Raw genomic sequence first — 288,358 nt, forward strand, 5'->3', positions numbered from 1 at the left:
GCTAGATTCCCAATGCATATACATACAACCAATTAGAAAAAGGGAAGGTTTAAGAAGTAAAATGGATGAATCACAACCATTGATTAATACCTAACCCTAACTCACCAAAGTATTCTTAAGGAGGACAAACCCTAAACTATCAATGGTGTGGAAGGAGAAATAGTGAAGTTTAGATGTGAAAACAAAGCATACATGGTGGCTAAGGAGTTATGATTTGAAATGGTATTGAAGAATCAGTTATAGGAGAATAGAGGAAGAGAAGAGCATACAACAAAGAGACAACTGATGAAGAAGGATCAAGAAGACATCAGTTTAGAGGTGATCTATTATTAGGCAATCAAATGTTGACCATAGGATCAATGTTGAGACATTCTAATAGGTGATTTCAGTCAAAATCTCTTAACATAGTAGTCCTAATAGGCTATATTGAAATCCTCTAACAAGATGCTTACTTAGTTGTGGGTTAAAGTCATTTAGCAAGGCACACTTCTAACAGGGTGTGTGATGCAGTGCAAGGTAGGAGTATCCCCAAAGGAGATATCCTAGCCCCTAGCTATAAAACCATGCAGTGGAAACACAACAAGAAGAAGTAACAATGCAAGATCAGATACCAAATCACAATATATATATTCATAAAATATAACTGATTACATGCAATGTGCCAGACTATAAGGCCTTCCCAATTATGGCCAAATACAAAGCAAGTAATAGTTCTTCTAGATCTCTCAAGATCCAAACAAACCCTAGCTAGTCCAGATCCACACTCTAGTAGAAACCCCAAGGAAGATCTCAACTTGTGCTTGCAAGCCCACCAAGTAATTTCCTTGTTTTCCAAGATGCAACTACTAGCTCTTCTCCAAAATTGGTCTTCCAAGCTTCTCCACTTCTCCTCGATGGATGAATAATCACAATCCTACTGTAAACTACCTCAAATTCAGCACTTTATCCATAGACTTAGGAAAAACTCGCTCTCTAGCTACTTCCACACCCTTGCTCCTCTTATGAGTGAATGAATAATGACTAAAGACTTCCCCACAACCCCTACTTATACCAATCTAAGCCACAAGTTGGCCTAGAACACAAATTAAATACAAATACATAAATTAAATGCCCCAAGTCGGCCAACAACAGCTATTAAAATTTAAAAATTGATGTCTTAGTCAAATCGTGATATCTCCTAGCTCTGAATGAATTAGTACTCGCACCTCAAACTATAAGTATATATCTAGGTCCTCTTCATAACTTGAAATTTTCATCTTCTAACTCATTGTAGAAAATTAGTTATATGGCCTAAAATAGACACCAAATTCTCAAACCATGTCAAGCAACCAAAGACCATGCTGAGCTCCTAGATCATGCCGAGTAACCATAGACCATACCGAGCTCCAAGACCATGCCAAGAACCAATCCTTATTCAATTGAATACTAGTTGAACCACCCTCCAAAGAAACTACTGAGCCTCCTCCCATGAGCTCCAAAGTAGTCACCAAGCAAACATAAGATGCTCCTACATTAGACTCCCTTGGTAAATAGAAAAGTGTGTCCCACACTTTGATGCCCAAAGAAATATCAACAACCATCTTCATCTTCACCAAAGGCTTCCACTCAAACAAGGACAAGAAAACTAATCTGCACATCATCCACATCTCTATCACTCTATTAAACACCAAAATCTCAACCATCCAATCAGTATGCTCATTCCCAAGATGAAACTGAACATACTGCTTCATCAACAAATCCTCATCCACATTAGCAACTAGTGAATCCACACTAGCAGCAACAAAATCTACATTAGTAGCAATATGTAACTCCTTAGAAACATATGCAAAATTCTCAATACCAAACATCTCATTTCTTACAACAAGATAATCTGCAACACACAACTCACCACCAACAACAACCAGATAATCCATGACCGAGTGCTCCACAATCTCCATGTCAGACTCAACCAACTGGTCATGAAAACCAACCTCTATACCAGCATCAACAAGGTTAGGAATATCCTTAGCAACAACCTCCATCTACTCTACAACTTTTGTATTAGACTCAATAATCTAATAAAAAAAACTAACCTCTTCCACCTCAACATTGGTATGACATCTTCTCTTGTGAACAAGTCTCTTAACTGGCCAAACAACTCTCTTTTAGATCATTAGACTCCAGCTCTACAAACATCTATAGAATTCCTCCTCATCCTATCCTTACCTTGACCATCCAAACTAGTTTCGAATTGAGCAACCACCTTCTTAGTTTGATTAGCCAAACTAGCTTCAACCTGAGTACTCATCTTAGAAAACCTCCTCTCCACCACATCACAAAGATTCACAATCATCTCAAGGTCCAATCCTCTCAGAGCCATCTCCCAAGATCTTTGTAAACCCTTTGAAAAAAATCTTTCCCATGCTCCTTGTGAAAACCTTGAATTATTTGCAAGTCATATTGCAACTTGCCAACTCACATGAACAATAAGGAACCGCATCACAAGTCCAGGACCATTGATATGCAATCCACAAGAACTCTACGATCATGCCTCAATAAGATCAACCTTCCATCTTTTCATCCATTCATCCATTTTCAAGTCCTCTACAATTTTAAGTTAGAACCATGATCTACCACCTCACAACTAAGAGATCTAGGACTCTAGAAATAAAATCCCCCACTAGATCAAGATCAAATTAGATCTACTTCTCCAACCCAAGTCTTGGTGTAAAATACCTCAGCTTCAAGGATCTATCTACACACTTAGGAACAACCTTCGCTCTAATACCACCTAATGTAGTGCAAGGTAGGAGTATCCCCAAAGGAGATTTCCTAGCCCCCAGCTATAAAACCATGCAGTAGAAAAACAACAAGAAGTAACAATGCAAGATCTGATACCAAATCACAATAATATATTCATAAAATATAATTGATTACATGTAATGTGCTAGACTATAAGGCCTTCTAAGTTATGGCCAAATACAAAAAAAGTCATAGTTTGCAAGATCCTTCAAGATCCAAACAAACCCTAGCTAGTCTAGATCTACACTCTAGTAGAAAACCCAAGGAAGATCTCAACTTGTGCTCGCAAGCCCACCAAGAAATTTCCTTGTTTTCCAAGCCACAAATTCTAGCTCTTCTCCAAATTTTCTCTTCCAAGCATCTCCACTTCTTCTTGATGGATGAATAATCACAATCCTATTGTAAACTACCTCACATTTGGTGCTCTATCCACACACTTAGGAAAAACTCATTCTCCAGCTACTTTCACACCCTCACTCTTCTTCTAAGTGAATGAATAATGACTAAAGACTTCTCCAAAACCCCTACTTATACCAATCTAAGCCACAAGTTGGCCTAGAACACAAATTAAATACAAATACATAATTTAAATGTCACAAGCCAGCCAACAACAACAATTAAATTCCCAAAATTGACGTCTTAGTAAAATTGTGATATCTCCTAGCTCCAAATGAATTAGAACTCACACTTTGAACCATAGGTATAAATCTAGGCCCTATTCAATCCCAAAAATTTTCACCCTCTAATTAATTGTAGAAAATTAGCTATATGTCCTAAAAAAAACACCAAATTCTCAGGCCATGTCAAGCAACCAAAGACCATGTTGAGCTCCTAGACCATGCCAAGTAACCATAGACCATGCCAAGCACCAGTCCTTCTTCAATTGAGTACTAGTCAAACCACCCTCTAAAGCGGCTACTGAGCCTCCTCCCATGAACTCCAAAGTACTCACCAAGCAAACCTAAGATGCTCTTGCATCAGTGTGGAAAGCCTCTAATAGGGTGAGACCTAACAATCTTTGTAAGTCTTTAACAAAGTAGATCATATCTCATGATCAAAACATCATAACCTTCATTGGATACAGTTTATTAATGCAGTAGTGAACATTTGTGGGTGTCATCCCCACCCTATTTTTATCGTCTCATTGGAAGGTTTCTAGGTAATCACATATGATAACATATGTGTGTGAATATTTACTTGCTTACATGTCTACATATTATTTTAGTTTACACACTGAAAGCCTGAGATGGATGTGTGGTGAAAAATTTATGGGTCCAAATTTAAATAGCTGATTCAACCCACACCCCCCCCCCCAAAAAAAAAAGGTTTACTTTTCCTAATGTAATTCCAACTATTTGTATCAAAGCCTTGTTGTCTAAAAGAAAAACTTTGCAACTTTGAGGAAAGATATTGAAATGGAAGTCTACAAGCTGGGAAAGACTATTGAGAATTAGAAGATTGAAACAAATCTCATTATACATCAATTGAATGAAGCAAGAGATGAGCTAAAGAAATCCTTGAAGAGAAGGAAGGAAATTGATATTGTGGATAATGACACACAATACAAAGAGATCAAAACTACTAAGCTATTTGCAAATAGAGGCTCCAATGAATTTGATGTTGCAGTTATAGATCTAATGGAAAAGAATAGAGCCAAAGTAGAAGAAATGAAAAATCTCAAGTCAAATATATGATTGAAGAAGTCATGGAATACAAAGATATGATTGAAGAAGTCAAAATAATTTTGGCCAATAGACTAGAAGAGAAATCATTAGAGCTAACCAAGATTTCCAATATGCAATTAGATACACCAAGTCAAATGATGAATGCCAACTATGAGGTAAATCTCAAGGACATTGAGATAACAACATTGGATTTGTAGAATTAGCAATTGCAAAGTGACCTAAAAAGGGAAAAGGAATTTGTAGCAAGTTTCAATAAACCCGATGAAGCCATCAAATACTTTGAGCAGTTATTGAGATCCCCTAGATCCAATAATGACACATCTAGACTGGGATTCACAAGCACTGAAGAAGGATAATAACTCCAAACCTACTTGTCATAATTGTAGTAAGAAAGGACATACTGATAATGTGTGCAGGAGCAAAACTATAAATTAGAATTTCAAGTACAAGAGCATGGTTCATTGTCATAAGTTCAACAAACAAGTTCATTAGGCACATGAATGCGGAACCAAGACCATGTACATACAAAGATTTGAAGGATACTACTATAACTATCAAAATTATGGACATAGAGCTTTTGACTGTAGATCCAAACCCATGTGGTCATCAAACAAGCAAACAAAGGTAAGGAACAATGGAAACTCTTATAACTAGGATTATAATACAAGATATAGCTATCATTATTGTCAAGAATATGGACATGTTCCTAATAATTGTATTAGGACACACTTCAGAGGTAACTACAAGAGGTGGTTGAGTCAAACCACATGTTTTAGCTATTCGAAGAATGGCGACATCACTAGGTATTTCCCAACAAGGTCAAAGGCACCAAGTTGTGAGTTTGATAAAGGAAAAGCCAAGGAAAATGTTGAAAATATCAAAAATGAAATGAACAAGACATGGAGGAAGAAAGATGATTGGATCACATCAAATGAAGAAGGGATCACTTCATCTAATGGGTCAAGTGATCACACCTCATCAAACTATGTAATCAAGAGGTATGTGGGACTAATATTTAAAGGTTATATCATACATCAATTCCACAGGATCTAGCACTAAAAATATTACATTAGCATGAATAAAGATGCAAGATGTTATTAGGAATCTAAGTAAAATCTGTAAGTTTTTCATGTTACTACCAAACATGAAAAGTTTCTTGCATATCTTGAGTGAAATGCTAGAAGATGTCAAGCTCGTAATGAATGTCGAGTGAATGGAATGTTAATGGGTGCTAAGTGAGCCCAAAATTGGTTGATGTTGAGCTTACAACTATGTAAGAACTCAACATTAATTACAGAGTTGCAAAGAGTATTTTATCAACTTTCATCTATTTTCACATCATTTCAAAATCAAGAAAGAGCAAGGGGAGTAGAAGGTGATCTAGAAATCCATTCAAAGTGATTGTAGAAGGTTTAGTAATGATTCATCACTAGTTTTTTAGATCTTATAAGGTATTTATCAAGAGTTGAGCTACGTTGTTTATATTTTCGTAAACCCTAGTTTCACAAAAATGATATCTAGTTCAAAGAATGTAGAGAGTAAGGAGGTTTCAATGTTCAACTAGTTAGTAATAAATTTAAACAACCTATATTCAAGGCCATATAAGATTAGGGAAGCATACAATATACTTTGTGAGAATGGTGTATTGAAGGAAGAATACTAAATTGTAGAGAGTTAAATCTTCCCCTAGAGATTTCCCAAATGAATACAAAATTGAATGGATAAGAATTATATTAAGAAAGATACATGATGGTTCACTATTTCTGGATAATGGACCTATCAAAATAACCAAGATTATTATCCATAGGGTTACTAGTTATCCAACCCTAGATTAGCCTAAGACACCGAGGAGTGACTCAAAAGAGGTAATTGAGAAGAACACTAGAGCTGTGTGAAATAAGAGAGGCATGAAAATTGACATCATCACAAATCCATTGATAGACTTTTCTAGAAGGGTTATTTTACACAAATTTGATCAATCTAACAAATTAAATAGTGTGTCCTATATAATAGTGGATGTGGGATATAAAATTGTTAAGAAAGATCATACATATGATCTTGTGGAGCTACAACTACAACCATTAATGGAGAACCTAGGAGCAATAAGAAGGACTAAGAGTGCACAATGTAAAATTAGTTCTATCCTAATTTGTATATATTTTTATGTTCAAAATACTTTTCCTACTTTTGGTACAGTTGGTTGGAAAGCAAATGGGTCAGTGGTAATGCAGATTACTGGTAATATCATAGAAGACAACAATAATAAATTGATGTAGCTCAAACCACTTGAATTAAAATAAATTAGAAAATAATAACAACATAGATTTTTAGAATTCCAAATTCTTCATTCAATTCTTCTGACTCTACTCCCCTCTATAATGAAAGAAAACAACTACTTGTCACAATTTCAAGAATTACAATATTTGGCAGATTTTTAGGTTTTGGTAATTTCCAAAACCTATCCTATGAATCTCAATTTTCCCAAGAAAAGGGACCAACTAAGGAAAGATGAACTGCTAACTAATCAATGAAATCAAAAATATGATTTTGGATTTATTACAAAATCAACTTTCTAAACAATTGGAAAAAACACAAAAAGTTTATTTCAAACGTCAAGATGAAATTTTAGGCTCCTAGATAAATGTTGAAATGGCCACCTATTGAGAAAAGATTGATCAAAAATCCAAATAAATCCTACTCATGCAATTTCTTGTAAAATTTCAGCCAAAACTGATATTGAAGTCAAAAGTTATGACTCCTAGAAGTTGATGGATCATTCTCCCCTTCTTAAAAGAAATGCAGCTCCTGCAACTGGCTGTTTATGAATTGCTCAAATTTTATTGGCTTTTACTACATTATTTCTCACTCAAATAACCATGTACTCTCTATTTCAAGTAACCCATTGCACAGTATCAGGTATATGTTATGTTGGCCATGCCTTGTGGAGGTAGTCTGTTTGTCAAGAATTTTTGCAATCTTTTCATTCTTCTTATTGGGAAGGTGATGTTGGTAATCCACTCCCTATACATCATCTACACTCGGAGCAACCCCATGGAATGTGTATAAATCAAAAACTTAAAAAATAGGGGAGATGTCAAGATTTTCTGGTAAACAAACCTCATAAGCATTATGATTAATCTTTTTAATGATTTTGCAAGGCCTAATCTTTTTGTACTTCAATTTATGATATGGGCCTATGTAAAAACATTCCTACCTCAAGTAAACTACCACTAAGTCACTTGCAAAAAATATTTATTATCTCCAAGTAGCATCTGCAGCAATATTGTAACTCACATTACTATCCTGTAACTTTTGTGTGACATTTTGTTCGAGCTAGTGGAGGTGTTCAGCGAAGGTAACTCCATCATCACCAATTCTAATTCCCAAGGGAAGTGACACAAGATATAGAACACATTAAGGATTTTGACCATGGATAATTTGAAATGGAGATTTTCTGGTGGATCTATTAACAAAACTATTATAGGTGAATTCTACTTAGGGAAATTTCAAGTCCCATTATTTAGGCTTCTCCCCCACAATGCAATGTAATAGATTTCCAAAACTCTAATTGACTACCTTTTTTTGACCATCAATTTGAGGATGATAAGCACTACTAAATTCTATAACTTTGTTGCTAATTTCCTCCATAGAGTCCTCCAAAAATGGCTCAAGAACTTAGTATCTTTATTAGAGGTAATGGTGTTTGGAAGGCCATGTAAATGAACAACTTTTGAAAAGAATAGTTCCGCTACTCTAGTTGCATCACTGGTCTTTTTACAAGCAACAAAGTGGACCATTTTGGAAAATCAATCAACAACCTCAAAAATAGAATCATTACCTCACTAAGTGTCTGGGAAACCCAATACAAAATCAATACTCAAGCAAGTCCATGGTTTCATGGTATTGGTAAAGGCATGTATAATCCTATATTCTATGAATGTCATTTAGCCACTTGATAGATTCTACACCCTACCACATATTTGTGATGCCCCTCTTTATTTTGGGCCAATAATACTTATCTTCAACCAAGTTTATTGTTTTGTTCTTGCCAATGTGTCCAGCTAGTCCACCACTATGAAATTCCTTGAGAATTTTTTCCTGTATAGACCTGCTTGGGATACATAGTTGTTATCTTTAAAGAGGTAACCGTCCTACATCAAATAGTCACCTTTCAAATGATCCAACTTACTAGAAGATGAAGCCTTTAGCTATTCTACAATTTCCTAAAAGTCATCATCAATTTCATACAAGGTCTTAATAGCATCAAAACCAATGACCTCTATTTCCATTGTGATTAATAGTGTAGCACACCTGCTCAAGACATCAACAATATGGTTTTTTTTTCTAGACTTATGTTTTAGAACAAAGGTATAGCCTTGTAAGAAAGATACCCACTTGGCATGTTGACTATTCAACTTCTTTTTTTTGTTGAGATATTTAAGAGCAATATGATTAGTAAATAACACAAATTCATGTGGGACTAGATAGTTCCTCAAGTGTCTTAATGCTTGAACAATTGCATAAAACTCCATATCATAGGTAGAATAATTCTTTCTTAATTCAATTTCTCACTAAAGAACACTATGATCTTACTTGCTTGGCTAAGAACAATGCTTATCCCAACACGTGAAGCATCACACTCGACTTGAAAACCTTTGTCAAAAATTGGAAGTGTCAATATAGGAGCATTAGTTACCTTTTTCTTCAAGAATTTAAAACTCTCTTTAGCAGCTGTGGTCCATGTGAACTCCCTTCCTCTAGTATAGTGTGTTATGGGTGCTACTATATTGCTAAATTTTGGATAAAGTTTCAATAGAAAGTTTCCAACCCATGAAAAATTCATACTCTTATTATACTAGAAGGACTAGGCCATTCTAGGATTACTCTTAAATCTTTTCTCAATCCATTTGAACACCATCTTGAGAAATGACAAAGCATAGAATGTTCAAATTAGTTTGCATGAACCTAGACTTCTTCAAGTTTGTAAAGAGTTTCCCTTTCATAAGACACCCAAGATGATCCTCAGGTGTTGTAAGTGTTCTTCCTTTCTTCTAATATAGATCAAAATATCATCAAAGTAAACTACAACAAACTCACCCATGTAAGGCCACAACATTGTATTCATCAACCATAGATATATGCTAGGTGCATTTGATAAAGAAAAAATAAATAACCATCCATTTGTACAAACCATCTCTTGTCTTAAATGTTGTCTTCCATTCATCTCCCTCTCGAATATGGATCATGTGGTAGCCACTTTGGAGATCAATATTGCTGAAGTACTTATCCCACACTAATTCAACCATCATGTCCTCTATTCGAGGAATAGGAAACTGGTACTTCATGGTAATCTTATTCATTTCTTTACTATCAGTGCACATCCTCCATGTGCCATCTTTCTTTGGATTCAACAATACAGGTACCACACATAAACACATGCTTTCCATGACCACACCCTTTTTGCATTAATTTTGTTACTGGCTTATTCAACTCTACATGTTGTGTTAGATTCAACCAATAAGCTGCTTGACTAGGTAGAGTTTCTCTAGGAATAAGATCAATATGATGTTGAATATGTCTTTTCAGTGGAAGACCATCAATTAGTTCATTAGGAGCAACATCAAAAAACTCCTCTAGAACATTCATTGCCTTGGGTGGCACCAAGTTTTTTTGTTCTTCTCCTCTTTTTGGTACTAGTGTATAACAAAAACTTGTTACTTTCATTTCTCTGACAACTTCTTTTGTAGACAGCATGGTTTCACTCTTCTTGTCATTCTTCAGTGATAATAGAACCTCCTTAGAGCCATCCTTCCAAAATGTGTAAGTATTTTTCTCCCCATCATGTATTCATGACCTTCTTACCATACTACCATGGTCTTCCCAAAAACACATGACGATGATGCTTATCATATTGTAAATTTAATTTCTCTACCATTTCTCTAGATACCATATTCTCACAACCACCCCCCTCAATAATAACTAGGCATACCTTTCCACCAGAAGTGCATCTAGTTCTGAAAATATAAAAAAGGTGCCACAAGTCGTTAGATTTCTTTACAATAACTTCATCTCTTTTTCTAATGATTATTTATCTCCTCATCATGAGGGTTTCTCCCACATCTAGTGAAACTTCTTGATCCTCCTCTTCTAGCTGAACTAGGTTCACTCTAGGTTGTGTTCCTTGATTTATGTCTGGCATGTTATAATTTGAGCATTCAAAGGCTCTATGTCCTTCTTCTCCACATCAGAAATAGGTAAACGGCCTCTGTTGGTTTTCCCATCCTCTTCTACTACCATAATCTCATCCTCGCTGAAATCCCCTTCCTCTTTCCTATTTTGTAGGATCTTGTCTAGAATCTATATTTATTTTAAATCCTTGGGAGGATTCTCCTTGATCATAATTAGAATCTCCTCAAAATAGTGTTGAGGGACCCCTTCTTTCTCCTCTATTCCTCTAATTGTACACTTGTTTCTTCTTTTCTTCATCCTTTAGAGCTAATTGGTAGGCTTCCTCCATACTCTTAACATGATGTACGTGCAGTTCATCTTGGATAGAGAATTGAAGGCCATTGATGTATCTAGCATCCACCTTCTCATCATGTTCTTGATGTTCTATTCTCATGGATAATATAAAGAACTCATTTGCGTACTCTTGTACAAAAGAAAAATTTTGCTTCAATTTATAGAACTTACAAAGTAGGGTTTGTGAGTAATCCAAGGGTAAGAATTTTTCTCAAATCTTTTTCTACATCTTGCTCCATGTTTTGATCTCTTCCTTTTGCTTTCTAGTTCATTCCTTCTGGAGGTGATCCCACCATATTGTTGGAATTACAATATGGAAGCTAAACTTATGATGGTTGGGGGGGTGGTGGTGAGTAAGCACTTTAAACTTTGACCCATAAAAACATTCACCACACATTCATCAAGTAAGCTAAAATACCATTATAAAGAATATACATCTAAAGCATGAAAACAAGCAAGCATACACACATATATGAAACTAGATATGATTACCCAAAAAATCTTTAATGAGAAGATAAAACTAGGATGGGGATGACACCCATGAATCTTCACAACTATAGTAATAAAGTGTACCCAATGAAGGTTACAATGTTTGATCATGAAACATGATCTACCCTGTAAAAGGTGTACCTTGTTAAAGGCCTACAAAGACTATTAGGTCTCACCTTGTTAAAGGATTTCAACACCCTGTTAGAAGTGTGCCTTGTTAAAGGATTTTAACTCACAATTAAGTAAGCACCTTGTTAGAGGATTTCAATACAACCTATTACGACTACTCTATTAAGAGATTTAACTAATTAACCTATTAGAATGTCTCAACAATGATCCTATGGTTAGCACTTTGTTACTTGATGAGAGATCGGCTCTAAACTGATGTATACTTATTGCACTCAATGTTTACTTGGGATGCACTAACCTATATTTTGTGCTTGGCATATGTTACTTGTTCGGCATGAACTAAGTAAATGAATTAAGTGTATAGACTCTCACTAGTCAAAATTGATATGAGATTATAACAATATCCCCCTTTGACATGAGTATCAAGAATGCTTGGTCATTCATTAATACTATTATTCACACGAGCATAACATAAACTCTTATTTAGTTTCTATACAAAGTTCTAGAATATCAAAAAATTTGCAACAACTTATACCTCAAAATCTTATAACTCCCCCTAAGTTCTTTGGATTTTTTCTATTCTATATCAAAATCTCTCCTACTAAGGAGATTTACCTCAAGTAATACTCTTTCACTTGCTTGCTACTCTAACTCCCCATTTCCTCTTTCTCTCCCATGCTTGCTCCCCCATGCTCTTACTCCCCCCTTTTTGACATTGACGTCAATGGGTCATGCACTTATAGTGTATTTGTCCAAAAAATATTTATGGACCTCAATAGTAATCTTAAGAGTGGCATCTCAATTGTCACAAGCTACCTCCAATGAATAAATTTGGATGGATAGCTTGGCAGAAAGGTGTATTAGGCCATCTAATGTAGAAATATTGGGTTCTTTCTTCATTAGTGTTTCTGCATAGCCTAACTCCTTGTGTAGAATCTCCATGTGAGGAGTCAATGTAGTTTGGATGCTTATAACTTTAACCCTTATATTGGTTTCATCTACAGATAGTACTACTAATTGACTTTGAGTTTGCAATAGGGTCCTAAAATGTTTCTCAGTTTGAGCTGGAGTCATGGGCAATTTTGCATTTGATGAATTCATTTGACTTTCCAAGCTCAGGATGTGATTCCTTGTCTCTTGTGTGAAGAGTGTAGGATTACATGTTTTGGTATACAGAGAGAAAATATGCTCTAATATCTTCTTCACACTGTCTATCTTAGTTGCCAATGCAACTTCGATAAGTGCTATTTCAATAGGTATATTTTCATTTACTTTACTTTGAAATTTTTTCTTAGACCATTATAACAATTTTGTATTGGTATCCAGGTTTGTATCACTTACTCTTTCCACCATGTTGGTCAATTATTCAATAATTAGCTTTGTTTCATTTGGAGTAGGTAGATTGAATGCATCTAAGAAGATGTCTTTGATATCAAGAAAATCTTGCTTTTTCCTATGCTCCTTTCTGAACAGTTCTTGATGTTTCTTTCTAGCTAGGGCTTCTTGAAGTATACCCATATGCTCAATTGTTATTGTTGCAAGATCAAATTTGGGAAATATAATTTCTTCATCTAGGTTAACATCTCCATAAGTTATTACACCTTCTACCTTGGATGAACTAGAACTCGGTACTAAGAATTGTAAAGGTGTTGCATCTATTCTCAGCCTCTAAAGTGTTTGACTAGAAGAAATGCTAGATTTTGGTAAATTTACTAGTGCTTGAATTGCTTCTAGCTCCTTTGGCTTGGGTGTCAACTCAGTCTCCTCAAGCTTTCTTTTTTTGTCTCATTTCTTTGAATTGCACCTTGAACTTGTGCTAGAGGTGCAGATGAAACTATCTGACCTATTTGACTCTATGTCTCATCAACGACTGGTGTTTCCACCTTATTCTCTCCAATTTTCTCAACCTTATCTATTGAAACTTTTGGTATATTTGTTGAGTCTAGATTGCCACCTATGTGTTTAATGATAGTGCATTCTACTATCTCCTTCCTCTAATATACAACGAAGGGTTGCAAAGGTTGTATAGTAGTGACTTGAGGAGTGATACCAATTGTTGGTAGTTCTTGTGTTCTCACCTCATCCCTTGCAATTATAGCCACTAATTTTTGAGTTTCATCTACACTAACCCATATAGGGTTGTCACATAATTTGACCTATTGTGTAGTTTGGTCAAGTATCTTTTTCAAGTCTTCCTCTATTAGGGGATTGATGTTTTGAACAATAAGATCAGAAACATCCTTTACTATAAGAGTTTTAGTACTTACACTTATTATCTATGGAGGGCTGACACTCAGTAGTTATGTATCTTTTATTGTTCTTGTTGTTGCTCTTCCTTAGCTATTGCCTGATCATCTATATGCATATTATTGCCTCCCTCAACTATGCCTTCTTTATTATGATAATCTTCATCGTCTTTGACCTTAATAGGTTTGTGTTCACCTTTTTTGACTATGGTTAGCCCTTGTGTGATTTTCCACATCTGTGTGGTCTTCTTTACAACATCCTCTTTGTTTTTCTATAATATGTTGAATGCCCTATACCTAGGAACAATTCTAACAACATATTTCTTTATGAATTTAGATATTTGTGCCTTGCTAAGTTATGGCATAACTTGAGCAAGGGTTGTCTCCCCAATTTGCCTCTCTATATCTAAACAATAGTGTCATTTTTTGTCAACTCTTTCATATAGAATTTTAGGTATGGAGTTGGAAATCTCTAGAGGAGCCTTCTCGAAAGTAGCCATCATGGCATATATTGCCTCCTCCACTTGATTCTACTCAAATTTTGCAAGATTTTCAAAAATCAATGTGAGAGAAACTTGATAAATCAACATTGTTTCTAACATTCTCACATAAGCTATCTAGATTTGAGGATGGATAATGATTCACCACTTGGAATTGGATATTGTCATTAGATTCGATCCTTTCCTCATCTAATTCAGCCTAAGAAATATATTTTCTTCTTGGTCTTTTCTATGTTGCACTTTCCTACTCTCTAGGCTTGGTTTTTTGTTTATCCTTTTGTACAATGACTCGTGTACTGACTCTTGTAGTAGGTGCTTTTGGTTTCCACCTTTTAGATATTGTCATTTCTTGTACCTTTCCCTTTCTCTTCTTCTAATTAGTAAGAATAGATGCTTCCTTGACTTCTTCTTCCTCACCACCTTTTGTAGTCTCTATTTCTTCCTCTTGCTGATCATACCCTAACCTTGTGTCAATGCCAAAGGTGCTTGAATTTGAGTGTCTTCTTCCTCTTCATCCTCTTCCCCTTCTTCTTCCTCCTTGACACCTTCACCATATTTCTCCTTTAGCTTCTTCACCAATGTATCCTTCTTCCTAATCACAAAAGTAGTCTTCAACTCCATAGTAATCTTTGATTTGGCCAACTAATAGTTACCAAAAGCTTTGGCATCTTTGTCCACTTCTTTTACAAGTAGTGGTTTGATTTTTGGAAAGGCCTCATCAATGTTAATCTCATAACCTAAAGGCCTTAGCAATATTACTTTAGGAATTGCTTCTTGAACAAATGTGTAATCAACATCAACTAGGAAACAAACATCATCATAATATTTTTTCACTAATGAAACTAGAATCCTTAATCTCTTCTTCATGTATTGTTTGAAATCCTCAAAATAACTAGCCATTACTGACTCAAACTTATCACCTAAGTATTCAATGAACTCTCCTATTTGAATTGCAACAGACATATTTGTCTTCCATGCAATATTACCAAATGTAGAAAATGTGTTCTATACATAAAAGAAGATACATACCAAAATAGATCTGAATTTACACTAAGCACTCTTTGATTTCCTTATTGCTCCCAAAGTTTCAATCAATTGTTGTAGCTAAAGCTCAACAAGATCATAAGTATGATCCTTCTTCACAATCTTGTAGCCCATATCCACTACAACGCAAGGTACACTGTTCAATCTGCTCGATTGATAAAACTTATTTACAATTACCCTCACTACAAAAGCTATTAGGGGATCTGTGATTGTGTCTATGGTCATTCCCCTCTTGTTCCACACAACCCCTCTATTCTTTTCAATAACTTATTTGGACTCACTTCTCATAGTCTTTGGTTGATCTTAGGTTGGATTACCTGTTACCCTATGAATTATCCTCTTTGTGATTTTGATTGGCCCATTGTCTAACCACATTGAGCTATCATGAATTCTACTCAAAATAATCCTTATGCATTCAATTTTCAAAATATTAGGCAAATCTAGGGCATGGATTAACCTTTTCTTTTCTACAATCTTTAATTCTTCCCTCAACACTATTTTGACATAATCTTCCATACTCCTCTCTGATTTCTATGTCACCAATACTCCCAATCTTACAATTATAACACTTCCTAACATCTTGAATCATTAAAACTTGTAGTGGTATCATAGATAACGCACCAAAGAGATCTTGTTTGTATACCATGTCTAGAATAGCCTTGAAAATAGGTGATTTTATCTCTTGGATAACTAACTAAAGATTTAGAACCTCTTTTCTGTCCAAACCTTTCACTTTCAAAGAACTAGAAACCATTATATGAATCTAAGGTTTACAAAATTTGAAATAACATAGCTTGGAACACATTAAATATGTTATGAATCCCAATGAAATGATGTTGAGTAGCTCCTCAAATCTCCTACAAACACTTTGAATGAAATTTCTAGATTGCCTTTAGCTCTTTTTGCTCTCTCTCAAACTTGAATCATGTTAAATGAGTAGAAATCAATCAAATTGCCCTTAAAAATATTGCAATTAGTGCTAAGTGCTTACATAGTTGTAACCTTGGCATCAATTTATTTCTGGCTCACTCGACATCCACATGTCTTTCCATTCATTTAGCAAGCATCACGAGCTTGCAATCAACTAGTAAATCTGTTAGCTCGACATCTACTAGCATTTCACTCAGAAACCATAGGAAACTTTTCATGCTCGATAGTAACATGAAAAACTTAAGGATTCTTCTTTGATTCCTAATATCACTTTTTATCTTTGTTCATGCTTATGCAATATTTTCTCAACTAAATCCTTGGAACTGATGTATGATGCATTCCTTTTAAATATTAGTTCCATATAGCTCTTCATTGCTTAGTTTGATGAGGTGTTATCACCTAACCCATTGGGTGAAGTGATCCCTTCTCCACTTGATGTATTGTAATCCTCCTTTCTCTTCCATGCCTTGTTCATTTTATTTTTGACAATTTCAATATCTACCTTGCCATTTCCTTTATTGAACTCACAACTTAGTGTTTTTGACCTTGTTGGACAATATTGACTAATGTGACAAATATTCAAATAACTAAAATATGTGGTTTGACTCAACCACCTCTTTTAGTCACTTCTAAAGTGTTTTCTAATATAGTTCTCAAGAACATGTCCATATTCTTGATAGTAGTGACAACTATACCTTGTATTATAATCCTAATTATAAAAGTTACTATTGTTCTTTACCTTTGTTTTCTTGTTTGATGACCACATTGGTTTGGATCTGCACTCAAAATCTCTATTTCCATACTTCTAACAATTATAACAATATCCTTCAAATCTTTGACTGTGCATGGTCTTAGTTCCTCATTCATGTGCTTGATGACCTTGTTTGTTGCACTTAAGATAGTGACCCATGCTCTTCTGTATAACATTCTAATTTACATTCTTGCTCTTGCACACATTAGCAGTATGTCCTTTCTTACCACAATTATGATAAGTAGGTTTGAAATTCTTACCTTTTTTATTCCTTTCTTCAACACTTTTGGATGATTCTCCTTCTTCAGTACTAGTGTATCCCAGTCTAGATGTATCATTGTTAGATCTAGGAGATCTCATCAATTGCTCAAAGTATTTGATGGCTTCACCAGGATTATTAAGACTTTTAGTAAATTCCTTTTCCCTTTTTAGATAATTTCACAACTATTCCTTCTACAACTTCAATGTTGTTATCTCATTGTTCTTGGCATTCAATTCATGGTTGGCATTCATGATTCGACCCAAAGTTTGCAATTGCATGTTAGCAATCCTAGCTACCTCTGATGATCTCTCTTCCAAACTACTAGTCAAAACTCTTTTGTCATTTTCAATCATGGCTTTGTCTTCCATAGCTTTCTTTTTCTATTCTCTCACCTCACATAGTAGTATGACTTATCATTTTTGTTCTAAGATAAGATTTCTGATCTCTTCGACTAGGCTTCTATTCTTTTCCATTAGATTTACAACTGTTGCATTGAATTTTTTGGAGTTTCTATTTGAAAATACCCTAGTATAGTGTCTATCTCTTTGTATTGTGTGTCATTCTCTTCAATAGCAATTTCCTTCCTTCTCTTTAAAGATTTCTTTAGATCTTCTCTTGCTTCATTCAATTGATGTAGAATAAGATGTATTTCAATCTCCTATTTCTCAATGATCTTTCCCAAATTGTAGATTTCCATTTCCAAGATCTTTCCTCAAAGTTGCAAAGCTTCACTTTTAGAGTATTAGGCTCTAAGTCCAATTATTGGAATTACAATAGGAAAGTTAAACTTCTAAGAGTGGGTGGTGGTGGTGGTGGGGCGGGGGAGGGGGGGCGGTGAAGTAGTGCTTTAAACTTTGACCCATAAGAATATTCACTACACATCCATCAAATAAACTGAAATACCACATAAAGCATGAAAACAAGTCATCATTCACACATACATGACACTAGATATGATTACCCAAAAACCCTCCAATGAGAAGGTAAAACTAGGGTGGAGATGACACCCACAAATCTTTACTACTACAGTAATAAATTGTATCCAATGAAGGTTACAATGTTTGATCATGAAACATGATCTACTGCATGGAAGGTCTACACTATTAAAGACTTGCAAAGACTATTAGGTTTCACCTTGTTAAAGGATTTCAAGACCCTGTTAGAAGTGTGTTTTGTTAAAGGACTCCAACTCAGAGTTAAGTAAGAACCTTGTTATAGGATTCCAATACAGCTTGTTAGGACTATTCTGTTAAGAGATTTATTTGATTCTCTTGTTAGAATGTCTCAGCAATGATCCTATGGTTAGCACTTTGTTCCTTGATGATAGATCACCTCTAAATTGATGTATACTTGATCCTTCTTGATTAGATGTCTCTTTTTTGTTCACTATTTCCTTTCTCTATCCTCTTTTAATTGAATTTGTAATGCAATTCAAATCATAATGCCTTGGTCACCATGAATGTCCTGGTTTGTGCATGCAAAACTCTCCATCATTCATTCATTCCCTTTCACACTCATAGAGAATTAAGGGTCTTGTCTTCCCTAAGAAGACCTAGGTGACTTAGGGTTAGGTATGAATCAATGGCTATGATTCACCCATATTGTCACTTAAACCTTCCATTTACCTGATTGGGTGCATGTAATGGATAGGGATTCCAACTTAAGATTCATCTTTATCACCAAAATATTGTAATTTAATCTTTAAGTGAGCTTAAAAACCATTTACATAGTAGTTTGCGTCAATACAAACAACTATGCAAAAATTGTGTTACTTGGCATCTAAAGTCCCTAGTGCTTGGTGCATAATGGCTTCAATACTATCACTCAGCATTTGAATGACTCGACACTCACTACTTGCTCGGCTCTTAAATTACTTGGCACATGTAATGTCTGCTTGGCACTTGAGTGACTTAGCACATGAATGACTTGGCACTCATTGAACATTACTTGGCATGCACTAACTTATATGTTGTGGTCAACATATGTTTTTTGTTTGGCATGAACTAAGTAAATGATTTAAGTCACTAGTCAAAACCAATCTAAGATTGTAACACATATCATATGCAAACTTCATCTTCTTTTCCTCAGCTATAGGCTTTCATTCAAAAAATTTGCCCATCTCAATTAGCCAATGTATCAACTCTTCTAGCTGAAGACTACAAGCATAGGTTGAAACTTTGATCTTGATCCTTCCACTTTTACCTTGTCAAGCTCAATGAACTCTATCCTCATAGCTCAACTCTTCCAACTGTTCTTCTTGATTTTCTTTATTTTGATCAACACCTCTTCGATTTCCCCCTTCCTCTAATTCATTTTCTCCTTGTGCTACTAGTATTCTTTGATTATTTATTCACTCATTCAGCCATTCAATTTTCCTCTCCATATCCAACATAAATCTTTGCATTGGAGTGACACCTCCTCTTCCTCTTCCTCTTCCTCTTCCTCTTCCTCTCCTAGACATGTTCCCACTCTGATACCAAATGATGTAGCTCAATCTCGTTCAATGATAATAACTTAGAAAATAATAACAACACAGATTTTCAGAATGCCAAATTCTTCATTCAATTCTTCCAACTCTTCTCCCCTCTACAACAAAAGAAAACAACTAATTATTACAATCTTGAAAATTACTATATTTGACAAATTTTTGGGAGAGACATATTTTTCCACTTTTGGTAATTTCTAAAATGAATCCTACGAATCTTGATTTTCGCAAGAAAAGCCCCCAACTAAGGCAAGATTAATTGCCAACTAATCAACAAAATAAAAAATATGATTTCAAATTTATTACAAAACCAACTTTCTAAAAAGACCTAGTGAAAAACACAAAATGTCAATTTCGGAGGTTCATGCATCACAAATGAAAAATGTTGAGAGGAGCAAAGGATAAGGCACAATGAGGCAAATAGGCATAGATATGCAACAAGAAGAGCAAAAGTAACAGTTGAGGATTTGGATGCTTAGATTAGAGAGGGTACAAATATATTAAGTGGTGTTTGACAACAAACCTCTAAACAACAATCTCATTCTAAAAGAGGCTATAGGTAGGAAATACATTCACAATCAAATGAAAGGCATCAATATCAATCAAATGCAAACTTTGGAATTAATGTTCAAAATAAAAAATCGACATTCAGTATGTTTGCCAACCTGAAAGAAATGAAAGAAAAGAAATTAATGTTAAAATATAGAGAACCCTAATGGAAACCAAGAATACAATTTTATGATTTTTTCCTAACTTGACACATTACACTAACCCGAGTGATAACCTATGAGCTACTTATAAAAGAAACGTAAAATATGAAAATAAATATAGTTATTCTCCAAATCAGGTAAACTTTAAAAAGACACAACAAATATGCAAAAGAGTACCGACTTACTGCTTTTTATTTATCTTTCACATTTATAAATAGCAATAATTATGATTGTCGGGCAGCATTTCATTCAAAGCTATGCTACTTGGAAGTAATGGGTAAATCTAATTTGCAAGCTACTACTTTTTCCATCCTACGTAATATTTTTGACAATAATACTGGCTGACTGTTTTGGCAAACCTGGGATATATGATATGTACACGTTTAGACTAACGAACGAAACGTGCCAGAAAATACAATTGATAGAAGGTTTAGTTTGCTTTTTAAGGTTTATGTGTAGTCCCTCTCTGGGTCCCAAAATAATGTCCCATTTACGTCTGTACTGTAAAGCTAGGAGATTTGAAATAGCCAATATTAAACCTTCAGAAAAAAGCCTCCTGTCTTTCACTTGAAGACGCCATGAGTTTAGTGTGATGTAAAATAATAGATGTAGGATGAAACATCCGTCTGCGTTCAAATTCGAACCTCAAATGTGAACGCTGACTACTTTGGACTGTCCCCAACGCGACTGATTGTCTGAGCTTTAATATGATCATGCTCCGCGTAGATCAAGGTCAATTCTCCAAAGACACCAGCTGTCGTTGACATGATGCAATCAAGAAATATGCCAGCTGCTCGATATTTGTGAGGACACAACTACTTATTCATTCTTCGAATGACCAACATTCGTTCCCACGGTTAAGCATCCGTATGTTTTAGGGAGTTGGATTACAGACTATGTTTGGAGGATCTAGAGATTTTCAAATGAATGAGTCGAGTAATATGTATCCTATCTTTTATAACCTGCGTTACGAGAAGCATATAAGAATAGAAAACATTTACTTTGCATTCTTTTATTTAGTCACGGTTAATATTTAAGAGATCAATTTCAGAAGTAAAGATTGAATTGGTTATTATTTTGTAATAGTTGACTTATATTTTACAATGTTTATTCAAATATATCACTGTTCAAAATATTGAATATTATTATTCTAAGAAAGAAAATTTTAGGGTGAATTTTGAGCTAATCAATATATAAGATTTCTAATTTAAAAATAAATAAAGTTCAAACAATTGTTTATGAAATATTATATATGTTCAATTTAAATTTTAAATTTTAAGTTTTCGGTAACGTCTTTGTAATTTGCTCAAGTCTTTAAAAACATCTTTCTGTAACGAAAGATGAAAGAATATGTAAGAGTTGAATAATAGAAGTCGTATCAAACATTATAATTTTATAAAGATATGGAAACGAATTATCGATCAGTCGGCTATCCTTAAACATCACACACTAATGAAAGAATTAAGCTTGAAAAATAAAAGTCTATTTAACACTTTTGGTCTAGGAATTAAGCTTAGCGTGTGATGTTTAAGCCGCTCTGTGCCACCTTCACTGAAATGGCCAAAAAAGATCGTGATCCGTAGAAGATGTGGGGGATTAATTAATTGCCCAGAATAAAGAATTAATTTTGTGACAAACGAGGAATGAATTTTTCTAACAAAAAATGACGAGTAAAAGTACAATAATTATTCGGTACAGCGCACCAAATGCAATTATTTGTCAGAACGTTAGTGCCAATTTCCTAAGCTTTGTGATTCTGTCCGCCATAGCTCAGCAACAAATCTGCACAAGGCTGAGAGCTCTCCTATAAACGATACAATCAAGCAATCTTCCAGCTGTACAGTATCTGCGGGGAGAAAAACAATTATTCGTATTCATGGAATGATCACTCTACTGGTTTACACACAAAACCTAAGTATACATGTTTTATGCAGCTGGATTATACGTTACTACATATACCGGCTGTTAAAGATAATTATTAAAATAATTGTTCAATTAATTGTTTTAGTTTTTGATGGAAAATATATCTATTTTTTTAAAAGACAATGCCTTTTTTTTTTCCTTTTTTTGGAGAGGTAATAGTTCTGTAGCTGTAGCTATTGTCTCTAGAAAGATCTCTAAATATCAACTAATATCTCTTCTCAGCTAGTGAAAACAAATGTATTGAAAAAAAAACAATTTATTTCTAACATTTTTAAACAATCCTAATGAATGTTCATTATATATCAATATTTTTTTCTAAATAATTAAACTTATTCTAAATAACATATATATTGTATTTATTTTCATTGTTGAAATACAGAATAATGTTGGAGTTTCTCCCTAAAAAAACAAGAAAAAGAAATATATCATGGAGAATAATGATTCAATTTCAGAAATGCTTCACCGTTCAGTGTAAGAAGATAACCAAAAGTGTTTTATTTTCAACCTATTGGAGTTGTAGTAGGATGTCATATTCAAAAAGATCACTTTTGAATGCAAGTGCCTAAATTTTTTCCAACCTAATAAAAATCATCTCACATTCTTCATTTTTCTTTGATAGTCTAAGAGATAAAAGAGAGAGTGTTACAATATAACATAACTAATAAAACTAGAAATTATATACTCTATATCTAAACAATGTGGAGATTTTTTTTTAAATGCATATTAAAGATGACTGATGAAACAATTCAACACCTCAACGCATCTTGATGTATTTTACATATAAAGTATATATTAGTAGAAGTAGTTCTGTCACACATAATAGAGTAAATAAATTAATATGATTATACCTTGCATTTAAGGTTGTTAGTACCATAGTTATTGGTACCATTAGTGGTACAATTGATATCGTGATTATTGTTAGCATTAGAGTTGGAGTTTGGTTTAGATATATTAATATGATTAGGGTTTTGGTTTAATGTTAAGGTTGGGTTTTGAGTTAGGAGTAGAATAAGGGTTATGATTAGGGTTTATGATTGAATTATAAAATAATAACTTCTGGGCTAGGGTTAGGGTTTTGGTTAATGTTAAGAGAAAGGTTGGAATCACTATTAGGTTCAAGAAATTTGAACTATGATAAGGTTATAGGTAAAGATTTAGATTTGATTTGGGATATTGAGTAGATTAGGGTTAGGGTCAAGGTTATGACTAATGTTCAAATTTGAATTACAACTAAGATTTCGTTTAGGTAACTTATGATTATGATTATGTTTAGGCTTTAAGGTTAGGGATAATGTTATGCTTCTAGGGTATAGTGTTAAGATTCCATGATATATGCTGAATAAACTAAAGTTAGGATTAGCATTTCATAGCATGGTTAAGTATAACATTAGGTTTATGATTTGCAATTTATGATTGGGTTTTTATTTTTTATTAGGGTTGAGCATTTAATGAGTAGTTAGGGTTAGCTTTTAGAATTATAGTTAGAGCTATAGTTTTACATTTAAAATTCAATATCAATGATTAATATTAGAGTAAGGTTCATAGTTATGGTTAGAATTTTATATAGGGTTAGGTTTAAAATTATGGTAAGAGTTGGGTTTAGGGTTAGGATTTAGACTATTATTAGTTTTAGGATTAGAATTGTTAATATAAATAATAGTTAGGGTTAGATTATAAGATCGTGGATATGATTTAGAATTATGTTTAAAATTAAGGTAAGGATTAAGCTTTGGTTAGAGTTTATGATAAAGATTAGGGTTGGGATTTGAAAATAAGATTAGGATTAGGGTTAATATTATGGCTAGGGTTAATATTATGTTTAGATCATGGTTAATATTATGGCTAGGGTTGGGATTTTCATTATGGTTGAGATTAGGACTTAGGATTAGGATTATCATTATAGAGTGTGATTAGAGTTATTGTTAAGATTAAGGTTCACACCATGGTTACCATTACGTTTAGGGTTTTTATTTTGATTAGGGTAGAGATTAGATCTTAGGATTGCAATTATTAGTTAAGGTTGTGGTTTTCATCATGGTTATTATTAGAGTAAGGGTTAGGATAAATGATTAGGTTCATTGTATGGTTAGAGTTACTACTATATTTTCAGTTCATGTTAAACATTTATGGGTTTATCATTTAAGGGTAAGGATATGATTTCAATTTATCAATTAGGGTTATAGCCAAGTATAAATTTTAGGGTTAGTTTTAATATTAGAGTGCATGTATATATAATCCAAAATAGGGCTAGGGCTAGGTGTGAGATATAGTTTAGGACTAGGATTGGGATTGTGGTGAGGGTTATAGTTAAGCCTTATACATGTATATACATTAAATTTGATAATGTTAGTTAAAATTAAGGTTATGGAATTAGGGCTCAAAGTTGTAGTCAAGATTACCATAAGAATTTTGTGTTTTGGTTATGATTATTCATGCATTTATAGTAGAGTTAGGGTTATTGTAGATTTTAAGACAATAGCTAGAGTTTTCATAATTGTTAACGCTAGGGTTTGGGAATGAATAGTTGTAATGATTGGGATTATAATTAGGGTCATGGCTATGGTTAGAATTATTGTGAATGCTAAAATTTGCATGATGTTTTTATCTTAACAATATATTTTTATTGGTGTTAGGGATAGGAGTAAGGTTATCATCATAGTTATGGTTTTTTTTGTTATGGATAGAATTATGATAATGATATTAATTTGAATTTTATATAACAATTATGGCTATGGTAAGGGCTAGGATTAGGGTTAAGGGTACAATTTACATTGCAATACATGTTTAGACTAGGTCTTGATATAGATTTTTAGGGTAGTGAAAATCAAGGAGAAAATAATGTGTGAATGAGGGGAGGGGTGGGAAAGGAAATGGGCCTAGTAATGGAGGAACTAGTACTTGAGGGTAGGAGGAAGGTGGGAAAACCACTAGGGAAGAAGAAGCACCTAGGGAAGGTAAAGAGTGTGGAAGGGATAGATGTGGGGAGGTTTAGAATAGCTCACAACTCAAGTAAAATACTTGGAGACACAACTAAGACCCCAAAGAAGCCTCAAAGTCAACTTCTACAACTTTAGGAGAAGGTTCCAGAAGAGGATCATCGGGGAATGTATTTGAGAGGTGTCCTACTGGGGAAAAAACTTGATAGTATGACATCTAATTTTCTTTCTCCATAGATTTGTAAATAGAATTGTGCATAGATTTGAGGAGTACTAAAACTAGGAGCATCATCCCAGGGATTAACTTTGCATAGGTAAAATGAGCTTGGTTGTGGATGACAATAGAAATAGAGAAAAAATCCTCAAACTAGCTTGTGATCGTTTTAGCACCTCCTCAACCTAGAAAATTATGGTAGAAACAACACCAAAGAGATGGGCCACAAGATCAAACCCTAGAGGACAACAAAGAAGTTGCAAAGTAGCTTACACAAAAACCATGATCCACCCATCAAGATGCACAAAACCTCCTCCTTGAGAGAAAAGGTGAATCATGAGAAGCCTTTTGGAAGCATAGAATCTCTTACATAACCTTTCAAATCCTAAGAAGAAAGAGTTCACTTCCTAAAAAAATAAATGTTTGGTCTCCTCTTACAAAACTTATCAATAAGCATGGTGAAAAACTTGGTAAAGTTTCCTTTTTAAGAAAGAATCCTTTAGATTGACACACATCCCATCAATAAATTTTGAGACCATGACTCTACCTTGGGGGAGCTTTGGCACATTTCCAAAATGTTCCTTTCACACTCCTAGGGGAGTTGAATATCCAACCACTAAGAAAAGGGAGCCACTAGAGTTGATGCTTTTAGGCCTAATTCCTCTACAATTTTAGGAAAGGAAGACCCAAGAAAAAGGTGCATAGAATTAAAGACTCACTTTTGAACTTCTTACCACTATTCTGTATATTTCTATCCACTCTAGATCTACCAACTTCAGATATAACAGCCTCCACCTCCACCCAAGAATCTCTCATTGAGGACTCTTCAGTTGCACCTCTAGCTAACATCACTAAATATTTGTAAAGAAAATTCCAAAATCATTGTTATCTTTTAATTATGTTTAATTGATGTACCTTACCTCTGTACAAACTTCTTAAGTGCCTCATATCTTTTGTAAATTTTCTATCTTTAATTTTTGAAGATTAAAAAGTCCAATTAATAATCCTTATTCATTGGATCATTAAATATAAAAAATAAATAGAAAATAGAGATGTACGAATCCAGTAAATTAATTTAAATTAATTTTTGGTCAAGCGATAGAAGCCAATCTAAGTGTGGATGGAGAAGGCTTGGTCATCATGGAAATTAGAAGTGTTACAATGATAGGTTGATCCATGCATATAGGCTATAAAATAAATTATGAATCAAACTATGAGAAAATCATTGCACACATTAAAGAAACACTTGTAATAAAGTATAAGAAGCCCAAGAATAGCTTATAAATTATTAAAAGTATTATTGAGAAAAGATTCAACTTTAATTGCAGATGATGGTCATACTTTGAGTTATGTTAGAAAATAATATATGTTTTTATTATTGTGATCAAGAACAAAATATTGTGGTCAACAATTTCATGAATCAAGATATCTTCTAAAATATAATTACATCTAAAAAAATATTAAAAAGAGCTCCTTTTATAATAAAAAATTCAATTCAACATAGTTACACAATTAATCAACCAACCATTGTAAATCTAGTGTAGAAGTGTTGAAATTTTAACTTCAATCTAGCCTAGAAGTGGAAACTCTGGAACTTCTCCAATCATCAAAATATGACAATTCAAATGTTCATACTATAAAGTAGAAATCTCTTAATATCACCATCAATGTCATTCCTATACCTATTCTCAAACCTCAAGGATTTATGCCTAATGGTAATCCCCCAATATTAGGGTTGAGATAATCCCTATAAACAAACCTAAAATTCAAGGATTCTGCATCATTTTACAATGGAAGAAGCCATCATTTAAAACCTTTTACCTTTCAGAATTTAGTTTCCTTATGGATGGTTGATAGAGTCATGCTCAATAATTGGTTTCTCCTACTTTGTCCAACTTTCTTTTTTTCCTCTACACAATTATTGATATCTTGGGGTTAGATCCTTTTGTGATGATCTTAGAATAGATCAACCCATATTAGCTTGTTGTAGAATAGGATATCTGAGGTTGATCTAATCCTTAGAGGTTTAAGGCCCTAGTGCCTAATTAATTACATTGTTGCAAATTTAGAATTTAGGTAACCTTAACAACTTTCTTTGTTTTCTCACCCAAAAATAGTATAAAAGGATCCCTAGGAGCATCATTTTCACAATACTAGACATATAATAATTTATATACTAAGCATTCAAGAATTGAAGAAATAATTATTTCTAAGAAATCTTAGAAATTCAAAGCATTCAATGCTCATGGATTCTTTTTGAGTGTTTCCTCTTCAAAATGTTGTATTTTGTTGGCTATCAACGAAGGATATATGCGTTGAGGTATTCATAACCTTCCTCATTGATGAAAATTTACATTCATGGATTTACAATGTTGTTTTGGTTGATCAAATACATTTGTGGATATTTCCTACATCCTTCATTACAAATTCTTCATTCAAAACAAAAAAGCATTTAAAAATTCTTATTGATATTAGTTTCATAAGGAAGAGTGAATATATTCTTTTTATCTTGATTTCTTTTATTCTTTAAATTATATTTATTATTAAGGTTTGATTCACAATTGAAGGCTTGACAAAGGAAATCCCTCCCCTACAAAATAAAGCCATTTTTCCATGTGTGTAGCAGCAGGATATCTAGATTGTGGTTAAAAAGAAATAGTACGCATTGACTCCTTTCCAAAGAAGTTGGGTGAATTTTTATATAGTGTCTTTGAAATATGTCCATCTTCCTATAATTCCAATTTATATATTCTTAAATGTTCTAGAAAAATAGAGTTTCCAAGTTTTTTGATGTGATTATAGATTTATAGTCAAAACTTCAGTCATGTTTTTACATCCACAATTGTTGTAGTGTAAATGAATCTTTTCTCACAAATTTAGAGGTAAGTCCTTCATTTTTTCATTTCGCCATCTATCTTATATCTATTTTCATATATTAATTAAATTTATTTTATATATTTAGTACCTAGATCTATCTTACCTGTATAATAAAATAAATTGGTTCAAATTGAATTCACATTGCATATCTTAACAAACTTAGCAATAGAAAAAGAGGGATTTCTTCTATAATTCCTTGATATAGTTTTACTTGTGTAGACATTCCCTCATCAACCTTGGGTGGTATCAATCTAACTTAGGCTATATTGAGAGTTAAGTTTAAACACCCCTCTTTATGTTGTATTAAATGTTGAATGTGTGGAACATACTTTTCTAATAAATTTACCTCACATAGTTTAAACTATAAACCTCATTGACTCCCATTTGTATTTTTCAACATAAAATGGGTTCATCTGTTATAGCCCTACTTTGATAACCTTTATTATATCAAATAATTCCACAATGCATTCTTAAGATTCACATGTATCTTAGAACTTATATTATAAATCTTATTTGGGAAAAAGCTTTTTAATATATATGAATGTTTATCAAACACAATTATAGACCTATGCAAAGAAAAATAAAGAAATAATTTAAACTAGTACTATTTGGAACCATAATTTATGTAAATGTATAATGTTTAGCCCTTGAAAAAGTATTGAAGTATATAAATATGCTTGATCAATTATATAATTTAAGTGAATTCATTTGGATTCAATCTAATTCAATGTGATGCCTTATAATTCCAAATGCAAATGCTTAATAAGCATTTCTTTCTGGTTATTAACTACCAATAATTACATCACAAAAATAACTTTCAGAACTAATTAGTTTATTAATTTAATAAATATAACCTAGAAGTAAAATATTAATGTAAAAACTTTAACATTCCCCCTATATTACATTAAACCAAGCAAGAGAGGAATTTGCAAGCCTTTTAAACTGATCCTTAATAAACTTTGATGAAGTGTCCTCACCAATCCTTCATTCTCACTCAAGAAACACAAAAGTGATCTCATTAGTGAATCTCTTAACCCTAAATTGTGAAGTTGTTTCCACAATATGACTATTCGTATCTCCCATGCACAATGAGACTCATTTCTCTTGAAATTCCACATCTCCTTTGAGTGTTTCTAATGCCTCTTCTAGTGATGCACATGGGACACCTTTTCTTCAAACATCCACATCTCATTTGAGTGTGTCTAATGCTTAATTAAGTTTTATAGAAACAACCATCTTATATATGTTTTTGTCATGAGAAACCTTTCCTTTGAAAGTTTACATCTCTTGTAAGTGTGTCTAACATCTACTCAATTTCTTGATAAATTATAAAAAAAATTCCCTTCTCACTCCATAGAGGGAAATTCATGTCACAAAGTCCCCTTTCCTCTCCGAGGACACAAGTATATAAAATACACTCTTCTCTTTTAGGATGAATCTGCCAACACATAACTCTATACATACACAAATAAATTTTTATCATATAATAATCACCTCTAAGTGAGAAGCTAGCTTGAGATGACAAAAGTCCTCCAACCTCCCAAATTTTCTATTTATATTTTATGCATCTTATTCTCTTATAAAAAGATTTTAAAAATGTGGTTCTTTAAATAAGCTTGCATTCCAACCTTCAATTTGAATTTCTAATAATAAAATGTTGGTAGAAACTAATAATATAAATAGATGTAACTTATCTTTAAAAAAAATTGACATTGCAATAACAAATATATCCTTAAGAGTGTAATAAATAGTTTACACTTTTTTTGACAATATTGACCTTAACATAAATGAACCATATACCTCCAACAATGAAATACATTGATACAATTTCAAGATTACTCTATTGTTCAATGAAACTTAATTTTATAAGTCCAGCAAGAATATAACTCCTTATTTCTCCCAAAAATATGATTTCTTACAAAAACTTTGCATTACATAGATATTATATCAATATTTAATCAATAAAATATAAAGGCTTTGTATGCTATCACTTTTGAATTCTCCATTCTCAATTGTTTTGTACCCTATCAATTAATTTCTATGTTGTACCTATTATTTCTCAAACTTCTTGCTTTGCATAGATGACGGTACCTATAAGAATTGACAAGACCATCCTATCACTATGGATCCTACCCTAATACCACATTTGGTTCCAATAATAAGATATAGTACAGATCATTAAAAAATTGATACATAAGAGATACTACATGGGTAGATGCACAAAGGTGGGTCACAATTCCACAAAATTCAATTTTGTGGAATGAGATCTTTCTAGAAATGAGCACCTAATTTTGACAAATCGGGTACCCATTATGGCTTACGAGCCTGATCCATATTCAAAAATTGGGTATCCAATTTTTGAATATGGATCGGGCACCAAAAGCATAGTTTAAAAATTGGGTACCAAATTCTAAAAAACTATAAAACCCACTTTTTTGGAGGTTTTTAGTCATTTTCACTTGCGTCTAAAACAAGAGGCCGATTTTAGCATAGAAACTAGATTCCATTTTTGGATTTCTATTTACCCCATGTTGCTCTTTTTTAGTGTACCAAGTATTTTACTTGTTTTCTAGTATTTTATTTCATTATTTTCAGTTTTACACTTTATAATTTCATCAGTTTATTATTTTTTTCACTTTTAATATGTAAAATTGCAAATTTCCATTGTTAATAGTTTCATCTTTAGATTATTGTATCTATTCATTGAAATAGTTTCATATCTGTTCATTTTAATTTTTTTTCGCAGATGTTCATTTAAAAAATATTATTTTAGATGTTTCGATGCATTTAATAAAAATTACAATGTTGAATGATTAAATAGATGTAAACTAGATTGTTTAAACATGTAATTGCATTGATGTTTTAGATTTATTTCAACTAAATAGTAATTAACTATAAAATAGTTTATAAACAATATAAGAAAAAAAGTAAAACTAATTGCATTCCTAAGTCTAATTCCAACCTAACTATAACTATACAATAATTTAATCTAAACCGTAAACATAAAACTAAGTATTTAAAGTGCTTCCTTACCTTAAAACCATAATTTTAACTCTAAACCCTAGATTCATGTAACTTTAAGAATAAGCTCAACTCTTTAATCCTAACATTAACTAAATCTCTAATTCTAAACAATCATACTTAACCATTTATCCTTAACACAACCTTACCCCTAATTATGACATTTAAACATACACGAGCTCTTAAATTCTATTTGTAAATTTCAACAAGTAATGTTTCCCTTCCAGATCAAATGTAATTTTAAATCCCCTATTCTAAATCATGTGGACCATCATAGATCCATGTATCATTTAATTATTTAGTTAGACAAATTTTACAACAAAATTTTCAATAATTTAATGACCATATCTTTCTTTATAAAACTACACACTAACCATAAGCATACTATTAACCTTGATGTAAAATCTCACTTTCACCATAATTCTAAGCCTAACCCTAAAACTGAATAAAATTTTAACCATTATATAATTAAAATTGAGAAGCCCATTCCTAATCATTAATAAACTTAATCCTAAATGTTAAACCCAAATTCTAATTGTAACCTCAAATCTTAGACCTCACACTTGATCCCTATCTAAGTGAACATAATAGTACCCATAATGGAAACTAATCTTAATCGTAACAATAATTAAAAATCACAATCCTTAAAGCTAGCACATGATCCTAAAATGTAAATCCCAATTCTAATCCTAATTTTTAAACACTAGAAATATAAGTGTTAAATTATATAATCTTTAACTATCATCCATCAATACTAAATCAAAACCTAAACCATATTTCTAAATTCTAATGCCTTATCTTATACAAGATAAGTCTTGAAATAGTAGCTGTAATCCTAAATCTGATTTTTTATGCCCCAATCATTTAATGTTAAAATTTACTCTACCCTAATTCTAAATGGATAACCCTAAATCCTAATCCAAACCACAAGCTTATTTATGTTAAATCCTAGTTGTTTTAATATTGAACCTTAATTGTAAATGGTAAAGCATAATCCTAAATATTTAAATATAAATATTAAACACTCATATTAAATTTCCTAGAAAATACATACCATAATCCTAATCATATTTCTAATTTAATGGTGTAAACCCATACCATAATCTCTACCCTAGCCCTAATTATAAATGTCAAACCATGATTATAAATGGTAGACACTAACTTTTCAATAATTGACCTAAATGCTAAAATCCAAATTACTAAACACTAAATTAAATCCCAATCTTAACCATAATTTAAAATTGTAATCCTTAAATCATAATGTTAATTAAATTAATTTATGGTAAATTTTGTGCCCCAATCATAATGTTAATTACTCTACCCTAATTCTAAATGGATAACCCTAAATCCTAACCCAAATCACAATCTTATTTATATGTTCAATCCTAATTATTTTAATATTAAACCTTATGGTATATTAAGCTTTATAGTAATTAAATTAATTTATGGTATCCTAATCGTAAATAAAGCTTTAAATGACATATTAAGCTTTATGGTAAATTAATTTATGGTATCCTAATCATAAGCTTTATGGTAATTAAATTAACTTATGGTATATTTTGTGTCCAAATCATAATGTTAATTACTCTACCCTAATTCTAAATGGATTGCTCCTAAATCCTAACCCAAACCAAAATCTTATTTATGTTAAATACTAATTATTTTAATATTAAACCTAAATCATAAATGCTTTAAAGAATAATCATAAACATCTAAATATAAATTGGTTCAACACTCATATTAAATTTCCTAGAAAATGCATACCATAATCCTAATCATATTTCTAATTTAATGATGTAAACCCTTACTATAATCTTTACCCTTGCCTGAATTCTAAATACCAAACCATGATTATAAATGGTAGACCCTAATTGGTCAATAATTTCCCTAAATGCTAAAATCTAAATTTCTAAACACTAAATTATCCCAATCTTAATCATAATTAAATAGCGTAATCCTTAAATCTAGAGTGTGATCCTAAAATTTGTAACCCCTAATTTTAAAACTAATTTTTAAACGCTTACTCTAATTTTAATCCCAATCATAAATGCTAATTACTCTTATATTTTGTGCCCCAATCTTAATGCTAATCCTAAATCTTATATTTTGTGCCTCAATTATAATGTTAATTACTCTACCCTAATTCTAAATGGATAAACCTAAATCCTAACCCAAACCACAATCTTATTTATATGTTCAATCCTAATTGTTTTAATATTGAACCTTGATCATCAATTTGCTAAGGCATAATCATAAACATAAATATAAGATATTCTTAGAATTCACATTTAATTTTATTTATTAATTATTTTTTAGAGTATTATACTATGATTGGAATTAAATTTGGTATAATGTGCAATTAGCCTTAACATTAAAGTTTACTTAAGTGTTTAACTTTATTTATATAATTGATATGGTTTTAAAGATGTGCATTTATATAATTGATATTTCAGATTAATTTTATTAAATAGTAATTTTTTTATTTTTAATTTTGTTTAAACATATATGAAGATTATATTTGATGGACCCACCCCCACCCCTACCTCTGCCCCCTCCATCTCCACGTCCACCTCTACCCCCACCTCCACAACCACCTAGTCATCCTCCAACACCCACCACAAAGGATTTGAGAGAGAGCATGAGGCACAACCTTTGCGACCTCTTGTACAATATTTAGACCATTAAGAACCTTCCCACCCTCACTTACTTTTCCTTGCAGATAGTATGTGAGGTGTTTTTCACTCTCTCAAGAATTTGGATTGTGACATCGATAGCTTTAGATTATGGAGGCAAAACATGTGTGCCTTTTATTCTGATGGCTTATCCTACAGAGAGGTCCATCAAATTAAAATAAATAAATTACATTTTAAAAGATGTTTTATAAACCCTAAGATGGGTCTTGAGATTAGTGAGAAGAATCCTCACATTTCTATTAATTGGTGCACACATCGGCATAGATCAGCTCACTTTTGGGAGTGGTTGTGGATGGTATTTGACCATCCATCACACAAAAATCATGAGGTGCCCATGTACTTCCTTAGGAAAATATGGGAAGAATTTGGATTGGGTTTGAAACCCAATTATTTCGATATTAGATCATTTTAGGGAGTTGGTAGAGGGGTGCCTCAGGAGAGGCCCAAGGCAAAGATAAACAATAATACAAGGAATTGCATACAGTCTCAGCCTCTTGTACCTCTTCCTACACTAGTTGTCCCAGTGCCACACCAACATCGAGAAGTGTCATATTTACTTACCTCATCAAGTGCCCTTTTGGGTAATTTAGTAGAGTAGTGGATGCAACTAACACATTTGTACTACTCGTGGAGATATATACAGAGGCCCCCAGAGCTGTGTTGATGTAGCACATGATGACCATTATACTGAGGGTTCTTACTTTGATGATGATGCATATGCTACTCATGGTGATGGTAGTGATGATATTGGTGTGTCATTATTTGTTGACCTTCCACATGGAGAGCTTAGAGATGGTTAGGAGCAGCAGGTAAATTTTTAATTAAGTACATAATTATTTACTTTCTAAATACATGTGTAATTGTATTAACCATATTAATGTATGTTGATTTTGAAATTACAAAGGATGGATGATATTGTTCCCCCTAAGAGGTAGTAGTCTTTTTTTGAGACCTACAAACATTGGCATCCCTCATATGGTATGTACTTTGAATTACACTATAAATAATGTATATTTGAACTCAAATTTAATAACATGTGCTCATATGTTATTTTTAGCTAATTTTGTAGGGATTGTCGTCTGCTACATAGTTTGATGTTTGTACAACTCCTGATCCATTGAACACTGAAGCACAACCTCAACAAATAATTTGTACTATTTTTATGTACACATTGTTAATGACTTATAATCTTCAACTTTGATTCATGTATAATTTCATGTCTTTTGGTTTTATAAGCAAGAGATAGATCATACTTATCTATATAGGTCTTAATATAGTTTATTTTTGACTACATCTTTTGACCATCTGAGACATGCCAATGATCATCTTGGTAGCATATCTTTAGACACATTTTTGACATTGACTACTACTTAGGTATTATATATGTTTTTATAGTTTATAAAACATGTATTGTAAATTATGTACTTTTTAATTCATGTATATATAATTTTGACTCAAGGTTTATGTGTCCGTAATTTTAGGACTATGTTGCCATGAGTGATGCTGAGAGTATGGGACTAAGCCAAATGGAGGTACATACATCATCCTTTGAGTTTAGTATTGTGATTATGTAAAAAAATAGTTCATTATGCTCTTTATCAAATTTTAAAAGCTTATGTATTGTAAATTATAGGACCTCACCGCTACCACATTTGGTAGCTTTCACACTGCACGTCATCTTGCTATAGAGGGACACCCATCTCATTTGGTATTATTTTTATTGTTAGTGAATATTTTATTATTTGCGAGCTAGATCTTCAAAATCATTTCAATTAAGCATGTACATGATGAGACACCTCATGTTAAACATGATGATCCATCTGCCTCATAGGGCGGGACACCTCATGTTACATGGGATGATCCATCTGAGTCCTCTTTGCATAGAGTAAAGAGGACTGCAGATCATATATATTAGGTCTTTTTGGGACCTTTAGATTGCATTTTTATAACACATATTGTTTATGATGATACACTTTGTATTAGGAATCTTAACTATATTATATAAATTTTTTGACTTCATAGATCATGTTGGACCATGTATTATATTTTAAAGACTTCTTATCATGCTAGTCTATGTAGTATAGATTATTATGTTATCATGTTGTACATATGAAATTTTTTCTTTAATGTGACATATTTTATTCATTTTATGACACATTTTGTAAGTATATGTTACATGAACAATAAGTTTAATAATTTATATAGTAACATTAATTTAAACATGTTTGAATGTAAAAGTACAATGGAAAAAAATACGTTATTACTTGAACTGACAATTAATTTATAATATCAAGTGCACATGTTTAACTTTCAAATAGAAGTAAACTCTTATTTTTAAATATTTCAAAATATATATAAGATAATGTGAATGACATAAATAGAAGTGAACTCAAAATATAAAATAGGTTCAAAATATTTCTTCAAATGAGGTCTTGCAAAATAAAATTGTAAAACAAAAACATGTGTTCATAAAAGTATAAATTAACATGAGATATCTAAATTATGTAAATATGTGTAATTTGTGTGCATTGGCTATGTGTAATTGCACAAGATATTGATGTTCTATCAACCTTAAACATTTAAATTTGCATAAATTGTAATTGAGACCTATAAATGAGGTATATATAAGTTCTCTAATTTTCTATTAACAACACATACATACATTTAATTCAATTATATAATTACATATATAAAAATAGCACAATAAAGAAAAAACTTACTTGTGTTTGATTTAAATATAGTCATTCCATTGTACCATCTGCATCCTCTCTCTTTTTCAATGCATCAATGATTGTCTTGTGCTCATCCATTGAAATTTTCCATAATAGCTTAATTGCGGGTCTCCCTTTGCATCTTTCTAATTTGATATTAGTTGCCACAACCAAATGAGAATAGTGTAAAATCTTCTTTTTGGATTGGCATTCTTTAAATGCTAGTAAACTATTTCTTCTTGTTAGGTATGCACATAGCCAGGTGCTAGCTACAACAACAGACCCAATTGGATACTCAAAACCATCATCATCTACTTGATGTCATTTCAAATTTTTCTTAGGTTCCACACATCTAACTAGCCAATACTCCATATGTTCATCATTATCATTAGGTATAATAACAACATAAACATGTCCTACAAGATAATATAAAGTACATAAACACTTTAATCATGTATGTGTACATATATAAATAATATATTAAAGACATGTACTTGAATTATATTAATGAAACACACATAAATAAATAATATAAATTGAATCATGATCAAAACAAAATTTAATTTAATTGTGCATACTAGGTTGTATGAGGTCTAAAATAATACCATAGCCTTTTGATACAAAAGTAACATTATGGCCTTTATTTACCATATCATCTTGAAAATGTGTGTCAGTAGGTGCTAATGATTTTTGTTGCTAATATTCAACCCATTCTATAATCTTGCATTCTTCCCATTCACCTGCAAGACAAAATTAGCAAAAACAAGCAAGCTCCCTAGTCCATATAGTCCAAGTGTTAGAATCTAAACTCCTAAATGAATGCCATTTAGCTGACCCACTAATTGTGTCATAGTCATATCTTGAAAGAACATTCTTCTCTTCAATTAGGCAAAAGAAATGTTTGATTATAGAGTTCTAACTTGATCCTGTGTATAAATATTTGTTAAACCATTCCATAATATCATGTGCATTTTGAAAGTGGCTTTTTCATCAAATTTTTATTGCTCTCTACAAAGGGCTCTCTTCATGCATGCACCAGCACCATTCTCCTTTACCATGTCCAACCTAAAAAAAACTCTACACATGTTGGATATTAGTTTCCTTATGTGTCCTACTCACCCAATTGAACATTCTAAAATTCTTGAATTGTCCTATACAATTATCTGACCATATCTAATGTTGTGTCATTTGAATTTGTCTCTCTTTTAAATTATCATAAAAGACCTTGAAATAATATTGGACAAACCCATATGAATGAAGTTTATTGTCACTCATATAGAAATGGTACTCTCTCAATATTTTTTGATCCTCCTCTATACTATTAGATGCATTCCTATAAACTATGTGAACATAAATTTTTACTCACACTAAATTGTAATATTGTGGTTGTACCTCATCTTGTGGTGCAAGTGTGTAGTTCTCTGTAAAGTCAATAATTGAAAGTATTGTACCAATTGGAAATATATTTTTACATATGAAAAATTGTCCATCAAGCCATCTAGCATATTGAAAGTGTTTAACATATTTTCGTATGATCACACTATTAAACTTATCCATAAATACACAAAAATGTTAACTTTTTTTGTAACTAGATCACACCTTCTTCTAATCCTCCCATCCTTCAATGGATATTCAATCGTTTTGAATCTTTTTACATCAACTAATTGTTGTCCAAAAGTAGTCAAAGAATTTTCATGCAAACACTCATTTAATAAAGAAAGATTACCACACATGTCACATGTACTAGAAAGACATGCATTGAAAAGAAAGTATTGATCATTAGGTGGCTTACAAAACAAACCTAATATGAAATCATTTATAGTTCAAGGTGGTATTTTTATACCACATTGCTACAACATTTCTTTAGTATGCATTGTACCACATATAGATATAAATACATCATAATGGTAATGAAATTGAACATAAATTTTATAACAACATGTGATTATTTCCTTCATAATCCTTACATGCCATGGTTTACACTTTTCAAAAGATCCTTGACTAATGGTAATAGTTAACACCTTACCATTTACAATGTTTTTGAACATTTCTATTTCACTAATGTCCAAAAGGTGTTTAGGATGTGGATCATGTATTTTTGAGCCAACTCTCAATCTAAGAACAACACTTGAATTAGGTGATACTCTTGTATTATCATGCCAAAAAATTTCAACCAAACTTTTGACTTCACTACTAAGTTTCATATTGCATCTTGGGAATCTACAACTAGAAGTCCAAAAAATATTTATTGGATCATATTCAAAGTTAACCCTTCTCTTTACAACCCTTTCTAAAGTCTTAAATTTCACATTAAGATATCCACTTATGTTACTAATCAATCTTTTGTTAGTTGTTGATTTGTTAACTAAAGCTATTGTTATTGCTTGTCATGTTGCATTCTTATCTTCAGAGAGACTTCTCTTTCCAATAACATCAAAGGCACTAGCAACAGTGGACACAACTTGTTTAAAGACTCATTTTTGTTCTTGGGTTTTGCATACATTCCTAACCTTTATATTACTTTTTGCATTTTAGAGATTTTAATTAGTTACAACATCAACTAAAATTTAAACCCAATTTTCTTATTATAAAAAAATGTCTATATAATCTATTAGCACGTGTCGTAATTTGTCTCCACGAAACCAATCCATGAAGATTATCTCGCACATCATTAGAAAAATGAAAATTATGTTCACGCACTTCAGTATCATTTTGAAATGTTTGTTCAATACTTGGTGTTTCCATCTCTACATTCATACCATTTTTATTCTCAATTGTTATTTCATTTTCAATGTTATTTGGAATTTGAATCTCATTTTCATTTTTTTCTTGGTATTTCTTTTGAGGCATGCATTTATATTGGAGTTATTAATGTGTGATCATTTGGTAATCTATTCTCATGAAGAAAATCTAAATCATCTAAGTCGTAACCTACTTCTAAAAAATCACCAATTTCATCATGAGAAAATACTTGAGGGTTTGGAGAGACACCTGTATTGAATGTTTGATTAGAATGTGCACCTAAATCTCCTTGTATTGGGTTCCCTTCTTCAACCTCATCATCCATCATGGTATCCTCAATGCCTTTCTCCTCTAATACATTACTTAACTCTTTAATTCTATCTTCTCTCTCATTGACATTGTGCTTCATTCTCTTTATTTGTTGCAATCTCCTCATTTGTCAGAACTTTTTTTTTTCTTTATTTATTTTAAGATCCCATGTTTGCATCAGTTTTGAATTCGAATCAAAAGCATGCAAATTGTAGAAGAGACAAAAAATAGAATAAGTATGATACAAATTTATTGTTGCAATTCAAAACTGTCATTCAATCATTGCAATCATTGAAAAATGCTCAGTGGGGCATCTTTTAGGGCCCAACGCGTACATCAAAATTGAGTACCTGATTTTTAAATAATCGGGTACCTAATTTTAAATTAGGCACCCAATTTTTTAATAATTAGGTACCCAATTGTTTAAAAATTGAGTGCCCAATTTGGTTAACAATTAAATTCAAATCCGGCAACCAATTTTTGAATTGCAAATCGAGTGCCCAATTCTAGTGACATGGGTGAGATTTTGTAAGGGGTTTTACCATGGAGAAAGGTATGGCATAGGTTTTATGGGACCAAGCGTATGCCTTTGTGAACCAATTTTTGACTAAGGCATTTAATCGACAATTTTAGAGATTGTCATAATTTTTTACAATCATCCCCATTGAATTGTTTGAAAAAACACAAACCCATTATAGGTCTTACTATTCTAATTTAAATAATGTAAATTTTATAGTGTTATGAGTTCATTTTCTATTTTTCCATTATTTATTAATCAAAGGTATCTCTTAAACATTAAATAGTGACATTTACTAAAACTTTAATAACTTTTTAAATTTTTCTTATTTTGTAAATTAATTTACATGTCATCAATCCTCACACAATTCTTTTGATACTGAAAAAAATTTAAAAATAATAATTTTTTATTAAATTATGTTGTCTATATATGAGAGGTTTTAGAAATTAGCTTAATTGTCAATTAAATATTAATTTAAAATTTTTATTAAAAATTCAAGAAAATTATTCTCATCAATCTTTGGTGTGTCAGGTAACTTTGTTTAAAAGGATGGACAAAAATTTATTTAGTTGTGTCAAATTATGGTCTTTGTACACAAGCATAGTATGGTCCTAAACCAAGCATTTTAAAAACGTGGTTTTTAAAGATCCATACCAAAAATAATCTATCATATGGTTATACAAATAAATTACATATTCAAAAAGAATATTCCAGGCACTACAATTTTTATTTTTGATTTTTTAAAATATTTAATCTATAAATGGCTCAAAATTTGGCATCAATTGAAAATATATTTCAAAAATAGGAAAAACACTTCCACTTTTTTGCTGAAAGTGAGACCCAACTTCTTGCACTGACCCACACACAATTTCAAAAATATGCATGTCTATGTCATATGAAAAATACTAGTATAGGTACAAATATATGTTATAACCAATGTTATTGTGCATGAATATAACCTCTAGGTGTAGTGCAATGTGCAGGAGCACTTATATCATTAGTTTTACAGTTCAATAATGAAAGTAGAAGGATTGACTATCTTTACATACAAGTGAAAACTACTCCATCACTAAGTATTAGATCTGCTCTAATACCAAATGACAAAATATTAAAGTATATAAATAAGATTTATCAATTAAATCATTTCATGGAATTCATTTGGATTTAAGAGGATTCATTGTGATGCTTTACAATGTGAAATGCAAATACTTATAAATCATTTATCTATGGTTATTTAATACCCAAAAATACCTTATGTGAATAATTCCATGAACTAATTAGTTTATTATTTTAATAAACCTAATCTACAAACTATACTATTAATGTAAAAAATATGACAACCCAAGTGAAAATATCCAACAAACCTTGTACATCATAGCATAGGAAGAAAGGATAGGAGTCTTGAAAGATCACTTATTGGTGGTTGGAAGTAATGATAGTGAAATTTATTTTTACAGAAGAGACCATAAAAGCACAATCTAAACTTTAATTATTTGTTGATGAAGTATATACATGGAAAAAATAAATTATATGAGAGAATTATCAAGTAATAGTTATTTGAAATTAGGAATAAATAAGTCCTCAAAGGCAAGTAATAGATTAACTAAATGGAAAGTATTGGAGGGAAATGAGAGCACCCTAGAAAGTTATCTAAAATTACTATGCACATCCTATATCCAATAAATTCTTCAATAGTTCTAATAATAAAATAAAAGTGCATACTACTATGCCATAAAAGTGGAAATAAACATTGATGAAGGGTGCTCCACTTAATATCATAAACCATAACAAAATACAAAGAAACAACAACAAATGCGAGAACAAAATATGGACTTCTTATTTACACTACAAATGCAAAATTACAAAATTCAAAAGTACAATATGCTAACCCACATGGGTGCCTTCATTACAATAAATTGCAAGACAAGCTAGTAACTATCACCTAGAGCTATTCTAGACAATGTTCAGGTCTTTCTTAAATAGATAATTTTATACTGCCAAGGAAGGTTTTAGACATCGAAACTCAATACCTAGGGTCAACAAACCCTAACAATACATATAGAGTCAACCAAATACATCTTTGACAATTATTTTAGATATTTTAGTTAGCCCAATTTTGAAAGACCATAACTCATGAACTGTTGCTCCAATTGGCTATTATAACCACTTTTTTGAAATTTTAGCTTCATCTATAGGCTCAAAATCATGCAAGCACCCTTCCATCAAGTTTTTGGACTTCATCAAGGCAATATAAGGCCTCCAACGATGAGCCTGAATGTTTTTCTACAAATATTTCCACTAAAGATCTGCAATAACTTCTCTGATACTTAAGTTGGAGAAATGATATTTTTATGGTAGACTTATAACTCTAAAATGAACATTCATATAGAAAATGAGAACATTTTGAGCTCGTATGATGAACTTACCAAAAATAGCAAGTTCCCATAAATAGTAAGCACCCTATCTACTAGTCCTTATTAAAATATAAAAGACTGAAAAAGAAAATATTTTTGGGTGCTGCATGATTGTTCTTACACCTAGGATGCTCTTGATTTAGACACTCGGGTAATTTTAGAAGTGACTCTGTCACATCTCAAGTGTTTAGAGGAAAACCAAGATGGAAAACCTCCCTTTTTTGCCATGATGAATCCACTACTGGCCTCTCTTTCCATTTGACTAGGTACTCCTCATAAGTTTTGTTCCTGGTAGTTTTTCCAATGCAACTATCTAGTATCTCCTCAATCTCGTCTGTAGCCGAACTAGTTACTAGAATACTCCACTATGCTTCGGCAACTTCATTTCCATTGCCTCCTTCATAATACTCTATCAAATCTGAAATATTAAATACTAATGAAATAGGAACTCCATTTCATAAGTATTTCAAGATTTGTGCCTTTTCACTATCTTGTATGGTGCAAACTTCTTCATCTTCAACTTATTATATATATCCATTAGAAAATTCTCTTTTCTCAAATGAACCATAGCTTCATATCTAATCTAAAATTCCTTATACCTCCTTTTTATACTTGCCTTAGTTTTATACTATGTATTCATTTTTATGATGTGTTTCCCCACCTCCTCATGGATGTTCTTCAAATGTTCAACAAATTCTTTTGCTTCAGCACTACTTATCTGTCTTTTATCCAATAGCCTCAATTCAAAAGCATTTTTTGGACTACTCTCATATACAATATGGAATGGTGATTTACTAGTACTCCTATTCATAGAATTATTATGAGAAAATTATGCCAGTGGTAAAATTTGGTCCCATCCTTTTGGCTTGTCTCCAACCAAACATCTTAGCAAGTTTCCTAAACTACAATTCATAAATTTGGTTTGTTCACTGTGGATGATGTGATGAATTGAATTTTAAAATTTTCTTCAACTTCTTCCATAATGTATGCCAAAAATACCAAACAAATTTGGTATCTCGATCTAGAACTATACTCTTTGGCAAACCATGTAGTCTTACCACTTCTCTAAAAAATAACTCTACTACATGAACAATGACACTAGTCTTCTTGCATGGAATAAAATGTGTCATCTTTGAAAATCCATCAACCACCACAAAAATAGAATCAAGCCCTCACTATGTCCTTGGTAACCCAAGAACAAATTTCATGCTGACATCCTCCAACAGTTTCTTTGGTACAAGTAATAGTTGATATAACCTCGTATTATACTTCACTCCTTTCACCATCAAACATACTCTGCAACTCTATACGAACTTCTTCACATCTTGCTACAATTGTGGCTAGTAATAATTCTTAGCAACCAAAGCTATAGTTTTGTCTCTACCAAAATGTCCAGTCAATCCTCCACTATGCTTCTCCTTGATAAGATTCTCTCTCATTGAAATTCTTTGAATGAAAAACTAGCTTGCTTTAAAAAACATACTATCCTAGATCATAAAATCTAGCCACTTTGTCCTATCATGTGCAATAGGTTCTATACAAGCCTTCTACGTTTCACCAAAATCAAGAGCATTTGGATACAAAGTACTAAGTTCCTTGAACCCAACCTCCTCTATCTACATTTATGTTAGTAAAATTTGTCTTCTACTAAGAGAATCTACAACTTTGTTATACTTTGCACTCCTATATTTCAAAAAAAATGTATAGCTATGCAAAAAATCAACCCACTTCAAATGCCTTTGGTTCAATTTTTCTTGACTATTTAAATATTGCAAAGCTTGATGACTAGTATACTAAAAAAACTCCTTAGGAAGATGATAATGTCTCCACTTCTTCAATGCTTGAACTATGGCATAAAATAACCAATCATAAATATAATATATATTTTTTGCATCATTTAATTTCTCACTAAAATAAGTAACAAGTCTACCTTTTTGGCTCATAACAACTCCTATTGTAGTAGTGCTATCATCATAGTCTACTTGAAACACCTTGTTAAAATTAGGAAGTTCCCAAATAGGTTTCTTAGTAACTTTCTATTTAAATATATTAAAACTCTTATTTGATCCTACAGTCCACTTAAATTCTTTCATATCCCCTCTCATTATTTTAGTCAAGGGTCCACAAATACTGCTAAAAGCTCTTATGAACTTTCTGTAAAAACTAGCTAGTCCATGAAAATATCTTACCTCTATTACACTCCTTAGAGTAGGCCATTCAAGGATAGCCTTCACTTTCTCTAGGTCCATTTTTAGACCTTTGGTTGAGACTACAAATCCTAGGTACACCAACTTCTTTATAAAATTGCATTTCTTTATGTTTATTTGCAACTTTTATTCCCTCAACTTATCAAACACCTTGTGAATAGGGATCAAATGCTCCTCCAATGTCTTAATAAAGATCAAAATATCATCTAGGTAAACAATGACAAATTGAACCAAAAACTCCTTCAATACCTCATTCATGAGCCTCATGATAGTGCTTGGTGCATTGGTTATCCCAAAAATCATGAATAAGCACTCATAGAGTCCTTCTCTTGTCTTTAAATTAGTCTTCCATTCATCTCCTTCTCTAATACAAATTTGATGGTTCCCACTCCTCAAATCTATCATTGTAAAATACTTAGCTCCACTCAAATAGTCCATAATATCATCCATCCTTGGCAATGGAAATCTATAATTGATTGTGATCTTGTTGATAGCTCAAGAATCTATGCACATACTCCATTCTCCATTCTTCTTTGGTGCTAATACAACTGATACTACACATGGACTTAGACTCTCCTGAATCAACCCCTTCTGTAACAACTCATGAACTCGTCTATTCAATTCTTCACTTTTTGCTGTTATCATTCTGTTCACTTCCTTGTTTGGTAAACTAGCTCCTAGAATCAAATTCATCTAGTGGTTGATCTTCCTCATTAGGGCCAATATTAGAAACCTCTCCCAACATATTCGCAACTTTTGTAGGTACCTCCTCTACTTCTTCATTACTATCTTTTTGAATATAGCAAAATGCATATGCTCCCACTTCATACTTGTAAGAAACTATTTTCCATTAAAAAAACATATTTTGGCAGTACTACATACCTTTTCTTCTTTCTCCTTCAATAGCTTCAACTTATGTTTCTATCCCTTCTTGGTTAGAGTGTAGGTACTTGCTCGCTCATCATGTACAACATGCCTGTCAATCTACCACAACCTATCTAGCAAAATATGACATATGTCCATAGGTATGATATCACAAAGTACCTCATCTTGGTAGCTTCTAATATTGAACTTCATGGAGCACTTCTCATTAACCATGACCTTGTGGTCATCTTGCACCCAATCAATATGGCATGGATGCAAGTTTTTATGTCTCTTTAGCTTAAACTTGGTGATAATTGTTTTTGACACTAGATTGTCAGTACTGCGACCATCAATGATCACATCACAACACTTATCTTCACATTTTCATGTTGTGTGAAAAAAACTCCTTCTTTGATTAGGTTCATTCTCACCACTCAGCAGGACTTTTCTATTAACTAGAACTTCTCCTCTTTCAACATCTTTAGATTCTGAGGATTTGGCATCTTCATCAACATGTGAAAATCTAGCTTGGCCTTTTTTTCATTTGATTTTTCTTTCCTTGGCATTGGGAAGATTTAAATGCTCTATGCCCATCTTCCCCACACTGAAAACATTTCCCACAGAAGTCTCCTCATCCTGATACTTTTCATTTGCCTCTTCCTCTCCGATCTCTATTGTTTAGATCATGGAAATGATTGGAATTGTTTCTTCTCTAGTTCTGACTACTAATTCCAGCCTCGTCCTTGTTCTTCTAATCATCTTTATGACCTCCATAAGATCATCTACTGGATCTTCCACCACAACCTCTTCCACTATTCTTGTTATCAAACTTCTTGCTTAGTTTCTCCTCAATCCTTAGGGAAAAATGGTATGCCTCCTCAATACTGGTCACTCAAACAAGACTCATCTCATCCTAATTTCTTGGCTTTTACCCATTAAGATTATGATGAACTTTCTCCTTATGATCTTTTTCATGGTCAATTATGATGACAACTTTGCTAGAACTCTTCAGTATACTCTTGAATAGATTTTTGCACTAGCTTGAACCCTTACATTTTCTTCAATAGATCAAGCTCATAATCTATACAAACAACTTATCACTTCATTTTAGCTACCATCCAATCACATCTAGTGATTTTTTCCTTTCCTCTTTTATTTTGATCCAACTAGATCTCCTACCACTAGATCTTTACATAACCCTTCAATTTGGCCTTTGCAAACTTGACCCTATCTAGATCTTCGATATCTTCATATTAAAAGTACTCTTTCAATTCATTGATCTAGTCAATCAATTCCTCTTGGTTGATATTTCTTGAAAATGTGGGAACTTCAAACTTAGATCTATTTCCAATACTAGAAATGACCCTAGAAAAAGCTTCACATCCTCTAGTTAGGAATTTGCTCTACTATTTTTGGGTCTATGTTTCCTTCTCTTCCATCCTCACTTTCATCATCTCCTATGAAAAGATTCATTCCTCTACAAATCTATTCTTGCATCATTTAGATTTTCCTCTAGAGGGTTCTAAAATCCTCAAGTGTAACACCTTTGACTCTTCCACCATGCTCTCTTCATGGAGGCATTTTCGTGCTTCCGTTGAAACCCTAGTGCAAACTATGTCACAATTGGCAATCTTTCTACATTCTTAGCCCAAACCACAAGCTTGGTGCAAATTGCCTCATAGTTGATGATTCATTCACACACTCAAGAACTCTAGCTCTGATACCACTTGATGAAAGGTGCTCCCCTTAATACCATAAACCATAATAGAAAAAAAAGAAACAAAAAAAAATGTGAGAATAAAATATGGACTTCTTATTTGCACTGCAAATGTGGAATTATATAATTCACAAGTACAATATGCTAACCCACATGGGCACCTTCATTACAATAATTTGCAAGAAAAGATGGGAGCTATGACACAAAGTTATTCTAGACAATGTCTAGGCTTTTCTTAAATAGGCAATTTTATACGACCCTGGAAGGTTCTGGACATTAAAACTTAATACCCAAGGCCAACTAACCCTAACAATACATATAGAGTTGGCCAAGTACATCTTTGATAATTATTTTTTATATTTTGAGTAGCCCAACTTTGAAAGGACATAGCTCATGAACCGTTGCTCTGATTAGCTATTATAACCACTTTTTAGAAATGACAGCTTGTGATCTATAGGCTTAAAACTATGCAAGTATCCTTCTGTTGAGTTTCCTTCACCTCATCCAAGCACTCTAAGTCCTCTAATAGTGAGCATGAATATTTTTCATAAAAATATTTCCACCAAAAATCCCCAATAACTTCTCTGATACTTAAGCTGGAGAAATGATATTTTTATGGTAAGCTTATAACTCTAAAATGAACCTTCATGTAAAAAATGAGAACATTTCAAGCTCATGTGACAAGCTTACTAAAAATAGCAAGTTCCCATAAATAGTAACCACCCTATCTACTAGTCCTTATTAAAATAGAAAAGACTAAAAAGAAAATGTTTTTGGGTGATGCAAGATTTCTCTTACACCTAGGATGCTCCTACATCAAACATAGTCAATTTCCCATAGTTAAAACCTTAAAGTAAAGTGATTACAATTTACTGATCTAAATAAACTTCAGCATCATTACATCATAAAGATTATTATTCTATAATCATGAGACTATAAGAATAAGACATAATACAGAACACAGGTGTATGTGGGGAAAAAAATTTCAACTAAAGAACCCCACCCTCCAAACCATCAGCTAATGTATTATTCTGTAACAAATTTCAATATAGTTATAGCCTTCTCATGGAGATTTACATCTTGCTCCATTCTAGAGAAAATATGACAGTATAAGCCTATGCAAATAGCTTATCATCTCTCACTTAATTCATTATAATAATGCTTAGTACTTATAAATGTTTCATACTTGAGAGGAAATTGTTTCTAAAGGATCTACAATGTGATGAAATAATCTTGAGACTCATGACTAGAGTGAATGAAAAGCCAAACTTTAGTCCTAGAAAATATGATGGTAGGATTTATCTTGCTGAATTCTTGATTCGAAATTCGAGATTGAGACTTACTTTGATTATGCAAATACATTAGTTAACAAGAAGATACTTTAAATATAAAATAAAAATTAGAACTTAATATACATATTATGTGTATTGAACATAATGAACATAATTTTCTTACCTCCAAGTTCATATTGTTTAAGTGCATGCTTTACACTTGTTCCCTGCTTTGTTATGTTATCCTTTTCCATGTCCACATTCAAATAATTTCTTGAGTAACTTGATATCATGTCTAGCATAACACATGGTTAATTAATTAAAAATTGTAAAGTGTTTATCCTACATTTTTATATATATTTTAAAAAAAAATTATAAAATAATGACCTAAAAGATCTTGTCATGTACCTTAGCATCACTTATATAGAAATACACCTCCTTGATAAGACCATGTTCATTTGGATCACTTTATATCTCATTGAATTTTAAAAATGCATGTTTATAGGTATTTGAAAAAATATTTCAACTTTCTTAGAATGATAATATTGGACTTGGAGATATGATGGAAACAAAAGAATATTATGCTCAAATAAATCTATAATTAAAAGAATAAAATTTGATGGAAACGAATTTTTTGGAACCACAAACTATTTAGGTTTCAATCATGTACCATGGTAATGCTAGAAATATGGATAAATTATTCCTAATTGTAGGCCAATTGTTTCTCCTTTAAGACACTTTATTATGATTCCTCTCCTTGCTTGGTTTGATATGATTTGTATTAAAGTATGTTCCAGAAAAAAGTCTAAATTGCAACATGGATTTCCCTATGTGAAGGAAGATTGATGCCATTCATGGAAGGCATGGAAAAACATGATGAACACATCTCTATACAATTCATCAACTCTTGGACTAACAAGAAGGTGGGAATTAATTGGATGGAATTTTAATTAATGAAGGATCTTATTCCTAGGGTTGGAGAGTTATCCATGGACAGAAAGAACCAGGGCAAGAAGACCAAGGTGTCTGATGAAATCAATTTGAGAAAGTGTTTCTAACCAAAAGAGGAGCTGGTCCACATGCATGCTAGGTTCTCCAAAGAGGATCTTTCAAAGTCTTAGGATGTGATTCTCTATGCCATTATGAGGTATGTTACTCTCCAAGATCAGTTCTAGGTACTGTATTACTACCACTTTCCCATTCTCAACCATTTCAAGAACCATGGTTTGATTTCCTTTCTACGTCTTATTTTGAATTCCATGGAATACTATATTTTTAGGGCTAGGAAATAGATAGAGGAAGGAAAACCCGTTTATATCATCCAGTAAGGTTTCATGAACAATCTTTACTAACACCACATGGCCATAAACCCACAAGTTACCATTAATTCCCAAGACTCCATGGACCCTAGCCCTAGCTCAAGCTATAAAATCACCAAAAAAGGACATGGTTCTAAGGTGAATATAAGTCTCTTAGAAACTAACACAGACATGAGGAGGAGAGAGAAAACTACTAGGAGAGCTAGTAAATGACTACAAATGGAAAAATTCAAATCCCCCCCCCCCCCCTCCCCCCCCCCTCCCAAAATAGGATTTTAGTTATGAGTCCACTAAGAGTGAGAAAAAGCCCACCAAAAGTAAGAGGCAATGATTGGATACTAGGAAGAAGGCATTACCTAGCCTACTTAGTTCCTCACATATCTCGAACACATTGTAATTCGTCCCACCCCCAAATAGAAATGAGGGAGGAGGATATCACCTCCCCCATGAAAGAAGCTCTCATAGATGGGGGGAAGAAAGTAAAACATGGTCAAGGATAGAGCCAAAGCAAGGCTTGGCTAGAGAGGATAGATAATTTGATAAAGGATCTCGTGGATAACCATATTGGCATTTACCAAAAAATTTACACCTCGGCAGAATTTTCCACAAAGGGCATACACTCTGCTGCCACTACTCTCTATTTTGTGCAAGTGAACAAGGACAAGAAATATTTGGACAAAGAGAGAAAAATTAGTTGCTCCATCTATAGTTTCCTAGTAAAGAATTGGCTTAAGATGCTGCTTGATAAACCCATCAAAGAAGAGGAGGAGAAATGGGGAGAGAAAGTAGAAAATTTTCCCTTGGTTCTTTGTGCTTTTTATTTTTATTTTTTATGATTTGGATCCAGTTGAACTTCATGCCCTATGGAGCTTTTATTATGTACATGATCATAAACTACAAAAGTAGTAGCAATAAGTTTCCTTGTTGCTAGCATAAGTTTCTATTATTATATGCTTGTTAGGGATAGGTTTTTTGATAAGTGTTTTTTTTTTTTTGGAACTTATCTTTAGTTGGTATTTGAAGTATAAAATTGGTATTAGTTAGATAGTTGGGAGGTGACTTTCGACAGTTCTTTAGCCCTTTTATACTTTGAGGTCAACCCCCCTTTCTTTTGGATGTTATTTAATACTTGAAAAACCATTAATATTATCACTTTACAATAGAAATTTCTAAAAATATCTACAATTAATGCATTCATTTTTTTTGCATTATACATTGAACTCAACAAATCATTTGGTTGATCACATAGAATGGACTTTAGAAATCATGTCATGATTACATGGATGACAATACATGTATTAAATACTTTCATATATTTATTATATGATCACAAATATAGCTAAAACTCAACATTATTATGAAAAAATGTTTCAAGAACCTTATTTATGTCTATACATAAACTGTAAAATACATCAAAAAATATCTAACCCTTTTTCACATTTTGACATTGTTACTTGAATGGATCAAATAGTTCACTTTGTGTTGCATTGAAAAAGGGTTTTGGATGTGAGAATTTATTAACTATGTCTTCATCTATGATTTCTATAATATCTATTATATTAGTTCTAAGAAACATGAGAGTGACTAGTCTAATATTCAATTATTTTTCTACTAACACCTTCAAGAACCATGTATTTTCAAGTAAGTCTACAAATCTTTACCAATTATTTTCATTATTTTTATCTAACATGATTGTCTTCCTGATTTTAATACCCCAAAATTGGCTCATTGCCATGTTAACCAATTCTAGTCTATTTGGTCAACCCTAAAATCCTGTCACTAGGCAATTCTGATTCTGATAATCTCTACTTGACCTAAGTGTTAAATGTAGAAAATCATTAATCTGTATTAATCACTTACTTTAATAAATTCTTGAATATTCATTGAATTGGCTAAATTAACCTTTTAATCAAATTAATTTAATAATAATTCCTAGTACTTTAATTAAATTAAATTCACCCCTTTTAGCTAATATACACAAGGAATCAAATATATTTGATTTAATTAAATATTCTTATTCTAATTGTTGAATTTAATTATTCAATTTAGAATACTCAATTATGATGTCATATTTAATTTCCTTATATCAAAAATCTTGTCCAATATTCTCTCTTCAGTTCAGAAATGGAAACTCTTAGTTAATTAAAATTAGAGAAGGAAACAAATTAGTTAATTCCTTATTCCACTCAAAAAGAAATCAGTTAACTTTCTTTTCATAAAAAAACTTTCCATTCCAACTCAATCTCATTTCTAATCTCGACCATTCATCCCAATTAATCTTGACCATTGGTGGATTTCAGGAATTATATTTAAGAGACTCCTAACTCCTCATTATAGAGGTTATTATTGGAATCATATTGAAGTGTTGTCAAATTAGTTACTCGTTCTAGCATTCATACTTACTTGATATTCTCGCATCATCTAGATCAAAATGCATACATCTAGCTTAATTTCTTTTATTTCTTAGTAGAATAAATTACATATCATTTAGATTAACTACATAGCTACATACTTTGCATAAACCCTTCATACTCGATAGTTTGGTTGCCTACTTCTTGATCTAAGAGCACATAGGCATAATCCTTCTAGTTAGAAGGTAATAGGTCACTCTGTCGGGCTTCTTGGATAAACAACTCCATGTTTATTCTAGGATGACTCCATAGGTAAATACCATGTTGAAGTGTGTGTGAGAATCTAAGGTCACATTCTACATATAAATTTTTGGTGCCCACTATGGGGCCAAGAAAAATAATTTTTATGGCCTCATTTATCACATTTTCTAATTTTTTGTCACTTAGTCATACATGTACGTAGAGACTTCCAAATTTTTGCATGGAATATCTCATTTCTGCATGAAGATTTTTAGGATTTTGTCTTCTTCTTTGCACTTTCTCACGTGAAAAAGTGTTCCATTGTGTAGCACCTCATTTTCTCACCCAGGTATGTGTAAGAGTTCACATAGATCTGCCTAAAAATTTGCACAAGATCTTACAACATCGTATTTAAAATGCATATTTTCAATGCTATTTATCATTTCATCTCATTAACACGTGGTCTTTGAAGCATCTTTATTTCACTTTTTTTATTTTCTTCAATATAACAGTTGTCTATAGGATGTTTTGATGAAGATTCCTTTTTACACAAACTCTCCAAACATGAACTAACTATGTGTTTGCAAGACGATGTCAAAGATACAATTGTGGAAGACCAATTTGAAAACCCATATAAAACATTGTGTCTTTTTCCTACTTTCCAAGCATAGTCTAATTAGGGCTTGTGAACATCATAGGGTACAAGATAGGAGAATAGGGGAGTAATCTCTTTACCACTTGGAGGTCATCACTAAGGGTAAATTAGAAACCTAGAAGCCTCTAAAAGATAGAATCCGAGGGAGGAAAGCAAGCTATGGTTCTCCCAAATGAAGCCTTTAATGAAGAGATGATGATTTCCTTTTAGTGGATCAAAGTCTTGGAATAGGCCAAGGTGGGATCGATTAGGCTAACTTGGTGATCAACATGTCTTGTGTGTTTGGGTGAGGAAATGAGGTAGAGGAGTATGCTCTTTCCCCTTGAAGGAAATTACAAACTTTGACCCTTAGATCTGAACCACCAATCCAAGTCAATCTTTAGAGGGCTTGTCGGAGTGATCTAACCTCTAAGAACAACCCAAGTGAGCACACTCCTTTTTCCAGAGATTCCAACTCACTATAATAAAAAAGCTTTGTAGAGAAAAAAACTCCAAAGCCATATTAATTTCCTCTCCTTCATTCTTGATATCACATATCAATGGGAGGCTCTATCCATTGCACTGGCCAGTGCCTGCCCCAGTCTTGCTAAGCAAGTTTGTGCACTTTCAAATGCTGGTGTGAGTTGCTCATCTCAAATCCACTTGCAAAGCCGCTAGGTATTAATACAAATAGAAACCAAGTAAAAATATTTAGCAAGAGGCTACCCAATTCACCTCTAAAAGGGGGCATAATCTCCGTGCAAGGAGGGGGAAGAATCTCTGTTGTAGAACTCACCATAGGCATGCTACTAGGAGTTGGAAGGTGGTATATGTGCTTGACCCCTACCACAAGGGTTTTCATTCAGTATATATGTTATTGAGCCCTTTGAATACACCAAAAACATGAGTGCCCTCTAGGCGCTGACATGGCTATGTGAGGTTCACACATGCACATAAGCTATGGGACAAAGGTTTTACCTTCTCTACCTTTTTTTGGTTTTAGGGATAAAGTGTGTTTACTGTCAAGTCCTAAAAATTTCCAAACCTATCTAAACAAACTAAAAGTCAAGACTCTCTTGTCTTTTAGATTTTGTTTGTCCTCGATTGGGTTGTATTCGACTACTGCTTGCTTCTCGTGCCTTGTTGAAAACACTATATCTTGTTTGATACCAAATTTTATTAATGACTTGAAAACCAACCCTGCTATTTGTCTAAAATCTACCAAAATTGAACAACAATCTGTCTAGAATAGTTTAAAATTTTCAAAGTCTCTTCAAAATCGAAGTTTTCAGTTGTTAGTATGGTCTCCATTTTCATGCATAGTTTTCAAAATTTTGTGCCAGCACCTTTTGGCTTGAGATTTTTTCACTTAGTCCTATCCAAGTTTTTATGTGAGCTTATGAAAATCTTCATGCAAGATCTTCCAATCTTTTCTTATTGTCTAGATTCTATTTCGCTTACAAGTCCTAGCATGTCTTCGCATGGTTCTATGCAATTGTTTGTGTGAGTTTAAATTGTTTTTTCTGAGTCTTCAGCTAGTCCTATGTGCTTTCTTGTGTAGATACAAAATAATCTTGGTGCATGAAAAATTGTCATGTTGGTCTGTGAGAGCTATTTGTGCTCTATGTCTAGTTTGTTTCCTACATCAGTTTATCTCTTCTCTATCTGTAAGTAGTCCCAAATAGTGGCATCCCTCTTAGCTAATGACTTTTGATCTATAATTCGACTAGTCTCATCTTTTGGTTGTCTTATTCTTGTCCTCTTGTGTTTGTTATACTCCGTGTCACAATAGTCATAATCTTTGATTGTTCTAGCCTTCACTCAGACTACTCGTACGTTAGTATACAACACTCTTCTCTTGGTTTTTGAGACTACATTTTAGTGTGATCCTTGTTTTAGTCTTTGCTTTTTGTTCTTGTCTATGACTATTACAACAAGAAGTGGAATTTTTTTTTATCCCCTTAGGCTTAGGTGAGGTTGAGCTAGGGGTCATAATTGTGGCAGAGGTTGCCTTCCATTTTATATGTGGTCTATGTCTAGTTCGTCCAGTAAGGAATCTTCATGATTTCCTTCACCTGTCTGATCACCTCGAGTCTAGAGAACGTTCTCCATAAATTTACAAAAAAGTAGGAACCCCTTTTTTCAAGGGGATCATGAAACTAGAAAAGGTCCCACATCTCCAAACAAAACATTTGAATTCTTTTTCAAAGGACCTTTCCAATCACAACATACTGAAACTAAACATGTTCCTACAATAGTTGATTACAAACCTAAACATGTTGACCATAGTAAAAACCAAGACCAACCTAGGAATGATAAAGAAAAAGACCACTACACTGATGAGGAGTAGGAAGAGGTGGAAATACTTCTTGAACACATAGCAAAGTGTCATAAAGACAAAAACTTTCAAAAAGTCATGGAAATCCTGCTCAACAAAGAGAAAGAAAAGTACTTTCTCAAACTTTCCCAAGAGAGAGATAAGCTACCCCATCATTTCAATGTGGAAACTATCATCATGCCTAAAGAGGAAACTAGGACTTCCAAACTCCAATAAAAACTAAATCTCATGCAAGACTAACTAGCTCAAATGATGTGTGATAAAGACAAACCCACAAAAACATACACCTTAGATGCTCTTTGTTCATTTCCATTTGACAAAAGCATAGACATGCCTCCTTTTCCAAGAGAAGTAGAGTTACCTAAGTATGATAAATACTTTGGAACTACCGATCCCTAGGATCATTTGTAGGAATTCAGTTCCTTGTCTATGGAATTGATGCATAATTAGACATATCTCATGCATTTATTCCCTAGAAGTCTAAGCAGTTAGGCTATGGAGTGGTTTTCACACTTTCCTCCTGGTATCAAAATGTTTGATGAAATTGGCAACTTTTTTCTCATAACATTCAACACCATGTTAACATTTGAGATTTGTGTAATCTTAAGCAGAAGGTTGGGGAACCTTTCCTCACATTCCTTTAGAGGTGGAGACAACTTTATACTAAATATTCATGTAAAATTTCTCAAATAGAAAAGCTTGACATCTTCATTGATAATCTCCTACCCAATTTTGGGTATAGAGTCCAGCTTTAAGGTCCACACACCTTCAAAGACATGGTCACACAAACTATTTGCATAGAGGGATTCATGGTCAAGAAGGGTGAACTTACCCTTCAAAAGTACACAAAACAAGGATCCACCTCTAACAAGAAAAAACTCAAGTACATCAACACGAACCAAGAAATTATACATGATGGGGTTCTTGACGTCGCTCCTAAACTTGCAAAGGAAGCCATTAATCTCATAGATAGTCTGAACACAACCAAGAATTTTGAGAAACCTCCTCCTAACAACAAGATATCTAGGAATAGACCAAGAAACTCATGGGCTACACATGCTAGATGAGAATATACACCTCTTGGTGAACATTTGGATGTGGTTTACAAGACCCTACTACAAAACAAGCTCATTTTTCCATTGGACAACTCTCACCCTTATGACCCACAACCACACCCACCATGGTGGAACAAAACCACATTCATCGAGTACCACCAAAATAAGGGACACAAAACTAGCAACTACATAAACCTACTTCACAAAGTCTAGGACATGATCAACGATGGTGACATTGTGGTAGATGGACATAACAAGAACTCAGATCACAAGGCTTTTAGGGAGCCCTTGCTATCTTATAAAAAAGGATGTGGTCAATATGGTTGAACCTACAAATTTTTAGTACTACGATGTTATTACCATCTAGGACAAGCAAGATAACAATAAACTCAAGACATCATTTGTCTTGAGGGGCCCTACTTCCCACACAATTGTGCCAACCTGTTACACATTCTCACACCAAGTTGGTACTCAAAGGCCCTGTGCCTTCTACTCCTGATCTTGAATAGCACAAAGATAAAACCCTTGCTGGTCCATCTAGTAGAGGTGCAAAACTTGCAACAAATTCAGTAGCCACTAGCTACAGTGTTCTCAATCAATTAAAATGAACTAATGCTTAAATCACAATCTTCGAGGTGCTTAAAATCTTGCCTACTCATGCAGATTCTTGACAAAGCCCTCACTAAGGCAAATGTTCCTCAAGATTTTGATCTTGAGTGATTTCAATCTATGGTAGGTCATTTGACCTCACCTTAATATATGTCCTTTTTCAAGGAGGATGATAATTCATTGAGTCACCCACACAATCAACCTTTACACATTGAGGTCATGATACATCAGACACATGTCTATCAAATATTCATCGATAATGAGGCTAGGTTGAACATTGTCTCCACTACTCTGCTTAGATAATTAGATTATTCTAAGGATTCTATTGATCCTCATCAAAAAGATCACTATCAAAGTGTATGGAGAAGTTGAGCAAAAGTCTCTAGGTCTTGTGGTGTTGCCCCTCTGCATCAGTCCTGTAGAAAGAGATGTCACTTGTTAGGTCCTCGACATTCCCCTGGCTTACAATATTCTGTTAGGAAGGCCATGGATACATGAGATGCATGATATGCCATCCACATACAATCAATTCATAATATTCTTATTTTATAGCTCTGAAGTCACTATCCCTGCAAATACTATCTATAACTATAATATGCTAAAAGTTGCTGAGAATTTTGTACCTACTAATAGGGAGTCTATTGATTATCATGATAACAAGTTGAACCAAATTGAGAAATCATTCAAGTTGAAAGAAACTAGCATGGGTGAATACCACATCAAATCAGTGTTGTCATTAACATCTCTTTGTAAGGAAACTTAGCAAGAAAGAATTTAATCATTTCCACATAACCCATAATAGATCTAAAATAAATATGTAATTGAAATCCACATGCAAGAGAATAGAAAACATACCCACAAAATGTGACACAAGATATACCCTGGGAAACCCTCATTGAGGGAAAAACCCAGCCTCCAAAAGCACCCATCACCATGTATTATTCAGCAAAAATACTATTTCAATACAACCATGGAAGCCTTCATGGCCATAGCCACAACCAAGCAAACTATGTGAACAAGCATGAATCCACACATCCCATGTCATGCTTCCAACCTTCACAAATGCTCCCTTGGCTAACTTGTCAAGCCTTGTCCTGCTCAACTCTTGCCTTTCTCACTCTTACTCTACAACAACTACCCTTGTGGTTGCTTATATAGTAGCAAGTCCCACAAAAACCACTAAGTGGTATTACATAAACCATGTGCTACTTAACCCACTAACCCCACATTCAATATTGGGCATTTAATTCTTTTCCCCAATATTAAATAATTACATGAAATATTATCACAATGTTAGAATACAACTCATCAAGAATATTCTATGAGAATATTTACATATTGTATGTCCATCTAGGTACAACATTACATAAAAAAATAAAATAAAATAATAAAATATAACAATATTATGAAATGTGTGTGACACTCGTTATCTCAACAATCTCCCACTTGTTGTATACATTGCATAGGGTCAATTTGTAGCCACATAAATGAACAAGGGAACAATCCCCCCCAGAACATCCACCATCATGGATCAAAATACATCAAGTGCTCCATCTTGGTACCCACAACAAAATCAAAGTATCCAACATCTCGAACATGAATGATCTCACCTCCTATTATGCCACTACAACTGGATATACATAGAAGCCATCCAAAGAGAAAACCACCTAACTTGTTACATTAGAAGATCATAAAATCTTGTACCAATTGAAATGCGAAGCACACAAAAAAACTTGATCCAAAGGTAATCACATGGATCTATAGTTGTCAAAATATCCATAGCTGAAATAGCACCCACAACAAAGTGCCGAACCCATCCAACTATCCTTTACCTCTAAAGGTATACCAAGTGAATCTCATATCATCAACATATCCAATCTATAACCTACAATCACAAGCCTTAAGAGCACTATCTACCACATATATACCAAGAAGCTCCCACTACAAAAGATAATGCCAAATCTATAGCCAATCCACTCACAACATATCAAAGAAGTGAATTCATGTAGTATCAAGGACATCCACAATACATAAACTGATATCTTATAAGAACAACTCTCGTAATAAGTCTCCAATAGTCTCCCAAATTCTCCACAACCAACAAAGGAAAGAGATAAAGTAATAACCATGTCATCTCTCACATTACATAAATGAACACAAACTAGTGATCACAATCTCTAACCAATCTCAAATCCAATGTAAGAAAAATCGAATATCCAAGAAGATGACCAAGACCAAAGCAACCATGCAAATTATAACCTATATCATGTCCTTCTACACACACCTCTAGATGTATACTGTGCAAGTATGATCTCCTCCATAAAACCCCAACAAGAAGCCTCAACAACACCCACACCATACCATATAACTAATCATGGATGTAAGCCTCTCACAAGAAGATCAAACTCATAAAACCATTCCTAAACCAAGGAATATGCCCAATATAAAACCATCTCTTAAACTCAACCAACATGCAATAACATATGCACATGGAGATAACGAATGCTAAACCATCTCTCAAATGAACCCTCCACAACCAACTCATGTACCATAGCTCAAGATCCATATCCATGAAAGACAAGCATAAATAAAATGCACCTAAGAAAAATTAATGGGCTATACCTCTCAAGTAGGCTGCCGAGTAGACCAAGAGTGGAGAATGAGAATGCTCATCAAGATACCCAAGTCCCCAACCAAGACTCATATAAGAGCAATCTCCTCTCAAGTCCATATTAGGTGATTGCCCCTCCGGCTTCCTGCTAAAATCATCAACCGTCCCAAAAAATACTTCTCTAATCCAAGAGAAATCAGCATCACCACTGTCTCTAAGTATCCATGAGCACTTGTAACCAATCAATCCATGCCAACTCCAAATGCAACATAGCAATATCATGAATTATCCAGCTTACCAAGAAACTAAACCAAGATCAATGTCAAAGTTCCAACCATGGCCTCAGGAACATAAACATGACAACATGATCTAACCATCTCAACCAAAGAGATAACGTGCTCCATATGAACATACCATAAAATGTCACAACTCTAAATGCATATCAAGAGTATACCATGACATAATAATAAAACCATCCTCATACCAAGGATAACATGCCAAATAAAAGCATAAATTGTACCTTTACCAAGAACCCTGTAAGTCCTCAAGATGCAACCATCTCCACATACCATGAAGTACCATCTCCACACACCATGAAGATAACTAAGAACTCCATGAGTCCTCAAGATCTAACCATCTTCACACACCATGAAGATAACAAGTGCACCATGCAAATATCGAAGATGCTTTTGCAGCAACAAGATCTAAGACAAACTTCCAACATCTGCAAACACTCAACAAATATATCAATGCCAACAACACCCACTCAAGCGTGGTACCAAGTCACCTATGGCATCATAAAATCCATCTCCTTCTTGAAGATCCAAACCAAACCAGGAACTAATCCTGCACTGTCACCCCATCACTATCACAAACTCCCACTAAATTGTGTATCCAAGCCATCCATGACATCATGATGAAAAAAATCCATCCTCTAACCATGAGAATCAACCAAGGCATCAAACCATCAAAGAACTCAAAGTGCACATCATGAGCTCCTCAAAAGAAACCAAATAACCATGATCCTCAACTAAGAAGATATACCACCATAACTAAATTAGAAAATCCAAGCTAATAAACATCAAGGATGTACTTGTATAACCAATCATGTCATGCTAAAATCTATGGCACCATGATCACATCCATGAACTGAGCATCTGTCTCTCAAAGTGTCCAACCTGTCAGCATAAAATAATCAACCACAATCATCCTCAATGATTGTACGTGGTAACAAAATCTCATCCCTTCTACATGAAGAAAAAATTAGCAAATCATGTGACTTAGGGCATAGACAACCCAAATCCAAGCCACCAATCTGAATATGCATCAATGACGAAATATCAATGGGCAAAAACAACCCATAACCAAGCCATATAATGCAACCGGTAAGTATAGACCACTTGCAACATTGCACAACTCATAGATTCAACAAGTCATCATACATATCCACACCAAACACTGATAACCATATCATCATGAGACCAATCTGAAATATGAATTGAGTATACAATGACATCAAATCTGAAATCTCCAATGCCATAAACTCACAATGTTACCATAGTTAAAATATATCTATAAACTATTTAGATAAATATATCACCAAATAAATCATGCCAAACCTGCACCAAATCTGAATCAAAGTGTAGAGCTCTCCAAGAGCTTTCCATTGACTACTCGAAGTCCAAAATTTGACTTTGTATGCCCAAGTTATGCCCTAATCTGTGCTCAAAATAAATAACATCTAAATTTAAGGCTCTTAAAACCTAACAAAATTTAAGAATCACATAGCCAAACCTATACCATCTTGTAGTGCTCTAAATTAGCTTTCCAATGCCCATAAGAACTCTGAAATTTGATATTCTGAGAGAAAATTATGACCATTTTACTAAGACAGTCTTTTTACCATTTTCACTACAATTTTTCATTTTTATTTTTTTTGTGACGAAAATTTTGAAGAGATTAAATTTGATGGCCATCATGGGCTGAAATCAAAAAACTCTTTCATTTTTTCTGAACATGGCCAAACTAGGGCATATTATATATCAAAATTTATGGGAACATCGACTCGGATCTAATGATGAGGTTTTTTTTTACCCAAGAGGTCATTTTTGCAAGCTCCCCCTTAAAACCCTCATTTAAATGAAACATTTGAAAAATCTTTTTGTCCAACAATTTCACATGCCCAAATCTTTTAACATCTCATCATAAATGCAAACCCAACACCCTTAGATCTGCAATAAATTATTCATATATCTTGCACTTTCTTTTATCCTCTCATGCATTCTCATGGATTCAATCTAGGGTTACAATAAAAAACCATAGCTCTGATACCACTTGTAAGGAAACTTGGCAAGAAAGAATATAACCATTTTTATATAACCCATAATAGATCTAAAATAAATATGTAATTAAAATCCACATGCAAGAGAATAGACAACATACCCACAAAATGTGACACAAGATATACCCTAGGAAACCCTCATTGAGGAAAAAACTAAGCCTCCAAAAGAATCCATCACCATGTATTATTCAACAAAAATACTATTGCAATACAACCATGGAAGCCTTCGTGGCCATAGCCACAAGCAAGAAAACTATGTGAACAAGCATGAATCCACACATCCCATGCCATGCTTCCAACCTTCACAAATGCTCCTTTGGCTAATTTGTCAAGGCTTGTCCCACTCAACTCTTGCCTTACTCACTCTTACTCTACAAAAACTACCCTTGTGGCTACTTATATAGTAGCAAGTCTCACAAAAACCACTAAGTGGTATTACATAAACCATGTGCTAAAACCATGTTCTACCTAACCCACTGACCCCACATTTAATATTGGGCATTTAATTCTTTTCTCCAATATTAAATAATTACATGAAATCTTATCACAATGTTACAATACAACTCATCAAGAATATTCCATGGGAATATTTACATGTTTTAAATCCATCTAAGTACAACATTACATAATAAAATAAAATAAAATAATAAAATATAACAATATTATGCAATGTGTACAACATCCATTATGTCAAAATTCTTCCTGTGTCTCCTTGTCATTATGGGAGACCATTTGAGGCAAAGAAGTCATTTGTGTTGACACCTCACCAAGACTAATAGTACTTTTTCAAGGCTACAGTCCCCTTAGAGGATGAAAGTGAAAATGAAGCCATTGTTGCATGGCTTTACAAAGAGGAGACTCCAGTTGACCTCATAGAACAAGCTTGTGATATCACTCCTGAGAAATATGGCCATGGTCTTAGACTCATGAAGTACTTTGGCTATAAAGGAACTGATCCTACTGGATGCAATAACAACAATCTAGTTGATCCTATCAAAGAAATAGCTTGAAGAAATAAAGATACACCTGGTCTAGGCTTTAAGAAGGTTCCCTTCCATTTAAGGATTAACAAATTCATACTAGAGCTTGAGAGTTCATCCAGAAATGAGTCACAAGACAAGTCTAACACTCAAGAAGATAATATTGACAATGAGGATCCTTATCATTATCCTATTCCTCATGATCTAGCTAAATTCTTTGTTGAGTCAGATGACTTTGTGCTATGTGTTAGCACTATGGATGGTACTAGTGATTCTTTTGAGGACAATACTAATCCACACCATGCCCACTCAGAATAGGGAGAGTCTAGTGAGGTGTTACATGTTGAGTACCTATATAAAAATCTAGATGATGAAGGAGAGTATGTCCCTATCACCATTGAGGAATTCTACAGCCTGTTGCCATGTAGCACTGACTCTAAGGAATGTGAATTTGACTCCCTTTCAGAAGCAACTATAGATAGAGACATTGACCAAGTTCATGTCAATGAAAACCATCTCGAAGTAGGAGAAGCATCTAGGGTTAGGTCAGATGGATCTAACCCAACTAGTGTCCTCGAGTCTTTGATTGATGATGTCAGCACTCAAAGGCATTCAAACACACTTGTGGATGAAGCTGTTCTAGGTCTCAAATTCTTGGTCCAAGAATTTAATAATTGTACTATGAATGCAATCGAACCTACCACTACTCTTTCACTCGCATATCCTAAGCTTATAGACTGGAATTCTAATACTCCTAGTGAAGTCTCCACATTCTAGAATGACTATGCTCTTACCTACTACTTAACCATTGTCGAACCAATAATGTCTTCTGCTAGTGAACAAAGCATCAACATGACTGAAACAGACATCAAATATCTTAGTCATACAATCAAAAAGAAAAAAATAGAATGTCTGATGGAGAAAAGCACATTGTGGTAGTGTCAGAACCTTAAAAATAAAAATAAAAGATGTATCCAAGGGTGAAAACCTCTCTAAGGGACTTGTAGATGAGATATTTGATGCACTTCCTAGTCATTTTCAAGAGAGATCATCAGTGCTGATAGAGCCAACACAACTGATGAACTTGGGCATAGAAGAGCACCCTCACATGATACATCTAACATAGTCACTGTCTCTAGAATAAAAAGAGGAATTCATTACCTTCTTCCTAGAGAAGAAGATAAACTTTGCATGGACATATTCTAACATGCCAAGACTAGATCTTGATCTCATTATACATCATTTGTCCATTGCACTAGGCATTAAACTAGTTAAACAAAAACTTCAAAAAATGCATCTTCATGTTGCATTGCTCATCAAAGCTGAATTGGAGAAGCTTCTGAAAGCTAGTTTCATCTATGCTATTGAGTATGCTAAATGGATATCCAACATTGTTCCAGTCTCCAAGCATGATAATTCTATTAGAGTCTATATTCACTTCCGTGATGTCAACTTAACATGTCCTAATGGTGATTTTCCACTTCCCAATATTGATATGATAGTGGATATGATAATAGGATATGAATTTTACTCACTCATGGATGGATTTTCTAGTTATAATCACATCAAAATTGCAACAAAAGATTTGGAAAAGATTTCTTTTATATGTGCATGGGGAACCATCTATTGGAACATAATGTCATTTGGTTTGAAAAATGTTGGTGCTACATATCAAAGGGTAAACACTACAATTTTCCATGATATGATGCATAAGACCATGGAGAAATATGTGGATGATACCTTGGTCAAGAGTGAAAAATGCAATACACATCTTCCAGATTTGGGACCTATCTTAGATTGCATGGAAAAATTCAGTCTAAGGCTTAATCACAAGAAATGCACATTTGGTGTCACATCAGGAAAAATATTGGGATATATTGTGTTTGCAAAAGGAATTGAGGTGGATCTAGAGAATGTTCAAGAACTCATGGATATGCCTCCAACCCATAATATTAGTCTGATGAGAGGTTTACAAGGAAGACTCCAATCTATTCGTAGGTTCATCTCATAGCTAGCGGATAGATCACAACCTTTTACAAAGACTCTACATAAGGTTGTGAAAAATAGCTAGAGTCAGGATTACGAGCAAAGCTTGATATAGATAAAACAATATCTTGCTAATCTACCAATCTTCATGCCTCCTATCTATGGGAAGCCTCTAATTTTGTACATCTTAGCAATAGAAACATCTCTGGGTATCTTATTAACTTAAGAGGACAACAATAACAAGGAAAGAGCTATTTACTATTTGAGTCACATGCTGCTCTATTATGAGATGAATTATAATACCATTAAGAAAGATTTCTTGGCGTTTGTCTTTTCTTCCCAAAATTTTAGGCACTACATGCTTGCTCACACTACGAAGCTAGTGGCTAAAATTGATCCACTCAAGTACTTGCTTAGCAAGGCAGCTCTAATAGGAAGATTGGCTAAGTGGGTCATGATTCTCTGTGAGTTTAACATATAGTATGTCAAACACAAGGCTATTCAGGGACAAATGGTTAGTGATTAGCTATTAGATGCATCGATGAAGAGTGTTCTCCCACTGAACATTTCTTTTCTAGATGATTCAATTCTAATGCTCACACACCAAACATGGGTAATTTTCTTTGATGGGTTCTTCACACAATAGGGATCCGGTGCCAAGTTACTCTTCATAACACCACAAAGGTATTTTCTCCCCAAGGTGTATAAGATTTTTTTTACTTGTACAAACAACATTGCAAAATATGAGGCTTTGATTAATGGCATGAAGATTGAAACTGAATGGAGAGTGGATTAGTTGAATATCTTCAGGGAATCTTAACTCATCATCAACCAAGTTAATGATGTGTATCAGACAAAGGATGAGAAATTAATCCTGTACAAACACATGGTTGATGAAATGAAGAAATATTTTGCTTACATTACCTTCTAGAAAATTCCTCAATCAGATAACGAAGCAATTGATGCCATGGCTACTCTGGCTTCCTTGCTATAGATGCCAAAGAATGATCTTTGACATGAGTTCCTGGTGGAAATATTACTCTACCTTGCCTATGATACCCCTGATTCTAGGATGATATATTCTATTGTAGGACATGACTCATCTCGCTACCCCCACATCTACTCCAATCTACATGACCAAACCATTTTGGATGATTTAACCCAGAATGAAAAGTGTCACCTTATCCATAATGCTTCATAGTATGTCATTATTACTGATAACTGGTTTAGGAGAGGTCTCAATGTAACACTCCTTAGGTTTCTAGAACCTAAAGAGTCCAAATGTGCATTAATTGACATTCACGAGGGCATTTCTAGATCTCAATCAATCGGCTTGACACTAGCTCACAAACTTACTAGAGTTGGTTACTATTGGCCAAATATGGGGCAAGATGCAATCAAGTATGCCAAGTCCTACAAATAGTGCCATCTCCATGGGAATCTAATTCACACTCCATCCATAGAGCTAATTCCATCTATCACACTATGGCCATTCCAACAATGGGCCTTTGATCTTGTGGGTCAAATTCACCCATCTTCTTCTAATGGACATAAGTTCATTATTATAGCTATAGACTACTTAACAAAATGGGTATAGGTAGTACCTCTCACAATAGAAAATGACAAAACTATAGCTCTTTTTATCACAAAATACATAATATGTAGGTATGGTGTACTATCCCCCATCATTATTGACAATGGAGGATAATTTAAAAACAAAGACCTCAAGGAGCTAGGCAAAAGATTTAAAATCACACAAAATTTAGTCTTCTATCTATTACCCCTAGGGTAATGGCCAAGTAGAGGCATCCAACAAGGAAATCCTCAAGATTTTGCATCACATAGTTAGTAAATCTAGAAGAGACTATCACCTTCAAATTAATCCATCTCCATAGCCATACAAAACAAGCATCGGAACTCTAATGGGTACAATGCCCTTTGCTTTGGTTTATGGCACAGATATTATGCTTGCAATAGAGGTTGAGATTTTTACTCTAAGAATCTTTATGAAAGACCTCATCACGGATGAAGATTATAGAATATCTTGGCTTCAAGACCTAGTGTTACTAGATGAACGTCAATAAGTGGCATGCGATCATCTTTGAGCTTATCAATAGTGAATGTCTAGAAGCTACAATAAGAAAGTTAAGCCATGTGACTTCCAACTAGGTGATCTTGTCATGAGAGAAAATCTTAAGAATCAGCAACAACGGATCCAAAAAGGGAAGTTTGAACCAAATTGACTTTGTCCTTGCATACTCACTACAGTGTTTGGATCTTGTGCTTACCAGCTTTCTACAATCGAGGGAGAGGTGCCCAAGGAGTCTATCAACACTCTCCACCCAAAGTAGTTCTATAGCTAATATGATCTTAGAAGCTCTTTGTATATATCTAAACATCCTAAAAAAATCTAAAAATTGCAAAAAGTCCTAAAAAAATCTACTATCTCAATGAAAACATAGAAATAGGTGCCTTGGTAATAACAAAAAAAATTGAAAATTTCCAAAATACAAAAAAAAAATCAAAAAAAGAGAAAAATACAAAAAAAATGAAAAACAAGAAAAAATGCAATTGGCGAAAACCTTGAAATAGGCATCATGGTAGCAAAAAAAAATGAAATTTCTACCAAGAAGGTGAAAACTTGGCAAATAGGTGCCTCTTGTTACCAATGCTCCATCTTGCAGCACATCTTCTAGCTTCCTATATAATTGTTTTCCTGCTTTAGTTTCCTATTTTTTGCTCACGTATCCATGGATTGAATCTTGTCACAACTTGGGCCTCCCTTTTAGTGTCATAGAATCTATTTCACAATAGTCACCAATTTTTTTAATTGTGTCTACCTACTACTACTAGGGTCACTACTTTTTGAGATTCTCGTCATAGAATCTCTTTTGCATCAATCACCAGTCATTCTGGCTATGTCTATCTACCACTTCTCATCTCTATTCAGGTTCTTTATATTGAATATTCCTCTTTGACTTCAGTCACCAGTCATCCTGATTGAATCTATCTACTATCATCACCCTACTAAAGAGATTTCTTTCATCCATTTTTTGGACATTGACACTTGACATCAATCCTATAACACAAAAACTCAAAAATGATATCCTTTTTTGGATATGCTGAGCATTTTATTTGTTTGTTTCATTTTCACTTCATCATGTTTCCTTGAGCAACTCGATGATGTCATTTTTGACTAGAGAAGCAAGGAGTGGGGGCATGATCTTTTCTTTGTTTTCTATTTATGGTATAGTTCTAATGATTTGAAGCATCTATATAAAGAGTGGTGTCCACTATAAGAGCCTCCATCTCGTGTTGGATGGTCATGTGCACCTCGACTCCTTTCATATGGATAAAGTAGTGAGGTTGGTTCTTCTCCTTGCTTGTTGGAGTGAACTCCTCATACTATAGTAAACATTGATACTTGTCCTACAAAGTGAATGTATGGGTCACTGCAAGTATATCTAGCACACTTCTATCTCAAGTTATGAATGGAAGGATCGTTGTGGACAAAATACTTACTGAATACTTAGCATAAAATGAATCTCTTGTGTGTTTTGTATCTCTATAAGCAAGAAAAATTCTATTCATCCTAGCGTTTATTCTTTGATGCTTATGTTAACTTGCTACATTAAAAGGGATAAATGTTATGGTCTTTCTAGCTTCTTGTGCCTCAAATGCTTACATTTCATCCTGACAAAACTAGAACAATTGTCCTATTCATATTCTCATGATTGCAATATCAGTGGGAATTGTATGACATATAGGGTTTTTCTATACGCTCAATGATGATAATCATCAAAGCTTGGTAACTAGACCTAGGGTTGCATCTAGTTTAAGGTTGCATCTAGCATAGGTTGGCATGGCATACTTCACTTGGCTAAGCACATGATTTGCCTGCACATCTACTTCCATATTTTGTAATGAGGGATTGTGGGTCTCTTCAAAGTATCATGATTCTTCATAGTTGTACAAGCATTTAGTTCTTAGGTTTCTCCTTTCACACTCCTCGATGGGATACCTATCACTATCAAGAAAAAACATGAAACACTGCATGAGATGTCAGTCCATCCACATCTACATTTCATCCATAAATCCATAATTCATTTCATCTACATTACATGTACAAATCAAATCAAACATGTATCCATACATCACATTATGTTTTTCATCTCATAATCACAGCATAAACATCTCATGAACATCAAATTAAAAGATAGACAATGACAATGACATGTAGATAGGATACTCGACTCAAAATCTCATATATATATATATATATATATATATATATATATATATATATATATATATATATATATATATATATATATATATATATATATATATATATATATATATATATATATATATATATATATATATATATATATATATATATATATATATATATATATATATATATATATATATATATATATATATATATATATATATATCAGTATCAAAGAATATGTTAATACAAAAATGAGTGCTACTAGAGCACTGTCAATAAAAAATGATGCAAAATGGTGCTCGCACACCAATTGTTACATAGCCAGATCAAAAACTTAGAGACAATAATCAAGTCTAGCTCTCGCCAGCACCCTCACCTCCTAGAGGAGGAGGAGGAGGAGGTGACACCATATATGGCTTGCTTGGTTGGCACGCACCTCCTAAATCCTGTACATATTGTGAGAATTTGGGCACATGTTGAGCCTCATTAGGCACCACTTTGGAGTAAGCTAAAAATTAATAGGCCACTTGAGCTACCTGTAATCATACCTCATCCTATAGCTACTTTTCTCTTCACTCAGTTATATGTACCTACTCCTATAGCCTAAGGATCCTGTGGTCCTGCTCAGCTATCCTTATGTCTTGTATGACCACCTATATCTAAAGCTCCCATAGTTGTCGAGAAGCCTGCTGAATCTTCTTTCTAGCCCTCCTCAAATCATCCTAGGGTTCGACAATAGGTTGGTTCTACATCTCCTCATCTAAATGCTTATCCTACTACTTAGCTGGCACCTACTCTTCCATGTGTGGTCTCTACCACTAACCTTGCTCCATCCCACTACCACAACCACCTAAATCTAACCCCATCTTTATGGGGATAATCTATACCTACTTGACCTGGTGTCTCACTAGCTCTAGTGGTCCTTGTGGTGGCTGTTGTGTTGGTAGCTATGCTAGTCCCTGTAGTGGTACCTATTGAGGTATTTGTGGCCTAGGACCTGCTATCCCTAATGGTTCTGCAAAATATGGGAAGGGATGGCTGATAAAATATACTTGGTAGGTAGGCATCATCCTGGCATCTCCTACTACTGGCAGATAGTCCCACTATGTCACAACTAGGTTGCGCACATCAATCATTAACCTCCCTAGGTCCAACCTAGCTGACCACCCCTACTCCAGATCTATCGTAACTCAGCATATGATAAATACTCCTAACCAATGTCCCATGGCCGCCTATGCTATCACCATATGTGAGTGATGGGAAATCTCTCAATAATCTATGTAGGTCAACCTATCAATGGTTACGATGTAAACATCTAGTTTAGCTCCTAAGGAGCTTCATCCTAGTCCTCAGTCTCTCTCCAAGGCTATAATACAATAGATACTAGATCATCGAGACATACCCTTTGGTACTCAGTGTTCTCTAGACTTGTCTAGGTAAATTGGCCCCTATATCTACATATATATGGCTCCATGGGCTCTCGTGCATCCTCAAAAAAGGGTCTAGTGACTAGCATGTGCTCTTATGCCTAGATCTATAAAACATAGAGGCTAGCAGCCATACTCTTCCTCTCATGGTAGATGATCTAATGCATTTCATGGAACATATGGGCAAGCATGCACTATCCCCACCCAAATCTCTTAAGAGCCTCTAGCATCCTCTGCAACATCACACTCCAACCACATTCCAACCCATGATATCCTTTTTCTGGTACTAAGAAACAACTGATAAAGATGGCTAGGAGTAAAACTAATCTGTGTGTCAAGCCATATGTATGGACAAGCTAGTCCAATGTGATGGCTCGCCCTATAGCTGACTCTCATTGGAAGATGGCTCAGAATGCCTTTGTACCTCCTCTAAACACTGTGTAATAGACCACTCGCAACCCATGGAATGGTATGCATAGGATCTAGTAGATGTCCTCTAGCATGATGGTCATCTCTACCTGGGGTAGGTGGAAAGTGTTCATCTCAAAATGGAAACGCTCCACCAATGTAGTCAACAAGCCATGATTCACCAGCACTGTTGGGATCTGGCATAGATATGATAAACTTAATCTATCAATATGTGCCATATCAACCTCATCCAAACTCTACAATAGAGCTCCATAGGGTGGATAGTGGAACCTGAGTGCGATGTCATCAAAGAAAACCTGTACACACGACCAATGACAATAGGAAAATGGTTAGTTCCTACTTGAAAAATCAAACAAAAAAACAAAATTTGACCTTTAAATGCTGAAAGTGACACAATTTTTCTCATAAGAAAGTGCATTCTCGCCTAAGATTACACATCTTTGCTTGAGAAAGCATATTCTTGCATGAGAAGCAAATAAACATTGGGTGGGATGTGCCCAAAATCTTGCACATCTCGTACAAGAGGTGGGTATCTTGTAGGAAAGATTTCCTGCCAGGACTAGACTGGTGTATCTTTGCATGAAGATCGATTAGGTATGTGAGAGGAACAAAACCCTTATGCAAGGACCAATAGTGCAAAAAATTAAAAACCCTAAAACATGCTAAATATGACTCAAAATGCATGAAAAATAAAATGCAAAGTGGGATTATCAACTACTCATAGGAGTTTCATAGTTTGTCGGCTGATAGTGTCATTGGGAGTGCTCAAAATGATGTGTATGCACGGGAACTGCCATTCTCACCTCAGAGCTCTCTTCTTCACTAAAGACAAAAGTGCAAATGATTTGAAAATGACCCTTTGGGCCCTTATATAGGTTTTCACCTAATTTTTTGAAGTTCTTTGATTCATGCAAAAATCATCCCCTGGGTAATTTGACTACTCTAAATCCATTTTCAAGATCGAATTCAAAATTTGACACACTTAAATAGCCCAAAATAGCATTTTAAAATTTTGGGACTAACACGATTGAATTCTTGTGTAGTTTAAGTTTCCTGATACTTTGTGACTCTCAAAATCTTTTGAACTGAAAATTCTTCAAATTTTAAAAATATATTCTAGAAAAAGTCAACTCAAGTTAACTATGGTCAAATTTGGTCAACTTTTGGTCAAACATGGTCTTCTGGACCTCAAAATTATCTTCAATTAACTCTTAATTTTCTTCAGATCATTTTGATCTCTTCTCTATTCTGTTGAATCTTGAATTTCTTTTGTATCTCTCAATATATTGCTTCACATCATATTTCTAGTTTGTCATCTTTCGATTTTTCTCCCAAGGGGGCAGGATGATTACATCATTCAATTTAAATTTCAAATTGATCTAAATCTTCATCACTTGGGGCATCTTGTTCCCATCTTATGTCCTCTTTACTAGGGGTATTTCATCACTTGGATCATCTTTTTACCCCCTATCTAGCATCTTTGTCATCTGTCTCATCTTTTGATTAGCTAATCAACCTTATAACATTTCTAGTAAGAGTTTGATAGACATGTATTGGGATAGTACAAACCCTATATCTTAAGGATCAAGCCTCATTCTAGGGATGATTCTATGACTTATAATTAGATCTTGTTATCTCTTATGGCCTAGTATTTAAATGTTTTATCTAGACTCTAGGGGATTAAGCTCCATCCTAGAGATAATTCCAATTCTTGCTAAAGATTAAGCTTCATTTTGGAGATGGTCTTAAATTTAAATATGTCCTCATTACTACAGGCATTTCATCACTTGGGGCATCTTCTTCCCCCCTATCTAGCATCTTTGTCATCTGTCTCATCTATCTCATCTTTTGATCAGTTGATCAACCTTATAACATTTCTTGTCAAAGTTTGATAGATAGTTATCAGGATAGTATAAACCCTAAATCCTAAGGATCAAGCCTCATTTTGATGATGATTCTATGACTTATAATTGGATCTTCTTATCTTTTATGGACTAGTATTCAGATGTTCTATCTAGACTTTGGGGGATTAATCTCTCTCCTAAAGATAATTTTAATTCTTGCTAAGGATTAAGCTTCATTCTAGAGATGGTCCTAACTTCTATCAAGAATTAAGCCTTGTTCAGGGGATAATTCTAGACTCTTACTTTTGATCACTATTTAATAAATAAGTATCAGGATAGTTTGAACCCTGACTCCTAAGAATTAAGCCTCATTCTAAGGATAATTCTATGAATTATGATAGATCTTGTCATCTTTTAATGGATAGGTATCGGAACAGGTTAAACCCTAACTCCTCATAATTAAATCTCACTCTAGGAACAATTCTATGAAATTTGACAATCTTTGTCTTATCTATTCAAGTATCTAAGTGTTTTGCTTGAATTCCTTAAGGTTAAACTCTTTTTTGGAGATAGTCTTTAAAAGCTTATCAACTAGTCTCTGTGTCATCAACTTTGAAACCAATCTTATTAACTCTAGGTATATAGGTGTTCTACCTAGATCCCTTAAGGTTAAGCTCTATTCTGAAGATAATCTTTAAAAGCTTATTGATAGGTTCTGTGTCACCAAATTGCAGAATCAATTTCATTTCTTGACCTATGCATCATACTTTCTAATTTTCTTTGAATCAAATTTGTTGCTCGCATATTCATTCAAAGACGAGCAGAATGCAATACCCCAAAATTGGCTCATTGTCATGTTAACCAATTCTAGTCTATTTGATCAACCCTAAAGTCCTATGTCACTACGCAATTTTGATTCTAATAATCTCTACTCAACCTAAGTGTCAAATGTATAAAATCACTAATCTATATTAATCACTTACTTTAATTAATTTTTGAATATTCATTGAATTGGCTAAATTAACGTTTTAATCAAATTAATTTAATTAGAAGTCCAAGTACTTTAATTAAATTAAATTAACCCATTTTCACTAATATACATAAGGAATTAAATATATTTGATTTAATTAAATATTCTTATTCTAATTGTTTAATTTAATTACTCAATTTAGAATACTCAATTATGAGGGCATATTTAATTTCCTTAAATCAAATATATTCTCCAATATTCTCTCTTTAGTTCTGAAATGGAAACTCTTAGTTAACTGAAATAAAAAAGGAAAGAAATTAGTTAATTCCTTATTCCACTCAAAAGGAAATTAGTTAACTTCCTCTTCATAAGGAAACTTTCCATCTAATTGAATCTCATTTCTAATCTCGACCGCTCATCCCAATTAGTCTTGACCTTTGGTGGATTTGGGAATTCTATTTAAGAGACTCCTAATTCCTCGTTATAGAGGTTGGAAATTGGAATCATATTGAAGTGTTGTCAAATTAATTACTCATTCTAGCTTTCATACTTGATATTTTAGCATCATTTAGATCAAAATGCATATATTTAGATTAATTTATTTTATTCCTTAGTAGAATAAATTTCATATCATTTAGATTAACTGCATAACTACATACTTTTCATAAACCCTTTATACTAGATGGTCTGGTTGCCTACTTCTTGATCTGAGAGCACATAGGCATAATCCTTCTAGTTAGAAGGCAATAGTTTGCTCTATTGAGCTTCTTGGATAAATGATTTTGTGTTTATTCAAGGATGACTCCACAAGGAAAGACCATGTTGAAGTATGTGTGAGAATCTGAGGTCACATTCTACATATACACTAATAAATATTTTATCCATTCTTATCAAATATTTAGTAATCCACAAATTATTGTTCCCATTTTCTAGTTCTCAACTTCTTAAGAGAATTAATAGTCATCAATGCTCTTCTAATTTCCTATTTTAGTTATGTTTAGGCCTTAAACCACCTTCTTTTTTTGTTACCTCTGGTGGATATACTTAATCTTAAGCTTACTAATTGGAAACTCTACAAATAATTTTTTTTCCTCTGTATCCTTTTAAGCTAGTTTAAGATCCATGTTATGTTTTTTTAGAAGCCATTGAAAAAATCTTAAGGTGTTTCCTTTGGATAGAGATGGAGGATACAAACATGGTATCTTTTTTTCTTTGGATAAAGTTTTCAATTCCAATCCAATGGAGGGTTGGGGATATGATCCATTAGTGGTGTTGAGAAAACAAGAAAAAACATGAGAAACTTCCCTATAAAGCTCATAGGAGATTAGATAAAACTAACTAATAGGATATTTGGTTTTAAATAAAAAATTGAAAAGCTAAGGAATCCAATGATGCATTATGAATCATGGATTTCCTTGATCTACCATAGGATTTCATACATTTATTGAATATTTGGTTAGAATAAAGATGTTAGGATCATGCTTAGTCATTTCAAACTCATCCTAATTTACCAAAATGTCTCAAGAGGCAATTAGCTGAAGAAAAAAAAATGTCAATTTTGCATAATTGAAAAGTTACAATTTTGATAGAACTTTTTAATTTTTTTTGGTAAAAAGACTTGTTCTATTGTAACTATTGGGGGAGGCCTATATATGCATATTTGATAGTCAAGATTTGAGACATTGGAGAGAAAATAAATTAGAGTTTTACCATCAATTTTGTTGTTTCTTGTGATTGTGTGGACCTATACAGATTGGTAGACTCAATCAACTTACATAGTTGGATAGAGGGATATAGTACTTAACCATTGCAATTGATTTAAATTTTGTGTAGCACTCCTAACTGAAGTTATATCAATTTTTTTGTAGGTTATTCTAGAAAACCTCAATTCTAGGGTTTGTAACAAAGATGGGCTCGTGACTTGCATTTCCACAAATGGAATTCAATAACCATTTGCAAAAAGAAAACTGGGAATGTGTACTAATAGGTTCCAAAGATTGGTGGTCAAGTTCTATGGTATGCTAGTTTTACTAGTCAGGCCTAGGTCAAATATCTCATTGTATTTGACATTAGGAAATGCAACATAAAGCCATTGAATGAGAAAATCATGTTAGTTTGATATGAAAACTAGAGGATAGTGTGAATTAGTATGGGGTAACATATCCAATGGGTTAGTTTGGTTTTATGCACCCATCTTCCTATATTTTCTTTGTAAACCAAGCCTAATTAGGCATATTAGGTCTATGTACAAGGTAGGGGTTATGGGATGTTCTAGTAGAGTGAGATCTTGATCTCTTGGAATAAGAAGTAAGACTAAAAAGGGTATCCGAAAAGGTGACTTTTTGGATTAGTTCTTTCAAGATTTTGGAAGTTAAATATGAAAAACCAATTAGAGAGGCCTAATTGCCCTACTAGCCCAATTTGGTTTTGGAGTGTTGTGTGGAGTTATGGGTCAAACCGACTATTGGAACACCCTACTTGAGTGGCTAAGACACCATTAAAAGTGATAGGAAGGATCATTCAAAGGCTTAGTGTGATTTTTCTCCAAATCATCAATTTGAGGAGCTTGGGTCGTAAAACTAAAAGTTGCATCAACCTTCAAGTCTTAGCCAAGTGTTTGAGAAGCCTTGGGTTAGGGTGGAGTTGGTTAGGTGAGTTACTTTGGAGAAAATAGAAACCATCCTTAAAGAAGGTGTTAAAATACTCTTTTGGAGAAGTGAGTATGGAATATTGAAGAAACCACTTTTCTTGGTGTGCCCTCTACATCAGGTGGTATTAGAGTAGAAAAGGTCTTTGGAGAAGACAAGGATGGAAAGTGGAAGTGAAGATGTTGGGGAGGAAATGCCCTCAAGATTCACCAATGTTGAAGTGGCCAAGATCATGAAGGAGAACATGGCCAAGACCAATAATATGGAAGAAAAGATCAAGACACTAAAACATTTAACATCAAATTACGATAACAATTTGTGACAGAGGTGTAATTTGTGGTGACTTTCATGTTTTGTTTTTGCAATTGTCCTTGATTTCATCATAATACAAATATTGGTATTGTAATTATGACATTAGATCAATTATAAAAATAAAAATAAAAACATGATGTTAATCATTTTCGTTTGATCGATTATGGAGAACTTCGTGTGACAGATTGTGTTGAGCTCTGAATGAGGGTTTTAAGGAAGTTGCGAATGAGTGTGGAGATCAATGATTTTTTTGTCATGACCTTGGTCCACATTGTTGTCATTTCTCTACATTTTTTTACTATGGTGTTTTTCTTATAATTCTTTCTTCTCATTATTTATTCTTTCTATTATTTCACACCAACCTTGAATATCTTCCTCTATATATGAGATCTTAAGCTTGATAAAATATTTTTTTGTTGTCCATGGAATATAATGAGCTTGATTGTATTGTAATAATCTCCAGTCAATCTATGGTCGTACTGTAGCTCTATGATTATGTTGCCATGCCATTCCCTAATGATCTTTGTGCCCTTGTCCATGCTCTAGCCCTATTGCATACATATTCTAGAATCCAAAAAAAGAAAAAAATCAATTAGCCTATGCTAAGTGAATTATCTCAAGATCCTACACAAAAATAATGTAGACCAGGAAAAATGAGTAGAGTTTGCAAGAATTTTTGCAAAAAGATATCATAGAAGATATTTTTTAGAAAGAAACATGCCATAACCCAATTAAATTGGTCTAGTTTTTGATTTGTTGTGTTGATTACAAATTCCTATAGAACTATCATCAAATTAGGTACAATAAAATGAACAATTAGCTATACTCATGTAGCAAGACTAAATACAATTTTCCAAGGTGATAAAATTTCATATGCAGATGCATCACTTGCATGTCACACATGAAGTGCATTCCACAATTTATAACTAATGGTTTGATATAAAGGCTTCATCCACTAGCCCAACAATGGAAGCTAAGGATGTAACCATGCATGTATTGGCACAGTCTCCTTGTGAGGATCCCAAGTATCCATTGATGGTGTTAATTTAGGCTTCACTACATGATCCAATATGTTATGAAGTATAGAAACCGATAGTATCTTCTCCCATGTCTCTGAGAAATGTAGAATAGGTTCAAGGTCCCTTGGGTCATAGGAATTTGTAGCAGCTATTCTCACTATTGGAAGAATAACCTAAGTGAAGAGTTGAGTGTCAAGAGTTGAAGAAGTAAGTTCTTCTTTTGTGTAAATGCCATAAACACAAGACTCATTTCCTTTTAGAAGCCTTTTCAATAATGACATTACTTCTAAACCTTGAAAAAATCTTATAAGAAATGGATACTTGGGATCATTGTAGGGAGATTGTGCCAAATCTTGAAACACTCTTATAAGAAAATGTAGATCAAATATATGACAAATTGCACAACTTGTAGTCCTCCCAATATTTGGATAGTAAATTATCAAAGACACTTGCAATTGATTCCAATGTCATAGCACCAACTACAACATTTTTCCAGATTCTATCTAGTGGCTCCCATAATATCCTAAATATTGCCTAGCTATTGTTTATGTCATGCAGTCTCTTTCTAAAGCACTCCTTCTCCTTATGGTATATTGCAACAAAATCTCTCTCGTACTTTAAATTTTGATTATAAAACTTCTAAATATATGCCTCTAAAATATCTTAAATCAAATTTACACTATTTTGTGACTCTAGCATAGGTTTTTAAATCTCTGATAGCTTTCATTTCATAATTCAAGTTTTCAAGATTGGTCAACGCAATCAGTTCTGGACCTCTGATGTCAAGCACTTTATGTATTGTTTCAACACCATGTTATTGCTTCTAAGATAATAATTATTTAGGTTCATTTTCTTGTAAAAAATTAAATTTTTTGAATAATTTTAAACTCTTAGAAAGTGCATTGTTGGTTTCTATTAGCATTGATGGGCTTCCCTTGAACAAAATCAAAATGAAGAGGCATAAATGAAACACAAATTATGACATTTCCTTCACTGCACCCATATGTTCTCTTTATGTCCCTGAGCTAGAAAATAATATCTATTATCTCTCATCAATGGCTAAGATGATTATTTCTTTGGCACTATCAAAACATATCAATAGGAGAAAGATAGTCAAAATAAGTAATCAATATAAAATGGGAGTTGTGTTGATGTATGTATGTTTGTATGTATGTGTATATGTGTGTCTATATATGTATGTATCTATATGTATGCATGTATTTATATATACATAGATATACATAGGTATAGGTAGATAGATATTTATATATACATACATACACACACATATGTGTGACTCTATGTATGTATCTCTTTATATATAGAGAGTTTTTTTTAAAGGTTCTTATTATATCTTAGCACAATAGAAAAATTGATGTGGATGTGTACATATTCTAGAATACAAATAATAAAACAATAAAACTCTCTCAACCTGTCCTAAGTGACTTACCTCAAGATCCTACACAAAAAATAATGCTAGCAAGGAAAAATTTATAGAGTTCACAAAAAATTTTACAAAATATATCATATCAGATATTTTTAGAAAGAAACAAGCCATAACATAGTTGAATTTATCTAGTTGTTGATTAGCTAGGTTGATCACAAATTCCTCTAGAATAATCATCAGATTAGGTGCAATAAACTAACCCATCATATGTTCCCTACTAGCAAGATCAAATACAATTTTCCAAGGTGATGAAATTGCATATGTACATGCATCACTTCCATGGAAGACATGAAGTGCATTCCCCAACTTAAAATTAATTGTTGGATATAAAGGCTCCATATGTTGGCCCAACAATGGAAGCCAAGGATGTAAACATGCATGTATTGGCATAGTATCCCTATAAGGATCCCAAGTATCTATTGCTACTATTAATTTGGGCATCACTATATGATCGAAAATGTTATGATGTACTAAAGTTAGTAGCATCTTTTCCCATGCCTCTAGAAAATTTAGCATAGGTTCAAGGTCCCTTGGATCCTAGGAATTTGTATCTTTTATTCTCACTACTAAATGAATAACATAAGTGAAGAGTTGAGTGTAAGGAGTTGAAGAAGCAAGTTCTTCTTCTATGTAAATTCCATAATCACGAGGCTCATTCCCTTGTAGAAGCCTCTTTGAAATGTCCCTTCTCTGATTTTAAATGATATTTCCAACCTCTAATCAGATCTTTAAGATCAAACAACTAATATCACAAAGATCCACCAAATTTCTTAAGAAACCCCAAATCGGGTATGCCAGAAATAGTGCCAAAAGCTTCACAACTTCACAAATTATTAATAAATCTGAAAATGGAAATTTTTACAGAAATTTCAGAAGCATAACAGACTAAAAAATGACATTTCCAGATCTGTATATCCTTTACACAACAGTTCACAAATGTAGGACAAAAACTATGCTCATCGAGCTCCCGAAATTAACACAAAAATGCCCGGAAACACCACAAAAACACTAATAATCTATCTCAGAAGTTTAATCACGTCCCAATACATATATTCAGCTCTATTTTAACACCTTAAAGTCTAAAATATAGCAGCAACCCAAAATGATATGAAATACTCAACTGAAAACACCAAACTCATACAAAAAACACACCCGAAAATCCACAAATCTGCACTGTTCAGCACAAAGGCAAACTCTGTATGAGCATGCACATGGAATAGCTTCAAAATCCTGTCCTTAGCCTTCCTAAAAACCTGCAAAATCTCATTCTTGGGTCTCCCTGGAAACCTACAAACTCCCGTTCTTGGGTCTCCTTCTCTACAGGTTTGGCAGCCTCTGAAGAATAACAAAGAATGAGCAAAAATCAAGTTCTGGAATGAGCCCAAAATGCCTCCAAACCCCTTAAAAGAGGGCATAAACCTAACTCATGTCCAATAGGGGTTAATAAAACATATTTTAATAATAATATTCATTTATTAGTCCATTAGCTTTCAAAGATTATCCCCTTTTTCCAAAACTTCACCTTTTTGGGCCTGCCTGCCTTAGCAAAGATTATTATTTTTAATTATTTGAAAAGGGGACATGAAAAGTACTCCCCTCCCAAATATTTCTTGTCCTCAAGCAATGGCTGTACAATAAACCAATCAATCTACCTGGATCCCAAATGTAGTCATGAACTATACTACTGCCAATTAACACAGGCTCTTGCAATATACTCTGCAATCTGAACAAGAGGAATCCATAATTAAACTGACAATTATAGCTCAAAAAAACTCCAAAATCACCACTGCCACAATCAAAAACCCATGAGACACAAACTCTTAGAACATCAAAACCCAAGTAAAGTGGACAAATCAAACTAACAACATAGTAAATACCATCAATGCATTCCACTAGCCTATACAGAATGTACAATCTAACTCAGCAACAATGGTGAATGCTCCCAAATGAAACTATACCAAGTATGGAGAATCCACACACTATACAACTCCTGCAGTCAACACAATTTTGTAGATCAATGACCACTATCTCATAACCATAACTCCCATGCACCGCTGATGGTGAAAAGCCATCACAAGATAAACAACAAGAATTGGAACCCAAACCAAATTTTTTTGCCATCAACTCCTCAACACAAGGATCAAATGCTAACTGATGTACATACCTTGCAATATAATGTTGATAAAAAAAACCAACCTTAGTCAACAGCTCACCATGAACAAGTGATACAACCCACTATGACTGATCACCAGCTAAGTCAAGAGATGTAATAGCCAAAGGAGTAGAATCAATAACAACACCTGCTGAAGCATCACTCTGAAAATCCTGCTCTAAGTCATGTATTATCAAGTTGTCAACTGCAAAACCTATCACCATGTCGTGCCCATCACAACTGTCATCCTGAGGCATTAAACTATCCCATAACTGATGATAAGCACTTGGAACCAAAGTACATCTTTGTATCATCATCTCATCAACATGGTCATCAAAGGTAAATTGATGAGCATACCTCACAATGTAATGGTAATAGAATGCGTCAATCTCAATCAGTGGCTCAGACTGCAATCCAGATGTAACTAACTAAAATTGAACACTAACCAAGTTGGAACTGACTACTACCTCTAAAGACATCGCTAAGGGAGTAGTATTACTAGCAGAAACCATGCCAACTATTGGCTCACCAACATCACACATGGTCTTTGATATAGCATCTCTAGTCTTTGTGCCATTAGTGCTAGAGGTCACCACCATGTCAAGCATACCACAGCAATCTCCTGCAGCACCCAATTCAACTGAACTTGACTCTAGTGGGGATGAACCCGATATGCCAATGTTAGTATCAAGGATGGATGCATCCCCATTTCCACTATCTTTGGCAATCTTGGCCATGGACATCCTCGGATCATCAGACACCATAGCTTGTGACTATATAGAATCTAGTAAAGATTGTAGTTGCTCTAACTCCATGGTCACCTTAGCCAAATGAAATTGTGACTCCTTGAAAGCCAACTGTGTACTCTCAAGAATCTCAGAAGTCACCTCAAGCTGCTCAGTAAGCTCACTCACCTCATCTTCCTTGGCCAACAATGCATCATATGCTATACTACCCCACTCCATAAGATAATCTCTGTCAGCTACCAACTGCATATAATCCTATCTCAGAATTTGGATAGCCTCCCATAAAGAGTGGAACTTTGTCAAGGAAAGATAACTACCTCCTTGCTCATCACTAGTAGGAGAACCCCATCCATAAACTGCTAACAATTGACAAGCAGCATAGAAATGTTGGCAAGCGATAGCAATGTCTCACTCACTAACTCTCAACTGATTAGACACATGATGGAACTGGCTTGACTGTCTCCTACAAACCTCCTCTGATGCACTATCTAAAGGAGTATCCTAAAAATTACTATTCTCTAGATTATTACCATCCATATCTTGTGAATCAACTCTAAAGCTCATATCAACAAATGAAGTATCAAAAACTATAGCACTGCTATCCAACTCCTTTGTACCCAAGGAAACTAAGTCTTCAAAACTGCCCACTGCATCCTACTGGATGTCATCAATGCCAATATGATCCTGGGACTCATCTATACACACTGCCAAATATGAAAGATCATCAACACATTCCAACAAGTATGGTTGACTGGATATATGAACAAAGCCCAACATCAATGTATAAAAACTAATACCAACATCGAACAAGCTACTAGCACAAGAAAAGGAAACACCATGCAATCTGCTAATCAAATCCATGATAGCACCCAAAAAAACACTACTACCAAAAAGTGTTAAAGATTTCCAGTCAACTGAATCCCAAATGCCAATATAAAAATCTCAAGTCCATATCCATAAACTATAATCAGCTAGTAACTCAAGAAAACTCCTCACCTGAGTAATATGACCAATACCAACTAATTCCACATACCTGTCTGACATTGTCCCTATATCCTGGATGTGAATGCAAGATGAACTCGCAACATTATCAATGTCCACATATGATCTACTATTCACAGAAAGCTGAGTATTAAGAGTGCAAGATGAAACTAAACTCAATTCCATGCCATGCTTATCCCCATGTCTCTCCCAGTTTTGTAATGCCAATGGAGTATTCACCAAAGAAGCTTGAGTGTCCTCAAGCTCGTGAGAAAGCCTGTCAACTTCCTCCTCCTTCCTCCTCAAGGCATCTGAATAGTCTTTGAAAAGGCTAAGAAGATGGTCACGATCTGATATAAGATGTAAATAACTCAACTTCATCATTCCCATTCTTTCCCTAATCACTTGTAAGTCAACACAAGGAGACTTTGCCTGGACTCCCTTATGTCTACCCTGTAACTGAATCATCTGAATGTGATACTCTATCATATCCCGCATCTTGTCATGATGAGATAATGAAGTCACAATACTATCTTTTTTCACCTTCAGTTGGCTGGACAAATCACGTGAATTACTACCTACCTCAACCTCGTGTGATGAAGCATCTAACTGTGTCTGGTACTCTTTCTCAACAAAGTCATGAATGCTCAATGTCTTCTCATCTCTACCAGGTATATCACCATCATGCACAACAACATCCTCATAATCATCATCTAAACCCACTACCTCCTGTGGCAGAGTAGAATCTGAGACCTCTGCCTGGCTATAAGCTAGTTTCTCAAACTCCTCATGTAAGTTCTTGGTAATTGTGTCATCTGCCTTGTGAGAAAATCTGCCAAATAGAAATCCTGTCAACTTATCCACCTTAGCCAGGTCATACAACATGTCATTCATCATACGGTGGTGCTCAACCAATTGTTTAGACATGTCATGGCTTATTTTCATAAGTTTATCTCGAATGTCTAAATAACCATCCTTTTTACTGTTTTGACTCTGGATATCAATTGTCCAAGATCGTGTCCTCTGAGACTCTGTACTATACCTATCCATTTTGGATAAAGTAGAGTGTAACCCCAATAGGTTATAACTTCTTCAAACACCAAGAACTAACATGCAATTGATTAGAAGTAGCATGCAACCATAGATTTTGACATGCAACTGATTAGAAGCAACATGCAACCACCAAATTCACCAAGAACTAACATGCAAATGATTAGAAGTAGCACGAAACCATATATTTTGGCATGCAACTAATTAGAAGCAACATGCAACCATAAATTATGAAATGCAAGATCTGGGTAGTTGTCAAAACTAACATGCAAAATCTGGGTAGTTGTCAAAACTGACATGCAAGCTTCTACAAACCCTCAGGCTGGCAAGATCATGGCTCTGATACCACTAAAATGTCCCTTTTCTGATTTTAAATGATATTTCCAACTTATAATCAGATCTTTAAGATCAAAAACCTAATATCACAAAGATCCACCAAATTTCTCAAGAAACCCCAAATCGGGTATGCCAGAAATAGTGCCAAAAGGTTCACAACTTCACAAATTATTAATAAATCTGAAAATGGACATTTTTATAGAAATTTCAGCAGAATAACAGCCTAAAAAATGAAATTTCCATATCTATATAGCCTTCACACAATAGTTCACAAATGTAGGACAAAAACTATGCTCATGAGGCTCCCGAAATTAACACAAAAAAAGCCCGGAAACACCACAAAAACACTAATAATCTATCTCAGAAGTTTAATCACATCCCAATACATATATTCAGCTCTATTTTAATACCTTAGAGTCTGAAATACAGTAGCAACCCAAACTGATATGAAATACTCAACTGAAAACACCAAACTCATACAAAAACACACCCGAAAACCAGCAAATCTGCACTGTTCAGCACAGAGGCAAACTCTGTATGAGCATGCACATGGAATGGCTTCAAACTCCCATCCTTAGCCTTCCTATAAACCTAAAAAATCCCATTCTTGGGTCTCCCTAGAAACCTGCAAACTCTCATTCTTGGGTCTCCTTCTCCACAGGTTTGGCAACCTCTGAAGAATAACAAAGAATGAGCAAAAATCAAGTTCTGGAATGAGCCCAAAATGCCTCCAAACCCCTTAAAAGAGGGAATAACCCTAACTCACGTCCAAGAGTGGTTAATAAAACATATTTTAATAAACATCTTCATTTATTAGTCCATTAGCTTCCAAAGATTATCCCCTTTTTCTAAAACTTCACCTTTTTGGGCTTGCCTGCCTTAGCAAAGATTATTATTTTTAATTATTTGAAAAGGGGACATGATACTTCCATAATGAAATTACTTATAAATTTTACAAAGGATGTTGAAGTAGTTCTAATGATTAAAATACTCTTATAAGAAATGGCAAAGAAAATGAAGATGCAATACATGAAAACTTGCACAACTTGTAGTCCTCTTCATATTTGGACTATAAATTATGAAAAACACTTCCAAGTGATTCTAATGTCACGGTACTTACCAAAAATCTTTTCTATATTATATGGAGTTCTCTCATAATATCCTCTATGTTACAGTCTAGATGATGTTTTTGCCATGCAGTCTCTTTCTAAAGTTGTTCCTTCTCCTTCCACTATTTTTCCATATACTCTCACTCTCTCATTCGATTGTGATGCATCTCAACTAGTTGATTCAATGATGCACTCACCCATCGATCCTTAGATTGTGCAAGAAATTATTGCTTTACATAATCTAGATAGATAGTGATAGTTCCAAATCCATAAACCTAAAGACCATTATGTGTGTTTCCTACTTTAGAGAAAAATTGGATGTAATGTTCTTGTGCATATGTTTCAATCACTTCCTTGGTAGCTTTCATTTTAGCATACAAGTTTTCAAGATTGGTCGATATCCTACACAAAAATAATACAAACTAGGATAAATGTATAGATTTTGCAAGGAATTTTAGAAAATTATACCATAGAAATTATTTTTAGAAAGAAACAAGACATGACCTTGTTAAATTGGTCTAGTTGCTGATTAGTTGGGTTGATTAAAAATTCATATAGAATTGTCATCAAATTGGGTACAACAAAATGAATAATCAGTTGTTCCCAACTGGAAAGATCAAATATAATTTTTCAAGGTAATAAAATTGCATATGAAAATGCATCACTTGCATGCCAAGCCTAAAGTGTAGTCCCCAATTTATAACTAATGGTTGGATATAAAGGCTTTATATGCTAACCCAACTATGGAAGCCAATGATTTAACCATGTATGTCTTGGGATAGTCTCCTTATGAGGCTCCCAAGTGCCTATTGTTGATGTTAATTTGGGCATCACTATATGATCTAGAATGTTATGAAGTACTAAATCCAATATTAATTTCTCCTATGTCTCTAGAAAACCTAGCATAGGTTTAGGGTCCCTTGGCTTCAAGGAATTCGTAGCAGTTATTCTAACTACTAGAAGAATAACTTCAATGAAGTGTTGACCGAAATGAGTTAAAGAACAAATGTTTGCTTTTGTGTAAATTCCATAATAACAAGGTGCATTTCCTTGTACAAGCCTCTTCCATAATGACATTTCCTCTAAACAAGGAAAAGGATGTTGACGTAGTTCCCAACCTTGAAATATTCTTATAAGAAATGGAAAAGAAAATGTAGATGTAATACATGATAAATTACACAACTTGTAGTCCTCTTGATATTCGGAATGTAAATTCTCAAAGACACTTACAAGTGATTCCAATGTCATAGTACCTACCACAACACTTTCCAAGATTATATCCAATGCTCCTATAATATCCTCTATGAACTATCTAGCTATTGTTTCTATCATGGAGCCTCTTTCTAAAGCCACTCCTTCTCCTTCTAGTATATTGCCATAGACTCTCTCTCTTTTTATTATGATGCATCTCAACTAGTTTTTCCAATGATGAAATCACCTATCCATCCCAAGATTGTTCAAGCACTTGTTATTTTATATAATTTAGATAGATACTAATAGTTCCAAAGCCATAGACCTAAAGACTATGATATGTGCATCCCACTTTAGGGAAACATTAGATGTTATGTTTTAATGCATATGTTACAATCACTTCCTCTATAGCTTTCATTTAAGAATTCAAGTTTTCAAGATTAGTCAAGATCTTTCAAAAGAAACAAGCCATAACCCTGATAAATTGGTCTAGTTGCTAATTAGCTAGGTTGATTAAAAATTCTTATAGAACTATCATCAGATTAGGTACAATAAAACAAAAAATTAGTTGTTTAAAACTAGCAGGATGAACTACAATTTTCCAAGGTAATAAAATTGCTTATGCAAATGCATCACTTGCATTCAAGGCATGAAGTGCATTTCCAAATTTATACAAATGGTTAGATATAAAGGCTACATACACATCCCAACAATAGAAGACAAAGATGCAACCATGCATATATTGACATAATCTCCCTGCGAGGATCTAAGTGTTAACTACTAGTGTTAATTTGGGCATCACTATATGATCCAAAATATTATGAAGTATTGAAGTTGGTAGTAACTTCTCCCATGTCTCTAGAAAATGTAGCATAGGTTTAGGGTCCCTTGGTTCCTAGGAATTTATAGAAACTATTCTCACTACTACAAGAATAACTTCAGTGAAGAGTTGAGTGTAAGGAGTTGAAGAAGCAAGTTTTTCTTCTATGTAAATGCCATAATCATGAGTCTCATTCTATTCCAAAAGCCTCTTCCATACTGACATTACCTTAAACAATGCAAAGGATGTTGAAGTGGTTTCCAACATTGAAACACTCTTATAAGAAATGATAAAGAAAATGTAGATGCAATACATGAAAAAATGCACAACTTGTAGTTCTCTAGATATTTGAGTTGTAAATTCTCAAAGAAACTTGCAAGTGATTCCAATGCCATAGTACACAACACTTTCCTAGATTATATCTAGTGCTCCCATAATATCCTCTACATTGTCTAGCTATTGTTTTTCTTGTGTAGTCTCTTTCTAAATTTTCTCCTTCTCCTTTTGATATATTCACAAAAACTCTCTCTTTTGATTATGGTGAATCTTAACTAGCTGATCTATTGATGCAATCACCCATCTATCTCTAGATTGTGCAAGCACATTTTGTTTTATAGAATTTAGATAGATACTAACAATTCCAAATCAATAAACCTAAAGACCTTCATGTGTGCTTTCCACTTTAGGTAAAAATTGGATGTTATGTTCTTGTGCATATATTTCAATCACTTCCTCAATAGCTTTCATTTCAGCATTCAAGTTTTAAAGATTGGTCAAGATCTTAAACAAAAATAATGCAGACTAGTGTAAATGCAAAAAGTTCACAAGAAATTTTACAAAAGCATATAGGAAACTAGATTTTTTCAAAAGAAACAATGCATAACAATTAAATTTTTCTAGTTGCTAATTACCTAGGTTGATTACAAATTCATGTAGAATTGTCATTAGATTAGGTACAATAAAATGAGCAATGAGTTGTTCCCAGCTAGTAGGATCAAATAGAGTTTTCCAAGGTAATAAAATTGCATATATAGATGTATATTGTACGTACATGTATATGTATGTATGTATTTATGTATGTGTATATATATGTATGTATGTATGTGTGTGTGTATGCAAAGTGATCTTTTTAAGGTTCTTATTGATCTAGGTGAATGCATAGTCTAGAATCTAAATAATTAAACAATCAAACTCACTCAACATGTAGCATGGCCATAGATGTGATGGAAGCACCTATTAGTAAGTAGATTCCCCTTTTTCTCTCTCATTTTTAATGTGTTTATTTCACTTGTACTATTATTTCTTAGGGGGCATTTTGTAATCTTGGATTCATTTTATGCATGAGGCAATGAGGACATTCCTAGTTGTACCTATTTTAGATGCATGAGAACACTAAATAATTGTGATGAATTTCTCATGAGAAATAAATATATACTTCCCTTGAGAGTATCCCAACTTCTAGGTACTTTAAAGATTGATCCTTTCTTAAATATTTTAGATGTTAATATGGAATTTACATTTTGGGGGCAAGGGGGACGGATTGAGCTTCCACCTTCATAGGGTTGACCATGATTAGAAGAAAATATTAAACTATTCTCTAAAACCAAGTGAAGCTCAACATTAACTTATGATTGCATGACAACTAATTGTGTGAATCTCTTATTTTCAGGCAATGCAAAAGGAGGCCATAGTTCAATATGTAGTCTCAATTCATATGTCTACAACATCATATGGAGCTGAAAAAATGCAACAAGTTATCATTTTTTCAAAGGTCTTTAATTAGTTATTTTAGTTTATAGACCATCAAGAACATTGTAATTTTGACTCTTATAAGCAAGGGTAATGTCCTTAGTATGCAATCAAATCAAGACTTTCTATGTGATGGCTTGCTTATCCATAGAAACTAGAGTTATAACATAAATGATGGTCTATAATTTTAAAATTTTAGTAGAACTATTAAATAAATATAAATGTGGTGAGTTTTTTCAGCTATGGCTATTGTTCATGCATATAGAATGTAGCTACACATGCATTCTTGATTTAGAATCTAACAAGTAGGGTGGGCACCAGAAGCTTGATAGATGATTTCTCTATGAGGGAGATGGTATTATTGGTAGAACTCTGTAGCTTGGACACTCCATGACATTTTGTCTTTACAATATGGAGACCAATTTAAGGATCAACTAAAAAAGAAATTGTTAAGTATCTAAATTTTCCTATTCGTAAGTAGATTCCTCTTTTTCTCTCTCATTTTTCATGTGTTTATTTTACTTGAACTATTATTTCTTAGGGTGTATTTCATAATATTGGATTCATTTTATGTAGGAGATAATGAGAAAATTCTTGGATGTACCCATTTTAGATGTTTGGGAACACTAAAGAATTGTGACGAATTGTTTGTGAGCAATCAAGATGGACTTCCCCTAAGAGTAGCCCAACATCTAAGTGCTTTAAACATTGATCCTTGCTTAAAGATTTTAGATGTTAATGGGGAATTTAGCTATTAAGGGGGGTGTGGCCAAATGATCTTCCACCTTCACATGGTTAGCCCTAATTAGTAGAGAATATTAAATTATTCTTTAAACCAATTAAAGCTCAAAATTAACCTATGATTGTGTGACTGTCCATGGAAGATCATAAATCTACTCCATTTTAAGTTTCTAGCCTCCTAATGATTTTTATTTTCATTTATTGTGAATTGTGTGATTTGATAGAAGATGTGAAACTAATGAAGGGCATGGGCTTGGATGGATATAGCTTTTCCATATCCTAGCCATGGATATTACCATGTGAGCCAATTTTTTAACCCTTAAACATAATTGACTAGCAATAAATAGTGCCTTTGTTAAAAAAAAAAAAAAAAAATTTGGTGAGAATATATGGCACAATCAAAGGTGGAATTAACAAAGTTGGAGTTTCCTACTACAACAACCTTATCATTGAACTCTTAAAACATGGTAAAAGTTAATATTGTTTTCTATTATGGACATAGAAATCTCTATAATTTTATGCAAGCCATAACCAAATCATTTTTGACAAGTTTTAACTTAAATTTATCCTTGAGAGGTTTTTCTCCTTAATTAGCTTATTTATTTTTAATTTTCAAATAATAACATTTTCTAATATTGAGAACAAGGAAAACTTACAAACTTTTTGTTTCAATAGAAGACAATGTTACATACATTTTTTTGTAAAAATCTATAGTCAATTAATTTTTTCAGTCTAGGAATAGAACTCCTTGGTCTAAATGCTTCTCAAAACCCAACTATTGTAGGAATTTGGTTAGTGATGACACTTAGTTTGAGTTCATTTAGCCAATTTGGTTTTCTTCTAAATATGCATGTAGGTCTCTTATCATGATTGGTATACTTGTGTCATAAAATTCCAACATATTGTGCATTGTCTTTGTAGCTTACTAAAGTATATCATTCTGTCATTGATTCAAAACTCCTTCTTTTGAATTCAATGTGTGTCAATAGCTTTAAGAAACTTGAATAATGACATCATGATTTCCTCTACTTAGAAAAATTACTTTCTAAATATTTTGATTCTTCATTCTTTGTTTTATAATTAGGGTATAATCAGGATTATGTATGAATTGTAAAAAATAATCCTTGAGAATATGATTTTCTAGCGATCTTACTATTGAGGGTAGAGAATTTAGGGCTAAATTGGTTGTTTCTTTGAAGGAAGGATCATCAAAAATACTTTTCAATTATATTGATATTGATAAATAGTATGGGAAAACTACATAGGATTTAATAGTGGAGTCACATTAAGTAATCTAATTGTTATGAGGAATGGACAATTCTAGGCCATGTGAAATTAAACTAGGTGTAATGTTGCCATTGTCTAAAGAAAGAAAAATGGGCTCACCAAGCAAAGGGCTTGAACATGTATCCATCTCATCACAACTATCCATTCCATCTATCAGTGCCTTGATATAATTTTGTCACCTATATAGCGTCTTGTTGTTTCTTTATACTTCCACTTCTTTTCCTTCGTGGGTTTGAAGAAGCTTCTAGAAGATATTTTTTAGCTCTTTTCTTCACTAAGTTACTCATGGCCTTCATAGATTGAATGAAATGGGCACCCCCCAAATACTCCTAAATAAAACCTAATATAAGAAATATGGCATGAAAGCTAAACAGATATTAGACCAACAATACATCACCACAAAGATGTGTTATCTTGCACATTACAACACTACATCTATTACTAATCCACAATTTAGTTTGTTAAAACAAAATAAGAAATTTGAATTGCTAGGAAAAAAATATTCTTTGTTAATCTACTTTGAAAACAAACTAAATTGTAACAAAAGGAATTAAACATGTTCTATGCTTTCCTACTTTCTAAGCAACACACTAACTAGTAACAAAAAATACATTCTAAAATTTTGTTCTACATCACCTATTTACCAAGCCATTGGGTGACTTTTTTAAAAATCTATTCCATGTTAATTTATTTTCCAAATAAAATGCATTACATTAGATTCAATACATTTCATGCAGCTATAGTACCATTTTTAGATATATACGATGAAATAAATTTAAATTAAAGCTCTCCAAAAGTTTTAAGATTTCTACAATGTACTATAATGTCTGATTTTCTCTTTATCTCTCTTGCATTCTAATGACAAAATATTCCTTTGCTCAATTATATTCAAAAATACTATAAGACATATTCAAACCAATTGAAACAACAAAAAATGTAGATGTCCAAAAAAAAAGGTTTATAAAAAAGCTAATAAAATGGGCAACCAAGAAACATAGAGATAAAAATACCCAAGGCTAGAAAATGCTAACAACCTTGTCTAGTATTTATGATTTGTTCTTATAAATCTATTCTATAACCTGGATTTTTCTAGTTGCAACATTCAAGATGACACAATATGATTATTTCAGTGGAATGACATCTACTAATTAGATTGAGGGATATAACATGAATTTATTGCTTCTATTTTTAATAATCTAGCTAGCCATTACAATAATGATGACATGTTCTGATGGATAACCATCACTTGCATGGAGTAGCTATTGCAAAACCATCATAATTACAATAGCTAGTTCTGGCAAATCAATGTCACTTCTACAACATAGTTGTCTCATGGACATTGCAATTATGATGGAGGATGAGAAGCTTAAGACACTGTAATTACAATGATTGAATCTTGTAATGAAAATGTTGTCAACATTATTTCTTTCCCCTTCCATCTTTTAAGTTATGATAGTTTTATCCATTATAATTACAATGGATTCCCTTCTCATTTTAATTTGTCACAACAAAAGTCTAACACTCATCCAATGGGAGTTAATTTGTTATTCTATCACTTGGATGACAAGTGGTTGTTGTAATTACGACTGCCCGTCTTCCCAATTTGGGTCAAATGTAGTAGTGAGAATTTAGAGGAGATGAGAGGTATTGGCATGAATGATGACGAATCAAAAATATAAGAGAAACTTAAAGAGTAACAAGAAAATATGGGTTACTTGGAGAACAAGAGTTTCATTGAAGCCCTTGGAAAACTAGGAAGGAGAGAAGCCAAGGTAGAACTACATGTGTTTGATGGGAAGATGAATATAAAAATAAATTCATGGATAGGCGAGAGGTCATAGAAAGCTACTTTGAATGTGAAGAAGTGGAAGAGAACCAAAACGTGAAGTTGGAAAAATCAAAGCTCAAAGGCCCTACCTTGAGTTGGTGGAATTTCTTATAGAGTGAGAGAGTGGAAAAAGAGAACAATCCTATTTCCATATTGAAAAGGATGAAGATGGAAATCAAGAGGTAATTTATACCTAAGTATTATGAAGTGTTCTTGCATAAGAAGTTATAGAAACTAAGACAAAAGGACTTGGATGTGAGTTCTTACACTAGGGAGTTCCATAGGTTGGCCTTTAGAAAAATTATCAATAAAAGTGAGAAGTAGAAGTTGGAAAGGTATCAGAATGGGTTGAAGTATAGCATCCAAGATGAGATTAGATAGTTTGGACCATATGCAGTTCATAAGTGCTATCAAATGTCACTAAGGGTAGAAGAAAAGAAAAGGAGGAGAGGAGAGAAGTAGTCAAGAGGTAGAGAAAATAACTTTAGAGAAAGATGGAGGTTCAATGGTAAAGGAACTTCCTATAAGGAGGAAGATGAGAATAATAAATCAAAATAAGTGGGAGAATGCAGTTAAAGAGAAGGCTTCAAAGGGAGAAGATGAAGCAATGGGGAAATTTTTGCAGGAAGAGGACTAAGTGTCTTCATTGGTAAGTATTTTAACTACAATTAGATTGGCCATCAATATTATAGGTTCCCTGAAAAGCTTGGTATGGCAGTGAGACTTTGTACCATACTACCATGACTAGATAAGTAGACCCACAAAATGAAGAGAATTTAGTGATGCAAATGACCTTGTTGAAGACAACTACAAAAAAGAAGCCATCCAAAAGGCAGACATTTTTCAAAACAAAATGTAAGGTAAATGGTATGGTATACAAGGTCATAGTAATTTTTTGTTAAACTAACAATATTTCTTCCATTGAGATGGTTGATAAGTTGAAGTTAGAGAGGATACATCATCCTTATCCCTATAGAGCTTATGAATGGCTAGTGATGCCTTTTGAGCTTCCCAATGCCCCCAACACATTCATGAGATTGATCAATGAGGTCTTGAAGCCTTTCCTCCAAAAAAAAATTGTTGTATATTTAGATGATATACTAATTTTTAGGAAGAGAAAGGAGGAGCACTTATTGCATTTGGATCAAGTTTTAAAGAAGTTGCATGAGGAGAAATTGAAGATAAATTTGGAGAATTGTGTATTTTAGCAAACTGAATTAGTGTTTTTGATTTTTGTGATCTCTCACAACAACCTTAAGATAGATCTTAAGAAGGTTGAGGCCATACTCAATTGGCCCACACCTAGGACTTCCTTAGAGGTAAAAATAATTCATGGTATGTACATTTTTTATACAAAACTTATTAGAAACTTTAGTGATGTTTGTTCCCCTATGATAGACACTATAAAAGGGGGAAGAAAATGGAATTTTGTATGGACTAATTTAGCAGATAGAACCTTTGACTATCTCAAGACTAGGGTTGCACACCAACCAATATTGGGTTACTTGATTTTCACAAGGTTTTCATAGTTGAATATGAGGCAAGAAAAAGGGCTATTAGTGGAGTCCTAAGTTAGGAAGGAAGTCCAAATTCCTTTTTCAATGAAAATTTTACTAAATCTAAACAAAACTACTCTACTTATGATCTTGAGATGTACGCTATGGTACAATCTCTAAGAAAGTGGAGGAATTACCTATTGTCTATAGAATTTATTATTTTTACTGATAATAATGCTTTGAGTTTCTTGAATGGTTAGGACAAGTTGACTAGAAGACACATCAAATGAGTGGAATTTCTCTAATCCTATACCTTCATCATCAAGCACAAGAAGGGGGCCTCAAATAAGGTTATTGATGCCTTGAGTAGGAGGAATCTCATGGTGCTGGAGATAATGTTGAACAAGTATGGCATTCATTCCATCAAGGGCATGCATCATGAAGATGAAGACTTTGGAGAATATGGAAATAATAATAAAGATTAGAATATTGAATTTTTATACTATCCAAATTATGGATTATTTAATAGCATTTAAGGGTAATGTTATTTTCTAGGTCTTATATAATATATTATGTTTATCATGGATATGAGATCCATTGAATGGTTCTTTATAATTAATTTGAATATAGATATAATTTTTTTTTGAATAATATGAACATGTTATGTTTGTAATCAGTTTCTTATATGAGAATATTAAAATTTGGATAATATTGTGTTCACCAATGGAGTTATCACCATGGAGACTAAATGAAAGTCAAAGCATGGAGCATGCGAGATATTAAGATCTACATTGTCTACCATGACCAATAATCAATATCAAAGCATGGGAATGGAGATATTAAGATCTCCATTGTCCACTATGGATGATAATGGATCTATCAAAATACTCTAATGTTTCCAACATATGCATATGTGTGTAGCCTTGGATAGAGGATTCCCATCCAAGAATAATCGTAAGAGGTGCACTCCCAAGAAGATGACAAGGTGGCTTTGAGATAGAAAGACTAGTCTAGAGACGTGCTTAAGATTGTGATTAAATTATAGGGTAGAATAATATAGTTAGTTGTGTTATTTTTGTGATTGTAACCATTATGTTGTAGGTATTACTTGTCACAAACTAACCCTAATAGTAGGGACATTACTATGGTATCAAAGCATGCTCTTGCCATCCTATAGGGTTAATATAGTTATAAGTTACATATAAAATTATTGAATACAATTGATAAAGAAGTTTGGAAAAATGATTAAACAAATTATCAATATACAAGTGATTTATTGTCAAGATGGGAGAGGCAGAGTAAATCCACTCAAGATAGGTAGATTCCAAGATAGGTAAGGACATGGGTTCCAATGCCTTGAGGAAAGATTCCAAGATGGGTGAGGACATGGATTCAAATACTTTGACGAAAGATTCCAAGATGGGTACGAACATGCAGTCTCAATGCCTTGATGGAGCCTACTTTTAGATAGGTATCTAACACCCTATGAAATTGAGTTTTTCATCCTTTTAAGTAGGTATTGTATGAAACAAAAAGGACTTAAGATCAACATGCTAACCTATTTAATTTATTTCATTAAATGAATCATCGAATAAACTATATTAAAACTATAAAGATTGATCATACTATATCTTTCAATTAAGAAATCAAACTATGCTAGGAATCATTTGAGAAATTCACCAACCTTGATATCATGAATATATCAATCCTCCTATGTCATTTAATTATAAAAAATGAATTAGTCATACATGGATGAGACACTCCTAAAATATTCTTATTAATATATCATGTAACTTTTAGTTATATCAAGTCAAATTCAATCTTGAAAATTTATCAAGATCTAAGGTTTAAACAAATTAAATAAAATCATAATTGCTTGGGGACAAGTGATTTTGAGAGGGTAGGACTGCAATATCCCCCTCTAGTATTGAGATTTCATGCTAAAATAAAAATCAAAAACATATGTATTAAAATAATTAAGAAATTGATTATTTACTAAATAAAGACTAAAGAATTTCACTAAATAACTTATTAATGATTTCCTAAAATAAGAAATGGAGATTATTAAAACAAAATAATCAATAAATATATTAATATATTAATATTACTAATATCATTATTTGAATCAAATCCTATGTCAACATTGACCTATCAAAGGTCATGACCCTTTGATTAGTGTGGAGTACATATTTAACTCTATGCATGAGTGTAGGGAAAGATCATCGAATGGGGAAGAACTAAAAATAAAAAGAAATAATCAGAAACTAGACAAATGAAAATGGAGCCACACATCCACCATCCCATATGGACCATAAAAAGTGATAAGGGAAGAAAACATGACAAAGATAAATACAGTACTTTATCAAGCATCACATCTATTAAAAGAAAAACAAAAAGAAAAGTGGTAGAGAAATTTTTACGGGAGAGTTAAATCATCTCACACCCACTAAATAACAAGAGATATTTAGACCCAAAAGTATAGGGGTTGACCAAGAAAAACATATGTTGTATAAAATGTAAGTATATATTATTCAATTCAAAAGAAATTCAATAAAAGAACTTTATTAAATTTTACATATATATATATATATATATAAAAGTGATATGGAAATAATAATATAGCTTAGAATATTGAATTTGTATAATATTCAAGTTATGGACTATTTAATAACATTTAAGGATAATGTTATTTTCCAAGTCTTATATAATATATTATGTTTATCATGGATATGAGATCCATTAAATGATGTTTTACTATTAATTTGAATACATATATAAATAATATTTGAAATAAGAACATGTTATACTTGTAATCAGTTTCTTATACAAGAATATTGAAATTTGGATAATATTGTGTTAACCAATAGGGTTAGCACCATGGAGATTAAATCAAACTTGAATCATGGAGTATGTGATATATTAAGATCTTCATTGTCTGTCATGACCAAGAATTGATATCGAAGCATGAAACATGAAGATATTAAGATCTCCATTGTTTTTTATGGTTGATAATTGATGTACGTTAATATTCTAATGTTTTCAACATATGCATGTGTGATTAGCCTTGGATAGAGGATGCTTGTCCAAGAAGAATCTTAAAGGTTGTGCTCTCAAAACATCGACAAAATAGCTATGAGCCAGGAAGCCCAATATGGAGGCATCCTTGAGATTGGGATTAAATTAGAGGGTATAATAGTATAGTTAGTTTTGTTATTGTTATGATTCTAACCATTATTTTGTAGGTATGACTTGTCCCAAACTAACCCTAATAGTGAGGACATTATAGTTGTAGAAAAATGTAAGGAAGTATGTGGAAGGGTGTTTAATTTTCTAAAAAAAATAAGTTGACACTTCAAATGAAGAAATGTATACTCTACTTCATATTCCTAATAAAACTTGGGATTCAGTAAGCATGGATTATGTATTAGGCTTGCCTAGGACTAAATTTTTTTATGATAGCATTTATGTGGTTGTAAATTTATTCTCAAAAATGGCATACTTTATTCCTTGTAAGACAACACATGATGCATCATAAATTGTAGGATTATTCATTAAGGAAGTTGTCAGGTTGCATGGGTTGCCACTATCCATCATATCAAATAAGGATCCAAAATTCCATGGACAATTTTGTAGGACATAATGGAGGAAGCATCACACAAATTTGTGCTTGTCATAAGCCAACCATCCTCTATCTAATGGGAAAACTATGATAGTCAATAGGTCTATTGGAAACCTTCTAAGGTGTTTGAAAAAGTAGCAAGACACAAGTTGGTATAGCATATTGGTACTAGAATAATTCTCCCATAATGATTACATTAATAATAGTACAGGGATGACCCAATTTCAAATAGTCCATGGGAGGCACCCAAGAGGTGTTACTGAACTCAAAAATGTAAAGGACATGGAGAAGAGAAGTGCACAAGTAGAGCATTTTACTAAGGTAATGAGCGATATCCATTAGCAGATACAAGATAGGTATAAACATACCTCAAATAGTAATAAAGAACAAGTAGACAAGAAGAAGAGAGAACTCTAATTCCAAGTTGGAGATATGGTTATGATTTACCTCAAGAATGAAAGACTTTCAAAAGGAAAGTACACTAAACTCATGATGAAGAAATTTGGACCTTTGAGAATAATAAACAAGTGTGGGAATAATGCTTGTACAAGATAGACTTGCCTTTTGAAATTAGTGTATCCCCAATCTTCAATGTAGTTTGCATCTTTCCTTACAAAGGTGATATGGAATAAGTGATGGAAGTTGAAGCGTAGATTGATGATTAATTAGTGCAATTTTTTTCCAAGGAGACACCATAGATTGGGTGCATCCTCACCAAGAGGGTTAACAAGAGGACCAAGAGAGCCACTTATATGATTACTTGATCAAATGGAAGGATAAACCAACAATAGATGCAATATGGATGACTAAGAGGGATATTTTGAAAGAAGGATACACAGTTGCAAAGCACCAAAGAAACAACATAAGAAAATTTTCTAAAAATTTCATAGGAGATTAGAGAAAATTATAATAAGCTATTTGCTTTTAAAATCCAAAATTGTAAGGCTAAGGGATCTAAAGATGCATTATAAATCATGGATTTCCTTGAGTCACCATAGGATTTTAAACATTTATTGACTATTTGGTTAAAATAAAGGTTTTATGATCAGGATAATTCATTTTAAATTAATCCTAATTGACAAAAATTTCTTAAGAGGCAATTACTTGAAAAAATGTAAAAGTTGTCAATTTGGCATGATTGAAAAGTTGCAATTCTAATGCAACTTTTCAAATTTTTGTTGTAAATGGCCTTGGTCTATTGTGACCATTTGGGGAGGGCTATATAAGTATATTTGACATATCTTAGACCAAATATGAAGGATTATGATGATTTGAGACTTTGGAGAGAGAAAAAAGTAGAGTTTTACCATCAGTTTCAATGTTTTTTGTTATTATATGGACCTGTATAGACTACAAGACTAGATCAACTTACATGGTTGAATAGAGAGATGAAGTAGTTAACAATTTAAATTTATTTCAAGTTCATTTCATACTCCTAATATAAGTTATATCAATTTTGTGGAGGTTGTCCTAGAAACCCTTATTTCTAGGGTGTGTAACAAATCTGGGGGCCTAACTTGCATTTCCACCAATAGAATTCAAAAGCCATTTGGGGAAATAAAGTTGTGAATGTTCTCTAATAAATTCCAAAGGTTTTTGGTCAAGTTCTATGGTGTTATATTCTTATTGGTGAGCCCTAGGTCAAATATCTTAATGTATTTGACATTAGGAAATTCAACATTAAGCATTTGAATGAGAAAATCATGTTAGTAGGACATGAAAATGAGAGGATAGTGTGAATTAGTGTGGAGGAACATATCCAAGGGTTTATTTTGGTTCTATTCACCCATCTACATTCACCTTCTTTGTAAACCTAGCCTAATTAGGCTTATTAGGTCTACATACAAGGTAGGGGTTAGGGGACACTAAAGTAGAGCTAGATATTGATCTTTTGGAATGAGAAGTAAGACTAAAAATGGTATCTAAAAGGGTGATCTTTTGGGTTAGTCCTTTGGAGATTTTGGAAGTTGAGTAGGAAAAACAATTAGAGAGGTTTAATTACCTCGCAAGCCCAATTTGGGTTTGAAGTGTTGTGTGCAATTAGGGGTCAAGCTAGCTATTGGAAAACCTTAATTTAGTTCCTAAGACAACATTTCAAGTGACAAGAAGGTTTAGTGAGAGGCTTAGGGTGAGTTTCCTTCAAATCAATAATTTGAGGGACTTGGGTCCTAAAATCGAAAGTTGGATCAACCTTCAAGTCTTAGCCACATGTTTGGGAACCACTGGGGTAGGTTGGAGTTGGTCAAGGGGGTTACTTTTTAAACCTTAGAAACCATCCCTAAATAGAAGGAATTCAAAATCCTCTTTTGGAGAAGTGGGTAGGGAATATTGAAGAAACCACTTTTCTTGCTATGCCCTTTGCATTAATTAAGGTGATCAATTCTTCTCTTCTGGATAAGAAGAGATCATAGATCTTTGAGGATAAAAAGGATTGGAATAAGATGATTAATATAAAATATTTATTTTCCAATCTTAGCATTGGGTAGTCTCTATATTCAACAGGAAAAAAAAAACTATTAAACTAAATTTTAGATGGAAAATTATTAATGGTTGAAAGATCAAATTTAGGGAGGATAAGTGGCTCTTTGAAAAACGTATTAATAACTCTTTGTAGTTTTTTCTTGTTAAATAAGAGATGCTTCCATGAGATAACATGTTATGTGCTTAACTACTTGCAGAATGATAACTAGGTTAACTTAACATTGATTGATCCTATTATCTCCAATGTGATGCTTCAAATTATTTCTTTGATAATTATAAGGATGGAGGTAGATCAAATTAAATGTGAGATAAATACTATTGTTAAGCTTTTAGTGGCATTGACTATTGTTGCACTCAAAGGTCCTATATTAAACTCCCCTATTTGGACTATTTGGGATAAATTTTAAATCAACATCTTCATAATAAAATCCTTGCTTTAGAAAATCCACCTAAGATAGAAATATTTTTAACTAACACATGTTTTCTTGCAATACTCTTTTGCATGGGAAACTTGTATTCGTGTTCTCCAAAATTAGAATCTGTATTAGACAATGCATGGGAAGATCAAAGATATTTGGGTGATGTGGAAAGGTCATAAACCTATTGTGGACAAGAATCTTTGAATGCTTATTTCCCCTCACATTTTCTAGAAACTATGGAATGAATGAAATAATCAACATTCAAAGATTCTTTCAGCTCTCCAATGTTGTTTTCTCAAAGAATCAAAATTAGTAATAGAGAATTTTAAAAGTATTCTTTAGGGAAATTTTGATTTTGATTTTGTTGATTCTTAAGTAATCAAACTAGATTAAAAGGGAACTAGACATAGTTATTTAAAGATATTTTTTCACAGGGCTACCAAGGGAAACCTTCTTGTGGTTGGTTCTGGTACAATTATAAAAAATGCTAGAGGTGATCTAACTAAGGTCAATGATGTCACTCTAGGGATCTACATGATCCATTTGGATGAGGAGATGTGATTACTCTAGGCTTTAAGATTTGTGCAAAAATGTGGCACTAGACATTTATGAATTGAAGAAGATTTTTTAGGAACATTTTAAATTGTATTACCAACAAGGATAACATGTCATGGTCTATGGCCACATGATTGATTATTGTACAGCCACCTATAATATCAAAGCCAATGATTATTGGGTTAACAATAGATGGGTGGACCTAACTTCTCTAGATATCAACCTTCATCCTGTTCAACACTCTCTCTTTTCCTCATGTATCAATATCAGTTCCCAACTAATGGTCATCTAGGCTCTACACCTTAGTGGTAACTTCAAATTTTCTTCCCTATTTCAATAAAAGAGAATTGATTTCCCATGGGTTAAAGCTTTGACTAAAGGTTTAACTCATAAGATTGAGATTTTCTTTTGGATTTCTCTATAGAACAAAATTCTCACTATAGATAATCTTAGAAAAAGAGGGATGGTCATAACCAACTGGTGTTGTCTTTGTAGAAAGGACATGGAATATGTTAATCAAATATTTTTGCACTTTTGTTATGCTAGGGATGTTTGGAAGGAAATTTTGAACTTCTGGGAAATTCAATGGACTTTTCAGTAGAATCTTGCTGACAATTTTTTAAGCTAGAGAAGCCCTTTCAAAGGTGAACATACTTGCATTCTATGGTGGTATTCTTTTCCCCACATTTTCTAGGGCTTGTGGAAAGAAAGGTATGATAGAATATTTAGAGATAACAATACTCCCTCCCAGGTCATTGGTAAAAATATAATCATAAATATTAAGCAAAAAAAATTATCACACTGTTCCTCTGCTACTAATCTTGACTTTAAGTATCCTAGTCAAAATTGCATAGCTAAAAAGATGATTTGAGGGAGAATACCATATGGTTATCTCTTCCCAATGGTTGGATAAAGGTTAATTTTGATGGGACTTTGAAAGGGAATGATGGTGAAGCTAGCTATGGGGGAGTCATAAGGGATTCTAATTTTACAATATCATTTGTGTTTAGCCTATCCCTCTTGGGATTATGTCTAGCCATAAAGCTAAGATGATAGGAGCTCATTACATGATCAAGTTGGCTAAGGATACTCATTGTAGGAACCTGTGCCTGAAAGGGGATTCCAAAAATATTGTTAATATCCATAACAATAAAAATGATCCTTCCTAGAATATTTATAACCTTCTTAGAAAAATTAAAGAAGATCTCAATTTTTCTCAAAAGGTGTTCATTTTTCATAACTACTATGAGACAAATATATTGGCTAATTGGATGGCCAAATTGGCAGTCCAAAGTAATGGTATCATCATGTGGAATGACCACCTAACCGTGGATGATGATCTAAAAGCTAAATGTAATTATGAAAGAAATATATCTCGAGAAGGGAAAATCAATATTTGATATGCTTCCAGCCTCCACTTTTGATATCACTAATTCTTACATTTATTGTTTTAAATAGAATGTTTCCCATAAATATATGTATGTCAAAACTTCACATAGATTGTGGGTCTTATTTGGACTTTCAAAAGGCAAGATTTTTATCATTTCTTGGTGTTTTTCTCTAATATTTTTTAGTTAGATTCTGTAGAGTGATTTTCTTTATGCAAATATGGGTGGGGAAGTGAAAAAGCTAGAATTTCAGAAGTGTCATTACTAGAAAATGAAGAAGGAAGTTTGGCATCAGCTTAAAAAAGGAAAGGTGACCAGGTACATAGAAAACCTTAATGGTAACAAACCTCATGTGAAAGATATTTTCTACAAAGCCTAGGATAATGACAAGGTTACTCTCTATTGTAGATAGTTCATCGTTAATGCTAATTTCATTGCTGAGGTTACTAGGCTATTGAATGAAGGTATGAGATTTTTTAAGGAAAAAAAGGCTTTAGAAGAGGTTGCCAAGCATTTTCCCAAAAATGATCAAGAGGAAGAGAGACTGGTAAAGGTTGGTAACTTCTATCATCTTTCTCAAATTAAGGATATTTTGTAGGAGGTTCTCACTTGTGTGTGGTTGTATTTCACTTTGGACAGTAGGGTTTCTAGGGTTCATCGATACCACTTTGTTTTATCGAATCATTTCCATTACAAGAAAAGAGCCTCCTTCCCTTACTTCTTGGTAAATTATCTCCTAAATAGGCTTAAAACCCATAAGCATAAGGGGTCTAGACATATCATCCATGAGGGTCTCATCCTTCTTATCACTAAAATTTGTTTAGATAGCACCCTTGCTCACTCTATTTCTACTAGTAAATGGAAAATTTTTGTAGAAGATACACCCATCAGCAAGGATAATGTTGGTGACTCTTCAAGGAAAAAGAAAGATAGCGGCAAGTGAGATTTGGTGATGGAAATAGATTTTGATTAGAACTTTGATGATTTGGAGGTTCTTGATGCTCCTTGGATGATAACACTACTCAGAGTGTGAGTGATGGTTGTTCTTCTAAGAACAAGGATATTTCTCTTAGCCTAGATGATATCGCATCCTATGACTCTCCACTTTCCTCACCAAGCACTATCAACAAGAGAAGTAAGCATTCTTCCATTAAGGGTAAAGTTATGGATAATGTCCCTTCCTCTAAATGCAAAAGAATATAAAGAAAAAAATATAATCTAGAGATGAAGGATGTTATCATCAAATAAGATAGTGGAAATATGGTGAATGAGGTTGTCTTACAAGATAAGGAGACCAATAACAATGATAGAGATGGGATTATCAGCTCGAATACCTAGTCTCTAGAATTGGTGTGTGCTAAGATATCTCCTTTTAATACTACCATTCCCCATGCTCTTGTGATAGCTAGTGATTCTTAGGCCAAATATGGCCACAATGACACTAGTCCTAGTATAGATAATGAGCCAAAGACCACAATCCAAGTCTAGAAGGATAAGCTTCAACAAACTAAGGATTTTGAGGATACCTAGGATTTAAAGGGTGATGATAAAGTTTTGGAATATCTAAGTAAAATCAAACAAAGATTTAATATTGGGTTGGTGATAGACAACTCGATGTACAATGAAATCAAAAAATGTCACTTATATATTTCTTCTTTGCAAGAAAAGTTACATTTTTTACAAGTGAAGTTGGATGAGGAATGTAAGAAGGGTGGGGGAGCTAGATTCTTTGGTTGGAAATATCCCAACCAAACTCCAAGAGTATGAAACTTCCCTTAAAATTTTGATTAAGGACAATGAGATGGGTATGTAGGATGTTACTTTTCCAAAATTGGCTATTGTTTCCTCCATTAGGAAAGCTTCTCCGGATGAAGCCAATTTGACTAGTCAAGCTCCAATGTTGGTTGGTGATCCCAGTAGAAGGACCAGATAGAGCACTAAGAAAGTTGATCTCCAAATTCCTATAAAGAATGTGCATGACTCCCTTAAGGAGTTTTTTGTCTTAGGTACTACCATTTCCAATGCTATTAAAGAATCGATCGAAATTTTTTCTAGATTTTTTTTGAACTTTTGGTTTTTGCTATTTTTCTTTTGTTGGTTGTTGGTCCATGTAAAGCCAACATAACTTGGTTTCTGGTCCCTATAAAACTAGCCTTTGAGTTCTTCTTTGACTATTTGGGTTTTTGGTCCTTGTAAAACTAACTCCTTACTTTGGTTCCTTTTTGTTTGGGGTTTTGGGTCCCCTTCAAACCTTCTTTTACCTAATCATAACATGTCATGGTCTATAAAAAATATTATTGAAGAGGCCATAATTATTATGAAAAAAATTGTAAATGTTTATATTACATACCTATATAGATAAGGTAATGAGACTACTAGAGTGTTAGGGAATCTAGTTGTGTCTAATATCTCTTCCATTATTGGAATGATGGTACAAAAGGGTTCAAAAATCTAAAAGTTCTCATTAATGACAAAAATAAATTAAGAAAAAATATTGATATCATAAATATTTCTAATGATTAAAGATAGTATTTGGAACATGAATTTTAATTTTTATGTCACTCCTTCTAGAGTGAAGCCTAAGATTCAGAGAAATTGACATCCTTTGTGGGTTGTTTATTGCCCCTTGGTTTATATTTCCTTTTACAAATGTCTTGTGTTTCTTATTTTGAGTGGTATTTTATATAGTAATATTATCTACACTACTAACATGGGTGGAGGGTTTAAAATAAGACAACCAACAAACTTTGATATATGGAGAAAGGAACCATAGGTCTAGGAGGAGCCTGGAAAGGGGGATTGGTTTCATTTATGGAGAGGATGAAGGAATGAAGACGAAAATTATGAAATAATTTCTCCAAGACTATGAGTCATGGACTATTAAAAGAGAAATAAGGGGTATGTACACAAACATGGGGGATCAAAATATTGCCACTCTTTTTATTTTTCCCCAATCTAAGGCATAGTGTGTATGCACTATTTTTCGTATGCACTATAGTAGTGCATACACACTATAATTTGTATTTATCAAACCATAGTCTCGAACAAGGAAAGAAATAGTGCGTATGCATTATTGAAAAATAGAATAAAGTACAATTTTTTATAATTTAAATAGCATGTTTGTGCTATAGTGCATACATGATATAGTGTGTATGTGTTGTTTAAAAATAGAAACAAAATGCCAATTTTTCAAATTTAAATAGCATGTACACACTATAGTGCATATGCACTATGGTCTTCATTGAATATTGCCAATCCTAAGGGTTGGATTTGGCTTAGATATCCAACCCAAATGCTTGGACATGCAAAAAAAGTCTTATATGTGATTTTCAACAAGTTTATACAAAAAAAATATTTTTTGGTTCTGTGGAATCCATCAAGTTTTCTTGTAGTTATATAATAAGATAATCAGGTTACACGAGGTTATTTATCTCCTTTTTAGCTATCTAATCATATAATTTTTTTGAATTTGGATAATTTTAAGCCTTTCATCACTAATTTGTTTTCAATGTATGTCTATGTTTTGTCACTAACCAACTTGTAGTATTTTGGGGACAGATTCTCATTCTTTCATCATTTCTTGCAACAAGTTATATTTTTAGAAATAGACTCCATTGTACACACTTTGAATAAAAGAAGCTTTTCATTAGTCTTCAATGATTTTTATGGGTGCCACAAAAAAAAAATCATTTTTTTGAAATGACTCCACTTAAATTTTTTTATCATAAATCAAATATAGAATAAAAATTACCAAAAAATGCAGGATAAACTACATAGCATTAGCTATCTCCTCACCAAAACAATTGAAAAACTTTAGTAAAACTCAATTAAGGTTTTAGGGGGGGCACACTTGACACTATGTTATAAATTTAATCAAAAGAAAAGACTACTTTGTGTGCTCCCCCTTTTTGAGAATCTTAAACTCTACCATTTAAAAAAAGCATTAGTAGTTTAGAAACTAGATTCTGAGGCTACATCTTTTATTTTCATCATATCTTTAAATATTGATTCCAGCTATCCTTATCTTCTTGCCAAAGTTTAGATTTTCTTGATTTCAAAAAAAAGTAGCAACTTATATCACCTTTTTTGTTCCCCATCTTTGTGCACTTACCCAAAGACTTTCAAAGACGAATACTAAAATCATGATGGCAATCATAGGTATTAAAACAAAAGGTATGCATTTTCACTGAAATAAAGAGTTTTTTGAAGAATTTGTTAAAATATTTTTTATAATTCCAAGATGAGACTTTAGTCAAGGAAAAATTTGGTTTTTATGTGATTTATTTAATGAAAACCCCATGTAAGAAGGTTCTTGATGAAGTACAAGGGAGGAGAGACTCAAAATAAGATTTATGAACCCCAAGAATGTAATCGCACAATGGAATATACAAAATAACATAGAGATTTGGATGAACAATGGTGCCAATGCTCATAATATAATCATAAGATTTACATCCAACATGCCTGACGATCATGCCTTTCAAGTTACAACCAAATACAAAGTAATTAAAATAGTAATTATGAAAGACCTCACAAGAACCAAATCCCTAGCTAGCCTAGATCCCTAAATTTGTAGAAACCCCAAGAAGAACCTAAAGCCCTTTTCGCAAATCACCAAGAAACATTCATGTTCCCAAGCCCACACTTAGGTACTAGCTTTGCTAAATTTCACTCCTCCCAACTACTCCATGTTAAATCAAAATTCTTGAGTTTTAAGGACAAACAAGACCCCCCAACTTATAATAAACCAACCCATAGGTTTGCCTATAAAATTACATAAAATAAACTCACATTAGATACACCTTCAAGCTACAATTTGTCTCAAAAACAAACATTAAATACATTAAATCACTAAATACTTAGGACAAGCCTCAAGTCTACAATGCACAACTAAATAATAAGGCCAAATAAGAGAAAAAATCCTTAACAATAGGTCCACGTTCCATCCAACAATCCCAATCCAAGAATGTACAAACCAACTCACTTTGAAAAAAGTTTGTGCATACGATCTCCAAAGTCTTCTAGTAAATTAGAAACATGTGACCAACAATCACTAAAATGGCTCCAACTCCAAAATCTATACACACTTAGGACAAGGTTGCCCAATATATCTTGAACACACCCTCAACCATTTGAACTATAACTCCATAATTTCAAGCTTGAATCCCCTACATATAAGATTTGTGAGTTGCCTAAGATGCTCTTGCATCAGACACCCTAGGTGTGAAGAAAGTTGTTCTCAATAGTTGGAAGAATATATCTATGGGTCCAATGCATAAAACCCAAACTAATTCTTCACATACATGTCCTCCACTATAACATCTTGCACACTCTTACCTTTGTTCCACTTTTGTAGATAATTTTCTACAAAAAATAACTATTCTTGAGCTTCTTGCTCACATCCTTCCTTAGTGTACCATAGGTTGTGTTCTCACATTGATCTCCAATCATTTCATAATCCTTCAACTCAACTTCTCTACCAAAACTTAGTTTCTTCCAACCAAGTTCTACATTCACAAAAGAATCAAGGAATGCTTCCTACCTCTCTTCTCAATAGTAAACACATTCTTGACACAATCATCCATTTCCCTTTAATAATAATACTAAGTGTTATGGTTCCACAATGCATGCCCCATTTCCTAATAGGAATGGGGAGTCCCTACTGTGTTCTTTTGGATCAAAGGATCTTAATCCAAGATCTAGGAAGATTAATGGGGTCTTACCTAGTCTCTAGAATTGCGTCCTACATCCTTGCTAAGGAGTCAAATTTTTGAAAAGTCATGAAAATTGGAAAAAAAAAGTTGAAAAAGGTCAAAAAATCAAAAAAATAAAAAATTGGAAAATTCAAATAATAATAATAATAGTAATAATAATAATTTTTGCACAAAAGCATAGCTCATTTAGTGTGCAAGTGCACATTACCTTTCGTAATGCACTGATACATAGTTGCGCAGGCCCACACCACCATACAACTAAAGTAGGGTAGGGTTATATAAACCCCCCACCCCTTCCCATCTTCTCATTTGTGTTCTTCTTTCCTTTGCAATTGCTACTACTCTTCCACCCCACACCTTCATTTTACGCTAGCTTTGTATATTCCATCATCTCTCAACGATCCATAGTGGTGCATCTCTACACCACATTTGGTGTACCCATCTTTCCCTCTACATCATCCTCATCGCCCTACAAACACAAATAGTCAGTGTGCGCATGCACACCCAAATAGTAGCACAAGTGCACATCGGATCCACAAAACCCTTCCATTTACAAAACTTAAAAACAAAAAAGGCACCATGTAAAGGTGGGGTGTTCATGCGTGTAGCTAATCTAGTGTGCTACTGTGCACCCTCCAAAACTCAAACATAGATGCAAAATACCATGCCCCGATCTAGTGTGCTACCCCACACCCCATAAACAAAAAAACCCTCATATGCAACAAAAATTGGGTGCATAGATGCACTCCTAACTTGGTGTATTGATGAACATCCCCTAAAAGACATTGCAAAACACCATCAAATGAGGTGCGGACCTGCATACCTGACCAAGTGTGCACTTAATTTTTCTAATTAATTTAATTTTCAAAGGAAAAAAGGATAGAGGTGTTTATGTGCATTTAATTTTTTTTAGTTGTACTAAACTTTATCTACTCATAATCTCATAATTTTAATTCTAAACTAATGGGCATCTCCCTTTTGTCATTTAGATATAATGGCATCATCATCTGGCAAGAAAATGGCACCCAAGCCCATGGTATTCAAGTTCCAAGGGGTCCTATCCAAATCAAGATTTCAAGATGACTACATAGAAATAAAGGACACTGATTTAGGACACACTAACCTAGGAGACTTCTTAAGGATTTGTAGCAAGCTTGAGGGAAGTTTAGCTTTGGTGTTAGCATTAATCTAATTAGGACTGGTGAATACACCTTGGCACCCAACATCAGTGCAATCCTTAGATCTCATAATGGCACTAGCACAACACTTTGTTCCTAAGGAAAGGGTATTGAAGAGCGTAACCGAAGAAATTGTTCTTGAACTCTAACCCGATAGCATTGAGAGGGTCTTCCATCTCCCTAGGGTAGATCAATTCATCAGACTCTCTTATGAGGTAGGTGAAAGGTGGTATAGGGAACACATAAAGGAGGTGATAAATATCATGCAATCTTCCTACCTCATTGAGAAGAATCCTCTAACGAGGATACTAGGAAAGGTGGACATGACAAGGGGGTACATGAAGGAGGATATTAGCTACTCTATTATTCTTTTGAGTGGGGTCATGGGTCTACCGATAGCTAGGCACCTGAATGTGTTCATGGTGAACTTTATTGAGACTATTAAGATAGCGAAGATTCCACTTTATTGGGCCACCACATTGAGTAAGAAATTATGTGAACAATTAGAGGTAGTTGAGGACAAGAAGAAATTCTATATGACCTCATACATGGTGTATTTTCTAGTAGCAAGGGCAACAAATTATCCTGGGCTATACACGAGGGGTAACATGCAGGATCCCAATGCTTGGCCTTACATTTTCTACCCTCAACTAGTGAGGAAGAAGCTCTTAAGAAAAAGTAAAGAGTACAAAATCATGAATGATGCATTCATATTCACAATCATTTGATTCATAGAGGGAGATTATGCGAAGAGGTTATATGATGATCACCTAGTTGGATACTACCACCCTCCTAGGAGGAAAGGAAAGGGCAAGAGAAAGAGGAGCTCTCCTCTAAAGATCAATACAGAAGAGATTCAAGTGTAAGCACCTCCCTAGTAGTAGGAAGAAAATGTACAAAGATTTGAGGATACTGGAGTTGCTCAAGTCTAGGTTGACCCTCAATTGCCTCCCTTTGTGCCCAACCAGTTAGAAGAGGGAGAAATTCAACAAGTCTTTGTCCCCCCTCCACAAGAAAAACTAGCATCCCCTTCTACCTCCATGAAACATAAAAGGATTAAGATCCACATGAAGAAGAGACAAAGGGTGACTTAAAGAATGGTTCCTTTCCCAACTATCCCCAAAACTATTCCTGGGGGAGAAGAATAGGAAGAAGATGAAGATGAAGAGGAACATGTGCCTTTATAGGGAAGAACTTGGCTAGCTAGAGCTATAGAATAGGCAAGGAGAAGAAGTTCCATAGTAACACCACCATCCACCCTAGAGGAACCCTTGGAAGTCTCTTCTTCAGAAGATGAGGTACAACAATGGGTGGACGAGTAGAGTGAAGAGGGTGATGACATACACAAAAATGCCACATTTTGATTTTATGCCCATGGGGAAAGAATCAGTTGGGGACAAGATTAGGGATACCGCTATAGGTGAACCCCAACAAGAAGATGAGATGTAGATTCCACCAGAATCATAAGGTCCCAATCTTACTCCCCCATCTCCACCACAATTCATAGTGGTAGATCAAGGCTTGGTTACTCCTCTGTCTCCAAATTTTGAAGAAGAAGAGACTCAGAAGGAACCTTAAAAAGAGGAGGAACCATAGTAAATGGTGACCAATGAAGTGTCAAAGGAGGGAGAAATGGTGGAATATTCTCAACCAGCCTCCCAAGACACTAAGGTGCATACTACAGGGCATACGAAGATAGAGACTACAAAAGAAGAGCCCTCACAAAGGGAAAGTACTCTGAGGAGGAGCAATAAGGGAAAGGAGGTAGTCGAACACACTCCTTCATCCTCAAGAAGTAGGTCTTCCACTATATGGATTCCAAGGTAGCTAAGAAAGGAAATAATGAGGAACATGAAACCACAGTTTCGTGCTGATGAGGAGGATATTTTTGAGTTGGATGAGATCTTTAATAAACTTGAGTCTGTATCACATGAAGCGAGATAGTTAGCATTTGTCAAAAATACCCAAGATCAAGATTTATTTTCTCAAGTGGTTGTCTATCCTAATGATATAGATACAAAAAGACTTCGTTTGCAAGATTATCAAATCAAAAAGGTCATGCTTGGGAAGCTCACATAGGATATAGCTACATTGATGGTAACCATGGGGATCAAAGAAGTTTTTAGGAACATGGAAGAGGAAGAGGTCAAAGTCCAAACATTTTGAATGCAAAAAGAGATCCTATGATGATATTTAGCCAAAGTTGTTGGTCCTCTAGACCCTGAGCACCAAGAGGAGATCTTGAACACTATATTAAGAGAATGGGGAGTTGTGCATTTAGATCCATTTTTGAAAGCCTTTTAACAGTGGCAAGAAATTTTTGAAGAGAAGGGAATTTTGATTATCCAAGGAACCCTAAAGTTACTATAGGCTACCCAGGAGAATGTGAATAAGATGGTAACAATTTTGAAGTAGGATTTCAGTATTAAGGATGAAGTAAGGGCCTAGAGTAAGCATTTACAAGTTTTGCAAGCAATAAAAAGGAAAAGGTATAGGATTTTGGTAGATGTTTATATATTAAAGGAATTAGATTTGATTGATGATTGGATAGAGAAGATTGATGATAGTAATAAAGTAATGGAAAAATTACACGTGGAGATCCATAGGCTCAAGGACCAAGCCCGAGAGTGAATTTTGGAAGCAGAGAGGCATTACAACGATGGAGGCTTAGAGATTTTTGAAGATGAGGAATGGGAGAATTTATTACCTATAGAGGTTGTGGTAGAGAGTTTTAAGAAGATTTTTGAGGAAGCTTCCAATGATGAGGACATCTGGCAGGCTTTCAAAATAGAAGAAGCCTTATTAGAATTTGATACCAAACTCAAGGATTTTGTTGAAACTCAAATTGAGGTAGATAATTATTGACAAAAGGTCAAAGATAAATATGAGGCTCTAGATTTACTATATGTAGCCAAAATTACTGAGATTATAGAGAAATTCAAGGGTAAATATCTAGACATAACTTTGGGATGAAGGGGCACCAAACCCAGATGCCACTAGAATTTCAATTTTGACACTCAGTAAAATTTTGAGATTTTGGACCATTTTTAGGTGCACAACTCTGCAAGTGCGTAGGTCCATAGGTCCACTTTTCTAGAGGTGCACTAAAAATTACCTTCTAGTTGCAAAAATAAAGATGTCCATGTATTAAAAATGCATTCTAATGATAGTTTAACTCCAACAAATGCCCAGTGAAGGATCAACTTCCATTTTTAGTAGTTGCAGACACTTCCAATTTGGCTAAAAGCTTTCTCATTGTTTCTCCTCTCATAAATTCTTTGTTTCCAACATGTAAAGTCTCATACTTCCAATTAATGAATAAAAAATGGATAGAGTCCTATTTGGCACTAGTTAGATTGTTAGTTTGTATATAATTAGTTTGTTTTATTAAACTAAAACCGTTTTATTGCATGAAGATATCTCACTCTCAACACAAATTGAGGAGACTTCTTATAAATACTTCATTATAATATGTAATCGGGGCCACTATTATTCTGCAATAAAATTATGCTTTTGGTGCTAGCATTTGGAGTGTAGTAATTCTTGCCTAAATGTGTCATGTTTTTGTGAATTTATGTTCATGGAATTGTGATTGAGCCAAAGGTTTATTGCTTTGATTCTGGTTGTGCATTTCATTAATTCTAGTGTTTGCTATGGTTTTGACGAATTCCAATGATGTAACTATCTTGAGAATAAATCATTGAATTGTACTTGCATAACTTTTTGTCTCACATAAGTGCACTTTCTATGGCCTTGTGATTTGATGAAGGGTAAAACATCATACGATCACTAAGTTTCTCACTAACGATTACATCAATGGAATCAGGGAAACATTGCTCCTTCTTTCATTCATTACCTATCAATTTCTTTGAAAGCTTAATTCATAGACGTGTCATTTTCCATAGCTTGTGTCCATTAGGAATTTCAATTTCATGTTATTTTCTTTAAAGTTTTGTGATTTTCTTTACTAACCCCCTATTAGAATAGGACTTCATTCTAGTTACATTATTAGATTGCATCCACAAAAATATAGTTCTTACTTGGATGTTTTATTTTGAAGCAGTGTGCAAATTCTTCATCTCGTCTGAAATCAAAATGAACTAGAAAAGGTCACCTTATGAACAATCACAATTATCTTTAACTGAATGGATTCTAGTAGGTTACAAGATCAACCCAAAACCTTGGAATTGATTCACAAAATTAACTTTTCAAGAGAGGAGTCTGCAAGAATTCCTACCATTCAGCATCGTGCATAACAACAACTCAATAGAAATGGTCCTAGAAGGAGAGCCACACTTTTAATTCTGAAAAAAAAGTGGAAAATTTGCAAAAGTTTCTAAATTCTATGCTTTTGTGAAAATTTTCACTTCCCACAAGTTCAAAATTTTGTTTGAGATTTTGAGAAATTCAGGTGCATAGCTCCGTAGGTTCGTAGGTCTATAGATCCATAGCTACACAGGTGTATAGGTGCACAAAACTCTGTGGTGCATCCAATTTGTGAGAAAGTGTACTTCTATAGAAGTATTCTTTTTCTAGAATTTGGTGTAAGCTAGAGGGTTTTAATCCAGAATCCCCATTTCAACAAGTGTTAAGATTTTTGCCAAGTGCACACGAGTTTCTTGAGCTTACCCACTTTGGCAAACCACGTAGTGATAAAGGAATACCCCAAATTCAACCAAGTTTCATTTGAACTTTCATCATCTTCTTCAACTCCACCTTCACTCAAACCACCTAGGGGACCACCACATACTCCAATAGTTCCATCTCAACAACCACCCTTGCGTCTACCAACTCCTCTAATGGCCTTTTTTGTAAACACTGTAGACTCACCAATAAACTTAAGAGGTGCACTCCATGACCTCCCTAAGAATCCCAAATTTTTTTTCCCAAGGTTCATTTATAATAAAACACAAACTACTAGAGACCACATTAAATTATTCAAATAAATTTGCAACTGAAAGCAAATTGCCAATGAGGATGTGGTCCTTCGTTTATTCCCCTACTCTTTGGGGAAAGTTTCCTATAATTGGTATGTCAATTTGCCACCTAGGTGTATTGGAGACTGGGACACCTTTGAAAAATTGTTCTTAGAACAATTTAAAACTTTTGTCAATTGATCCAGTAGTGATACATCAACAATTCATATCCATTAAAAAGGATCTAGCTGAGACAATCTCACGCTTCAATCATCGCTTTCACATGGCATATCATAAGTTCAAAACACCATACACTATGCCAATTGAAGTAGCTATCTAGATTTATCTAAATGCTATGGACCCTCTTACTACTATCTTTCTGAGAAGGCTTCCTACAATAGATATCAATACATTGGAAAAGGTCTTCATAGAAGAAATAACTTTTACTAAGCAAGCCAAACCTAATGGAGGAGAATTGATGCTTCTAGCACCAGCTATCATGATAATGCTAACATACCTAGTCAGAGTACCTACCATGCCTAGTCAATTTGTACCTACGAATCTAGTTTCATTACAAAAAGAACCTACTCTACAAAATCTTGCTTTGACATATCTAGGGTATGAACCTCCGAAAGCTACCCTCTTTGAGAAAAAGGCACCAGTCTTGCTGAAGCAGAAAATAACTTTATCTCTGAATTTGGTAAGATGAAAAAGATTATGTCACAAATGAACAATGAATTGAATCATTTTAGGTTGTCACAAGGATAGAACAACAATTATGGTCAAAATTACAACAAAAACTTCAATCGGAACAACAACAATATAGGAAACAATAATGGAGGAAACAATTTTAATCCTCCTGATCAAAGTAATGACTTATAGAGACAAAAATAATAGTGGAACACTTGTCAAAATAATGGAAGTATTCCTACAAATAATAACAATGACAAAATTCAGTATGTAGATATCAATTAGTATGATGATGGTCACAATGCACCGAACAATGATAGTTCATATTATAATAGAAATCAAGAGATGGCTCAAAGCTCTCCAGTAAATGATAGTACACATCTTGCACAGTTTAACACTATGTTGTTAGAATGCTATGACCCCATGAAAAAGTCATAGGTAGAAAAGTTAGTTGATGAAGAGTTCCCATTTCCATTCAGCTAGGAACCTAACCTTCAACATGAAGAAATGTTTTCCTTCCACACTAACAATCAGAATATGTACAACTTAAGAAGTAGGAAAGAACCTTTAATAGATGGAATTCCCCTTGAGCTACAACCTACTTCCCCTGATCTAAGGGTGAGAAATGATCTGGCACTAGTTAAACCACCGCTTGGAGGACAAAAAAATCAAAACCAAGTGAATGTACCAACAATATTGAAAAATATTGCTTGGTGTACTGAAAGATATAGTGTAGTGTACTTGAAATGAGCAAAGGCCAATATTTCTATGTTTGACATGTTATAGAACTATCCACAATAATGGGAGGTTCTCGTGAAGACCTTGGACCATAAAAGGACTTCCCACAATGTGAATACTACTCCTCAAAAGAGTACATGTCACAATAAGTTAATGTGGCAGAGGCATTGCCCACTATGTTTAAAGACAAGGTAGAGGTGCCCTCATTTTTGCTCAATATCAAAATATACAAGAACAATCTTCATAATTGCTTTATTGATTCAGGAGCTTCATGCAATATCATGTTCTTATCCATAGCATAAAAGTTAGGGGTCACTCCTCAACCTACCAACTAGATAGTGATACAATTGGACAAAATAGAGGTGTAGGTCATAAGTGTACTATAGGATGTGTAGATGCATTTGATAGTTAACCCAATAATTAATGATGTCATTGATATACATGTGGTTAATATCCTAGAGACATATGGACTACTCCTTAGTATAGAATGGAAGAAGTGTCTAAGGGGATGGTTTTCCATAGATTTCACTCAGCTCTAGTTACCATGGAAGGGTATGAATAATCAAATCAAAATAGATGTGAAACCAAAGTTTAAAAATATGATCATAGATTACAATTTTCCTAATGACGTAGCCATCTTATAAACAAATTTAGGTTCCTACAAGGTGATGGTTTTTCAAACAATTTCAACTAGAAAACCAAATGATCAAGATATGGATTCAATAATTTTATCCCTAAAAGATGAGGTTGTAACACAATTCATATAACATATGATGGCTAATTTACAATGTCTCAGAGAAGAAGTTGATCCCAATGTTCTCCTCCTTCCAAGATTTTGTCGATTGCATAAAGTTAGTCATTCAGATTTCAAATGTTCATCATGTCAAGAAGTAGTAGCTAAGGTATTAACACAAATGGTTGAAATAAAGAAATTTTTTGACCCACAAAGTGAACCTACCGAAAACCAAAGTCCTACAAACACATCTAATGTTGCTAAAGAGATTGAAGGGGAAACTGAAGATTTGAATGCATCATATAGTGATACCTCTTTGGATAGTGGAGGTTTGTCTTCTCCTCCACCTAGAATGATCAAAGTACAAAGAAGAAGATGGTACATAAAAGGCCAGGGATGGACTTAAGTGGCCATTCATCCTCTGCCTAAAGTGGAAGAAATTAAAGAATTGATAGGGGAAATTCAAGACAAACAAGAAAAACACACACCTCCTCTATCAGGAATTCACAACAGAGGATCATCAAGTCCACCTCTCAAAAAATTACACTAGTACATTTGACCTCATTTTTCAATGAATATTGGTCAAAATTTCAACCCAAGTTGGTCAAAATGTTGACCAACTAGTTTGTCAAAAAATTTCTTGTCAAAATATTAACCAACTCACTAGTTCGTTGAAATTTCAACCAATCTACATTGGTCAAAATCTTTCAAAAGCCATAGCACAATTACTACCAAGGATTGATCAAAATTTTGACCAATGCTTGGTAGAAAACTACTAGGCATTGGTCAAAATTTTGACCAATGCTTGGTAGAAAACTACCAGGCATTGGTTGAAATTTCAACCAATGCTTGACCATAAACTACCAAGCATTAATCAAATTTTTTTTGAGGCATTCTATAAAATAGTTCACATGCCTTGTCTATGATTTGACATTTTGCATGCATCCTGCACTCTCTCATCCTAATGATGGATTACAGTGATCTGAAATGATGATGCTAAAAAGCACACACAATCAAATCCAAAATGAACTTGCATTGCAAATGGATTGTGGAAATTTGATATTCTTAATTTTGCATGCATGTCTACTAGGACATGATTGCAGGATACACAAAAAGGATTATGAACTCCTGCTCCTCACTGATTAACTTGCACCACACGCAGATAGTCTTCATCTTTGTTGTGGGCTCCTATCCCCCATGTGAGTGCTACTATAGAAGCTAAAGTAGAAAAATAAGTGAAAGCATGTTGAATAAGGGTTTTGATCTAAACTTGGTCAACATAATAGTTATATACATCTCTTAGAAAATAAGGAATGCCTTGTTGTTATGGGTGGAGATTATATAATGATGAAATCTAGAATCAGGCTGGTTCATACTACCCTAGGCCATGGCCAAGAAGATTTTTTGACTGGCATGAAATATAACTTTCTAGTATCATCTCCTATAGATGATAATGGCAAGTTTAAAGAAGAAAGTGGGGAGTTTTCTGGTTTAGATGTCTTGGGTGATGAAAATGTGACGGTTGTCAAGAGCTTAGATGAACACTCATATCTTATCCTGGAAGAAGTGTACAAACATAAATATCCTTATAATTGGAGGAAAAAAAAGATTGGCAAATCAAATTAGGAACTATTGAGATTAAAAATAATAGGAAAATATTAGAGAACCTATTAATGACAAAGAAACTTGAATTACACTCAGGAATAGGAATCTTCTTTGTTATGTATTCACATACAACATCAATGTTGTACTTTAGTTGTGCAAATATTGGTACAATTGGAGCTCCATCAAAAATGGTACCCTAATAGAACTAAAACATTTACAACACCATAGAGTCACAAGGAAAAATAAATGTCAATATTAGAATTGGTAACAATCATCAATGCATTGGGCTTGTCCCTTTGGTGAAATGGTGGGGTTTCTTGCCTGTAGGGCCTACAACCAAGGTTCAAGTCCTCATAGGGCCATTCTCTTTAGTGGATCTTAATTGAGAATTTTTTTCTATTGACCCTTGGTGAAATAGTGGGGCTTCTTTCCTATAGTGCTTACAACCAAGGGTTAATAAAATTTTGGAAAAAAATATTCCCATGTGGCTTCTTGATCCGTGCTTTGGCTTTTGATTCAACTTCAATTCCTAGCGTCAGCTTTGGCTCCGAAGTCTAGATCCATCTCCCACATCTGGATTCAACTTTTTATGTTCATCTTTTTGATGATCCCCTTGACTTCTACTCCTGCATCCAACTTTATGGAGACCACTTCAACTTATGCTTGTTGGGCTAGGGTTTCTCTTGATCTTGGAGGGAATACTTGTTCACTAGGTGTTGTGGGTGGTTCAACCATTTCTTATGCTAATGTGGCAGCCTAGGAGGCCAGTATTGGTGGTCAGATGGTGTGTCCAAGATTTCATGTACTATGTGTTTGGGGCTCTATGACACTATATCAGTCGCAGTATGTAACCCGAAAAGGCTTGTTTTAAATTCTACTATAGTTGATAAGATCTCTATCTATATAAAATATTTTGAGGACACTACCATGATCTTTCACTTTAAGGGTTTTTGGCCTTCTCTTTCGAATTTCCATGCATGGATTTCCCATGTTTGGGAGCCCTTCATCTTGGAGATTGCCCAAATTTACACTTTTCCAAGGGGCTTTTTGTTGTGAAATTTGATACTGTTGAAGAAAGAAATACTATTTTCAACAACAACTTTTCTTGGGATGAGAAGCTTCCCTTAATGGCTAAAACTTGGAAGAAAGATTTCAACTCGTTGACGAAAACTTTTAATAAGTTCCCTCTACGGGTAAGGCTACTAAATATCTCCCTTCACCTTTGGAGATGCTCTATTCTGAGGGAGGTGGAGAATACTCTTGGAGAATTTGTGATGTTTGATAAGGCTTCTTTGAAAGTGTTTTGGATGACATATGCTCACGTGTTAGTTGAGATTGACATTCCTAAGGGACTCCTAGAAATCATTTTGTTGGACTCTCCTCTTGGTTCTTGGAATTTTCTTCTTGACCACGAGGTCATCCCCTTCCACTGCAAGAATTGGAACTTTACTAGTCACCTAACTGCCAAGTGCTCTTCTAGTAAATCTAGACTAAAAATGCCCCCTTCTTGGTGGAAGGGGCTCTTCGAAGACCACTACACATTCCAAAAGGTCTCTTCTACAGGGATGGTGACTCTCTACATGAAACTTTAGTGGTGGATTCTACTACTATTTCTCATAAACTTCCTTCTCTTAGGAAGGATTCTCCTCTAGCTCCTTCTGTGGTGGCAACTGGTTCATCTCTAGATTCTACTATCCCAGCTTCTGGTGTGGATTACGCTATTGTCTATTTTAGTTTGTACCCTCCTTTGGCTCTTTCTATGATGGCAGCTAGTCCATCTCAAGATTTTATTATTCCTATTTTTGGCATGGAATCTGCTGGTGCCTTTGTTTGTCTATCTAATCCAATCTTGTTGGTGGATCCAAAGTTGGTTGTGGTGGCTGCTAGTCCATCTAATTCTTTTGTTTTAATTTCTAGTATTTTTAAAGTGGTTCCTTTTTTGGGTGATGCTGTTACTGTCACTTCCTCTTTTGTGGCCTTCTCCCTCATTTTGGGGGTTTTTGGAACTAGATATGAAGGAGCTAATTTTAAGTGGAAAAAGGCTATTGGTTTCATGGAGGATGGATGGACTATAGTAAATGGAAAAAGTTCAAGTCATCCAATCCCACTTTTGACATGCCACTATGGTCTAATAAGAAGCTTTCTAAAGGAAAATTCTAATACTTGTCTTTTGGCCAGTTGTTTCTATACTATCTTTTGGCCTTTAGTTCTTTGTAGTGTGTCTCATTATGACATTTCAAGATCCCAATCAAAACCTATTTTGTGGCTGTAGTGTTTGGTTTTATTTGTGTTGCCACATAGGTCACCTTTTGTTTGGTGACTCATTTCACCTTCAGTGGTTGTTTTGTATAGGATTTAAGGTACCCTTCAAAACTTGTTTGGGGTTTCAAGTGCCTACTCAAAACCTATTTGTGTGGCTAAAGAGTACTTTGTTATCTGTGATACCACTCTAGTCACCGTGTCTTGTTCAGTGACCTGTTTCACCTTAGGTTTGATGTTTTGTTTGGTTTGGGCTTCATTGAAAATATCTTGATTTGTAAAGGGTTTTAGGCTGCCTTCAAAACTTTTTTTTCTTATAAAAAACAATCATCAATGCATTTAGCATTGAGATTAAATATATTTTAAATGCACAAAATGAATTACAACTTAAATAAATTTTTGAATTTCCTTGTGTTGGTTGTTAGCTACACTCTCTTGGATTAGGTCAATTTTTTTCTACAGAATAATAATATGTTCAAGATTTGCATAAACAAATTACAAATCACTAAACTAAGTTATTATTATGTGCACTGGGAAATCAAAAAATTAAATATATTGTAAAAGTTTCATGTGTGCATTTTCAAATCTAGGGACATCACATAAAGGACTGCCTTCCTTTCCACTGCCATATGCCCTACAATGTGAATTGAATGATAATTATTTACCATGCTCGAAACCAAAGAGAAAAGCATCATTGCACTTTCATAAACCTTTCAATCATCCATTATGAATAAGAAATAGTACTTATACAAACCATCCTTGTTAACAATGTCCTCTATACATATGTATGAGAGCCTAAAAATTTAGCAAATTTTAAATAGAACCCAAGTAGGAAACAATAACTTATTGCAACAAAAAGATGTGTCAAGTTTAGCATATGGTTGACTTACCTCAAACATGCTTCACCCTTAGAGCCAATTGAAGATGAAGATGATGATTTCTATTTCATACAAAATTAAGAGAACACCTAACAAAAATTAATAATAAAGGAAATAGGGTATGTTAGTTTGAGCTTCACTTCGTTTCGAGAATACTTTAATATTGTCTATTTAACAAGGCCAATCATGTGAAGGTAGAAGCTCATCTGGCCTCACCCCCTCCTCCTAACATCAATCTAAATTCTCCATTAACATCTAATTACATACTTCATTCATCCATTTATGAACTATAAAATTCAATCAATACAATCACATAACATTCATTAATATGATATAAAATTCATTAATACGCAATAGTAATCAAGACTCTATATTATATTATTAGAAGATTTTACAAAAAAATTTCCCTATTCAACTCCAGGCACCGAGGGAAAAAGAACATGGAATCGGAGTCTTGTATACATTAAAAATGCCCTTTATAAGGGTCTTTAAGAAGGCATATGTCATTTTATACAAGGGGAGAATTTTTGATAGAAGAACCCCCAAAAAAAACACAAGGTTGGATCAAAACTTGTCTTAGTCGGTTTCCCTTCCCAACATATTGGGGATTACAAATAATACTAGCTAAGAGGGTTACAAATATTAATGCTCGAGGAAATTGGAGCGAAATTTTTTTGAGGAGATCTCTAGTCTAGTTAAAGAAATGGTGGACACTGGAGGTAAATGTTTCAATCCCTGAATAACCTGCAATAAAACAAACAATATTCAATAGTAGTGAAAAGAAGGGGGGTAAGGATTTAATAGGTCTTACCCCCTACATATCTGACAAGTCACCTATTCTCAAAATAGGAATCCGTAAAACTATTTAGCACCTTACACTTCTAGCTTTAATCACAAATAGAAATATATACATATATAGAGTAGAGCGTATGAACGATTCAGATCTACATATGTATACATATATAGGTATATATACTTATGGGATATAGATATATATATATATATATATATATATATATATATATATATATATATAGACATACATACATATATACATATATGAAAACATACATTTAAACATATATATCTACATAAATACAATTGTAAATATATATATATATACACACACACATACATTCATATATATATATATACATACATTTATATATAAATATATACTTATATAAATCTCTATACATGTACATACATATATATACACAAGTTGCAAGTTAATCTCTAATATATATATATATATATATATATATATATATATTAGAGATTATCTTGAAACTTGTGTATATATATGTGCGTACATGTATAGAGATTTATATATGTATATATTTATATATATGTATGTATATGTATAGAGATTTATATATGTATATATTTATATATAAATGTATATATATATATATATATATATATACAATTGTATTTATGCAGATATATATGTTTAAATGTATGTTTTCATATATGTATATATGTATGTATGTCTATATATATATATATATATATCCCATAAGTATATATACTTGTGTATGTATACATATGTAGATCTGAATCATTCATACGCTCTACTCTATATATGTATATATATTATAGATTAACTTGCAACTTTTGTTAGAAAGCAAGTTAACTTGTTTAAGTGGCTAAAAATGCCCTAACTCAACCCACACATCAAGAAGGAGCCTATTTAAGAGCTCTGGAACATTAACCAAGGGTTGGTAATCATTTCCTTGTATGGCACAGTGCTTTTACAACAAAGGATGAATGATTTTGCATTACAAAATATTGGTTTTTGTCTTATGTATGTGTGTGTGTGTGTGTGTGTTGTCCAAATTTGAAACCTTGATCTATCTAGGAAATAATATCTAACTATCATATATGGTGAGAAAACAACCAGAAACTTCTAAAAGGAATATTTTATCATATGGACATGACTAAAGATTATTGGGAACTAATTATTGAAATAAGAGAGATGGCAGGAAAGAGTTTCTTTAAGAAAACCCATAAGAGATAAGAACGATATCACAATCTCTTGGTACAAATTTCCAAAAGACACATCCCATAGCTCTTGCATTGTTCTAGGACAAATGTATTGCCCTATCAAAAACCATCTCAAGTTATTGGATCTCTCATAGATCTCATCAGTACATAAGGTAATAGGATCCTATAGATGCTCCAAAGATATAGGACAAATAAACATGGAAGGCACATCCAAGTCTCCAGCTCTTCAAGCATTTGCTGCGACGAAGCACCCATCTTTCTTTCCTTGTACTTTCTGATCACAACCCAAATAAATAAAAGCATCATTCTTCTCCTACTCTACCTTTTTCCTAGATTGATATCTTAAAAGATAGCATCTAAGATGCAATAATAGGGGGGTCTTATTATGCGAGAGGGTGGTAGCTTTGCATTTGTCTAAGAACTTCAAATATTTTTGCATCAAATTCCTTTGCATGGTAGTCTTTCTAGAACATTACATCAATCCATATTTTCCATGCACATCTGTATGAGAGCATTTTTTTTCCTTAAATGAAAAAAACCTCACCAAAATGGCTTTATGAACATCAACTATCATTTTAATATTTATCTTCTTAGACATACTATCAAATAGTTTGCATGCTTCAACTAAGCTTTCATATTGTGCATGCATATTTTTGAATCTGAAAGGTATGTGTTCTTTACAAGTTGGTGAGTGCATGATATTTTGCAAGATAGCTTCTATGTTGACCTTATCACTCCAACTTGGCTAGTTGCAACAAAATATGTCAACCTATGGGAAACAACAATGGTATTCGACCTTCCCTATCCAATCAACAACATTAAACCACAGAGAAAATAGATTTTTTACAAGATCTTAAAAGAAAAGAATTTTTTTTTTCCTTTCTGTAAAGACCCCCCCCCCATCTACATAAAAGTAATCATATTTTGTGATTTTCACTATCAACAAAGATTGTTCCTATATATACATAAGAGCACCCCCTCTCCCATCACAGATAAAAGTCCAGCCATTTTTCATCAATCACTATTTGTCCCTTCCCATGGCAAGAGCTATACAAATATTATCAGGGATTGAACTAAAAGTCATTGTTCATTGGACATACCATACACATTTTTTGAGAGATTAAGGTGACATTAATCTTCAGGCTCAACATTAATTCAATCAAGAAATTAGACACTATCATCAAATTGACTACTATTGTCAGGTTCCAATTAAATGTGGACTACATCATGTGTGGACAACATACACACACATACGTACATACATATGTAGATATGTCCATATATGTATATATGTTTAAACACATATATAACATGTGAGTTTATATTCAAGGAAATTCAATTGGAAAGTATAAAGCTAAATCACACAACTTTTAACAACATTATTTCTACCTGTGCCAAAATAAGAGCTTTGGAATAAGCTATGGACATGCATTATAGCATAAAGAATTTTTGTCATATGTTGAAGTCACAATTGCCATGGTAGACATGTTTGAAAAATGGAAGCAAAGATAGGGCATGTGAATTTTTTGATAGAATTCATGACCAAAGTGTTGTCGTGGCATGCCATGATTGCCATAAATGCATCAAAATAGATTTGATGAGATTATATATATGTTTAAATTATGATTGTCCTAGTAGACATGCATGCAAAATTAACAGCCTAATGGAAAATTCTTGGAAACATTGTTATTGTAATCAATAGTCAGCTTCTTTATGCAATCGTCCAAGTAAAATGAAAAAAGGTTTTCTGTTTCATTGTTTGGTTTCCACGGAGTGTGCGAAGGAGCTAGAGCATGCAATTTTGTTGTTGTTGAAGTTTAGCATCTGTCCAAGTAATTATCTAACTCACATATACGTACCTATGTATATATATGGATACATATATGTATATGCATACATATATATACAAAGATATGTATACAAATTAGTTGAGTATATTTGATACCTCTGATTATAGTAGGCTTTTTAAAGACACTTTCTATACTACCTATTTGCATATGAATACATATATAGGTATATATACTTATGGGAGATAGTTTGTATATATATGTATGTATGTATGTATGTATGTATGTATGTATGCATGCATGCATGTATGTATGTATGTATGTATGTATGTATGTGTGTGTGTGTGTGTATGTATATATATATATATATATATATATATATATATATATATATATATAACTGATTGGGTTTCTATCTTGACTTGGTCAACATTGTTGATTTAAGGCTACTTCTTCTAGCCTTGCACTTTCTTCTTTGCAAGTTTTTCTTAAACACAGCTCTACATCCATCCTAAGTTTCAAGAAATTTGGTAATGCATCTATTTGCTGCAAAAGACAATACCCATTTCTTGTTTTAGTTTCTAATAGGTCTTGCTCAACTCTATCATTTGGAGAGAAGGTTCATATCATGGCAGTAGTGCATAAAACATCTCAAGGTATATATGCATTCATACATATATACATACATACATATTTAGATATGTACATATAATTATATATGTTTAAACACAAATATAACATGTGTTTTTATATTCAAGAAAATGCAATTGGTAGGTATAAAGCTAAATCACACAACCTTTTCCAACATTATTGTTGCTTGTGCCAAAACAAAAGCTTTGGAATAAGCTATGGACATGCATTAAAGCGTAATGAATTTTTGTCAGATGTTGTAGTCACAATTGCCATGGTAGACATGTTTGAAAAATGGAAGCATATATAGACAAGGCATGTGAATTTTTTGATAGAATTCACGAACAAAGTGTGGTCATGGCATGCCATGATTTCCATAAATGCATCAAAATAGATCTGATGAGATTATATATATGTTTAAGTTGTGATTGTCCTAGTAGACATGCATGCAAAATTAACAATATCAGATTTCCACAATCCATTTTCAATGCAAGATTTTTTTGGATTTGATTGTGTGTGTGTTTTTAACATCATCATTTTAGATCACTATGTGTAGTCCATCATCAAGATGATAGAGTACAAGATGCATACAAAATGTCAAATCATAGGCAAGGCATGTGAATTGTTTTATAGAATGCCTCAAAGAAAATTTGCAAACATAGCTTTCTATACATATAATGTTGGTATCAATTTCATGATGTATTTTGGAAATTTCAATTTTACAACTGCAAGATTTGACAACCATCTCATAAAGTGGGTGTTGCTAGTGTTGTCACATATTTATCAATAGGCATGGTATCTAGATGGTGACTAAGAAGAATTTTTCTACATTTCAGTTTTGTGTCTGAGTTGACTTTTAAGGGTTTACATTACTATTCTACTATTGTTGTAAGGGTTTGCATCACTAGAATTATCTTTCTCCTGCATGAATTTTAGACCAAGATTTAACATCAACAAATTAAATACTTTTCAAGATCTTATTTTCATGGTCCTAAATAATGTGTTTGTAATCATAGGCAAACAAGAAGCCTAACAATTTACTAGAAAATAAGCAATCTGAATCATGAGCAGATAGAACTATAAGATACATCATCTCTTCCTCCTTCTTCTTCTCAGTCTCTTCAAATGCTGCCTTTTTAGCCTAAAAAGACAAGAAACAAAATCATTAGAAAATAAGAATGACTAGCTCTAGAGTCATCTTAAACATCTACAAGAGAGAATTTCAAAACAAGATTGACTTGCATCTTTGTTTTTTTCCCTATGTCTCCTCTACTAATTTCTTTGCATATTCAGGGTCATTAGATAATAAAATATTATCAAATAAAGTTCCTAATTTGACTTGTTGTACAAGAAAATAGAAGAACACAAATTGTCAAATAGAATTAATTACTCAATGTCAACAAGGCACTGCAAGTAGACTAAGTTAATAGCTTTGAAGATGAAATACATATACAAACCTACCATAACTCAATTCCAATATATTTCAAATTAGGGAATACATAGAGCTCAAGATCATCCTTGAATTCTATTTAAAATAATATTACAATTAAGTGTCAGATACTAGAGTATTAGGCACCATAAGCAATCAAAGATCTAGATCCCCAATGATACATCATTTGAAAAAAAAAATACTGGAGTGTTGGACACCATAAGCAATCAAAGATTAAAATGCATACTAGGATTGTCAATCAATGGAGCCTCCCATTTTCCCTTGAAGTTTGGATTCTTGATTTACTATCAACTTTTTTATGTGCTATCATAAGAAACCCACTAATACAAGCACTAAAAAGAGCAAGATAGATGCAAGGTACCAAAAATGTCCAAATATCAACACTTAACACAATTTCCCTTCATCTATACCTTGGCCTTGCAAGGAACCTTGTATTCTAGGTTTGGAATAGTTGGAGCTTTCTATTCACCATCTTCCTCATCATCCCAATCCTCTGGCTACAAATTATAAGAATGGATAATTATAGATAGAAATCATAATCAATACATATAAAACTTTACTAGAACTTGATTTGGCCATTGAAAAGTGAGAATAAATTTCCATGAAATAGATGGATATAAAACAATAGTTCAAGACTTTATGTAATCACTAAAGATTCAAATTCCTACCTTAGTGGCATCTGGATTAGTTATTTCCTATGGTATTTCATCATAAACTTGCACAAAGAAGGGCATCAATCTTCAGATAAAACTTTCCTCCTAACTGAATGCATCAATTAGCAATTATTCACTGTAGACCATAGCAATTAGTTAAAACTAGTAGAACACTTTGTGATTGTAAGAAACTCCATTATACCTCAGGTTTCTTCTCTTCTAGATCAGGAATGAATTCCTTCTCATCCCAATCCTTAGGTTGCAACCACAAGCATTCAGATTCATCATGAGAAAAGAAGTGCAGTATTACATAAAAGATCTGATCCATAAGATCCAATGGAAAAATACCCATACCATTTTTACATTAGGATCCTTGATCTTCTTTGGTGGTAGAAGTCCCAATCCTCATAGAGACTCCCAGATTCTTTTTTAGTGTTGTCAATAAGAATGTTATTTGTTGCATCAGGTTTAAGAATAAAAGTACATACATGTATCAGTTGATCAGATTCACATGTGACCTCCTTTTTAATAGGATTATTCTTTCCTTTATAGCTCAGTATAGCATGAACTTTCTTAGTATTGTAGCCACAAATGTCAAGTCCAAACATGATGCTAGAATAAAAAATAATAACAAGCAAATGCATCAATAGTGACTCCAAACTCCAAAAAAAGATATAACTAGAAATCCTAGTAGAACAATATTTTTGAAGATGATTTATAGTGCACACTAAATGCCTATAAGGTATCTCTCCACTAAACATCTTCTGGTCTAATTCATCACTTATCAAATTTAGATAGCCACCACCACAATCAAGTTTATGTTCATGTTTGATAGAAAATTGAAGAACAAGGGTCTTATCCTTGTTGTTGAATATAGGGAATTTGGCTGAGGTGGCCAAAAACCTTTAGTCTGGACTAGCTTGGATGCTTGATTCACACAAACCAGTTCATTCCATAGAGAATAAGAAGAATATAAAACAATCAATTTTCATGTTTACAAAATCACTTTAATAACGAGTCCTAAATCTTTTTAAACATATTAAGATTTTAGCCAAATCATTTAAGTATTCAAAGGTTATTAAAAAACAAAATAACAAGATATAAATACACACTCTTGTTGTCTGGATCCCCATGTCATTTCCTTGCTATGTGAACCCACTCTCCAGCTATGTCTTCATCCTTTTTCCAATTAGACTACACACAACAGCTCTCCTAGCCATCTATTTGAAAAAAATTAAAAGAGTTAGCTATATAATCAATAATTAGTCAATGAAATTTACTCAAAATTAAATAAAAGTACAAAACTATGAAAGAACAGCTCAAACTTCCAATTCCATCAAAAACATATAGCTTATACAATCATCAAATTTAATTACAAAATATGATACAATAGTAAAGACACTAAATAAAAAATTGTGTTGGGTTTCAAACAAAAAATGTTCATTTAAGTCTAAAGATTCTCAACCTATAAGTAGTTGGGTCTTTCAAATAGATTAATGTAATGTCTAGAACTTTGACCCTGCCTATGATTAGGCTCATATAAAAAGAAAGGCATTTCTTTTAACTAGCCATCAACCAGAGTATAGCAATCAATTCAGTTTTTGGATAAAATGCAATATGAAAAAGATAACATAGTAGTACACACAATAATTAAGGCATGAGTTGTGTATTCTTTTAGTGAAGCCTCATTAATCCAAGTCTTAATAGAATAGGCTTACATACACATAAATTTACTACATTAGTCCTAAATTATACCCATTAACAAAGTTCAAATTGCCTTCCTGCCACTCTTGCCAAGCTTACACATTTATGAAGTTATGTTATGGAGAAACCTATATAGTCATAGCCCAAAAATCTATGTATTAGTAGCATACAAATCCATATGATTGATACCACCCTTGACATCAAAAAAATTGAAAAACACAATGCCATCCAAATCAAAAGAAATACCCTATAAAATCTAAAATAGCTAGTGCATATGAGCATGGTGATTTATCAAGAAGAGGTTTTATAAATAATTATGTTAAGGTAATCTTCTAAAGGTACCAAGGCTGATAGCACTACCAACCTAGCCACCCTTTCCCATTCCCAAATAATTAAAAAGAGAATGACTTTATATTTACACGATGCCAAACATTGTCATGCTAAAACTATGATGACTTGACTTTGTTGTCATGCAAGTGTTTGTTTCTATGAATGATGGTGAACAATGTTAGCTAAAGAGTGAAAATCTTTAAAAATCAACAAAACTATATGAAATTGATTTGCTTTTAGTGGAGGGGGTATTATGTGCCAACTTGATCTTTTTTTTATAGTTTTTTTGTAAGTTTTAGATATTCTCCTATTCTCAATTTCATCAATAACTTGCCTACTTCCATTAATAATTTATGAATGAAGGGTCTCAAACATATTCCTATACTATAAGTATATAATTATATGGAGAAGATTGTTTGTTCTTAGGAAGTGGAAAATAATAACCTGTACTTAGGTCCAAGCCATCATCTTCACCATAGGAAGAAAATGAAATGGAATCCATCCCAAAGACAAAAAATAGTATATTTATTATCATACTATCAAAAACTTGATTTCTCCTAAAAATAATACTTCAAAATGCATAATGTCTTTGCTAACAAAGTTGAAATCGGTCACAAAATATGAAGATTCTAGAGGGTAAAGAAATGGTACAATCAATAGGATTTTTACCCAAGGAACTTTATTTGGAGTTGAATGGAAATGTCAAAAAAGAATTATCATTTAATTTTAGATTAGGATTCAATAGCTCTACATAGGCGTCAAGAAAAATATCATTTGTAAGAACATCTTAAGGAATGTCACCATCAAATTCAAATTGGGACAAGTTCCTAGCTTTTCTGCTTCACCTAATCCATTTACTCAAGGTGCTAACTTGGAGAAAGAAATAGTTTCAAATATCAAGCATCATTTCATTGTGTTGCAAGATTATTTGAAGAGATCTAATGAATTAGATCAAAACTACTCCCAAGGATTCCATAATCTATCCACAACAGATCAAAGTGTCATTGCAATTAAGCTAGAAAAAATAGTGATAAAGCTCTCCTTGGAGGAGGTTAAGGAATTTTATAGGACAAACACACTTAATATATTCAAAAATCCCTCTATAAATACCAAAAATGATGTTGGAGATGCATTGACTCTCAAATTCCTTCTACCCAGTTCTTCTTGACTAGAATAAGTTGAAAAGTAGCCATGGAAGCGTATAGTTGACTTACCTCAAACAAGATTCACCCTTAGAGCAAATTCAATAGCACGTGAACCAAAAATAAAGAAGTTGTGGTATGAGAAACATATATTAAATAGGGTTGCAAACAAGAACGCAAGGGATATTTTAACTCTTCACGATGGTCCCCCTTATGCCAATGGATATTTTCATATTGGGCATGCCTTGAACAAGATATTGAAAGATTTTATCAATAGATATAAGTTTCTTGAAGTGCATAAGGTGCTCTAGCTCCTTCACTCCTATAGCTCCTACACTCCATGAAAACCAAATCGAATGCTTGTGCAGCTCTCGAATGTGCTTCATGAAACATAACAATGAAAAAGGAAACCCTTTTTCATTTTAACATGTTAAGCTTGTGTTGATCAAAATTTTGACCAATACTTAGTGTTGGTCAAATTTTCAACCAACACAGGCATGGATTTAAAAAAGAAGACATTTTTCCTTACATATTTTGACTAATCTAAAACATTTTAATAGATGGTCAAAAATTTTGGTTGAAAAATGAGGTCAAATGTACTAGTGTTACAATGGGTTACTAAGAAACAATCCTTTAAAGCTTAGATAAAAGAGAAATTGAGGACAAATAAGAATAAGGGTAAAAAGCCCAAGGAAAGCCCAATTTGGACACTTCACTTCAACGGTTCCAAATGCAAATTAGGAGCCGATGCAAGTCTTTAGCTAGTTGGACCAAAAGGTAAATCTTTCTATGCAACATGTTGATTTCAATTGAAATGTACTAATGATGTTGTAGAATATGAAGCATTGATTTGAGGACTTCTCTTTGCACTCGAGAAAGGAGTTACAACTCTCATTGTTGAAGGAGATTCTCAATTGGTTATCTGATAAGTGAAATCACTATATTCTTGTAATCATAAGAGATTTCTTGCCTATAGGAAAAGGGTATGGGATCTATTAGATGATTTCAAAGATTTGAACATAAAGTCTATTCCAAGGAGGAAAAACACGGTAGCCGACATCCTTGCTATTTCAGAAAGTGTGTTGTAGCCAGTTGAAGGAAGGAAGTTGAAACAATTTTTAGTTGAATTGGTTGTTACTCCATTTATTCCTAACAATATCACGAACTTCCAAGTTTTTTAGGATGATTAACATATTCTAGAATTTATTATGTGCAACTGCCACTTTAAGGGACAAGAAATAGATGACACCCTAGATGACATACCTAAGGATATCACAACTCAAGATGAAGATGGAATCTTGAACCTAAAAACCAACACTATTCCAAAAGGAATGATTGAATTAGAGCGTATCTTCGATCATGATGAATCAGCACTTAAAAAAAGAACCACTGAAGAAAAGGGGACCGATGATTATGATTCATACAATTTAGGAATAGAGGATGATGCCAAGATGGTAAGGATTGGGAAAGCATGCAGTTTATAGGAAAGGGAAGACATGCTCAAATTTCTCACAGAGTACAAGGATGTCATCACTTGGAGCTATGAAGATTCAAAGACATATGATCCTTGAATCATTATGCATGATATTCCACTCAAACCTGATGCCAAACCTTTTCAACAAAGGAAAAGACCTATTAATCCCATCCTCAAGCCTATAATAATAAAGGAAGTCAAGAAATTGTTGGATGCAAAAATTATTTTCCCTATGCATCACTCTACATGGGTGGCTAATTTAGTTCTTGTATTGAAGAAGACCAGAGAGATTTGACTTTGAGTAGATTTTTGCAATTTGCACTTGGCATCTCAGAAGGACAATTACCCATTACCCTCACTGGATGAAGTCTTACAAATTGTGAATGGTTCAAAAATGGTGTCATTCTTAGATGGATAGTCAAGTTACAATCATGTAATGGTGAAAGAGGAAGGTAGACTAAAGATTTCCTTTACAACCAAATAAGGAACCTTCCCCTATAAGAGGATGCCATTTGAATTGATTAATGTAGGGCCTACATTTCAGCAAGCCATGGATGAAGTGTTTAAGGGACTTATTAATAGATGTTTAGTTATCTATATGGATGACTTGACTATCTTTTCAAAGGATTGAACTTCTCACATTTTTGACCTAAGATAGGTGTTTAATAGTTTTCGTAAATATGGCATATCTCTCAATCCCAAGAAGTGTTCATTTGGGGTCACTAAAGGAAAGCTTCTAGGTCATGTCATTTTTGAAGCTGGCATCTCCATAGATCCTGATAGAGTTGAAGCCATTTTGAAGTTATCAGTCCCAAATAGTCAGAAGGAACTCAAGTCCTTCTTTGGAAAGATAAATTTTGTTTGAAAATTCATAAGTGGATTTGTAGAGATTGTGTGTCCTCCCAATAATTTACTCAAGAAGTGGGCTAAAACATAGTGGGTTTCAGAAGTAAAGAAATCATTCAAGGATATTAAGGTAGCCATTTCCATGGCCCTGATATTGGTAAGCTCCTCGATTACAACATTCCCTTTAAGATATATTCCTTTGCTTCAGAGCATTCGTGAGTACGGGTCTTGACCTAGAAGGAGGAGAAGGAAGATGAAAGACATATTACTTTTATGAGTTGCCCACTAAGAAATGTTGAGTTGAATTATTCTAACCTTGAAAAATATTCTTTTTCCTTGGTTAAAGCAATAAAGAAGTTCCCCCATTACATTTTAAGGAGTAAGGTGTATGCTATCATACCTAACCCAATGGTAAATATATTGTTGAGGCAAAATGAACTTGGTGAAAGGCAAGGTAAATGTATTGTAATACTTCAAGAATTTGACTTAGAGATCCAATCTATGAAATTGGTCAGAGGTTAAGGATTCTCAAGGATGATAGCTAATAAATAGATTAGCGATGAAAAGAAATTTGAGTTTGAGAAAGAAATAGAGAATGAAGATCAGAAGAAAATGATAGTATCTCAAGTTGATATTGGCCAAGGTGCGGCGATAGATGTTTGGTACTAGGATATTATGTACTACCTGCTACAGAATCAATGTCACAGTTGGATGAATAGCTCACAAAAGAGAGGAATTAAAATAAAGTGTGAGTCTTATATGCTACAAGACAACAAGTTGTACAAAAGGAACTATGAAGAGATCTACTTAAAGTTCTTCGGACATGAAGAAGCGAAGGAAGTCCTAGAAAAATTTCAGAATAAGTATGGTATAGGGCATGGTTCAATGAAAGTAATGGCTCATATGATTTTGATATCAGGATATTTTTGGCCCATGTTATTGAAAGACACTTTTGAGCACATACACTCTTGTCATGTCTGCCAAACTAGTGCAAACAAAGAAAGACACTCGACGATGTTGCTACAACCTATATATGAGGTATGACCTTTCACAAAGTGGGGGTTGGATTTCATTGGTCTAGTTAACCCACCATCATCAACCAAACACACCTACATTATTATGGCCACTGATTATTGTACGAGATGGATAGAAGTGGAAACTTACAGAAATTACACCACCAAGGTGGTGACAATTTTTTTGGAAGAAAAAATTGTTACTAGATTCGGGATGTCATTAGCTCTAGTGTGCGATAATGGATCAAATTTAGTATCAATTTTCTTGACTCAATGGTCATTTGAGAATAAGGTTATCATTAAGTTCTCTTCAAATTATTATTTGCAAGGAAATGGGGTAGCAGAATCTATGAATAAGAACTTGATCATAGTAATAAGACGATTGTTGAAGGAGAACCCTATAGATTGGCATACACAACTCAAATATGCCCTATGGACAGATCAAGTAAGAGTCAAAAATGCTTTAGGGACTTCTCCATATTTTCTCATTTATGGACAAGAGCTAGTGTTCTTGCTTAACTTTAGGATTCATGTTTTGAAATTCATGAGTGGTATGCTAAAGATGTTGACAAAATACAAATCAAATTCATGAATCTTTTAAAGATGGACAAAAAATGGATAGCTACATTGGAGCACATGGATGAACATCATACTATCATGAAGAGGAGGTTTGACAAGAGAGCAGCGATAAAATCTTTCAAGATTATTGACCTTGTTCTACTTTAGGATAATGCGAAAGAAAAATAGGCAGTCATACCAAGTTTCAGTGCTTATGGATTGGTCCTTATCAGATTGCGAAAATCCTTAGAGAAAACACTTTTAGGCTTAATTCCTTACAAGGGAAAATTTATTCCCTTACTAGTAATTGGGAAATTTTTGAAACATTATTTTGAGGCCTAAAAGAACCAAAGAAAAAGAAAAAACAAAAAAAAATAGTTAGGTTTTATTTCTAGACTTAGTTAGATTTTTTTTCTATAGTTAGTTGGGTTTTATTTTTTGCAAGTGTGTCTATTTTCTACAAATGTGTTTGTTTTTAGTTGTGTGTTTGCTTTCAATCATGTCTTTGTTTCCAAAGTTGTGTCAGTTCTAGGGGATAAGGTGCACTTGAGATTTTATCTTGAGATCACTCACCACTCTTTGGTTCCAATTTCAGGAAGAGGTATTTCTTTCTCAAAACATTTGGATGATTGTGTGTCTTATACAACTGAGCAACGAACATTGCTTGCAGAAATAGGGAGACTTTCAGTCTTAAATTTAGTGTTCTAAACCAACAAGCTCTCAACACTTTGTGAACTTAAGAATCAATCATCTTAGGTGTTGTTGAATTAAGGTTGAAAACAACAAGGGACAATTCAAACTCCAATTGGTTCAAATAGGAGGGGTCTTCTCGAAGGGTTGCTAAGATCATTATTTGGCATGAGAGTTTCTAAAAGTCCTAAAAGAGGAATGCAAGGGGTGTTCACCAAAGACCAAATCCATGAAATGGCACTAATGTCTTGGCTACAAAATCTAAGCATAGTCAGGATATAGAATAAAGAAAAAAGGAAAAAGAAGAAAAGAAAAAAATAAAAAGGAAAATGCAGTGTTAAGACTGAAGGATTCTAAAAGATCAAAAATGGAAAAAGATACATTTTCAAAATGAAGTATCCTATACCAAAATGTTGCTTCATCAATAGTCATCTATGCAAAGTAATTATTCAAAATTTGCTAGAAAAAAGAAGAAGAAAAAAGTGACACCCTAATAAGAGCCCTCAAACTGATTCTCTCATTTGATCAAGCAAGCAATCGATAAACAACCTTCATCAAGATTCTTAATGAATGAGCCAAATAGGGTGGAAGATTGCTTCTAATTTGTTAGAAAACTTAAATGGACTACATCATAAGATGTCAAAGGGAATGAACACATGAATCACATACTAACCTTTTTCATCTTGGATCTTGAAATTTTGATTGTGAATTCATTTGAAATATCCTCAAGATGGCTGGAATTTGGTTGGTATTTGACACACGTTGAGAGTGTTTTCTAATAAAGAAATGCCTTTTTCATTTCTTCCTTTTTTGGGGCTATTTTTTGTGATTCCACAACACACACCCCATTTCCTAGTAGGAATGGGAACCCCCTACTATGTTCTTTTGGATCTGAGGATCCTAATCTAGGATCCAAGAAGATTAATGGGGTCTTACATAGTCTCCAGAATCCCGTCCTATGTCCTTGATAAGGAACAAAATATTTGAAAGCATGTCTTTTTGAAAAGCCATGAAAATTGAAAAAAAAAATGTGAAAAAGATCAAAAAATTTTAAAAATCAAAAATTGGAAAAGTCAAAAAAATTAATAATAATATTTTTTGTGCAGAAGCGCAACTCCTCTAGTGCACAAGTGCACATTTCCTTCAGTGATGCATTGATGCACACCTGCATAGCTATGTAAGTGCACACTAGTGCACCACCAAAGGAGGGTGGGCTTATATAGACCCCCCACCCCTTCCCATCTTCTCACTTGTGTTCTTCTTTCCTTTGTGATTGCTACCGCTCTTGCACCCTGCACCTCCATTTTACACAAGCTTCGTAGATTCCATCATCTCTCAATGATCCATAGTGCCATATCTCTACACCACATTTGATGTGCCTATCTCTCCCTCTACATCATCCTCATTTCTCTAGAAACACAAATCATCGATGCGCACATGCGCACCCAAACTGGTGTGCAAGTGTGCACCGGATCCACCAAACCCTCCCATTTGTAAAACTAAAAAATAAAAGGGCACCGTGTAAAGGTGGGGTGTGTAGGCATGCACCTAATCTGGTGTGCTACTGCACACCCTCCAAAACTCACACACAGATGCAAGATTAAAAGGGTGCATGGTAGTGCACCTGATCTAGTGCACTACCCTGCACCCCATAAACAAAAAATCCCTCATATGCAACAAAAGAGAGGTGTGTAGATGCGTACCTAACCTGGTGTGCTATAGCACACCCCCTAAAAGGCATTGAAAAACACCATTAAATAAGGTACATGCCTACACACTTGATCAAGTTCATAGATGTACACCTTTTTTTTAAAAATTAATTTAATTTTCAAAGGGAAAAAGGATAGAGGTGTTTTCGTGCATTTAATTTTTTTCAGTTCTACTAAACATTATCTGCTCGTAATCTCATAATTTTAATTCTGAATTGATGGGCATCTCCCTTGTGTCATGCAGATATAATGGCACCATCATCTAGTGATAAAATGGCACCTAAGCTCGTGGTATTCAAGTTCCAAGGGGTCCAATCCAAATCAAGCTTTTAGGATGACTATGTAGAAATAAAGGACACCAATTTAGGACACACTAACCGAGGAGACTTCTTAAGGATTTGCAACAAGCCTAAGGAGAGATCAGCTTTGGTTTTAGCATTAATTTGATTAGGACTAGTGAATACAGCTTTGCACCCAACATTAGTACAATCCTTAGAGCTCATAATGACACTAGCACAACACTCTATTCCTAAGGAAAGGGTGGTGAAGAGCATAATTGGAGAAGTTGTTCTTGACCTCTAACTCAACAACATTGAGAGGGTCTTTCATCTCCCTAAGGCAGATCAATTCATCAAACTCTCTTATGAGGCAACTGAAAGGTGGTATAGGGAACACATAAAGGAGGTGAAAGATATCATCCAATCTTCCTATCTCATTGAGAACTCCTCTAGGGAGGATTATAGGAAAGGTGGACATGACAAGGGGGTACATGAAGGAGGATATTAGCTACTCTATTATCCTTCTGAGTAGGGTCATGGGTTTACTAGTAGTTGGGCACCTAAATGTGTTCATGGTGAACTTTATTGAGACTATCAAGACAATGAAGATGCCACTTGATTGGGCCACCATATTGAGTGAGAACATATGTGAACAATTGGGGGTAGTCAAGGATAAGAAGAAATTCTATATGACCTCATACATGGTGTATCTACTAGCAACAAGGGAAAAAAATTATTTTGGGTTGTACAAGAGGGGTAACATTGAGGATCCCAATGCCTGGCCTTACATTGTCTACCCTCAACTGGTGAGGAAGAAGCTCTTAGGACAAATTAAGGAGTACATAATCATGAATGATTTGTTCATATTCACAATCATTTGATTCGTAAAGGGACACTATGCAAAGAGGTTATCTGATGATGCAATAGCATAGATAACAACTCTCGAGGCATACAACATCTAGTTCAAAACATTCAAATATCTATGGATAGTTGGTGCCAATATCAACTTGAAGAAGCTCCCTAGATATCCAAGTGATTTTATGGTTTTTTTGGAGATTGCAAGGTAGATTGAATCTATGTATGATAGGGTAAGGAGAAAACAAAGACCATGTTGGACATGGCCCCTAGTCATAGGACCATTCTAGGTTCAGCAAAAGCAAGATATTCCATCTTTTGAATGGGAGTGGGAACATTATTCTCTTGAGGAGTACAAATCTCCTAGGCCATATTTTGATAACATTGGCAAAGTTGAGAGTCTGGCAAGTAGAGAATTCCACCATGAAGAGGTCATTGAGGACCACTGGATGAATGCAACAAATGACTACGATGTCTGGATTAGGGACTATTGTAGGATGACTTTGTATTTGGTAGAGAAGGTTCTTGAAATAAGCATTCCTAACTAGATACTACAACAAGCCTCTGGGGAGCTACTGGATCCCTTGTTCAACTTAGAAAAAATTGGAGAAAGACCCATAATAAACACCAAGGTTGATAAGGAAGAGGGTAATGATATTAATCATTGGGTGAGGCATGTCATTAGGATGACAAAGGATTGGATCAAGAGACCATTTCAACTTGAGCCAATACCCAACATAGTGATTTTTCATGCACTAGCCAGCCCAAAGAAAGGTGGAGGAAAGAAAGTTACCATTCCTACCTTTGTGGCCCAGTCTCCTATCAGGCCAGAAATAGTATACCAACTTGATCACCTAGTTGGTTACTACCACCCTCCGGAGAGGAAAGGAAAGGGCAAGAGAAAGAGGAGCTCTCCTCAAAGGGTCGATACAAAAGAGGGTCAAATGCAAGCACCTCCCTAGCAGTAGGAAGAAAATGTACAAGGGTCAGAGGATACCAGAGCTACTCAAGTTTAGGTTGACCCTCAATTGCCTCCCTTTATGTCTAGCCAGTCAAAAGAGGGAGAAATTCAATAGGTCTCTGTCGCCCCTCCACAAGCAAAACCAACATCCCCTTCTGCCTCCATGAAACATAAAAGGATTAAGATCCATAGAAGAAGAGGCAAAGGGTGACTAAAACAATAGTTCCTTTCCCATGTATCCCCAAAAATATTCCTGAGGGAGAAGAAGAGGAAGAAGAGGAAGATGAAGAGGAACATGTACCTTTATAGGGAAGAACCTGGCTAGCTAGAGCTATAGAACAGAAAAGGAGAAGAAGTTCCATAGTAACACCACCATCGACCCCAGAGGAACCCTTGGAAGTCTCTTCTTCAAAATATGAGGTGCAACAATGGGTGGATGAGTAGAGTGAAGAGGGCGATGGCATATTTAAAATGTCAAATTTTGATTTTATGCCCATGTGGACAAAATTAGTTAGGGACAAGATTAGGGATATCGCTATAGGTGAACACCGACAAAATGACTAGACACAGATGTTGCTAGAGTCATAGGGTCCTGATCTTACTCCCCTATATCCACCACAAGTCACGGTGGTAGATTAAGGCTCGGTTACTCCTCCACCTCCAAATTCTAAAGAAGAATAGGTTTAGAAGGAATATTCACAAGAGGAGGAACCACAATAAATGACAAATAATGAAGTTTCAAAGGAGGGGAAAATGGTGGAATACTCTCAACCAGCCTCCCAAGACACTAAGGTGCAAACTATAGGGTCTATGGGATAAGGGCTATAGACGAGGAGGCCTCACAAAGGGAAAGTACTCCGAGGAGTGATAAGGGAAAGGGGGCAGCCAAACACACCCCTTTGTCCTCCAGAGATTGATCTTCCATTGAATGGATTTCAAGGTGGCTAGGAGAAGAAATAATGAGGAACACAAAATCACAATTTTGTGTTGATGGGGAGTATATTTTTAAGTTGGTTGAGATCTTGAATAAACTTGAGTCTCCATCACATGAAGTGAGACCATTGGTATTTGTCGACAATACCTAGGATCAAGATTTTTTTGCTTAAGTGGTCATCCCTCTTGATGATACAGATACAAAAAGCCTTAGTTCACAAGATTATCAAATTAGAGAGGTCATGCTGGGGAAGCCCACATGGGATATAGCCAAATTGGTGGTAACCATGGGGATCAATGAAGCTTACAGGAACATGGAGTAGAAAGAGGTCAAACTCTAAACACTTTGAAGGAAAAATGAGATCCTGAGAGTATATTTAGCCAAAGATGTTGGTCTTCTAGACCCCCGAGGAGACCTTGAACACTATACTCAAAGAAGGAGAAGTTGTGCATTTAGATCCATTTTTGAAATCCTGTCAACAGTGGTGGGAAAGTTTTGAGGAGAAGAGAATTTTGATTATCCAAGGAAATCTAAAGTTACTGCATGCTACCTAGGAGAATGTGAATAAGATGGTAGCAATTTTGAAGTAGGACTTCAGTATTATGGATGAAGTAAGGGCTTAGAGTAAGGACTTACAAGTTTTGCAAGTAATAAAATGGCAATGATATAAGATTTTGGTTGATGTTTATACAGTGGAGGAATTAGATTTGATTGATGATTGGATAGAGAAGATTGCTGACAGTAATAAATTAATGGAAACATTACACGTGGAGATCCATAGGCTCAAGGACCAAGCCTAAAAGTGAATTTTGGAAGTAGAGAGGCATTATAGTGATGCAGGCTTAGAGATTTTTGAAGATGAGGAATGCGAGAAGTTATTATCTGTAGAGGTAGTAGTGGAGAGTTTTAAGAAGATTTTTGAGGAAGCTTCCAATGATGAGGACATCTGGCTAGCTTACAAAATAGAAGAAACCTCATTAGAATTGGATACCAAACTTAGGGATTTTGCTAAGACTCAAATTGAGGTAGACAATTATAGAAAAAAGGTCAAAGATAAATATGAGGTTCTCAATTTACCAGATGGAGCCAAAATTATTGAGATTATAGAGACATTCAAAGGAAAGCATCCATACATAACTTTGGGATAAAGGGTAATGAAACCCAGATGCCAGAATTTCAATTTTGACACTCAGTAAAATTTTGAGATTTTTGACCATTTTGAGGTGCACAACTCTACAGGTCCACAAGTGTGCAAGTCCATAGGTGTGCAGGTCTATAGGTGCATAGGTCTACTTTACTAGAGGTGTGCCAATAGTTAACTGCCAGTTGCAAAAATAGAGCTTTCCATGCATCGAAAATGCATTCTGATGGTAGTTTAACTTTGACAAATGCCTAGTGAAGGATCACCTTCCATTTTTAGCACTTCTAGACACTTCCACTTCAACCAAAAGCTTTCTCATTCTTTCTCCTCTCATAAATTCTTTGTTTTTAACATGTAAAAGCTCATGCATCCAATTAATGAATAAAAAATAGATGAAGTCCTGCTTGGCACCAATTAGATTGTTAGTTTGTATATAATTAGTTTTTTTTATTAAATTAAAAGGATTTTATTCCATGAATATATCTCTCACTCTTAATGCAAATTGAGGAGATGATTTCTCATAAATACTCCATTGTAATATGTAACTAGGGCCGTCATTATTTTGCAATAAAATTATGCTTTTGGTGCTCACATTTGGAATGTAGTTATTCTTGCCTAAATGTGTCATAATTTTGTGGATTTATGTTCTTGGGATTGTGATTGAGCCAAAGGTTTATTGCTTTGTTTATGGTTGTACATTTCATTAATTCTAGTGTTTTCTATGGTTTTGACAAATTTTGCTGATGTAACTAGCTTGAGAAGAAATCATCAAATTGTATTTGCATAACTTTTTGTCTCACATGAGCACACTTTTTGTGGCCTTGTGATTTGATGAAGGGTGAAACATCATATGATCACTAAGTTTCTCACCGACGATTGCATCAGTGGAATCAGGTAAGTGGTACTCCTTCTTTCATTGGTTACCTACTGATTTCTTTGAAAGCTTAATTCACAGACATGTCATTTTCCAAAGCTTATTTCCATTAGGAATTTCAATTTAATGTTATTTTATTTAGAGTTTTCTTATTTACTTTACTAACCACCCTATTAGAATAGGACTTCATTCTAGTTGCATTGTTAGATTGCATCCATAAAAACATAAAAATACAAAAACATAGTTCTTTCTTGTGTGTTTTATTTTGAAGAAGTGTGTAGATTCTTCATCTCATCTGAAATCAAAACAAACCAGCAAAGGCCTCCTTGTGAAAAATCACATTTATATTCAACTAAACTAATTCTATTAGGTCACAAGATCAACCCAGATCCTTGGAGTCAATTCACAAAATCAGCTTTTCAAGAGAGGAATTCACAATAATTTCTATCATTTAGCATCATGCATAACGACAGCTCAACACTAAGGTATGTGAAGTAATATGTAATAACTACACATGTTTCCAATAACACACAATAGTTGGTGAATATGTTGTCCAATATAAAAAAAATAAGAAGACACTTCTCATTTACTTCCAAACCATGTTTATCATGTAACCGACCAATCATATAAGGACAAGGATGTCTCACACTCTTCAAACAAAGTTTCCAAACCATCTTATCAGTAACTGGCTTATCAATATTGTGACCATATACAATCATATTCTTGTATTTTCCTTCATACTTACTATGATTCTTGAAAAAATTCTTTATTTGACAAGGTTTAGTTGTGTTCTTACCAAGAAACACTCTTCGAATTAGAAAATTATCCCCCTAAGGCTCATTTACTAAATCGACATTCTCTTGTACTATAAAAACTCTTTTATCGCCATCTTTTCTATGAGCATTAGGACATTCAAAATTTATATGTCCCTCTTCACCACATTTATAACACTAACCTTTAAATGAAACCATACATATTCTTCTCTTTTTCTCAATAGATTTCAAGGTTCATCTTCAACAATATGTTTATTTTTCTTAGAGTGTTCTTTCTCTTTCCTTGGAAATTACATTGATGTCTTCTCTTCAACTACTCTTCTTTCCTAAAGAGCATCCTTATAAGAATCTTCAATTGAAACACAATTTAGCACACCAATCTCATTTTGAATATTGAACCTCAGATAATTAATATATCTAGACACTTTTTACTTTGAAAGTTCTATAAGGCTAGACAAAATAGTCAACTTATAAAACTCCTCAATATAATCCTTTATACTCATATTTTTTTGTTTTAGATCCACCAATTTTTTAAACAATTCAAGTTCATAATTAGCAAGAATGAACTTAGCCTTCAATTTCATAACCATCAACCTCCATCTAGTGATCTTCATTTCACCTTCCTATTCTTTACCTCCCTACAATTTTTTCAATCATAAAGTAGCATATCCTTTCAACTTGCAAAAATCTTACTCTTAGTGGATTTCCAATATCCTCTAACTCAAAGTAGTCTTTTAATTCATGATTTCAATCAACTATTTGTTCAATATTTAAGGTACCTAATAAATTTGATACGTTTATCTTGTGCTTCAGCTTCAAGTGAGCTCCACATGTATCCAATCGATGAGTTCTCTCTTCCATAGATCTCTCCATCTGATCAATTTTGTCTCCACTACTAGATCTAATAGCTTCAAAGTCTTCAATAGCTTTGTCATAACCATCTTTAGTACCCACATTCCTAGCTACATTAGCAATAGCTCTCATGATCTCATTCTTCATCAACTCTATCTCAGATCTAAAATATGATCCAACCTTATCTAAAATCCTAGTGTCCACAATATCATAGAGATCATTAATCACCCTAGGTTTCAATCTTCTTAGAGGCACCTTCAATGATCTTAATAAACCCTAAGAAAAAAAATCCACAAGATGAACTAGATCCAACCTTTACGTTGATAAGATCAATCAACCAGATGAAACCTTCACTCTGATAAGATCAACCAGCTAGATCAAACCTTTGGTTTGATACCACTTGTTGTAGTACAAGACAAGAGAGTCTCCAAATGAGATTTCCTAGCCCCCAATAACTAATCACTCAATTAAATATACATAATAACATAAGCATTTAGATTCACAATAGTGTGAATTCTCATAACGAAGTCATAATATTTACATTCAACATGCCCAGCTATAATGCCTTCTAGGTTATGGCCAAATATAAAGAAATTACAATGGTAATTCTGCAAGACCTTACAAGATCCAACTCCTCTAGCTAGCCTAGATTCACAATTTGGTAGAAACCCTAAGAAAAATCTAAAGTTGTTCTCACAAGCCACTAAGAAACCTTCTTGTTTCCCAAGCCCAAACTTAGCTACTAGCTCTATTTAACTTTGCTCCTCTTAGCTACCCTATAATGAACTAAAATAATTGATCTTTCAAAACAAGACAAGACCACCCTACTAAAATACTAAACCAAGCCATAGGTCAGCTTAGAAAATTACATTAAATATACAATCATATTAATTACACCCTTAAGCTACATGTTGGCTTGGCAACGAATATTAAATACAAGAAATAACTAAATATCTAGGACAAGACCAATGTTTACAATTCACAACTAACTCATAGGACCAAATAGGATAATTTACCCTTAATCATAGGTTCACATTCCATCTAATGTAGAGCTACGCCTCTTGAAACACTTCTTGTGGAATTAGCACTCAAGAAGTTTCAATAGTGGGCTCTTACACCTCATGTAAATGTTAAAACACAAAATTCATAAACTAGGACAACATCTAAATTATTTAGAAGTTCTTCAAAAAATTTTACAAATGATAAGTTATCACAAATTAATTTTATGATATTTATTTGACATGAGTTAAATACATTTTCCCTAATTTATAGCTCAATCAAATAAGTAGAATAAAAGTTATTAAACTTTTCCTATTAATGGGCCTTCAAGGGTTGATCCTCAATAAAAAGGGAAAAATGTTGTTGGAAAGCACTAAAGGAAGGATGGATGAATTTTAATGGGGCTTCTCAAGGGAACTTGGGTATTTTTGGTTGTGGATGTATAGTACAAGACCACAAAGATAGCTCTATTTCATTTTTGGCTAAATGATTAAGGGATGTAACTAATAATGTGGTAGAATATGAAACAACTAATGAAGTGCTAGTTTTAGTAGTTGAACTAGGCATTCCTTGAGTGAATTTGGAAGGAGACTTGGAGATTATTATCAATGGTATCAAGAAAGGGGGGATGGAGTCTTGGCGACTTGATAATCACATTAGCTAGATTGTCTTTTGATAGAGTTTGAGGACTTTAGAATATCCCATATTTACAGGGAGGCAAATAAGGTGGTAGATAAGTTAGCCAACTTGGGAGCGACTGTCTCTTTTGGGAATCAACATAAAAAAAATTAAGACTTTAGGTCTCTTAATTTGGAATAAGGATGTACTACATTGAAGTGGCTTCATGAGTGTATGCCTCCCTTTAGAGGGAGTACCTCTCAATTATGAACTTTAAACCCTAGTTTGATGAGCAATCATGAGGAAGCTATCCCCCGCATGTGATAAAAGATCCTTAATTATAAAACTTCAATGCTCAATGTGTGGGTTTCTAGAATTTTTGAGATCATGACTTTAAGTAGGGCGGGGTCTTTTTTCAGCAAGGCAAGTTGCAGAGTAATTGGAGATGGAGGCCAATTTTTATTTGCAATTAGATAATGAGACTCATTCATACAAGGGAGGATCACAATGAGGCACTTGAAGAAAATATTTCCTTTTTAAGACCAAGGATTCATAAGTAGCATCATGGAGATGTTTGGCCTAAAATATCTAGACACCTACTAGAGGAGAATATCCAATCTAGTTGTAGCTTCGCTCTTTGTTGCTCCAGCCCTATTAGTTGGAGAGACTAAGGATGAAGTTTGTAGGGTTCTTGCTACGTATTTGGACCAGCAATGGTTATTGGGGATAGATGGTGTTACCAATAGAGCTATAATAGGTGTTGGGCTAGAAATGGGGTAGGAACCTTGGAGACTAATTGGGGTGGTGATTCTTTGGTTCAACCTTTGGTCATCTGGTCTTCTGCATCTCCTCAAGGGGTGCACTTGCCAAAAGCAATCGAAGGGTGGAGGAAGGTGATAAATTTTTTGCAAGAGAAGATCTAGGTAATGAATAATGAGAGGAGGGATTTTATGAAGACAACACCATGGAAAAGTGTGAGGCTAGCTAGGAAACCACTGAGATACTAGTTGGAAAAGAAATGAGGGGTGCTTCAAGTGAGTCCATGTTGGTAGGAGCTTCGATTGATGTTTTTTTGGCAAAGGAGGATGGCACGAGTGCAAGTGGGAGGAAGATTTTTCAAGCTACAACGAGCACTGACATACTATGATCAATGGAGGATGATCATTCCATCCCAAACTTCACAAAAGAGGATGCTACAAAATGGTTCAAGGATTGAGCATTCTTGGTCTCTTTTTTGAATGACTAATAGCTCCTCCGTGGGATGTGAATACTTTTTTGTTTTGTGATGGGTTGTGTTAATGGGTGTTAATGCCCTTTGTATGTATGTTTTCACCTTAATGTAAATGGGGGAGGGTACATAGTAGGAATTTTGATACTTTGGCCACTTTATACTATTGCATACCTATGTAAGCATTATCCTTTATAATTAATATAAAACATTTTTACCCATCAAAAAATTATTATTAAACCTTTTCCAAAACTGCTACCATGAAAATTAGATTTAGACCAATCAACACTCAAATGATAATGTCTTCACATCATAATGAAGTTCAACCCAACTAAAACTAGATTAAATCTAACTAAAATAATTTTCCAAAATTATGAGTTGTAGGTCTGTATCTATTTATATGTGCATGTACCAACAAAAAGAACAGTCAAATTTCTAGAAAATAACCCATAAATTTATCATAAAATAGACAAATACAAACTTCTCTTTATTCCACCTTTTCGTTCATCGTTTCTAGCCTTTACATTCTAAAACTCATGTCCAATATATCATATTTAATAGGCTTTTCATGTTCTATAGCTTAATAATTTCCTCTCATGATCATTCACCTTCTCTCTTACATTATCTTTAAATACTATCAATATTTTATGACAATATTTATTACATATTTGACAATTTTCATCTATGTTAACAATATGACTCTAGACTTAATAAATGGAGTTAATACATATCAAGTAGGATGATATTAATCCTTTTACATCAATAGTTAGGTTTGAACAATATTATTTTAATTGACTTTACAGTATAAAACACATTTTGAATCTTTATCCAATGTGTGCTCCTACATCATGCTCTTGACATTGAAACCTTTCCAAGTCCTTCTGGATGTTGAGATAATGGGTGTTGCACACATTGCATAATATTTTTATATTGTATTATTATTTTTTATTATGTAATGTTTCACCTAGATGGATGTGCAACATGGAAAGATTTCCATGTGATATACTTGATGAGTTGTATTGTAACATTGTGATAAAATTTCATGTAATTATTTAATATTGGGGAAAAGAATTAAAATTCCAATATTAAATGTGGGGTGAATGGGTTAGGTAGCACATGGTTTATGTAATACCACTTGGTGGTTTTGTGGGACTTGCTACTATATAAGTAGCCACAAGGGTAGTTATTGTGTGAGAAAGAGAAGACAAAGGAAAAAAAGGAAATAGTCTAGTGAGACAAGGCTTGATAGGTTAGCCAAGGGAACATTTTGAAGGTTGGAAGCATGGCATGAGATTTGTGGATTTATGCTTCATCACATAGTTTTATCGATTGTGGCTATGGTTTTGAAGGCTTCCATAGTTATACTGCAATGGTATTTCTATTGAATAATACATGGCAATGGATGCTTTTAAAAGTTAGTTTTTCCCTCAATGAGAGTTTCCTAGGTTATATCTTCTATCACATTTTTGTGGGCATGTTGTATATTCTCTTGCATGTGGATTTCAATTGCATGTTTATTTCATATCTATTATGGGTTATGTGGAAACAATTATATTCTTTCTTGCAATTTTCCTTACAAGTGGTATCGAAGCTATGGTTATATTGTTGGTAACCCTAGATTGAATCCATGGGAATGCATGAAAGGATAAAAGCAAGGGCAAGAAGTATGAGTTATTTATTGCAAATCTGAGGGTTCTTTGTATTTGTTGTTATGATGGGATATTGGTAGATTTTGGGCATATGAAATTATTGGACAAAAGGATTTTTTGATGTTTCATTTAAATTAGTTTTTTTGGGAGAGCTTACAAAAATGACCTCTAGGGAAAAATTAGACGTCATCATTACATCTGAATCAATGTTTCCATAAATTTTGATATATAATATGCACTAGTTTGGCCATATTCAGAGGAAATGCAAAGGTTTTTTAGTTTCAGCCCATGATGGCCGTCAAATTTAATCCCATCAGAATTTTTGTCACAAAAAAAAATACCGCAGTGGAAATGGTGAAAAGATTGTCTAAGTAAAATGGCCATAACTTTTTCTCAGGATATTAGATTTCAAACTTCTTACATGCATTGGAAATCTAATTCAGAGAAATACAACTTAGTGTAGGTTTGGTTATGTGATTTTAGTATTTTGTTAGATTTTAAGAGCTCAAAAGTTAGATGTTATTTATTTTGAGCACAAATTAGGGCATAACTTGGGCATACAGAGTTGAATTTTGGACATCGAGTAGTCAACAAAAAAATCTTGGAGAGCTCTACAATTTGGTTTAGATTTGGTGTAAGTTTGGCATGGTTTACTTGGTGATATATTAATCTGAATATTTTATGATATATATTGACTATGGTAACACTGTGATTTTATGACATTGTATATTTTGGAGATTTAAAATTTGATGTCATTATATTCTAAGTTCATATTTTAGATTGGTCTCATGATGATATGTTTATCAATGTTTGGTCTAGATATATATGATGACTTGTTGGGTTTACAAGTTGTATAATGTTGTAAGTAGTCTATACTTACAGGTTGCATTTATGGCTTGGTTATGGTAGTCTTTGCCCATTGATATTTCATTATTTATGCATATTCAGATTGGTAGCTTGCATTTTAGTTGTCTATGCCCTAAGTCACTAGATTTGGTGATTTTTTCTTCACGTAGGGTGAATGTACAAAGTTGGGTCGCAATTATGCAGAAGTCAAATCTACGGAATGAGACCTCTTAGAAATGGGTACCTGATTTTAAAAAATTGGCACCCATTTTTGGCTCAAGTGTCTGACCCTAAATTTAAAAAATGGGCACCCATTATTTTTAAAAATCGGGTAACCATTTTTTATTTTCAAAAAACAGGTACCCATTTCTCAAAAAATAAAAAAATTGAATTTTTAAGAAATGGGTACCCATTTTTTAAAAATAAAAAATGGGTACCCATTTTTTTAAAAATGGGTACTTGTTTCTTAAAAATTCAAGTTTTTAAGTTTTTGACAAATTTTACATGTCGCTTTTAGCTTTTCAAAATGAGTACTCATTTTTTGAAATTCAAATAATAGGTGCCTGTTTCTTACAACATGAGGTAGGATTATGTTTTTTGCCTCAGATTTTGGTTTGGGACAAGCTCGGTGAGACCAAGCCTATGCCTTGGCCTCTCAAGATTTGGCTAAGGCATTGAACTGACAAATTCATGCCTTGCCATAATTTTTAGAGGGTCTTCCCGATCAAATTTTTTTATGAAACAAAAACCCATTAGAACTCTCACTGTCCTCATTTCAGAAATATAAATTTTATAGTTTTATGATTTTATTTACTATTTGTGTATTATTTTTTAATCAAAAGTGGTACCTAAATGTAAAATAGCAACTTTCACTAAAACTTTAATAACTTTTTTATTTTATAATTTTTCTTAAATTAATTTATATATCATCAATCTACGTTCAATTCTTTTGAAGTTTTTAAAAAAAAATTGAAAAAAATTGAAATTTTGATCAAATTATGGTGTTCGTACACGAGAGGTTTTAAAATTTTCCTTTATAGCTAATTAAAAATTATTTTTAAAAAAAAATTCATTAAAAAATTCAAGAAAAATATTCTCATCAATCTTTGGTGTTTCAGGTAACTCTATTTAAAAGGATTCACAAAAATTCATTCATTTGTGTCAAATTATGGTGTCTGTACACGAGCGTGGTATGGTCCTGAAACAAGCATTTTGAAAAAGTTTTTTTTGAAGATCCATATCAAAAAATAAATCCATCATATGGGTATACAAATAAATTACATATTCAAAAAGAAGATTCTAGCCACTACAATTTTTAGTTTTGAAGTTTTTTAATATTTAATCTCTAAATGGCTCAAATTTTGACATCAATTGACAAAATATTTTAAAAATAGGAAAAACACTTCCACTTTTTGGCCAAAAGTGAGACCCAACTTCTTGCACTGACCCCGTAGAAGGGATGAGATATTGTTACCAGGTGCAGTCATGGTGGAAGATTGTGGTTGACTATTTTATACTGACAGATTAGACATATTGAGAGCCAGATGCTCAATTCATAGATGTGATGATGGTGCCATAGATTTTGGCATGACATTATTGGATATAAAAGTACATCCTTGATGTTCATTTGCTTGGATTCCTAATTTGGTTATGGTGGTATATCTTCTTGGTTGAGAATCATGGTTATTTTGGTTTCTTTTGAGGAACTCATGATGTGCACTTTGAGTACTATAATGATTTGATGCCTTGGTTGATTCTCATGGTTAAGGGATGGTATTTTTTTATCATGATGTCATGGGTAGCTTAGATACACAATTTAATGGGAGCTTGTGATAGTGATGGGGTGATAGTGCAGGATTAGTTCCTAGTTTAGTTTATATCTTCTTGGTTTGGAGATCTTGGTTTCACTTGGTATTGACACTTTTGTGTGAGTGTAGACCTATGAGATCTTCATGTAAGATATGGGTTTTATGATACCATGGGTGACTTGGTACCACAATTGAGTGGGAGTTTTTTGGCATTGATATATTTATTGAATGTTTTCAGATGTTGGAGGTTTGTCTTAGAACCTCTTGTTGTAGAAGCGTCTTTGATATTTGCATGTTGCACTTGTTATCTTCATGGTGTGTGACGATGGTTAGATTTTGATGACTTGTGGGGTTCTTGGTTATCTTCATGGTGTGTGGAGATGGTTCTTGATGGTATGTGGACATGGTTTTCTTCATAGTGTGTGGAGATGGTTTCATCTTGAGGGCTAATGAGGTTCTTCATAAAAGTGTGGTTTATACTTTCATTTGACATTTTATCCTTGAAGTTAGGATGGTTTTATTATTATTTCATGATATACTCTTGATACATGTTTAGATTTTTGACATGTTATCGTATGTTCATATGGAGCATATTATCCCTTTGGTTGAGATTAGATCATGTTGTCATGTTTATGTTCCTAAGGCCATGGTTGGAACTTTGACAGTGATGTTGTTTTAGTTTCTTGGTATTGAGTACATTTATCATAAGCTAGATACTTCATGATATTGCTATGTTGCATTTGGAGTTAGTATAGATTGATTGGTTGCATGTGCTCGTGGATACTTAAAGATGGTGGTGATGTTGATTTCTCTTGGATTATAGAAGTATTTGTTGGAATAGTTGATGGTTTCAATAGGAAGTATGAGGGGCATTCACCTAATATTGACTTGAGAAGAGATTGTTCTTAGATGAATCTTGGTTGGAGACTTGGATATCTTGATGAGCATTCTCATTCTCCACTCTTGGTCTACTCGGAAGTTTGCTACTTGAAAGTTATAACCCATTATTTTTCTTTGTGGCATTATGTTTATGCTTTTCTTTCATGGATATAGACCTTGAGCTATGGTACACAATTTGGGATTGTGTGTGTGTGTGTGTGTGTGTGTGTGTAAGGCAAAGAGAAATCTAAAACTTATTGTAATAATAAACATAATTTTAAACCCTATCCATATTAAAGGCGAATGATGGAAAAATTCAATGCCTTGATGCATCTTGGCATATTTAACATATAGAGTATATATTAGCTAGTAGTAGTCATAGCGTGCATAACACATTGAATAAATTAAATTGATTACTAGGGTTAACATTAAAGATTATAATTTACATTGCAGTTAGTATTATGGTCAAGGTTATAATTTAAGTTTCATCTATATATAATTATATAAAATATTTTTGTTAAATGTAAATTAATATATTTTGGTAAATTGCATTGTGATTAGAGATAATGTCAATGTTTAGGTTAGGCTTAGCATTAAAGCTTATTATTATATTTGGGACAATCATAAAGGTCATAGGGTATACATCATGGTTTAAGCTAAGATTAGTGTATAAAAATTAGAGTTAGAATGAGGTTTATTATTTAGCGTAAAACATTTAGCATATAGGTTTTGAATTTATGATAAGGGTTGCTATAGTTTCACTTTAGATTTTAAGATCTATGATTTGGTATCTAAGATTACGGTTCACCATTTAGGATTTAGGGTTATAGTCAAAATTAGGGTATGTGAATAGACAATTTCACCTAACATATGACTAAATTTTAGAAATCCAAATACTATATAAGCCTTACAATGTATAAACCATAATAATGATTTTGAGTTACAATTATGCTAAATAATTAGGTTAAGATTAATTTGGGATTATTATTAGAATTGGGGTTATAGAGCATTGTTAGGGATATGGTTTGAGGTATGGTTAGGGTGAGGTTTACGAATAAAATTACAATTAGTATTAGGATAATGATTAAGGTTAGAGTTGGAATCATTGCTAGGGTTAGGATTAGGATTAGTATATTAAAGTTTATTTTAAGTTCAATTCGGGTACATGGCTAGGGTTATGGTGATAGGAGGACATATGCTAACTTTTTTAATTAGAGTTTAAGGATGAGGTTATGATATTGTTTATTATTAATGTTTAGGTTAGGCTATTTTTTATAGTCATGGGTAGGGTTTCAAATTATGTTTATTATTACAATAAGTTTTAGATCTCTCTCTCTCTCTCTCTCTCTCTCTCTCTCTCTCTCTCTCTCTCTCTCACACACACACACACACACACACACACACACACACACACACACACACACACACACACACACACACACACACACACACACACACACACACACACACACACACACACACACACGCACATGCACAGTTAAGCATATGCCTTAATCACCAAATCAAGAATAACCTAAAAAATAAAGTTAAAAATAATTTGTAAATGGCCATGTTATAATCAATATTGACTGGGAATATCACTAAAGATAATGTGTTGAGTCAAAAAATCTATCTAAGCCTAAAATTTAATAAAAGACCCTCAAAATCTAGAATCTTTAACTCCACTCCTATGAAACTAAAACCACTTGCAAAGATCCTAAAATTATATATACAAAATATAATTAGTATAAGAAATTAAGACTATGTGATTTATACTTAAATGTTACATTTAATGTATGGTTTTAGTCATCCAGTTAGATTTTAATTGCATATTTAGAAGGTTTTTCTTGTATGTTTATTTATAAACTTTAAATAGCACAGATGTGTTATGTTTTTAATTTCCAAATCCCAAGGATTGGGGAATCCAAGCCATTGGATGTGCACACTATAGTGCGCACACACTTTGTTGCATTTTTTAGGGACCGAAAATGCATTTGGCATCCTTTTTGTCCCCCATCTCGGTGCACTTACCCTTATATAGAATTGTCAAAACTACTGCTTTTTAGCATGTTTATTTGATCTACTTAGAAACAAAATAAAATACTACTCCCTCACTAGTGTGGAAAGATGCATTGTGTTTTATGAAAACTTGAAAGGGAAGTTTAATCAAGTTATTATTATTTTAAATCACATTCACCAAAGCTAATGCCAACTAAAGTAAATTAAATTTAGCATTTAAGAACAATATTAAAATGGTTTTACATATTATGTTCTCACCCTACAATGTATCCAATTTTAATAATTCAAAGAAATTAAATATGATTTATTGGTTTTTTTGACATTGTCCATCTCATTTGATGTGAGTTATTTGATCTATGACTATTCTTGGCTGATAAAAATGAACATTGGCAAATTTATTTTTTACTACTCATTGCTTATTGGTAGCAAGTTTTTTTTTGTTAATTAATATAGAGAGAAAAAGGTAAAGCTCTAAGAAAAATTAATGCCATCCAATTATAAAAAAAGGAAAATTAGTTTAAAAAAAATCAAAAAATCAAGGTTCTCCAAACTATAGGATAAACGTTTTAGTGGTTTTTTTACATGATTCCATCAACTATCTATGAGTGAAACAAAAACATTAGTCTCTGCATTGATGACATTAAATATTAATGATGGTGGTGGTAATGATGATGTACTAAGAATTTGTGAGTTTTATTTTAAAAGAATTTTTTTTACTCTTTAGCTTATAATAATGAAAATAAATATATATTTTTACTAGTAGTCATTATAGCTAATATTGTGTGTCTAATGATTCTAAATGTTATCTATATAATTTTGGACATTTTTCATTGTCTTATTTGTAACTTAACTACTTATAATTATTGTTTTAGCTTTTGGATATTACCAATAATAATGAGAATAAATATTTCTTTTTACTAGTAATCATTATACCTAATGTTCTATGTAGAATAATTCTAAATGGTAGATAGAATTTTGGATTTTTTTATTGTCTTAGTTTTTAACTTAACTACTTATAGCTATTGTCTTAGCTTCAAGATATTATTGATAGCTACTAGGGCATATATATGATCAGAAGTTTTATAAAGTGGTTATTTTTAATATCTCATTGGGCACCTACCTAAAGATGCTCTAATGACTAGCACCACAACCACCCAACAAGTTGTTGAAACTTATACACAAATGTCCATGTAGTTTTCCAAAATGTTCTATTCCTTATACACAAACAGACTTGAAATTTGACATTCATCCATGCCTATCAAATAAATTTTTTATTATGCTTGGGTTATTTTATGCCTTTCATTTTAGGTTTTAAGAAAATATTGATTTTTTTTTATGAATAATGTAAATCTTTTTTTTTTTTTAAATAATTTGTTAATATAGTTTATAATATATTAAATATAAAAAATATATTCAAAAGTGAAACATCTAATATTCTAATGTAGAAGAAAAAAATCATTTGAATTATGATACAAAAAGTAGACTGACAAAATAATAATAATGAAATTTACACCATTTGTTTGACATCCATTTAATGATACTTTGATTAACGAATCTAGTCCATCCAAACAAATATTTGACTTTCTAACATCTTTGATGATATTTTGTGTTACAAATGACTCTCTTTGAAGATATTTCTAATGTATGTCCAAAATTAAATATAGTATTTGTAACTATGTGAGAAAACACAATTGTTAGATAAGATTTTTTATTTTTATGATATGATGATTTCATATAGATAAAATTTGAAATAAGTATAAATTAGTAAAAAATGAAAAAATCATATATTAACATAATTTTTTAATTTTTTTAATATTTTATTTAAAATTGATTATAAATATAATAATTAAAAATAAGTAGAAATTAGTCATATATTAAAAATCATATATGTTTCTAAATCAATATTATAAGAAAAATTTAAAACATAGAACTTTTTAATTATAAAATTATAAAAATATCAAATTAACTAACTTTCTAAAATTCATATAATTAATTTTCAAAATGCTAAATCGTTATATATAAGAAATTTTTTTAAATGACATTCTACAATTCTTTTTAAAATATTAATAATTATAATGAATTATGGTGAAAAATATAAATATAAATATATAATAAATAATATAAAACATGTGTGAACAATTAAATAATGATATTATTTATTAGTAAATTGAGTTTCTAAAATTCATATATTTTATATATGTATTATAAGTAAAGTATTATATCATCACTATAAGAGACTTTGAGGGTTTATTAAGAAAAGTGTTTATGAAACTTGCGACTTTATGAAAAAATTAGTCCATCAATGTAGGTCTTAAAAAATGAATTAGCATATTATATATATGGTAAAAAATACAAAAACAACTAATATGGTATCAATTTCCAAGCATATACACAAATATAGTAATGATTGCTGAAAAAAATTCTAAGTATTTAGAATAGAAGTAATCGATTATTAATACATGATATATTTATTAATGAACTTTTAGTCATAATCTTTTTATTTCTTTAATATTAATAATTAAAAAAATAGATAAACAAAGAATAAACAATAACTAATATAAACGAATAAAATAACAATAAAAGCAACACATTTTGACCAAATTCCTAACAAACAAACCAAAAAAACAACTATTTTAATAAACAACCCATTCAAATTAAATCTGTCAAAAACCAACCCATTAAAAAATAGAAAGAAAATCTAAAATTCTTGTCGTTTCCTATAAATAAATACTAATAATAATAATAATTGCGTGTACTAAGAGTTTGTGGGTTTCGTTCTTTGGCTTATTCTTGACTCAAGAGCCTCTTCCCCACCGATCCTTACAAAGAATTTGTTATCGCTAAAGTCACCATCGATAATTTTCATAATAATTACATTTATAAATATGTCCACTCTTAAGATCTTGAGAAGAATGTACAACGTGCAATCTTTAAGTTAAAATAATCATTTAAATTAAGATATTTTTTTAAAGTTATCATTCCATCGATTTGAAAATGGTCGGTAAACTTAATAGTCATATGACATTTGTTGTATTTTATAATGCTTCATCTTTCATCATGGGGAAAGTCCTCGTCAGTTTTGTCCTTATCGCTTGCAAGCGGCCAATTTGGGCGGTACAGCATGCGCCGTCTAAAAGCACGCGTATCAATAGTTGGTCCCACTCCACGTACGCTACTTCTAGAGTTTTTGACTTTCCTTCTATTTAAATTATTCAATTTGAAGGATTTATTTTCCATTTGTTTTTTATTCGTTTGCTTTATTCAACTTGAAGGATTTATTTTCCATTTTTCTGATTCGTTTGCTTTTGGGAATGTTGGAGGTACTTTGCTTTTGTGTATTACTAGAAATTGAATTTGTCTCGACTCTCACATACATTGAACTGTATTATTTTTTATTTTAAAAATATTTATATACGGACAATTTAATTTCTAGTAGTTAGTTTTTGTAGTTTTTATTGTTAATTTAATTCTATTTAATTGATATATTCAATTTTATTGTCTATTATGTTATGAGTTATGTTTCTAAATGTAAGGTTTTTTTCATACTTTAAATTTGATATATTTGTTATATTCAATTTTATTGTTTGTTATCAATTTTTTTTAGACATGAGGTTATTTTTATACTTAAAAAATGACCTATTTGTTATAAAAATCAAAATCAAGTATTTAGTTAATTGGTCTCATATACTTTTGTAGTCTTAGGTTGACTTTGTACGCATTTTCATACGCTGGGACTATTTTTATTCATAAAAATAGCAAGGATAATTGGAACTGTCTTTTGTTGTTATTCAACAATTCTTCAATAAATTATATACTAGCTTATATATATAAGCTAGTGGCAGTCACGACGCAATAAGAAAACCGTTTATTGTTTATTTGTATTTTCATAAGGTTATAATAAAATTGTTAATTAATTTTTAATAGAGTTGTAAAAAGTTACTATAAAATTATGCTTCTAAACAATTTTTTAAATTTAATATATGGAATTTAATTTAGATTAAAAATAAATAAATTTTATTTCTGAGATATTGTAATGTAAAATGCTATAGTCAAACGTAGATATATGGTTAGGGACAAAGTTACCATTACAATTAATGTTAACCTTAGGGATAGAATTAGGGTTAGGATTAGCATTAGAGTTAGGGCTAGAGTTAGGGTTAGTGTTCAAGTTATGGTTAAGATTAGGGTTAGAGTTATGGTTATGGTTATTGTTAGAGTTATGGTTAAGGTTCAAATTAGAGTTATGTTTATGGTTAAGGTTAGGGTTCGAGTTATGGTCATGGTTAAGGTTAGGGTTACAGTTATGGTTAGGGTTAGGATTAGAATTAGGGCTGGGTTAGTGTTATATTAAGGCTAGGGTTAGGGTTAGCATCAAGGTTAAGGTTAGAGTCAGGGTTAGGGTTTTAGTAAGGATTAAAGTTAGGGTTGGGGTTAGGGTTAGGCTTAGAGTCCAATTATGGTAGAGTTAGATTTAGGGTTAGAGTCAAGGGTAGAGTTATGTTTATGGTTAAGGTTAGGTTTAGAGCTATGCTCATGGTTAAGGTTAGGGTTAGAGATATGGTTATAATTCAAGTTAGGGTTAGGGTTATTGTACGGCTTGAGTTAGGTTTAGGGTTAGGGTTTGAGTCAGGGTTAAGGTTAGAGTTAGGATTAGGGTTACAGTTTGAGTCAAGATTAAGTTAGGGTTAAGGTTACGGTTAGAGTCTAATTATGGTAGAGTTAGGTTTAGGGTTAGAGTTAGGGGTAGAATTATGTTTATGGATAAGGTTAGGGTTAGAGTTATGCTCATGTTTAAGGTTAGGGTTAGAGTTATTGTTACTATTAGGGTTAGGGTTATGTAGGGATAGGGTTAGGGTTAGGGTTAGGGTTTAAGTCAAGGTTAGAAGTTAGGGTTAGGGTTAGGGTTATGGTTAGAGTCTAATTATGGTATAGTTAGAGTTAGGGGTAGAGTTATGTTTATTGTTAAGGTTAGGGTTAGGGTTAGAGTTAGATTTAAGGTTAAGGTTAAGTTTAGAATTAGGGTTAGGGTTAGCATTAAGATTAGGCTTAGGATTGGAGTTGGAGTTAGGGTTAGCATTAGGATTACAATTAGGGTGAGGGATGGGGTTTGAATTAGAGTTAGGGTTAGATTTAGGGTTATTGTTAGGGTTAGGGTTACAATTAGAGCTAGAGTTAGGGTCAGGGTTAGAGTTATAGTTAGGGTTAGAATTAGGGTTAGGGTTAGGGTTAGGGTTAGGTTTAGAACTAGAGTTAGAATTAGGGTTGCAAATATAGTTAGGAATAGAGTTAGAGTTGGGGTTAGGGGAAAGGTATGAATTAGGGAAATGGTTAGAATTAGGGATGGGTATGAATTAGAGAAATGGTTAGAATTAGGGTTACAAATACATTTAGGGTTAGGTTTAGGGTTATAATAAGAGTTAGGGTTAGAGTTAGATTTAGATTTAGATTTAGATTTAGAATTAGAATTAGAGTTAAAATAAGGGTTAGAGATAAAGTTAGAGTTAGGATTATATTTAGGGTTAGAATTAAGGTTAGTGTTAGAATTAGGGTTAGGGTTAGGGTTAGGGTTAGCATTAGAGTTAGGGTTACAATTAGAGTTGGAGTTAAAATTAGAAGTAGTGTTAGTGTTAGTGTTAGTGTTAGGATTAGGGTTAAGGTTAGAATTATGTTTAGAATTATGGTTAGGGTTAGTGTTAGTTTTAGTGTTAGGATTAGAGTTAGGGATAGGGATAGGGTTAGGGTTAGGGTTAGGGTTAGAATTAGAGTTAGAGTTAGGGTTCAAGTTAGAGTTAGAGTTAAAGTTAGAGATAGAGTTGGGGTTAGGTTTAGGGTTAGATTTAGGGATAGGGTTAGAGTTACCTAGTTAGATTTAGAGTTAGGGTTAGAGTGAGGCTTGGGATTAGGATTAGAATTAGGGTTATGGTTAGTGTTAGAATTATATAGTGTTAGGATTAGGATTAGGGGTAGGTTTAGAGTCAATTGGGGTTAGGGTTAATGTTAGGGTTAGGGTTACAATTAGAGTTGGAGTTAGAGTTATAGCTACAATTATAATTAGGGGTAGGGTGAGAATTAGAGATAAAGTTAGAGTTAGAGTTAGAGTTAGGGTTAGATTTAGGGTTAGATTTAGGGTTAGAAATAGGGTAGGATCAAAATTAGCAGTAGAGTTAGAGTTAGGGCTAGAATTAGTGTTAGGATTAGGATTAGTGTTAGGGTTAGGGTTAGTATCAGGGTGAAAAATAGAGTTAGAGTTAGAGTTATAGTTAGGGATAGAGTTAGGATTATAGTTATAGTTAGGGTTCGAATTAGGTTAGGGTTAGGGATAGAATTGGGGTTAGGGATAGAATTGGGGTTAGCGTTAGAATTAGGATGAGTTAGGGTTATATAGGTTAGGGTTAGGGTTAGGGGTAGAATCAGAGTTACAATTAGAGTTAGAGTTAGCATTAGGGTTAGGGTTAGAATTAGAGTTACAAATATAATTAAGGTTATAGATTGAGTTAGAGTTAGGGTTAGGGTAAGGGTAAGAATTAAGGTTAGAGTTAGAAGTGGGGTTACAAAATATAGTTAGGGTTAGAATTAAGGTTAGGGTTAGGGTTAGGGTTAGATTTATATTTAGGGTTTGAATTGGAGTTAGAGTTAGAGTTGGAATTAGAGTTAGAACAAAGGTTTGAGTTAGGGTTGGGGTTAGGATTAGGGTTAGGATTAGGGTTAGCACAAGGGTTACGATTAGAGTTAGGGTTACAATTAGTGTTAGTGTTAGTGTTATGGTTAGAATTTGGCCTATAATTGAGGGTAGGGTTAAGGTTAGGGTTAGGGTTAGGGTTAGAATTAGAGTTAGAGTTAAATTTGGAGATAGAGATGGGGTTAGGGTTGGATTTAAGGTTAGAGTTAGAATTAAGGTTAGAATTAGGTTTGGCGTTAGAATTAGAATTAGGGTTAGGGTTAAGACTTATAATTACGTATAGTGTTAGGCTCAGGTTTATTATTATATATAGTGTTAGGGTTAGGATTAGGGGTAGGGTTAGGGTTAGAGTTAAGGTTAGGGTTAGGGTTAGGGTTAGGGTTAGGGTTAGGGTTACAATTAGAGTTAGAGTTAGGGTTAGGGTTAGGGTTAGAATTAGAGTTAGGGTTAGAATTATGGGTAGGGTTAGGGTTAGAGATAGATTTGGAGTTAGAGGAGTTGGAGTTAGAGTTAGGGTTAGAGTTAGAATATGGGCTAAAATTAGGGCTAGGTTTAGGGCTAGAATTAGCATTAGAGTTAGAATTAGAGTTAGGATTAGAGTTATATTAAGGCTTAGGGTTAGAGCTAGAATTAGGGTTAGGGTTAGAATTAGGATTAGAGTTAGGGTTATAAAGGGTTAAAGTTAGGTGTAGGGGCAATATTAGAGTTAGAGTTAGAATCGAAGTTAGGGTTAGGGTTAGGGTTAGGGTTAGTGTTAGAATTAGAATTAGGATCAGGGTTCTAATTAGAGTTAGAGTTAGAGTTAGAGTTAGAGTTATGGTTTGTGTTATTATTGTAGTTAAGGTTATTTTTGGATTACTAATCATATTATAGCTAAAGTTAGTGCTATTATTACACTTTACCCTAGTGTTAGGGTAAATGTTAGGTTAAGTTTTTATGTGGCTTAGCTCTATTATAGTGCCCATGATTAGTACTATTGTGATACAAGTTATTAACCTTTTTAATAATGTAATCCCCCCCCCCTCTCTCTCTCTCTCTCTCTCTCTCTCTCTCTCTCTCTCTCTCTCTCTCTCTCTCTCTCTCTCTCTCTCTCTCTCTCTCCCTCCCTCCCTCCATCCTTCCCTCTCCCTCCCTCCCTCCCTCTCCATTCCTCGCTCTCCATCCCTCCATCCCTCCATCCCTCCCTCTCCCTCTCCCTACTCTCTAACTACACCTAGTAATATTTCCCCCCACTATTTAAATACACCCTCTAATCTCTCTCTCTCTCTCTCTCTCTCTCTCTCTCTAGAGTCTCTAGATAAGCCCCCTAATCAACTCTCTAATCTCTAGATACACCTCCTTATCTCTCTCACCCTACTCTCTAGATACACCTCCTAATCTCTCTATCTCTCTCTCCCTCTATTATTTTTAGATACACTCCTAATCTCTCTCTCTCTCTCTCTCTCTCTCTCTCTCTCTCTCTCTCTCTCTCTCTCTCTCTCTCTCTCTCTCTCTCTCTCTCTCTCTCTCTCTATGTGTGTGTGTGTGTGTGTGTGTGTGTAATTTATTAAATGCTTAGTATAGTCATATATAGAGTATGAGTTTGAGTTAGGATCCAAGTTTTATAATTTCATTTATATGATACTCATTTTTATGGTTAGGATTAATAAGTGATTAAATGTTACACTAAAATAAGGGACATGGCTAAGGGAAGTATGAGATTTAGGTGTAGTGTTGGAGTACAACTATGGTCAAATTTTGGTTATATGTCATACAAATGATTCAAATAGTGGAAAAAATTTAAATCATGAAAGGAAAATTATAAATCCCAACACAACTATTTAGATGATGTAAAAAGTGTGAAAGAATATATAAGAATCAATTTCATAGAGATTATTTCTCCATGATGTTGTGAGAACATTAGATATTGTTGAATTATTAATAATGCTAATGCAATTTTTATTGCAATGATTAAGAATTGTAATCAATAAATATGACTGTCATTAAGGACATCTATTTAGACCTATGATTTTCTTTCTTAATTATAATATTTAGTAGCCACATCCATTGAAGAAATATTTTGTACAACAATAAATTTATTTTTGGTTGTTCTCTTCTTCATGAAAGCTACATAGAACAATGGGGAAATAAAACTACCAATACAACTAATTAGAAGTAAAATTCTGAAAACAGAGACAAGAATGAACTATATAAAAAGAAAACATCTCTGTAATGATGTAAATACATGCCATATTCTTCAATGATTAGGATTCTTTTGTGACCTTTATTTGAACAGTGATTGTGAAATACTTCTTTCATCATTGAGGGAAACCCATCCAATTTTGTAGATGTTTCACATAGGAATTTTTATGCATCTTTAATATGCATTACTTCCATTTCCTCAACATATTCAATTAGAAATATTGTTTTCTCCACAACTTTAATTATAGTTGTTCTCGTCTCATTAATTATTTGTAGGAATTTGTTAAACTCGATCTCAAAGAAATCATTTGAGGTCATTGAAGTAGTCAAGCTCGTATCAAATAATGTTTGATTCATTGTTCGTGGCATCCATAACTGAAATAGTAACCTACAAACCTATAAATAAACATCAACATATAGAAATAATCAAAATAAAAAGGTATTAATAGTTAACATAAATTCTTTCAAATCAATAGTGTTCAAAATAACATAAATAAAAATCAAAACTATTTCAAATGAAATAGTTAGATTGTAATGCTTGAACTATCATTGTCTTCCATTTTTCAAACATTACAAACATAAATATTAATAAAAATCTATATGTACTATAAAAAATATTTAAATAAAACACATACATATTCTAATTAAATAATGACAAAATATAAACTAAATATCTGATTCGTTTATTTTAAATTAATCATTAAATTTAATAATACAAATTTTTAATTGATAAGGCAGCCTTTCCATTCACATTAATGATAAAAATTAATTAATAAACATGAAAGATATAAATATTTTGAAACATACAACTATAAAACTATTATGAAACCTACAAATCTAAAACATGCAAATGTAAAACTAAATTGAAACATGCACACTAAAAATGTGCAAATGAAATGTATTATCGAATATCTAAATCAAATAGATTTTGAATCAATTTGAATTCTAAATCTAAATCAAAGGAGAATATTATAACTAATTTTGAAACTAAATCTAGATTTAAATCTAAATACATAACTATATGTAAATCTAAATGCAAAACTAAATTAAAAATATAAAATAAAAATAGAAATCTCACATGCAAAAAATTACTCCAAAACTTTAATCTACTCCTCTTCAAAAACTCTAATGTGCTCCAATAATCTCCACCTCTTCCTCCCTACAAAAACACAAAATGAAAATGAAATGTGGAGCATTTGTTCTATAACCTATGAGAGACTCCTCATATCCTCGAATAGATGTCTTTTGACATTCCACGAATTTGTTTCAAATTCCCCTAGTCCCCACAAAAAATAAGCACTAAATGTGCATACAAAAATATATTTAACAAAAAGAAAATATCTTATATTTAAAAATTTAATGAAATTATTTCAGCCCTTTTTTGTTTGCCTTGTTTTTTTGGGTCATATTTTTTGGCCCTATTTTTAGGTCTTATTTTTTGTCTCTATTTTCAGGCCTATTATTTCAACATCCATTTGGCTTCATATTATTTTGGCCAACTATTATTTTGAGAATTTTTTTTAATTTTTTAATGTAATAATGATAAATTATATACTAAATATATGATTCATCTACTTAAAATAAATCATTAACTTTAATAGAATATAAATTGTATTGATATGGTGCCATTGTCATCCACATCAATGATAAGATCATACTTTGAAACATGAAAATATAAATACTTTGAAATATGCAAATGTAAAACTATTATGAAACATTCAAATCTAAAGCATGCAAACCAAAACTATTTTGAAATATGCAAATCTAAAACTAATACAGAACACACAAATCTAAAACTAATTTGAAACATGCACTTTTAAAACATGTAGATGGAAAGTATTATAAAATATATAAATCAAATATATTTTGAATGCAAATCTATATCTAAGTCAAACATCCAAGACTAAACAATTAAATGCAAGCCTAAACAATTTTGAATAAAATTAAAAATCTAAATGAAACTAATTAAAATTTAAATCTAAATCAAAGTAGAATATTATAACTAATTTTGAATCTCAATCTCAATATAAATTTAAATATAAATAAAAATCTAAATAAAATATAGAAATCTCACCTACAAAAAAATTACTCTAAAACTTTAATCTACTCCTATTCAAAAACTCCAATCTATTTCTTCAATAATCTACACCTCTTCCTTCCTAAAAAAACATAAAATGAAAATGAAACAAGGAGCCTTTGTTTTATAACTGGTGGGAGGCTCCTCATATCCCCCAATGGATGTCTCTTCACATTCCACAAATTTGTTTTGAATTCTCCCACACCCCACAAAAAAAAGCATGAATTTTTTCAAATTCCCCCACTCCTCACCAAAAAAAAGCATGAATGTGCATGCAAAATTATATTTAACAAAAAAAAATTGATATTGAAATTATTTCGGCCCTATTTTTCAGGGCACTTTTTTTGGGCCCTATTTTTTAGGGTCCTACTTTTTCAGGCCCTATTATTTTGGCCTCCATTTGGCTTCCTATTAATTTGACCAACTATTATTTCAGGAATTTTATTTTATTTTATGAGTTAATAATTTAATATTTAATTTAGAAGTTTGTAACTGCTCCCTTTTCTTTTTTATTGACAAAGAATCTTGGCATATTCCTATTCTGGGCATTTGTTCTGCCATTGTATAGAATGTCTCTTGGCATAATGATAGTTTTGTTCTTGACACATATCACTATTAACAACAACATGTTTTAAATTAAAATACATATCGACATTTCTATTCATCTCTAAGTGTTGTTGTCTATTAGTGTTCAACACTTAGTCATTTTCTATGTCATGTTGGTCAGTCATCACTGTGACCGAGTCATCTATAGAAGGGCCAACTACATGGACTTATTTATATTTTATTACATGTCGTGCAAGTCAAAGGTTGTCGAGCACCCCTGTGGAGACCAAGCTAGTATACATATCAATTAAAATAATGGAGACCAAGTGACGTAAAGTTAACTTATGCTAGGTGAGTTAGTAGATATAGAGCCTATAGAAGTCGAGAGACAACATGAGTATTAGTTATGATCAAGTGTTAGAACATTCAATTACCAAGTAAACTAGTTTTAGCCACACTTATGTAAATCACTTTGGCCAACTTCTATACAATATTTATGGATTCTAGAGATAGTTAAGAGGAAAATTACACATTTTTTTAGAAGGCATTAATCCCAAGAAAGAAAAATTAACCAATGAGAAAATCAAAATGGTAAAATGAAAAAAGAATGAATTGTGACACTAGTAAATTTGGATCTATTTTTTGATGTGGTTCTAGTCAAAATTTAAGTAGTTAAACTTTGAAAGTCAACATTGCTAGAATTGTGTCAAATGTTCAACATTTTCCATGGCCAACAATGTATCGATGGAAAGATTCATTGAAAATAATCCCCATCTATGTCACACACTAGCTGAGACAACTAATTCAAAATGTTGAATTATTGATGCTAGCTAGATGTGATTCCATGGATATTTCATGCCATTAACGATAAACCCTATTGAACTATCGATGCTAACTTGAGATGATTGAATGAGTTTTTTATACCATCGATAATAATTAGTGTTGAAATCCTAATGACATATAGAGTTTTAAAAAAAATGAAATCTTAGGTCACAATATGCCTTCAATGCATTTTCAATCATATTTGTACATGTCCTTGGCAATACACCTCTCAGTAATTTCAATTTTCTTTCTTGTGGATGAGCTCTATATTAGAGTCATCATCTTTACTTAAGCTCATTGTATCTATCTTTGAATTCTCTAGTGACTACAATGAGAAGAGAGCACAAACTTGTTCAATTGAGAGGGATTTGATCTAACACTTGAAGCTTCATTAGAGGGTATTCAATCTATTGATTTGTTGCTAAGGTTTTGAGAGGCAAAGTAGAAAACACAAAGAAGTTTTGGAAGAAGTTGAAAATGGTATCTGTAGTGCAACACTTGCAAGTAGTACAGACTACCAAGATAGAAAAATATGTTGGTGCCAAGTGCAGGGATATCATCCAACATGCCAACATCATTGCAACGAAGGTCATTACAGACATAGTTCAATCCTTACTAGGTCCTAAGGGCATGGACAAGATGCCTTGTACCCCCTTGGGTGATGTGATCATCGCCAACAATGATGCCATCATTCTTAACAAAATTGAGGTAACCTAGCCAATCACTAAAATGCTTGTAGAGCTTTCAAAATCTTAAGATATTATTGTTGGTGATGGCACAATAACTGTTGTTGTCACGGCTAGTGTGATTCTTAAAAAATGTGTGAATTTTTTGTCTAAGGGTGTTCATCCTATGTCTATTACATTAGAGGCCTTTCATAGGACCTCTAAGAAGGTCATTGAGGTTTTAACTTCCATGGCTATTCCTTTCAAATTGATGGACCATGACTCTTTGGTAAAAACTGCAAGCACTTCTTTGAATAGTAAGGTTGCCAGCCAATGTTCTACCTTATTGGCCCCACTTGTTGTTGGTGTTGTCTTAAATTTAATCAACCCTAAAAATCTCGACATTGTGGATTTGAGTGGCATCAAAGTTTTGCAAAAAATGGGCAGGATTGTTGATGATACAAAGATGGTTAAGGGTTTGGTGTTTGATAAGAAGGCAATCCATATGGTTGGAGGCCCCAACAAGATTAAGAATGTGAAGATTGACATAATATAGTTCCATATTTTGCCTCCCAAGATGGATATTAAGCAGAATATTATGGTCTCTGATTATACAAGGATGGATAGGATTTTGAAGGAGGAGAGGAATTATATTCTAGTTATGATAAAGAAGATCAAATCCACTAGATGCAATGTGTTATTAATCTAGAAGAATATTGTACAAGATGTCAGCACTAATCTTTCACTACATTATTTGTGTGTAAGTGCACCAAGTTGTGGTTCCAAAAAGGTGACACCACTTTTTTTTTTTTCTAACTTTCTATAGTGCATACACACTTTTAAAAAACCCAAATTATTATAAATGGGCTGCAAACCCTCAACCCATTCATTTTTTCTTCATTTTCTAGCTTCCCCTCCTCACAGCGCATACGTGAATTAAGAAAATTGAAGGTTTTTTCCACCTTCCTTGTAAATATGCCTCCTCATCATCAAATTTCAAGATCAGGAGCATGTCATATGTTTTCTAACATTGTTTTTGCATTGTTTTATATGTTTTTTGTATTGTTTTGTAGGTTTTTTTCATTTTTTCTTTAAATTTGTTTATTTATTTAGATTTCAGTTGATTTCTTATCAGGAAATGTGAATAATGAACTTGTAAATCTTCAAGAAGATCAAAACCAAAACCCTCAACAAGATCCAAACCAAAATTCTCCACAACAAGAACAACAAATTTCACAACCTACACCAATTGGAAGGCCTCCTCCTAGCACACAAGAAAATGTAATAAATGAAATAAAAAGAGGCAAAAATGAATTAGCAACACTCATTGGTAGGTTGAAAGCTTGTGGACGAACCAATGCAATGAGAGCTCAATTGGCATCCTCCCTCGAGTCCATTAAGACCCATATAACTTCTGTTAGTGGTTAGTTAGATATTTGGTGGGTTAAGAGGGATGAAGAAAAAAAATATTATGCAAATAAATTATCATATCAAGATGTTGAAAAAAAGATATACCATTTAGAAAGCATGGTGAACACGATACTGTTAGAGAGACAACTAAATAGTTCCCCATCCATTTGCGCATACATGATGGTATTTGAAATAATTTTTCGAATAGATGGTGGATAGTTTTTGATGTCCCTCCTTGTAATAATCATGAGGTCCCAATGTATTTCTTAAGAAAATTGTATTGTGAGTTTGTCCTTGGGGAGATCCCCAATTATTTTGATATATTAGAATCTCAGGGTAGAGGTGGGGGGTCATTATTTGAGAGGCCAGGTGCATATCATGACCCTAATATAGTTAAAGCACCTATGGTCAAGTCATAGGGTGGGCATGTGACTATTCCTTCAGTTGTGAAGGAACATGTAGAGGCTATCACTCTAGGGACTATTAATGCTTTGACGTAGACTCTCATTCATTGCACAAGTCCATTAGTTGAGGAGGAGCCTTTTGTGTGTCGTGGTCACATGTGCACATCATGCAGATCCTTATGTACATTTGGCAGTCATGCTAGAGATGGTGTAGATGATGGGTTAGTGATTGATCAATTCTTGAGTGAGACATTTGGCATTGACACACAGGTAAATTAAAATTATAATAAACTAATTTGATCACATTTCATATGTATAGTGAATGACTAATTAATTAGCATGTATTGACATTGTTCAAAATTTAGGGTCAAATTGTTGGCAACCCTAGTAGCGATCCCCCGACCCCATTTTTTGTCCCGTTGATGAGTCCAGAGGTATGTATCGATTTAATCATTTAAATTAATACATATATTTATCAAGAAATCATATAAAGGATTGATAAAAAAGAATTATGCATGTGCATTAGTTCTCTACAGGATCGTCGACATTCACTATGGACTCCAAGCCTAGACATGATATGAGCTTCATAGAGGTACATTTATTTCATGTTAATTTTCTTCATTTGATTATATTTGTTTCATGTTTCATGTTACATGTAATGTGTATTGTATGACATGCAACTCTTGACATCTGAGATTCCTCCTCATCTTTGGCAGTCTGTCGATCGTGGAGTGGCTGCAACTATGGCTAGTTCACAGGCCTTAACTGAGGCATGAAAGAATTATTTTGGTTTTAGTTGTTGTTTATAATAGTTAGTATCAAAATTTCTAATGTTATTTACTTGATTATATTGATTGAATTATTGTAGGGTCTTGTTACACCCAATCATCCACAAGCCTTTGAGGTGGACTTGAAAAGCAACTATATGATAGTGGTAAGAAAATAATTAATTTTATGTGTACATATATTTGATTTTAATGTGTAATAATTATTGATTCATATCTACTTTGTGTGTATTAGCTCGAGTTAGAGAAGAGCCTCAACAAGAGGATAAGCAAGCTTGTGAGGAAGACCCCATCATCACCATCATCTCCCTCCACACAACTACCAAAGACCTCTAGAGATTTGTTTCCTTCCCCTCATAGGAAGGAGAAGATATAGTTGATAGACATACATGTATAGGCATTAGCGAACATGTATGTTGGATTTTATGTCTGTGGACATATTCAATATACATTTGATGTATATATGACATTTTATATTTGATGTATGATTTTTATTTGATGGATGACATTATTAGACTTATGAAATTATTGGTTAATATATGTTATGTTTGTTCATCTATGACATTATTGGTTATCATAATATATTATGTGCTTGTTAATGTATGACATTATTGGTTATCATTTTATATTATATGTTTGTTCATGTATGATATTATTGGTTATCATAATATATCATGTGTTCTTTCATGAATGAAACCCCTGGTACTTATACCCATGTACCCAAGTACCGAGTGCATGTATCCTAAGTACCATGTACTCATTGGAGAGCATCATAGCTAAGGACCTTGATTGAGATTTCAGATTTTTGTTTTTGTTTTTTGTTTGTGTATCAACTCGTTGTTTATCAAGCTTAATTTAATACCCAATCAATTTGAAACTTTGATAGAATATTGATTAACAATAAAATTTATCATTGTTTAAGAATAAGCTTATGATTTCCAATATGTCATCATCATATAATTTATGATCTTGTTCATCTTTAAAGTTTTCCTTCTCTCTTATTTGTTTATCAAGCTTAATTCAATACCTAACTAGTTTGAAACTTTTATACAATATTGATCAACAATAAACTTTATCAGTGTTAATGTTAAAAATTTATCATTTGCAATATGTCATGTCATATGATTTATGATCTTCTTGTTAATTTTTAAACCTTCCTTCTATGTTATGCATCTAAACATTTATCATAAATTATTATTACAAACATATAACAAATGTGAAACTGAAAAATAATACAATACATTTGCAAACTTTATCACTGTATTTGATTTGAAAAATCATTGTCATGACTCATACATTTAGGTTTTCTATAAATATAAAAGCATAAATAAAAATAAAGTTTGACATACCCAAGTTCCCTTGTCCCCTATTATAAAAAATAGTTGTACCCATACCTATACCCTAAGTACCCCAAGTACCGCTGTCCCCATGCAACTTCGTATATTATATGTAGATCTTGGTGTTTTTTGTACACCTATGTGGTCTATAGGATATTTTTCTACTTAGAGCATCCCTTGACCTTGCCCAACCTTCTAACTAGGTTAACTGATCCAAACTTCCAGCATCACTCCCTTACTCTTCTAGGAACAATATCCCACTAAAGGTTTTATAGGTCTACTAGGGTACCATAGCACTCCCTAGTCCAACCAAATTTTCCATGATGTCCTAAGGTGCTATTGAAACACTTTTACTCTACTTGAATGGATAGAAACAATGGGTTTGTAACTAGTTTCAAGATTTCTTCACAAAAACGGTACAAGGAGAGCCCATAATTAGGCCTCCACTCAAATTTCTAGGGTCCAATAGCTCCTTTGGCTTACAGTTTCAATTCATATGGCCTTAAGAAAAATTTTATACATAGGATCCATGCTCAAGGATTTTTAGGTCTCATAGTGCGTATAGGTCGTACAACAAAAATAGCGAAATTGAGGTTTTGGTAGGGTTTTCTTGGCTGCCTAATGTCTCCAATTTTAAGAAACCTTCCACACTTCATCAAGAATACTCCTCCACAAATAGAACATCCTCATACCGCTCTTCAATCCCTCAGAAGGGTAAGTCTTCATTCTTCAAGCTTTGCTCTGGAGAGCTCTTTCTTTGCTGACAGTCCCTAGCTGGACATTGCCTAGCTCACCTAGGGCTTGGTCAAAGAATTCTTTGCACTTAATTTTAGTGTCCTTTCTTGGATAATATAATACATTAGCATATGTAGCCTTGACATCCAAAAGACCATGGAATTTCCATGCTGGAGACAAACTTACAACCCGTTCATGATAAACAACTCCAAAATTGGCAATAGATAGATTTCTTTGAAGAAATTTACAAAACCTTTTAAAACTTGGTCACAAACTATAACTAATGCATGGTGAATATAGAGGCTGCAAGTAGCTAATTTTTTGTAGCTATTATAGAGAACTTTCATATATTTATTGCTTAACCTCATTCAATCCATGTCTCCTAGCTTAAGGCTCTACTTTCATAGCATTAATATCCTTAAAAGTGTATTATGCCAGTGCTTTAAGATAATAGGATGCATGCCCCATGTTCATCTATGAAAAAATAATTTCCTAAATCTTTTTGTTCTTTAACTTCTTGAATTTGACACTTTGTCTACTATATAAATCATCTTTCACATCACCAACAAGACCACCATGAACTTCATTATTTTGACATCTTTTGGAATCCCTTTCCTCATTTAGGTTGTGAATTTTGGAGTGCCTATTTTCATCTTCTTTAACATTACTATTGCCATAATGCTATAACTCTCACATTCTCCAAAGGGAAAACCTCACTATTTCAATGTCTTATCCTTAATGCTATGACAATTGCACATCTTTGGACCTCTAGATATTTTAGGTTCTTATTCATTAGATCACCATTCATCATAACAATATAATAATATATTGATATAGTATAGCCTCAAATTCACCATATATCACTAGTGCACTGACATGTATGCAAAAAATATTTGAAAGCCTTTGTTGAATTCTGAGTTCATGATAGGTGAAACTTGTAAATTTATTCTAATAGAGTTCAACATTGAAAAAATAGGAGTAGATAATAAGTTTCGTCAAACTACCAACTTACCACCACCTAAATGGCATTTGGAGCTCCTCTTTATAGCTTTAGAACTATGATTGTTCCTTCATGGTTACTTCTTTATGAACAAACTCACAACTTTACAACTCATTTTAGTATTTGAGTATGAGTCATCTTACACGTATAAAACTAGGTTTTTTGTTAAAAGATCCTTGAAACATTTTAATTTATTATTTCTACTATAAATAGTACTAAATGTTTTCTATTCTATTACACATGATTACTAGATTTTTTAAAATTGTTGTCTCACTATATCTTATTATTTGTTAAATTCACTATCATATGATCCATTAAATTAGTTCTTATATACCTCTACCATAAAGGTTCTCCATGCTTTTTACCATATGACTATAATCTATGTGATATGGTAGTAAACTAGCTTTTAAGAGGTTTTTCATCATACTTTAATCAATCATTGATCTCAATTGGACACCTCTATTCCATTTGCACATAACTACTACATAGGCTTCTCACATGTACTTTTTCACTTGTTTGGACTGAGCATTATTGTTGTGCTTAGTTGAAAGAAAAGTCATAATGATTTTAAAGATTGTCATGATCATACTTTGCCATTTGACATTCTTTTACTTATTCCATCTACATAGGAAATGATTCCACTTGCTTTAATGCTACCACAAAGCCCTAGAAATGAACATGGATATTAAGTTCAATACCATGTCATTATTTTCATGAAAATTAGCATTTTGATAAAGATTTAAGAGTTTTTCTAGAGATTTTGATAGTTACACTACTACAAAGGTATAAAAAGTTGTTCATCACAGTCACTACTATTGCCTTGAATATTTTCCTTTGATGTCATTCCTTTGTAATTCCTTTACCTAATGCATTGATTATCATGAATGTTGTTTTGACAATTATAGTAGCCTTTTATTTGAAACATCTCACTTAGTTTATTATGTACATCCCAACCAATCATTACTTGGAATGTAACATTTTCCATAGTCTTTCTTAGGGACATTTTGGTTTGGCATGCCCAAGAACGTTTAAGTGCTCAACAAAACAAGATGAGGTTGAGGCTAGTATTTACCTAGCCACCTAAAGCTAATAGAATAGAAAATTTGATCCCATGATGAAAGGCGAGAGAGATTTTGCAGTTGGCAACTTTGTACTAGCCAACACTACAAGCTTCAACATCACCCAAGATGGCATTGCAAAATCAAAACAAAGTAAGATATCTAAAAAGTGAGAGAGGTTATTGTAGGTCTCTACAACATGGTCCTATAGGAATTGGAATCACATTCATAAATTACACGAGCTCTAAGATATGCCCTATCAAATATTGCTGCCCTATGACATTTAGTGACCCTTAGGGAAATTTCGGTTCGACGTGCCTGAGAACATTTGAGAGCTCAAAAAGATGGGATGCGGTTAGGTCTAGGGTTTACTTGGCCACCTAAAGCTAATGGAATAGATAGTTTGATCCCATGATGAAAGGTGAGAGAGATTTGATAGTTGGCAACTTTGTATTGACCAATACTACAAGTTTCAACATTACTTAAGATGACATCACAAAATCAAAATAGTGTAAGATATCCAAAAATTAAGAGAGGTTATTGTAGGTATCCACAACACAGTCCTATAGGAACTAGAATTACATCTATACCTCACATGAGCTCTGAGATATACCTTATCAAAGATCACTACCCTATGGCATTTAGTGACCCTTAGGGATGTTTAGGTTCGGTGTTCCCAAGAATGTTCGAGCTATCAATAGGATGGGATGAGCTTAGGGATATGGTTTACCTAGCCACCTAGAGCTAATAAAATAGATAGTTTGATCCCACAGTGAAAGGTGAGAGAGATTTGATAGTTGGCAACTTTGTACTAGCCAACACTAGAAGTTTCAGCATCACTCGAGAAGGCATCCCAAAATCAAATGGAGTAAAATATTCAAAAAGTGAGAGAGTTTATTGTAGGTCTCTACAACATGGTCCTATACAAACTAGAATCACATCCATACCTCACACAAGCTTCGAGATATGCCCCATCAAAGATTGCTACCCTATGGCATTTAGTGACCATTAGAGATGTTTTAGTCTGGCATGCCCAAGAATGTTAGAGAAATCAACAAGATGGGATGAGCTTAGAGATAGGGTTTACCTAGCCACTCATAGCTAATGGAATAGACAGTTTGATCCACAATGAAAGGTGAGAGAGATTTGGTAGTTGAAAAATTTGTACTGGCCAATACTACAAGTTTTAGCATCACTTGAGATGACATTGCAAAACCAAAATGGAGTAAGATCTCTAAAAAGTGAGATAGGTTATTGTAGGTCTCCACAACATGGTCCTATAAGAACTAGAATCACATCCATACTTTGTATGAGTTCTAAGATATGCCCCATCAAAGATTGTTTTCCTATGACATTTAGTGACCCTTAGGGACATTTTAGTTTAGCATGCCCAAGAAAGTTCAAGCACTCAATGAGACATGATGAGCTTGGGGATAGAGTTTACCTAGCCACTCAGAGCTAACAAAATAGATAGTTTGATCCCACAATGAAAGGTGAGAGAGATTTTATAGTTGGCAACTTTGTACCGGTCAACACTATAAGTTTCAGCATCACTCAAGATGGTGTTTCAAAATAAAAATGGAGCTAGATCTTCAAAAAGTGAGAGAATTTATGGTAGGTCTTTGCAACATGGTTCTATAGGAACTACAATCGCATCTATACCTCACACAAGCTCTGAGATATGCCCCATCAAAGATTGCTGCCTTATGGCATTTAGTGACCCTTAGGGATGTTTTGGTTTGACTTTCCCAAGAACATTTGAGCACTTAATAGGATAGGATGCACTTGGGGATAGGGCTTACTTGGCCACCTAGAGCTAACAAAATAGATAGTTCAATCCCATGACAAAAGGTGAGAGAGATTTGGTACTTGACAACTTTGTACTGGCCAACATTGCAAGTTTCAACATCACCCGAGATGGCATCACAAAATCAAAATGGAGCAAGATCTCCAAAAATAAGGAGAGATTATTGTAGGTCTCTACAACATGGTCCTATAAGAACTAGAATCACATCCATACCTTGCATGAGCTCTGAGATATGCCTCGTCAAAGATCGTTGCCCTATGACATTTAGTGACCCTTAGGGATGTTTTAGTTTGGCATGCCTAAGAATGTTTGAGCATGCAACAAGATGGGATGAGCTTGGGGATATGATTTACCTTACCATCTGGAGCTAACATAATAGATAGTTCAATCCCACAATGAAAGGTGAGAGAGATTTAATAGTTGGCAACTTTGTACTGGCCAACACTACAAGTTTCAACATCCCCTGAGATGGTGTTGCAAAATTAAAAAGGAGTAAGATCTCCAAAAAGTGAGAGAGGTTATTATAGGTCTCTACAACACAGTCCACTAGGACCTAGAATTGCATCCATACCTCACAAAAGATCTGAGATATGCCCATCAAAGATTGCTACCCTATGGCATTTGGTGACCCTTAGGGACATTTTAGTTTGGTATGCTTGAGAATGTTCAAGTTCTTAATAGGATGGGACAAGCTTGGGGCTAGGGTTTTCCTGGCCACTCAAAGCTAACTAAATAGATAGTTCGATACCATGACCCTTTTTCCACTAAGTTGTAAATTTGAGCAACTTTTATAACTTTCAACAATGCAACTTTGCACAAAAAGTGCATTTTTTACATTTTTCACTTGATTCCACTTCTACGAATTGAAAAAGGTTCAAAAATACTAAAATAACTTATTTCCAAATGCTCAACCCTTCAAAAATTCCCAAACTCTTGCAAAGTTGTCAGCATTTTTATAATTTTACTTTGACAACTTTTGTAAGTTTTTGCAATTTTTGACATCTTAACTCCTAGAGACTTGAAACTTAACTTAATGACTCTAAGGACCTTTATACCCTTCTAAGAAACATAAAAATCCTTTTTTCCTTGAAAAATCACCTATATTGCTCATTTTTTACCCCTTGGTTCAATTTGACACTCTGCCTTATAATGGCAGCTAGAGTCCAATTGACCTTACATCTTGGGTCTTATTACATCATTTCACAACTTTGTTCCTAATTCACAACTAGGATGACAACTATCTATTTTCCTTGGTGCCTTACACCAATGATCATCTAATTGGGCAAGTTTGGAATGCTTGGGTGCATGGAAATGCATTAAATTTGATGTCATAGGTATAGCAGCAAGAGGTTTTCCCAAAAGAGGCCATGGTTTTATGTAAAACAGTAAAATTAATATTATAAACATGGTGTAGGATCAACTAATAGGTCCTAGAAGTGATTTCTTGGTCAGATTTGAAGAGGCCCTAGTTTTTGGCCTTATTTGGCGAGGGTTTCATAAAAGACACATATAGAGAGTTAATGAGCTCAATCCAATTGAAAAATACTCACTTTAGAATCATATTAAGATAATATACCAAGTTTTATGGTTGGGGGATAATTATTCCATATAGTTACTTTGTAAATGGAGGGGTTTTTATGCCTAAAATGTGGCCCATAGTGTAATAGCAAAGACTTGGTCCAAAAAAACCATACCTCATCTTTTGATATGTTATAGAGAAGTAAAATGGGTATCTTAATCTTCAATTTTATTTTCTTGATGTTATGGAAAAATATGGATAAAAAAGCAAGAGGACAGTATTTTGTGCAAGAGGACAATATTTTATACATTTTTTCTCTTTTTACATCATCACTTTGGAAAAGTAGAAATATTACTAACCTAGTTTGAAAATCAAGTCTAATATAGTTATCCTATTGAATTTTTGTATCTTCTTTCATGCCAGTTACAACTAGATATAAGATTCGCCAAGGAAAGTGACCTAAAGCTATATGGAAGAAGTATGACAATTTTCTCAAGCATTTACCAATTAAATTTTTAGACATTGTTTACTTTCACCCCAAAGGTCAAAACATACTAGACATGGTTCACAAGATAATGATCTAGATCGATAAATCACTAAGGAAGAGATCTTACAATTTCAACAAGATAAATATTAACAAAAGCTTATGAAATTGAACTTGGATCAAGAAAAAGACAAATGCTTCATGCACTTATTCTCTCAAGGAGTAAAATTTCCACACAACCTCAATGTTGACAACTTGATTCAAAAGGAGGAACCTTCACCTTTAGAGTTTTTTATGAAACAAATGGAAGAAATGAGGAAGGAGTCTAATGTGATCAACTTGACCAATGGCATCAACTTGACCAATGACCAATGACATTCAAACTACAAAACATTATGCTTCTTGACTTGAATATTGACTCAAACAAATCTAATGACTCTAGTAGAGGTAAACCATCATGGGTTTCCAAATATAAGCACACCTCTACACCTCTAAGAGGCTCACTTGAACTAGTTTTGAATACTTTGATACCAAATAAGATCATTACACTACCATAAAACTATAAAACTTATGAACCGAAGGTTAAGCCTAAATTTTGAAATGACAATCACTATTGTATCTATGATAGGAATAAGGGTCACAAGAATTAAAATTATTGTGTATAACACCTAACTTTCATTCATCAATATGTTTGTAATAAGGTTAGGGGATAGATCTCATGATCTCCCTATGACCCATCCATTTTGTTAAGGACACAAGACCCCTTGGTTTGTTTATAAACCTTGGGCATCATTTGGTCCTAATGGATTATATGTTAGTCATTTCATATTTTTCTAAGTCTGTCTTAGGGGTTTGAAAGCCTAATAGGGTTTCTAAGTGTAAATCAAGTTTAAATGCAACATTTCTTGCTATAGCAACAAAAGTTGCTTAAAAGTTGTTAGCAACTTTTACAATTTGCTAAGCAACTTTTTAGTTTAGGAGTCCCAATGGCTCAAACCATTTGATGGTTGAGTGGAATGGTTGTAAATAGCCTATTTAGGCTTGAGACATTTGAACATGGATAAAGAGTGAAGATCTAATTGTAAACTTTCTTTCAAATCAATAAAATATAACTGTTTCAGTGCAATTTCTTGACATTTTGCAAGTACATTATGGAAGAATAAGGGGTGGATGATGACCTAATCTGAAAGATGATGCTAAGTGTTTGAAGGATTTTGGTAGTGGTTTGACATTTTTATCCTTTTTCTTTCAAAATTAATTATATTTATAAGCTTGCTAGTTTGAGAAACCCTCAACTTCAGGGTTTTGGCATTCAAATGGCCTAACTTGCTAATCCACTAGTGGAATTTCTTCTCCACTTGTATGAAGCAAGTTAGGGATGTGTAAAATAATATTTTTTTAGTTTTAGAATAGGAATTGAAGGCATTGAATTTTGGAAGGGAGCCCTAGATCAAATATCATCTAACCTCTTGCTTTTGAACCCAAGCCTAACCTAGCTAATTAGACCTGTGGACTTAGTCAAGGTTATGATATGCTGGAGTGGATTTAATCCATGCAACTTTGGGGTTTGATAGAACTTGTAAAAGGGTATCTAAAAGTGTAATTTGTTCCTTAGGTCTTTGGGGAATTTTTGAAGTTAGTGGCAAAAATTTGGGATTGGAGACCTAATAGGATTCTAGGTCCTTCCTTGTAATTTGTGTTGTAGGTTGTTGGGAGTGCAACCAGTCATGGATTTTTCTTAGTTGGGTTGTGACTAAGTAGTTTCTAGCATTTTTTGGAAGTTGTGAAGCCTAGAACCATAAAATCACTATTTTACCCAAATTAAGCGAACTTGTCCTTAAAGGCTTGATTTGAGTCAAATTGCTTTATGTCATACTTGTGTGGTGAGTCTTAAAATCCTCATAGTAGTTCCTTGCAAAGGTATATACTTGTTGAAGTGAAAAAAAACAATTGTTCAATCCTTTGAACATCTTGAGTGTTGGTTTTAGGGTTAGGTCTTAAGGTTGTGTTTCCATTGTTGCACTCTACATCAAATTATATCAAACTTAAATACCTCATTCAAGATCTCATTGATGATAATAAAGTTTGGGTGTATGGAATCATGACTACTACTGATCATAAGGTTTTCAATGAACCCAAGTACCCAAGCGTGAACAAGAAGAATGTTCTAGGAAGAAAAATAGGATGCAAAGATCAACTACATATGATTGAGCCAACATGTGAGAACATAAACATTATTAGGTCTAAAGGGAAAAAGGAAGGCTACAAATCAAATATTGATGAAACACCTATGATTATCCTTAAGGGTGTGGATTCTTCCACACAATCACAACCTTGCAATCTTGAGCGTAAGAGCGAACAAACATAACAACCCATGATCATCCTTAAATGATTTGACCCCTAAACCTATACATATGATAAAAACTTGAATCTTATGACAAGGAGTGAACCAAAGATCATACACTTTGGTCTCAATGCCTCCAAATAGGAAATATTTGAAAATTTATAAGATGGGTTTTATAAGTTTATGATTTGGATATAAATTTGTTTTGGATTTTATCTAAAATAATTATAGATGACAAAAAAAATAAAATATAAAAGCATGTTAGTCATAATATCATTATTGGTAACAATGTTCCAAATGCAAAGAATTATTTGTTTGAGCTTCTAGAAATGATCAAGTGGCTTGCTAAATGGCTTGATGAGTCTTGGAAACTTCTCCCATTGTATCCTTGCTTTCGCCAGTTTGAAATTTTTGGTTACATGCACACAATCATGCCTTTACATCTCAAAGTATTCACATTCTAACAATTTTCATGTTGTTTCATTAAATTTGGATCTAAAAAAAAAATTCTAAACTTTCACTTATTCAAGTGACTAATCTGAAAATGGGTCCTATTAAAGAATCTAATATAAATTCAAATAATGTATCTAGATTCTAAACAAATCAAAACATAAAATCTATGATTTAAACTTATCTCATCACTTACACATAATAACAATACCCGCCTTTTCATGTGGACAATCTTGGGGGAGAGGTTGCAACGTTGTATTTGGATCCAATTGATCATTCTTTCACTCTCTCCCTCTCTCCCTATTCAATCTAATAAACCAACTGGATATACTCTACATTTTAATGTCTCAAGTATTGCCTCATGGTCTGACTCGCGAACTTTCCAAATAATCTTATTATTTGGTTTTCCACCATATTTTATCAAGTGGACATTTGATGTGACAACAAGATTTGAATAATGAAAAATCTTCCTCTTTGTTTGTTAATCCTTGAATATCCACAAGTTACAGTTCTTCATAGAATATCATCTAAGCCATGTGCTACTTACAATCACTGCATTGATATGGTACTCTAGACCTTCACCATCTATAACTGAGTGATCTAGTTTTTGTTTGGCTTGGACACAATGACACAAATAATAATTTGTCCCTTCTTCATTGTCTTTAGCTTCAATAATAGCAAAAACATGGCTTGCAGTGACAAATGTACAAAATGTGGTCATTAATTTAGAAAATACTTAAAAGTTATAAAGTTACATATTGAAATTACAAAGATATATATATATATATATATATATATATATATATATATATATATATATATATATATATATATATATATATTACCAAGTTGCACTAGATTAGACAAGTAGTCAAAGTCAATAGAAGAATCCATCTCTACCATTTTCAATGCTTGTGGGGGCATCAATTGGGTCCAAAACCTATATATCCCATTTGTACACCCATTCAGGTGACTCACAGTCATCCCAATTTTCCTCTGCACATGATGAACAATAGCATACCATTTTTTGTGTGTGGATACTCCATGAACCTGTATAAGAGCTTCTAAAAGAGTGCAACTCAATAGATCCTGTTACTGTGCAAAAATCTTCATATGGTGCAATGTTAATACTATCTATCAATAAAATTTTTTTATGAACCATAGACTCACCTTCCTTACCTAGACCCATTGTAATGTTACCCCACTAGATAATGGATTTTGCATCTGTCAATATTGCTCCATCTTTGTACTTTAGTTCTTCATAAGCTAAGCCTCTTTTGATGCATGTGCTTGCACCATCATGCTCTCCCTTTCTATGACCAACATTTGTGAAATTCCACATATATTGAATTCTACACAACCTATGCATCCTACTCAACCAATAGAACATTGGTACATTCTTGTATTGAGATGCACAATTGTCTGACCAAATAATGTGCTAACAATATGTTATTCCCTTTTTAGCCAAATCTTCATAAAATAGTTGACAACAACCATGTACAAACTCCATAGAATGTGATTGATCATTGCTGATGTAAAAATGGTACTCCCTCAAAATCTTTCTGTCATCCTCTATACTTGTAGGTGAATGCATGAATGTTATGTGAACAGATATGGAAACCTATTGAGAAGTATAATACTTTGCTTGCACCTCATTTTGTGGTTGTAGTGTGTAGTTCTCTATGAAGTCTACAATCGAAACAATGGTATCTAGTGGAAACTTATCCTTGCACAACTTGAATTGCAAATCCAGCCATCGAGCTCTATGTGTATGCCTTGCATACTCATAAATAATTTTTTCATGACAAATCTTCATGAACTCATACACTGGAATCTTTTCAATGGCTAAATCACATCTTTTACCCTATTTCCCATCTTTTAGAGCATATTTCATTGGCTTAAATTTTTTTGTAATCTACTATTTCATTTCCAGTTGCATGTGTACTATCCATATGTTCACAAGTTGATAAAAGTTACAAAGAACCACAAAATAAGCATGTACCATCCAAGCATGATGTCTTCTAAAATTGTTGGTCATCCCTTATTTCACATAAAATGTTGGATATGAATTCCCTTGAAGATCTTAGTGGCTCATTCATGTCACAATCCTGCAAAACAAACTTAGAATACAAAAACACACATATATGCCTAAAAACATCAAAATGGTTAGAAAATTCAATATGTATCCTACAACAACAAGTTGTGCATGTGTGATTTATCTTCACATGAAAAGGTTTACCCATCTCAAAAAATATTTGACTTATTTGAATTTGAGGATACATACCAATAAACTTTGCAAAAAATTGTGTCTGAGTTGAGTCCAAAAAATGTTTCAAACATGGGTCACAATTTTTGCTACCAATCCTCCTTATAACATCTCTTTGATTAGGGAAAACACGTGTGTTATTTTTTCAAAAATATTTGATCAATGATTTCAAAGCTTCACTAATTTTTTATCCTTTCATGGTAGTCTACTACTATATGTCCATAACTCACTCTTTGTTGGATCTTCCAATCTCTCACACCTTAGCATAGCTCTTCTTAGAGTACTTCTACCAAATTTTAGTGTTTTGCTTATCTTTCTCATGAGTCAAGCTTTCTTCATTTTGGGTACTTACTATTTTTGATGTAAGTACTTGTCTTGTGATATTATTATCTTTGGTGCATGATTTAGAACTCACTTTTTCATAAGCACTCATTAGATTCTTTACAATATTTTCTTCATTTCAATCGTCCATCATTCTTAGTCCAAGAATATTCATGATAGGCCTAAATTTAAAATTCTTCATAATTTCAACAAATAATTGGCATTGACCTATAATATTTGATTCTTCAAAGAATAATCTCCACATATGATTAACTTTTCTTTGACAAGTACACTTGATAATCTTGCTAGGCATTGATTTCAAAATGTTAGTATCAATATCAATCAAATATTTTGGTCTTCTAAAATGACTTCTAGAAGGTGTTACAATCTCTTCCATTCCCTCAATATTTTGAACATCAACATAAGGTTGAGTGTTTTGCGTATCTTGAACCGAAGATGATGTACCTTGGCAATAAGAAGCAAAAAATGGAATATCACCTACTTGATATGTTGATGTTGTGACTTCAACATGACATGATGGAGTGTGTACATCATCAGATCTACAAATTAGTGTCTCTTCAACATGAGAGGATGATATGAATCCAATATTGGAGGATGGTGTAGCTTCACAATTCAATTATCTTCTTGAACATAACAATCCCATTCGTTCTCTTTTTCTTTCCAATTCTTCCTCTTTGTTTCTTTGTATCGGTGGTTCTTGATCCTCTTCGAAAGTCAATTCTTCATTATTGCTTTACAATTTTCTTTGTTCACATAGTAGTTTCATTTTATCTCTTTTAATTTCCAAATCTCTCTCCCTATCTTCATTTGTTTGAGATTTTGGTTTCTTCCTTGGCATGATGATGATTTCTACATGTCAAATTATTCAAACATCTGAATTACTTACAATTTATAAATTATAAATCATTCAAATACATATAAAAATTACAATTATTTCAATGAATACACAATATATATCAAACAACTTGCCAAATTTCTAAATTTCATTCAAACATAAAAATTTCAATTAATTCAATATATATTAAACATGTCAAATTATAATCAAAATTTTCTCTATATATCAAAAAATAATATTTAAAAAGGATTGCACTAACCTTTTCTATAGAAACAACATTCATAAAGATGATCCAATGATTGAATTTGGTGTTTGCTAGCTTCAAAAAGTCTTCAAATAGTTTTTTCTAACTTCTAATAGCTTGAAACCTATGTTTTCTATTAGAACAATAGAATGCACAACAGCCAAAAAGAAAACTATGGATAAAAAGGAACCCAAACTTGCTTTGTGACTGTTTTTTGGTGATTTTACATAGTGCATATGCACTATAGCACATACATACTATGTCAAAAAAAATCCCTCCCTATCCCACCATCCCCCATCCCCTTCTCTCTCTCTCTCTCTCTCTCTCTCTCTCTCTCTCTCTCTCTCTCTCTCTCTCTCTCTCTCTCTCCCTCTCTCCTCTTCCATCCCCTACTCTCTCTTGCTCTTCCTCTCCTACTACATACTATCTCTCACCCTCTCTCCTCTCCCATCCCCTACTCTCTATCTCACACACTCCCATCCCCCTCCCTCTCTCGAGCTACTCTCTCTCTCTCCACTCTCCCATCCCCTACTCTCTCTCCCTCTCTCTCTCTCTCTCTCTCTCTCTCTCTCCCTAGTCTCTCTTCCCTCTCCCATCCCCTACTCTCTCTCTCTCTCTCTCTCTACTCTCTCCCCTCTCTCATCCCCTACTCTCTCTCTCCCCCTCTCCCACTGCCTACTCTCTCTCTCTCTCTCATCCCCTACTCTCTCACCCTCTCTCCTCTCCCATCCCCTACTCTCTCTCTCTCTCATACATACACACTTCCATTCCCCCATCTCTCCCCCTCTCCCACCATCTACTCTCTCTCTCTCTCATCCCCTACTCTCTCTCACTCTCCCTCTCCTACTCCTCCCACCATGTGCTCTCTCTCTCTCTCACATCCCCTAGTCTTACTCTCTCTTAGGTCCCCCCATCCCCTACTCTCTCTCACTCTCTCTCCTCTCTTGTCCCCTACTCTTTAGATCTCTCTCACACACACCCATCCCCCCTCTCTCTCCCTCTCCCACTACCTACTATCTTTCACTCACTCTCTCTCCCCCTCTCTACTCTCTCTCTCCCATCCCCTACTCTCACTCTCTCTCTCCCATCCTATTCTCTCTCTATGCTACCCCCTACTCTCTCACTCTCTCATACTCTCTTGCATCCCCTACTCTCTCTCTTACACACACTCCCTTCCCCCCCTCTCTCTCACCCTCTTCCACTCCCTCTCCCACCACCTACTCTTTATCTCCCATCTGCTACTCTCTCTCTGGCTACTCCCTCTCCCCTCTCCCATCCCCTACTCTCTCTCTTTCACAGATACACACTCCCATCCCCCTCTCTCTCTCCTCTCCCATCCCCTACTCTCTAGATCTCTCACAAAAACTCTCATTCCCCCTCTCTCCCTCTCCCACTCCCTCTCCCACTTCCTACAATCTCTCTCTCTCTCTCTCTCTCTCTCTCTCTCTCTCTCTATCCCCCTATCTACTCTCTCTCCCATCCCCTACTCTCACTCTCTCTCCCATCTCCTACTCTCTTACTCTCTCCCATCCCCTAATCTCACTCTCTCTCTCCCATCTCATACTCTCTCTCTACCACCCCCTACTCTCTCTCACACTCTCACACTCTCTCCCATCCCTCCCTCTCTCTCTCTCTCATACACATTCCCATTCCCCCTCTCTCCCCCTCTCCCACTCCCTCTCCCACCACCTACTCTCTCTCCCCCATCCCTTAATCTCTCTCTATCTCTCTCTTCCCCCTCTCCCATCCCCTACTCTCTCTCTCTCTCTCTCACTCCTCTCCCATCCTCTACTCTCTTTCTTTCATAGACACACACTCCCATCCCCCTCTCTCTCCTTTCCCATCCCCTACTCTCTAGATCTCTCACACACACTCCCATCCCCTCTCTCTCTCTCCCTCTCCCACTCCCTCTCCCACTGCCTACTATCTCTCTCTCTCACTCTCTCTTCCTCTCTACCCTAGTCTCTCTCCCATCCTCTACTCTCTCTCTCTCTCTCCCATCCCTTACTCTCTCACACACACTCTCCCATCCCCTACTCTCTCTTCACCACCCACTACTCTCTCTCACACTCTCTCCCATCCCCTAATCTCTCTCTCTCTCTCTCTCACACAAATTCCCATTCCCCCTCGCTCTCTCTCCCTCTCCCACTCCCTCTCCCACTGCTTACTTTCTCTCCCTCATCCCCTACTCTCTCTCTTTCACATCTTACATCACCTACTTTCTCTCTTTTACACACCTACACACTCCCATCCCCCCTCTCTCTCCTCTTCCATCCCCTACTCTCTAGATCTATCACACACACTCCAATCCCCCCTCCCTCTCCCTCTCCCACCACCTACTATCTCTCTCACTCACTCTCTCCCTCTCTACTGTCTCTCCCATTCCCTACTCTCTCTCTCTCTCTCTCTCTCTCTCTCTCTCTCTCTCTCTCTCTCTCTCTCTCTCTCTCTCTCTCTTCCATCTCCTACTCTCTCTGTTCCACCCCTACTCTCTCTCACACTCACACTCTCTCCCATCCCCTACTTCCTCTCTTATACACACTCCCATCCCTCCCTCCCTCTCCCTCTCCCTCTCCCACTCCCTCTCCAACTACTTACTCTCTCTCTCTCTCATCCCCTACTCTCTCTATCTCTCTCTCCCCTCTCTCATCCCCTACTTTCTCTCTTTCACACACACACACATGCCCATCCCCCTACTCTCTCTCCTCTCCCATCCCCTACTCTATTTATCACTCCCTCTCCCTCTCCCACTCCCTCTCCCACCACCTACTCTCTCTCCCATCCTATACTCTCTCTCTCTGCCCTCTCCCATTCCCTACTCTCTCTCTCTTTCACACACATGCACTCCCATCCTCCTCTCTCTCTCTCTCTTGCTCTCCCTCTTGCACTATGTCTCCCACTGCCTACTCTCTCTCTCCCCCATCCCCTACTCTCAATCACTCTCTCGCATCATATACTCTCTCTTTCTCCCCCATCCCCTACTCTTAATCTCTCTCCCATCTTGTACTCTCTCTGCCACCCCCTACTCTCTCCCACACTTCCTCTCTCTCCTATCCCCTATTCTCTCACACACACATTCCCATTCCCCCCCTCTCTCTCCCTCTCCTACTCTCTCTCTCTCTCTCCCATCCCCTACTCTCTTTCTCTCTCCTCTTTGCCATCACCTACTCTCTCTCTTTCACACAACCACACATTCCTAGCTCCCTCTCTCTCTCCTCTCCCATTCTAGGCTACTATCTAGATATCTCACACACACTCCCATCCCCCCCCCTCTCCCTCTCTCTCTCCCACTTGCTCTCCCACTACTCTCTCTCTCTCTCTGCCCCATCCCCTACACTCTCTCTCCCCTCTCACATCCCCTATTTTCTCATTCTTCTACCCCTACTCTCTCACAAACACTCCCATCCTCCTCTCTCTCTCTCTCTCTCGCTCCCTCTCCCATCACCTACTCTCTCTCTACCATCCCATACTCTTAATCTCTCTCTCCCATCCCATACTCTCTCTACCACCCCTACTCACTCTCTCACACTTCCTCTTTCTCCCATCTTGTACTCTCTCTTTGTCACCCCTACTCTCTCTCACACTTCCTCTCTCTCCCATTCTGTACTCTCTTTACCACCTCTACTCTCTCTCACTTACTCTCTGTCCCACCCCCTACTCTCTCTCTCTCTCTCTCTCTCTCTCTCTCTCTCTCTCTCTCTCACACACACACACACACACACACCCCTCCCTCTCTCACTCTTGCTTTACCTCTCTTATTCCCTCTCTATGCACTATTTAGGTTTGAATATTGCGTGCACACTATAGTGCATGCACACTATAGCATGTACACACTATTGAGAGCCAAATTTAAAAAGCTTTAAATAGCGCATGCAAACTATAGTTTGCATGCACTATAGGGTGTACGCACTATTCAAACCTTTGCATTCTACCAAGCCTAAGACTTGGTTTTGCCTTGGGGATCCAGCCCAAAGGTTTGGAGTCTATAAACTAGTCTAAGATGTGTTTTGTTGCAAACATACAAAAAATGATTGATTTTTCTTGTGTGCTCTCCTTCATGATTTCTTATGGTTGAGCACCGATAAGATCAGGTTACATGACATTGTACGTCTCTATGTTAGCTATATAACTGTATAATTTATTTTTTATTTGAACTATTTCAAGCCTTTCATCTATAGTTTCTTTCGAATATATGTCCATTTTTTGTCAAAAACCAACATGTACTAATTGGACTGCAGATTATAGTTTGTTCATTAAATTTTGCAACAACTTAGTTTTTAAGAAACTAGACTCCATTATACACACTTCGAAAAAAAGAAGTTTTGATTTTAGATTAGTTTTCAATCATTTCTAGGGGGATCACATAGATATTTCATGTTTTTGAGATTTCTAGTTAAAAAATTCATTAAAAAAATACACATTATAAAATTACCTGAAAAATCCGGTATAAACTACATAGTGTTAAGTAACTTTTGATTGGAGTGATTAAAGAATTTCTTAAAAAAAGTTAAAATTTTAGGCGGGCCACACTTTGTACTATGTTATGTTTTTTCGTAATAAATAGTACCACTTTCCGTGGCCCCCTTTTTTGAGGACCTCAAACTAAACCATTTTGAAAAAAAATTACTAGTTTAGAAACTAGATTCAAAGAACTACTACCTTTTTTTTGTCATGTCTTAAAATTTTGAGCATAATTATCTTCAATTTCTTGTTGAAGTTCATAAATTGTTGATTTGAGGAAAATGGTGTCCACTTATACCCTACTTTTGGCACCAGAACTTGGTGCACTTACCTTTGTCCAAGGCAAAGATTTTGGTGGTCAAGGATGTGGAAAGGGATGAAATCAAGTTCATTACCAAGATGTTAAATGGTTTTCCCATTTCTAATATTGACCACTTTAGGGAGGAGAAGATGGGGCTAAAACTAGATGCCTTTAATAATTTAGATATTGCATTTTGAGTTTGAGGCTAAAAATGGATGTCCTTAATAATTTAACTCTCTTTTTTTCAACAACATTGTTGGTCTTGATTTTCTAAACTTATTCTTATCATGTGTATTATATGTACTATTCATTATGCATTATCTTTTAAAGAAAATGAGACATCATTCTTTTCCTAACCATTATGGAGCTCAAGGTGAAAATAACTTGAAAAATGTAACTTGATAATTACTTCACAAAACTAGAATCTAATGTCATATAATTGTACTAAGTATGAGATTAATTTGGCACCACATACCACAAATTCATTACAAAATATTTAGTGCAACATACCCTGGCTCTTTATTTTCTTCCTCTATAAAACTTTATAGAACTATATTCACATCACATGACATAGAAAAGAAGAGAAAAATGAAGTATCCCTATTATTTATTTGACGGGTATGTGCAGGATCATGGTGTGCCAAAAAGTGGCAATCTAAAAAAAAAAGAGTTTGAAGACGCCTAAAAGCGCTTCAAAATCCACTTTGACTTTTTTTTACCTATCCAGGAACCAAACCTGGAAGGTTAACCCGAGCCTTATCAGATATTCGATAATATCGGATATCCGATTTTAAATCAAATATCCGACTAATAATTAAAATGATATAATAGTATGATATATTATTTAATATTATTATTATTGATATAAAATAATAATAATAATATTAAATAATATATCATACTATTATATTATAATAATAATATTATTATTATAATAATTATTATACTATAATATAATAATATTATTATAATTATTATTATACTATAATATAATAATAATAATATTATAAGAATTATTATACTATAATATAATAATAATATTATTATTATATTATACTATAATAATAATAATATTATTATATTATACTATAATAATAATATTATAATAACATATTATATTATAATAATATAATATAATATTTCATATATTATAATATATAGTAATGTAATATAATATATATATAAGATATAATATAATAATAAAAAGTAATATATTATAATATAATATATAATAAAAAAGTATAATATATTATAAATTATAATAATATAATATAATAATAATAATTTATATTATAATATCTAGTAAATTAATATAATAAATACAAAATATAATATTAAAATATATAAAATATAATATATATTATATATTATATGTTATATTATATATATTGTAATGTCATATCGGATATCTGATATCTGTGCATTGGATTAAACAAAATCACAGACCCGCGGCCCTTATTTTATGCGAATTTGGCTCAGTATTGCCATCGTGGATCAGATATCAAATGCCAAATCGGATATCAGATATCAGGTATGTTCCCCCCCCCGGACTCATTTTTAACCTAAATTTAATAGATTTTAACATGATTTTGTTTGTTTTAGTTGAATCTAGGGTTTTTTTGACAAAAATTTAGATTTTTTTTAATATATATTACATTTTGCAATTCAGTAGGAATGGCTGAACAAAATGATGACACTGAGGCAGGGAATAATATTCCTAGCAACCCACCACCAAACGATCCAGTATCCCCACAAAACTTTCCACCAAATGATCCTCTACCTCCTCAAAACCCTCCTCAAATCAAGGATTTGATAAATGAAAATCTCACTGAGTTGAGAGGTTTGCATAGAACATACAATAATGTACTTGCACTGGCTCCTATGTTATCCACGTTAAACACCATAGTGGATAACATTGAAACCCTTACAAACCAACAAAATGCTGCTCTTCGTTGGTATGATGAAATGCACCAGATGTTTGATGATGGTTTGGATTATGATGAGGTCATGGCCCTCAACATAACCAAAGATGATTTGGCAAGCCTTTTTGCTAACCCAAAAATGGGTATACCAGTTGACCCAAAAAAAACCAAACTATCGATTAAATGGTGCACAAATGATGCCATACGTGCAAATTTTTGGGACTGTTGGTGGATGGTCTTTGATATCCCTCCACATGGAAATTTAGACATACCATTTTATTTCCTTAGAAAATTATATGCAGAATTTGTGTTGAAACCTAAAGTGAACTATTGGAGCATGAAGCCCAACATGGGCTTAGGACTAGGAGCTCCTTAGGATAGACCCTCTTCCCAGCAGAAGAAACTTGGCACTTTTGTCCCCCCCCTGATATCTCCCCCCCTCCTCGAGTGCAACATCCAGATATTATGGTAGAGGCTAGCTCTCAGACCATCAGAGCCATTCATAGGCTAAGTAGCCTAATGATATCTCAGGCTAGGTCAGTCCTGCCTCCTCGTGTTGATGATGTTGGTGTCAGTTCATCATCAGCTAGATCATCACACATTTGTGTGCCTCACACTTGCATTGCATGCAAGAATATTTTCCTGGGTCCCATAGGTGATCTTCCTAAGTATCATTCTGTATTAGATGAGGATACACCAGACGCACGTGCATAGGCTACAGACCTTGATGCAAGAGAGGAGGGGAATGCAGAGGCATGGACTCCTTTAGTGTCGATACGTGTATACATTTTTTTGTTATGACATATGTGATTTAAAGTTGATTTTTATAATAGAGCAATTTTAATTTTTAAGCCATACTGGCTTTTACATGTATGTGATCTTCATTCATGTTTAGTTGATGACTGAGGAGGAGCTCAAATAGATAGATGATGCTAAACTCTCGACCATTTCATTTGGCCTTGAGACATCTACGGTACATTATGTTGTGTTCGCATTTCTTTTTTCTATTTGATATTGTAGCATATATGGTTGCTAATCTTTCTTTTATCTTGCAGATACCACCTGCCCCAGGGGGACAAAGTGCGGGGGGTGAGCCAGCATGCATTGACAAAGGAAAGGTAATTAGATGTTTTCTAATTGATTAAATATTGATGTATTCTTGTAAAATGTTTGTGGTAATCTCATTTAATTACATTATTTATTGTATATAGGGTGTGGCTACTGGCAATGAGCCTATACAGATTCGGCATCCTAGATCATCAGGGATTTTCATTCGCACAGAGAGCCCCATTGTATGTATAAGTATCATTTATTTTTAATTTTTTTAATTGATGCAGAGGAAAGTATGATTGTTGTTCTATACAATTTCTGTGATTTTTTCTGTACCAATAATGATTCATCTCTTACATATGTTCATTACAACTTAAATAGGCTTATATGCACCTATCCAATCGACCAATTTGGTTACAAAGGTTTATTTAATCAAACAAATACCAAATTACTACTTTCCCTCCAAAACTAATATGACCATTTGAATTTGAAATTCAAATTTCAAACTGTAGTTTTTATGCATTCCGTAACTTTCTAAATTCTTCCATTGACTCAAAATTGGTCATATGGATTTATTAAATGCAACTAAGTAAAATTCCAGAAAATTAAAGTTTTTATTGTTTTTTCTCCAAACCACCGTACACTATGATCTCCCGCTTTCAACTGAGATCACATATGACATATATAAAGGTCTACATGACCGTTGGAACAACCATATAGGCGTTCCCAACCATAAAACAAACAAACAACCACTTTTTGCTAATACTAATTAGATGCTAAATACCCTATTCTAAGGCCTTTTGGTCCCATGGAGTCACTTGGTTTATAACCACACCAAAATGCTTGTGGGCCTTACATGTGCCTTTATTAAAAAACATAGACCAACTTGTAAAATATTGACCAAACCTTTATTCCAACTTCCTAATCTACTTGAATCCTCGCTTTCATGGAGTGGCAAGGTGTCCGGCAACAGAGATACTTGTTCCCCCCTGCCACATAGTTTAGGTGCCCTGCACCACCTTTCCTCTCTCTCATTCTGAACACTAGTCCACCAAGTGAGTGATGTTCCTCTCAGTCTTGTTGTTGCTACTTTTACCTTCTTATCTTCCTCTATGTCTTCTAGATCAAAGTAGTTCTCAAGGGCCTCTATCCACCCTAGCACTTCTTCACTATCCATTTTACCCTAGTATATTGGAAATTCAATATGGTTCTTCCCACCATTACCTTGTACTGCCTTAATGATTCTCATAAATCTCCTTTCCTCAGGATCATTTTTTGTCTCATGCTCTTGCCTTGCATTACCAACCTCTTCTTCTTCATGGTTCTCTCCATGATTTCTTCCTCTAACCTCTTCTCCTCTAGGTTCTTGCCTTTCCTTTTCTAAGGATTCTATCCTTTCAATAAGCTTCGGCCTCTCTCTTCTCATCTATCTTTCTTCCCTCACTCTAGATGCTTCAAGTTCTCTCCTCTCTCTTTTCTCTTTTTCCAACTCTTCTCTCAATTCTTCAAGTTCTCTAGCCATTTGATTTTTAGGAGGCATTTTCGCAACAAGTTTTCTTCCTTCCCAAGGGCCAACTCACTGATTCTCTTTCTTTCCTCACCGAGAAATCTCTGGACACCACTTATGTACCTTTCAACTCTGGGACACACAAGGAGGAATTAGACACACCAAAGCTCCAACAAATGGACCAACACACTAAGAATTTTTAAGATTATAGGTCTTGGTCACACTCCTAAACACCCAAACTTCAAAACCCTCCTTAAAATGGCTTAAAAACTAGGGCCTTCTTGTTCAAACCCCAAAACTCAATTCTAGAATTTTTTGACTTGTCTAATGACAAGATATGATCATGATAACCTACATGAACCTATAAAATGACTCATCTACCATATGAAATCCTAAAATCCTATCTCAAACCCAATTACAACTTTCTTCCACATATGAGTCCAACATTATAACTTTGTATGCTTCCATGAGCCATAATTGGTGCAAGGATTGCCCAATTGACTTCAAGAGATGTTCCATGACCTCTGTAATGCCTTGGATCTTCAATGTTCCCCTGATGAGCATGGGATGCTCCTGAATTACTTATCTTCATAAATAAATTCAAAACTAATTTCCATGATATTAACAACTACTATTTTGTAGCTCATAGGAGACTCCTAGTGCACATGAGGTTTGACGGGATAGTTATGTAGATTTGATGACGTGGCCACTCACTCCTGAGGAGGAGCCTACAATAGTAAGTTGTAGTTTGAATTCATGATTAAATATGTTATAAATTTAGCATGCTATGAATTATAATGTTATAGTTTAAATTGTAGATTCATCTGACAAAGGTATTTGAACATATACAACCCACAATCATAGAGGTACCAGCATTGCCGAGGGCATACGAGAGGACTCCTGACCGGCGTAGGAGGTTGACGAGAGAGCTATTTATTATGAAATTTTGATAGTATTAATCTCAAATAAGGAAAATATCATTATGCATTTGAGTAATTCAATGTCAGATACGTAGAATCGTATAAATTTAGTAGTCTAACTTTGGGTTTTCCTTTTTTGTTTATGTAGGAGGCATCTGATCCACCTAGTGTAGCAAATAGGCTGCATTTTGATCATCCACCAGCACCCTAGGATAGTATAGTTTTCGTAGGATGCATCATGAGACATTTTGAGATGGCATATTCCACATTGTATACAGAAACATTGATATTATACACATGCTGATGGCAGGATCAGCCACATTTTGTATATGGATCTATGTATTTTGATATATATATTTGAGTACTTTGTCTATGGATACATGATCTTTGATATATATTTGTGTAAAATTTTGTCTATGGATACATGTATTTTGATATATATTTTTGTCATTTATGTGCACAATGATATACATATTAATTTAGTATCTAGTATTATTCAATTTATCGTGGATATTGTTTCATGCCCTAAATTTTACTAGTAAAAACACAACAAATTTTTTTTTTTTTTTTGTAGCTTATGAAGTCGCATAATAAATTACATATTGTAAAACAAGGTTATCATTGAATAGGAGTTCAAGACTCATGTGAATAGTGTGAAGGTGTTAACATTCTAGTTACAGGTGGTTTTCAAATAGATTGGATGATAGTCTAATTCAAGTTAGCGTCACGAGTCAAACGAGCAAGTTCAAGATACAACACTCATAAATTAGTGAGTTAATTCATATCCTAACAAGCTTCTAATACTAATATTCTATTAGGGTCTGTCAGTTGTATCATATGGACTAGGTCATGATTCTAGCATGTAAGGGAAGGGGATCGGAATTACTTATTATCCTCATTACCAATGTACACACATTCATTAATCATTACAATATATATTAATGTGACAATTAATATATTACCATATCTTCATTATCTATCAACATTTCTTCCTCACCAAACTAGCACTCACTATAGTTTTCTAAACACAAAAATTACTATTTCAATACATAAATTAAACTCACTCTAACAAAAGACAATTACTAACTATCTAGCTCATCAACTACTAACTAATCTAGCTACATTGCCATGCTTTTACATTTACTATTCTAATTACTATAATTACTATACTATTAAACTCACTCTAACAAAAGATAATTACTAACTATCTAGCTCATCAACTACTAACTAATCTAGCTACATTGCCATGCTTTTACATTTACTATTTTAATTACTATAATTACTATACTATTACATTTACGTTTTACATTAAATTACATCTAACTATTCACCATAAGCTCACTTTCTCACTATCAATATTATTATTATCAAAGCATGTTAAGATTCAAAGTAGTTTCATAGTACGACTTAGTAAGCACATAAAATGAGGAACTCTTAGTAAGCCTAAGGGCCAATTAAAAGTACTTAACTCAATAATAATTCACGATCTATATTTAAACATATCCTACTACACCATCGTATTGAGTGTGTCAATTTAAATTTGTTAGATGAATTGTTTATGCAAGGATTAGGTGCAGGCGTATAAATAAGGTTTGTATATAACATACCTTGTCGTTCTGACATATATGTATCAATGTACCAATGTACTTTATTGACTAGATAAAACTAGATTTGAGTTATTATTTTAATCCACCATCCATCCTTATCCTTGATTCTCCAATCCCATCATCCCGACAACTTACTTCATATTAAAACCCTATTATTTCTAAATCCAATCAATCTTGGCTTTTATTTTATTTTTGAGTTAAATATTAAAATTTTTCATATTCTCTAACATGCACACTAATATGCCTTTATTTATTTAATTATTAATTTATTATTTGAGTGTTGGATGTGACTTAGAGGTCACAAGATTGTATGTGTACCATTCTGTCACTTAGAAAATATACTAGTCTAGGACACTCATTAGTCTCTATATGCTATTATTATTTTTATTTTTATTGGATAGCAGTCTAGAATTTGGGAATATTATTTAATATTTTATTGCTCTGTATTAAGGAAGGGATTTATTTTCCTTTACCATACATTTTCTAGAGAGGAAAATGCATGCCTACAACAATGTATCTCATAGATTTTATTATGTCTTCTCTTACAACAAACTTCATTTTGTTATATCATAAAATTATTTTGATGAATTTCTTTCTTAGAATTGCATTAAGCTTGGTAATTAAAATCAATGTTATCCATGCATGTGATATGAACACAAAAATTTCCTTCCAAATTATTGAGTGCACAACAAGATTGTAAGCAATCTACTAAGTTTTAAATTTATACAATCAATGGTATCACATAACATCTATGGATTGTTATTATCAACTAGTCATTTACAATACCACAAGGAGAAAACTTTCTTTCACATTTTCAAATGATAACAATGATGTCAAAGCAAATCTGTGACTCGTACCAATGCTTTCATAACAATATAAACTCCAAATGAAACATGCATATACAACCTTATCAATTATTTCTTCTACACGTATATTAGGTAACAATGATACAATCTCCTTCCATCACAATGGGGCAACATAAGGGACTTTTGAAAATCATAAGGAACATGGACATTGAAAGATATGGACAATGAGTAGCATGAACATTGTCCAACATGATCGTTAAGAACATGAACAAGCTGGTGAATCCTCCTTCACAAATGAGGGCACAATGTCAAGTTTTCTAATCCAACATCAATCTACAAGATGATCATTCCAAGCCATTTCCATTGCTCCCTTGGACACAAATCTTCATATGCAACACAAAAAAATAACAAGGACCATGGGTGCTTTCCACCCAACCATAGGCCTCAAAGAGACCACCCCCGTGCTAGGGAACAAGGCTCAAACTGGGATACACATACAATCTTTCAATGCATAAATATTACATTTCAAACTTGAACAATTTCCCCCCAAGACTATTTCACAATGGCTTCACAAATGGAACCATAAACATAGGGTGAAGGTGTGTTCTAAAATGGAGACTTGCCATACCAAACCATATTTGCAATAAACAATTTTCATGCCCTCTCGGGGCTATCATAATTCACCAAATTTCATGCCCTCTCGGGGCTATCATAAATGAACCACTTAATGCCCTCTCGGGGCCTCCACATTTCCTCCTCCAAACCCACTACCATCAGCTGTAACTCCTCAAACTTCCTTTCTACACCATACTTTCCTTATCACCCCCAGCAAGATATGAAATGTTATGGCATACAATGGAGCCCATACTCCAAGGTTCTCAATACATTTTTCAAACCCAACTTAAGCCCTTCACCCTAGACTTCTCTTCCCTTCCCACAAGGGCGAGTGTAAGTCCCACACCCATAACAATACTCAAGCAGAAAACAAGAAAACAAAACCAAGTAGAAATAAAACAAGAAATTTTCAAGAGTGCATCACATTTTCACAACACAATATCAACACCCATAATACAAAAAGGAAATAGATGAAATCCAAACCTCATACTCACAATACTCCACGCAATACAACAAGATGCATAATGGTGTCACACTAATCTACATGGAATGAACACCATTCAAGCACTCACATGAATGCTACTCCACAATGCAATGCAATGCATACTCCATTGATAAACTCCACACTTGCATATTTGCTTAACCATGCTAAAAGAAAGAAATGGAAAAGAAGCAAGTTTGAGATACCAACCTTGGTCCAAGCTAGGGTAAGGATAGTTGTACTAGAGCTCCCCTAATCTCCCTCCAAAACCTACGTGTCTCTAAAATTAGAGAGTGGGTAAACACCCCACTAGTTTGGCCAAGACCCTCTAATAAAGCCTTCCCACTAAATTATTTTAGCAAAAACACTAAGCCACTCCATCCTTCAAAAATTTTCTCCTCTAACAGTTCATCGATAGCCCTCATGAGCTCTGAGTTATGACCCTTGAAGGATTGACCTCAAAATGCACTTAGAGCACCTTGGAGACTCCTCGGTACGGGGTGGCCGCAAATGATGGATGGTCTTCGTGGCCAGAAAAAGGGTGTGACTAGGGTTCACCCGACCATCCAGAGCTAATGGCACTAATGATTCGATGCCAAGATCAGTGGTTTCAAAGTTACACTGTGGTGCACCTATGAACTAAGGCACACTGCAAGTTTTGGCATTGAGGGAGATCGTTGTGCTGAATCCAAACAAAATATGATCTCTCAAAAATGAGATAGGTTATTTTAGGCCTCAAAATCACTGTCCTGTAGCATTTGATAGTTCATTGATAGCCCTCATGAGCTCTGAGTTATGAACCTCAAAAGATCGACCTCAAAATGCACTTAGAGCACCTTGGAGACTCCTTGGTACGGGGTGGCCGCAAATGATGGATGGTCTTTGTGGCTAGAACAAGGGTGTGACTAGGGTTCACCTGCCCATCTAGAGCTAATGGCACTAATGATTTAATGCCAAGATCAGCGGTTTCAAAGTTATGTTGTGGTGCACCTATGAACTGAGGCACACTGCGAGTTTTGGCATCGAGCGAGATCACTGTGCTGAATCCAAATGGAATGTGATCTCTCAAAAATGAGATAGGTTATTTTAGGCCTCAGAATCACTATCCTTTAGCATTTGATAGTTCATCAATAGCCCTCACGAGCTTTGTGTTATGACCCTCGAAAGATCAACCTCAAAATGCACTTAGAGCACCTTGGAGGCTCCTCGGTACGAGGTGGCCGCAAATGATGGATGGTCTTTGTGGCCAAAACAAGGGTGTGACTAGGGTTCACCCACCCATCTAGAGCTAATGGCATTGACGATTCAATGCCAAGATCAACAGTTTCAAAGTTACGTTGTGGTGCACCTATGAACTGAGGCACACTGCAAGTTTTGGCATCGAGCGAGATTGCTGTGTTGAATCCAAACAGAATGTGATCTCTCAAAAATGAGATAGGTTATTTTAGGCCTCAACATCACTGTCCTGTAGCATTTGACAGTTCATCGATAGCCCTCATGAGCTCTAAGTTATGACCCTCGAAAGATCGAGCTCCAAATGCACTTAGAGCACATTGGAGACTCCTCAGTACGGGGTGGCCACAAATGATGGATGGTCTTCGTGGCTAGAACAAGGGTGTGACTAGGGTTCACCTGCCCATCCAGAGCTAATGGCACTAATGATTCGATGCCAAGATCAGTGGTTTCAAAGTTACATTGTGGTGCACCTATGAACTGAGGCACACTACGAGTTTTGGCATCGAGCGAGATCGCTGTGTTGAATCCAAATGGAATGTGATCTCTCAAAAATGAGATGGGTTATTTTAGGCCTTAGGATCACCATCCTATAGCATTTGACAATTCATCGATAACCCTCATGAGCTCTGAGTTATGACCCTTGAAAGATCGACCTTCAAATGCACTTAGAGCAGCTTGGAGACTTCTCGGTACGAGGTGGCCGCAAATGATGGGTGGTCTTTGTGGCCAGAACAAGGGTGTGACTAGGGTTCACCCGCCCATCTGGAGCTAATGGCACTGACGATTTGATGCCAAGATTAGCGGTTTCAAAGTTACACTGTGGTGCACCTATGAACTGAGGCACACTGCAAGTTTTGGCATCGAGTGAGATCGTTGTGTTGAATCCAAATGGAATGTGATCTCTCAAAAATGAGATAGGTTATTTTAGGCCTCAGGATCACCATCCTATAGCATTTGACAGTTCATCGATAGCCCTCATGAGCTCTGAGTTATGACCCTCGAAAGATCGACCTCCAAATGCACTTAGAGCACCTTGGAGACTCCTCGGTATGGGGTGGCCGCAAATGATGGATGGTCTTTGTGGCTAGAATAAGGGTGTGACTAGGGTTCAGCCATCCATTCGGAGATAATGGCACTGACGATTCGATGCCAAGATCAGTGATTTCAAAGTTACGCTGTGGTGCACCTATGAACTAAGGCACACTGTGAGTTTTGGCATCGAGCAAGATCGCTATGCTAAATCCAAACAGAATGTGATCTGTCAAAAATGAGATAGGTTATTTTAGGGCTTAGTATCACCATCCTATAGCATTTGACATTTCATCGATAGCCCTCACGAGCTCTGAGTTATGACCCTCGAAAGATCGACCTCAAAATGCACTTACAGCACCTTGGAGACTCCTCGGTACGGGGTGGCCATGGACGATTGAGGGTCTACGTGGTTGGAACAATGGTGTCACTATGGTTCACCCACCCACTCAGAGCTAATGGCACTTACTTGTAACCATTAGGAGTTAGATTTTGAAAAGTTGTCAAGAAAGGTTGACCCCTTTGACTTGTATCATGAAAGGTTGCTTTGTGCCTTGCTTGATTGTTTGAAGACTACTCCATGTGTCACTATCTTTCTTGGAAAAAAAATTGCTTTTGAACATCAAGCTTGCAATATTATCAATTATTATTAAACTTTGTCAACCAAGTCAAAACATCAAATGCAAATATTTGTTTGCATTTTTTGCTAAGGGGAGTTTCATAAATTGACTTTGATTTTCTATGTCTCTAGTGCTTGAACATGCTTAAAATGGCTCTTTGGTCTTAGAGCTATTGGTATTTTCTAACTTCATGGTCTATGATATGCATACTAAGAATTTATTTCACTAAATGGTTTCCTTGATCTATTGACTACACTTAAATTTGTTCACTTGTCATCTCTCTTTCTATATGTTCAATACAAAGAGCTAGAAGAGACAAATAATATTTCTTACCTTCATCTCTCTAAGCTCATGCTAGAAATCAATTCTAAACTTGAGAAAAGGTTAGAGGAGAATATTGCATTCTTAAATTAATCTCCCTTAAGACTTTTACATACACACGGGGCATTCTTAAATTAATCTCCATGGAAGAAAATTTCATAAAACTAAAGATTCCATAGTGTTGAAACATAAAATCCAAGATCCAATTTATGATGGGATTGTTGATACCTCTAATGACTCATCCACTCATAGCCTTCATATCCAACTTCATATCATGTCATTATGCATGTGCTATCTTGCTTATTGGCTTTAATTGCTTATCCTACATGCTATCTTCTTTCATGGATTTCATGGCTTATCCCAAATGTGCTTCATACAACTTTTCAATATGAAAGTCTTTCAAACATTATACAATATTATGACTCTTGATGATTTCAAATGCTATGATTGGTTGCAAAATGGAAGAAATCAAGTATTCTAATTGTTCATCCATACTTTCTAGATTCTTCTTATTTGATTAGTTTGATAAAAATAGTTTTAATAATCATAATGTCAGTTTTATGTCAAATAAGGAAAAAACCAAATTTGTAATAAGATATCCGCATGAAATTATCTTTCATATAGTTATAAATGCTCTTAAAATTGTTTTTATAGCCTTGTATCACATGCAAATATGATTTGGAAGAACTTGTTCAATATCTTCATCTTATAATTCCTTACAAAGACCCTACCAAAATACAAAAATCATATACAAAAAACTACACATTTTATATCATAATACATCATAAATTATAGAAATTCTCCCCAATACCACCCCCCTCCAACTCTTCATGATGTACCTACATTCCAATATTGTACAAAAATTAGTAACTTATTGTATTAAACAAGATAATCATACCTAGTCGAGTATTCCAATAGGGTCATCTCTCTGTTTTAGGGTCTCCAACAAGGCTTCATGATCTGCATTAGCAATACTAAAAAGTTCTTTTACTTTTGTTCTTCCTTGATGCTTCAATAACTTTACATTTTTTTCTATAATAAGATTTGAATAAATGAGAATTACTTTGTGCTTCTGATAGTCTTCGAATGCAGGAATTCCATTCCTTCTAAGCATGTATGTCTGCAGCCATGTTCCAACAACAACCACTGAACCAGTAGGATACGTGAATCCATCATCATCTGTGATCAGTTGTGCAAGTTTTTTTTTGCCTCTTACACAACGTGCTAACCAATAATCGGATTTCTAATCATTCCCTTGTGGTGCAACCAATGCAAAGACATGTCTTGGCTGAAGTAGATTTGATAGATGGTTATGCTCAAGTGAACTTTCCATGTCATCATTTTTGATAGAGGGTACAATAGACAATGGAGTAAGATAATGTGGAGCCCATGTGTCCACCCACTCACTTGACTCACAGTGATCCCAATCACACTGAAAACAAGTACGACAAAAACAAGCTAGTTGTCGTGTCCAAATGGTTCATGTACTAGAATTAGAGCTCCGAAATGAATGCAGTTTTGATGAGTCTCTCACTGTAGCACAATATGATCTATCACCTATGGACCCTTCCTCAACCAACCAAAAGAAGCTATGTACCACTGAATTAAGAGTCCCCCCCTGTGATAATGCTAAACTACACCAATCAACAATGCTACGAGCATCAAGAAGCTCTGTTGTTGAAATCTTCAGTTGCTCCTTAACTAGAGCTCTCTTCACACAGTCCCCTGCTCCATCATGTTCCCCTTTTCCATGGCTGGACTCAAAAAAACTCCAAATATGAGGCACCCCTCTCTCTACATGCATCCTACACAACCAATAAAACATGTGAGCATTCTTGAATTGACCTGTACAGTTATCTGACCAAATGATATGTCTATCCATAGCAATTGCATGCTCATGTAAGAAATCAAAAAAATTCTCAAAACAATGTTGCACAAACTCGTGAGAGTGAGATCTATCATCACTCATATAAAAACGATACTCTCTAATAATCTTTCGATTATCTTCCGCACTATCAGGGGCATGTCTATATGTTATGTGAACAAAAATTGCAATCTGAATAGAGTTGTAATACTGAGATTGTGTCTCATTTTGAGGTTGCAATGTGTAGTTCTCAGCAAAATCAACAACTGATATAATAGTGCCAATGGGAAAAGTCTCCTTACACGTTCTAAATAGTTCTTGCATACTTGTAAAAAAGATTTTCCTTGAAATCTGAAATAAAATTAGCCACATTGATATCTTTTCCAACCAATTCAAATCTAGAGCTCTCACTTCCACTCTTCAGTGTGTATTTCACCATTTCATAGACCCTTTTTTTCACTATTGTCTTTCCAAGATCTTGTTCACGCCCCTCATGGAAACATGTGTCAAACTTGGATAAGCCACCACATTCTGAACGCTTCTCATTTAAGCAAGCATTTTTATAAAAGGAACAACCATCAACTCTACGACATAAGAGTCGATCTAACAAGTCTCTTGATGATTTTGGAAGCCCACTAGCCCCACAATCCTCCAACATTTCTTTACTATGGAAACTAGAACGGATGGAGCGTAATAGTTCATGGTGCATAGAAAACTCAACATGATATTTGCAACAACATGTATTTCAAATTTTGAGTGGCACACAATAAAATGGCTTCAATGATTCAAAAGCCCTTTGTGATATATGAACACTTGGATGACTCTCTCTAAATTGTTTGAACAACATAGTTTGACTTACCTCCAAATAGTGTTTAGGATGTGGCGTGCGCTCTCTAATGCCAATTCTCAACTTTAAGACATCTTCAGCATTGGGTGATACTCGTGAGTTGGAGTGTCAAAATTGTATAATTTCTTCCTTCACATCGTCGAATAGCTTCTTATCAAAATGTGGAAGTCTCCCACCAAATGCCCATGTTTCATTTTGAAGAGGATCATCAATTTTCTCTCGTCGACTAAGTTCTCTTCTCCAAGTAGTATGATTTAGATTCAAATCAATACAAGTTTGTCTCATATATCTACCCTTTCTCAAATGATGACTTACCAAAGAGGTTGTAATAACCCTTTGAGCAGCTCTATTATCCTTCTCTCTGCTATTTTTCCCAACGCTATTGAGAGTACTGAAAAGATTCTTCACAATAATGGCATTTCTTTTTAACTTTTTATTGACACGAATTTTCAATTTGGAAAGCATAGGTATCATCTTTTGCATCTTTAATAAGTGCATGAAAAGCTGACATTGCTCTACCACTATCTTGTTGCCGAAAAACATCTCATATAGTCTTGAAGCCCATAACCGAATGGTTCTTTCTTATTTTTTTCCTTCCAAACTAGTCATCATCATTTCATCAATTTCAATTATCCATTTTGGTGTTTTAGAACCTTCATGTCGATTATAATTAGGAGATATGTAAGGTTCTTATGCATTAGGTTCCTGTGCATTGTCATCTTCGACATGGTCAATTATGAAATTTGGATTATGACTTGGTGGCATTTCTTCTTCAAAATTTTCAATCTCTACATTTTCAATTTTTGCATTATCATTTTCAATAGGTAATTTTCATTCCCCAACTACATTTTCATTATCTGACTCTATGATTTCACCTTCTATTAATTCATCGTCAACCTGATTGATATTTAGCATACTTTGTCTTTGTTTTTTGGTCTTTCATTTTGTCCCTTTCCCTATATGCCGCAATGTCTTCATTGGATATCTTTCTTTTATGTTTATCCTTTCGACGAAGTTGTTGCTCCCCATTCAGATGACAAATTCAAACACCTAAGGTTATATTTTTGAATTCTTTTCGATTTGTTGGGCCCGAAAACGCGACTTTTTACAAATCCTATGAAAAAAAAGGTTAAAAAGTAATGTTGTCGGGTCTATAGGGACAGTCAAATATTAGAAATTGATGCCAGTAAAATCGAATATCCGATTTTGAATCGGATATCCGATCCAAGATCGGATATCCGATATAGGAAAAGGACTTTTGGGGGGAAAACTTGCTAAGGTTTTCCTCCTTTGCCACAATAATATTAATATTATGAAAATATTTTAAGGCAAACGACTTTAATTTATAACTAAGTTAATCTAGTATATTAGTATTACTATAAAGTATCAATAATATTAATATATAATAGTATTAATATACCTATAGTATCAATATTATTATTATACCTATAATAGTATTAATATTATTAATATAGATATAATAGTGTAAATATATAGTGTTTATTTATATTATAATTATTATCCTAAAATAGTATCAATAGTATCATCCTAAAATATTATGTAACTATATAGATATATTAATAACATACATATTAATATAATAATATTTATAATATATATTATATTTAATAAAAATATTACGTTGTTATATATATATTATATTATTATACATATTAATATAATAATATATAATACAAAGAGGGTAGTCGTTTAATGGGTCAAAGAGGGTCATAGGTCATAGGTCACCATATGACCCCCTTTGACTCATATTACCCATTCAAATATGTCCCTAGGGCTCCTAGGACCCCTCGGGACATATGTCATTGTTTAATGGGTTAAAGAGGGTCATAGGTCACCCTATGACCCCCTTTGACCCATAGGAACGATTCGACTATGTCCCTAAGGGTCCTAGGACCCCTCGGGACATATGTTGTCGTTTAATGAATCAAAGGGGGTAATAGGTCATAGGTCACCCTATGACCCCCTTTGACCTATATGAACGATTTGACTACGTCCTTAGGGGTCCTAGGACCCCTAGGGACATATGTCGTTTAATGGCTCAAAGGGGGTCATAGGTCACCCTATGACCTCCTTTGACCCATATGAACGATTCAACTATGTCCCTGGGGGTCCTAGGACCCCTAGGGACCTATGTCATCGTTTAATGGGTCCAAGAGGGTAGGTCACCCTATGACCCCCTTTCACGCATAACACCCAGTCGAATATGTCCCTAGGGGTCCTAGGACCCCTAGAGACATATATCATCGTTTAATGGGTCAAAGAGTGACCCATATGAACGATTCGAATATGTCCCTAGGCGTCCTAGGACCCCTAGGGACATATGTCATGTTTTAATAGGTCAAAGAGGGTCATAGGTTACCCTATGACCCCATTTGACCCATATTACCCATTCGAATGTGTCCCTAGGGGTCCGAACATATGTCATCATTTTATGGGTCAAAGGGGGTCATAGGTCACCCTATGACCCCCTTTAACCCATATGAATGATTCAAATATGTCTAGGGACATATGTCATCGTTTAATGGGTCAAAGGGGGTCATAGGTCACCCTATGACCCCCTTTGACCCATATGAATGACTTGAATATGTCCCTAGGGGTCCTAGGACCCCTAGGGACATATGTCATCATTTAATAGGTCAAAGAGGGTCATAGGTCACCCTATGACCCCCATTGACCCATATTACCCATTCGAATATGTCCCTAGGGGTCCTAGGACCCCAAGAGACATATATCATTATTTAATGGGTCAAAGAGAGTCGTAGGTCACCCTATGACCCACTTTGACCCATATTACCCATTCGAATGTCCCTAGGGGTTCTAGTACCCTTAGAGACATATATTGTTGCTTAATGGGTCAAAGAGGGTCATAGGTCACCCTATGGCCCCCTTTGACCCATATGAATGATTCGACTATGTCCCTAAGGGTCGTAGGACCCGTAGGGACATATGTCATCATTTAATGGGTCAAAGGGGGTCATAGGTCACCCTATGACCCCCTTTGACCCATATGAACAATTCAAATATGTCCCTGGGGGTCCTAAGACCCCGAGGGACATATGTCATCATTTAATGGGTCAAAGAGGGTCATAGGTAACCCTATGACCCCCTTTGACCCATATTACCCATTCGAATATGTCCTTAGCGTTCCTAGGACCCCTAGGGACATATGTTATTGTTTAATGGGTCAAAGGGGGTCATAGGGTGCCCTATGACCCCCTTTGACCCATATGAATGATTTGACTATGTCCCTAGGGGTCCTAGGACCCCTAGGGACATATGTTGTCGTTTAATGGGTCAAAGGGGGTCATAGGTGACCTTATGACTCCCTTTGACCCATATGAACGATTTGACTATGTTACTAGGGGTTCTAGGACCCCTAGGGAGATATATCATCATTTAATGGGTCAAAGGAGATCATAGGTCACCCTATGAACTCTTTTGACCTATATGAACGATTTGATTATGTCCCTAGGGGTCCTAGGATACCTAGGGACATATGTGATCGTTTAATGGATCAAAGAGGGTCATAGGTCACCCTATGACCCCCTTTGACCTATAATACCCATTCGAATATGTTCTTAGGGGTCCTAGGACCCCTAGAGACATATATCATCATTTAATGGGTCAAAGAGTGTCATAAGTCACCCTATGACCCCCTTTGACCCATATGAATGATTCAAATATGTCCCTAGAGGTTCTAGGACCCCTAGGGACATATGTCATCATTTAATGGGTCAAAGAGGGTCATAGGTTACCCTATGACCCCATTTGACCCATATTACCCATTCGAATATGTCCCTAGGGGTCCTAGGACCCCTGGAGACATATGTCATCGTTTAATGGGTCAAAGGGAGTCATAGGTCACCCTATGACCCCCTTTGACCCATATGAACGATTCAAATATGTTCTTAGGCGTCTTAGGACCCCTAGGGACATATGTCGTCATTTTATGGGTCAAAGAGGGTCATAGGTGACCCTATGACTGCCTTTGACCCAGATGAATGATTTGAATATGTCCCTAGGGGTCCTAGGACCCCTAGAGACATATGTCATTATTTCATGGGTATAAAGAGGATCATAGGTCACCCTATGACGACCTTTGACCCATATGAATGTGTCGAATATGTCCGATATGTCATCATTTAATTGGTCAAAGAGGGTCATAGGTCACCCTATGACCCCCTTTGACCCATATTACCCATTTTTAATATGTTCCTAGGGGTCCTAGGACCCCTAGAGACATATATCGTCGTTTAATGGGTCAAAGATGGTTATAGGTCACCCTATGACCCCCTGCGACCCATATGAACGATTTGACTATGTCGCTAGGGGTCTTAGGACCCTTAGGGACATATGTTGTCATTTAATGGGTCAAAGGGTGTCATAGGTCACCCTATGACCCCCTTTGACCCATATGAATGATTCAAATTTGTCCCTAGGGGTCCTAGGACCCCTAAGGACATATGTCATCATTTAACAGGTCAAAGAGGGTCCTAGGTGACCCTATGAGCCCCTTTGACCCATATTACCCATTCGAATATGTCCCTAGGGGTCCTAAGACCCCTAGAGACATATATCATTGTTTAATAAGTCAAAGAGGGTCATATGTCACCCTATGACCCCCTTTGACCCATATGAACGATTCGACTATGTACCTAGGGGTCGTAGGACCCGTAGGGACATATGTCGTCCTTTAATGGGTCAAAGAGGGTTATAGGTCACCCTATGACCCCTTTTGACCCATATGAATGATTCGAATATCTCCCTAGGGGTCCTAGGACTCCTAGGGACATATGTCATCGTTTAATGGGTCAAAGAGGGTCATAGGTGCCCGTTTGACCCATATTACCCATTCAAATATGTCCCTAGGGGTCCTAGGACATATGCCGTTGTTTAATGGGTCAAAGGGTTTTGACCCATATGAATGACTCGACTATGTCCCTAGGGGTCGTAGGACCCCTAGGGACATATGTCATCATTTAATGGGTCAAAAGTGATCATAGATCACCCTATGACCCCCTTTGACCCATATGAACGATTCAACTATGTCCGTAGGGGTCTTAGGACCCCTAGGGACATATGTCATTTAATGTGTCAAAGGGGGTCATAGGTCACCCTTTGACCCCCTTTGACCCATATGAACGATTTGAATATGTCCCTAGGGGTCCTAGCACCCCTAGGGACATATGTCATCGTTTAATGGGTCAAAAAGGGTCATAGGTCACCCTATGACCCCCTTTTACCCATAGTACCCATTTGAATATGTCCTTAGGTGTCCTAGGATCGCTTGAGACATATATCATCGTTTGATGGGTCAAAGAGGGTCATAGGTCACCCTATCACCTCCTTTGACCCATCTGAACGATTCGACTATGTCCCTAGGGGTCCTAGAACCCCTAGGGACATATGTCATTGTTTAATGGGTCAAAGAGACCTATGACCCCCTTTGACCCATATGAATAATTCGACTATATCCCTAGGGGTCCTAGGACCCCTAGGGACATATGTCATCGTTTAATATGTCAAAGGGGGTCATAGGTCATCCTATGACCCCCTTTGACCCATATGAATGATTCGAATATGTCCCTAGGGGTCATAGGACCCCTAGGGACATATGTCATCTTTTGATGGGTCAAAGAAGTTCATAGGTCACCCTATGAGCCCCTTTGACCCATATTACCCATTCAAATATGTCCCTAGGGTTCCTAGGACCCCTAGAGACATATATCATCATTTAATGGGTCAAAGAGGGTCATAGGTCACCCTATGACCCCCTTTGACTCTTATATATTAATAATATACATATTAATATAATAATATATATATGTATATATTACACTATTATATTTAATGAAAATATTATGTTATTATATAGATATATTAATAACATACATATTAATATAATAATATTTATAATATATATTATATTTAATAAAAATATTACGTTGTTATATATATATATTATATTATTATACATATTAATATAATAGTATATAATACATATTATATTTAATGAAAATATTACGTTATTGTATATATTAATAGCATACATATTAATATAACAATATAGAATACGTATTTTATATATATATATATATATATATATATATAAATTACGTTATTATATTTAATAAAAATAAAAATAATATAAATTATATTTATAGATTGTAATAAGATTAACATAAGACATTATTATATATTACTAGATTATATCTTGTATGTTTACATTATGTTATTATATATATATATATATATATATATATATATATATATATATATATATATATATATATATATATATATATATATATATATAAATATGCGTTTACATATTAATATAAGTGAAATAATTTAAAAATAAAAAACTAGAATGTTTAAATCGAATTTTCCTCCAAAATTTGAATTTTTTTTGAATTTGACTACCGAGCCAAAGCGGATATCCGATTTCAAATCGAATATCCGATCAGGCTTGGTATTTACCAAGCCTGCCCGGTCAACCCCAAAGACGTGTTTATAGAGAGTTTTAGTGATACTCAGACTTTGGGTAGCCATTTGACAATGTTATTTTGATCGAAATTGAATGAAACGAAATAATTTTTTTAATATCGCTCTCTAGATTCCATCAATATAACTTCTATCAAATTCTGAGTTCGATAAGTATTTATTAGTTAATTATCAATGAAGATTATTGTAAAGTGCTGATTGACATACTGAATGAAAAATAGCTATAACTTTCAAATGGTATAACATTTTTTAAATCTAAAAGTTGCGTCACATTCTATACTTCGCCTAGTATAAGATTAAAAAAATAATAATAAAATTTGGTCAAATTTTCTATTAGTTATGGTGGTCAGACACGAGACTTTTTTTAATCCAAAAAAGTTTTGGTAGAAAATTCATATTTAATTATTTATTTGAAATAAAAATATCAAAAATATGCATCACATCCGGGCATGAGTCTAGTTTTCATATCTATAATTATATTAAAAAAATATTATGATTTGATTTTGATTAAGGTGGTCAGACATAGACCTACTTTTTATTTTCACCCTTAAATTTTCTTAGTACTACATTAAAATTAAAACTTTTGACCAATCAATTATTTTTTTCTCCTAATAAAGCCTAGTAGTTTAGAAACTACATTCAATTTTCTACAAATTATTTTCTTACAACTTTTTGATATAAAGTCCATAACCACTTCAAAATTATGTGTCAAGTTGACATAAACTTGATTTGCTTATTTTTCATTGCCACTTAAGGCCATAGTTTGGTACACCATGATCCTACACATACCCTGACGTGCATTGAATTCCACAACAATGAGATGATAAAAATTTGTCATATACATAGAATAATGATAACTCTGCATAAATGTAGTTAATTTTACAATCTATTAAATAGAACATGTTCCCATTAACTCAAAAGCTGAGTTTAAGTAAAGAGTAGAGAACGATGAATTATTTGCACTTTCATATATCTTATCTATCCTTTAAAAAAGAAATATATAATAGGAGTTGTACTTGGTTATTCACAAGATATTAAAAAACATATGCTGCTAAGTAAAAATATTTGAAAAACTAAGACAACTAGAAAGACAAGGAATGACAAAGAAAGGATTAAGTACACAAAAAAGCCTTCAAACAAGAGAACAAATAATTACCATGCAATACAACTAGTATGATATTGTTTCCTTCACTATGAATATAAAAAAGTGACAAATACTAAGGTATTATAATAAATTTGAACATGTATATGACTAAGCATAAAGCTTAGCACCTATGAAGTTGGCAATATAAGATGAATTAAATTGAAGGCAACAATGATATATACTAAGAAAGAGTTTAAAATTGATATGACAATGAATCTAAGGGAGCCACACAAGAAAGAGTATCGAAATCAACATGTGAATGATAATTTGAGAGAGCATTCAATAATCATGTCAATACATCAATGTCACAGTTACTATGTCTCTAAGATAGCTGACGACAAATACATAAACAAATAAAGTATATAGAAACTTGAAAAATATGTACATAAATGCAATTAGTTTTTAAACTTCAATTTTATAAACTTACAAAGGGAACCATACAATTATAAGAAACTATTATGCTTTGTACTATTTGAAAATTATAGTTACAAGTGATAAAGTTATATACCTTTGATTCAGAGAGCACAAATAATGGAAATGAAGTATTACCAAAGGTGCAAGCTCAAGTGCTTCCCCCCCCCACCCCTCACCCCATGTAGATGGAATTTTTAAGTAGAGTATAGATACATACATATGTACATACATGGTTAAGTACTATCTAACTATGTCCAAGGCATCTGCATACTAGAGGCATACTCTCCCTGTCAGGCTACCTATATACTCGTATACATGGGATCAAGACCCTTGAATTAATCATAGAAATGAATATGTAATATTCACTCCTAATTATTCTAATGTATTTGTATTCCTATAAAAACTAGTGAACTTTACTCACCTAATACAACTCGTCATCTTCATACACACACTTTGGTGAATCAGGCAATTTTCTATAATTACAATCATGTAATACCCTATTCTAACCTTTGTGTTGTAGTTTATAGTTAATGCAAGATTAACCTATATATATTTCCTAACTCACTACATAATTTTAATAGCTTGTGGCAATAATCAATGGGTCTAAATAGACAAGTCAAGTTAATGCTTGCTAGGAACAATTGATTGTTTATTTTATTGTACCTAATCTAATGATAGTTCGACAAGAATTTGTAATCAACCCAACAAATCAAAAACTACACCAATTGAACTAGTTTATGGCTTGCCACTTAGCATGGGTTGAGTGAGTTTTATTGTTTTATTATTTGGATTCTGGAATATGTGTGCAACTAGTACAATTTTTTTGTTGTGCTAATATGTAATAAGCAACTTATAAAAGCTCTCTCTCTATAAATAAAGACTACAAGTTGTGCATTTTGTCATGTATTTTATTTGTATTTATTTTTCCATTTCTTAATTTATAGGAGTGTTTCAAGGTTTGCAACCACTTCAACATTCTTTGTGTGGTTTAGAAGTAATTTCATTGGGGTAGTGAGAATAATTTTAGTGAAGAGTTAAGTGTAAGGAGTTAATACAGTGAACATTCAAGAAACATTCAATAACATGTGAAATAAGGTATTTGAACATGCCTCAACAATTATGATTTGATTTTGGATCACCTACCTGATTAGTTTGGAATTTTGTTCTTGCTAAAAATCATAAAACGTAAGAGCAACTATGCCAAAAAGAATGTAAAATGATGATTATCATGTAGAATAATTTTGTTTATCTCTTTTGGCACAATCGTTTTTACAAATTTTTGGCTCAATCTCCAACTAGTCACTATGTGTTTTGAAAAATTATTCTTGGACTATGAATCAAGAAAAAAAGAAATACCAAACTTGAAAAAGATGTACATAAATGTAATTAATTTTTAAACTTCAATTTTATAAACTTAGAAAGAGAACCATATAAAATTATAAAAAAAATTGTGGTTTGCGCTATTTGAAATTTACACACACACACACACACACACACACACACACACACACACACACACGCATGCACGGACACATGCACACACGCACACATGCACGCATGTATGCACACACACACACTCGCACCCACACACGCACATGCATGCACACATGCACACACACACACACACATCCACATGCACACGCACACACATAGGCACATGCACACACACATACATGCACATGCACGCGCACACACACACACATACACAATACATACATCAATTTTAATTTTTTTTTGAAAATCTATTTGTGTACTAGTATTTAACTACATTCCTAATATCTTCTCCCTTATCTCATGGCTGTGATGATTCTTAAGTTTCATATTTAGGAAAATGGAGGCAAGAATTAATTCTAATGTTAAATGGATACCTATTATCAATGGGGTTATTATAAAGGTTGATTTCAATACTCACTATCTAATTAATAATTCTATACACTTTCAGATAAAAGGGCCACAACAACTACATGCTTTATTTATGTAGATATTAGGGAAGGTTTAAAGGTTTTTGTTGTTGTGTGAAATTTCCCTCTCATGGGTCTACACCATAACCCTAATAGCTATATGGAGTGGACCAAGAATTAATGAGTATTTGATGTTCCATGTAAAATAAAATGAATCAACATTCAAAAAATGTGACAGAGGCTCAAGTATAATCTACATGGTGTTTGAAGGGTTGTAGTTATTCATTGGGTTTTGAAGAACCCTTTGGAAGTGTAGAATAGGTGAGATACTAGAGTTTGGAAGACAATTACTATTTTTTGTTATGTATCTCTGCAAATGAGAAAAGTCAAAGTATATGGAGTCAATGATTTAAAGGCTAAGATATATAATAGCAATGATATTTAATATTTTTGTTCAGATTGTATGAGTATCTAAAAGGAATATGTGAGTTTATTCTATTTATACTATAAAATGTTTCTGAAGAAGCATTAAGTTCAAACTTCACATATAAGTAGTATAGTACTTCTAACAATCAGAATTGATTTAAATGCAAGTCTATGGGTGTCATTGATAAGAGATAAAAAAAAAGGGGGCTAATTGTCAAGCAATGTGTTATAGTAAGGTTATAGATGTGTCAGAGATTTTAGATGTGAAGTATAGTTTATAGTCAGTTTGTATTGTAAAATCTAAGAGTTGCAATGAGTTATTTTTGAAATATAACAATATCATGGTCAATCCTAAAGGAGAGTCTATTTTCCCTAATTCCTATCATTCATGTTGTTGAGAGAAGGAATTCAAACCATGGCTTAAATTGTGATCAAAAGGGATTGTAAATTTTTTTCTATCATGAATCTCCCAAATAATAATAAGTCATTGGTTATTGTTGTGAAATATATTGACAGTGTAAGTCTTCATAATAGGAACAGTCACCACCCATCCTATGTACTTCATGGTTTGAAAAATTGGTGAAGTATGTGACGAAAGTGACCAGCTATGTAAATTATTTCTAAAAAGATAGACCATGTGTGTGATCTATTTGATGGAAGCCATGGCTTATCTCCAACTTTTAGGAAAAAATCAAAGTACACAGTTGTAAGAGAAATCAAAAGTCTTGATCTATGGTGAGTTCCACTTGGATGGATGAATATTTGAATGCCAATGCAATAGAGGGGTTATTACCCATGATATATTTGATGAAATATGCATGAATGGTACTCTTATTTACCTTACCATGTGCACCAACAATGATATATTTGATGAAATGTGCATGAAATGGTTCTTCACACAATTCTGTTTGGAACTGATTCAACAACTAATATTTTGGTTGAAATAGAAAACAAAGGAGGTAGAAAATTTGATCTCAAATTAGACAAGACTTTGTTAGAGTGTGGGAAATAGTCTCAAAACCCAACATCGACCAATGGTTAATATTTGTTTAGCTAGTGCAGGTATGTAATAATCATTGTAGTTTTGTATCTTGTTGGTTATAAGTTTTAAACTCTGGTGTTTCTTTTAATCATCTATTTTTGTGTTGATAACTATTATGCCATATTCTCTAGAGAGATTCTACAAGTACCTATCTCATTGTTAAGAGTTTTTCTGAATAAGGGGATTGATTTATTGATCATGTTCATGTTAGATTCTATGAATAGTAGGTACTACCAATCAAGCATGTAACCATAGATGATTTTAACTGATGCCTCTATCTCATCTTTTATCATGTAATAAAAAATCTAGATTCCTCAAACTCTCTCATCATAATAGTGGATCATGGAACATAGATGTTAAAAATTGTGATACATAATTACTCCTAAAAACATCTTTTATAAATTGAACTGTGGAAATCTCCTATTTTTAACTTCACTTCTTTCCTTTAGTGCCCTTATTATATCATTTCAATTGGTTTAATCTCTAAATTATTAAGATACTTCCCATTCCAATCAAACTAATCAAAGATTTTATTTTAAAAATAGAGTAGAACAAGATTTTTCTATCTAGTTTTTATTTTTAGAACATAGTAGAACAAGAGCTTTCCGTCTAGTTTGGAAATTTTATTATACTCTCACTTTTTCTTCTATCTAATTAGTGAGAAAGAAAGGGCCTAACTTTGACATTGAACACATCACATGTATTTAAGCATGTTGCAAATAAATTTCAAATTTTAGAAAAAAAACCCTAATATAGAAAACTTCTAAATTTGACTACATAAACAAACCCTAATACATTTCATTGCCATTATTAACTACTAATGCTTAAGATTCTTCCTTTAAGGGCATTTCATTGCTACTAGAATGATGTGTTAACAATTAAAAACTACCAAGAACTGCAATAGTTGCCAACTAGCCTAGTTGTAATCTATATACATCCTCAGTTTAAATCTTGGGCTAATTTAGTACACTACAAGAACATAAAAAACATCAAATTTTAAAGTCACAAGGAAAAATGATTTCAAGACAAAAACTCATGAACTATAGGCTACAGATCGACACCTATTTGAATCTTGGGTAGATTCGAAAAAACAACAAATAAAAATCAAAATTTTAGGTCAGAAGTTGAAACATTTTTATGATTGAAAATCCATCATCAACATATAAAAATCCTTACCTTCAATAGCTATACAAATCTTCCTGAAGCCTCCCTCCTGTGCACCTGCACTTTTTTGCATAAATGAATAAAGATTCACTTTTCTTTTCTTTTTTGTTTATATCATGAACAATTTCAAAATTTTGATGCTAAACTTAACTATCGTCAAAATTTTGATGTTATTAGGATCATATTTAAAATAAAATAAAAATTGTTAAGACAAGTTGGCTTGCTATCAAAAATTTAGGTCGAAAATGACCCCCAAATGTACTAGTGCAACTTGTTGATTATGATCTAGAACTTTAGATAAGATTATCTATTTAAGAAGGGATCTAACCCTAAATCATGATGGGAGTGAGATGAAAGTGTAAAGGAATGAACAAGCTAATAATGGAGCAAGGAAGGCTAAGTTTGATAAGGAGATCAAAAAAAAAAATCAAGCATTGAAAGGCATAACATAGAGAACTAGATAAGGAGATAAGATTTCGACATTGAAGAGAGAAGATTTGTAAACAAATTTCTAATAGAAAACCAAAGGATCAAGTATTGAGACATTCTAACCAATGAATTGGGAGAAATTTCATAATAGGGTGGTTCTAATAGAAGTTTTTCAAATCTCCTAACAAAGTGCTTACCTCATTGCAAGTTCGAAGCCGTTAATCATGGTAGACTTAGTAGTCATGTAATGTTTTTAATCACATAGACCCCTTATAGGGTAGATCATTATCAGTGATCAAATTGTAGCCCTAATAGGTGAACTTTTTTGTTGCAATGTAAGGATTTGTGGGTCTCATCCCTACCCTAGTTTTACCTTCACCTTGGAGGGCTTATAGGTTATGAAAATCTTTTTGTTATGAGTTTTCATTATTATGTTGATGAATGTTATTCTTAAATAGATTAAATCTGATTTTTATAGTTTATGATCATATGGCATGTGATCTAAGATATGAGATGGATTGGGAGTGAATTTAGTTAATCTGTTATTTTTTTTAAGAAGTGAATTTTTTTAATAAATTTTGATTCACCCTCCCCCCTCCCCCCTCTCTCAGTATCTTGTTTCCCAATAATACTTCCAACACTTGGTCTTAGAACATTGTTCTCTTAAAAGAAGTCTAACAACTTGAGGGTTTAGATCTTGGAGATGGAGGCTTACAAATTGGGAAAGATAATTGAGAATAAGATGATTGAAATCTAGATCATATTGTAGAAACTTAAAGTAGAAAAAGAAGAGTTAAGTTAATCATTAAAGAAATTGAAGGATATGACTATTTAGGAGAAGGACATTCTTTATAAGGAAGTTTCTACCAAAGGATTTCTTGGGTGAATGCAGAAAGTTGGGTCACAATTCCATAGAATTAAAATCTACAGAATGAGACCTCTTAGAAACAGGTATTCGATTTTAAAAAATGGGCACCCATGTTCAGCATGGGTACCTGACCCTAAATTTATAAAATAGGCACCCCTTTTTTTTAAAATTAGGCACTCATTTTTTAAAGATCGGTTACCCATTTTTTAAAAGTTAAAAATGGGTACATGTTTCTTAAAAGGGGATTTTACATGCCGCTTTTAGTTTTTTAAAATGGGTACCCATTTTTTGAAATTCAAATAATGAGTGCCCATTTCTTACAACATGTAGCGAGATTTTTTTTTCCTACCTTAGATTTTGGTTTGTGACAGGCTTGGTGAGACCAAGCCTATGCCTTAGCCTCTCAAGATTTGGCTAAGGCTTTGAACTGAAAAATTCATGGCTTGCCATAATTTTTAGAGTGTCTTCCCGATCAATTTTTTTTATGACACAAAAACCCATTAGAGCTTTCACTATCCTGATTTTAAAAATATAAGTTTTATAGTGTTATGATTTAATTTACCTTTTTGTATTTTTTTTAATCAAAGGTGGTACCTAAATGTAAAATAGCAATATTCACCAAAACTTTAATAACTTTTTATTTTATAATTTTTCTTAAATTAATTTATATTTCATCAATCTACATTCAATTCTTTTCAGATTTTAAAAAAAAATTTAAAAAAGTGAAATTTTGATCAAAATATGGTGTCTGTACATGAGAGGTTTTAAAATTTACCATTATAGCCAATTAAAAATTAATTTAAAAAAAATATATTCATTAAAAAATTCAAGAAAAATATTCTTATCAATCTTTGGTATGTCAAGTAACTCTATTTAAAAGGATTCACAAAAATTCATTCAGATGTGTCAAACTATGGTATCCGTACACAAGCGTGGTATGGTCCTAAAATAAACATTTTGAAAAAATGGTTTTTAAAGATCAAAACTAGAAAAATAATCTATCATATGGGTATACAAATAAATTACATATTCAAAAATAAGATCCTAGGCACTATAATTTTTATTTCTAGAGTTTTTTTGTATTTAATCTCTAAATGCCTCAAATTTTGGCATCAATTGACAAAATATTTTAAAAATAGGAAAAACACTTCCACTTTTTGGCCAAAAGTGAGACCCAACTTCTTGCATTGACCCACTTAGGAGTGGTGACTCTAGTGATAGTGATGCAACAATAGTAGATCTATTAGAGAAAAACAACATTCTAGGTGAAGAAGTTAGAGGATTGAAGAGAGAACATGAAATCGAATCAATAAGACTATGTGAGACGAGTGGAGAAAAGAAGAAAGATGAAGAAGCTAAGATTATGGTTGAAGAAGACAAAAGAAAAATGGCTACCAGACTTAAAGAATGATTAGCTAATGTACAGAAGCTTACAAGTAGTCAACTAGACATGATGAATAAGTTGTTATTTGCAAATGAGGAGTTGAACATAAAGGACATGGAGATTACAAATCTGAGATCACAGAGTGACCAATGAAGGAATGAGTTGAGATATGAGAAAGAATTTCTAGAAAGAATGAATAAACCAAGTCAAGATATAAGATACTTTGAAGAAATCATCACCAAGGTCATCTAGTGATACTTCTAGTCTAGGAAATATTAAGCACTCTTTAAATACTTTGAAAGGAGAGTCATCAAAGAGTGGAGAGAAAAGAAATGCAAAACCTAAAGGAAAACCTACATGTCATTACTATGGAAAACTTTGACACACAACAGACATTTGTAGAAACAAAAATGGTATTCAAAACCATAAACCTACATTTACTAGAAAATATTTTAATTGCAAGAAGTAAGGACACCAAGCACATGCATGTAGATCAACGCCAACTAAAGGGCATTATTATATGTGTCAAAAATATGGACATAAACCTCAGGAGTGAAAATCCAAAGAAAAATCTAACTAGACAACTAAAAGGAAAGTTCATCCACCTAAGCAAGATAACTTTTACAATTGGGATTAAAACAAATGGTATAATTGTCATTAATGGTATAATTTTCATTAAGGCACATTTGAGTGCCAATTATAAGAAATGGTTGAATGGAAGCCTAGTATGTTTTAGTTGTCTAGAGGTTGGACATAATAGCAAGAATTGTAGGACATGATCACCAGCTCAAAAAAATGAAAACAACAAAGGAAAATGCAAGGTTAAGATGAATCAATCATTGAAAATGATAGTAGAAGATGGAGGTAGTAGATCAAGTGGATTTGAGATCACCCAATCTAATGGATTACATTATCACACCTCATCCAAATAAGAAAAAGAGGTATTCAAGTATACACTTGAATGATATATTATACACTAGTTTCTAACAAGAAATGTGATTAAAAGTCCATATCAACATGAATCAAGATACAATAGGAAAAATTTGAGAGAAGAATTTGAAAATGAAATTGATCACACTATCAAGTGTCAAACATTAGTAATACTATTGGTATTCATTGAGCATTGCAATATGGACCAAAAGTTTACAATGACTAAGCTGATGTATTGGTCAAGCTAAATGATATCAACTAAATTGTCAACACAATGTGAAGGCCAACATAGTTGTAATGAACCTACTAGAATACATCACATTAATTGCAAACCTATATGAATTGATTGAAGTTGTATATAAACTTTTGGTACTCATTTTCATTTAACAAGTGATTTTAGTGCAAGGCAATTTAAGGTGATCAAGGCAATTTTAGTGATATAACAACTAAAATAGAGTGTTCCAATGACAAATATTTGGAAATTATGTAAATACGGTTTTATCATACTGATTTTAAGTTGATTTCAAAATTATTGAAGTGAAGTTTTTTAAGTCGTACTTACAAAAATGGTATCCACTGCAGACATTTTTAGAAAGGAAATGTTGAAGGAGAGTAATGCACAGATTGTGAGGAATGATCAATGTCTTCCACCTAAATTCAAAGAGTAGTCTAAAATTATGATTACTAGAGAGACACCTAACACCCTATCATTGATTCTACCAAGAGTATTAATGGTTCACTATGTGTGATCATGTTACATGTGAATTTTTTTTTTAAATGGAGGCTATAAATTATTAGCAACTTATGAGAAGTTATGTGATAATGAAGTTTTGAAAGATGAAAAAAATATTATTTCTAAGAAAGAACTTACTTGTGCCCTAGCATTTTTGAAAGTATTCAAGGTAGAATGGATCAAGATTGTTCTAAGCCAAGTACATGATATGAAAATATGGTTAGAAGGTGGACCTCTAAAGACAATCATGAAAATCTATAATCGAGTTAGTGGTTATCCCACCTTGGACAAAGAGAAGATAGTGAAATGTTCCATGAAAGATTTCATAGAACAATAGATGAAGGAAAAATGGAATGACTAAGTAATGTCAATCAATGGTATTGAAGATCTAGTTATATCACTCAAGCTGACTAATAGTGTTCCTTGTATTTTGGTTGACCTAGGTTATAAAATTTTCAATAAAGATCATAGTAATGATCAAATCAAGCTATAACTACATCAACTGATACAAAATATTGGAGTATCAAGGAAGGTGAAGAACACTCCTTTTAAGTTTGGTTCATTTTTAGTTTGTATATATCTTCTATGTACAAAATTCACTTCCTACTAGTGACATAGTTACATGGGATAGGAATAGACTAGCCACTGAATAGATAAATTATCTATCAAATAGTTGGAACAAAATTGTGAGGCTATTATGGATAACTATTTTGATGAGTTCAAAAATAAATATGAAGAGCAAGATGATGATTCTAAAATCAATAGAAGATCACTATTTTGATTATATGTACTCTACAGTAGACATAGATTATACATATGCCCAAAAATTGTTACGAAGGGTTACATGGTTAATGTCAATGCAATATGAAGTTACTGCATTAGTTACTACATTATTATCTGAGGAGATAGACAAGAATTCCAAGCCCTTCAATGATAATGACACAACCAAGATAAAATTGTTAATGCAAAAAGAAAGTGCCCAAGATGTGTAGAAAATAGAAGAAGATGATTGAAGGTCTTGAGGGTCAGCTTAGCACAGGTCATCATTAGATAACTGGAGGAAAAGGAAAGGATGAAGAATCCAGTAAAGAAGTAGAAGACAAGGAATCAAAAGAACATGAACTAGTTATTGTTGAGCCCAAGGCACTAAAAAAAAGAAAGTGGTGATTAATGATCCTAAGGTGCTTTAGAAATTTGCTAAGCACTCCCCTTGAGATTCATTATAAGGGCTTAACCACCTACTGTGTACTATAATTTGAGTGGTTATATAAAGAATTGATAGATTGGTATTTTGGTGCAACAATAACCCCACTCTATCAAGTAGTATCAGAGCTTGGTCATAGGTTTCAATCCTTAAACCCTCAGGTAACATTGAGGGGGATATTGTTGGAAATTTGTATAGTAATCCCCTCAAGATTCATGATAATGGCTTAAGCTCCTCCTTTGTACTATAAGTTGAGTGGTTATATTGGGCATTGAAAAATTGGTCTTTTGGTGCAATGAAAACCCCACTCTAACAAGGTGAATGAGGATCTAAAGAGAAATATGAATAAAGTAGTCACACCTCTTGAAATTGAGTTGAAGAGGAGGATAGTAACTAGATCTAGGAAAAGTCATTCCCTAGATGCAAAAACAAAGGAAAGCCTGATAGAAAGGAAAAATATTAAAGGAATGGAGCAAATCCTACCTAAGAGGCTAAGAAGAAAATTGATTGTGACATCTAATGAGGCTGAGAAAGGTGAAGAAGAAACTGAGTTTGATAATTTTATAAAAATTCAAAATATACATAGACTACCTCCAATGACCATTTATTAGGTATGTGAGAAGATTAGAGGATCAACTAGTATGGAGGATTTTCAAAAGATTAATTATGCTTCTTTAAATAAAGATCATCAAGAAAATATTGAGAAGGCTATGATGAATATGATGATAAACTTTAGGTATACACCTATAGAATTAGGTGAAGTCATTCCTTAAGATTTGTATAATAAATTAGATGTCAAATGGAAGTGGCCATTATCTAGTGAGAGGAAAATAAGGGATACTATTTTAGCACAAAAAATGACTAACTTAGGGAACACATTGTACATGGTAGAATCATATATTTATGAGACCTTTGTGTAGAGTGCGATCAAAATAACAATGAACTAATATAGACCCAAGAAATCACTATTAAATAAAGACTCCACAAACATCTCATGTTTCCCTAACCATAACTACTAAGTTGTGGTCAGACCAACATCTTAGTGATAGGTCTAGAATGGGAGTATGTTATTAATGCAGATCTATGAAAATCTATATGAGAACTATATGGAAATGTGGATTATAGGAGGTGGAATAATATGTGCATAATGCTAAATGATATTAAATAAATAATAAAAAGTCCTTAGAATGACACTAAAATGACATGAACAACAGTAATGCTAAAATGGATGATAGCTCTAAATATACCTATAGTATGGATGCATAAAACTTGGGTCCTTATTCTCTTGATTTTCCCTTATGTTTATAGGATTTTAGAAGGGGTTTGGGGTAAGGATCTAGATTTTACTTTTCACCATGGGTAAGAGTGAAACTAAAAATATCTCACAAAACCACAAGAGAAATAGTCCATTAGACTTGGTTTGTGAGGATAAATAAGGTTTTTCCAATCCTTTTAAATTTAAAATGGCGCATTTCACTTTTGGGAGGATAAATGATTTTTTCGATTTATTAAAATTTTGCATTTACTTTCAACTTTTTTCTTTACCTTTTTACCTTTTTATTTTATGTTATGATTTTATGAATTGATTTTCCACTTTAAAAGTGACTTTGAGCTTTTTGAATTTGATAAGTGATTAATTAATTAACTTTTGTGGTCTCACAAAACACACCCCATTCCTCACTAGCAGTGGGGACCCCCTACCTCTTTTCTTCTGAGTCTCGAACTCACAGTTTGAGAGTAGAGAGAAAAAGTGTTAAAGTCATTAAATTTTTAAAAAACCCAAAAGAAATTAAAAAATTAGAAAGTCAAAAGAACATAAAAAATAAAAAACAAAAAATATAAAAATGATAAAAATTCAAAAAAAAAAAAAAATCATCATATGCACCATTCAAGTGCATGTGGTGCGCTGCGCACCCATGTGCCCATGAAGGGGCTCGTAACACACCTCACCTGACATGAGGGGTTATAAAACCCCCAAAACCCACCTTGCTTCAACACTTTTCATTTTTTTTTCATACATTTTCATTTTTGGAGGTTCACATGCAGATGAAGGTAAACACTGTCGTGGTGCTTTGCACCCACTATGCCTCATGGTGCCCAACACATTTTGAAGAAGCATTCAAAACCACCACGGCCCTAAAAAACAAGTATTGTGGTGCTTTTCACCTCTCATGCTAACATTGTGTATGCAACCCTAAAACAACCACTATCATAGTGCTTTGTGCCCTTGTGCTAACATTGTGTGCACGACCCTCACAAGCCACTACTATGGTGCTTTGTGCCCTTGGTGCTCCACATACAACACACATCCCTTCAAAATAACTACCATGCATATGGCCTTCATGTGGCACACGTAGCCTTCAAAGCCACCACCCATGGGTGTGGCTGGGCTCTGCACCAAGCATGCCGCTTTCATACTCATGTGCACTCGTGCACATTTTTTTCTTTCTTTTTCTCCATCTTGAGTCAAAATAAATAAATAAATAAATAAAATATTAAAAAAATAATAAAAAATAAATAAAAATGTCCAAATTAGGCATTTTATTTTTCTTTATGTTTATTTAAATTTAGAGCTCCTATGTTTTATTTCTAATCTTTATTACTAAACTGATAAACATTTTTCTCACAACATGTAGATGATCAAATGGTGTCCACATTTGGAGCAGCACCCAAACTAGTAGTTTTCAAATTCCAAGGCATTCCCTCAAAGTCAGGATTTCATGATGACCACACAAAATTTGAGATACTGATTTAGGGCACACATATTTAGGATAATTCCTTAGGATCTATAATAAGCCAATGGAGAAATCTACATTAGTATCCTCATTGATTCATTCTAGGTTGGTGAATGCAGCATGAAATCCTATGTTAGTACAATCAACTGAACTAATCATGGCCTTGGCACAACATTTTGTTCCTGAAGAGAGAGTGGTCAAGAGTGTCACTAGAGAGATGATGTTGGATCTACAACCTAAAAATATTGAGGTCTTCGATCTCCCAACAACAGACTAGTTTATTAAACTCTCATATGAAACAACTGAGAGATGGTATAGGGAGCACCAATAGGAGGCAATTGACATCATACAATCTTCATACCTCATTGAGAAGCCTCCTTGGGGAAGAATAATGTGCAAAGTAGACATGACTCAGGGATACATGAAGGAGGACATTGGATACACTATGGTTCTATTGAGTAGAGACATGTGCTTACCTGTAGTAGGTCACCTCAGCACCCTTATGCTCAACTTCATTGAGACCATCAAACAGACAAAGATACTACTGGATTGGGCCACCACACTAAGTGAAATTTTTTGTGAGCAACTAAGGATGGTGAAGGACAAGAAGAATTTTTACATGACTTCTTACATGGTATACCTGCTTTTAGTAAGGGTGACAAACTACCCTGGTCTATTCAGAAGAGGCAATATACAGGATCCTAATGCCTAGCCATATATAGTCTACCCCCAACTGGTGAAGAAGAAGCTCTCAGCATAGAGAAAGAAATATAAAATTGTGAATAATGAATTCATCTTTGTGATCATTCAATTCATTGAGGGAAACCATGGGAAGAGGTCATCCAATGAAGCCAAAGCACAGATTATAGTTCTCGAAGCCTACTTCATCTAGTTCAAAATGTTCACATATTTTTGGGTAGCTGGTGCCTCCATCAATCCTAAGAATCTCCCAAGTTACCCAAGTGACAAACTAGGGCTATTGGAGATTTCCTAGAAAATTGAGTTAGCTTATGAGAAAATAAAGAGGCAACAAAGACCTTGCTATGCATGGCCATTGGTCATTGGACCATATTAGGTGAAGAGAAAGCAAGATATTTTGTCCTTCAAGCAGGAGTGGGAGAACTATCCCTTTGAAGAATACAACTCTCCTTAGATCTATTTTGACAATGTTGGGAGAGTGGAGAGCCTAGCAAGAAAGGACTTCCCTCATGAGGATGATATTGAAGATCACTGGATGAATGCAACAAATGACTATGATATCTACATTAGGGACTATTGTAGGATGATTTTGTATCTAGTAGAAAATGCTCTCTAGTTGAAGATCCTAGATGAAATAAGACAATAGGATTATAAGGACCTACTGGACCCCCTGTTTAATGTAGACAAAATTGGTGAAAGACCCATTATGAATGCTGAGTTGACAGGGAGGAGGCCGATGATATTAATCATTGAGTGGTGCATGTAATCAAAATGACAAAGGATTGGATCAAGAATCCTTTGCTGCTTGATCAAGTTCTTGATATAGTGATCTTCCACACACATATCCACCCAGAAAGAGGTAGAGGGAAGAAAGTAACAATTCCTACCTTTCTATCCTAGTCTCCTATCAAGCTAGAGATGGTATACCATCTTGATCACCTGGTTGGATATTATCACCCTCCTGAAAGGAAGAGAAATAATAAAAGAAGAGGACCTCCCCTCAAAGGATTCAAGTAGAACAAGCTACATAATAGGAACCTCCCCAACAACAAGAATAGAGTGCATAAGGGTTTGATGATACTATAGCTACTCAAGCCTAGGTTGAACCTCAATTGCCTCCTATTCTGTCTAACCAACTGGAAGAGGATGAGATTCCACATGCCTCCATTCCCCATGTACAAGAAGAGTCAACTTCTCCTTCTACCTCCAAGAAACAAAAGAAGAGGATTAAGATCCAGATAAAAAATAGGCAAAGGATCAATAGAAGATTGGTGCCTTCCCCATCTATTCCTAAAAGAATTTTAGAGGGAGATGAAGAGGAGGAAGAAGAAGAATTAGAATAGGAAGAGGAACAAGTGCCCCTATAGGGAAGAATTCAAGTAGCTAGAGCCATAGAGTTGCAAAGGAGAAAGAGTGCCATGGGTAGCACACCATCCACTCGAGCAAAACCCTTATAACTCTCTTCTTTGGAAGATGAAGTACAATAGTTGGTGGATGAACAAAGTAAAGAGGGTAACGGTGTTTTCTCAATGTTAGATTTTGATTTCATTCTTGTAGGTATAGAGTTGATTGGGGATAAGATTAGGGACACCCCTATAGGTGAACCTCAACAGGAAGACTGGATGCAAATGCTACCATATACACAAGGTCTTGATATTACTCCTCTATCTCCACCATGAGTTACACTATTAGAATAGAGCTTAGTGACTCCTCCACCTCAGAGTTCAAAGGAAGAGTAGGTTTAGAAGGAAACATCATCAGAGGAGTGACCAAAACAAATGGAGACTAATGAAGTATCAAAGGAGGGACAAATGGTGGAATATTCTCAACCACCATCCCAAGACACTAAGGTGAAAGCTACAAGATCCACAAAGATTGAAGCTACAAAAGGGGAGTCCTCACAATAGGAGACAACTCCAAGCTAAAGTGACAATGGGAAGGAGATAGCAAAATGCACCCCTTTGTCATCAAGAACTAGGTCCTTAGAAGGATGCATCCCTAGATGGATTTAGAAGGAAATAATGAGGAGTACTAAGCCTCAATTCCATGCTTCAAAAGATGACATTTGTGACATTACAAGGATCCTGAATAAACCCAATACCCCATCACATGATGCAGTGTTGTTGGCATTTGTCACCAGCACAAGGAACAAGGAATTGTTTGCACAAGTGGATCTCCCTACTAAAGGCACAGATGTAGAAGGCCTTAGCCTCAAAGATTACGAATTGAAGGATGTTATGTTGGGAAGGCATACATAGGATTTAGTTTGACTAATGATGACCATGGGAGTCAAAGAGGTCCTTAGGCACATGGAGCAAGAGGATGCCAAACTCCAAACACTTCAAACGTAGGTTGATATCCTAAAGGGATATCTAGCCAAAGTTGTTGGTCCTTTGTATCCTGAACACCCTGAGTAGACTCTGAATACGATACTTAGAGAAGGGGAGGTGTACAATTAGACCCATTTTTGAAGGCTTGTCAGTAGTGGTGAGAAATTCTTGAAGATAAAGGTGTTACAATAATCACAAGGAATTTCAAGTTATTGCATGCTACACAGGAGAACGTGAATAAGATTATAGCAATTTTGAAGTACGACTTTAGTATTATGGATGAAGTATGGGCTAGGAGTAAGGATATTCAAACTCTACAAGACAAAATGGTGCAAAGGTACCACATTTTGATCAAAGTATATATGGGAGAAGAGCTAGATATGATTGATGATTGGATAGAAAAGATAGCGGATAGCAATAAGGTAATGGGAAAATTACATGAGGAGATTCATCAGCTCAAGGACCGATCTTGAGAGAAAATTTTGGAAGTAGAAAAGCTATATAGTGATGGATGCTTGGACATTTTTGAGGATGAAGAATTAGAGAAGCTATTGCTGGTTGAGGTAGTAGTAGATAATTTTGAGAAAACCTTAGAAGAGGCATCTACTGATGAAGATATTTGACAAGCCTTCATGACTGAAGAATCCATGTTAGAATTAGATACCGAACTCAGGGATTTTGCTGATGCCTGAATTGAGGTAGACAATTACAAATAGAAGATCGAAGACAAATATGAGGCCTTAGATCTACCAGATGTAGCTAAGATTATTGAGATAATATAGAAATTCAAGGGAGACCATCCAAACATAGCTTTGGGATGAAGAAGAACAAAACAAAGATGCCAGAATTTCAATTTTGACACTCAGTAAAATTTTAAGATTTTGACCCAGTCGAGATTTGCAACTCCACAAGTGCATAGGTGTGTAGGACTGTAGGTGCGTAGCTCTACAAATTTTCAATTTAGAGGTGCACTGATAGTTAATTTCTTGTTCCAAAAATAATAGTTTCTATGCATCAGGAATGCATTCTAATGACAATCTGAGTTTGACATACACCTAGTGAAGGACTAGCTTCCAATTTTGGCACCTCCAGAACTCCTACTTTGGCTAAAGGCTTCTTCCTCCTTTCTCTCTCATATTTTATTTGTTTTTGAAATGTAAAGGTCTCATGCATCAAATTAATGAATAAAATATGGATGGAGTCCTTGTAAGCACTAGATTAATTGTTAGATTGTATATATTTACTTTGTTTTATTGTTTAAAAGTATTTTATTGCATGAAGAATATCTCTCACTCTTAACACAAATTGAGGAGATGATTTCTTATAAATACCCCATTTTAAAATGTAACAAGGGCCACCATTATTATGTAATAAAATTATGCTTTTGGTGCACGCATTTGGAGTACAGTGATTCTTGCCTAAATGTGTCATTATTTTTTGAATTTTGTTCATGAGATTGTGATTGAACCAAAGATTTATTGTGTTGTTCTTGGTTGTGTGATCTTTTAGTTTTGGTGTTTGCTATAGATTTATGAATTCCACTGACGTATCAAGCTTGAGAAGAAATTTCCAAATTGTGCCTAAATAACTCTTTGTCTCATATGAGTACACTTTCTATGGCCTTGTGATTTGATGAAGAGTGAGACATCATCCGATTATTGGAATTTCCCATTGACGATTACATCAATGGAATCTAGGAAGCACTGCTCCTATTTTCATTGGTAACATACCGATCTCTTTGAAAGCTTAACTCATAGTGTGCTATTTTCTACAGCTTATGTCCATTAGGTTTTCAATTTCATGTTATTTTCTTTCAGTTTCGTTATTTTCTTTGCTAACCCCTTGTTAGAGTGGGAACTCATTTTAGTTGCATTGTTAGATTGCATTCATTGAAAAATAGAAAAATACAAAAACATTATTCTTTTGTGTGTTATTTTGAGATAGTGAACAGATTTTACTTCATTCTTATATCAAAACATAACTAGCAAAGCCTCCTCATGAAAAATCACATTTATCTTCAAATGAGCAGATTTTGGTACATCCCAAGACAAATATGAAACCTTGGAGTTGATCCAAAAGATTATCTTTTCAAGAGAGGAATTATGCAAAGGATTCCTACCGTTGGCCTCATGCAGAATGATCGCCCAATAAAACTGGCAGTACAAGGAGGGCTGAACTTTTAGATCTCTGAGAAAAGTGGAAAATTTTCCAAAGTTTTGAAATTCTACACTTTTTGCAAAAATTTTCTCTTCACACAAGATCAAATTTTTTTTTGAGTTTTTGAGAAATTTAGGTCCATAGTTTCATAGCTCTACAGGTATGTAGGTCCATAGATCTATAGGTACATAGGTCTATAGATGCACAACTTCATAGGTGTGTAGGTGCACAAAACTTTGTGGTGCGCAAAATTTAGAGAGGTGAGAAAGTGTACTTCTGTAGAGGTGTGCTTTTCCCATAATTGATACAAATTGGAAGACATTGATCCAAAATCCCCATTTCAATGAGCATTAAGGTCTATGCCAAGTGTGCACGAGTTTCTTGAGCTTACCCACTTTTGAAAACCACATAGTGACAAGGGAATACCCTACATTGAACCACGTCCACTCGAACTTTCATTCAACCCCACATCCACTCCAACCACCTATTGGACCACCACATATTCTAATAGCTACTCCTTAGCAACTACCATTAGGTTTGCCAAACCCTCAAATGCCATTTTTTGCTAATACCATAGACTCACCAATAAACTTGAGAGGTGCACTCCATGACCTCTCTAAGAATCCCGAGAAGTTTTTCCCAAGATTCATCTATGGTGAGACACAAATTGTAGAGGATCATGTCAAGGTTTTCAAGGAAATTTGCAACTGCAAGTAGGTTGTTAATGAGAATGTGGTTCTACATTTATTCCCCTACTCTTTGGGGGAAATGGCTTTTAATTGGTACCTAAATTTTCCACCTGGATGCATTGGAGATTGGGACACATTCAAAAAATTGTTCTCGGAACAATTAAAAAAATTCATCAACCTAGCCGTGATACATCAACAACTCATATCAATCAAAAGGGACCTAGCCAAGATAGTTTCTCACTTCAACCATTACTTTCATATGGCATATCGCAAACTAGAGATTCCATACACTATATCAGTTGAAGCCGCTATTTAGATTTATTTGAATGCTATGGACCATCTTACTATGATTTTCTTGAGAACACTTCCTTGAGAAAATATCAACACATTGAATAAAGTCTTCATAGAGGTAATTACCTTCACTAAGCAAGCTAATCTTAATAGAGGAGGATTAATACTTCTAGCTCCAACTATCACAATGATGTCAACATACCCTACTAGAGTACTAATGATGCCTAGTTAGTTCATACCTATAAATATAGTTCCATTGCAATAGGCACCCACTCTATAAAATCCCACTCTAACGTACCCAGGATTTGAACCTCTGAAAGTTGCCTTCTTTGAGCAAAAAGTAACAACACCCGCTGAAGTAGACAATGGTTTTGTTTCCAAATTTGGTTAGATGAAAAAGAATATGTCTCAAATGAATAATGAACTAACTCATCTTAGGTTGTCCCAAGGACAAAACAAAAACTTCCAAAGAAATAATGTTGGCCCTTACAACAACAATTATGACCAGAATTATAACAGTAACTTCACTGGAAACAATAACAATAATTCAGGAAACAACAATGGGGGAAAAAAATTCAATCCTCTTGATCGCAATAATGGCTTCCAAAGACAGAATCGACCATGGAACACTTGACAAAATAATGGAAGCATTTTGACTGACAACAATAATAACAATGTTCAGTATGCAGATGTCAATTAGTATGATGATAGTCATAATGCACCCAACAATGATGGTTCGTATTACAATGAGAATCAAGAGATGGCTCAAAGTTCAAACTAAATGATAATGCTCCTCCTATGTAGTTTAATGCTATGTTACTAGAGGGTAAGTGCACCAAGTTTTTGTGCCAAAAGGAGGGTATAAGTGGACACCTTTTTCCTGAAATCAGTAATTTTTGGACTTCAACAAGAATTTGAAGATAGTTACGCTCAAAATTTTAAGATATGACAAAAATGAAAGTTGTAGTCCTTTGAATCTAGTTTCTAAACTACTATTTGTTTTTCAAAATGGTTTAGTTTTAAGTCCTCAAAAAAGGGGGCCATAGAAAGTGGTACTCTTTATTCTAAAAAAACATAACAAACTACAAAGTGTGGCCCCCCTAAAATTTTATCTTTTATCTTGAAATTTTTTAATTGTTTTGGTCAAAAATTACCTAACACTATGTAGTTTATTCGAGATTTTTTGGGTAATTTTATAATTTATATTTTTTTTAAATGAGTTTTTTAATTATACACATCCTAAAAACATGAAATATCTGTGTGCTCCCCCTATAAATGATTGAAAACTAATCTAAAATCAAAACTTCTTTTTTCAAAGTGTGTAGAATGGAGTCTAGTTTCTAAAAAAGTAAGTTGTTACAAAATTTGATGAATGAACTAAAATCTACAACCCATTTAGTACATCTTGGCTTTTGACAAAAAATAGACATACATTCAAAAGTAATTATAGATGAAAGGATTGAAATAGTTCAAATAGAAAATAAATTAGATGGTTGTGTAGCTAACACAGAGACCCACAATGTCATGTAACCTAATTTTATCGATGCTCAACTATGAGGAAACTGGAAGGAGAGCACATAAGAAAAATCAATCATTTTTTGTATGTTTGCAGCAAAACATGTCTTAGACTAGTTTATAGACTCCAACGCTTTAGGTTGGATCCCCAAGGCAAAACCAAACATTAGGCTTGGTAGAATGCCAAAGCTTTGAATAGTGCATGTGCCCTATAGTGTGTACATGCTATAGCGCACATGCGCTATTTAAAGCCTTTTAAATTTACTTTTAAATAGCATGTATGTACTTTGTATTTATTTACTTTTCTAAGTGTAGACGTGCTATAATGCATACAGACTATAGCACATGTACACTATAGTGTGTATGTGCTATAGTGCATGCGCACTTTTCAAAAGTAGAAAGAAAAAAAAATGTGTCATCTTTTTGGCATCACAACTTGGTGCACTTACCCTAGAATCCTATGATTCTACACAGAATGTGTAGGCCAAACGACTAGCTAGCAAAGAGTTTTCTTTTCCATTTAGTTAAGAACTTGATCTTCAACATGATGAGATGTTTTCTTTTCACAATGACAATCGAAATACATATAATTTGAGAAATAGAAAGGAACCTTTGATGGATGGGATTCCTCTAGGTTTATAACCATCTCCTCCCAATTTGAGAGTGAGTAACAATTTGGTGCCAATTAGGCCACCATATGGAGGAAAACACAATTAGAATCAAGTGAATGTACCAATAATACTGAAAAATCTTGCTTGGTCTACTAAGAAGTATAGTGTTATTGAAGACTTGAAAAGAACCAAAGAAAATATGTCCATGTTTAACATGCTACAAAATTGTCCACAATAGCGAGAAGCACTCATGAAGACTCTAGATCATAAAAAGGTATCCCACAATGCAAATACTATCCCTCAAAAGAAAGTGTCTCAACAAGTCAATGTAGCAGAAACGATGCTCACCATGTTTAAAGACAAGGTTGAAGAACCCCCATTTCTACTTAGTATCAAGATATATGGAAAGAATCTCCACAATTTCTTGATTGATTCAGGAGCCTCATGTAATGTCATGCTGCTATCAATAGCACAAAGGTTAGGGGTAAGTCCTCAACTTTCTAATCAGATAGTTATATAGTTGGAAAAGATCGAGGTGAAAGTCATTGGCATATTGAAACATATTCGGATATAGTTGACAATCGATCCTTAGATTCAAGATGTCATTGATATACATGTGGTAGACATTCTAGAGACATATGAGTTACTCCTAAGTAGAGAATGGAAAAAATGCCTAAGAGGACGATTTTATACAGATTTCACTCAGTTATGGTTACCATGGAAAGGATTGAATAATCAAATCAAGATAGATGTTGAACCCAAATTGAAAATGATGATTACAGATTACAATTCCCCAAATGAGATGGCATTCTTACAATCAGATTTGGGTTCATACCAGGTGATGGCATTCAACACTATTCTAATCAAAGCATTCCAAGATCAGGATAAGGAACTCAAGATACGAATCCCAAATGAGGAGATCGTGACACAATTCATAGATAATATGGTGACTAATTTGCAATTCTTTGGAGAAGAAGTGGATCCTAGTATCTTACTCCTCCTAGGATTTTGCTGATTACACAAAGTTAGCCACTCTAAATTTGAATGCTCATCATGCCAAGAAGCAGTTGCAAAGGTGTCAACACATATAATGCAAGGCAAGGATAACCATATTCCAAAAAAGGGATCCATGAAAGAAAAAAGTAATATAAACTCAACTAAGTTGGCAGGGTAGATTGAAGAAGAAATTAAAGATCTAAATGTGTCATATAGTGATACCTCTTCAAATAGAGGAGGTTTGTCTTCTCCTCATCCAAGGATGATTAAAGTCTAAAGAAGAAGATGATATGTGAAAGGTAAAGGATGGACTTTAGTAGTCATTCATCCTGTACCTAAAGTTGAGGAAATCAAAGAACTAATAGTGGAAATCCAAGATAAACAAGAAAAATACACACGTCCTCTATCTATAGATTACAAAGGGTAATTTTCAAGTCCTACACAAGGAAATTTTCAATGGGTTCCCAAGAAACAATATTTCAATTCTCAGATCAAAGAGAAGCTAAGAACGAACAAGCATAAAGTCAAAAAACCCAAGGAAAATTTGATTTGGATACTCCACTTTGATGGTTCCAGGTGCAAGTTGGGAGCCAGTGCAAGTATCAAATTGGTCAACCCAAAAGGTAGGTCTTTTTACGCAACATATTGATTATAGTTTAGATGTACTAACAATGCTACAAAATATGAAGTGTTGATCCAAGGAATTCTCTTTGCACTCTAGGAAGGAGTCATAGCTCTCATAAGCGAAGTAGATTCTTAGTTGGTTATTTGGCAAGTAAAATCATTATACTCTTGCAACGAAAAAAGGCTACTTTCCTATAGGAAAAGAGTATGGGATCTATTGGCTAACTTTGAAGCTTTGAACATCAAATCCATTCCAAGAAGAAAGAACATGGTAGGGGATGCTCTTGCCATTTTAGCAAGCACATTACAACTAGTTTAAAGAAGAAAATTGAAAAGATTTTTAGCAGAGTGGGTTGCTACCCCACCTATTCTAGACAATATCATAAACTTTCAAGTTTTTCAAGATGATCAACACATACTTGAATTTATCATGTGCAATGGTCACTTTAAAGGGCAAGAAATTGATGACAATCTAGATAAAAAACTTGAGGACAATTAGCTTGAACATGAAAATAGAATCCTAAATCTAAAGACTAACATTATTCCCAAGGAAATGATTGAGTTAGAGCACATTTTTGATCATGATGAATCAGCAATGAATAAAAGGACAATTGAAGAAAAGGGTATTGAGGAGTGTGATGAATACAACTTGGGAATTGAAGAAGAGAAAAGGATGGTCTGAATAGGGAAAGAATGCAATGCACAAGAAAGGGAAGAAATGCTCAAGTTTCTTATTGAGTATATAGATGCCATTGCTTGGAGCTATGAAGAATTAAAGACATAAAATCCCAAGATTATAACTCATGACATTTCATTGAAACCAAATTCCAAGCCTTTTTGGCAAAAATAGAGGCTTGTTAATCCCATTCTCAAGCCCCTGATAATGAAGGAATTCAAGAAGTTGTTGGATGCAAAGATCATATTTCTCATTTTCCGTTCTACATGGGTGGCTAATTTAGTCCCCATGTGGAAGAAGACTAGGGAAATTTGTCTTTGCATTTATTTTCTTAACTTGAACTTGGCATCTCAAAAGGACAATTATCCTCTACCCTCGCTTGATGAAGTTATGCAACTTGTAAATGGTTCAAAGATGATGTCTTCCCTAGATGGATATTTAGGATATAATTAGGTGATGGTTGATGAAGAAGATCGACTAAAAACAACTTTCACAACTAAATAGGGAACTTTTTCCTATAGAAGAATGCCTTTAGGACTAATTAACACAGGGGCTACATTTTAGCCATGGATGAAGCTTTTAAGGGATTAGTAAATAAATGTATAGTCATCTACATGGATGATTTAACCATCTTTTTAAAAGATCTAATCACTCACAATGCTGATTTAAGATAGGTATTCAATAGATGTCATAGGCACGACATATTCCTCAACCACAAGAAATGTTCATTCGGGTCACTAAAGGAAACCTCATGTATCATGTCATTTCTATGGCTAGGATATCCATTGATCTTGATAGAGTTGAAGCTATTATGAAAGTAGCACCTCCTCATAGTTGAAAAGAGCTCAAGTCTTTCTTTGGGAAGATAAATTTTGAGCAAAGAAATTTATAAGCAAATTTGTAGAGATAGTTCATCCCCTTAATGATTTACTCAAAAAAGGGGCTAAGACAGAATGGGTTCTAGAGATAAAGAAATCCTTTGAAGATTTCAAGGTTTCCATTTCTTTGACCCCGGTCTTGGTGAGTCCTGATTATGAGTTACCTTTTAAGATCTATTCCTTTGCTTCTGAACACTCTTGTGCAAGGATCTTGACATGGAAGAAGGAAAAGGAGGATGAAAGACCAATTGTTTTTATGAGTTTCCCCCTAAAGAATGTAGAGTTGAATTATTCAAACCTTTATAAACAATCCTTTTCATTAATCAAGGTAGTAAAGAAGTTCTATCATTACATATTAAGAAGTAAGGTGTATGCAATTGTACCTGATCCAATAGTAAAGATGTTTTTGATGTAGATGAACTTGGTAAAAGGAGAGGAAATTGGATGGCCATACTTCAAGAATTTGATCTCAAAATTCAATCTATGAGATTAGTTAGAGGTCAAGGGTTATACAAAATGATAGCTAATAACTAGGATGGAAACAAAAAGGAATTCAAGTTTAATAGTGAGACACGTGAGGATGATTAGAAAAAGATGGTTGTGTCACAAGTTGATATTAAGAAAGTATGGTGATAGATGTTTGGTATCAAGACATTGTTTATTATCTCCTACAAAACCAGTGTCCTAGTTGGATGAATAGTTCACAATGTAGGGGACTTAAAATGAAATGTGAGTTCTACATGTTACATGACAAAAAGTTGTATAAAAGAAACTATTAAGGGATTTATTTGAAATGCTTCAGATGGGAAGAAGCCAAAGAAGTCTTAGAACATTTCCATGACAAGTATGGTAAAAGACATGGTTTAGTAGAAGTAATGACCTACATGATTTTAAGGTTGGGTTATTTTTGGCCCTCAATATTCAAAGACACTTTCAAAAATGTGCCTTCTTGCCATATATGTCAAAGTAATGCTAATAAAGAGAGGCACAAAAAAATGCAATAAAAACTGGTATACAAGGTGCACCCCTTCACAAAGTGGGGTCTGGATTTTATTGGTCTAGTCAATCTATCATCATTAACTGGACATGCATTTATTCTCACAACTATGAATTATTGCATCTGATGGATGGAAGCAAAAACATTCAAAAATTACACTACTAAAGTCGTAATAGATTTTGTGGAAGAACACATTGTTACAAGATTTTGAATGCCATTCACCCTTGTATGCAACAACAGATCTACTTTTGCATCTACATTCTTGACCCAATGGGCATTTGAAAATAAAGTCATTATCAAGTTCTCTTCAAATTATTACCAACAAGGAAATAGGGTAGCAGAATCTACAAACAAGAACTTGATCACAATAATAAGATGATTATTGAAAGAGAATCCTAGGGATTGGCATACACAACTCAAATATGCCCTATGGATAGATCAAGTGAGAGTAAAAATGCTTTGAGAACTTCTCCATATTTTCTTATCTACGGACAAGAACTAATGTTCCCACTTAATCTCAAAATTATTGTTTTAAAATTCATGAGTGGGTATGCTGAAGATGCTAACAAAGTACAAATCAGATTGATGAATCTTTTAGAGATGGATGAAAAATAGACAGCTAGATTGGAACACATGGCTAAACATCAAGCTGTTGTGAAAAGATGGTTTGACAAGAGAGCCACGATAAAGTCATTCAAGATTTTTGACCTTGTTCTACTTTGGGACAAGGTAAAAGAAAAATCAGGAAGCCATACTAAGTTTCAACGCTTGTGGAAGGGCCCTTATCAAATCACAAAAATTCTGGGAGAAAAAACTTTTAGGATCAGTTCCTTACAAGGGGAATTTCTTCTCTTGCTCATAAATGGGCAGTTTATGAAGCATTGTTTTGAAGCCTAAAAGACACAACAAAAAAATATTTATATTTTTTTCTACATTTAGCTTAGATTTTTATTCATCCAAGTGTGTTTATTTCTACAAGTGTGTTTGCTGTCATGTTGTGTGTTTGCTTTCAGTCGTGTGTTTCCTTTCAAAGTTGTGTTAGTCCTAGGGGGTAAGGTGTACTTAAGATTTTCTCTCAAGATTTTTACTAACCACTCTTTTGTTTCAATTTCAAGAAGAGGTATTTCTTTGTCAAAACATTTGGATGATTGTGTGTCTTATACAAACTAAGCAACTAACATTTCTTGTGAAAATGGGGGTCTTACAGTCTAGAAATTAGAAGTCTAGACCAACAAGTTCTCAACACTTTGCAAATTTAAAGTTGATTGTTTTAGGTGCTATTGAATGAAAGCCAAAGATGGTGAGGAACAATTTAAACTTCAACTAGTTCAAATACGAGAGGTCTTCTCAAAAGGTTGCTAAGATCATTGTTTGGCGTAAGAGTTTCTAAAAGTTCTAAAAGATGAATGCAAGTGGTGTTCATAAGTAATTGAATCCAAGAAATTATACCAATTTCCTAACTACACAGTCTAAGCATAGTTAAGATATAGAAAAAAAAGAGAAAAAGAAAATAAAGGAGAAAATATGGTGTTAAGGCTGAAGGATTCTAAAGATCTAAAATGGAAAAAGATATGTTCCCAAAACAAAGCATCTTGTATCTAAAATATTACTTCATCAAAAGTAACATTCTGAATGACATGTAGTAATTATTCAAAATTGCTAGAAAGCTAAAAGAATGTGGCACCCCGCCAAGAGCCCTTGAAATGATTCCCTTATCTGGTCAAGAAATTGATCGATGAATGAGCCAAGAGGAGTGGACGATTGTTTCAAGTTGTCAAAAAAATTTGATAGATTGCATCTTGAGATATCAAAGGGAATGAATACACAAATCACACACTGAGATTGAAGGTTTTGAATCTTGAGAGTTTGATTAAAAAGTCATCTGAAAGACGCTGAAGGTGTTCAAAGTTTGGTTGGTGTTTGACACATGTTGGAAGAATGTTTGTTGATGAAGAAATGCCTTGGTCATTTCTTCCTTATTTTGAGGCTATTCATTGTGGTCTCACAACACACACCCCAATCCACACTAGGAATGGGGACCGCCTGCCTTTTTTTTCAACTCCTAATCTCATAGTTTGAGAGTAGAGAGAGAAAGTGTTAGAGTGGTTAAAATTTTAAAAAACTCAAAAAAAATTAAAAAATTAGAAAGTTGAAAAAACATTAAAAAAAAATTAAAATTGAAAAAACATAAAACTTATAAAAATTCAAAAAAAAAAAAAATCATACACACCATGCATTCTGCCACAACCTTTAAAACCACTCCAACACCCAACACATTCTACCATGACCTTCAAAAGAACTATGGCACTTTGCACCCCGGTGCTAACATCGTGTGCATGGCTCTCACAAGCCACTATCATAGTGCTTTTTGCCTTTGGTGCTCCACATATGATGAATTCTCATTCAAAATCATTGATTCACATGTAGCCTTCAAAGCCACCGCTCATAGGTGTGCACAGCCTCCACCTTGAGCATGTCACTTTCACACTCATGTGTGCTCACACACGGTGCACATTTATTTTTCTTTCTTTTTCTCCATCTTGAGTCTAAATAAATAAATAAAATATGAAATTAATATATATATATATATATATATATATATATATATATATATATATATATATATATATATATATATATATATATATATATATATATATATATATATATATATATATATATATATATATATATATATATATATATATATATATATATATATATATATATATATATATATATATATATATATATATATATATATATATATATATATATATATATATATATAATTTTGAAAAATAAAATAAATAAATTAATTAAAATAAAATAAAAAAGAAAAAAAAAAAGCCCAAATTGGGTGTTTTATTTTCCTTAATGTTTATTTAAATTTAGAGCTTTTACATTTTATTTATAATCTTTATTACTTGAACTGATAAATTTTTTTCTCATAACGTGTAGGTGATCAAATGGCATCTACATTGGTATCCTCATTGATTCATTTTGGGTTGGTGAACAAAGCATCACATCCTGTGTTAGTACAATCAACTAAACTAATCATGGCCTTGGCACAACATTTTGTTCCTAAAGAGAGAGTGCTCAAGAGTGTCACAAGAGAGGTTGTGTTGGATCTACAACCCAACAACATTGAGAGGGTCTTCCATCTCCCAAGAGCAGACCAGTTTATTAGAATCTCATATGAAATAGTTGAGAGATGGTACAAGGAGCACCAACAGGAGGCAATTGACATCATACAATCTTCATACCTTATTGAGAAGCCTCCTTGGGGAAGAATAATAGGAAAACTAGACATGACTTAGGGATACATGATGGAGGACATTGGATACTCTATCATTCTCCTGAGAAGAGTCATGGGCTTACCTGCATCAGGTCACCTCAGCACCTTTATTGTCAACTTCATTGAGACCATTAGACAGGAAAAGATACCATTGGACTGGGCCACCAAACTAAGTGAAAATTTGTGTGAGAAACAAAGGATGGTGAAGGACAAGAAGAAGTTTTACATGACTTCTTACACTGTATACCTACTTGTAGCAAGGGTGAAAAACTACCCTGGTTTGTACAGAAGAGGCAATATGTAGGATCCCAATGCCTAGCCATACATAGTCTACCCCCAACTAGTGAAGAAGAAGCTCTCGAAACAGAACAAGGAATATAGAATTGTGAATGATGTGTTCATCTTTGTGATCATTTAATTCATTGAGGGAGACTATGGGAAGAGGTTATCTGATGAAGCCAAATCACAGATTATAGTTCTTGTAGCCTACTTCATCTAGTTCAAAATTTTCACATATCTTCAGGTAGCTAGTGCCTCCATCAGTCCTAAGAAGCTCCCAAGATACCCAAGTGACAAACTAGTGCTATTGGAGATTTCTTGATAGATTGAGTCAACATATGAGAAAATAAAGAGGCAACAAAGACCTTGGTGGGCATGGCCATTGGTCATTGGACCATATCAGGTGAAGAGGAAGCAAGATATTCTATCTTTCGAGTGGGAGTGGGAGAACTATCTCCTTGAAGAATACAACTCTCCCTAGCCCTATTTTGACAATGTTGGGAGAGTGGAGAGTCTGAAAAGAAAGGACTTCCATCATGTGGATGTTGTTGAAGATCATTGGATGAATGCCACAAATGACTATGATGTCCACATTAGGGACTATTGTAGGATGACTTTGTATCTAGTAGAAAAGGCTCTCCAATTGAACATCTCAGAGGAAATAAGGCAACAAGATTCTAAGGAGCTACTAGATGCCTTATTCAACATAGATTAAATTGGTAAAAGATCCATTATGAATATTGAGGTTGACAGGTAGGAGGCCGATGATATTAATCATTGAGCAAGGCATGTCATTAGAATGATGAAGGATTGGATCAAGAATCCTTTTCCACTTGATCAAATTCTTGATACAATGATCTTCCATGCACATGCCTACCTAGATAGAGATAGAGGGAACAAAGTAACAATTCCTACCTTCACAGCCCAATCTCCTATCAATTAGAGATGATACACTAGCTTGATCACCCAATTTGATATTATCACCCTCTTGAAAGGAAGGGAAAGAGTAAAAGAAAGAGGACCTCCCCATAGAGGATTCAAGTAGAGCAAGCCACATAACGGGAACTTCCCCAATAGCAAGAACATAGTGCACAAGGGTTTGATGATACTCGAGCTACTCAAGTCCAAGATGAACCTCAGTTGCCTCCCATTGCATCCAGCTAATAAAAAAAGGGTGAGATTCCACATGCCTCCATTCCTCTTATGCAAAAAGAGCCAACTTCTTCTTCCACCTCTAAGAAACAAAAGAAGAGGATTAAGATCCAAATGAAAAAGAGGCAAAGGATCAATAGAAGATCGGTGCCTTCCCCATCTATTCTTGAAAGCATTCTAAAGGGAGATGAAGAGGAGGAAGAAGAAGAATTAGAAGAGGAATGGGAACAAGTGCCCCTACATAGAAGAACTTGACTAGCTAGAGCCACAGAGTTGCAAATGAGAAAGAGTGCCATAGGTACCCTACCTTCCACTCAAGCAGAACCCTTAGAACTCTCTTCTTCAGAAGATGAAGTACAAAAGTGTGTGGATAAGAAAACTGAAGAGAGTGATGATGTTTTCTTAATGTCAAATTTTAGTTTCATGTACATAGGTATAGATTTAATTGACGATAAGATTAGGGACACCCCTATAGGTGAACAACAATAGGAAGACTGGACACAAATGTCACCAAATACATATGGTCCTAATCTTACTCCATCTCCACCACAAGTTATAGTGGTAGAATAGAGCTTGATGACTCATCCACCTCAAAGTTCAGAGGAAGAGCAAGTTTAGAAGGAAGAATCATTAGAGGAGAGACCAAAATAAATGGAGACTGATGAAGTATCAAAGGATGGACAAATGGTGTAATATTCTCAACCACCTTCCCAAAAACTAAGGTGAAAGCTATAGGATCCACATAGATTGAAGCTATAGAGGGGAGTCCTCACAATAGTAGATGACTTCAAGAAAAAGTGATAAGGGGAAGGAGATAGTAGAACACACCCCTTCATTATCAAGAGCTAGGTCCTCAGTAGGACACATTCCTAGATGGATTTAGAAGAAAATAATGAGGAGTACCAAGCCTCAATTTCATGATTTAGAAGATGACATTTGTGAAATTACAAAGATCCTGAATAAACTTGAGTCCCCATCACACGAGGCAGCGTGGTTGGCATTTGTCACCAGAACAAGGAACCGAGAACTATTTGCACAAGTGGCTCTCCCTCATGAAGGCACAAATTTGGAAGGCCTTAGCCCAAAAGATTATGAATTGAAGGATGTTATGTTGGGAAGTTCTACATGGGATTCAACCTGACTGATGATGACCATGAGAGTCAAAGAGGTCCTTAGGCACATGGAGAAAGAGGAGGCAAAAATTCAAACACTTTGAAGGTAGGTTGAGATACTAAAGGGATATCTAGCCAAAGTTGTTGGTCCTTTGGATCCTGAACACCCCAAGCAGATTCTGAATACCATACTTAGAGAAGGGGGAGGTGTATAATTAGACCCATTTTTGAAGGCTTGTCAGGAGTGGCGAGAAAGCCTTGAATATAAAGGTGTTATGATAATCAGAGGGAATTTGAAGTCACTACATGCTACATAGGAAAACATGAATAAGATCATAGCAATTTTGAAGTAGGACTTCAGTATCATGGAAGAAATACGAGCCTGGAGTAAGGATTTAAAAACTCTACAAGCCATAAAGGGGTAAAGGTATTACATTATGATCGATGTATATATGGGAGAAGAGCTAGATATGATCGATGATTGGATTAGAAAGATAGTGTATAGAAATAAGTTAATGGGAATATTACACAAGGAGATTCATTGGCTCAAGGACCAAGCTCGAGAGAAAATTTTGGAAGCAGAAAAGCTATATAGTGATGCATGCTTGGAAATTTTTGAGGATGAAGAATGAGAGAAGCTATTTCTAGTTAAGGTAATAGTAGAGAATTTTAAGAAAACCTTAGAAGAGGCATCTAGTGATGAAGATATCCGGCAAGCCTTCAGGATAAAAGAAGCCCTATTAGAATTGGATACCAATCTCAAGGATTTTGCTGATACTCGAATTGAGGTAGACAATTATAGAAAGAAGATCAAAGAAAAGTATGAGGCCTTAGATCTACTAGATGTGGCTAATATTACTAAGATGATACAAAAATTCAAGGGCAAACATCCAAACATAGCTTTGGGATGAAGAAGAACAAAACCCATATGCTAGAATTTCAATTTTGACACTAAGTAAAATTTTAAGATTTTGACCCAGTCAAGGTCCATAGGTGTACAGATCCACAGGTACATAGGTCCACAGCTTAGCAATTCAGAGGTGCACTGATAGTTAACTATTTTTCCAACAATCGCACTTTCCATGCATTGAGAATGCATTTTGACGGTAGTTCTGCTTTGACACATGCCTAGTGAAGGACTAGCTTCCACTGTTGGCACCTCTAGACACTCCTACTTTGACTAAATGCTTCCTCCTCTTTTTTCTTTGATATTTTCTTTGTTTTTGACATGTAGAGGGCTCATGTATCCAATTAATGAATAAAATATGGATGAAGTTCCTCTAAGCACCAAATTAATTCTTAGATTGTATATATTTACTTTGTTTTATTGTTTAAAAGAAATTTATTGCATGAAGAATATCTCTCACTCTCAACACAGATTGAGGAGACAATTTCTTATAAATACCCCATTGTAAAATGTAATAAGGGCTGCCATTATTATGCAATAAAATTATGCTTTTGGTGCTCGCATTTGGAGTGTAGTGATTCTTGCCTAAATGTGTCATAGTTTTGTGAATTTTGGTCATGAGATTGTTCCTGGTTGTGTGATCTTCTAGTTCTAGTGTTTTCTATAGATTTATGAATTCTATTGATGTATCAAGCTCGAGAAAAAATCACCAAATTGTGCCTACATAACTCTTTGTCTCACATGAGCACACTTTCTGTGGCCTTGCAATTTGCTGAAGAGTGAAACATCATTTGGTTATTGAAATTTCCCATTGATGATTACATTAGTGGAATCTAGGAAGCACTACTCCTATTTTCATTTCTTACTTACCAATATCTTCAAAAGTTTAACTCACAGTGTGTTGTTTACTGTAGCTTATGTCCGTTAGGTTTTCAATTTCATGTTATTTGCTTTCAATTTTGTTATTATCTTTGCTAAATCCTTGTTAGAGTAGGAACTCATTTTAGTTGCATTGTTAGATTGCATTTATTTAAAATTAGAAAATACAAAAACATTGTTCTTTTGTGTGTTATTTTGAGACAATGAACAGATTTTACTTCATTTTGAGATCAAAATAGAACCAACAAAGGCCTCCTTGTGAACAATCACATTTATCTTCAACTGAGTGGATTTTGGTACATTGCAAGAAAAGTACAAAACCTTGGAGTTGATCTAAAAGATTAACTTTTCAAGAGAGGAATTGTGCAAAGGATTCTTGCCATTGGCCTCGTGCAAAATGACTGCCCAACATTAACCACTTAAGTGATTTCATGTCTCAAATTTTTTAAAAGCCTACTATTTTTCTCATTTATCCGGTTTTGTCTTTGATTTTTACTGTTTGATTGAAGTTCACATTGTTTTAGGTCTTTGCCAATTTTAGGGTGTTTATAGGCACATATGTCTATAGCTATAAAGATTTTGTAAATATATGTATGCCCTAAGAGAGAGTACACAAAATTCTGAAGTATAAAGAAGATGAAGGTGGAAAAGATAGCATAGTCATATGGAAGAAATCATTTGGATTGCTAGTTCCATTAGGAGAAGAAGAGTAAGAGAGAAGAGATGTTGTAGAGTTAGAAGGTCAAGGTGATGAAGAAGAAATTGCACAATGAAAGGAACAAGTGAGACAATTACTAAAGGGAGGAGAACAATAGGATGTTGTCACTATAGAGGACATTCCTTATTCATCACCACTGAATCACAATGTATTAACTGAGGAAAATTTGAGAAATATTAAATCAAACACCTTAGAGACCTATCTTCTATGCATTAATCTAGTTTTATTGAAAATACAAGATTATCTATGGATTGATAGTGTACCCATTGATGGTTTTCAATTTACACCATCTACAATCATTCCAAACATGAGTACCGAGAAGAAAGTCAAGGACATTATTGTACTTCCACAATTTACTTATGTCAAAAATGGGAAAAAAGATGAGAAAGATGAAAAAGAGAACCCAAAGAGTCAAAAGATGTTTAAGAAAACTTAAGAGAAAGATGTTATTCAATCTCTTATTTAGTTATCTAGTGCCATTCTATTTGATACATTAATTTTTACACCTACTCAACATGTTATATCAGCTCAACTGGAGTGAACACCTAGACCAAGTACAAAGGGAAAACAATTACAAATATCACTACCTAGTGATAATACCCTTCAGTTATAGTCATTTGTACACAAGGTTAATGTACTAGAGGATACATTTAGTCTAGATGACATCATGAAACTACCTAAATATAACCTACACAACATGACCCTTGGTAAAACACAAAATTTATAGTAAGTTGCAAGACAAAGAAACAACAACTAAGAAGGGAATTGAGGCAAAAGTAGGTAATACATGATAGTAAGGGAATTTTTTTAAAAAGGTTTTGATATTCATGATGTAAATGAGGGACATCCAATTTTGGATTAGTTAGTGTATATAGTTGATAAAGTACACAATGAAGATAAAGAGACTAGTGACAAGTTGTTTTGCTTGAGAAGAGGTTTGAGCAAGGATTTTTGGAGAAAGTTTCAAGATAACTCAAGTGTAGCAAGGTAGGTTGAGCTTTCTAACCTTGTAATGAGTCTAGAAAGAATTTCAACAATTATTCATTCTTTCTACATGAAAATTTGTGACATGATTTCTTCGAATTGCATCATCAACATGTTGGAAATATAGATGGAGTAACTAAGAGGGGGCGGGTGAATCAGTTACCACAAAAAAATTCCACAGATCCCTTAGATGTTTTTAAAAAATTAGTTATTGTTGTCACTTGGTAGCAACACAAAAAAATGTTGTAACTCAGTAGATGAAATGTATATTAACTTATTAAAAATCTTTAAGCATTCACAATTATTAACATGCATGCAAAAGGAAATAACATGAACACAAGAGACACCAGATTTAACGTGGAGACCAGATATGGGAAAAACCACCAAGTAATTAGCTACCAATTTTCACTCTTCTGAAGTGAGCCCTATTAGGAGCCAACCCTATTAAAGGTTAAAAAACACATAGTTAGGTGTGACCTTGTTAGAGGACTTAATCACCCTACTAGGAGTGGCTTTGGTAGAGGACTTTAGAACAATTTAGTAGAACTATCCACCTTCTTAGAAGATTTACAAAAATGGTTGCTAAACCAACTCTATTAAGAGATTTAAAATTCACTACTACAATTGTGAGAAAGTAACAATGAGTGACCTAAATGAGATGCAACTAATCTTTATTGTTATAGATCTCTGTTTTGCCTCACTAGATCCTTACTGATCAAATAGACCTTTGCTACTCCTCAAGGATATCTGATCCTTCTACAAAATTTTCTCACACTTTCTCTTTACACAATCAACTCACTTGCATGCTCACTCATTCATACATCCATTCATACTTTAGAATTCATGAATTGACCTTTTATTTGTACCTTAAAAATTGTCAAATTGGCTCATTTACAAGTTACATTTACCAATAAATAATACATTAGTCAGCTACAGTCATTACATGAAACAATTAAACTTTATTTCCCAAAATAATGAAATCCTTCATTGGTCAACCCTGCTCAGTAAACATTGCTCTAGAAATGATTTCCAGTGTTAACCAAGTGAAGCTCGATAAATACTGCAAACTCTACAAAATCCTTTGGAGATTGAGTGAACTTAGTAAGAACTAATTTTCCTTTTCTGACCTTGTGAGCTTGGTAGAAACTTTCTTCTACCATTAAATCCTTTAGCTCTCGAGTAAGCTCGGTAGAAGCTGTCTTCTTAGTGTAACTTCTAGAAATGTTCGATAGACTCTATAAATTTCTTTGCTTACCATCTAAGCTTGGTAGACTCTATGTTTTGCTTTATTGACCAATTGAGCTTGGTATACTCTATCTAATAACTAATATGACATTTGTGTAACATCAAAGACAAAAAAAAATTGAACAATTATATCCAACACAACACTCTATTGATAAAATATAGGTAGATAGGATGGCTTGTACTATTTCATTGAGAAAGAACACAAGTTCATTAGGGAAGATTAGGCACATTGATGGCTAGAGATAGTAGCTTAAGGAATAAATTGATTTCTATTCAATTCATGTTACTACCCCATTTGGAAATAATTTAGAGAGAGATATTTGTGGCCTAGAATCTAATAAAGAGAGATACACATCTCTCCAAAACATAAATCTTAATTGATCTAACTACATAGCTAGAAATTTAAATTTAGGTCCAATAATTAGTGAGAAAAAGATGGAATCAAGGACTAGACATGATTTTGGCTAATCACAAAACATTTTTTGACAAATTCTAGCCGACCCCTACCAATCTCAAACCATTAAGTGACAAAAAAGAAGAGGGAAATCCTCATGATATCATAAAGGGGGAAATTATCATGACAAAGGAAGGGAAAAAAATTATTTAGAATAAGGGGAAATCATTTATGCATTTCATCAAAATAGGAGAAGTCAAAAGATCATATTAGAAGTAGAGTTATCAGATTAATCACCATCAAAGTTCACAAACATGTATATATTATATGGCAGACTTAATTTTTTGAAGACCAAATCACAGTCTCAAGGGGACGATTGTTTGTTATATTTTTATATTTTGAATGGATTTCTAAGTCATGAAAAAGTATTTTTTCCACTAATGTCAAATGGGGAGATCATTGATCTATAAGCCTTGTTACCTATTAGTGTCCAACACTTAGTCATTTTATAAGCATCATTGCTCTGTCATCAATACAATCGATCCAACCAAAGAAGGTCAAACTAAATGGACTTGTTTATATTTCATTACATGTCAAGCAAGTCAAAGATTGCTGAGCACCCCAATGGAAAGCAAGATAGTATACATGTCAAGTAAACTAATGAAGAAAAAGCAATGTAAAGTTAACTTATTTTGTGTGAGTAAATATATGCCAAGCCTCTAGAAGATGAGAGACAACATGAACATTAGTTATGATTGAGTTTCAAAAAATTTAAGAGCTAGGTAAACCAGCCTTTGTATATGTGTTTGTATCAAAATACGCACTTATGTAAATCACTTTGGACAACTTCTATATGACATTTATGGATTGTAGAGATAGCTAAGGAGAAAAATTATGCATTTTTTAGAAGGCATTAATCCCAAGAAAGATAGATTAACCAATCAAAAAATAAGAATGGAAAAATGACAAAATGATGAGTTTTGAATCTTTGATTATGATCTAGAACTTATCTATTTAAGAAGGGATCTAACCCTAAATCATTATGGAAGTGATATGAAAGCACAAAGTAGAGAACAAGCTAAGGATAGAGTAATCAAGGATAAGTTTGATAAGGAGATTAGATAGAGAAACCTAGCAATGAAGGGGAAAATCAAACAAATCAAATAAGGAGATCATATTTAAATAAAGTAATAAGAAAAGGCCTTATGTTTGGTTATACATTTTCTTTTTTAACAAAAATTATCAATCCTCACTAACAATCTTTCTATGACCTTACACATACTAGGGTTAATGAGATACTTATAGGCTAGGAGTGACCACTAACAAAGATGGATCTAAGTGGCTGAAATGTAAATGTCTTCATTATTATTGAATTTATTGATTTATTATTAATTTAACTGTATTGAACATATATTCAAAATTTTTTTACTGATGTTAGTATTTTTTATAGTAAATGATTAATTTAATTACAATTATTAAATTACCTTTACTCCCTACCTAATATTTTTCTTTATGTACATGCATTTTGATTTAATAATTAAATATTAATGATTAAATGTTATTTGACTCTTATGATTTCCCTTTTTAGGCTTTTTGATCTCCTTCTATTAGAATTGATCCACTATATATTTCTCTTATTCTTCTTGTTTGATATTATATTCTTGCATATTTTTAGAGCCAAACCCTTTCATTCTTTTGTCTTTTGCCTCTCTATGACATGTTCTTTCATGTAGGTGTTCTATGGGATCTCTAGATTTTTTCTTCTCAAATCCTTCATGGTATCAGACCTAGTGTTGTAGCTTGTTTAGGTTTATTGAAGAAAGTAGGAAGAAGATTTTTTGGAAAAAATATAACATTTTATGGGTATTTTATTTTATCAAAATACTGGGTCTCTAAATTTCAAAGCACTTTGAGTCCAAATGGACATTGTAGTCTGACTTAGACCACATCAAAATCCGTATTTTTTTATAAAACATTTTGAATTTGGCCATAGGTGATAGGGGAGGGTATTTTTTTTACATACTAGAGTTTTAGGACCCCTGGCACATATTTTGATGTGATTTTTTATTAATAGAATAAAAAATGTACTTTTTAAAGAGAACCCATGCAAGTAAAGGAACTGGCTAGCAACCAAATTGCTCTACCACCTTTGTGGCTAAGCTTGCCTCCTTTGCCACCTGTGAGCTACTTGACTTAGCTAGCCTACTAATATGCTAGCCAAAACTACTCACACACCACCATTGTGCCACACACCACCATCCTTGCCCCTTCATCCTAGCCCATGGTCACATGGGGACATGGGATGATTAAATTTTAGCTCCAAGGGAGTTTTAATTTTGGCATAATAGTGTATGTGCCATTTTTTTGGTGATATCTGGAGCATATGGTACTATGTTTGGAAAAATGAGATATCGTCTACAAGTTGATTCTGAGACAAGTGCATTAGTTTTGGTTTTTTCCAATTTATTTTCTAGTATGGTACTTGTTTTACTATTGAATTCCAATCGTCTTTTTTTCTCATTTTGGGCAGAATAAATTTCTTAAATTTGCTCCATTTTTTTATCTGATGAAAGCATCAAAAAGGTATCTTCAAGCTCTTTCCAAATTATCTATTATATTTATTAGATTTTTTCAAAGGTACACATGATAGGGCATATGCACCAAGTTTTGGTACCAAAAAGGCGACACATTTTTCTTTTTCATTATAAAAGCCATAATATTGTGTGATTGCACTTCCTTTGGCATGAATTGAGCCATAGGCTTGTGAAATTCAAAAAGATCAAGGTAGCACAATCACATTAGTGCAACCACATTTATATAAATTTTTAATAAAAGCAATAGCTTATTTTCTCATTCCACTCAATTTATTTTTCCTTTCTCCATTTTTTGATAGCCCCAACAACTACATACATGCTATTGCTTGCTGAAAACATGTTAGGTAATGTTCAAAATCCTTCACCAAATCCCCCTACAAATAATCCACCAATCCAACAACCAAACCCTACACAAAATCAACCTAAACAACCAAACCCTCCACAAAATCACCCTGAACAATCACTTCCTCCATGAACTCTACCAATTCAAAGATCTCTTGCAGGGACTAAAGATAATTTATTGAATGAAATAGAAATAATAAAATATAATTAGAATCAATTATTAGGAGGTGAAAGTATTAACTTCAAAATAATCTTGGTAGGGCACAATTGGAAGCATCCCAACATCATTATAGAAAAAGAGGTACATAAAAAATATATCATTATATTAATATGCAAGGATGTTAAAACATTTATATTTAAAAGTATTTTACAATTCAATATCTTTCATGGCATCACAAATGAGAAGTAAAGTAAAGGATTCCTCACAACATATTGATAGGCTAAAAAAGGATACACATATAAAAATACAAACATAGAAGTCAATAACAAAGTGAATGTTAGAATCCCTCATTACCTAGTGGAGTGATGGATTGTTGAGCTTGTGTCTAGATTAGCTTGGTGTGAAGATGAATTGTCAAGCTTGTGTCTGGATCAACCCAGTGTGATGATGTATTGTTAAGTTTGAGTTTGGATCAACCACTTTACCAAATTTGAGTAGGCCTTTTTTATTACACATGCAAGAGGGAAAAATAATAGTGTAAAATGTTAAAAAGAATTAAGAGAAGGATTATAATCTTGTCTACATGATTGACTACCATACAAATATTTTCATAGACATTCGACAAGAGTATGCAGTGCACAATGAGAATCAAGTGATCAATTCTCCTTATTTATTTAAGGTCATTAAGAACACACCATTCTTACCATTAAGGAAATAAAGGAGAGAGAATGTACTAAAAATATCATATATTTTATATCTAACAACTTTGTGTAATGTGTAGGAGTATGGTGTATTTATCATAAGTTCTATGGGTGAGAGAATTAGAAATAAGGAGATTGATATTGCAAAATAAAAGCAATATTAACAACATGTTGTAATGTTATAATAGATGGCATAAATACAAATTCAATAAGGTAAATTCTTATATCATAGATCAAAGCAAAGGAGAGGAAAAATACTAGAAAAAAAGTCATATATTTTATATCTAACAACTTTGTGTAATGTGCAGGAGTATTGTATATTTATCATAAGTTTTGACGGTGAGAGGCTTATAAATAAGGAGATTGATATTGCAAAATAAAAACAATATTTAAAACATTTTGTAATTTTCTAGTAGATGGCATAAATACAACTTCAATAAGATAAATTCAAACATCATAAATCACATCATCCAAATAGATTCAAGAGAAAAGGAGTACATGAGATAGATAGGGAAGTCATGTTGCAATTAAAAAACTAGAAAACTGAGGACAATTTTTTGTCTAGAGTGGAATGATTTTGAATCCATGTAAGAAGAATATTCATACAATAAATGAGTGAAAAAAACCAATGCTTTTTTATTAGATGACATTATTGCTGATATGAAATAATGAACAACATGCACCTATCAAATGATCAAATAAATAATAAAAGTAATAGCGATGCTAAAGAATATAAATCACTGATGTTCATTAAAATAAATGATTTGAGTTTATGAGGAATCATGAATAATCAATTGTTTTACATGAAAATAAATAAAGTTTTATTCTTTAATCAAATTTGCTAAAATATGCAGATAGTCAACATATCCTTTTATATAATAGGGAAAATAAATCATTTATTTTACAATAGTCTTAAATAGAGATTCCAGTAGCATAAAAAACATACTTTTACATAATACCAAATGGGCAACCACAAAGAGAGAGGAGCTTTTTTCCTAAAGGGAGCATAAATAGTAAAGCCAACAATGAATTCATAAAGAATTATCATTTTTTCTTAATTCTCATATTGAAATTGGCTATAGAGATATTACAAGTTAAAAATAAAAATCAGATTTGGATAGACATTGTAAAGAATCTAATGTCTATTATCTCAAGAGTGAAAATTTGTGAAGAATAAAACATAGCTAGAATCATTGAATCTTGATACAATGTCATGATAAGGGGAGTCCATATATGAGAGGCCTAAAATATTAAAAAGAAACAATGAAACCAAAATGTGCTAGGATTTTTTGATGAAGAAACTACCAATCTTATAGAAACAACAATTAAAATACTCATTTATTTTCAAAGAATATAGTATTGACAAAATAACTCTCAAATTCAGATTTTACAAATACATAGTTGTTTGTTTTTGTAAGTGAACAATAGATGGTTCTTGGAGTATGACAAAAATACATATAGATCTCCAACATGTATAAAGAATTTTCATTCTTCTAAATATACAATCTCAAGCAACAATGGACCAAATAGGAAAGGATATCTCATATTTTAAATAAAAACCCTTGTTTCCAACAAAGAGATTATGGGATAAAATTTTTAGAGCATATATTAAATAGAGTATTAAAATTTTGAGAGCCCTTCAAGGGCATGCAAGCCACTACCAGCATTCAAGAAACAAAGCACCATAAAAAGGAAATTTTATAGAGATATGAAAGAAATAAATTCATAACAACTTTTACTGCTAGAATGTCAACAAAGGCAAGAAAACCATGAAACATTTATTATAGAAGATTGCATAGGAAAAAAATGGTTGAATCAAGAGAAGTGTGCCTATGGAACACTAGAGATGACCACAATATCTAGCACAATCAATTGATTTACATATTCAACTAGAAAAAAGAACATAGAATCAAAACCCTCTATCACTTGCACAATAAATAAATAGAAAACTTTCTAGCATGTCTAGCTTTTACAGCTAATAGAATTAAAATTTAATAAATTTGTCTACTTTCCAAATAGAAAGGAAGTTAACAAAAATCCAACAATTTTATGTGAAAGTAATCTCATTTATAAAATTCCATGGGTTTACAAAAATATTCTTCAAAAACCTCATGAGCATGGCATATATTTTACAAAAAAGACAACATACCTACAAAGTTAAAATAAATCTCATAAGGTTTTAGATCGTCAAGTTTGAAGAGTTTCCACTATCCATGAAAGTCTCAAAATCTATTTCTTCATACTTGATAATCATCTAGATCATTAGAAACTTATTTTGAGGGATAAACTTGACTACTACAATTAGGAATTTGACCTATATTTTTCCAAAATGCTTGAATGAGAAGCATTGAAGTGCCTATATTTTTTTAAATTTGAAGAATGCCCTCAAAAAGTATAATAGAGAAACTAAAATTCTAAATAAAGACAACAAATAAAAATATTTAGTTTCATTCAAGAATGCAAAGACTTCATAAGTGATTGAAACCCTTTTTCTATCAAAGATTTGACAACACATACATATATTGAAGTCATAACAATATACATAGTGAAAATGAATGAGGGTTGAAAACCCATTTTTTCTTTTTCCAAAAACAAAAAGAGAATAAGGGCATACATGTACAATAATGCCAACAGGGAAGGAGAATTTTCTAGGAAAAGTCCTCTATATTTGAATTCAAAAACCCCAAATCTCTCAATTTGATAGTCTCCATGTTACTAAAATACCCATAAAGAAAGTTATTGGTTCTTAAGAGGATCTATGCATAAGAAGGACATACCCAAATCTCAAACATGAAAAATCCATAGCTATGGAAATCATAGAGCCAAAACACTTTATGGAGGAAATTCACAATTTTTACCAACAATGTAGTTAGGGAAGATTACCATAATACAAAGTGAAGTTGTCTTTCAAAATCCTTATTTTATAAAAGAAAGTTTTAAGGAAATGTCAAGAAATCTAATAGAAAGCCTTTATTTGTTTATAAGAAAGCCCCAACATGCTAAAGGAGAAGGCTCTTTTTGTCACAACACAACTACCATAGAGGAAAACTATAGATCTCATGGAACCCTGAGAGACCTCAATGTATTTTGGATCGATATCATAAAGTTATGGCTACAACTCATACAAGTATTACTTAAGAAATATATTATATTTTGAGCATTATAAATAGAGAACAAAATGAAGGTTTTACTTCATTTTTTAGTGAAGAAAATAGAGCTATGTAATGCATATTCATTAAAAACAAAGTATACTTATGCATAAAACTATGAGGAGTGCTACAAAGGGAAACTCATTTTTGTATCTCAAAACTAGAATACTTATGCATAAAACTATGAGGAGTGCTACAAAGGGAAACTCATTTTTGTATCTCAAAACTAGAAAGAATTAAGATGCAAAACTCCAAGAAGCCCTTCAATCTACACAACAATGACCATGCATTTTTAAATTTTAAGAGAACACAATAAAATAAAAATGAATAAAAGCTAGGGTCAGAAAAGCACATGTTTACGTGTTTAAGTATTTTGTGTAAATTTTCTTGTGAGGTTGTATATTTTTTCATTTATTTTTGTTTCACATATGTTTATAAGAAAAGTTTAAATCACAAAACTTCTTGCTAGGTTATAATATATATTATATTTAGTATTAATATGTTAATATTGAATAGATAATTATTTTATCAATTAAATATTTTATTAATATTAAATATAATAAAAATTATAATTTTTTTTGAAAATTTACTTAATTAATTCATTTTTACATAACATTATTATTCATCAAAATATTAAATTTTATTTTTGAGATTTAAACTTTTTGTATATGTTGTTGAAATATAAAATAAATATTTGTGGAGATTCTTTTGTATGATGGAGTGATCCTTCACTCATGAGGTTCATTTTAGTCTCATAAGAGTATCTCTTATACAATCATGGATCTTTTTCTATGCATGAATTGAGGCTTATACTTTTATATTTGCAGCTTATTTTACATACATGGATATGTATGCCATGTCATGGGATGTCTATGCATTTGGGTGCAAAATGTTTGTATCAACTTGCATAGTCAACTCCCTCCATCTTCACCATTTCTTCTAACAAAAGAATATAATATTTTGTTTGTCATATCTTAAAGTTTCTTTTAGAGGAAGAGGACTTGATATAGGAGCATCTAGTGGTGTAAGGAAAATCCTGTATGACTCAAAAATATGCTTACTATTAGTTTCTATTTAATGTGTTTGTATTTATGGATATCCATTTGGGCCAAATAGAGATTCAAACACTCAGAGTTCCACTATTGGATTTTTGGGTTAGTGTCTTTTACCACCTTGGGATATGTACTAGTGCAAAAAATAACTGTTAGTTTGTGATGACTGATCAGGGAAGTACTATACATAAAAAAATAAATTCAGCCACTATTTTCCAATGGCCAATATTTTCCAGTTGGCTATTATTTATGTTCACCAATTTATGACTTACATGTTCTAACTAATTTAAATCGTAAAGAAGCAAAAATTCTTGTATAAAAGGGCTTAGGGTTAGGGATTGTTTTATTAGGCATGATGCAAAAATTGGTTGTTGCAGCGCTATTGAGCTATAAAGGATTACTAATTGTTATCAGGTTGTAATCAATGAATTGTAAGAATATTGGACTTGATATTTGGTGGATTTAGCCTAGGGATTGGATGAACCATGTTAAATCTTCTTGTCTTGTGTTCTTTTCTATGTGATGTATTATTTTATAAATTTTTATATATTTGCATGTAATTTTTATTTCCATCCGCGGTTAAATTCTTACAAGTGGTATCAAAGCCAAGTTGTTTTTTTAGTTATCCTCTATAGGAAAGTCTCACATTTGAGTGGGAGCAATGGTAGATGAGGGTAAGTTGAGGGTTGACAAGTTCAATGAGTAGAACTTTTAGTTATGAAAGATGCAAATGGAGCACTACTCTTATCAAAAGGATTTATGGAAGCCATTGGGAGGAAAAACTAAGAACCAAGGATCTATGATAAATGATGACTGGGATCTTTTAGACAGAAAGGCACTTGGAAGCATTTGATTATGCCTAGCACCATCAGTGGCATTTATTATTACAAGAGTAAAGATGATGGAAGAGTTGATGGAAACACTAGTGGAATTGTATGAAAAGCCCTCTACTTCAAATACGATATTTCTCATGAAGTTTTTATTTAATATGAAAGTGGTAGAAGGTGGATCTATTGCAAATTAGTTAAATGAAATTAATACTATTAATAGTTAGTTATCTTCTGTGGGTATCAATTTTGATGAAGAAATTAGGGCTCTCTTGATTTTGTATTCTTTTCTTGAAAGCTGGAATGGCTTGGTAATGGCTGTGAGTAATTATGTTTTTGTATCTAATACCCTAAAATATGATGATCTGATTAGTGTTATTCTGAGTGAGAAAACTTGTAGGAAAATCTTTGGCAGATCTACATCTAGAAGTGCTTTGAACACACAAAGTAGAGGCATAACAATAGAAAGAGGAAATACTTTTAGAAATTGTGAGAAATCAAGAGGAAAGTAAAGGGGAAGATGTCTCAATCTAGAGGACTGAGAGGATGTTGGAACTATGGTAAAACAACGAATATGAAGAAAGATTGATGGACTCATAAGAACAATGAAGGAGATAATCCAAAAGGGAACGAGGAAAATGTGGTAGGTAAAAAATCCAAAGAGGATTCTTTCCTTTTGTCTTTAGAAAGTGTTAATGATTCATGGGTTTTAGATTTTGGTGATTCATTTCATGCTACGTGTTATAGAGGTTATTTCATTGATTATGTCCAAGGGGATTTTGGGCTTGTTTATTTGGGGGATAATGGACCTTGTTAGATTGTTGGAAAGTGAAAAGTTAAGATTAAGCTGTAGAATGGAAATCATTAGATACTACATGATGTAAGACATGTTCCAAGGCTGAGTAGGAATTTAATTTCAGCATAGCAACTCAATGATGAGGGTTATATAGTTACTTTTAATGATAAAAATTGGAAGGTTTCAAAAGGTTCCCTTGTAATAGAAAAAGTTGTGAAAGTAGGCACCTTATATCTTTGTACAAGTCATATTGTTCCTTCCACTTTAATTGTTTTAGAGAAACATGAATGTTTAGGAACAATTGTTGTAGTTGAGTAGGGATAACAAATAGCTGTTGCAAATTCTGGTACAAAATTGTGACACACCAGACTTGGGCACACGAGTGAGAAAGGTATGAAAGTACTTAATTCAAAGAAATTTTTACTAGGTCTAAAATCTGTTAATATGGAATTTTGTAAAAGTTTTGTGTATGGAAAACTAAAAAGAGTGAGTTTTATGAAGACTGAGAAGGAAAATAAAAGGGAGAAATTAGAGCTTGTGCATATAGATGTATGGAGATTGGCTTAGGTATCTTCCCTTGGTGTCTCTCATTATTACATTACATTTATTGATGATGCAACTAGAAAAGTATGGTTTTATTTGCTTAGATAGAAATCCAATGTATTTCAAACTTTTAAGAAATGGAAATGCTTGGTTGAAACTAAGACTAGTAAGAAATTAAAATGTCTTAGATCTGATAATGATGGTGAGTATTGCAGTCATGAATTTGAAGATTATTTCTCTATTGATGGTATTTGTAGATAGAAAATTGTTCCAAAGACTCCATAGGAAAATGGAGTGGTTGAACGCATGAATATGAATATAATGGAGTGTGCAAGAAGCATGAAGTTGCATGCTAGGTTTCCCTTAGACATGTAGGTGGAGGCTATCAATACTATATACATTTGATTAATAAAGGTCCCTCTACTCCTTTAGGTTGTGGTATTCTAGAAGAAGCATGGAATGGTAAGAATGTGAGTTATTCTTTTCTCAAAACCTTTGGTTATGAAACATTTTCTCATATAGATTATAAAAATAGAACCAAGTTGGACACTAAGTCAAAAAAATGTCTATTTGTTGGATATGGAATTAATGAATTTGGTTATAGGCTTTGGGATTTTGAAAATGATAAAATTGTAAGAAGCAAGGATGTCATATTCAATGAAAAAGTATTGTACAAAGATTTATTGCAACAACATGAGAAGAAAGAAGATGATTATGTGATGTTGGATGATATTCCAAAAGATGATGTTATAGTCATTCCTCGTGATGTGAAACAACCACAACAACAAATACTACATACACTAGTGAATGTTAGACTAGGAGTCTACAATGAGAGATGAAATGGACTTTTTCCTGAAAAATAAGACATGTGATTTATGCAAGTTTCTAGTAGGTAAAAGATATTTCCAGAATAAATGGGTTTATAGGTTGAAAGAAGAGGATGGAACTGAGAAAATATTTAAAGCTAGATTAGTTGTAAAAGGGTTTGCATAGAAAAAAAGCATTGATTTTGATGAGATATTTTCTCCTATTATTAAAATTACTTCTATTCATATTGTTTTAAGTATTGTGGCTACTGAAGATTTGAATTTAGAGTAGCTTGATGTTAAAATAATCTTATTTTATGGTGATTAGGATGAAGATATATGGCTTAGCCACAGGGATTTGAGGTCAAAGTCAAGAAGAACTTAGTATTGGACATGCAATGGGAGTCATTAGTAGGTATACGAGTCATCCAAGAATTGAGCATTGGAATGCAGGTAAATGGATTCTCAAATATTTGAGAGATACATCTAGTAAGTGTTTGCACTATAAGTGGGAGCTATACTACTAATTTATAGAGCTATGTTGACTCAAATTTGGTAGGGGATATTGATATTAGGTGGAGTACTATAAGTTATGTATTTACTGTTGGTGGGGCAGTAGTGAGCTGGGTTTCTGAGTTATAAAAGGTTAATTCTTTATCCACTATAGAGGCAGAGTATGTTGCTATTACAGAGGTAGCTAAGGAGATGATATGGATTTAGTTCTTCTCAGAAGAATTAAGACACCTTGAAAGGGATATTTATTTTTTTATAGATAGTTAGAGTGCCATTCATCTTGCAAAGAATTTAGCTCTGCATTCAAAGACAAAACACATTTAGTTGTAGTACCATTTCATTCGATCAATTTTGGATGATGAAAAGTTAAAGCTAAACAAGATACATAACTATAACAATCCACTAGGTATGTTTACAAAGGTAGTAACAAAAGAGAAGATAAATTCCTCTTTAGCTTTGGTTGGTCTTTTAGACTGAACAAGAATAAAAGAACAACAAATTCTAAGGTGGTTTGATCTAGTGGAAGCCCCATGTGGTAGTGGTATTGCTATAAGATTAGTTTCTAAGTAGGAGATTATTGTCTAGTGTGGAGTTTGATCAGTCCCCAAGTGAGAGATTGTTAGTTTTTAGTGATTGATTAGGGAAGTATTGTACATTAAAAAAAAATTGGCTACCATTCACCAATGGTGGGCTACTATTTGCCAATGGCTAATATTCACCAATTGGCTATTGCTTATATTTTCCAATTTATGGCCAAGATATTGTAACTAATTTTAATTCTAAAGTAGCAAGAATAGTTGTGTAAAAGGGCTTAGGGATAGGGATTATTTCATAATGTGTGGCACAAAAATTGGTTCTTGTGGCAGTATTGAGTTGTAAGGGATTCCAAATTGTAATTAGGTTGTAATAATTGGATTGTAATAATATTGGAATTTTTGTTTGGTTGATATAGCCCAAGGACTAGGTGAACCACATTAAATCTTGGTGGCTTGTGTTCTTTTCTGTGTGATCTATTATTTTCTAATATTGTTTATATTTGCATGTAATTGTTACTTCTATCTGTGGTTAACCCCTCACAATAAGTTAGTTTATAATTGAGCCATAATTATTGTGAGTTCAAAGGTTTAAGTTAGGTGGATGATTGTATTTGTAATTTAAAGAATACCAAAAAAAAAGTTAGGTCAAAATACTTTATGGTTTGAAAGTTATTGTAGTCTTAAGTTGCCTAGAGACCCCATAAAAATGATTCAAACTCACCTTTCAGGCAAAAAACAACATTTTATGGTCCTAAAAAGTGGGCTAAAATAAATTTTTTTCCAAAAGGAAATAGAGCAATTTGAGATCTTTATAAAAATGTAAATGGTTCCTCAATCAAAGTCCAAGATCAAAAGTTATGTCACCTGGAAGTTGGACTACAATTTCTAGAATCTTCTAATTTTTGTTGGAAAAATAATAGGGAAATTAAACTCTAATAGGTGGGGGGTGAATTAGTTGTTCAAAAATTTACCCATAAATTCATTCACCACACATCCATCTCATAGTTTTCATGTAAACTGAAATAGCTAGGTAAAAATATTCATCCATAGTTTAAAAGCAAATAACATTCAATAGATGTATGACACAAGATATTCGGTTACCTAGAAAACTTCCAATGAGAAGATAAAATTGGGGTGGGGATGACATCCATGAATCTCTACTACTACATTAATAAAGTGTATCTAATAAAGGTAACAATGTTTGATCATGAAATATGATCTACCCTATGAAAAGTTAGCCATGTTAAAGGCTTACACGATTGTTAGATCTTACCTTATTAAAGGATTTCAACACCCTATTAGAAGTGTGCCTAGTAAAAGGATTTCAAATTACAATGAAGTACATAGCCTATGAAAGGATTTACAATAGCCTATTAAGACTACTCTATTAAGAGATTTGGTTGATTCACCTATTAGAATGTCTCATCAATGATCCTATAATTAGCACTTTACTACTAGATAATAAATCACCTCTTTTTTGATTTTTACTTGATCCTCACTAATCAAATGTATGTATTCTATTTTCTAATTCCTTTCCCTTATTTTCCTCTAACTAATTTTACAGTCTATCTCAATTTACAACTCCTTAGTCACCATGAATGGTCTATTTTTGCATACAAACTTCTCTCTGTTCTCCTTCCACACTCATAAAACATTTAGTGAAATTATCATCTGTAAGAAGACCTAGGTAACTTAGGGTTAGGTATGAATCAATGATTGTGATACACCCATAGTGTTTCTTAATCCTTCCCTTTTTCTGATTGGTTGCATGTACTACATAGGGATCCTCAATAAATATTCATCCTTATCATCTAGAATCATAAAATAATCCTTAAATCATTTCAAAAATATTTTACATAGTAGTTTGTCACATTACAAAAAACTATGTTAGAATTGTATTACTCAACACTTCAAGCGTCTAATGCTTGGTATCCACTATCTCTTCAATGTTGTAACTCAACCTCTAAATGACTCGTCATCCACAGATAACTTGAAATTTGAACGACTTTGCACTTACTATCTACTTGGCACTTGAGTGACTCAGTACTTAGTAGTTACTCAACACATACTGTATATCTCTTACTCAACATATGGATGAAAGCACAAACCCGTGTCACTCTTTTGTAAAGGAAAAGGCTAACAAAAGTATAATTGTTCACCTTCAATGACATAAAATTGGTATTATTATTTTGATACTTAAAATAAAGTAAACTAATAAATGTGTAGAAATGGATGAAGTTTAGGATTATAATGTTTACTAGTTATTTGGGAGATAAATTTATATATTTTCCTAATTTTTAAAGACAAATTTTTACCTACTGAAAAATGCTAAAAATTGGGGCTCTAGTTCCTACCAGAAAACTATAGAGAAATAAATTTATTTCCTTTTGATCTTTAACTATGTTATAGATAACATTTATAGCTAGAACAATCAAAAATAAAAATCAGCTTTAGACCTATATTTTCTCTTTTATAATGATTCAAATTTCAATTCACTTGAAATTGATAGTTTTCATCTCCCACCATATTTTTCAAAACAAATATATCTTAACCAAGAGAAAAAATATACATTAGATAGAAGAGGACTCTCTCCTCTAGAACATCATATAATTTTTAGATTTTCTTGATATGATAAATAATATTTTATTCTTTATCAAAATTGACATCTTTTCTAGTGTTAAAATATGTTCTTGCAAAATTGTTTAAATTAGAATATACTATATCTAATTAAAACACTATAAACTCTCTATGAGAATATTCTTGACTCAAAACTCTATATGAGAATATTCTTGACTCAAAACTCTCTAAAATAGTGTTTATATGATATTAAAAAATATCATAAAATAGTAAGAGTTATTTAATGCCACTTTTCTAAAATAATTTTATTTCTTTATTAATTGGATATAAACTTGTATAAAACATGCATTTAATAGCCATTTCCAATTGGAAAAGTGTGAGACCATATATAACTTAGCTAGAATAAATTTATCTAGAACATTTGTTTTAACAAAATTGACTTTTAGATAGAAATACTCAAATTTAGTTGTTTTGATAAGTCAGCCTAAAAGGTGACACAACTTTGTAGTTTTACCCACATACTATATGACAACTTAAACTAAGCATACATTACTTGTTTGACATGAACTAATTAAATGACTTAAGTGCACTAGTATTCATATGTCAAAACCAAACCGAAATTAACAATCTCCTCCTCTGACATGAGTGGAAAAATAGTTGGTCATCCACGAATAACCTTAGTCTTTCAAGATTAACTTAGATAATATCCATTTAATACTTTTCTTGCATAGAAAATTTAAAAATTTTGCAAAAATTATATGACTCATCATTCATACCTCAAAATTCAATAACTCCCCCTATGTTGATTATTCTATTTTGAACCGAAACTAAACACTCCTACTGAATAGATTTTCTATGTTGACTTTGTCGCTGTTTGATCTCCCTCGAAACTTATTTATCCTTCCATGCATTCTCCCCCTTTCTTCATTCTCTCCCTCATTTATTCTCCCCATTTTGACACTTATGTCATCCGTTGTACACAAATTGTGTGTTTGTTCAAGAAAGTTTTATGGACCTCAAGTATTATCTTTAGAGCTACATCCTAGTTATCAGATGCTACTTCCAATTATTTGATTCAGAAATATAACTTGATAGCAAGGTGAGCTAAGCCTTCCTGTGTAGAAAGATGGCGATATTTCTTCATTATTATTCCTACAAAAGATAGTTCTTGGTGTAGTATCTCCATGTGTGGGGTCAGCATGGACTAGATACTAATTAGTGTAGCCCAAATATTACCATCTTGAGCATTCAGGGCTGCCAACTAACCCTGAGAGTTTAGCAAATTCTTGAAGTGCTTTTGACTCTGTGCTAGACAATTTCATAGAGTAGTACCTATTAGCTACATATCTCCTTGTAGAGTGTCCATATTTCACTACACTTCTTGTGTGAAAAAAGTTGTATCACACAACTTGGTGTAAAGAGAAGAAATTATTTTCTAATTCTTTCTTCACACGCTCAATCTTTGTTGCTAACTCAACCTAATGTAGTACAATGGCACTAGATATCTATTCATTCACCTTGGTTTGAAATTTCTTCTTAGATCATTCCAATAATTTGACATTAGCATCTAGGTCTTCATCATTGATTTTCTCTAAAATATTTTCCAACTACTTGTTGATCTCAGATTGGTATTGACAATTGAGTGTCAACACACTTAAGATAATTGCTAAGTTCATGATGAGTGAGTAAAAAATGCTGAGTATAATATGTATAGATGCCAAGTTGCAATGAATACTAATTCACTCATGTGCCAAGTAGTTCAAGTACTGATTGAATAGTTGATGTCAAGCAAGTTCAAGTGCTGAGCAAGATAGAATTATAGTAAGTGTTGAGCATCAGTATTATAAAGTGTCGAGTAACACAAAATGGACCTAGTTGTTTACGATTGCACAAAAAACTATGTCGACTATTCTTGAGTTGACTTATGGATAGATCTCAAAGCTTTGAAGATAACAAGATCAAATCTATTTGGATTCCATATGTGATCAATATGAAACCAATTAGAAAAATGAAAGGAAATGAACAAAAAAGAAGAAGAATAAATCTCAATTGTAGATTCATACATAACCCTAAGCCACCAAAGTCTTTTTAAAAGGGATACAAAGTGCCATTATTTAACAAGAGTGAATGCATATGTGAGGAGGTGATGCTAGTGAAGATTTGAAAGAGATGAAAGGGGTGAATTGATCAGTTTCAAGGTGATGTAGAAGAAGGACTAAATTGTAGAATAGAGGATTGAGGATACAACAATATCATATTAGATTAGAAAGGATCAAAGATGGACTAAATTGAGATCTAAAATCAGAAATAATAGATTGTAAGTATTTAGATCAAACATTCTACTATACTTTCTATCAATTATATCAGCAAGATGAAATCATTTGAAGTAAGGTTGACTTAATAGTCATAGTGAAATCCTTTAATAGGGTGACATTCCAAGTGAGTGGTTTAAAGTCTTTTAGCTAGGCACACTTTTAACAAGGTGTTAAAATCATTTAACAAGGTGAGATCTAAAAATCTTTTGTAAAACTTTAATAGGGTAGGCCTTTCACAAGGTATATCATGAAAATGATCAAATTATGTAACCTTAATAGTTGAACTTTATTACTGTAGTAGTGAAGAATTGTGGGTTTCATCCCCACCCCAGTTTTACCTTCTCATTAGAGGATTTTTGAGTAATCATATCTAATGTCAAGTGTTTATGTGAATGAATTTAATTTACTTATTATTTCAATAGGTTAATGTATGCATTTTTTTAAAGTTAAAAGTTCTATTGGTTAGAGATTAGTACTTCTGATTCAACCCACCCACTTAGAAGTATACATTTCCTATTTGTATTTCCAACAATTAGTATTAGAGCTGTGTTCTCATTAGGAGAAGCTTTACAACTTGGAGAAAAGATCTTGAAATAGAGGTTTGCAAGTTGGGAAAGACCATTGAAAATCAAGAGATTGAAATACATATCTTACTACAACAACTGAATGAACCCAGAGATGCCTTGAGAAGTTTGGTAAAGAGTAGGAAAGAGATTCATATGGTAGAAAATGACACACAATAAAAATAAATTGACACCAAAAATTTATTTGTAGATGGTAACTCCTATGAATTTGATGTAGTGATTTCAAATCTCATGGACAAGAATAGAGCACAAGCTGAAGAGATCAAAAATCTCAAGTTCGAACAAGAATCACAAGCTGTATTGCTATGTGAGGTGATTGAGCAAAAGAAGAAAGCTATAGAAGACAAAGCCATGATTGAAGAAGACAAAAGAATTTTGGCAAATGGATTAGAAGAGAAGTCAATAGAGCTATCCAAGATCTTAAACATGCAATTGCCACCCGAAGCCAAATGATGAATGCTCATCATGAGTTGAATGTTAAGGATATTGAGATAACTACATTGAAGTTGCAGAATGAACAACTGCAGAATGACTTGAAAAGAGAAAATGAATTTACTAAAACTTTTAAGAAGCCAAATGAAACCATCAAGTACTTTAAGAAACTATTGAAATCCCCTAGATCTAGTAAAGACACATCAGGATTAGGCTACACAAGCACTAAAGAAGTAGAGTTATCCAACGCTGCTGAGGAAAGAAACAATAAAGGTAAGAATTTTAAACCTACTTGTCATCATTGTGGAATGAAAGGAGATATAGCTAATGTTTGCAGGAGCAAGAATGCTAGCTAGAATACGAAGCCTAAGAACATGACTCATTGTCACAAGTCCAAAAAACAAGGTCATCAAGCACATGAATGCAAAACTAGAACCATGCATGCACCAAACTTTGAAGGACACTACTACAATTGTTAGAAGTTTGGACACAGAGCCTCTAAATGTAGATCTAAGTTGACATGGTCATGAAACAATTCAAGAAAGGGAAGAAGCTATGAAAATTCCTATAACTGGGATTATAATACAAGACATAGCTATCATTATTGTGAATATAATGGAAACATCCCTAAGAATTACATAAGAACACACTTCAGTGGTAGCTACAACAGATGGTTGAGTCAAACTACATGCTTTAATTGTTTGAAGACAGACAGGTCATATTAGCAAGCACTATCCAACAAGGACAAAGTCACCTAACTCAGAGTTCAAAAAAGGAGAAGGCAAGGTAGATGATGAGAACATTAGAGGAGAGATGAACAAAACATGGAGGAAGAAAGATGGATGCAACACATCAAATGAAGGGATCACTCCACTTGATAGGTCAAGTGATCACATCTCATCAAAATAAGAAAAAGGATGTATGTGGGATTAATATTTAAAATAATTTATCATACATCAGCTCCAAAAGAAGATAGTACTAAAGGGATAAATTAGCATGAATAAAGATGCAAGTTAACAAGGAAAACCAAGGTCAAATCTTTAAGTTTTCACATTATTACCAAGTGTAAAAATTCCTCTTCAATTATCGAGTTAAGCACTAGTATCTGTTGATTGTTAGCCAAAGCCATTTGAAGTCAAGTTAGTAGTAGCAGTTGAGTGAAGGAAATTTATATAGAATCCAAGCAAGGGTAATTCTTATAGCTACCGAGTGATGGGAAAACTAATCGATCCTGAGTAAAATAAAAATTGCATTGGAGTTGAGTTTACAGCTATACATGTACCATGCAATAAATGTTATATTTTGAAAGGGTATAAGGGTGAATTCTACATTTTTTTGTCATTTTGAACATAGAGCAAGAGAAAATAGAGTGAAGAAGTGATCTATGAGCAAGATTGAATCATTTACATAGATTCTAGCAATAATTAAGCATCATTTCATCGATCTAAAGGTATTCTTCACCTACCAAGCTATGCAATTTTATACTTGTAAAAACCTAGCTTGCATAATGGCCTCTAATTCTAAGAATCCAAAGGATAAGGAACCATTTGAAGTTCAATTAGTGAGCAGTGAAATGAAACAGCTAGACTTTAGGGCCATATCAGAAGTTGCATACATGAATGCACCAGTAGGTGTGTTATCAGTTATTCCACCCAAGGTCATAATGGTACAAGACGTGAGGAAGTGTTATAATTGCAAAGTTGGTGAAATTTGAGATATGGAAATATGTTAGGTATATGATAAATTTTGAAAAAATAGAGTGTTAAAGGAAGAGTTCAAGGTTGTTAAGAGGAAGTGCTTAACCCATGCCCTAGATTTTTCAATTGTCTTCAAAACTGAATGGATCAAAATTTTCGTAAGCAGAATACACCATGGTTGTTTATGGCTAGAAGGTGGACCCATCAAAATTTCAAAGAGAATTCTACATGGGGTTATAGGGTATCCAACCCTAGATCAGCCCAAGACTCTAACAAGCAACTCAAAAGAAGTAATTGAGAAAAATACAGGGTCAAAATAGAACAAACATGGAATGACAATTGACACTATCAAAGATCCACTTCTTGAATTTGTAGTGAGGGTTGTATCATGCAAATTCTATTAGTCAAGCCAACTGAATAGTGTTCCTTGTATAGTTTTTGATGTAGGCTACAAGATAGTTAAGAAAGATCATACTAATGATCTTGCAGAACTTCAGTTACAACAAATAATGGAGAACTTAGGAGCAATAAGGAAGTCTAAAAGTACTTAATGTAAGTTTGGTTCCATACTGATCTGTATATTTTTCTATGTTCACAATGAATTCCCATATTTTGGTAGAGTAGGATGGAAGACCAATAGGTCAGTGGTTGTGCAAATAAATGAGTACATTGAATAAATGGGAGAGAATTTTGAGTCAGTGATGACTAGTTACTTTGAAGACTTCAAGTAGTCAATGAAACAAAGGTTGAGAATTCCTATTTCCTTGGTGGAGGATTAATCAAATGATATTTTCTATATTGTGGATATAGATTGCCTAAGGTAGTTGGATAAGACCTTTGGGATATGAGATTAACATTCATGAAGCTTCAACTGCTATTACTGTAGTTCTTGTAGAAGAAGTTGATAACTTGGCTAAAATCTTTGGTAATTATGATGTTGTCAAATTTAAAGTTGAGATGGAAATAAAGAAAACATCAACCTTGAACAAGAAAGAAAAAATTGGTGAGGAAGCTAAAAGCCAAATTTGGTGAAGGATTTGAAGGTAATGATGGAGAAGATGATAAAGAAGAAGAAGAAGAGCAAGGTACAGAACCTCTTGCATTGACCCAAGGCACTAGGTGAAGATGCAGAAGAAGAAGAAGATGCTAAGGAGGAACAAGCCAAGGAAGCACCAACCAAATAAGAATCAAAAAAGAGGAAGGCTAAAACATAGCCTAAAACATAGCCAAAATGAAAGAAAATTGCAAAACCAAGCCCTGCAAAGCCTACTGCTCTAGCTACAAGAGCCAGCACAAGGGCCACCACTCAAAAGGCCAAGGAGCAAGTAAAGGAAAAGAAAAAGGCCTATAAACAACAAGGTCCTGTGTAGAAGAAACTAAGCAAAAAATATGTGGAACAACTAGAAACTGATGATGAAAGGATCGAATTAGAAGTGAAAAGCCAATTTGGAGTGGTAAGTGATTCTCCCAAGTCTAATATTGAAAACATTTGTGATAATGTTAGGAGGTAAAAGTACAAACTTGTGTCACCCTTTTACAAAGGAAAGGGCTAACAAAAGTATAACAATTCACCTACAATGCCAAAAAAATAGTATTATTATTTAGAATTTGAAAATGAAGTAAACTATTAAAATGTGTAGAAATAGATGAAGTTTAAAATTATAATTTTTAATAACTATTTGGAATAAGAAAGGATATATTTTCCTATTTTTTAAAGATAACCTTTTGATGGCTGAAAAACACTGGAAATTAGGGCTCTAGTTCCCAGCATAAAACTACATGAAAATAAACTTATTCCCTTTGATCTCAGATTATGTTATAGATACCATATGTATCTAGAACTATCAAAACCAAGAAGTGGCTTTAGACCTATATTTTCTCTTCTATAATGATTTAAATTTCAACTCACCTCAAATTGATAGTTTTCATCTCCCACCACATTAAAAAAAAAAAATCTATTCCAACCAAAAGAAAAATTATACATTCTAGAAGAGGACTCTCTCCTCTAGAATGGCATATAATTTATATTTATTTTTATACAATTTATTATTTATTTTTTTCTCAAAATTGACATCTTCTTGAGTGTTAAAATATGTACTTGCAGAATTTTTAAATTATAATATACCATATCTAGATAAAACTCTATGAAATCTATATGAGAATATTGTTAACTTTGAGATCTATAAAATGGGGTTTATATGTTATTAAAAAAATAATATAAAAAATAGTAAGAGTTATTGAAACATTAGTTTTCTAAAATAATTTAATTTCTATAGTAATTGGATACTAACTAGTATAAAACATCTATTTAATAGAATTTTCCAATTGGAAAAGTGTGAGACCATATATAACTTAGCTATAATACATTTAAAAAGATCATATATTTGAAGAAAATAGATTTTTAGATAGAAATACTCAAAACCAATCATTTTGATAAGTCAGCCTAAAAGGTGACAGAATTTTGTACTTTTACCCTAGGGATAATGCAGACTTAATAGGATTGAAAAATATTGAACTTAATAAACTTGGTAGAGAAGACCAGAATATGTTAGAAGAATCAATTTATACCATGATATAAAAATTCAAGATCACACCTCTTGATTTTGAGAATACAATGTCCAAGGATTTGTATTCAATTGTTGAGAATAAATGGCATTATTACCTAAATATGGAAAAGGAAATAAAAGAATCTACATTGGCACAAGTGATGTCAGAATTGTCAAAAGGGCAAGTCACAAAGGAAAATAAGAAACATGGTAGCAATTTTTCACCCAAATATAGAGCCTTTAGCATTTTGGAAAACAATATTGAAGATGTTGTAAAGAAATCCACACAAATGTGGAAGTTGATATATGGCTTGACTACTATCAAGGAAGGAGAAGATGATCCCTTTGAGGGAAGGAATGATGGAGAAGATGAGGATGATAATAAGGAAGGATAAACTAAGAAATAAAAGGGGGATAACATAGTGGAGGAGGCACAATAGAAAAAGGATGAAATGGAAAAAGCTGAGGAGAAACAAACAAAATAGAATGTGCAAGACACACAATTGCCACCATTAAGCCCTCCACATGACACAAACACAGCTGAAAATAAATAAATGTGAAAGATGTTCCTGATAGCTCAACTTAGAACATTAATCCACTAACTACAAAGGATCTAAAGAAGATCCTTGACCAATCCAACTATAAGCTAAATTGTGTGATAATATAATATTGGTCAGTGTGGATGAGCTATAAAAAGGAGTAGCTAACATAACTAGGGATAAAGCGAACACAAAACAACCACCTTCTACCATCCCTACAACTACTAGTGGTCAACCTCTAGTGCAAACATCATATAATACATTAGCAAAGATTGATACCACAATAAAAAAATTTATGATTGAACAACAGACTTAGAATGCAGAGGAGCCCACAAATGAACAAGCAGAATAGATAGATGTTTTTGTACCTACTGCATAAACACAAGGTGCACAACAATTAATAAAAATTGATTAAGGAAGATCTAATTAAGGGAAGGACATACCCAAGGAAAGGGAGTAGGAAGCCATACAAACATTGGTTAAATTACCAATAACTGGCACTCCTACTAAAGTCCTTTAGGAGCTAAGCACTAATGTAATGCCACTTCAAATTTTTGCACTAGGCTCAAGCTCAAAAGAGGTTGCAAGGGTATTTCACTATGGAGACCCAACATTAGATGAAGAAATAGTAATACCAAAATATGATTATGCAACCATGAACTTAGAGTAGATTAATATCATACAAGAGGCATTGGAGAGAAAGAAGAATCAAGAGATACTCAGGAAGGAGTATAAGCAAAGGCAAGCACTTCATGATCAAAGATATCTTTTTAGATGCCTCCAGCTTGCAAAAACGCAATGAAACCAAGTCAGAAATTGTTGAACAGGTGACAAATGAAGATTAGGAAACTAATGTAAAACTCATGGAATGGTCTAAAAAGAAATTTCAAGGAAAAGTAAATGAGAAGATATCTAGTGGAATAGCACTATCACAAGTAGAGTTGGATACAGAGATTGAAAAATTGAAGAAGTTACCTAAGAATACATTCTCGTTGTACACAAAATTTTGTGACCCCACACTCTTCACACAAGAAACGAGCCAAATAATTTTAAGTCTAGAAAGAAACCTAAAGATATCAGGCATGCAATTTCCACAAAGCCCAACTTAGAGTGAGAAGCATATCCATATAGTGATTCATACACAAAAGGAACTAGCTATATTGTAAGTACAAGATGCTAGCACAAAATCAAAGGTAGTCCACATTAAAGCTTCCCTAACCGCTCACATGGAAATACTACAGAAGGAACTAACCTATGTTGAAACAGTGCTTAACAAAGATCCTAATTTTTCAACTTTGGATGGCTTAGTTCACCTTGTAGTAGAGACAATCATCCAAATCAAATCCTTAGATGTTGCAATAGATAACTAGAATGCTACTCTAAAGATTGTAATGGAAGTTAACAAGAATTTTCCAGAAAAATACACGCTCAGTGTATAGACCCTTTGACATAAGTCTCAAAAAGGGAGAGATAAATGTAAGGAGGAGACAAAAGCTAGGGGGGAAAAATATGCAAGGGGGAGACCTGTGAAAGGGGAGATAAAGCAAACAGAGAGAAGAGCAAACAAAGGGGGAGTAAACAATAGAAAAGTAGAAACAAGGCATATCAGATAAAGAGTATCAAAATGATTGAAGATAAAGAGTATTAATAAGAGGAAAATCTACTCAGAGAGAGATTTTGGATATAGAAAAGACACACTAACTCAGTGGGAGTTACAAAATTTTGAGGTATATAGTCCATTACAAAATTTTGAACAATTTTGAAGTTTTGTATATATGTCAAACTAGATGTATATTATACACAAGGAAATTAGATTCATCACGTATAGTTAAGTGTTTTTTCCACTCATGTCAAAGGGGGAGATTTTTTTTATCTTAGTTTAGTTTTGACAATTGAGTGTTAACACACTTAAGATATTTGCTAAGTTCATGATGTGCGAGTAACATATGTTGAGTATAGTGTGTATAGATGCTGAGTTGTAATGAGTGTTGAGTCACTCATGTGCCAAGTAGTTCAAGTGCCAAGTGAACAATTGATGCCAAGCAAGTTCAAGTGCCAAGCAAGAAAAAATTACAATAAGTGCCAAGCATCAGTATTATCAAGTGTCGAGTAACACATAATGGACCTAGTTGTTTGTGATGGCACCAATAACTATGTAAACCATTTTTTAGCTGACTGATGGATATATCTCCAAGCTTTGAACATAGGATCAAATCTATTTGGATTCCCTATGTGATAAACATGCAACCAATCAAAAAAATGAAAGGAAATGAGTGGGAAAAATGAATGAATCTCAATTTTAGATTCATACCTAACCCTAAGCTACTAAAGACTTTTTAAAATTAGGTCCCATAATTTAATAAGAGTGAATGTATATGCGAGGAGGTGATACTAGAAAAGATTTGAGGGAAATGAAAGGGGTGAATTGATCAATTTCAAGGTGACTTAGAAGAAGGATAGAATTGTAGAAATAGTTTGTAAAACAGAGAATCAAGGATATAGAAATTTCATATCAGATCAGAAAGGATCCAGATGAACTAAATTGAGATTTGAAATCAGTAATACTAGATTGTAAGTAGTTAGATCAAACATTCTATTGTACTGTCTAACAAATTTATCAGTAGGATGAAATCCTTTGAACTAAGGTTGACTTCACAATCATAGTGAAATCCTTTAATAGGGTGACATTCCAAGTGAGTTTTCTAAAGTCCTTTAGCTAGGCACACTTTTAATAGGGTGTTAAAATCCTTTAATAGGGTGGGAACTAATAATCCTTTATAAGCCTTCAATAAGGAAGGATTTTCATAGGGAAGATCATGAGAACGGTCAAATTATGTAACCTTAATAGGTGAACTTTATTACTGCATTGGTGAAAAATTATGCATGTCATCTTCACCCTAGTTTTACCTTCTCATTGGAGGGTTTCTAGGTAATCATATCTAGTGTCAAGTGTTTATGTGAATGCATTTACTTTACTTGTTATTTCAATAGTTTAATGCATGCATTGTTTTAAAGTTAAAATTTTAATCATTAGAGATCAATACTTCTAACTCACCCCCCACCCCCAACCCTGAAGTATACATTTCCCATTTTTATTTCTAATAGTGATCAATGATTGGCTTGGCATCATCAAGTGCAGGGAGGATGAATGCATCAAGAAATATGTCCTCAACATCATGAAGTGTTTATTTATTCTTGTTCTCCCTTCTGAGTAGTTTTTGTTATTTCTTTCTTGCTAGAGCATCCTCTAATGTGCTCATCTTCTCTATTGTGATTATTGTTAGCTCATACTTTGGTAATTTGGAATCACCTCATCAAAGTTGATGTCACCATACGATGTGACCTCATTAACCTTAGATGTGCTAGGACTTGGCCTTGATGCTTGCAATGGTATAGTTTTAGTACTTGGCCTATGAAGTACTTGACTAGGAGTATGAGTAGCAATGTTTGTTAATGTAACCAATGTCTATATTACTATTACTTTGTTAGGCTTTGCAGTCAAGGACAAATCTTTACTCCTATCCTTCTCCTTCTATTTGATCTCTTCTTTATCTTATGTTTGTGATGTAGGTGCAGGCATGGCTTCCTAACCTATTTTAACTGGTAACCCTTATTTTTTAATTATTGCAATAATAGGTACCTTTGTGTTGATATGTGAAGGCATGTTTTCCTTTCTATAGTATACTACCATATTCATGGTAGGTTTTACTTCAATAGATTGAGTGGCATCAATAGATAGTGTTTGTGGTTTCTCCCTTGTAGATGCCAATTTTGTGTTCTCTATTTTAGCCACACTCACCAACATAGGATGATTGCATAATTATACATTGTTAGTGGAATAAGTCACTATCTTTTTCATATCTTCCTTTATGAGGGGATTGATGTTATGAATGGTGCTGTCAAACACAACCTTAGCCTTTACTATATCTACTTGAGGATTGGCACTTGACATTTGTACTAGTGGTACATGCTGGTCTGATTATTGCTCTTCTTCAACTCATGCATTTGTAGTGCCTTCCCTATCTACTTCCATCATAGATTCATCATTTGTTGCTTTAACTACCTCTACCTCTATTTTGTCTTCAGCTACTTCCTTAGGTCCTTACTCAATAGCCTTTTTTGTTGTCAGTCCATATATTACCTTCCATGTTTGTGTGCTTTTTTGGACAACAAATTCAATCTTGTTTTGTGAAATGTTTAAAGCTCAGTACTTTGAGAAAATATTCCCTTGTACTTATTAATAGGATTTTTCATTTTAGATTTATCCAAATTTGGCATCACTCTTGCAAGTGTAGTCTCTCTAATATTTCTCTTTGTTGTGCAACTATATTTTCACCTTTTCTCAACTCTATCATATAGGCTCTTTGGTAGAGAATTAACAATCAATTGGAGTTTTCTTAAAGGTTTCCATCGTGGCATATATAGACTCTTCTACTTTATCCATATCTAACTTCCCAAGTTTATCAGACTTGACATGTGTAAATTCACTTAAATCAACATTATTCTTAATATTTTCACACAAGTTCTCCATATCAGAAGAGGGACAATGACTTACCACTTTGAATTAGTTGTTATCATCTAACTCTATCCTCTCATCATCTAATTTAGCTAGGTCAATATACTTCCTTCCTTGCTTCTTCTTAGGTTCATCTCCTTTTGTAGATGTACTAGCTCTCCTTCCCTTATGCTTCTAAACCTCTTGAGTATTCTTGGTAGTAGCTCTTATGCCAGCCTTGGTAGTAGGAACTGTATACTTTTGTTGTGAATATTTCAAAACCTTTTTAGGTTTTCTTGTTGTAGAATTCTTTAATTTCCTCTTCTTTTCATCTATGGCAATAGGTGCTTCATTGGCTTCTTCTCCCTCAATACCTTCATCAATTTGTGCTTCTTCTTCTCCTTGGTCCTCACCTTGGCCCTATGTGATAGAAAGTGGTGCTTGGGAAGGTACATCTTCATCATCTCTTTCTGCCCCTTAACCAAATTGTTCTTTGAGTTTAATTACAAGATTAATCTTTTTCTTCATCATAAAAGTTGTCTTTAATTCCATTGTGATCATTAACTTTTCTACATCATAGTTTCCAAAAGTAGTAGCATCTTTATCTAGTTCTTATACTAGTAAAGTAGTGATGACTATAGATGCCTCATCAACATTAATCTCATAAGGAAATTGTCTAAGCCATCTCACCCTTAGAACAACAACTTAAACATATGTGAAATCAACATCAAATAGAAAATAAACATCATTAAAATTATTCTCTACTAGTGATATTGGAATCCTTTGTCTTTATTTCATTGACTTCTTAAAGTCTTCAAAGTAGCTAGTCATCATAGACTCAAAATTATCTCCAAGTTCTACAAATTCACTAATCTACACTAGAACTGATCTGTTAGTCTTCTAAGCTACTTTCCCAAATGTGGGAAAAGTGTTCTGCATTGAGAAAAATATACAAACAAGTATTAAACCAAATTTGCATTCTGCACTTTTTTTTTCATTATGGCTCCCAAGTTTTTTGATAATTTCTAGAATTATAACTTGGAAAGGTCATAAGAATGGTCTTTCTTTACTATCTTGTAACCCAAATTCATAGCTATACATGGTACACTATTTATGCTATTGGATTGAAATAATGTATGTATAATTCACACTACAAATGCAATTAGGGGATAAAAAATTGTCTATGCTCATTCCTCTCTTGTTCCATAGTGCCCCTATATTCCTTTCAATTGTCTCTTTTGCATCACTCCTCGTTGTCTTAGGTTTGTCTAGGTTTGGATACCCTATCACTCTATTAATGATACTCTTTGTGAGTTTTGTAGGTCCAGCATCCAACCATATAGAATTGTAATGAATTCTACTTAGAACAATCATAATCCATTCTATTTTGAACACATTTGAAAAATCTAGGGAAAAAGTTAACCCTTTTCTCTCTACAACCTTGAATTCTTCTTTTAATAACCTATTCCCACACCATTTTCCATATAACTCTCTTATCTCCATGTCTCCAATGCTTCCAACCTTACATGTGTAACAACACCTTACATCTTGTATCATTAGAACTTGTGGTGGTATCATCGATAGCACACCAAATAGGTCTCCTTTATATGCAAAGTCAAGAATTGCCTACAAATTTGGTTGTTTGATCTCATTACTGATTGATTGAACATTCAAAACTTCCTTTCCTTTCTTAACCATAGTAGTAGACGAACTAGATGCCATAATAACTAACTAGGGTTTGTGAAAATTCAAACAACATAGCTCGACACATGATAAATACCTTCTGAAATTTGATGAATGGTGTCAAATAGTGATTGAATCTATTAATAAACACTTGAATCCTTATTTCTAATTCACCTTTAGCTCTTCATGCACTCTTCAATATTGAATAATTGCAAATTAGTAAAAAATTTACCATATAGCCCTTAAAACTTTGCAATAAATGCTCAATGCTTACACAACTATAAGCTCAACTCTTATAGAAATTTAGACTTACTCGAATTCCATGTAGTTCCTTCAATATTTGGCAACCACAATGAGCTCGGCCACCACTATCACCTTTGATAGCTTGGCAAAAAATAAGTTTCACTTGACAATCATAATCAAACTTTGCATGCTTAGTAGTAACATGAAAACAAATAAAACTTCAAGATTTCTACCAAATTCTAAACAATGCATTGCATCGTTCTTCATACATAAATGATCCTTTAATAATTGACTTCTAGAACTAATGTATAATTGAAATTTGAAATATCAATCCCACACATACCTCTTAATTGCTTAGTTGTAGATGGTGTGATCACTTGATCCATTGGATAAAGTGATCTCATCTGAGCTTGATGTAATTCAATATTCCTTTTTCTTCCATGTCTTGTTCATATACATTTTAACTTCTTCAACCTCAACCTTTCCTTTTCCTCTATTAAATTTACTACTAGGTGCCTTTGACCTTGTTGGACAATTTTTGCTAATGTGACTAATCTTCAACTAGCTAAAAGATGTAGTTTGACTCAACCATCTTTTGTAGTCACTTTCAAAATGTGTTCTAATTCAATTTTTAGAAACATGTCCATGCTCTTGACAATAGTGACAACTATACCTTGTATTATAATCCCAATTATAAGAGTTTCCATTGTGATTTACATTTGACTACTTGTTTGATGACTATTACGGCTTTAATCTACACTCATATGCTATATGTCCACACTTCTTACAACTATGGTAGTAACCTTCAAATATTTGTGTGCTTGATGTCTTGGTCTTACATTCATGTGTCTGATATCCTTGCTTGTTGTACTTGTGGTAGTAACCCATGAACTTCTACGTAGGATTTTTATTTACAGTCTTGCTTCTACAAACATGAGCAATATTACCCATCTTACCACAATTATGATAATTAGGTTTGTAGTTCTTACCATTGTTGCTCCTTTTTTCACCACTTTTAGATTATTCTCTTTATTTAGTACTTGTGTAACCCAATCCAATAGTATCACTATTGTAGCTAGGATATATCATCAATTGCTCAAAATACTTGATGGCTTTACTAGGTCTATTGAAACTTTCAGCAAATTCTTTTTCTCTTTTTAGATTATTTTATATTTGTTCATTCTCCAACCTCAGTTTTGTGGTCTCAATATATTTTCCATTCAATTAATGGTTGGTAATCATCATTTGATTCTATGTTCTAGTTGCATGTGAGCAATCCTATTCACCTCTAATGTTTTCTCTTTCAGTTTGTTGGTTAGTATCCCTTTGTCATACTCAATCATAACTTTTTCTTCTTCAGCTTTATTTTTCTACTTGGTCACCTCACATAGCAATACTAATTGGACTTTTTGTTCTATTTTGAGATTTCTAACCTCTTCAGTTAGGGCTCCATTATTTTCCATCATATTTGCAACTATTGCATCAAATTCAATTGTGTTTTCATCTACAAATAATCTACTAGTGTCAATCTCTTGGTAATGTTTGTCATTCTCTTCAATAGCTATTTGTTTCATTCTTTTCAATGATTTTTTTATCTCATCTATTGCTTCATTTAGCTGATGTAGGACAAGCTATATTTCAATCTTTTGGTTTTTAATAGTCTTTCCCAAATTTTACACTTCCATCTTCAATATCTTTCCTCAAAGCTACAAAGCTTTCCTTTCTAGAGAACCAATGCTCTGATACCAATTGTTGGAAATAGAATAGGGAAAGTAAACTCTGAGAGGGGTGGTGGAATTAGTCCTTCAAAACTTTAACCATATATTCATTCAACACACATCCATCTCATAATTTTCATGTAAACTAAAATAGCTAGCTATACATATTCATCTATAGTATAAACAAATATAACATTCAACAAATGTATGATACAAGATATTTTGTTACCTAGAAACCATCTAATGAGAAGGTTAAACTAGGGTTGGGGTGATACACACAAATATTCACTACTACATTAATAAACTATACCAATTAAAGGTTACAATGTTTGATCAAGAAAACATGATAGATCTATGCTGTGAAAGGTCTACCCTATTAAAGGCTTTAAAGATTGTCAGATCTTACCATGTGAAAGGATTTCAACACCCTGTTAGAAGTATGCCTTGTAAAATGACTTTAACTTAAAATGAAGTAAGTACCTTATTAAAGGATTTATAATAGCCTATTAAGACTACTTTATTAAGATATTTAACTAATTCACCTATTAGAATGTCTCAACAATGATCATATGGTTATCACTCTACTGCTAGATGACAAATCACTCCTTTCCTAATGTATACTTGATCCTTACTGATTAGATGTATTTCTTTTATCCTATAATGCATTTCCTCTATTCAACTCTAACTAATTTTGTAGTGTGTCTCAATTCACAACTCCTTAGTCACCATGAATGCTCTATTTCTACACACAAAGTTCTCTCTTTTCTCCTTCCACATTCATAATATGTTTAGCATTTTTACTCCTCAAGAAGACCTAGGTGACTTAGGGTTATGTATGAGTCAATGATTTTGATTCACCCATATTTCCACATAATCCTTCCCTTTCTTTGATTGGCTACATGTAATGCATAGTGATCGTTAATAAAGATTCATCCTTATTATCTAGAATCGTGAAACAATCCTTAAGTCAATTCAAAAATGGTTTACATAGTAGTTTTTTCCATTAGAAACAACTATTTCAATACTATATTACTCAACACTTAAAGTGTTTAATGCTTGGCATCCACTATCTCTTTAATGTTGTAACTTGGCCTCTAAATCACTCTACACCCATTAATCACTCGACATCTAAATGAGTTAGCACTTACTATCTATTCAACAATTGAGTGACTTGACACTTATTAGTTACTCAACATATACTGTATATCACTTTCTCATCATATACTATTTGACAACTTATTCTCATTATACATTACTTATTTGGTATGAACTAAGTAAATGACTTAAGTATATTTTCACTCATATGTCAAAACCAATATGAGATTAAAAAATTTGCATAGACTTCTAACATGTCTTCTAGAACATTCTACTTTGGCAGTGGATGCCAAATGACATATTTCTAAAATTTATTCCTACACCTAATTTGGGTTTATTAAGGACATTTCTTCTATTGTAAAGGTAGTTTTTGTGGAGTTTGGGAAAAGGTATTGTGAGAAGAGTTTTTCTATATAAGAATTTGATAACATTATAAGCCCATAGTGCATGTAGTTGAGTCTATTTTCATAGTACTAAATTTAATATAATATCCTTCTAATAATAAAATACTCCTTCTCCTATTGTGTTTAATTTTTCTTGGGTTGTGCCCTCATCAGGTGCTACTAGAGTGGGAGTTCCTAAGTGGGTCAATAAAGTATCGACTATGAGGCAGTTTACACTAGGACTATGTGGTTGTGGGTTTCAATATATTAAGAAGATGCCTCCACACAGAGAGCATGGTAGAAGTGCCAAAGGTGTTCCCCTTGAGGTTAGAGCCCTTTAGAGACAAGTTTAGTCATTACAAGAGGAGATTTGTAGAGGGATAAATCTTGTCATAAGGGATGAAAGTGAGGATGAAAGTGAAGAAGAAGGAGATGTTTTGCATGAAAGGGAAGAAGAAGGATAAGTGTAGAGCTAGGAAAAGGAGAATCTTTTTAGGGCCTTTTCCAAGCCAGGCAAAAGATCTAAACTTAGGGAAAAATTTTCTTCAAAAAATCTAAATCTCGATGAGTTGATCGAATGGATCAATGAGATGGAGGAATATTTTGAGTATGAGGATATCAAGGACCCTGACAAGGTTAAGTTTGCAAAGGCTAGAATGAAAGGCCATGCCAAAATCTAGTGGAAAGAGAGTCAATTAGAAAGGAATAGAAGAGGGAAGGAGCAAATTACAAGATGGGATCGCATGGTGGATAAACAAAAGAAGTAGTTCATTCCTATTGAATACAAGCTTGATTTTTCCAAGAAGATTTTAGGGTTCAAGCAGGTGATAAAATATGTCCAGGAATATAGAACTTAGAGTTTTATCGAGTCCTTATTAGGATGGGGCATGTAGAATAAAATAAAGAGAAGGTTGTCCATTACAATAATGGGTTAAGACCTAGCATTCAATAGGAAAGAAGTCTAGTTACAATAACCAATATTGAAGAGATATACAATTTTTCCTTGCGAATTAAGGAGAAGATAAACAAAAATTTTGATGGCAGGAAAAGAGAGCATAGTCGAGGAGGGAGGGGTAGTGGTAGGAAATCTAGTGACTGAAATGATGAGAAAAATAAAAATGAAGATGTTGCTACCAAATAATACTAGAGGAATGAGGGTTTCAACCAGTCTCATGATAAAAAATTTGGAGACCAAAGAGGAAGAGTTAGAGGACATGGACAAGGTTTAGGAATATGAGGCTTCCATGGTACTTGTTTAAATTGCAATGAAGAAATTCATCATGCCTATAAGTTCCCTCAATCCCAAGGAAGGATAGATAGGAGAGTTGATGGTCAAGAAAGGCTTTCTCATGTCTATGATGATTCCAAGTCATCACATTCAAAAGTTGAAGAAAGAGGAGAAGTTTTGGTTAATGAAAGGGTCTTGCTAAGTGGTGAGACTGAACTTGGACAAAAGAGGGGTCTATTTTATACCAAGTGTAACTATGTGAGTAAATATTATGATGCAATTATTGATGGTAGGAGAACTAAAAATTTGGTGTCAAAGGAGATGGTCTCAAAGCTAAATCTTAAGAGGGAGAAACACCCCCAACCATATCAAAATGCCTAGGTCTAGAATGATCATAAGGTCCTAGTTAGTGAAAAATATTTGGTAAAGTTCAAGATTGGGAATTACCATGACAAAATTCTCTTTGACATCATGCCGATGGATGTATGTAATTTTTATTGGGAGGGTTGTGGTAGTATGAATGACATATTATACATGTGGTTGTTTTGCAAACACCTATTTTCTAAAAAAGGATGCAGTTTGTCACAAGTTGAAGCCCCTAATAAAGAATAGTGAATTAGTATGTATTAGTAATACGACATGCCTAGTTGATGTAAGGATTTTTTTGGATGGTATGAAGCATCAACATATGTGTTATGCATTAATTCCTATAAAGGATAGGGAATGTAGTTGTGAAGTTCTAGTTAAAATTTTGAATCTATTAAGTGACTATGGATATATAATATCTGATAATGTCCCAGAAGGATTACCACTAGTAACTCAAATTATTCATCAAATATATTTAGTCCCTAGTGCTAGGTTTCCTAACAAGGTCTCTCATAGGATGAGCCCTACCAAGAATGAGGAGTTCAGAAGACAAGTTTAGGAGACTTTGAGGAAATATCTAATTTGAGAGAGCTTGAGTTCATGTACAACACTTGACATACTAGAGGGAAAGAAGGATTGAGAGTGAAGGATGTGTATACAGACTCTTGGGCTATAAAAAAGATAACCATCAAGTACCAATTTTCTTTTCCAAGGATGGATGATCTTATGGATTACTTGAGTGAAGTTCAGCACTTCACAAAGATGGATCTCAAGAGTGGTTATCATTGGATATGGAAAAGAGAGGGAGATGAGTTGAATACTAAATTCAAGACCAAGGAGGGTTTATATCAGTGGTTAGTTATGCCCTTTGGACAAACCAATGCACCAAGCACCTTCACATAGCTTATAGATGACGTACTAAAGAAATTTTTGGGAAAATTTTCTGTTCTCTATTTGGATGATATTTTGATTTTTTAAGTAGGTCTCTAGATAAACATTTTTTGCACATTCCTAGTGTCCTTGAAAGTTTGAGTGAAGAGAAACTATTTTTTAATTTGAAGAAATGTAACTTTGTTAGAAAAGAGTTAGTTTATTTGTGGTTTGTTGTATTAGTTGAAGCTCTCAACCAGGGAAGGTGAACATCATCCTAGAATGACCTACTCCAAGGTCTAACACCGAGATGAGGTCATTCCATGGTTTGGCTAGTTTTTATTGGAAGTTCATTAGTAATTTTAGTAGTTTATGTGCACCCCTAATAGAAACAATGAGAGCAGATAAAAAAAAGTTCAAGTGGACTACACGAGCTATGTGAAGTTTTGATTTTTTGAAGAACAAGTAGATAGAGCAACCTATGTTGGCACTTCCTAATTTTAACAAAATGGTTAAGGTGGATTGTGATGCTAGTGGTAGTACTATTGGGGATATGTTGAGCCAAGACGGTAAGCCTATTGCATATTTTAGTGAAAATTTGAATGATGTAAAGAAGAAGTATTATGTTTATGATAGGGAATTATATGTGATAGTTCAAGCCTTAAATAAATGGAGGCATTACCTATTGCCAGAAAGAAATTTTCTTGTATATTGATATTTAGGCCTTATAGTACGTAAATAGCTAAGGTAATTTGAATTAGAGATATTTGAAATGGCTAGAATTCATGTAAAGATATACATTTGTATTGAAACATACAAGTGGAAGGTCTAATAGGGTTGTAGATGTATCAAGTAGGAGATAGTTGTTACTGAAAGAAATGCAAGTTGAAGTAGTTGGGTTTAATGAACTTAAGAATCTTTACCCTAAGGATCCTCATTTAGGAGAGGCTTGGAATGCTTATAAAGAACCTTTTACACTAAATAGGACTAGGTGGCTGGATTACATGATCCAGGATGGTATGTTGTTCAAGGGTAGTCAATTGTGTGTTCCAAGGAGTTCCATGAGGGAGAACATGGTCAAGGAGAAACATAGTAGAGGTATGATAGAAAAACTTTGGTCGCAATAAGACCATTGCCATTATTAGTGAAGATTATTTTTTGTCTCAATTTTCATAGGATGTAAAGAAGTTTGTGTAGAGTTGACGAGTATGTCAAACAACAAAAGGAGTGAGTTAGAATACTAGACTCTATCAGTTATTGCCTATTCTATCAAATCCCTCGAAGGACATAAGCATGGATTTGGTTCTTGGATTTCCAAGGACACAAAGGGGTAATGAATTAGTATTTGTGGTGGTTGATAGGTTCTCCAAGATGACACATTTCATTCCATGCCATAAGACATGTGATGTAATGCTTATTGTAGATTTAGTTTTCAGAGAGGTTGTGAGGCTACATGGTCTCCCAAAGAGTATTATTTCTGACAAAGATATTAATTTGTTGGGTAATTTAGGAGGAATTTGTAGAAGAAGTTGAAGACAAAATTGAAGTTTAATTCTTCACATCATCCATAGATTGATGGAAAAACATAAGTGATGAATGGAAGTCTGAGTAATTTTCTAAGATGTTTAGTTAGAGATAAGCCCCAAGGACAGGATGCGATTCTACAACAAGAGAAATTTTCTTATAATAATTCTATGAATAGGAGTATTGGTAGGTCACCATTCTAAATTGTGTATGGAAGTAGACCAAGGACTACACTAGAGCTGAGGAAGATGGAGAAAGGAGAGAATGCTCGTGTTGAGTTAGAAGGCTTTGTTGAACATGTTAAAAACCTACATGAGGATATACATGAACATATTATGAAGATGAACCTATAGTACAAGGCTAGAGAGGATCAAAAGAGGAGACATAAGGAGTTACAAGTTGGGGATTTGGTTATGGTGTACTTGAGGAAGGAAAGACTTCTAGTAGTAGCCTACAATAATCTGAAGATGAAGAAATTTGGTCCTTACAAGATTTGAAGAAACATGATTCACACAATAAATATGAAGTGGAGTTGTTAGATCGGATCCATATTCCCCTATTTTCAATTTTATAGAGTTCACAAAATAACATGAAGATTGTGTAGAAGATGAGTTGATATTGGGGTCATGTCTCATTCCTACTTTTGAAAAGTAGGAGATTCAAGAATATTTGGATAGTAGTTCAGGGGGAGCACTAGAAACACAAAGTATGAGGAGTACATAGTGAAGTGGAAGGAATAACCATTGGAAGATTGGACCTGGTTATCCAAGAAAAAGGTTTCCCATTTAGGTTTTCCTCTATCATCTATAAAGTGAAAAGGTCACTTTTCAATTTACCTTAGGTGTCTGATGCATGAGCATCTAGTGGTGTAAGGATAATCCTATATCACCCATAAATATTGATAGTGTTAGTTTATGTTTAATGGGTCTATATGTTTCGATACCCATTTGGGCCAAATAGAGATTCCAACTCTTATAGTTCTACTATTGGTTTTCTAGATTAGCATATTTTAGAACCTTGGGATATGTGCTAGTGTGGAAAAGGGTTATTTTTTAATTGAGCCATAATTACGATGAGTTAGAAGTTTTAAGTTGGATGACTAATTATACCTATAATTTAAGTCATTCTAGAAAAAGAATCATCTCAAAAGGCTTTATGGTTTGAAAGTTATTGTATTTTTAAGTTTCTTGGGGATCCCTTAAGAATGCTTCAAAGTCAGATTTGAGGCACTAAATGGCATCATACAAGCCTAAAAAATGGGAGACAAGTGAGGATCATTAATGGGGATATAGAGTGCTTTGTAAGACTTCTGAGGGACAAGGACAAGTGAGGATCATTCATGGGGCTATAGAGTGCTTTCTAAGACTTCTGAAAATGTAAGCAATTTATCAATTAGAGTCCCATATCAAAAGTTATGCCTCTTGGAAGCTAGACTACCATTTCAGAATTCTTTTTATGTTCCATTGACTTCTAACATGTCTTATAGAACCTTCTATTTTGGTGGTGGATGTGAAATGACATATTCTAAAGTGTATTCCAAGCCCTAAACCTAATTTGGGTTACTTAAGCTCATTTCTTGTATTGTAAAGGCAATTTTTGTGGAATTTGGGAGAAGGTACCATGAGAAGGGTTTTTCCCTAGAATTTGATAACATTGTAAGCCCATAGGGCATGTAGATGAGTCTATTTTCATTGTACTAAATTTAATAGTATATCATTTCTAATAATAAAATTCTCCTTTTCCTGTTATGTTCATTTTGTCTTCGGTTGTGTCCTCATCAGGAATATTCTTGTTTAATGTTAATATGAATCAATTAATGATACTAATGGACCATTTTTATAGTAAGATGAAGTATTCTATTATAATTGATAAATTCTCACCTAATTTTTTATTATCTAACTAAAATTTGAGGTTTTCATAAATAGATTTTTAGGAGTTTGAGTACATATTTGGGCGATTTCAAGTTTAATTCTAGTTCAATACTAGTTGAGAGGATATTTGAGGAAGTTAACTAATAATGACGTATTGATAAGACAAAATCTTCATTGGTCAGCAATAAAGGATATTAAAATGTTAAAGAATGTATTAATATCATAAAATATCATCTAGCATTCATTTAATTATTTATTTTAGTGACCATTTATTAGTGAGAAATTGTTTAGACATTTATTTGATCATTTATGTACTCACCTATCATTGTTTAAGCTTGTGATTATACATGATGAAAAAACTAATAATATATTTAGTCACATATAGTTATAAATTAAAAAATATTGCTATAATTTGATCACTTTTAGTCACATGACTAAATATTTTAGTCCATTGTCTAAGAGTTTCAGTTACATAGTCATTTATTTTTGAGAATTCTACTACTAAAAGAACCTAAAGACTATAGAAAGTTTTTTTATATCTACAAAGGTGAACCCAGTACATTACCTAAACTAGAAAGTTTGTCTACCAAGTATCAAAAGGTAGGTACTACCAAGATTCTAAGAAAAATCTCTATCATGCATCACTAGTTTATCAAGCATCATGCTATAGGAGCCAAATCATAGAAAGTGACTAGCAACTAGAAGATAAAGGAACGTGAGTTACAAGCATATACAACATAAGATGCTTAATGTGAAAAATCTAGTGAACAACAACAAGAGAAACCAAGACATGAAATTGTATTGGAATAGCATATGAGAAGAGATCATGCACCAAATCAAATTATTAGAGATAATGATTTAAGAGTCATGACAAGAAGAAGATTGAAGAATCACACATGCTTATTATGCGATTTTGAACCTAAATCTATCAAGGATGATTTCGGGCATGAAGATTGGATCAAGGAAGTGAATGAATAAATTGATAAAATTGAAAAGAACAAAACATTGAGATTGATACCTAGACACAAAGATAAGAATTTTATTGCGAGTAAGTGGGTACTAAGAAATAAGCTAAATGTGAAAGATGAAGTCACAAAGAACAAAGAAAGACTAGTTTGTAAGGGATATTCACAAGAGGAAGGGATTGACTATGG

General features: G+C 33.6%; 1 pseudogene; it reads right to left on the reverse strand.

Moving 5' to 3' along the window:
• Window positions 1-22,261: 22,261 nt before the first annotated feature.
• On the reverse strand, window positions 22,262-137,994 carry LOC149539113 (calreticulin-like; annotated as a pseudogene).
• Window positions 137,995-288,358: the final 150,364 nt, after the last annotated feature.

This window comes from Cupressus sempervirens, chromosome 9 (genome assembly GCF_028749045.1).
Source record: "Cupressus sempervirens isolate cs-2001-9-10 chromosome 9, ASM2874904v1, whole genome shotgun sequence".
NCBI classification, from domain to species: domain Eukaryota; kingdom Viridiplantae; phylum Streptophyta; class Pinopsida; order Cupressales; family Cupressaceae; genus Cupressus; species Cupressus sempervirens.